This window comes from Marmota flaviventris, chromosome 8 (genome assembly GCF_047511675.1).
Source record: "Marmota flaviventris isolate mMarFla1 chromosome 8, mMarFla1.hap1, whole genome shotgun sequence".
NCBI lineage: Eukaryota > Metazoa > Chordata > Mammalia > Rodentia > Sciuridae > Marmota > Marmota flaviventris.
Window position 1 is genome coordinate 136,002,098 of NC_092505.1, and position 288,358 is coordinate 136,290,455.

Sequence of the window (288,358 nt, forward strand, 5' to 3'; positions counted from 1 at the left end):
GGTTAGGATAACAGATAGGAAAATGTTTGGATTTAGGGTTAGGGTTAGAGTTCAGGTTACAGTTAGGTTTACTGTTATGGTTAGGGTTAGTGTTAGGATTAGGGTTAGTGTAAGTGTTAGTGTTAGATTTAGTTTTAGGGTTAGGGTTAGGGTTATGAATAGGATTAAGTTTAGATTTATGGTTAGCATTAGTGTTAGGTTTAGGTTTAGGTTAGTGATAGTGTTAGGGTTGGGGTTAGGGTTTGTGTTAGGATTAGGGTTAGAGTTAGTGTTAGTGTTAGTGATGGGTTAGGTTTAGGGTTAGGGTTAGGTAAGAGCTAGAGTTAGGGTTATGTTACGTTTAGGGTTATGGTTTGGGTTAGAACTTGTTTTAGTCTTAGGGTTTGATTTATGTTTACAGTAAGGGTTTGGGTTAGGGTTAGTGTTCAGGTTAGTGTTAGGTTTATTGTTAGAGCTGCTGTTAGGGTTAGTAATAGGGTTAGGATTAGTGATATGGTTAGTTTTAGGTTTATGGTTAGTATTAGGGTTGGGGTTACATCTAGGATTAGATTTAGGGTTAGGGTTAGCGGTACCATAACAATTAGAGTTAGTGTTAGGGTTAAGGTTAGAATTTGAGTTTTGGTTATGGTTAGTGTTAGGGTTAGGTTTAGGCTTAAGGTTAGGGTTAGGTTACGGTAGGGTTAGGTTAAGGGTTTGTGTAGGGTTAGATTTAGGGTAAAGAATTTTGGTTAGTATTAGGGGTTGGGTTAGAATTATTGTTAAAGTAAGTTTTAGGGTTAGGGTTAGAATTAGGGTTAGGGTTAGGGTTAAGATTAAATTAGGATTAGATTTAGGGTTAGGTAAGGTTTTGGTTTATGGTTCGCGTTAGGGTTTGTGTTAGGTTTAGGGTTAGTGTTATGGTTATGGTTAAGGTTAGGGTAAGATTAGGATTATGGTTAGGGTTAGGGTTTTTTAACCCTAGGATTAGGATTAGGCTTATAGTTTGTGTTAGGTTTAGCGTTAGTTTTATGTTAGTGTTAGGGTTAGGGTTAATGTTAGGGTTAGAGTTAGTGTTAGGATTATGGATGGGTTTTCATTAGGATTCGAGTTAGCATTAAGTATATGGTTAGGATTAGTATTAATGTTAGTGTTAGTGTTAGGGTTAGTATTAGTGTTAAGGTTATGGTTAGGGTTAATGTTAGGTTTTGAGTTAGACTTCGGGTGAGTGTTAGTGTGAGGGTTATGGTTAGGTTTATTTTTAGGGTAAGTTTTTGGGTTCTGGTTAAAGTTAGTGTTAGAGTTAGGGTGAATGTTAGGGTTAGGGTTAGGGTTAGTTTTTGGGATGGTGTTAGTGTTAGAGTTTAGTTTAGTGTTAGTGTTAGAGTTAGTGGTAGCTTAGGGTGAGGGTTAGGGTTCGTGTTAGGGTTAGGATCAGTGTTTGGCTAAGTATAGGGTTAGTATTAGATTTAGGTTTAGGATTACTTTTTGGATTTGGTTAGGGTTATTGTTAGGGTAAGTATTCGGTTTATGGTTAAGCTAATGGTTAGAGTTAGTTTTACAGTTAGGGTTAGGGTTAGATTTAGGTTTAGTATTAGAGTTATGGTTAGTAATAGGGTAAGGTTTAGGGTTTGTTTTTGCTTTAGGGTTGGAATTCCGATTAGATCCTCGGTTACTGTTAGGATTCGCGTTACGGTTAGTGTTAGGGTTGGGGTAAGGTTAGGGTAAGTGTTAGGGTTTGGGTTTGTGTTAGGTTTAGATTTAGGTTTAGGGTAAGGGTTAGGGTTAGGGTTAATGTTAGTTTTTGGGTTAGGGTTAGTGTTAGTGTTAGGTTGGGATAAGGGTTGTGTTAGGGTTGGATTTAGGTTTAGGGTTAGGGTTCGGGTTATTGTTAGTGTTAGGGTTTGAGTTAGGTTTATGTTTAATTTTAGCATTAGGGTATTGTTAGGTTTATGGTTAGTGATAGGGTAGGGTTAGGCTTAGGGATAGGATAGGGTTAGGGTTACGGTTTGTGTTAGGTTTACAGTTAGTATTAGGGATAGTGTTATGGTTAGGATTGATGTTATGTTTAGGTTTAGGTTTAGGTTTAGGATTAGTGTTACAGTTAGGATTAGGGTTAGGGTAAGGGTTAGATTTATGGTTACCTTTAGTGTTAGGGTTAAGGTTAGTTTTAGGGTTAAGTTTAGGGTTAGGTTTTGTATTACAGTTAGTGTTAGGGTTAGGTTTAGCCTTATGGTTACAATTAGGCTTAGAGTTAATTTTACCATTATTGTTTGGGTTATTGTTAGGGTTAGGCTTAGGGTTAGTGTCAGGGTTAGGTTTATTGTTATTGTTAGGGTTCAAGTTTGGTTAAGTTTACAGTTAGTGTTAGGGTTAGGTTTACTATTAGTGTTAGGGATAGGTTTAGTATTAGGTTTGGTGTAAGAATTGTGGTTAGTGTTAGATTAGAGTTATTGTTCGGGTTAAGGATCGGGATCGGGTTCGGGTTTGGGTTAGGTTTAGTTTTTTTTATTAGAGTTAGGTTTAGGTTTATGGTTAGTGTTCAGGTTAGCATTAGGTTTAGATTTAGAGTTAGTGTTAGGGTTAGGGTTAGGTTTAGAGTAAGGGTTAGTGTTTTTGTTAGGGTTATGTTTATGGTTAGGGTTAGTGTTAGGGTCAGTGTTAGGGTTATGATTAGGTTTAGGGTTAATGTTAGTGTTAGGGATAGTGTTAGGTTTAGGCTTAGGTTTAAGCTTAGTGTTATTGATAGGGTTGGGTCACGGTTTGTGTTAGTGTTAGGGTTAGTGTTAGGGTTAGAGTTAAGGTTAGGGTTTGATAAGGGTTAGGGTTAGGGTTACATTAGGATTATGTAACGATTAGGGTTAGGGTTATGTCAGGATTAGGGTAAGGGTTATGGTTAGGGTTGGTGTTAATGTTACTGTTGGAGTTAGGGTTATGTTTCGGTTTAGCGTTAGTGTTAAGGTAGTTTAGGGTTAGTGTTAGGGTTTGGGTTAGGTTTAGCATTAGGGATAGAGTTAGGGTCAGGGTTAGTGGTAGGGTTAGTGTTAGGGTTTGTTTTAGGTTTAGGATTAGGCTTTGTGTTAGGGTTATATTTAGAGTTAGTGTTAGCCTTACTGTTTGTTTTACAGTTAGGGTCAGGGTCAAGTTTATGATTAGTGTTTGGGTAAGTTTTAGAGATAGGATTAGTGTGTTAGGGTTATAGTTAGGTTTAGTGTTAGGGTTAAGTTTATGTTTCTGGTTAGGGTTAGGGTGAGTTTTATGGTTAATTTAAGTTTTAGTGTTATGGTTAGTGTCACGGGTTATGGTAAAGATTAGGGTTTGGATTAGGGTTTGGATTAGGGTTAGGATTAGGATTAGTGTTAGGTTAGTGTTAGGGTTACAGTTATAGTTAGTGTTGGGGAAGGTTAATATTAAATTAGGTTTAGTGTTAAAGAAGGGTTAGGGTTATGTTAAGGTTAAGGTTAGGTTTCATATTATGGTTAAGTTTAGGCATAATGCTAGTTTTATATTAGGGTTAGTGTTACTGTAATATTAGGGTTATGGTTAGGATGAGAGTTAGGGTTAGATTTCGGGTTAATGTAAGTGTTATTGTTAGCTTTAGGGTTAATGTTAGGCTTAGGTAAGTGTTAGGTTAGGATTAGGGTTAGGGTTGTGTTTTGGATTAAAGTTAAATTTAGGGTTAGATTTAGGTTTAGTTTTAGGATTAGGTTTTGGTTAGGGTTAGTGATAGGGTGAGTTCAGGTTTAGGGTTATGGTTAATTTTAGCATTAGGGTTAGGATTAGGGTTAGTGGTAGGGTTAGGATTTGGTTAAGGTTTAGTGTTAGGTTTAGTGTTAGAGTTAGGTTTAGGGTAATGGTTTTGTTTAGTGTAAGGTTTAGGTTTAGGTTTTGTGTAAGTGTTAGTGTTGTGGTTAGTGTTAGGTTTAGGGTTAAATTTAGGGGTTCGTGTTAGGTTTAGGGTTTGGGTTAGGTTTAATGTTAGGGTTAATGTTAGATTTAGGATTAGTGTAAGCATTAAAATTAGGGTGAGTATTAGGGTTAGGGTTCATGTTATCATTAGGTTTAAATTTAGTGTTAGTTTTAGGTTTAAGTTTAGGGTTACTGATTTTGTTAGGGTTAGGGTTAGGGATAGTTTTAGGGTTAGTGATTTTGTTAGGGTTAGGGTTAGGGATAGGTTTAGGGTTAGTGTTAGAATTAGGCCTAGTGTTTGGGTTAGAATTAGTGTTATGGTTATGTTTATAATTAGTTTTAAGTTTAGGGTTAGGTTTATGGTGAGATTTAGGTTTAGTATAAGGGTTGGGGTTACGGTTAGTTTTAGTGTTAGGTATAGGGTTCGTGTTAGTGTTAGGGTTAGGATTAGGGATAGGTTCATGGATAGGGCTAGGGTTAATGTAAGAGTTAGTGTTTTTTTAGGGTTAATGTTAGTGTTAGAGTTAGTTTTAGAGTTAGGATTAGGGTAATGTTTAGGGTTAGTTTTAGGTTTAGGGTTTGGGTTAGGTTTAGGTTAGTTTTAAAGTTAGGTCTAGGGTTAGGGTTAGTGTTAGTATTAATGTTAGGTTCAGGGATATGTTTTGGATTAGGGTTATGGTTATGGTTAGGAATAAAGTTAGAATGAGGCTTAGGTTTAGGGTTACGGTTAGTTTTAGGGTTACGGGTACAATGGTGTTTGTGTTAGTGTTAGAGTTAGTGTTAGGGTTAGTTAGGGTTAGGGTTAGTGTTTTTGTTAGGGTTAGGGTTACTGTGAGGGTTAGGGTTAGGGTTAGGTTTAGTTTATGTGTTAGTGTTAGTGTTAGGGTTAAAGTTTTGGATAGTGTTAGGGTTAGGGATATGTTTAGAGTTACTTTTAGGGTTAGAGATATGGCTAGAATTAGTGTTATGGTAGGGTTCGGGTTGGTTAATGTTAGGCTTAGGGTTAGGGTTAGGGTTAAGGTTAGTTTGTTGGTTAGGTTTTGTGTTAGGTATCGGGTTAGGTTTAGAGTTAATTTTAGGTTTAGCGATATGGCTAAAGTTATGGTTAGTGTTAGGGTAAGAATTATTGTTGGTTTTATGGTAAGTTTTAGGTTTAGGTTTTCTGTAAGAGTTAGGGTTAAAAGATAGATTCAGTGCTAGGTTAAGGGTTAGGGTTTTTGATACGTTTAAGGTTATGATTAAGTTTAGGAGTAGTTTTTGAGTTAGTGTTATACATAGGTTTAGGGTTAGTGTTAGGGTTATAGTTAAGGTTAGTGTTTCAGCTAGGTTTATGGTTACAAAGAGGATTAGTGTGAGGCAAAGTGTTAGGGTTGGGGTTAGTTTTTTTGGTTACAAGTAGGTTAAATATAGTGTTAGGGTTAGGGTTAGTGTTAATTTAGTGTTAGTGTTAGGGTTAGGATTAGTGACAAATTTAGTTTTGGAGTTAGGGTTAGTGTTAGATTAGGTTTAGGGTTAGTGTTAGGGTTACTGTTCATGTTAGGGTTAGGGTTAGGGTTAGTGACAAAGTTAGTTTTGGGGTTATATTTAGTGTTAGATTAGGGTTAGGGTTAGTTTTAGGGTTACTTTTAATGTTAGGGTTAGGGTTAGTGTAAGGTAAGGGTTAGGGTTAGGGTTAGGTTACGGTTAGGGTTGTGTTTGTCTATAAGGTTTGTGGTAGGTTTATGGTTAGTGTAAAATTAGGTTTAGGTTTAGGGTTAGGGTTAGCATTAGGGTTAGTGTTAGGGTTAGGGTTAGGGTTAGTGTTAGATTTACATTTATGGTTAGGATTCATGTTAGGGTTAGGGTTATTGGTAGTGTTGGGGTAGGGTTTGGTTAGGTTTAGTGTTAGGGTTAAGGTTAGGGTTATTGCTACACTTAAGTTTATGGTTAGGCTTAGGATTAGTTTTTGGGTTAATGTTAGACTTAGAATTAGGGTTGGTGTAGGGCTAGATTTAGGTTTAGTGTTACCGTTAGGGTTAGGGCTATGGTGAGGCTTAGGGTTAGTGTTAGGTTAGGTTTAGAGTACTTGTTAGGGTTAGGGATAGTGTTAGGTTTAGGGTATTTTTAGGATTAGGTTTAGGCTTATGATTAGGTTCAGTGTTTGAGTTAATGTTCCTATTATGGTGAGCATTTGTGTTAGCATAAGTTTTAGGTTTTGTTTTAGGGTTAGGTTTAGGGTTAGTGTTAGGTTTAGGGCTAAGGTTAGTGTTAGGATTAGGTTAGGTGAAGGTTTAGGGTTAGGCTCAGAGTTGGATTTAGTTTTAGGGATAGAGTTATGGTTAGTGTTAGTGATACATTAGGGATAGGGTTAGAGTTAGTGTTAGGGATATGGTTAGGATTAAGTTGAAGTTTAGGGTTAGGTTTAGTGTTATGGTTATGATTAGGATTAGGATTAGGGTTAGGGTTAGTGTTAGGGTGAGGGTTAGGGTAAGGGTTAAGGTAAGTTTTAGGGTAAGGGTTAGCTTAAGGTTTATCTTTAAGGTTAGAGTTATGGTAAAAATAGTGTTATTGTAGGTTTAGGTTAGGGTGAGTGTTAGGGTTAGGGTTAGAGTTAGTGTTTTGGTTAGGGTTAGGATTTTGTCTTAGGGTTCTGGTTATAATTATGTTTAAGGATCCGGTTATGCTTAGGATTATGGTTAGAATTAAGGTTAGCATTAGGTGAGTTAGGGTTCAACATAAGGTTAGCATTAGTCTTAGTGTTAGGTTAAGTTTAGGATTAGGATTAGTGTAGGATTAGTGTTATGTTTAGGGTTCGTGTTAGAATTAAAATTTAGGTTAGTGTTAGCTTTAATTTTAAAGTTAGTGTTAGGGTTATGGTTAGGGTTATAGTTAGGTTTAGGATTTGTGATAGTATTAGGGATAGGTTTAGGTTTAGCTTACGGTTAGAATTATGCTGAGGTTTAGAGTTAGGCTTAATATTAGGGTTATTGTTAGGGTTAATTGTAGGTTTAGGTTTAGGGTTACTTTTTAGGGTTACAGTTAGGGTTATAGTTAAAGTTATGGATAGTGTTAGTTTTAGGGCTAGTGATAGGGTAAGGGTTTGGGTTGCTCATGGGGTTAGAATTATGGTTAGGGTTATCATTTTTGTTAGGAATAGGGTTATGTTTTTGTTAGGCTTAGGGTTAGGGTTAAGGTTATGTTAAAAATTTGGTTTAGGGTTAGGGTTAAGGTTAGAGTTAGTTTTAGATTTAGGTTTAGAGTTAGGTTTAGTGTTAGGTTAGGGTTTAGTTTAGTGTTAGCTTTAGGGTTAGAGGTTTAGTTGGGTTACATTTAGGGTTATGATTAGGGTTATGATAAAGGTAAGGATTAGGGTTAGAGTTAGGTTTAGGGTTAGTGTTAAGATTAGGGTTAGTGTAGTGTTATGTTAAAATTAAGGTTACTTTAAGGGTAGGGTTAGGGTTTGGGTTAAATTAGTGTTAGGGTTTGATTTATGGTTCATGTTAGGATTAAAATTAGGATTAGGATTAGGGTTAGAGTTAGGGTTAGGTTTAGGTTAGGGTTATGGTTAGGATTAGGTAATTGTTAGGGTTAAGAGTAGTGTCAGGGTTAGGAATAAGGTTTGGGTTAAATTAGGGTTAAATTTATGGTTTCTGTTAGGATTAAGGATAGGGATTTTGTTAGGTTTACATTTATGGTAAGGGTTAGGGTTAGGGTTAGTGTTAAGCTTAGGTTTAGGTTTAGGATTATATTTAATGTTAGGGTTAGTGTCAGGTTTACTGTTAATGTTAGTGTTAGGATTAGGGTTAGTGTTTGTTTTATGGGTAGGATTAGGGTTAGTGTAAGGGTTAGTATTGGGTTTGAGTTATATTTAGTGTTAGGGTTAGTGTTGAGTATTTGGGTTAGATTCAATGTGAGGGTTAGCTTTAGGGTTAGGATTAGGGTTGTTGTTATGGTTAGAGTTAGGTTAAATTTAATGTTTAGTTTTGTGTTAGTGTTATGTTTATGGTTAGTGTATGTGTTATGGAGACGGTAAGTGTTAGGGTTGCCTTTGGGTTAGGATTAGGGTTAGGATTCGTGTTAGAGATGGGGTTAGTGTTAGTGTTAGTTATTGTTTTAGGGTGAGGGTTAGAGTTTGGGTTAGGTTTAGGGTTAGGGTTATTGTTAGGTTCGTGTTAGTGTTAGGGTTAGTGTTCAGTTTATGTGTAGGATTAGGTTAACTATTAGGGTTATGTTTAGGATTAGTTTATGGTTAGGGTTAGGGTTAGAGTTAGGGTTCATGTTAGGATTAGGTTTAGTGTTAGGGTTGTTGTTAAGGTTAGGGTTAGGGTTACGGTTAATGTTAGAGTTTAGGTTTGCCTATATTTAGGTATAGAGTTTAGTGTTAATGTTTCAATTAGGGTTAGTATTAGGTTTAGCATTAGGGCTAGGGAGTGGTTTAGCATTAGGTTTCAGGTGAGGTTTAGGCTCGGGTTAGGTAAACGTTAGGTTTAGGTTAGGTTAGGTATAGAATTATGGTTTGATTTAGTGTTTGTATTAGTAATAAGGTTAATGTTTGGATTAGGGTGAGGGTTAGGGTTAGGATTGATTTAGAGTTAGTGTTATTGTTAAGGTTAGAATTAGGGTTATGTTTACGTAAGTGTTAGGTTTAGGGTTAGTGTTACAATTACAGTGAATGTGAGTTTAACTGTTAGGTTTAGGATTGGGGTTACTTTTAGGCTTATGGTGAAGGTTAGTATTAGTGTTCAAGTTATGGTTAGAATTAGATTTCAGTATAGGATAGTGTTACTTTTGGGGTTAGGATTAGGGTTAGAGTTAGTGTTATGGTTATGGGGAGGGTTAAGTTTAGGGTTCATTTTAGGTTTACATTTAGGGTTATTGTTAGGGTTAGTTTTTGAGTTAGAATTAGAGTTAGAGTTAGAGTTTGGGTTATGTTTAGGGTTAGTTTTTAGAGTTAGGGTTAGGATTAGATTTAGGTTTGGTGTTAGGGTTAGTATTAGTGTTAGAGTTATGATTTGTGTGAGGGTAAGTGTTATGGTTAGGGTTTGTGTTAGGGTTAAAGTTAGATTTAAGTTTCCATTTATGGTTAGTAAGAGGGTTAAAGTGAGGTGTAGGGTTAGGTTAGGTTAGTTTTATGGTTACGGGTAGGTTAGGGTCAGTGTTAGTGTTAGGGTTAGGGTTAGTGTTAGTGTTAGATTAAGGTTAGGTGTAGGGATAGAGTTAGGGTTAGGTTTAGGGTTAGTGTTAGTGTTAGTGATAGGGATAGGGTTGAGTTTATGGTTAGTGTTAGGTTTTGATTTAGGGTTACGGTGAAGGTTACTGTTAGGGTTAGGTTTGGGTTAGGGTTAGGGTTTGGGTTCCTGTTAGGTTTAGGATTAGGTTTAGTGTTAGGTTAGTTTTATGGTTATGGTTAGGGTAGTGTTAGGGTTAGGGTTAGGGTTTGGATTAGGTTTAGTGTTATGTTAGTTTTATGGTTATGGTTAGGGTGTTAGGGTTAGGGTTAGGGTTTGGATTAGGTTTAGTGTTAGGGGTTAGAGTTAGTGTTAGGTTTGATTAGGGTTAGTTTAAGGTTAGGGATAGGGTGAGGGTTCATGTTAGTGTAAGTTTTAGGGTTAGTGTTAGTATTAGGTTTAGGTTTATAGTTAGGGTTAGTATTATGTTTAGGGTAAGGGTTAGTTTTAGCGTTAGAGTTTGGTTAGGGTTATAATTATGTTTAGGTTTAGTGTTAGGGTACAGGTTAGTGTTATTGTAAGGTTTAGTGTTAGTGTTAGTGTGAGGACTAGGGTTAGGGTTCGGGTTAGGTTTAGGTTTAGGGTTATTGTTATGGTTACAGTTAGTGATAGGATTATACTTAGGTAAATTTTAGGTTTAGGATTAGGGTTACGGTTAGGATTAGGGTTAGCTTTAGAGTTAGGGTTAGGGTTACTCATGGGTTTAGGTTTTAGTGTTAGGTTTAGTATTTGGTTAGGATTAGCATTATGGTTAGGATTAGGGTTATAGTGAGGCTTAGGGATAGTGTTACGGTTAGTTTTAAGTTTAGGGTTAGGGCTAGGTTTAGGTTTAACATTAGTTTTAGGTTTAGAGTTGGGTTTAGATTTAGTGTTAGTGATAGAGTTAGCGTTGGGTTAAGAGTAAGTGTTAACATTTGGGTCAGGGTTAGTGTTAGGTTTAGTGTTAGGTTATGGTTAGAGTTATGTACGGGTTAGGGTTAGGGTTAGGTAAATGTCAAGGTTATGGTTTGGGTTCGGGTTTGTGTAAGGGTTAGGATTAGGGTTAGGCTTACTTTAGGGTTAGGGTAATGGTTACGGTTAGGATTAGGGTTAGGGTTAGTGTTAGGGTTACTGTTAGGACTAGGGTTAGGGTTAGGGTAAGTATTCGGTTTCTGTTTAGGTTTATGGTTAGTGTTAGGGTTAGGTTTACTGTTAGTTTTAGGGTTAGATTTACATTTAGGGTCAGTATTAGGTTTAGGGTTAGGTTTCTGTTTAGGGTTCGTGTTATGGTTGGGGTTTGGGTTAGAGGTACGGTTAGGGTTAGTGTTAGGGTTAGGGTTAGTGTTGGAATTAGAATTAGGTTGAGGCTTAGGGTTGGGGTTAGGGTTAGTGTTAGGTTTAGAGTTAGTGTTAGGCTTAGGTTTAGGTTTAGGGTTAGCATTAGTGTTAGAGTTAAAGTTAGGTTTAGGTTTAGGATTAGTTTTAGGGTTAACATTAGGATTTGGTTTAGAGTTAAGTTTAGTGTTTGGGTTAGGGTTATGGTTACAAATCATGTTAGTGTTAGTGTTTGGGTTAGGGTTAGTGTTAGTGTTAGTTTTCGGTTTGGTTTAGGTTTAGTGTCAGGGTTAGGTTTAGTGTTAGTTTTAGGTTAGTGTTAGGGTTATTGTTAGTGTTAGATTTAGGGTTAAGTTTTGGGTTAGAGTTCATGTTAGGTTTAGGGTTATATTTAGCTTTAGCTTTAGTGTTTGTGTTAGGGGTTAATGTTAGAGTTAGGGTTAGGGTTAGGTTGGGGCATAGGGTTAGAGTTAGTGTTTGTTTTAGGGTTACGGTTAGTGTTAGGGTTAAGGTTAGTGTTTGGATTAGGTCTAGGGTTAGGGTTAGTGTTAGTGCTAAGGTTCAGGTTTATGATATTGTTAGTGTTGGTGTTAGGGTTAGGGTAAGTTTCAAAGTTAATTTTAGGTTTAGGTTTGAGGTTCATGTTAGGATTAACTTTAGGGTTAGTGTTAGGGTTAGGATAAGGGTTAGTGTTCATGATAGGGTTAGGATTAGTTTTAGGGTTATGGTTTAGGTTTAAGGTTAGGGGAGTGTTAGTGTTATGGTTAGGGCTGGGGTTACCATTAGTGATAAGTTTAGGTTCAGGGTTAGAATTAGTTTTAAAATAGGGTTATAGTTCGGGTTAGATTAAGGTTTGGGTTATGGTTATGGTTGGGGTTTGTGTTACGGTTAGGATTAGGGTCTGGGTTAATTTTAGGGTTAGGGTTAAATTTGTGTTAGCATTAAAATTAGAATTAGTTTAAGGTTTAGGGTTACGTTTAGGATTATGGTTAGAATTAGTGTTAGAGTAAAATTAGGATTAGGGTTAGTGTTAGAATTAGAGTTTTGGTTAGTGTTAGGGTTAGGTTTAGGGTTTGTGTTAGGTTTACTGAAAGGTTACATATAGGTTTACAGTTATTGTTTGGATTAGGTTTAGGGTTAGAGATAGGTTTATGGTAGGTTAGGGTGAGGGTTAGTGTTAGGTTTAGGGATGGGATTATGGTAAGCGCTAGGTTTAAGTTTAGGTTAAGGGTTATTTTTAGGGTTAGGATTAGGGTAAGGGTTAGTGTTAGGATTAAAGGTAGTGTTAGGGTTAGGGTTAGACTTAGGGTTAGGGTTTCTGTTAGGGTTAGGGATAGGGTTAGTGTTAGGGTTAGTGTTAGGGTTGGGGTTAGGGTTAAGCTTAGTGGTATGTTTAGGTTTGGGTTCGTGTTAGGGTTAGGGTTCGGGTTTGTGTTATGCTTACTTTTACTGTTACATGTAGGTTTACGATTACGGTTAGGATTAGGGTTAGGGTTAGGGGTAGGTTTAGTGTAGGTTATGTTTAGGGTTTGTGTTAAAGTTATAGTTATTATTATGGTTAGATTAGTGTTATGGTTAGTGTTAGGTTTAGGGTTACAGTTAAGGTTAGGTTAGGGGTAGGTTAGGGTTAGTGTTAGGTTATGTTTAGGTTTAGGTTTAGTGTTATGTTTAGGTTTAGGTTTTGGGTTAGGATTAGGGTTATTTTTATGGTAAGGATTAAGGTTAGGGTTTGGGTTAGGATTAAATTTAGGGTTATGGTTAGTGTTATGGTTAGAGTGAGACTTAGGTTGGGTTTATGGTTTGGGTGCGGGTTTGGCTTAGTGGTATTTTTAGGTTTAGTGTTTGTGTTAGGGTTATAGTTAGGGTTACTGTTAGGGTTAATATTAATGTTAGGATTTGGGTTTGGTTAGGTAAGCGTTAGTATTAGGGTTAGGTAAAAGTTAGGGTTATTGTTTGGGTAAGGGTTGTTGTTAGGTATAGGATTAGGTTTAGGGTTTGTTTTAGTGTTATGGTTAGGATTAGGTTTTGTGTTAGGGTTACAGTTAGTTTTATGGTTAGTGTTACTGCTGCAGTTAGTGCTAGGGTTCAAGTTAGGGTTAGGGTGAAGATGATGTTAGGGTTAGGGTTTGGGTAAGTGTTAGTGTTAAGTTTTAGGTTTAGGTTTTAGGATTAGGGTTAGTGTTAGACTTTGGGTTAGGGTTAGTGTTAGGTTTAGGGTTAGGGTTAGTGAGAGGGTTATGGTTAGGGTGAGGTTAGTTTTAAGTTTATGTTTAGAGTTAGGTTAAGCATTAGGGTTAGTGTTAGGGTTAAGGTTAGGTTTGGAGTTAGTGTTAGGTTTACGGTTAAGCTTTGTGCTATGTATAGGTTTAGGGTTAGGGTAAGTGTGAGGGTTAGGGTTAGGGTTAGAGTTAGTGTTATGGTAAGGGTTAGGGTTAGGGTTAAGTTTATTTTTAGGGTTAGGATTCGGGTTAGGTTTAGTGTTTGATTTAGGGTTAGAGTTCATGTTTGTGTCAGGCATAAGCTTAGGGTTAGGTAATGGTGATGGTTAGGATTAAATTAGGGTCAGGATTAAGGTTTTATTAGAGTTTGTGTTAGGATTAGAATTATAGTTAATGTTAGTGTTAGGGTTAGGATTAGGATTAGTGTGAGTATTAATGTTAGGATTAGGTTTAGGGTTAGTGTTAGGGTTAGTGTTATGGGTATGGTTAGGTTTAGGTTTAGTGTTTTGGTTAGGGTAATGTTTAGGGTTAGGGTAATATTAGGGTTAAGTGTTATGTTTAGGTTTAGGATTAGGTTTAGGGTTAGTTTTGGGGTCAGGGTTTTCTGTTAAGCTTTTGGTTATGTTTAGTTTTAGTGTTGGGATTAGTGTTAGAGTTAGGGTTTGCGTTAAGTTTAGGGTTAGATTTAGTGTTAGTGTTAGGTTTAGGGTTAGTGTTAAGGTTAGGGTTATCCTTATGGTTAGGTTTATGGTTCAGGTATGTTTAGGGTTAGAGTTAGGCTTTGTGTTTTGGTTTGTCTTAGGGTTAGGGTTAGGGTAACTGTAATGGCTAGGGTTAGGGTTAATGTTAGAATTAGTGTTAGTGTTAGGGTTAGAGTAAGTGTTATGGTTAGAGTCATGTTAGGTTTAGGTATTGGTTAGTGTTAGGGTTAAGGTTATGGTTAGGGTTTAGGTTAGTGTTAGCATTAGTGGTACATTTTAGGTTAGTGTTTGTGTATGGTTTAGCGTTAGGGTTAGGTTTAGGCTTAGGTTAGTTTTAAGTTTAGGTTTAGAATTTGAGTTAGTATTAGGGTTAGGGTTAGAGTTAGTGTTCGGGTTATGGTAAGGATTACATTACGATTAAGGTTAGTTTTAGTGTTAAATTTTGCATTAAGTTTAGGGTTAGGATGAATGGTAGGGTTAGAGTTAGGGTAGGGTTAAGTGTAGGGATAGTGTTAGTGGTAAGAGTTGGATTTGCTATAGGGTTAGTGTTATGTTTAGAATTAGAGTTCGTGTTAAGGTTAGGTTTAGGGTGAGGGTTAGGTTTAGGGATAAGTTTAGTGTTAGTGTTGGTTTTAGGGTTAGTGTTAATTATAGTATTAGTGTTAGGAATAGGTTTATAGTTAGTGTGAGGGTTACAGTTAGGTTTAGGTATAGTGTTTCGTTAGGGTTAGAGTTAGGATTAAGGTTAGTAATAGGGTTAGGTTTAGGGTTACTTTTAGTTTTAGAGTAAGGGTTAGTGTTAGGTAAGGGTTCGTGTTAGGGTTAGGATTAGAGTTTGGGTCAGGATTAGGGTTTGTGTTAGGGTTAGTGATAAGGTTAGTGTTGGAGTTAGAGTTAGGATTAGGTTAGGTTTAGGGTTAAAGTTAGTGTTAAATTTTGTGTTAGCATTAGTGTTAGGTTTAGTGTTTGGATTAGTGTTTTGGTTGATGGTTAGTGTTAGAATTAGGGTTAGGTTTAGGGTTAGTGTTTGGGTTAGTGTGAGTTGTAGTATTAGGGTTAGGGTTAGGGTTATGTTTGTGTTAGTGTTAGTGTTAATTATAGTGTTAGGGTTAGGAATAAGTTAGAGTTAGTGTTAGGATTATGGTTAGGTTTAGGGTTAGGTTTAGAGTTAGTGTTAGGGTAAGGGTTAATTTTAGGGATAGTGTTCTGGTTATGGTTATGGTTAGGTTTATGGTTAGTGTTAGTGTTATGGTTATGGTTAGGTTTAGTGTTATAATAAGGGTTAGGTTTAGGGTTAGTGTTTTTTTTAGTTTTATGGTTAGGGTTAAGTTTAGGGTTAGGTTTAGGGTTAGTGTTAGGGTTAGTTTTAGGGTTAGGGTTTGTGTAAGGGTTAGGCTTAGGGTTAGTTTTAGGGTTAGGGTTAGTATTAAAATTAGGTTTAGTGTTAGTTTTGGGTTAGGGTTAGTGATAGGGTTAGGATTATGTTTAGTGTTACCATTAGGGTTAGGATTAGGTTTATTGTTTGTGTTAGTGTTAAAGTTAGGGTTAGGATTAGGTAAGGATTATGGATAGTGTTAGATTAGTTTAAGGGTTATGCTTAGGGTTAGGTTTTGTGTTAGGGTACAGTTAGGATTAAAAATAGGGTTAAGGTTTGAATTAGGGTTATGGTTATGGTTAGAGTTAGGGTTTTTCTTAGGTTGACTGTTAGTGTTAGTGTAAGGGTAAGTTTAGGGTTATTGTTAAGGTTAGGGTTAGGGTTAGGGTTAGGATTAGTGTTTGGTTTATGGTTAGATTTAGGATTAGCGTTAGTGTTAGTGTTAGGGTTATTATTAGTGTCATGGTTAGTGTACAGATTAGATTAGGTTTAGGGTTACAGTTAGGTTAAGATTAGGGTTAGGTATGGTTAGGTATTGGGTTAGGTTTAGGGTTCATGTTAGGGTTAGGGTTAGGGTTAGATTTGGGCTCATATTAGGGTAGGGTTAGGGTTAGTGTTAGTTTTAAGTTTAAGGTTAGATTTAGACTTAGGGTTATTGTTACATTTATGGTTAGGGTTAGTGATAGGGTTAGGGTTAGTGTTAGCATGAGAGTTAGAGTTAGGTTTCAGTTTAGGATTAGGGTTAGTAATAGGGTTAGGTTAGGATTAGGTTTAGCATTAAGATTAAGGTTAGGGTTAGGGTTAGTATTAGTGTTCGGTTAGAGTTCGTGTTAGAGTTAGGGTTAGTGTTAGTGTTAGGGTAAGGTTTAGGATTAGGGTTTGGGTTAGTGTTAGGTTTTGTGTTACTATTTGGGTTAAGGTTAGGATTAGGGTTAGTGTTAGGGTTAGTGTTAGTGTAAATTTAGGGTAAGAATTAGGTTAGGTTAGGGTTAGTGTTATGATTAACTTTACGGTTTATGTTATGGATAGTGTTAGGTTTAGTTTTAGGGTTAGGGTTGCCATTAGGATTAGAGTTAGTGTTATTGTTAGGGATAGTGTTAGGGTGATAATTAGTGTTATTTTTAGGGTTAGATTACACGTTAGGATAAGGTTAAGGTTATTTGGGGTTATAATTAGAGTTAGTGTTTGATTTAGGGTTAGGGTTATGGTGAATATTAGTGTTAGGTTTATGTTTAGTGTTAAAATTAGGGTTAAGATAGGGTTAGAATAAGTTTTAGAGTCAGTGTTAAGGTTCAGGCTAGGTTTGTGTTTAGGTTTCGTGTTAAAAATAGGGTTAGGCTTATATTTATGTAAGGTTTAGGGTTTTGCTTATGGTTCGTGTTAGGGTTGAGGGTTAGGGTTAGTGTTAGTTTAGGTTTAGGGTTATTGTTAGGGTTAGTGTTAGGGTTACAGTTATGGTTAGCATTAGTGCTTGGTTTAACGTTATAATTAGGTTTAGGTTTAGAGTTAGGTTTAAGATTAGGGTTAATGTCAAGTTTAGAGTTAGGTTTAGTTTAAATGTAAGGATTAGGGTTAGGGATAGGGGTAGGGTTTGGGTTAGTGTTAGGGTTAGGGTTAGGGTTCGGTTTAGGTTTCGGGTTAGGGTAAATGTTATTGTTAGGTTTAGGGTTACTGTTAGGGTTATGTAACAGGGTTTACGGTTAGTGTTATGGTTAAGATTAGGAATAGGTTTAGGGTTAAGATTATAGTTAGTGTTAGATTTCAGGTTAGGGTTAGGGTTAGAGTTAGGGTTAGGTTTAGATTTAGGCATTGGGTTACTGTTAGGATTAGGGTTAGAGTTCGTTTTAGAGTTAGGATTCAGGTTAGTGTAAGGTTTAGGATTAGGGTTATGTTTATGGTTTGTTTTAGGTTTATAGTTAGTGCTTGGTTTGGGTTTAGGGTTAGAATAATGGTTAGAGTTAGGAATAGGTTTATGATTAGTGTTAGTGTTAGGCTAAGTTTAGGATTACAGTTATTGTTAGGATTAGGTTTTGTGTTATGTAAAGTGTTAGGTTAGGGTTAATCTTATGGTTAATGTTAGGGTTATGAATAGGGTTAGTGTTAGGGTTAGGGTTAGGGTAAAATAAGGTTTAGGGTTAGGGTAATTGTTATGATTAGAGTTAGTGTTACTGGAAGGGTTAGGGTTTTGGTATGTGTAAGTCTTAGGGTTAGGGTTAGGGTTAAGATTAGTTATAGGTTTAGGGTTAGTGTTATGATTAGGATTAAGATTAGGGTTAGGTTTATGGTTAGGGTAAAGTTAGGGTGAGGTTAACTTAGGGTTAGTGTTAGGGTTAGTGTTAGGGTTTGGGATAGAATTCGTGTTAGGGTTAGGCTTAAGGTTAGGTTTACTTAGGGTTAGTGTTAGGGTTAGGGTTAAGATTAAGGTAAGGTTTAGAGTTAGGGTAAATGTTATGATAGAGTTATTGTTACTGTTAGGGTTAGTGTTAGCGTTAATTTTAGAGTTACGAATAGGGTTAGTGTTAGGGTTAGGGTTAAGGTAAGGTTTAGGGTTAGGGTAAGGTTTATGATTAGAGTTAGTGTTATTGTTAGGGTTAGGGTTTTGGTTAGTGTTAGGTTTAGGGTTAGGGTTAGGTTTAAGGTTAGTGTTATTTTTAGGGTTAGTGTTATCATTAGGATTAAGATTATGTTTATGATTATGGTTAGGGTTAAGTTAGGGTGAGCTTAAGTTAGGGATAGTGTTAGTGTTAGGGTTGTTGTTAAGGTACGTGTTAGGTTTAGGGTTAGGGTTAGGTTTACAGGGTTAGGTTTAGTGTTTGTGTTAGGGTTAGGGTTAGGTTTAGGTTTAGATATAGCTTTATGGTTAGGTTTAGTGTTAGTGTTAGGGTTAGGGTTAGGGATAGTGTTAGTATTAGGGTTAGGTTTAGGGTTATTGTTTGCATTAGGGTTATGGTTAGGGTTGTCGTTAATGATAGGTTTAGGATTAGAATTTGTGTTAGGATTAGGGTTAGGGTTAGTGTTGGCATTAGGGTTATGGTTAGGGTTGTCATTAGTGATAGGTTTAGGATTAGAGTTTGTTTTAGGATTAGGGTTGGTGTTAGTGTTAGTGTTAGAGTTAGGTGTAGGGTTAGGATTACTGTTAGTGATAGAGTTGGTTCAAATTTAGGGTTATGGTTAGTGTTAGTGTTAGGGTTAGGGTTAGGTGTATTGTTAGGGTTAGAATTAGGTTTAGGTTTAGGATTAATGTTATGGTTAGGGTTAAGGTTAAGGTTTGGTTTAGAGTTAGGTTTAGGTTTAGGTTTCATGTAAGTGTTAGGGTTATGGTTAGGGTTAAGTTTAGTATTAGTTTTAGGGAAAGGTTTAGGTTTAGGATTAGTGTTAGGGTTAGGGTCAGGATTAGGGTTAGTGTAGAAGTTAATGTTATGGTTAGTATTATGGTTAGGGTTAGGGATCATGTTAGCATTATGGTTAGTGTCAGGTTTAGGTTTAGGTCTAGGGTTAGTGTTTTGTTTTGGTTGGGGTCAGGGTTAGTGTTAGATTTAGGGATAGGTTTAGAGTTAGTGTTAGGGTTAGGCCTCATGATAGGTTTAGAGTTAGTGTAAGAATTATGTTTCCGGTTGGTTTTAGGATTAGGGTTAGGTTCATGGTGAGCTTTATTTTTAAAGTAAATATTAATGTTAGGGTTAGTTTTAGTGTTAGGTTTGGGGTTCGTGATAGCATGAGGGTTAGGGTTAGTGTTAGGGAATGTATTAAATTTTGGGTTAGCTTTAGTGTTAGTGTTAGGGTTAGGGTTGGGGACAGTGTTTGGTTAGGGATAGGTTTAGGATTAGGGCTATGGTTAGGGTTACAGTTAGTGTTATGTTTAGCGTTAGGTTTAGTGTTAGGGTTAGTTTTAGAGTTTGGATTAGGGTTATGTTTAAGGTTAGTTTTAGACTTAGGGATTTTTAGGGTTTAGGATTATGTTTAGAATTAGGGTGAGGGTTAGAGTTAGGCTTAGGATTAGGGTTATTGTTAGTGGTAGTGGTAGGTTTAGGTTTAGGGTTAGTTTTAGAATTAGATTTAGGATTAGGGTTAGTGTTAATGTTAGTGTTAGTTTCAGAGATATGTTTTGTGTTAGGTTAAGCATTAAGTTCAGGGTTTCTACTAGGGTTAGTGATAGGATTAGTGTTAGGGTAATGGTTAGGATTAGAGTTGAATGAGGCTAAGGATTAGGTTTAGTGTTAGTTTTAGCATTATGGGTAGGATAGTGTTAGTTTTAGGGTTAGTTTTACGGTTAGACTTAGGGTTAGGGTTTATGTTAGGGGTAGGGTTAGTGTGAGGGTTAAGTTTAGAGTTAGGTTTAGTGTATATGTTAATGTTAGTGTTGGAGTTAAAGTTAGGGATAGTGTTAGGGTTAGGGATAGGTTTAGGGTTAATTTTAGGGTTAGGGATAGGGCTAGAATTAATGTCACAGTAGGGTTATGGTTTGGTTAATGTTGGGGTTAGGGTTAGGTTTAGGGTTAAGGTTAGTTTTTACGTTAGGGTTACGGTTAGTGTACTGGTTAGGGTTAGAGTTAGTTTTAGAATTAACAATAGGTTTAGGGTTATGGTTAGTTTTAGGTTCGTGTTAGGGTAAGAATTATGGTTTGTGTTAGGGTAACGTTTACATTTAGGTTTTCTGTAGGCGTTAGGGTTAAAAGATAGCTTTAGTGTTAGGGTTAGGGTTAGGTTTAGGGTTATTGTTACGTTTAGGCTTATGGTTAGGATTAGGATTAGTATTTGTGTTAGTGTTATACATAGGATTGGGGTTAGTGTTATGGTTAGAGTTAGGGTTAGTGTTAGAGTTAGGGTTATGGTTAGGAAGAGGATTACAGTGAGGTGTAGGGTTAGGGTTAGGGTTAATTTTACGCTTATGGGTAGGTTAGGTAAGTGTTAGGTTTAGGGTTAGTGTTTCTGCTAGTGTTAGGGTTAGGGTTAGGTTTAGGGTTAGTGACAAGTTTAATATTGGGTTTAGGGTTTGTGTTAGATTAGGGTTAGGGTTAGTGTTCGTGTTAGGGTTAAGGTTACAGTTAGGTAATTGTTAGGGTTAGTGTTAGGTTATAGTTTGAGTTATGTTTTGCTATAAGGTTTGTGATAAGTTTATGGTTATGGTTAGGGTTATGGTAACGTTAGGTTGAGAGTTAGGGTTTGGGATTGGGTCAGGGTTAGCATTAGGGTTAGTGTTACTGTTAGGGTTAAGGTTAGGGTTAGGTTTAAGTTTAGTGTTAGGGTTATGGTTAGTTTTAGGGTTAGTGTTTGGGTTAGGGTTAGGGTTAGTGTTAGGGTTAGGATTAGAGTTAGGGTGAGTGTTAGGTTTATGTTTACAGTTAGGATTCGTGTGAGGGTTAGGGGTAGTGTTAGGGTTAGGTTTAGGTTTGTGGTTAACATTAGAGTTATTGTTACATTTAGTGTTATACTTATGTTTAGGATATTTTTTGGTTTAGTGTTGACTTAGATTTAGGTTTACTGTAGGGTTATATTTAGGATTAATGTTAGGGTTAGGGTTTCCGTTATGGTGAGGCTTAGGGTTACTATTAGGTTAGGCTTAGGTTTAGGGTTAGAGTAAGTGTTATGTTTAGGGATAGAATTAGGTTTAGGGTTATTGTTAGGATTAGGTTTAGGTTTAAATTTTGGATTAGAATTTATGTTCGAGTTAAAGTTAATGTTAGGGCTGGAGTTTGTTTAGGCTTAGTTTTAGGGTTTGTGTTAGGGTTAGGTTTAGGGTTAGGGCTAAGTTTAGTTTTAGTGTTAGGTTTATGGTTAGGGTTAAGGTTAAGGTTAGGGTCAAGGTAGGGTTTAGGTTTAGGAATAATGTTAGGGTTAGTGTTAGTGATACATTAGGGATAGGTTTAGAGTTAGGGTTAGGGATAGGGTTAGGATTGGGGTTAGGTTTTGCATTTAGGGTTAGTGTTATGTTTAGGATTAGGTTTAGGGTTAGGATTATGATTAGGATTAGGGTTAGGTATAGGATTAGGGTAAAAGGTAAGGTAAGGTTTATGGTAAGGGTTAGGGTTCGGGTTAGTGTTAGCATTAGGTTTAGGATTTGTCTTATTGTTATGTTTAGGATTATGTTTAATGTTCCTGTTCTGGTTAGGATTAGGGTTAGTTTCAGGGATAGAGTTAGGTGAGTTAGGGTTCAAGATAGGGTCAGTGTTAGGGTTAGTGTTAGGGTTAGGTTTAGGATTAGGTTTAGGTTAGGTTTAGGGTTCGGTTTAGGGTTCGTGTTAACTTTAAAGTTATGGTTAGTGTTAGCTTTACTTTTAAGGTTAGGGTTAGGGTTATAGTTAGGGTTAGGGTTATAGTTAGGGTTAGGGTTATATGTAGGTTAAGGTTTAGTGTTATGATTAGGGTTAGGTTTAGGCTTAGCTTACGTTTAGAATTAGGGTGAAGGTTAGAGTTAGGCTTAGGATTAGGGTTATAGTTAGGTGAAGTAGTAGGGTTAGGGATAGGGTTAGTTTAAGGGTTAAAGTTATTGTTAGAGTTAAATTTAGGCTTAGTATTATTGTTAGGGTTAGGGTTAGTGTTTGGGTTAGGTTTAGGGTTAGAGTTATATTTAGTTTTAGTGTTATGGTTAGGATTATTGTTAAGATGAAGGTTAGGTTTAGTGTTATGATTAGGATTAAGGTTAGGGTTATATTTAGGGTTAGTGTTTGGGATGAATTCATATTTAGTGTTAGGATTAGGGCTAGGATAAAAGTTAGGGTTAGTGTTACATTTAGGATAAGGGTTGGGGTTAGGTTTAGTGTTTGGTTTTGGGTTAGTATTCGGTTTAGCGTAAGGGTTAGGTTGAGGGTTAGCTTTAGGATTAGGATTAGGATTGTGGTTAGTGTTAGGGTTAGGCTTAGGTTAAGATTAATGTTTAGTTTAGGGTTAGTGTTAGTGTTATGGTTAGGGTAATTGTTCCGGAGAGGGTTAGTGTTAGAGTAGTGTTTGGGTTAGGATTAGTGTAAGAGTTCATGTTAGCGATAGGTTTAGGATTAGGGTTAGGTTTTAGTTTGGGGTCAGGTTTAGAGTTAGGGTTAGGGTTAGGGTTAGTGTTAGTGTTACATTAATGTTAGTATTAGGGTTAAAATTAAGGTTAGGTTTGAGTTTAGTTTTAGGTTTAGGTTAACCGCTAGGGTTATGGTTAGTGTTAGGTTACGGTTAGTGTTAGGGTTAGATTTAGGGTTTGTATTATGGTTAGGGTTAGTGTTCATGTTAGTGTTAACATTAGGGTTAGGGTTAGCGTTAGTGTTTGGGTTTGGGTTATAATTATGTTTAGGGTTAGTGTTAGTGTTTGAATAAGTATTAGTATTAGGTTTAGCATTAGGGTTAGGGAGCAGGTTAGGGGTAGGTTTCTGGTGAGGATTACGGTTAGGTTTATGTAAGGGTTAGGTTTAGGGTTAGGTTAAATATATGATTATGATTTGGGTTAGGATTTGTGTTACTGTTATGTTTAGGATTAGGGTTAGGGATATATTATTGTTTGGGTTTGGGTGAGGGTTAGGGTAAAGATTTGGATTAGAGATAAATTTAGGTTAAGGTTAGGGTTATGTTTCGGTAAGGGTTAGGGTTACGGTTAGGATCAGGGTTAGGTTTAAAGTTACGGCAGGGTTAGTCTTAGGTTTAGTTTTAACATTAGGGTTAGTGTTAGAATTAGTGTTAGCTTTTGAGTTTTCTTTTGTCATAGGGTTAGGATTAGGTTTAGGTTTTGTGTTAGGGTTAGGGTTAGGGATAGTTTTATGTTTAGAATTAGGTATAGAATGAGGCTTAGGGTTATTTTAGGATATGGTTAGGGTTAGGGTTTGTGTTAGTGTTAGGGTTAGGGTTAATATTAGGACTAGAGTATAGTTACAGTTAAGTGTTTAATTAGGGTTTGTCTTTGGGTTAGGGTTAGTATAGGGTTAGGTTTAGGGTAAGGGTTAGTGTAATGCTTTGGGTTTGAATTAGTGTTAGTTTTAGAGTTAGGGTTTTGGTATATAAGATTTAGGGTTAGGGTTAGTGTTATGGTTTGTGTTAGGGTTTTTGTTAGGGTTAGGATTAGGGTTACATTAGGGTTAGGGTTAGAGTTATGGTTAGGGTTAGGGTTAGTGTTGGGTTAGCGTTAGGGTTAGGTTTATTTTTAATGTTAGATTGTGTTTAGGTTTAGGGTTAGTGTTAAGGTTAGGTTAAGTGTTAGTTTAAGTGTTAGGGTTAGGGTTAGTGTTAGACTTAGGGTGAGGGTTAGGTTTAGGATTCGAGTTAATATTAAGTTTTGGTTTTGGGATAGGTTAGGGTTACTCTTGGGTTAGGATTAGGGTAAGGGTTCATGTTAGGGATAGGGTTTAGGTTAGGGTTAGGTTTTGGTTTGGGGTGAAGGTAGAGTTAAAGTTAATGTTAGGGTTACGGTTAGTGATACGTTAGTGTTAGGGAAAGTGTTCGGATTAACGTTAGGTTTAGGTTTAGGTTTAGGATTAGGTTAACTGTTAGGGTTATGTTTAGGGTTAGGTTACGATTAGGGTTAGGGTTAGAGTTAGGGTTCATGTTAGGGTTAGGGTTAGTGTTCGGGGTAATGTTAACATTAGAGTTAGGGTTAGCATTAGTGTTTGGGTTTGGGTTTGGGTTATTGTTATGTTTACGGTTAGTGTTAGTGTTTGTATTAGGGTTAATATTAGATTTAGCATTAGGGATAGGGAGTGGGTTAGGTTTAGGTTTCAGGTGAGGGTTAGGTTTAGGTTTATGTAAGAGTTAGGTTTAGGGTTAAGTTAAATATATGATTATGGTTTGGTTTAGGGTTTGTGTTACTATTAAAATTAGGGTTAGGGTTAGGGATACATTAGTGTTAGTGTTAGGGTTAGGGTTAGGGTCAGGATTTGGATTACGAATAGGGTTAGTCTTATTGTTAGGGTTGGGTTAGGGTTACAATTAGGTAAGGGTTAGGGTTAGGTTTAAGTTTAGGGTTATATTTAGTTTCATGGTTATGGTTAGTGTTATGTTAGTGTAAGGGTTAGGGTTAAATTTAGGGTTAGGGTAAGGGTTAGGGTTAGGATTAGGTTTATTGATAGGGTTATGGTAAGGGTTAGGGTTAAGATTAGTGTTAGGTTAAGTTTAGGTTTAGGGTTAAGATTAGTGTTAGGGTTAGGGTTAGGTTTTGGGTTAAATTAGGGTTAGGATGAGATTTATGGTTCATTTTAGGATTTAGGTTAGGGTTTTTATTAGGTTTAGGTTTAGGATAAGGGTTAGGATTAAGGTTAGGGTTATATTTAGGTTTATAATTAGTGTTAGGTTTAGGGTTACGGTTAGTGCTAACATGAGGGTTAGGTTTAGTGTTACGGTTAGGATTAGCGTTAGGGTTATGGTTAGGGTTAGTGTTTGGGATGAATTTATATTTAGTGTTAGGTATAGGGTTAGGATAAGTGTTAGGGTTAGTGTTACACTTAGGATAAGGGTTGGGGTTAAGTTTAGTGTTTGGGTTAGTGTTAGTATTCGGTTTAGGATAAGGGTTATGGTGAGGGTTAACTTTAAGATTAGGATTAGCATTGTGGTTAGTGTTAGTGTTAGGTTTAGGTTAAGGTTAGTGTTTAGTTTAGGGTTAGTGTTAGGGTTCTGGTTAGGGTAATTGTTCCAGAGAGAGTTACTGTTCTGGTTGTTTTCGGGTTAGGATTAGGGTAAGGGTTCATGTTAGGGATAGGGCTAGGATTAAAGTCAGGTTTGGGTTTGGATTGAGGGTTAGAGTTAGGTTTAGTGTTAGTGTTAGAATTAAGTTAGTGTTAGGGCTAGGGTATGGATTAGGGTTAGGTTTAGTTTTAGCTTTAGGATTAGGTGAACAGTTAGGGTTATGGTTACAGTTAGGTTACGGTTAGGGTTAGGATTAGAGTTAGGGTTAGGGTTAGGTTTAGGATTAGTGTTTGGGTTTGGGTTATAGTTAAGTTTAGGGTTAGTGTTAGTGTTTGAATTAGGTTTAGCGTTAGGTTTAGCATTAGGATTAGGAAGCTGGTTAGGGTTAGTTTTTGGGTGAGGGTTAGGGTTAGGGTTATGTAAGGGTTATGTTAAATATATGGTTATGGTTTGGGTTAGGGTTTGTGTTACTATTAGGATTAGGGTTAGGATTAGGGATACATTAGTGTTCAGGTTAGGGTGGGGGTAGGGTAAGGATTCAGATTAGGGATAGTTTTAGGGTTATTGTTAGGGTTAGGTTTATGTTTAGGTAAGGGTTATGTTCAGGGTTAGGTTTACGGTTAGGATCAGGGTTAGGTTTAAAGTCCGGGCAGGGTTAGTTTTAGGGTTATTATAAGCGTTAAGGTTAGTGTTAGAATTAGTGTTAACTTTGGTGTTATCTTTTGTGATAGGCTTAGGATTAGGTTTAGGTTTTGTGTTAGGGTTAGTGTTAGGGATAGGTTTATGTTTTGAATTAGGTATAGAGTGAGGCTTATTGTTAGTTTAGGGATATGGTTAGGGTTAGGGTTAGTGTTAGGGTTAACTTTAGGGTTAATATTATGGTTAGAATATAGTTAGAGTTAAGTGTTAAATTATGGTTACTGTTAGGGTTAGGGTTAGTATATGTTTTAGGTTTGTGGTAAGGGTTAATGTTAAGATTTGGATTTGAATTAGTGTTAGTATTAGAGTTAGGGTTACATTATGTAAGGTTTAGGGTTAGGGTTAGGTTAGGGTTAGGGTTATGTTTTGGGTTAATGTTTTTGTTAGGGTTAGGATTAGGGTTACATTAGGGTTAGGGTTAGAGTAAGGGTTAGGCTTAGGGTTAGTGTTAGGTTGTATTTAGGGTTACGTTTATGTTTAATGTTAGGTTTGTGTTTAGGTTTAGGGTTAGTGTTAAGGTTAGTGTAATGTTAGTTTAAGTGTTAGGGTTAGCGTTGGGGTTAGTGTTAGGCTTAGGGTGAGGGTTAGGTTTAGGGTTTGCTTTAGGATAAGTGTTTTGGTTCGGGATAGGTTACGGTTACTTTTTTGGTTAGGATTAGGGTTCGGGTTAATTTTACCGTTATGGTTAGTTTTAAGTTTAGGGTTAGTTTTCGGATTACATTAGGGTTACGGTTAGGTTAGTTTTGGTTTTAGAATTAGAGTTAGAGTTAGAGTTCGGTTTATATTTAGGGTTAATTTTAGAGTTAGGGTTAGGATTAGGTTTTGGTTTCTTTTTAGGGTTAGTATAGGGGTTAAAGTTATGATTTGTGTTAGGGTAAGTGTTAGGTTAGGGTTTGTGTTAGGGATAAATTTACATGTAGGTTTGGGATTATGGTTAGTAATAGGGTTAAAGTGAGGTGTAGTGTTAGGTTAGGGTTAGTTTTTATGGTTACGGGTAGGTTAGGTGTTAGAGTTCGGGTTAGGGTTAGGGTTAGTTTTAGTGTTGGGTTTAAGGTTAGGGTCAGGGATAGGGTTAGGTTTAGGTTTAGGGTTAGGTTTTGGGTTAGTGATAGGGATAAGTTTGAGTTTAGGTTCGTGTTAAGGTTAGGGTTAGGGTTAGTGTTAGGGTTAAATTTAGTGTTAGGTTTAGGGTTAGTGTTAGGTTTAGTCCTTAGGAATAGGGTTAGGTTTAAATTTAGGATACGGTTAGATTTAGTGTTATATTAGGGTTGGGGATTTTTTGGGTTAGTGTTTGTGTTAGGGTTATGGTTAGGGTTAGGATTACTTGAGGCTTAGGGTTAGGGTTAGGTTTAAGGTTACGTTTAGGGTTAGGGTTAAGATAGTATAGTGTTAGGTTTATGGTTAGTTTTCGGGTGTTAGAGTTAAGTTTAGGTTTAGGGTTAGTGTTAGGGATAAGGTTAGTGTTAGGGTTAGGGTTAGGGTTAGGGTTTGGGTTAGGGTTCGTGTTAGGTTTAAGGGTAGTGTTAGTGTTAGTTTTAGGTTTAGCTTTTATGGTTAGGGTTAATGATACGTTTAGGGTTAGTATTAGTGTTTGGGTTGGTGTTAAAGTTAGGTTTATGTATAGTGTTACATTTAGGGTTAGGGATAGAGTTAGGGTTAGGTTAGGGTTAGGGTTAAGTTGAGGCTTTGGGTTAGTGTTAGGGTAGGGTTAGGGTTAAGGTTAGAGTTAGTGTTAGGGTTAGGGTTAGGTTTAGTTTTGTGTTTGGGTTAGGTTATGGTTAGGGTTAGGGTTATTGTTTGTGTTTGAATTACGTTTAGGGTTAGGTGTAGTGTTAGGGATAGGGTGAATTTTTAGGTTAGTATTAGGTTAAGGTTAAAAGTATTTCTTACCGTTAGGTTTAGGTTTAGGGTGTGGTTAGTGATTGGGATAGGTTAATATTTGAGATAGTGTTAGGGATAGCATAAGCATTTGGGTTAGTTTCAGGATAGGTTTCGTTAGGGTTAGGTTTTGTTTAGGGTTATGGTTAGGGTTAGGGTTTGTGTTACAGTTAGGTTTAGCATTAATGTTGGGGTTAGAATTTCAGTTAGGGTTAGGGTTATGGTTAGTTTTTTTTTTTTTTTTTAATTTGGGTTAGGTTAATGTTAGGGTTATAATTAGAATTAGGGTTAACATAAGTTTAGGGGTAGGATTAGGATTATGCTTACAATTAGTGTTAGTTTTAATTTTAGAGGGTAGGGTTACGGTTAGTGTTAGCGTTATGTTTAGGGTTAAGGTTTGTGTTTGGGTAATGGTTAGTGTTATAGTTAGGGCTACAATAATGGTTAGAGTTAGAGTTAGGTTAGGTTTAGGGTTAGGGTTATGGTTGGGGTTAATGTTAGGGTTAGGGTTATGTTTAGGGTTAGGATTAGTGTTTAAGTTAGTGTAAGAGTTAGGTTTACGGACAATTTTAGAATTAGGATTAGGGTTAGTGTTAGTTTTAATGTGAAGCTTAGGGTTAGTGTTAGGTTTGGCTTAGGGTTAGGGTTAGGGTTAGGTTTAAGGTTTGTGTTTGGGTTAGGTTTACGATTAGGTTTAGGGTTATTATTAGTGTTTGGGTTAAGATTAGAGTTAGGATTAGTGTTAAGGTTAGGCATAGTTTTAGGGTTAGTGTTATCGATAGATTTAGGGTTAAGGATTTTCTTACCATTACGGTTAGGATTAGGGTATGGTTAGTGTTAGGGATAGGTTTAGGGTTAGTGTTAGAGATGGATTAAGGGTTTGTGTTAGCGTTAGGTTTTGGTTAGAGTTAGTTTTTGATTATGGTTAGGGTTAGTGTTTGTGTTACATTTATGTTTAGTGTTAGGGTGGAGGTTAGAATTTTGGTTAGGGTTAGGGCTAGTGTTAGTGTTAGGGTTAGCGTTAGGTTTAATGTTATAGTTAGGATTAAAATTAGGGTTAGAGTAAGTTTTAGGGTTAGGGTGAGGATTATTGTTACAATTATTGTAAGTTTTAGTGTTAGGGTTAGGGTTATGGTTAGTGTTAGGTTTAGTGTTAGGTTTAGGGTTCGGGTTTGTGTTTGGGTCATGGTTAGTGTTATAGTTTTGGTTACGATAAGGCTTAGGATTAAGGTTAGATTTAGGTTAGGTTTAGGTTTAGGGATAGGTTTAGAATTAGGGTTACAGTTATTGTTAGTGTTAAATTAGTTTTATGGTTAGGGTTATGGTTAGTGTTAAGGTTAGGGTTAGGGTTTGGATTAGGTTTAGTGTTAGGTTTAGAATTAGGGTTAGGTTTATGTTAGGTTTTGGTTAAGGTTAGGAATAGGGTGAGGGTTCGTATTAATTTTATGGTTAGGGTTAGTGTTAGTAGTAGGTTTAGGTTTAGGATTAGGGTTAGTGTTAGTGTTAGGGTTAGGTTTAGCTTTAGAGTTTGTGTTAGGGTTATAGTTAGGTTGATGTATAATGTTAGGATTTGAGTTAGTGTTAGTGTTAGGTTTAGTTTTAGGGTTAATGTGAGGGTTAGTGTTAGGGTTAGTTTTAGGGTTAGGGTTACTGTTAGGGTTAGAGTTAGTGATAGGGTTATGTTTAGGTAAAGTTTAGGTTTAGGATTAGTGTATGGTTAGGATTAGAGTTAGCATTAGTGTTAGGGTTACGGTTCATCATCTGTTTAGATTTAGCATTACGTTTCGTGTTAGAGTTAGGTTTACGTTTAGAGTTAGGATTAGGGTTATAGTGAGGCTTAAGGTTAATATTAAGTTTAGTTTCAGGGTTACAGTTACTGTAAGGGTTAGTGTTAGGGTAACGGTTTGGGTTAACGTTAGTGTTAGGTTTAGAGTTAGGTTTAGTTTTAGGGTTAGTGATAGGGTCTTGAGAGCCTCAGCCGACAGGGCCCCAGCAAATGGAGGTAGCACTGTTGGTTGGACACTTATGCCCTCTGGTGATAGAAAGATGTTAGTAGCAGTCTTCTATTGTAACTTTTCCCCTGATGGCTTTTTCTGCTCTAAATTTTCTCCCTCTGTCTGACTAGCTCGAGAGACATTCTCTTTTACTTGAATCTTTTTCTCTGTCTGACTAACTTGAGAGACCTTCTCTGTTATTTGAATCAATATGTCTTCTCCTTCCTCTACCATTGTCTGAACTGAAGGCAAACAAGATATGAACGTCCACAATGGCAATGTGCCAACTGGCAGAGTTCCTGGGCTTTTCTTTTCTATTCTTTTTAAATCTTCACCATGATGGTTCCATTGTGATATATTTAACAACTCCTCCTTAAAAAGCCATGGGCTACATTTTTGTATTGTATCAACGTATGCCCTGACTGTTCTTGATTTTACTGAGATGCCTCCTTCCTCTAAAAATTTACTTAACACTCTATCAGTTTGTTTTTTACTAATTTCTGATCCCATATTTCTACTATAATACAACCCAACAAGATGACGCCAAACAAAACTGAGACAGAATGAAACAAAAATGGAACAACACAAAATCATTATATCAGCCTTTCTATCCTCCTGAAATGTCCATCCGTCCTTTCTAGGCTCCCTAGGACTTTTTATTGGTCACTATTAAAAATTTGAATTTTAATAGTGACCAATAAAAAGTCCAATTTGTGAAAAAAAAATGCCACAGTCTGGCTGGGCACAATTCAGGAGCCACTTGTCAAAGGAAATGAACTTTATTTTTAGAACACACACACCACATCATACAGCTCTTCAGGAAAACCCTCAGAGCCTAACTGCCACCACCGGCTTCCCACAATCCTCACAACCTCCCCCACTCCTCCTGCTCTTGAGGCTGATTGGCTGGGTCGAGTGGACAGAGCCAAAAAAGTCCCCAAATGAGCAGCTCCATGGTCTGAAAGGGCAGGGAAACAGCCCAATGAGTATCACCCCATAGGAGCCAATCAGTTGGCAGCTAGAAGTTTACTGGGGCCACTGTGAGCCAATCATCAGCTGGCAGCTGGAAGTTTGTTGGCAGCTAGAAGTTTGCTGGAGGCTGGAAGTTTGCTGGGGCCCCTTTGGCTGTGGCTCTCCACAATAGGGATAGCATTGGGGTAAGATTTAGTGTTAACATTTGGGTTAGGATTAGTGTTAGGTTTAGTATTAGTGTTAGGGCTAGTTTCAGGTAACAGTTAGGGTTATGGTTTGGGTTAGGGTTTGTTTAAGGGTTAGGGTTAGGGTTAGGGTAAGGGTTAGGTTAGGGTTAGGGTTAGTGTTAGGGTTCAGATTAGGGTTAGGGTTACGTTTAGGATTAGGATTTTGGTTTGGTTTATGGTTATTGTTAGAGTTAGGGTTACTGTTAGTATTAGGGTTGGGCTTAGGGTTAGGGTTAGTGTTAGGTTTAGGGTTAGGTTTAGGATTAGGGTTAGGGTTATTGTTAAGGTTAGGGTTAGAGTGAGGCTTAGGGTTAGTGTTAGGGTTAGGTTTGGTTTAGAGTTAGTGTTAGGGTTAAGTTTAGGATTAGGGTTAGGGTTAGTATTAGAGTTAACATTAGGATTAAGGTGAGGGTTAGTTTTAGGGAAAAGGTTAAGATTTGGGTTAGGGTTAAGTTTATTTTTGGGGTTAGGGTTATGGTTATAATTCGTGTTAGTGTTAGTGTTAGGTTTAGGTTTATTGTCAGTGAAAGTTTTTTGGTTAGGTGTAAGGTTAGAGTTCGTGTTAGGGTTAGTGTTAGGTTTAGGGTTAGATTTAGGGTTCGTGTTAGGGTTAGTGTTAGAATTATTGTTAGGGTTAGGGTGATGCTTAGGCTTACTGTTAGGGTTAGGGTTAGGTTTAGTGTTAGGGTTAGGATTAAGTTTATGGTGAGTGTTAGGGTTATGGTTAGAGATAGGTCAAAGTAAGTGTTTGGATTAGGGTTACAGTTCCAATTTGTGTTAGTGTTAGTGTTAGGATTAGAATTAGGCTTATGGTTAGTGTTAGGGTTATGTTTAGTGTTAGGGTTAAGGTTAGGTTTTGTGTTAGGGATAGGGTTAGCATTATGGTAATAGTTTCGGTTATGGTTAAATGTAGGATTAGGTTTAGGGATAGGGTTAGGTTTAGTGTTACATTAGGGTTAGGCTTAAGGTTAGTGTTAGTTTTAGGTTAGGGTTCCTGTTAGGTTTAGATTTAGGTGGAGGGTTAGAATTAGATTGAAGGTTAGGGTTAAGGTTAGGATAAGTGATAGATTTAGGTTTAAGTTTAGGATTAGTGTTAGGATTAGGGTGAGGTTTAGTGTTAGTTTAGGGTTAGTGTTTGGATTAGGTCTAGGGTTAGGGTTAGTGTTAGGTTTTGAGATAGGTTTAGGTTATATTTAGAGTTAGGGTTTGTGTTAGGATTAGGTTTAATTTTCGTGTATTGGTTTGGGATAAGGTTAGTTTAAGTGTAGGGTTAGTAGCAGGGTTATTGTTGGGATTAGGGTTTGGGTTAGTGTTAGTATTACTGTTAGGTTAAGGGTTAAGTTTAAGGTTCTTTATAGCATTAGGGTTATGGTTAGTGTTACGGATAGAATAAAGGCTAGGGTTAGTGATAGGTTTAGGGTTAGTGTTAGGTTACAGTTAGTTTTAGGATTAGGTTAAGGTTCCGGTTATGGCTAGAGTTAGGGTTTGTGTTAGGGTTAGGGTTAATGTTTGGGTTAGTGTTAGTGTTAGGTCAAAGTTAGTGTTAGGAGTAGATTTAGGGTTTGGGTGAGGTTAAGGTTTAGATTAGGTTTAGGTTTAGGGTTAGAATTCATGTTAGTGTAAAATTAGACTAAGGGTTTTTGTTAGGGTTAGTTGTAGGTTTAGGGTTACGGTTTGTGTTAGGGTTACCTTTTGGGTTATGTTTAGAGTTACCATTATGGTTTGGATTCAGTTAGGGTTAGGGTTAGTGTTAGGTTTAGGGTTAGCTTTAGGGTTAGGGTTAGGGTTTGGTTAGGGTTAGCGTTAGGTTTAGGGTTTGGTTAGGGTTAGGGTTAGTGTTAGGTTGAAGTTTAGGATTTGGGTTGGGGTTAGGATTAGTGTTAGGGTTAGGTTTAGTGTTTGTGTTAGCATTAGTGATTGGGTTAGGGTTATACTTAGTTTTAGGGTGAGTGTTAGAGTTAGGGTTAGTTTGAGGGTTAGGTTTAGGGTTAGGTTAGGGTTATGTTAGTGTTAGGATTAGAGTTAGATTTAGATTTAGGTTTAAATATAGTGTTAGGGTTAGTGTTAGGTTTACATTTAGGGTTAGGATTAAGTTATGGTTAGTTTTAGGGTTAGGGTTAATTTTAGCATTAGTATTTGGGTTAGGGTAATAGATAGGTTTAGGGTTGGTGTTCAGATTAGGGTTAGGGTTAGTGTTTGATTTAGGGTGAGTGTTAGGTTTAGGATTATTATTACTGTTAGGTTTATGTTTAGCCTTATTTTTAGGTTTAGGGTTAGGGTTAGTATTAGGGTTAGTTTTAGGGTTAGGTTTAAACTTTGTGTTAGGGTTAAGTTTAGGATTAATGTTGGGGTTAGAATAAGGGTTAGTGTTCGTGATAGGACAAGGGTGAGGGTTAGGGTTATGTTTAGTTTAGGGTTAAAATAGGTTTGTGTTAGGGTTAGGGTTAGGTTTTGGGTTAGGTTAAGGTTCGGGTTATGGTTAGATTTGGGGTTTGTGTTACGATTCGGATTATGGTTTGGGTTAGTTTTAATATTAGTGTTAAATTTAGTGCTAGGCTTAGGATTAGGGTTAGGTTAAGGTTTTGGGTTATGGTAAGAATTAGTGTTAGTGTAAAGTCAGGGTTATGGTTAGTGTTAGGATTAGGTTAGGGTTAGTGTTAGGTTAGGGTTAGGATTTGTATTACGGTTACATATAGGTGTACAGTTACTGTAGGATTAGGGTTAGGATTAGGGATACATTTATGGTAGGTTAGGGTTAGGGTTAGTGTTAAATTTATTGTTATTGTTAGGGTTAGGATTAGTGTTAGTGTTAGGGTTAGGGTTACAGTTAGGGTTAAGTTAGGGTTAGGGTTAGGTTTAGGGTTCATGTTAAGTTTAGGCTTCGTATTAGTGTTAGGTTTAGGTTTAGGGTTAGTGTTAGGATTAGGGAAAAGTTTAGGGTTAGAGTTAGGGTTTGGATTTGTGTTACAGTTACAGATAGGGTTACATATAGGCTTACAGTTACTGTTAGGAATAGGGTTAGGTTTAGGGATAGGTCTAGGGTAGGATTGGGTTAGGGTTAGTTTTAAAGTTATTGGTTTTTTTTTAGGATTAAGGTTAGTGTTAGGGTTAGGGTTATAGTTAGTGTTAAGTTACGGTTAGGGTTAGGGTTCATGTTAGGTTTAAGCTTAGGTTTATTGTTAGGTTTAGGGTTTGGGTTAAGGTTAGGGTTAGAGTTAGGGTTAGCATTAGTGTTTGATTTAGGGTTATAATGAGGTTTGGGGTTAGTGTTAGTTTTAGGGATATGGCTAGTATTAGTTTTAGGGATCGGGTTATAGTGGGGGCTAGGTTTAGGTTTAGTGTTGGGGTTATTTTTAGGGTTAGGATTATGGTTAGTGTTAGATTTAAGTTAGGGTTAGGGTTAGGGTTAGTGTTAGGGTTTGGTTTAGACTTAGGGTTAGGGTTTCTATTAGCATTAGGGATAGGGTTAGTGTTAGGGTTAGTGTTAGGGTTGGGGTTATGTTTTGGGTGAGGTTTAAGCTTAGTGGTATGGTTAGCTTTAGGGTTTGTGTTAGGGTTACAATTAGGGTTAATGTTAGTTTTAGTGTTTGTTTTAGGATTTGGGTTTGGTTACATAAGTGTTAGTGTTAAGGTTAGGTAAATGTTAGGGTTATGGTTTGGGTTAGGGTTGTTGTTAGGTATAGGATTAGGGTTATGGTTGTTGTTAGGTATAGGATTAGGGTAAGGGTTAGGATTAACTTTTGTGTTAGGGTAATGGTTAGTTTTATGGATAAGATTAGGATTACACTTAGTGTTTGGTTTTGGTTTTGGTATAGGGATAGTATTATGTTAGGGTTAGTGCCGCAGTCTGGCTGGGCACAATCAGGAGCCACTTGTCAAAAGAAACTAACTTTATTTTTAGAACCAAACACGCCAAACAAACAGCATCTCAGGAAAAACCCCTCAGAGCCTCAACTGCCACCACCGGCTTTTTACAAGCCTGTCTCTCCCCCCCACAAGCTTCTCTCCACCTCCCACAATCCTGCTCTTGAGGCCGATTGGCTGGGTCACGTGGGCAGAGCCAAAAAGTCCCCCAATGAGCAGCTCCGTGGTCTGAAAGGGCAGGGAAACAGTCCAATGAGCATCACCGCAGAGGAGCCAATCAGCTAGATGTTGCTGGGGCCAAGGAGCCAATCAGCTAGATGTTGCTGGGGCCGCTGTGAGCCAATCATCAGCCGGCAGCTGGATTGCTGGCAGCTGGAAATTTGCTGGGGCCCCTTCGGCTGTGGCTCTCAACATCTCCCCCTCTCTGTTTAAACAACAAGCATGTGGCTTAGGGACCGTGCCTGTTAGGCAGTCCAATTCAACATATGGTCCTTACCCGTCATCGGATGAACTGACCTCTAGGCGTCAGCCTCCTGTCTTAGGTTGGTACCACTGCAATTGGATCATACCCGTCACTGACTACCGGTCCAGCATACAGCCATACTTGTGGATAGGCCTTTGCACCAGTGGGGGGGTGAGGTTCTTTGCCTCACCTCTGTTGGCCCCCAAATTTTAGACCATCACTAGTAGAGGAGGATGCAAAATGTCATGGCATTAAGCCAATTGAGGGCTCCTTTGAAAAATTGTACCACCGGTGACATCATCAGCAAAAATACCCCAACACTACCACAAGTCGCTGCACCAACAGATAGTTCAAAATGCATACAGGTGAGCTCACAATGTGTCCAGGCAAGTTCTGCAAGCAGTTCAGTGATGGCTATTGTAGAAGGTGTAGATTGGTTTTATCTTTGACTTCACCAGCACTGGGATGAAGATAGGAATTCTGGCAATAATGGCTAAAGAAAAAATTATGTAACATTACAGAAGGCACTAAAAGAAAACAATTTTCTTAACAATTTACATTGTCTTCACCGGCACTGGGATGAAGATAGGAATTCTGGCAATAATGGCTAAAGAAAAAATTATGTAACATTACAGAAGGCACTAAAAGAAAACAATTTTCTTAACAATTTACATTATCTTTAAGAGAATTATTAAATATAATGAAAAGGAAAGGTGAAAGTAAACAAACAGATCTGTTAACCTTCTTTTTTGTTTACATATTAAAACAATCCTCAACAGTTGTTTACCCAATATAAATTAAACCATATAAATCACGTGAAAAAAAAATATTTGGATCCATTTTATCATGAGCGTTCATCATATATGATATATGGACATTCAAACATATAACACAAAACACAAGTGTGCACACATAACATAATACATACAACACATAACATTATAGTAAAGGCCTTATAACTTTTTACAGGTGAAATCTCCATTGCAATGTTTAAAAACTCTATAGTCAAAAAATAGAACTGATCAGCAAAACATTAACCTAGGTCTGTATGAGCTCAAAAAACAAAATAGAACTTCATGATATGACAAAGGGCAATAATAAAATAGATATTGAAAAAAGCATCCTGGTTCTGTTGCAGATGTAAGAATAGCCAAACTGGAGTTTTGGATATCAGTTGTTATGGATTTGAGCCAAATCATCTTCTTTTTGGTCTGTAGAAATCGCTTTAGTTAATCTTTCTGGAATCCAAATCAGCTGCTGTTCTCCCTGTGGAAACACATAAACAGACCCCCGACTCCAGACAATCACTGGGTCAGGACTTTGGTTAATCTCTCTGGAATCCAAATCGGCTGCTGTTCTCCCTGTGGAAACACACAAACAGACCCCCGACTCCAGACAATTACTGGGTCAGGACCTTTCCATTGTCCTGTTAGAATATCCTTCCAAAGTACCTTGGGCTTATGTACATTTTTTGGACACATATGCCTTTCCGCAGCACTAAGTCCTGATGAATCCAAATTTAAAAAGTTTAGAGTAAAAAGGGTTATTTTAAGTTTATCTTTGGGGAATATATACCCCTTCCCAATTCCTTCTTTTTGCTTTAATAAGTACATTTTAATAGTTTGATGAGCTCTTTCAACTATGCCTTGTCCCTGTGGATTGTATGGGATTCCTGTTATATGAGTAATGCCAAATGTTGAGCAAAATTGTTTAAAAGAGGTAGAAGTATAACCAGGGGCATTATCTGTTTTTAACTGTTTTGGAACACCCACAGTGGCAAAATTTTGTAAGCAATGAGCTATAACATCTTTAGTTTTTTCTCCGGCATGAAGGGAGCCCATCAAAAATCCAGAAGAAGTATCAACTGTAACATGCAAATATTTTAATTTTCCAAATTCTGGCAAGTGTGTGACGTCCATCTGCCAAATATGGTTAGGTATCAATCCTCTAGGATTGACTCCAAGATTAACTTGTGGTAAAAAGGTCACACAATTTTGACATTGTTTTATTATTTGTCTAGCTTGTTCCTTAGTTATTTTAAAACGCTTTTGTAAAGTATTAGCATTGACATGGAACTTTTTATGAAAATTTATAGCTTCTTCTAGTGTAGAGAAAATATGTATGTCATGTGTAGTTTTATCTGCTAAATCATTGCCCAAACTAAGGGCTCCAGGCAATCCTGTATGTGCCCTGATATGTCCTATAAAGAATGGATCTTTTCTGTCCCAGATTAGACTTTGTATAGTGGAAAGCAAAGAGAAAACAGTAGAAGAAGGGGAAATCCTACCAGCATCTTCAAGAGATACTATAGCATTAACTACATACTGACTATCAGAAAATAAATTAAATACAGAATCTTTAAACATCACAAAAGCTTGTAAAACTGCATTAAGCTCTACCTTTTGAGCTGATTGTTTGGGTACTAAAAATGTAAAAGTTTGATCAGGGGTAACTACTGCTGCTGTACCATTATTTGACCCATCAGTGAATATATTTGGAGCATTCATGATAGGTGTTTTTCTTGTCATTTTTGGAAAAATTACAGGATGCAATGACCAAAAAGACAATAAAGGATTAGATGGTAAGTGGTTATCAAATGAAACATTAGATTTGCACATGATTATTGCCCAAGTATTTAACTCATTAGCTAACTCATCAATTTGATTCATAGTATATGGAGTAATAATTTTATTGGGAGAAATTCCAAACACTCCCTTTGCTGCTTTTATTCCTTTGAGTATTAATTGTCCTACAGCCTCAGGATACCTAGTAAGAATAGTGTTAGGAGAATAAGATAAATGTATCCATAATAATGGACCTTCTTGCCAAAATACTCCTGTAGGAATATTTTTTGTTGGTAGTACAATAAATAATAAAGGCAAACTTATATCAATTCTATCCAAATGCATATTTTCCATATATGTTTCAATGATTTTTAATGCCTTTCTTGCTTCAGGCGTTAACATTCGGGGTGAATTTGGATCTGATGGACCTTTTAGGATATCAAATAAAGGTCCCAACTCTCCTGTTGGTATACCTAAATAAGGCCTTATCCAATTTATGTCTCCTAATAACTTTTGAAAGTCATTAAGTGATTTGAGTTGATCTACTCGTATTTGAATTTTTGGTGGACGGACCATGGTTGAGGATAATAGAACTCCTAAATAATTAATTGGAAAATTTAATTGTACTTTATCTATTGCTATCTCTAGATTATAATTTTTTAATAAGTTTGTAAGTGTGGCATAACATTCTAGCAATGTGTTTTTATCTTTGTGTGCTAATAATACATCATCCATATAGTGAAATATTTGTAGTTCAGAATTTTGATTTCTAAGTGGCTGGATTGCTTTGTTAACATAAATTTGACACATAGTTGGGCTGTTAGCCATCCCTTGAGGGAGTACTTTCCATTCATATCTCTGATCAGGACCTTCATGATTCAGTGCAGGGATAGTAAATGCAAAACGTGGACTATCCTCAGGATGAATTGGAATTGAAAAAAAACAATCTTTAATATCTATAACTAAAACATACCAGGTTTTTGGCAAAGCAGACAACTGAGGAATCCCTGATTGAGCAGGTCCCATAATAACCATCTCATTATTAATGGCTCTTAAATCTTGCAATAATCTCCATTTACCAGATTTCTTTTTGATGACAAAAATGGGAGTATTATGGGGAGATACAGAAGGTTGTATATGTCCTTCCGCTAATTGTTGTTTGACCAGGTCATGGGCTGCTTGTATCTTTTCTTTAGTCAGGGGCCACTGAGGAACCCACACTGGTCTTTCTGATTTCCAAGTAATTTTTATTGTCTCAGTGGCCCTTTCTGAAAATCCAACCCATGTCTGTCTGTTCCTTGATCTATTTGTATTGGTGCTGCTATACCTTGTTCTTGTTTTTCTAATCTTTTTCCTTTCCTAAAACCTTGTCTAGTCATAATAGTGGGTGCATTTTGGTTGATGTTATTTGTTAATGTCAAACCTAATTGATCTAGGACATCTCGTCCCCATAAATTTACGGGAAGATGATCCAATACATATGGCTGTATATTTCCTTCACATCCTTCAGAATCCTTCCAATCTAATACCATTGCACTTCTATGGGGATTAGTCGCCACTCCTAGGCCTCGAAGCGTTTGAGTGGCTTGTTGTAATGGCCAATGTTTTGGCCATTCTTGACGAGAGATGATGCTAAGGTCTGCACCTGTATCCAGTAGCCCATTAAATTCATGTCCTTGAATATTTAGTTTTAGCATGGGGCGAGAATCTAAATTTAAAGAAAGCATAGCCCAATCTACACCTGTGGAACCTAATCCCTTGGAACCTCTTTCTACAGTACGACTGGAAAATTTATCATGTAGGCTGGGTATTATTAGTAACTGTGCTATTCTATCTCCTGGTGAAATTACTGATATACCCTTTGGAGAACTGGCTATAATTTTTATTTCACCTTCATAATCGGGATCAATTACCCCAGGACTTATCATAAGTCCTTTTAGAGTAGAAGAGCTGCGTCCCAATAATAAGCCTACTGTTCCTTTGGGAAGAGGTCCTTTCACCCCTGTGGGAATGATTTGAACTCCCATCTCTGGAGTTAGTACTGCTCTGGCGGAAGCGCAGATGTCCAACCCTGCGCTCCCTCTGGTTTGTCTGATGAGGGATCTGATGGACAATGTGTCCTGGGCACTAACCTGATGGGGTTGCTGGGTTCCTCCAGTGCTCCGTATATTTGTGGTTTTGGGCCCCGGAGCATTGGGCCCCCTTGTCCATTTTTTGGCAATGGAGCCTGATGCCTTTCTCCACGATATCGTGGATAAACACCTGGTCCTTGTTCATTTTTTGATAATGGAGTACCCTCTATGGTGGTTTGAGAACGGCATTCATTAGCCCAATGTCTCCCTCTACGGCATCGTGGGCAAATACCTGGTATTCTACTCCTTGGATACCTAGTTTTGTTAAACCCTCCTCCAATGGGGCAATTCCTTTTAAAATGTCCTGTTTGTTCACAATTGTAGCATGTTCTTGGCCTGGCATCTAAAGCCTGTTTTACTGCAGCTGCCACAATTTGCCCTTGTTCATTAATGTCTCTGGCATCTAAAGCCTGTTTTACTGCAGCTGCCATGACTTGCTCTTGTTCATTAATGTCTCTACATAATTTAATATATGTGTTTAAATCTTCATGTTTCCATGGTCTAATGATATCTCTGCACCAACGATTCGCTTGCTCATAAGCCAGGTGTTTTAGTAATGGCATTGCTTGTTCTGTATTCCCAAAAACTCTGGTAGCTGTTTGAATAAGCCTATCTACAAATTCAGCATAAGGTTCATTAGCTCCTTGTATTACCTTAGATAATTGACCTTGTAAACCTCCATGTCCTTGTAAAGTCTTCCATGCCTTAATTGCATCTGCAGCAATTTGTGCGTATACGCCAGGATCATATGCAATTTGTTGCTGCTGATCCTCATAAGGTCCCTTTCCTAACAACATATCTAGATTTCTCTGAGGATAACCAGCTGCTGCATTTCGCCTAGCCGTCTCCTTGCAAAATTCCTCATTGGCAACCTTCCATAACAGGTATTGTCCTCCATTTAGCACAGCTTTACACATATTAGCCCAATCTGCTGGCGTCATGTTCAAGTTGTTAATGGATTCGACCAAGCTTACAGTGAAGGGTGCTTGAGGACCATAGGTTGTTACAGCCTCTTTTAGCTGCTTCACTGTTTTGAAATTTAAAACTTGGTAAAATCGCTGCCCTCCTGCCTCAAATACAGGGCATGTTAATATTTGAGATCTTGTCTCAGGATCCCAACTATCAACTGCAGGGGTTGGGGACCTCCCAGCATATGGAGGTGGCCTTGTTAGTTGGACACTTACGTCCTCTGGTGATAGAAAGGTGTTAGTAGCAGTCTCCTGTAGAGGTGGTGCTGTTGGTTGGACACTTACACCCTCTGGTGATAGAAAGGTGTTAGTAGCAATCTCCTGTTGTAACTTTCCCCCTGATGGCTTTTTCTGTTTTACACTTTCTTTCTCTGTCTGACTAACTTGAGAGGCCTTCTCTTTTACTTGAATCTTTTCCTCTGTCTGACTAACTTGAGAGACCTTCTTTTTACTTGAATCTTTTCCTCTGTCTGACTAACTTGAGAGACCTTCTCTTTTACTTGAATCATTATGTCTTCTCCTTCCTCTACCATTGTCTGAACTGAAGGCTTTGGACTAAGCAAACAAGATATGAACGTCCACAATGGCAATGTGCCAACTGGCAGAGTCCCTGGGCTTTTCTTTTCTATTCTTTTTAAATCTTCACCATGATGGTTCCATTGTGATATATTTAACAACTCCTCCTTAAAAAGCCATGGGCTACATTTTTGTATTGTATCAACGTATGCCCTGACTGCTATTGATTTTACTGGGATGCCTCCTTCCTCTAACAATTTACTTAACACTCTTTCAGTTTGTTTTTTACTAATTTCTGATCCCGTATTTCTACTATAATACAACCCAACAAGATGACGCCAAACAAAACCGAGACAGAATGAAATAAAAAGGGAACAACAAAAAGTCATTATAGCCTTTCTATCCTCCTGACATGTGCATCCGTCCTTTCTCCCTATCTGTTCCTCAGACGTAAATAGTTTTTCCTCAGATGTGAGCGGTTTTTCTTCCGTCTCACTCATCTCCAGGGACAGGCAACTTAAAACAAAAGTGAAACAAAATAACAAAAGAAGAATCTTAAAATGGCTACCCATCTTCTCGCCCTGCCCTCAGGGGCGAGCAGTTCACTTACCCTCAGTCGCTCCCCGTGCGAGCCACCAGATGCCGCAGTCTGGCTGGGCACAATCAGGAGCCACTTGTCAAAAGAAACTAACTTTATTTTTAGAACCAAACACGCCAAACAAACAGCATCTCAGGAAAAACCCCTCAGAGCCTCAACTGCCACCACCGGCTTTTTACAAGCCTGTCTCTCCCCCCCACAAGCTTCTCTCCACCTCCCACAATCCTCCTGCTCTTGAGGCCGATTGGCTGGGTCACGTGGGCAGAGCCAAAAAGTCCCCCAATGAGCAGCTCCGTGGTCTGAAAGGGCAGGGAAACAGTCCAATGAGCATCACCGCAGAGGAGCCAATCAGCTAGATGTTGCTGGGGCCAAGGAGCCAATCAGCTAGATGTTGCTGGGGCCGCTGTGAGCCAATCATCAGCCGGCAGCTGGATTGCTGGCAGCTGGAAGTTTGCTGGGGCCCCTTCGGCTGTGGCTCTCAACAGGTTAGGGTTTGGTTTAGGGTTAGTTTATAATTATTTTTAGGGCTAGGCTTCAGTATAGGGTTAGGGTTAGTTTTAGAGTTATTGTTATATTTAGGTTTATGCTTAGTGGTTGGGTTAATGTTAGGTTTAGGGTCAAGATTAGGTTTATTTTTGTTTTGGGATGAGGGTTACATTTAGGTTTAGGTTTAGTGTTAGGTTTAGGGTTAGTGTTTCATTTAGGGTTAGGGTTAGGGTGAGGCTTATGGTTAGGGTTATTTTTAAGTTTACATTTAGGGTTAGGGTTAGCGTTAGCTTTAGGGATAGTGTTAGATTTAGGGTTAGTTTAAGGTTAATCTTCTTGTTATGGTTAGATTTAGGGTTAGCATAAGTGTGAGGGTTAGGTTTAGGGTTACAGGCTTAGTCTTATGTTTAGGGTCAGGGTTAGGTTTAAGTTTACAGTTTGAGCTAGGATTAGGATTAGTGTTAGGGTTTGATTTAGGGTTAGGGTTAGTGTTTGTATTAGGGTTGGGGTTAGGGTTAGGTAAGGGTGAGGGTTAAGGATATATTAGGGTCAGGATTATGGTTGGGTTAGGGTTTGTGTTAGGGTTAGAGTTAGAGTTAATGTTAGTTTTAGTGTTAGGGTTAGGGTTACGATTAGTGTTAGTGTTAAGGTTAGTATTATGTTTAGGGTTAATGTTAGGGTTAGGGTTAGGGTTTGGTTTAGGATCAGGCTTAGTCAAATGGTTAGGGTTAGTGTTAGTGTTATGGTTATGTTTAGGGTTAGGTATAGCATTGGGTTAGGGTGAGGTTTTGGTTTAGGTTAAGTAGTAGGTTAAGTTTAGTGTTATGTTTAGGTTTAGGTTTAGGTTTACGGCTGGTGTTATGGTCAGGGTACGGGTTAAGTTTAGGGTTAGGATTTTATTTAGTGTTAGGATTAGTGTTAGTGTTAGCATTTGCACTAGGGTTAGTGTTAAGTTTAGGGTTAGGTTAACTTATAGGGATAGGGTTAGGGTTAGTTTTATGTTTAGGGTTAGGTTTAGGGTAGGGTTAGGGTTAGGTTAGGCTTAGGGTTATGGTTCATCTTAGGTTTAGGTTTGGCATTAGTATAATGGCTAGGTTTAGGGTTAACGTTATAATTAGTATTAGGGTTACGGTTAGTGTAAAGTTTAGGGTTAGGAATAGTGTTAGGTTTAGAAATAGATATGGGTTAGTGTTATGTTTAGGGTAATGGTTTGGTTTAAGATTAATGTTAGGGTTAAGGTTATGGTTGAGATTAGTGTTAGGGTATGGTTTAGGGTTAGGCTTAGAATTAGGTAAGTTTTAGGGTTAGGTTTAGAATTTGGGTTAGGGTTAGTGTTAGCATTAGGGTTATGGTTAGGAATACGTTAATATTAGGGTTAGTTTGGTATTATATTTTGAGTTAGGTTTAGGGTTAGGGTTAATGGTAGGGTTAGAATTAGGTTTATGGTTAGTTTTAGGGTTAGCATTATGGTTAAGTTTAGGAATTGAGTTAGGGTTAAGGTAAGGGTTAGGATTAGCATTAGGTTTAGAATTAGGTTTCATGTTAAGGATAGGGTTAGGGTGAGGGTAGGGTTAGGTTTAGTGTTAGTGTTTGTTTTCAGGTTAGTGATAGGGTTAATTATAGTGTTAGGGTTAGGGATAGGTTTAGAGTTAGTTGTACAGTTACAGTTAGGTTTACTGTTAATGTTTCATTAGGGTTAGTGTTAAGATTAAGCTTAGTGTTAGGGTAAGGCTTATGGCTATGGTTAGGGTTATAGTTAGTGATAGGGATAGGATTAGGGTTTGAGTTAGGATTAGTGTTAGTATTAGGGATAGGTTTAGGGTTAGAATTAGGATTAGGTTAGGGTTAGGATTAAAGTCAGTGTTAAATATTGTGTTAAAATTAGTGTTAGGGTTAGTGATAGGTTTATGTTTAGAGTGAGGGTTAGGGTTAGAATTTGGGTTAGGGTTAGAGTTAGGATTAGTTTTAGGGTTAGGGTTATGGTTAAGTTTAGGGTTAATATTAGGGTAAAGGTAACAGTTGGGATTAGGGTTAGGGTTAGTGTTAGTGTTTGAATTAGGGTTTGTGTTAGGTTTCGGGTTAGTGTGTTAGTGTTAGTGTTAAATTTAGTGGTAAATTTGTGTTAGGGTTAGGGTTAGATTTAATTATAGTGTTAGGGTTAGGTATAGGTTAGAGTTAGTGTTAGGGTTTGGGTTAGGTTTAGAGTTGGTGTTGGGGTTAGGGTTAGAATTAGTTTTATGCTTAGGGTTATGGTTAGGTTTATGGTTAGTGTTAGTTTTAGGGTTATGGTTAGGGGTAGTGTTATGGTAAGGGTTAAGTTTATGATTACTGTTAGGGTTAGGGTTAAGTTTAGTGTTAGGTTTAGAGTTAGTGTTAGGGTTAGTGTAAGGGTTAGTGTTAGGTTTAGGATTAGTTAGGGTTAGGGTTTGGGTTAGGGTTTTTGTAAGGGTTTGGGTTAGAGTTAGTGTAAGGGATAAGATTAGGGTTATATTCAGGGTTAGAATTAGGGTTAGGTTTAGTGTTAGGATTATGATTAGTTTTAAAGTTACAGAAAATGTTAGTGTTAGGGTTAGGGGTAAAGTTAGAGTAAGGGTTAGGCTTAGAGTTATTGTTAGGGTTAGGTTTAGTGTTAGGTTTGGGGTTATTTTTAGGGTTAGGGTTAGTGTTAGGTTTGGGTTTATTTTTAGGGTTAGGGTTAGTGTTAGTTTGGTGGTTATGGTTAGTGTCAGAATTAGTGATACAATTAGGTTTGGGTTTAGGTTTATTTTAGGGTTAGTGTTAGGGTTAGGAATAGTGTTAAGGTTAGTGTTAGTATTAGTGTTAGTGTTAGGGTAAGTGTTCTTGTTAGGGTTAGTGTTAGGGTTAGACTTTGGGTTTGTGTTAGAGTAAGGGTTATGATTTGGAATAGGGTTATTGTTAGGGTTAGGGTTAGGTTCAGGATTTGGTTTAAAGTTAGGGTTAGGCTTAGGGTTAGGATAAGTTTTAGGGTTACGGTTATGTTTAAGTTTCGTGTTAGGGTTAGTGTTACTATTAGAATTAGTGTTCTTGTTAGTGTTATGTTTAGGGTGAGTGTTAAGGTTAGGGTTAGGGTTAGGGTGAGGGATAGGGTCAGGGCTGGGTTTAGTGTTAGTATTTGTGTTAGAGATAGGGTTAGGTTTTATTATAGTGTTAGATTTAGGGATAAGTTTAGAGTTAGTGTTAGTCTTAGGGTTATGTTTAGGGTTAGTGTTATTAGTGGTAGGGTTAGGGTTACGGTCAGTGATAGGGTTAGGTTTAGGTTTAAGTTTATTGTTAGGTTAAGGGTTAGGGTTAATGTTAGTGTTAGGTTTAGGTTTAGGATTTGAGTTAGGATTAGGATTATTGTTAGGGTTATGGTTACAGTTAGGATTAGGATAGGGTTAGGGTTTATGTTAGTGTCAATTTTGTGTTAGGGTTAGTGTTAGGATTAGGTTTAGGGTTAGGGTTAGTGTTAGAATTAGAGATTAGGGTTAGATTTGTTGTTAGGGTTAGGGTTAAGGTTAGGGTTACTGTTAGTGTTAAGGTAATAGTTAGGATTAGGGTTAGAGTTAGTGTTAGTTTTAGGGTTAGTGTTATGTTTAATTTTAGTGTTAGTGTTAGGGTTAGGGTGAGAATTATGGTTAGGTTTAGGGTTTAGGTTTATGTTTGTCTTAGTGTCTGTTTTAGGGTTAGGTTTAGGTTTAATTATAGTGTTAGGCTTAGGGATAGGTTTAGTATTAGTGTAGGGTTATATTTAGGGTTAGGTTTAGGGTAGTTTTTGGGTTGGGATTAGTTTTAGAGTTAGGGATAGAGTTAGGGTTAGGGTTAGAGTTACATTTAGTGTTAGGAGTAGGGTTACGGTTTGTGTTAGGTTTAAGTTTAGGGGAAGGGTTTTGTTAGATTTAGGGTTAGGGTTAATATTAGGGTTACAAATAGGATTAGAGTTATATTTACTGTTAGAACTAGGGTTAGGTTTAGTGTTAGGATTACAGTAAGTTTTAGAGTTAAATGTAGTGTTAGTGTTAGGGTTTGGGTTGGGTTAGTGTTATTGTTAGTGTTAGTGTTAAGGTTAGGGTTAGGGTTAGGGTTAGTGTTAGTGTTAAAGTTAAAATTAGGGTTAGTGTTAGGGTTAAGGTTAGACTTAGGGTTTGTGTTAGGGTTCGTGTTAAAGTTAGGGTTAGTGTTAGGGTAGGATTAGAGTTTTTGTTAGGGTTAGTGTTAGGGTTAGGGATAGGTTTAGGATTAGGGTTAGTGTTATGGTAGTGTTTGAATTAGGTTTAGGGTTGGGTTAAGGTTAAGAGTTAGTGTTAGTTTTAGGGTTATCGTTAAGGTAATTATTAGAGTTAAGGTTATGTTTAATGTTAGGTTTAGGTTTTGGGTTACAGTTAGGCTTTGTGTTAGAGTTAGCGTTACATTTATGATTATGGTTAGGGTTAGGGTTAATGTTAGGTTAGGTTTAGGGTTAAGCTTAGGGTTTGTGTTTCTTTTAGAGTTTGGGTTAGTGTTAATGTTAGAGTTAGGTTTCCAGTTGAGATTACAATTAGAATTAGCATTAGATTGGGGTTAAAGTTAGGGTTAGTGTTAAGGTTAAGTTTAAGATTAGGATTAATGTTAGGGTTTGGGTAAGTGTTAGGGTTATTGTTCGGGTTGTGTTAGGTTTAGGCTTAGTTTTAGATTTAGCATTAGGGTTAGTGTTAGGATTAGTGTTAGGGTTAGTGTTAGGATTATTTTTAAGTTTAGAGTTAGTGTTAGGGTTACTGTTACGGTTAGGTCTTAGAGTTATGTTAGGGTTAGTGTTAAGAGTTGGGTTAGGTTCAGTGTTAGGGTTAGGTATAGGGTTAGGGTTAGGGATAGGCTTAGGTTTAGTGATAAGGTTAGAGTTAGGGTTAGGTTTAGTTTTAGGGTTAGTGTTAGGGTTAGGTTTAGAAGTTGGGTTAGGGTTAGTGTTAGGGTTAGGTTTAGTGTTTGTGTTAGTATTAGAATTAGGGTTTGTGTTAGGTTTAGGGTTAGAGATAGGGTTAGGGTTACAGTTTGGATTAAAGTTATGTTTAGAGTGAGGTTGAATGTTAGGGTTAGGGTTATGGTTATGTTTATGGTTAATGATAGATTTAGTGTTAGCTTTAGGATTAGGGTTAGGATTAGAATTAGTGTTAAGTTTAGGGTTAGTATTTGTGTTAGTGTTAGTGTTAGAGTTAGACTAAAAATTTATGTTAGGTTTAGTGTTTGATTTAGGGTTAGTTTTAGGTTTGGGTAATGGTAATTACTAATGTTAGGGTTGAGTCATCTTTAGAGTTAGTGTTAGGGTTAGCATTAGGGTTAGGTTTTGGGTTAGTATTAGGGTTAGGGTTAGGGATATGCTTAGGTTTAGGTTTAGTGTTATTGTTAGTGTTAGGGTTAGGGTTAAGTTTAGGATTTGTGTTAGGGTCAGCATTATTGTTAATTTTAGGGTTAGTGTTAGTATTTGTGTTAGGGTTAGGTTTAGGGATAGTCTTAGAATTTGTTTTAGGTTTAGGGTTAGAGTTAGTGTTAGGATTTCAGTTAAGGTTATTGTTAGTGTTAGTGTTCAGGTTTGCATTAGGGTTAGTGTTAGGGATAGTTTTAGTGATAGGGTTAGTGTTAGGTTTAGGATTAGTGTTATTGATTGGGGTAGGCTTAGGGTTAGGTTTACATTAGGGTTAGTGTTAGGAATAGAGTTTCAGTTCTTCATAGTGTAGGGTTAGGGTTAGTGTTAGTGTTTGTTTTATGGCTAGGGTTAGTGTTATGATTATAGTTCGGCTTAGGGTTAGTCTTAGGTTCAGAAAAATGTTTTAGGGTAAGTATTAGTGTTAGGGTTAGGTTTTGGTTTATTGTAACAAATAGGGATAGGGTAAACTTAAGGTTAGTGTTAGAGTTATGGTTAGAGTTAGGGATAGTTTTATGGTAAGGGTTAGGATTTGGTTTATGTTAAGTGTTAGGATTAGTTTAAGAGTTAGGTTTAGTATTAGGTTTAGGGTTATATTTAGAGTTAGGTTTAGGTTTAGGGTTAATGTTAGGATTAGTGTTACTGTAAGTGTTAGGTTTAGTTAGGGATAAGTTTAAATTTAGGATTAGGGTTAGTGTTAGGGTTATGCTTAGTTTTAGGTTTAGTGTTAGGGTGAGGGTTAGGGTGTGTGTTAGAGTAAGTGTTAGTGTTAGAATAGGGTTACATGCAGGATTAGATTTAGGGTTATGGTTAGTGTTAGTGTTTGGGTTTGCACTAGTGTTAGTGATAGGGTGAGTTTTAGTGTTAGTGTTAGGTTGGGTTAGTGTTAGTGTTAGGTTTAGAGTTATAGTATGTGTTAGGTTTAGTGTTAGTGTTAGCATTAGTGTTAGTGTTAGGGTAGGGTTAGAGTTTGTGTTAGGGTTAATGTTAGGGTTAGGGTTAGGTTTAGGATTAGTGTTATTGTTAGGATTATGGGTAGGGTTAGGTTTAGGTTTAGTGTTAGGGTTAGGATTAAGGTTATGGTTATGTTTAGTGTTAGTGTTAGAGTTAGGGTTAGCAATAGTTTAATTAGGGATATGTTGAGGTTTAATGTTAGCCTTAGGGTTAGTGTTAGTGTTACGGTTAGGTTTGTTAGGGTTAGGGTTAGTTTTAGGGTTAGACAGAGGGTTAGGTTTATTGTTATGGAAAGGGTTAGCTTTAGGGTTACATTTTTTTGGTAGGGTTAAGTTTAGGTTTAGGTTTTTGTTAGGGTTAGGGATATGGTTAGCTTTATGTTTATAGTTAGTACTAGGATTGGTGTTATGGTTAGTGTTAGGGTGAGAGTTAGGGTTAGGGTTAGTGTTTCTGTTAGGGTTTTTGTTAGTGTTAATGTTACAGTTTATGTTAGTGTTAGGATTATTCTTAGTGTTACAGTTAGGGTTAGGTTTTATGGTATGGTTAGGTTTAAGTTTAGGATTAGCTTTTTTTAGGGTTAAGGTTAGTGTTAACTTTAACATTTTGCTTAGTGTTAAAGTTAGGGTTAGGTTTAGTGTTTCAGTTTCATTAGTATTAGGGTTCGTGTTAGGGTTAGCATTTTAGTTACTGTTAGAATTATGATTAGGGTTATGGTTGGTGTTAATGTTAGGATCAGTGTTAGGTTTTGGGTTAGTGTTATTGTTAGGGATAGATTTATGATTATAATTAGTGTTAGGGGTAGTGTTAGAGATAGGGTGAGTGTAAGGGTTATGCTTAGGGTTAGGAAATGGGTTAGAGTTAGGTATAGGGTTAGGGTTTCCGTCAGGGTTAGGGTTAGTGTTAGTGTTAGAGTTAGTGTTAGGTTTAGGGTTAGGGTTACAGTTTTATCTAGGTTTAGCATTAGTGTTAGAGTTAGTGTTAAAATTTGTGTTAGGGTGAGGGTTATGGTTAGGTTTAGTGTTAGGTTAAGGGTTAGGATTACTGTTATTGTTGGGTTAGTGTTAGATTTAGGGTAATGGTTATGGTTAGTGTGAGGTGTAGTTCTAGGATTAGTTTTAGGATTAGTTTTTAGGTTAGAGTTAGTGTTTGGCTAAGGGTTAATGTTATGATTAGGGTTAGGGTTTGTGTTAGGGTTAGATTTAGAATAAGGTATAGGGTTAGATTTAGTGTTAGGGATCAGAATAGGGTTAGAGTTAAGTTTAGTTTTAGTGTTATGTTTAGGGTTAGGCTTAGACAAGGGTTAGGGTTATTATTATAATTTGGGTTAGGTTTGTATTAGGGTTACTTTTAGTGCTATGGTTAAGATTAGGTTTAGGGTTTGTGTTAGTGTTATGGTTAGGGTTATGGTTTGTGTTAGTGTTAGGGATCGGGTTGCTTTTATAGTTAGTATTAGATTCAGAGTTAGATTTAGGTTTAGGGTTGGGTTAGTTTAAGGGTTAGAGTTAGGGATGGTGTCAGATTTAGGGTTAGGTTTAGGGTGAGGGTTAGGTTTAGGGTTACAGTTACAGTTAGTATTAGGGTTATTCTTAGCATTAGGGTTAGTGTAAGGGCTAGGTATAGGGTAGGGATAGGGTAAGTGTTAGCATTATGGTTAAGGTTAGAGTAAGTGTTAGGTTTAAGATTATTGTTATGGTTGTTGTAAGGGTTAGGGTTAGGGTTAAGTTTAGGGTGAGAATAAGGGTTAGGGTTAAAGTTAGAGTTACAATTGGTATTAGTGTTGGAGTTACGGTTCGGGTTAGGGTGAGTGAAATGTTTAGGTTTAGGGTTAGGATTTTTGTTAGTGTTATGGGTAGGGTTAGGTTTTGTTTAGGGTTAGGGTTATGGTTAGAGTTAGTGTTATGTTTAGAATAAGGTTTAGGCTTAGGTTTTGGATTTGGGTTAGGGTTAGGGTTAGGTTATTGTTAGGTTAAGGTTTATTTTTAGGGTTAGTGTTATGATTAGGTTAGGGTTAGAGTTAGAGTTGGGGTTAAGATTCATTTTAGGGTTAGGGTTAGGGTTTTTGTTAGGGTTAGGTTTAGAGTTAGGGTAAGGGTTAGGTTCAGTGTAAGAGTTAGAGTTAAGTTTAGGGTTAGGGTAAGTGTTAGGATTAGGGTTAGGGTTAAGGTTAAAGTTTTATGATTAGGATTGTTGTTAGGGTTACTGTAAAGGTTAGGGTTAGGGTTAGATTTAGGGGTAGTGTTAGGTATAGGGTTATGGTTATGATTAGTGTTAGGTAAGGGTTAGGATTAGGGTTAGGGTTACTGTTAAGTTTAGGGTAACAGTTAGAATTAGTATTAGGTTAGGTTTAGGAATTATGTTAGGGTTATTTTTTTGCTGCTGGTTAAGGTTACGGCTACCTTTAGGATTTGGGTTAGGGTTATGGTTATGATTAGGTTAGGGTTGGGGTAGGGTTAGGGTTTGTGTTAGGGTTTGATTTAGGGTTAGGGTTAGGTTTAATGTTAGTGTTAGGGTTAGGGTTAGTGTTAAGGTTACTTTTACGGTGAGGGTCAGGTTAGGGTTAGAGTTAAGATAGGGTAAGTATTAGTATCAATTTAGGGTTTTGTTATGGTTAGTGTTAGGGTTTGTGTTAGGGTTAAGGTTAGGGTTTGACTTAGGTTTAGGGGTACTGTTAGGGTAAAGTTTAGGGTTAGGGTTTGTGTTAGGGTAGTGTTTGGGTTAGGGTTAAGGTTCAGGTTCGGTTTAGGGTTAGGGTTAGGTTTAGTGCTAGGGCTAGTGTTAGTTTTAAGGTTAATATTAGTGTTAGGTTTAGTGTTAGAGTTAACATAAGAGTTATGATTAGGGTTAGGGTTACTGTTAGATTTAGGTTTAGGGTTAGGTTTAGGGTTAGGGTTAGTTTTAGGGTTAGTGTTAGAGTTAGTGTCCAGGTTTGTGTTAGGTTTAAATTTAGGGTTATGCTAAGTGTTAGGGTTAGCATTATGGTTAGTTAGAGTTTGTGTTAGGATTAGGGTTAAGGTTAGTGTTAGTTTTAGGGTTAAGGTTAAGGTTAGTTTTAGGGTTTTTGTTAGGGTTTCCGTTAGGGTTCGTGTTAGTTTTAGCATTTCAGTTGCAGTTACGCTTCAGGTTAGGGTTAGGGATAGGGTTAGGTTAGGGTTAGGATCAGGGTTAGGGTTATGGTTTGAGTTAAAGTTAGATTTAGTCTAAGGGTTATGATTACAGTTTCAGTTAGTGTTAGGTTTAGGTTTACATTTAGGGTTAAGTTTAATTTTAGGTTTAGGTTAGGTTTAGGGTTAAGAGTAGGTTATGGTTAATTTTATAGTTAGGTTTAAGTTGAGGATTTTTGTTAGGATTAGTGTTAGTGTAAGGGTTTGTGTTAGGTAACTGTTAGGGTTATTATTACAGTAATATTTAGGGTTAGAGTTAGGGTAAGGATTAGGGTTAGGGTTAGTATTAGGCTTTGGCTTAGGGTTAGTATTAGGGTTTCTGTTAGGGTTCATGTTAGTTTTTGGGGTTTGGGTTAGGGTTAGCAAACAGATTATGTTTAGGATTAGCAATAAGGTTTAGTTTTGCCTATTGGTTTGTGTTAGCATTAGGGATAGCTTAGGGTTAGGTTTAGGTTTGATGTTAGGCTTAAATTTAGGTTTAGGTTTTATGTTAGGGTTAGTATTTGGATAAGGTTTATGGTTAGGTTTAAGGTTAGTTTTAGAATTAGTGTTAGGGTTTGGTTTAGGTTTCAGTTAGGTTTAGGGTTAGGGTTAGGGATATTTTTCCTTGCTTCTGCTTAGAACTACTTCAAGAGGGAACAAAGGTTGCAGAGCACACTGAGAACTAATTTAGTGTGTCAAGTTTCAACCATTTAGCAAAAACCATGTTTGATTTAGAATTGCAACTGCATGTGTCCCTATAGGGGGAAACAAAAGGAAATTTAAAAATTCAAAGTGTTCCTGCAAATGATCCTTTCAACATAAAAGAACACAATTTGAAGGGGTAAGTGTGTCCTGAGTTCCAATTATTCCTGCCATGAATCAACAAGATCAGCTGAAGAAATTAGCACTTATCTGGTTGAACTTGGCTCCCCAAAGTTTGTTCTTCTAGTTTGAAGTGTTCGTTTGCAGGAACACTTTGAAATATTAGGTTTCACTCCATTTTCTCCTATAGGAATAGATACAGTTGGAACTCTGGGAGTATACCTTTCCCCAAAAGGTATACTCCCAGTTGGAACTCTAAATCAAACACGGTTTGAGCTAGCTGCTTGGAACTTGACACACTGAATTAGTTTTCAGTGCACTCTCTACACTTTGTTCCCTCTCAAGTAGCCTTAAGGAGAGGCAAGAAAAAAATCACTTTCATTTGAAAGTGCTTGCCAAGCTTCCACAGAACTCCAAGTTTACTGAAATCCCAGCAAGTATTTTTTTCACCCAATCTTGATGATACTTGGCGATAAAGATCAGTACTCCATTCATACTTGGGCCCCCAAATTTCATCTTTAAGGTTGAAGCGTTCCTTTGCAGGAACACTTTGAAATTTGAGGTTTCACTTTGTTTTCCCCTATAGGGATATATGCAGTTGGAACTCTAAATCAAACACGGTTTGTGCTAGCTTCTTGAAACTTGAAACATTCAATTAGTTGTCACTGCACTCTATATGCTTTGTTCCCTCTTGCAGTAGCCTTAAGCAGAGGCAAGAAAAATAACTTTAATTTGAAAGAGTTTGCCAAGTTTCCACAGAGTTTCCTGCAATCCCAGTAAATATTTTTTCACCCTATCTTGATGATACTTGGCGGTAAAGATCTATACTCCAGTCCCACTTGGCTGCACAAATGAGTTCTTCTTGGTTGAAGCATTCATCTGCAGGAACAGTTTGAATCTCTAGTTTTCACTTTGTTTTTCCCTATAGAGAGAGATGCATTTGGAACTCTAAATAAACACGGTTTGTGCTAGCTGCTTAATCCTTGACACACTCCGTTAGTTCTCAGTGCTCTCTCTGTGCTTTGTTCATTCCTGCAGAAGCCCTAAGCCAAGGCAAGCTAAATACACTTTCATTTGAAAGGGCTTGCCAAGCTTCCACAGAACTCCGAGTTTACTGAAATCCCAGCAAATATTTTTTTTCACCCAATCTTGTTGATACATTCCAGGAATCATTTGTACTCCAGCTGCACTGGGCTCCCCAAATTTCGTACATCTAGGTTAAAGCGTTTGTTTTCAGGAACACTTTGAGTTTTTAGGTTTCACTTCGTTTTCCCCAAAAGGTATACTCCCAGTTGGAACTCTAAATCAAACACGGTTTGTGCTAGCTGCTTGAAACTTGACACACTGAATTGGTTCTCAGTGCACACTCTATGATGTGTTCCCTCTTGAAGTAGCTTGAAGGAAAGGGAGGAAAAAAACAATTTCATTTGAAAACGTTTTCCAAGCTTCCACAGAATTTCAAGATTACTGAAATCCCAGCAAATATTATTTTCACCCGATCTTTTTGATACTTAGCCATAATTATCGGTACTCCAGTCGCACTTGAGCTCCCAAATTTTGATCTTCTAGGTTGAAGCATTGCTTTGCAGGAACACTTTGAAATTTTAGGTTTCACTTCATTTTACCCTATAGGGATAGTTGCAGATGGAACTCTAAATCAAACATGGTTTGTACTAGCTGCTTGAAACTTGACACACTGAAGTCATTCTCAGAGTGTTCTCTATGCTTTGTTCCCTCTTGAAGTAGCCCTAAGCAGAGGCAAGGACAAATCACTTTCATTTGGAAGCGTTTTAAAAGTTTCCCCAGAACACTGAGTATACTGAAATCCCAGCAAATATTTTTTTTCACCTGATCTTGATGATACTTGGCAGTAAAATCAGTACTCCAGTAAAACTGGGTCCACAAAATTTAGTTCTTCTACGTTGAAGCATTCCTTTGCAGGAACAGTTTGAATTTTTAGGTTTCACTTTGTTTTCCCCTATAGGGATAGATGCAGTTGGAACTCTAAATCAAACATGGTTTGCCTAGCTGATTAAATCTCGACACACTCTGTTATTTCTCAGTGCTCTCTCTATGCTTTGTTCCCTCTTGCAGAAGCCCTAAGCCGAGGCAAGCAAAATACACTTTCATTTGAAAGTGCTTGCAAAGCTTCCACAGAATTCCGAGTTTTCTGAAATCCCAGCAAATATTATATTCACCCGATCTTTTTGATACTTGGCCATAATTATTGGTACTCCAGTCGCACTTGGGCCCCTAATTTCGATCTTCTAGGTTGAAGCGTTGCTTTGCAGGAACACTTTAAAATTTTAGGTTTCACTTCGTTTTCCCCTATAGGGATAGATGCAGTTAGAACTGTAAATCAAACACGGTTTGTGCTAGCTGCTTGAAACTTGACACACTGAATTCCTTTTCAGAGATCTCTCTATGCTTTGTTCCCTCTTGAAGTAGCCCTAAGCAGAGGCAAGGAAAAATCACTTTCATTTGAAAGCATTTTCAAAGCTTTCCCAGAACACCGAGTTTACTGAAATCCCAGCAAATATTTTTTTTTAACCCAATCTTGTTGATAAGTCCCAGGAATCATCTATACTCCAGCCACACTTGGTTCCCCAAATTTTGTACTTCTAGGTTAAAGTATTCTTTTGCAGGAACACTTTGAATTTTTTGGTTTCACATCGTTTTCCCCTATAGGTATACTCCCAGTTGGAACTCTAAATGAAACACGGTTTCTGCTATGTGCTTGAAATCCAACACACTGAATTAGTTCTCAGAGCACTCTCTATGCTTTCTTCCCTCTTGAAGTAGCCCTAAGCAGAGGTAAGGAAAAATCACTTTAACTTGAATGATTTTGCCAAGCTTTCCCAGAACACTGAGTTTACTGAAATCTCAGCAAATATTTTTTTCACCTGTTCTTATTGAGAAGTTCCAAAAATCATCTGTACTCCAGCCGCACTTTGCTCCCCAAATTTCATACTTCTAGGTTAAAGCATTAATTTGCAGGAAAACTTTGAATTTTTAGGTTTCACTTCATTTTCCCCTATAGTTATACTCCCATTTGGAACTCTAAATGAAACAGGGTTTCTGCTATCTGCTTGAAATTTGACACACCAAATTATTTCTTAGAGCCCTCTCTATGCTTTGTTCTGTCTTGAAGTAGCCCTAGGCAGAGGCAAGGAAAAATCACTTTCATTTGAAAGCATTTTCCAAGCTTCCCCAGAACACAGAGTTTCCTGCAATTTCAGCAAATATTTTTTCACCTGATCTTGTTGTTATGTTGCAGAAATCATCAATACTCCATCTACACTTGGCTCCCCAAATTTCGTTCTTCTAGGTTAATGTGTTCGTTTGCAGGAACACGTTGAATTTTTAGATTTCACTGTGTTTTCCCCAATAGGTATACTCCCAGTTAGAACTCTAAATCAAACATGGTTTGTGCTAGCTGCTTGAAACTTGACACAATGAATTAGTTCTCAGTTCTTGATCTATGATTTGTTCCCTCTTGAAGTAGCCCAAAAGAGAGGGAGGTAAAAAACAATTTCATTTGAAAACGTTTTCCAAGCTTCCACAGAATTCCGAGATTTCTGAAATCCCAGCAAATATTATTTTCACCTGGTCTTGTTGCTACTTGGCCATAATGATCGGTACTCCAGTCGCATTTGGGCCCCCAAATTTTGATCTTCTAGTTTGAAGTGTTCCTTTGCAGGAACACATTGAATATTTAGGATTCACTTTGTTTTTCCCAATAGGTATACTCCCAGTTAGAACTCTAAATCAAACATGGTTTGTGATAAACCTTACACTAACACGAACACTAACCCTCCCCTTTACCCTAACACTAACCGTAAACTAACCCTAACACTGATACTAACCCTAATTGTAACCCTAACTGTAACCATAACCCTAAACCTAACCCTAACACAAACCCTAACCCTAACCACAACACTAATTCTATCCCTAATCTGAAACCTAACCCTAATATTAATACTTACCATAACCCTAAACCTAACACTAACCCTAACCACAACCCTAAACCTTACCCTAACACTCACCCTAACCCTAATCTTAACCCTAACCCTAAAACTAACCCTAAAATTAATCCTAACACTAACCCTAATCCTAACACTAACCCTAACACTAACACTAGACCTCTCCCTAACACTAACCCTAAAACTAACCCTAATGTAAACCCAAACACTAACACTAACCCTAACCCTAATCCTAACCATAACTGTATCCCTAACATTAATCCTTATGCTAACCCTAACATAAAATTTAAACCTAAGACTAACACTAAACATAACCTTAAACCTAACCTTAACACTAACTCTAATTCTAACCCTAACACTAACCTTAACTGTATCCCTAAACCTAACACAAACCTTAACACTTACCCTAACCATAACCCTAACCCTAACCCTAACACTAAACCTAACCCTAACCCAAACCCTAACCCTAAACTTTACCCTAACAATAACCTGAAAACTAACCCTAACTCTAACTCTAAACGTAAATCTAACCCAAGTACTAACGCTAAACTTAACTCTAACCTTACACCTAACACTAACACTAACACTAACCCTAATCCTAACACTATCCCAAACAGTAATCTTAAACCTAACACTAACCCTAACCCTAACCCTAAATACAACCCTTTTTCTATCTGTAACCCTAACCTTAATCCTACCCCTAACCTTCACAAAACCCTAACCCTAATCCTAACTCAAACACTAACACAAACCCTAAACCTAATCCTAATCGTAACACTAACCCTCATCCTAACTCTGACCTTTCGGTAACCCTAAACCTAAAACAACTCTAACCATAAAATTAAATTTAACCCTAACTCTAACCTGAAACCTAACACTAAACTTAACAATAAATATAACCCTAACACAAATCCTTACACTAAACTAACTCTAACCCTAACCCTAAAACTAACCTTAACATTCACTCTCACCCTAATTTAAATCTAACCCTACCAAAACCCTAAACCTAACACTAAACCTAACCTTATGCTAAACCTAACCATAACCATAAAACTTATTTTAGCCCAAATCCTAATTGTAACCCTAAACCTAACCCTAAACCTAAATTTCAACCTAACACAAACCCTTACTGTAACCCTAACACAAAACCCAAACCTAACCCTAAACTTAAAACTAACTACCCCTAAACATAAACCAAACCTTAAAACGATCTCTAACCGTAACCCTAACCATAAACCTAACATTTACCCTAACCTAACCCCATATAAAACCTAACACTAATCCTAATCCTAACCCTAACACTAATCCTAAAACTATCCCTAACACTAATCCTAACACTAATCCTAAATCAAACCCTAACAATAAAAATAACCCTAACACTAACTCTATCTCTGACCCTAACAATAACCGTAATACTAACCCGAACACTAACTTCAACCCTCACACTAACTCTAACCCTAAGCCTAACACTAATCCTAAATCTAATCCTAACCCTAACACTAACCATAACACAAACCCTAACCCTAACATTAACACTAATAGTAACTCATCCCTAACACTATCTCTAACAATGACCCTAACACTAACCCTAACTCAAACCTAAAACTAACAATAACCTGAAGCCTAACCCTAATCCTACCTCAAAACCTAACCTAACACTTACTGTAACCCTTAACCTAACCATAAACCTAAACCTAATACTACCCCTAACCCGAACCCTAACACTAAACCTAACACTAACCCTAACCCTAAGGCTAACCCTATCCTTAACCCGAAACGTAACACTAATGATAAACCTAACATTAACACTATCTCTAAACCTAACCCTAGACATTACAATAACCCTAACACAAACCCTAACCCTAACAATAAACATAAACATATCCCTAACATTAACACTATTGCTAAACCTAACTCTAAACCTAACACTAACCCTAACCCTAGCCCTAACCCTAACATGAAACCTAACCCTAACTCAAAGACAAACCCTACCCCTAACACTAAGCCTAAAAAATTCTTAAATCTAATTCTAACCTCAACACTAACTCTATCACAAACTTTAACCCTAACACTAACACGAACACTAACCCAAACCTAACCCTAACCCTACCAATAACTCTAAAACTAACCCTAGCCCAAAACTAACACTAACAGTAAACCAAGCCTAACCCAAATCCTACCACTAAACCTAACCTAACACTTACTGTAACCCTTAAACTAACCAAAAACCTAACCCTAACACTAAAACTAACCCTATTGGAAACTCAAAACCTAACACTAAACCTAACCCTACCTTAACACTAAGCCTAACCCTAACAATTACCCTAAGGCTAACCCTATAATTAATCAAAAACCTAACCCTAATTCAAACCTTAACACTAACCCTAAACCTAACCCAAATTTAACACTAACCCTAAATCTAACCTATACCCTAACACCAACCGTAACCATAACTTTAACCCTAACACTAACCCTAAACTTATCCCTAATGCTAATCCTAACCGTAATCCGAAAAGTAACCTAACACCTAACCTAACCCTAAAACAAATCCTAAACATAACCATAACACTAACACTAACCCTAACCCTAACCCTAACTCTAACCCTACACCTAACCGTAACCATAACTCTAACCCTAACACAACCCTAACATGAAACCTAAACATAACCCTAACACTAAAACTTACTCTAAAACTAACTTTAACATTAAACCTAACCCTATCACTAATCTTAACCCAAACCCTAACACTAATCTTAACACTAACATTAGTCTTAACCTTAACACCAATCATAACACTAACCCTAAACATACCCCAACCCCAAAACTAACTCTAAACCTATCCCTAACTTTATCAATATAATAATCCCTAACCCTAACACAAACACTAACAAAAACCTAGCCATAAACCTATCACTCACCCTAACCAAAATCCCAACCCTAACACTCACAGTAAGCCTAATTATAACACAAACACTAATTCTGACCCTAAAACTAACTCTAACCTTAAACATAACCCTAACAAGAAATTTAAACTTAACCCTAACCCTAACCCTAAAACTAAACCTAACATTAAACCTAAACCTAACCCAAAACCCAACCCTAAACCTAACAGTAACACTAACCCTAATGCAAACCATAATCCTGACTCTGACATGAACCCTAAGTCTAACCCTAACCCTAAAACTAAACATAACACTAACCGTAACCCTAAGACTAACACCAACCGTAAAACTAAACCTAATCCTAAATCTAACCCTAACTATAAACCTAACGCCAATTCTAACCCTCTCACTAATTTTAACCTTAAAAATAACAACAAACCTAACAAAAACCCTAACCCTAAACATAACCCTAAATCTATCACTAACACTAATGCTAACTTTACCCCTAAAACTAACACTAACATTAACTGGAACTCTAAATCTAATCATACTCCTAATACTAAACCTAACCCTAATTCTAACCCTAAATGTAATGCTAATCTATCTGTAACCCTAAAACTAACCATAACCCTAACACTTATACAAACCCTAACCCTAACCCTAAACATAAGCCTAACAATAACTAACCCTAACGGTAACCCTAATTAAAACCCTAAATATAACACTAATCTATCTGTAACCTAGAAACTAACCCTAACTCTAACCCTTACACAAACACTAACCCTAAGCTTAACCATAATCCTAACCTAACACTAACACTAACCAAAACACTAACCCTAAACATAACCATAAATATTATACTAACCCTGACACTAAACCTAACACTAACCCTAAACCAAACCCTTAATGTAACACTATCCCTAACAATCACCCTAACATTAACACCATAAACCTAACCATATCCTTAACCATAACACTAACCCTTACTCTAACCCTAACCCTAACCCTACCACTAACTCTATACCTTTACATAACCCTAACACTAACTCTAACCTTCCCCCTAAACCTAATACTATAATTAACCCTAACCCTAAACCTAACACAAAGCTAACCCTATTTCTAACTGTAACACTAACATTCACCAAACCCTAACCATAACACAAACCCTAATGCGAACACTAACACTAACCCTAACCCTAATTCTAACCCTCACATTAACCCTAACAGTAACCCTAAACTTAATCCTAAACCTAACCCTAATCATAACCCTAAGCCTAACCCTAATTCTAACAATAACCCTCACCCTAAACCTAATCCTAACCATAACCCTAACACTAACCCTAACACAAAATTTAACACTAAAATTAACCCTAAACCTAAATTAATTCTAACTGTAACCCTAACCCTAACAATAAATCTAACCCTAATCCTAACTCAAACCCTAAACCTAAACTTAACACTAACACTAACTTTAACCCTAACCCTTACCCTATTACTAACTCTAAACCTAATTGTACCATAACACTAGCTATAAAAGTATACCTAACCCTATCACTATAATTAACCCTATCCCTAATCCTAAAATAAACACTAACACTAAACCTAACCCTAACCCTAACACTCACCCTAACCCTAACCTTAACATGAACCCTAATTCTAAACCTAAAACTAAACATAATACTAATCCTAACGCTTAACCTTATTTCTATCCCTAAACGTAATCCTAAACCTAACCCTAAAACTAACCCTAACCCTAAGACTACCCCTAACAATAAACCTAACTCTAAACCTAATGGAAAAATTTAAAACTGACACTAACTCTAATCCTAACATAATCCTAACTATAACCCTAAGGCTAAAACTAACCTAACCCAAATACCAGCTCAAATTCTAAACCTACCCATAATTCTGACCTAACCCTAAGCCTAAGCCTAAGCCTAACCCATACCCTAACATTAAGCTTAAAGGTAACCCTAACCCTAACAATAAACTTAACACTTACCATAATCCTAACCCTAACACTAACCCATAACTATTCCTAAAATGAACACAATCCCTAACCCTAATCCTTACCCTAACCCTAACACTAACACTAATTCTAATGTTAAACCTAACCCTAGACATTACCATAACCCTAACCTTAACCATAAGACGAACCATAACCCTAAGCCTGACATTAACCCAAACCCTAACACTAACCCTAACCATAACACTAACCCTAACACTAACAATAACCCTAATCCTAACCCTAATACTAACAATAAACCTAACCCTAACCTTAACACTAAACCTAACACAAACCATAACACTAGCACTAATCCTAACACTAAAAATAAACCTAACCCTCACCTTAACCCAAACCCTAACCCTACCACTAACCCTAAACCTAACCCTAACTTTAAAACTAACACTAAACTTAACCCTAAAGCTTACCCTAAACCTAAACCTTACTCTAACCCAAACACTAAACATAAACCTAACCATAACAATAACACTAACCCTAACATTAACCCTAACCATTCCATTAAGCCTGACTCTAAACCAAACTTTAAACATAATCCTAACACTAACACTAAACCTAATCCTAACCTTAACACTAACACTAATCCTAACCCTAATCCTAATACTAACACTAACATTGCCTCTAAATATAAGACTAAAAGAAACCCTAACCCAAACATAATCCTGACCCTAATCTAACCCTATCCCTCATCCTTACCTAACCCTAATCACAACGCAAACATTAATCCAAACCTTAAATTTAACCCTAACCCTAACCCTAAGCATAACATTAACTCTAACCATAACCCTAACTTTAACCCTCAAACTTACCCTAATCCTAAACCTAACCCTAACACGAAGCTTAACCCTAAACCTAAACCTAACCCTAACACTAACACTTATGCTAACACTAATCCTAAACATAAACCTAAAAATAACCCTAACCATAATCCTCACACTAACCCTAACCCTAAACCTAACAATAACCCTAACCTTAACCCTAATACTGAACCTAAACCTAACTATTAACCTATTCCTAAAACTAAAAGTAACCCTAATTCTAATCCTAACCCTAACACTAACCCTAACCCTAAACCTAATCTTAACACTTACTGTAACCCTAACGTGAACCTTAATGCTAACACTAATCCTAAACTAACCCTAACCCTAACCCTAAAATAAACTGATCCCTAACCCTAACCAAAGGCTAACACTAACAGTGACCATAACCATTACCTTAAAACTAACTGTAACCTTAACACAAAATCTATCTCTAAACTTAACCCTAACACAAACCCTAACAACAACCCTAACCCAAACCATAACCCTAAATTTACCTAACCCTAACACTAAGGCTTATCTAACCAAACCGAATTCCTAACACTAACACTAACCCTAACAAAAACTCTAACCAAAACCCTAACTCGAACCCTAAACCTAACAATAAAACTAAGCCCCAACCTCACCAAAACAATAACCCCAAACATAACACCAATCCTAAACATAACCCTATTTTAAACCCTAACACTAACACAAAGTTTCACTCAACCCTAACCCTAATGCTTACATAAACCTAACACTAAACTTAACACTAACCCTAAACCAAATGTTAACACGAACTCTTACCATAATGCTAACTTTATCACTAAACCTAACCCTTAACCAAACTCTAAATCCAACACTAACATTAACCCTAACTGTAACCTTAAACCTAACCATAACTTTAACCCTAAATGTAATGCTAAAACTAAACCTAACAATAACCCTAATCCTCACTATATCCCTAAACCTAACTTTAACACTAACCCTAACCCTAAAGCTTATGATAAACCTAAACCCACAACTAACCCTAACCCTAAAACTAAAGCTAACCATAATTATAACCATAACCCTAACCCTAAACCTAAAACTTACCTAAACGTAACCCTATCCCTATCTGTAACAGTAAAAATAACCCCAAACCTAAACCTAACCCAAACCCTATCCCTACCCCTCACACTAACCCTAACCCTAAACCTAACACTAACACTAACCCAAAACCTCACACAAAACCTTAACCTAACCATAAACCTAAACTAAACTCTAATGCTAAATGTAACTCTAACACTAACCCTAACCCTAAGAGTAAACTTAATAATAAATCTAACCCTAACCATTACACTAATAAGAACACTCACCCTATCCCTAACCTTAACATAACTCTATCCTAAACCTAACCCTAACTCTAAACCTAACACTAAATCTAATACTAACCCTAACCATAACAGTAACCCTAACCCTAACCATAAAACTAACCTAACACTAAGAATAATCCTAACTCTAACTCTAAAATTCACCCTAACCTAAACCTAACACTAACCCGAATCCTAACCCTAACATGAACCCAAAACCTAACCCTAACTTGAACCTAACCCTTACACTAAACTTTACCATAACACTAACCCTAATGCTAACACTAACTCAAAACCTAAACAAACACTAACCTTAACCTAACCCTAGCCATAACTCTATCCCCAGCCCTAACCCTAGCCATAAAGCTAACCCTAACCCTTATCCTTTACTAATCCTAACCCTAACCCTAACATAACACTAACCCTAACCCTAATTCTAACCCTAACCCTAACACTAACACTAACCCTAATGCTAACAAGAATTGTAAGCTTAACACTAAACCTAACCCTAAACCTAACACTTATTCTATCCCTAACCCTAACACTAACCCTAACCCTAACACAAACCCTAACCATAACTCTACCCTACCACTAATTCTAACTATAATCCTAACCCTAACCCTAACTCTAATACTAACCCTAATGATAACACTATCCCTATTCCAAAACCTATAACTTACCCTAACTCTAACCCTAAACCCTAACCCTAAGCCTCACCATAAACCTAACCCTAATCCTAAAACTAACCCTAACACTAACACTTACAGTAACCCTAAACCTAACTATAACCCTAACACAAACACTAATGCTAACCCTAAACCTAACCCTAACCCTAGCACTATCTTTAAACCTAACCCTAAACCTAAACCTAAAACGAATGCTAACCCTAGTGCAAACCCTAACTCTAACCATATCCCTAATTTAACCCTAACACTAACCCTAACCCTAACCCTAACCTAACTCTAACCTAACTCTAACCCAAATCCTAAGCCTTATCGTAACACAAACTATAACACTAACCATAACCCCAACACAAACCCTAACCCTAAACTTCCCTCTAACACTAAAACTAACCCTAACACTAACCCTAACCCTAAACCTAAAACTTACACTAACCCTAATTCTAACCATAACTCTAACCTTAAACCTAAACCTAATTCTAAAACTAACTCTAACCATAACCATAACCGAAATTCAAACCACAACCCTAACACTAACACAAAATGTAACACAAATCCTAACACTAACCATAACCAAAACCTAACCCTAACCAAAACCTCACACTAACCCATACGATTACCCTATCCCTAATATTAATCCTAACCCTAAACCTATCCCTAACATTAAGCATACGCTTTCCCTAACACTAACTGTAAGAAATACCTTAACCCTAAACCTAAGGATAATACAAACCTTCAAATTATCCCTTACCCTAACACTAAACTTAAACCTAAAATTAACCCGAACACTAACCCTAACCCTAACCCTAATCATAAACCAAACATAAACCCTAAGCCTAACCTTAACCCTAACATTAACCCTAACCCTAACCCTACCCTAACACTGACTCTAAGCCTCACCTTAACGTAACCCTAACCCTAACAGTAACCCTAAACCTAATTCTAATACTATCCCTAAAGTTAACTCTAACACTAACCCAAACACTAATCCTAAACCTAACCATAACCCTAAACATAACGCTAACCCTAACCATAAATCTAACAATAAACCTAACACTAGCACTAACCATAACCCTAACACGAACCCTAATCCTAAACCTAATCCAAACACTATCCTTAATACTAGACTTAACCCTAACACTAACCCCAATCCTAACACTAACCCTCAAACTAACCATAACCCTAACAATAAACCTATCCTTAAAACTAAACCTAAAATTAACAATAACCCTAAAAATAACCCTAACCATAATGTAACCCTAAACCTAACACTAACAATAACGCTAACACAAACCCTAACCCAAAACATAACCCTAAACCTAACACTAACCCAAACTGTTTCCTAATTTTAACCTTAACCCTAGCCCTAACACTAAACCTAACACTAATCTAACCCTAATTCTGTCTCTAACCCTAACACCAACCATGTCCTATCAATAACTCTAACCCTCGCCCTAACCCTAAACCTAACAATAAGCATATCCCTAAACCTAAGCTTAACCTTAAAACTAATACTAATGCTAAACCTAACACTAACCCTAACCTACCCATAACTCTACAACTAAACCTAAGCCTAAAATGATGCCTCATTTTAAGCCTCTTACTAACCATAACCCAAAACTTAAATCCAAATTTAACCCTAACGTAAACCCTAACCATAACACTTACCCAAACAGAAATTATAATTCTAAACATAATATTAATCCTAACACTAACCCAAACCCTAATCTAACCCTAACTCTAAAACTAAATATAAACATAACTTGAACACAAACTCTAACTTTAATTTTAACCAAAAAAATAACCCAAAACATAACCCTAAATGTAACCCTAAAACTAACCCTAAACTTAACTCTAACCCTAAATGTAACACTAACCCTAACGCTAATCCTAACCCAAAAACCTATTCCAAACCCTAACCCTAACCCAAACTCGAACCTTAAACCTAAACCTAACCCTAATCTTAACACTTACCCCAAACCTAACCCTAACCCTTAAACTAACACCTACCCTAACCATAACACTAACCCTAAAGCTAACCATAACCTACCATTAAACATAAACCTAACCCTAATCCTAACACTAACACTAAACCTAACCCTAAACCTTTCAATAACCGTAACCATAATGTAACCCTAATTCTAACCCTAACCCAAACTGTAACAAAAACCCTAAGCCAAACCTTAACCCAAATCCTAACATAACCCTAACCCTAAACCTTACATAAACCTAACCCTAAACCTAACCCTAACCCTAACCCTAACTCTAAATCTAAAACTAATTCAAACACAAATCTTAACACAAACCCTTACCCCAAACTTTACCTTATACTAATCATAACCCTAACCCTAACTCTAAACCTAAAAATAACCTTAATACTAACTATACCCTAAACCTAACGCTAACCCTAAACTTAACCCTAAAACTTACCCTAACCCTAATTGTAACCCTAAAACTAAATCTAAGCCTCACTCTAAACCTACTATTAATCATAAAATTATCCCTTACCCTAACCCTAACACAAAACCTAAACCTATTCCTAACCCTATCAAAAATGACTACCCTAATGCTAACACTAGTACTAACACTAACCCTAATGCTAAAACTAACCCTAAGACTAACCCTAACCGTACATTTATACCTAACATTTATCCTTACCATAACCCCAACTCTAAACCTAACCCTTACCTAAACTTAAAACTAACTGTAACCCTAACATTAACCCTAACAGTAATCATAAACCTAATCCGAATCCGAATCCTAACCCTAACATTAACCTTTACCTAAACCTTACCCTAACCCTCACTTGAACCCTAAACTGAACCAGCTCCTTAACCCTAATGCTAAACCTAATACTAACCATAATTCAAACCCTAACATTAACCCTAAAACTAACTATATCCCAAACACAAACTGTAATGCTAAACCTAACCCTAACCCAAACCTTAACAATAACTCTAACCCTAACACTAACCCTAACCCTAACACTAACAGTAACTCTAACACTAACCCTAATCCTAACACTAACTCTAAGCCCCACTCTAATCCTAAACCTAACCATAAAGCTAACACTAATTCTAACATATATTGTAACGCTATACATAACCCTAAAACTGTCCCTAACACTTACAGAAATTGTAACCATTACTTTAACACAAACCCTAAACCTTAACTTAACCCAAAACCTAACCTGAACCCTAAAACTAACCCTAACCCTAACCCTAAATTTAACTCTAACACTAACCCTAACCATAACCCTAAACCTAAACCTAACACTAAACCTGAAACTAACACCATAAGCCTCACCCTAACCCTAAACCTAACTCTAACACTTACCTAATTCTAATCCTAAACCTATCCCTAACCCTAAATCTAACCCTAACACAAACCCTTACATGTAACCTAACCCTAATCCTAACTCTAAACCTAACACTAATACTAACCCTAACCCTCACCCTAAAACTAACACTAATCCTAACACTAACCCTAACACTAACACTAAACCTAACCCTAAACCTAACCCTAACAATAACCCTAACCCTAATCCTAACACATACCCTAACACTAACCCTAACTCTAAACCTAACACTAAAACTAACCCTAACCCTAAAACTAACACTAACCATAAACCTAACAAAAATCCTGATACTAAACCTAACCCTAATCCAAACCCTAATATTAACCTTAACACTATTCCTAACCCTAACCCTAACTATAACACTAACACTAACAAAATCCTAACACTAACCCTAAATCTAACACAAAAACTAACCCAAACCATAACCCTAAACCTTACCTAACCCCAAACCTAACCGTTACCTAACCCTAAACCTAAACCTAGCACTAAATCTAACACTAAACCTAAACCTAACCATAACTGTTAACACTACACTTACCCCAACGCTATCCCTATTTCTAACCCTAACTCTAAACCTAACTAAACCTAACACTAACATTAACCCTAATTGTAACTCTAACAGTAACCATTACCCTAACACTAAATGTAACACTTAAACTAACCCTCAACCTCACCCTTAGCCTCACTATAATCCTAATCCTAAATGGAACCCTAACCCCGACCCTAACACTAAACCTAAAGCCACAACTAATCCTAACTATAACCCTAAACATAACCCTAATCCTAATCCAAACAATAACCCTAATCTTAAAACTTACCTAAATATATCCCTATCTCTAACTGAAACCATAACAATAACCTTAAAACTAAACCTAACCCAAAACCTAACCCTAACTCTCACACTAACCCTACCCCCTAAACCTAACACTAACACCAACCAAAACCCTAACACTAAACCTAAACTTAACTATAACTCTAACACAAACTCTAATGCTAAACCTAACACTAAACCTACCACTAACCCTAAACCTTAACCTAAATCTTATACTAACACCAACCCTAACCCTTACACTAACACGAACCCTCTCCTTATAGCTAACTTTAACATAAACCTAACCTAAACCAAACCCAAACTCTAAACCTAACACTAAACCTAATTTAAACCCTAACCTTAATCCTAACACTAATTCTCACCCTAACCATAAAACTAACCTAAATCTAACAGTAACCCTCACTCAACTTTACCTCTCACCCTAAACCTAAAACTAACACTAACCCTAAACTTAACCCTTACACAAACCCAAACCCTAACCCTAACCTGAACCTAACCCTAACATTAAACTTCACCGTAACCCTACCCCTAACCCTAACACTAACACAAAGCCTAACCAACACTAACCTTAACCTAACACTAACCATAAGCCTAAACCCAACCATAACCCTAACCTTAAAGCGAACCCTAACCTTAACATTAACCCTAAACCTCACCTTATACCTAAACCATTACCAACACTAAACTTACCCCCAAAGTAACACTAAACTTATCCTAATTCTAACCCTAAACCTAACCCTAACCCTTACCCTAACAGGAACTCTAAACTTAATCCTAACCCTAACCCTAACACTTAACCTAAACCTAAACCTTACACTAATCCTAACCATAACACAAACCATAACCCTAACCTAACATTAATTCTAACATTAATCCTAACCCTAACTCTAACTCTAACACTAACACTAACAATAAACCTAGCCCTAATTTAAACAATATACCTAACCCTAACTGTAACCCTAAACACTAACCCTAAGGCTCACCTTAAGCCTAACCCTAAACCTATAACTAAACCTAACCCTGACAATAACAGTAACCCTCAAGCTAACTATAACCCTAACCCAAACACTAACACTAACACTAAACCTAACTCTAACTCTCACACTGACACTAACTTTAACCTTAATGCAAAACCTAACTCTAAACCTATCCCTAATTTAACACTAGCACTATCCCTAACACAAACACTAATCCTAACCCTAACCCTAACCCTAACACTAACCCAACCCTAACATAACTCTAGCCCTAATCCTAAGCCTTATAGTAACCCAAACTATAACATTAACCATAACCCAACACAAATCCTAACCCTAAACCTAACACTAACCCTAACACTAACCCTAAACCTAACCCTAACCCTAAAACTAAAACTAACACTAATTGTAACCATAACCCTAATCCTTACCCTAAAACTTTAGCTTACCCTAATTCTAATCATACCTCTAACATTAAATCTAACCCTAATTCTTAAACTAACCCTAATGCTACCCTGACACTAACCCTAAAGCTCACCTTAACCTAACACTAACCCTATCATTTATTTTAACCCTAATTCTAACACTATTCCTAAAACTAACTCTAACACTAGCCCAAACACTAATTCTAAACCCAACCATAACCCTAAACATAACTCTAACCCTACCCATAATCCTAACCCTAAACCTAACACTAACACTATCCTTAAACCTAACATGACTCCTAACCCTAACCCTAACACTAACACTAAACCTAACACTAAACTCAACCCTAATACTAAGCCTAAACCTAACCCTAACCCTATCACTAACTCTCAAACTAAAAATAACCTAAACCCTAAATATATCCTTAACCCTAACCCTAAACATAACACTAACCCTTACCCTAACCCTAAGTATAAAGTAACACTAACCCAAACCGTAACTGTAACCCTAAAACAAACCCTAACCCTATACTAATCCTAGCCCATTGCCTAACCCTAATCCTAACAGTAAACTTAACTATAACTATAGCCTAACCCTAACACTAATACTAACTCCAACCCTAACTCTAATTTTAAAACTAATTGTAACCCTAAATCTAAATCTAAGTTTCACTCTAACATAATACTAACCATAAAACTTTTCCTAGACCTAACCCTTACACAAAAACTATACCTAATCCTAACCCTATCACAATTGATAACCCTAATACTAATACTTATACTAAAACTAACCCTAATGCTAAAAGTAACCCTAGGACTAATGCTAACCCTACATTTAAATCTAACCCTGATCCCAACTGTAACCCTAACCCTAAACGTAAGCTAAATAACCCTAACTGTAACCCTATCCCTAATCCTAAAAATAACCCTAACTCTAAACCGAATCCTAACCCTAACCCTAACTCTAATGTAACCCTAACCATAACCATAACCCTAATTCTAAAACAAACACTAACCCAAACAATAATACTATACTTAACCTAACCCTAACCCTCACACTCAAAACCTAACCCTAACCCTCACCCGAACCCTAAACCTAACCCGCTCCCTAACCCTAACGTTAAACCTAATACTTACCCTAATTCAAACCCTAACACTAACTGTAAATCTAACTATATCCCAAACACAAACACTAATGCTAAACCTAAACCTAACCCTAACTTTAATACTAAATTTGGCACTAACCCTAACCCTAACCCTAACCCTTACACTAACTCTAAACCTTGCAGTAAACCTAACACTAAGTATAACACTAACCCTAAACCTAACACTAAACTTAAGCCTCTCCCTTACCCTAATTCTAAACCTAAACATAAACATAAACTCAAACCTAACACGAAACCTAACCCTAAACCTAACCCTAAACCAAACAGTAACTCTAACCCTAAAACTAATCTTAAGCCTCACCTTTACCTTAATTCTAACCCTAAACCTAAACCTAACTCCAACCCTAACACAAAACCTAACACTACACATAACCCTAAAACTAACACAGTAACACTAACAGAAAATTTAATAGTTACACTAACCTAAACCTTTATCCTTACCCTAACCCAAAATCTAACCTTAAATCTAAACCTAAACCTAAGTTTAACTCTAACACTAACCCTAAATCTAACCCTAAACCTAAAGCTAACACTAACTCAGACCCTAACCCTAAACCTAACCCTAACCCTAACACTAACGCTAACACTAACCCTAAGCCTCACCCTAACCCTAACCCTAAACCTAAAACCTAAACCTAACACTAACACTAACCCTAAGCCTCACCCTAACCCTAACCATGAACCTAAACCTAACCCTAACACTAACCCTAACCCTAAACCTAAAACATACACAAAACTTAACCCTTGCCTTTACCTAATCCTAACGCTAACCCTTACCTAACCCTAAACCTAACCCTAAAATTAACACTAAACCTAACACTGAACCTAAATCTAACCATAACTGTTAACACTACTACTACTCCAACGCTAATGCTATTACTAACCCTAACCCTAAACCTAAATTTAAATCTAAATCTAACACTAACCTTAACCCTAACTTTAACCCTAAACCTAACCTTAAAACTAACCCTAACTGTAACCCTAAAACTAGCCCTAACCCTAACTGTAAGCCACACTTTAACACTAATTCTAACCCTAATATAAACCCTAACACTAACCCTAACTCTAAACCTAACCCTAAACCTAATCCAACACTAACCCTAACCCTAAACCTAATCCTACGCTAACCCTAACACTAAGCCTAATGCTAACCCTAATGCTTACCCAAACACTAACTGTAAACCTAACCCTAACTTCAACCCTAAAACTAAAACTAAACCTAACCCTAACCCGAACCCAATCCTTAACCCTAACAATAACCCTAACCCTAACACTAATCACAAACCTTACTCTAACCTTAACCCAAACACTAACCCTAACACTAGCACTAAACCCAAACCTAACACTAACTGCAACCCTAACCCAAACTCGAACACTAACCATTCAATAAACCTAACTCTAACCCAAACACTCACCCTAAACCTAACCCTAACCCTAATCCTAACACTAATCCTAACAGTAACAAGAAACCTAACCCTAAAATTAACTCTAACCCTAATCCTTACCATAAGCCTAAACCTAACCATAAAACACACCTTAAACCTAAACCTAACCCTAACCCTAACAAAAAACCTAACCCTAACCCTAAACCTAATTCTAACTCTTACCCTAGCCATAACCCTAATTCTAACACAAACCCTAAACCTAACACTAACACTAATATTAATCTTAACACTAACCATAACCCTTACCTTAAACATAACCATAAACCGAACAAAAACAGTAATCCTAACCATAAAGTAACCTTATCCAATCCCTAAGCCTAATCATACTCTATCCCTAACCTAAACCTAATTCTACCCTAATGCTAAAATTAAACTTAACCCTAACTGTAACCCTAATCCTAACCCTAAATCTAACTGTAACCCAACCCTTATCCTAACCTAACTCTAACCTAATCCTAACCCGAAAACTAATCTTAACCCTAACTCTAAGCATAACCCTAAACCTAAATCTTAACCTAACACAAACCATAACCCTAAACCTTACCCTAACCTTACCCTAGGGTTTGTGGTAGGGTTAGGGTTAGGGATATAGTTAGGGTTTCTGTTACAGTTAGTGTTAGATTTATTGTTAGGTTTAGGTTTGGGATTAGGCTTAGCATAAGTTTTAGGTAAGAGTTAGGTTTAGGGTTGAGTATAGGGTTATGTTTATGGGTTTTTTTAGAGTTAGCGTTAAGATTAGGTTTTGTATTAGGGTTAGGGTTAGGTTAGGGATAGCGTTAAGATTAGGATTTGGGTTAGAGTTAGGGTTATGTTTTGGTTTAGGGTTAGATTTAGGGTTACGAAAAGAGTTAGTGTTTGTTTTAGGTTTAGGTTTAGGGTTAGGGTTAGAATTAGGGTTAGTGTTTGGGTTAAGGTAAGGGTTAGATTTAGGATTAGTGTTAGGATAAATGTTAGGGTTAGGGTTAGTTTAGGGTTAGGGCTATGGTTATAGTCCATGTTAGTGTTAGTGTTACTGTTAAGTTTAGGTTTAAGTTTAGGGTTTGGGTTAGGGTCAGTGTTAGGGTTACAGTTACATTGATCATTAGTGTTTGGGTTGGGTTATAGTAAGGTTTATGGTTAGTGTTAGGGTTAGGGTTAAGGACAGTGTTAGTTATAGGGATAGGGTTGGGTGAGATTTAGTGTTAGGGTTATTGTTAGGGTTAGGTTTAGGCTTAGGGTTTGCATTAGGGTAAGTGTTAGGGTTAGGGTTAGGGTTAGTGTTAGGTTTAATGTTATGGTTAGGGTTAGCTTTAGCATTAAGATTCGTTTTAGATTCAGGGTTAGAGTTAGGGTTAGGGTTAGGGTTAGAGTTAGTGTCAGGTACAGTGTAAGGGTTAGGGTTAATAATAAAGTTAAAGATGGGGTTAGGGTTAGTGTTAGTGTTAGTGTTACGGTTACGTTTAAAATAAGGTTTAAGTTTAGGGTTCGTGGTAGGATTAGTTTTGGGTTTAGGGTTATGTTTAGAATAAAGGTTAGGGTTAGTGATAGGGTAAGGGTTAGGTTTAGGGTTATTGTTAAGTTAGGGTTAGGTTTAGGGTTAGGTTTAGTTTAGGGTTATGGTTAGAGTTAGGGTTTGTGTTACGATTAGGGTTAGTATTGGGTTTAGTGTTATGGTTAAAGTTAAAGTTAGTGTTAGGATTAAGTTTAGGGTTAGTGTTAGGTTAAGGTTTAGGATTAGGTTTAGGGTTATGGTTAGAATTTGTGATAGTGTAAAATTAGGGTTGGGTTTTTGTTAGGGTTAGAGTTAGTGTTAGTAGTAGGGTTAGGTTAGGGTTTGTATTAGGGTTACCATTAGGGTTATGTTTAGAGTTATAGTTATGTTTTGGATTAGGTTTAGGGTTAGAGTTAGTGTTAGGGTAGGTTTGGGTTAGGGTTAAGATTAGTGTTCGGGTTAAGGTTAGGGTTAGGATTATGTTTAGTGTTAGTTTTAGAGTTAAGGTTAGAATTAGTCTTAGGTTAGGGTTAGGTTTAGGGTTCTTGTTAGGTGTAGGGTTAGGGTTAGTGTTAGGTTTTGGTTTAGGGTTTGGGTTAATGTTAGGATTAGTGTTATGGTTAGGGTTAGTGTTTGTGTTAGCATTAGTGTTTGGGTTAGGGTTATACTTAGGTTTACAGTGAGTGTTAGTTTTAGGATTGGAGTTAGTATAAGTTTAGGGTTAGGGTCAGTGTTAGGGCTAGGTTTAGGGTTAGGTTTTGGGTTATTTATAGGCTTAGGATTAGGGTTAGCATCAGGTTTAAAGTTAGAGTTAGAGTTAAGGTTAGGGTTAGAATTAGGGTGTCTGTTAGGATTAGGATTAGGGTTAGGGTTAGGTTTAGGGTTTGGGTTAGGGTTAGGCTTAGTGGTATGGTTAGGTTTAGGGTTCATTATAAAGTTACTGGTAGAGTTAATTTTAGGGTTAGTGTTAGATTTAGAGTTACATTTATTGTTATATTTATTGTTAGGTTTGTGTTAGGGTTCCGGTTATAGTTCTGTTGAGGATTTTGGTTACAGTTAGTGTTTACTTTTGGGATAGGGTTAAGGATAGGTTTAGGTAAGGGTAAGGGTTAGGTTAGGATTAGGTTTAAGGTTAGGGTTTGTGTTTGAGTTAAGGTTAGGTTTAGTGTTAGGTTTAGGTTTAGGGTTAGGTTTAGGGTTATGCTATGGTTAGTGTTAGGGATAACATTAGAGTTTGGGTTAGGATTATAGATCAGTTTAGGTTTAGAGTTAAGATTAGGGTTAGAGTTTGTGTTTGGTTTAGGGTTAGGGTGAGGTTTAGAGTTATTGTGAGTGTTAGGTTTAGGGTAAGCCTTAGTGTTAGGTTTCTGATTAGGTCAGTGTTGGGCATAGTGTTATAGTTAGGATTAGGTGTGGGATAACAACTCCTGTTAGACTTAGTGGTAGGATTAGACTTAGTTTTAGGTTTAGTGTTAAGTTTAGGGTTAATGAAATCATTAGTTTGGGGGTTAGATTTAGGGTTAGTGTTAGGATTAGTTTTAGGATTAGGGTTAAGGTTCATGATAGGCTTAAGTTTAGGGTTAGTATTAGGTTTAGGATAAGGGTTAGAATTTGTGATAGGGTTAGGGTAGGGATAGATTTAGTTAGGGTAGGGATAGATTTAGATTAGTGTTACGGTTAGGGTTAAAATTAGGGTAGAGTTAGTGTTAATGTTAGGGTTAGTATAGGATTAATGATAAGGTTAGGTTTAGGGTTAGGGTTAGTGTTAATTTAGGGTTAGGGTTAGTGTTATGTTAAGGTTCAAGTTATGTTTAGGGTTAGGGTTTGTGTTACGGTTAGGATTAGTGTTAGGGTTAGTTTTAGGGTTAGGATTAAAATTAGTGTTAGGATTAGGGTTAGGATAGGTTATGGTTTAGGGTTAGGTTTAGGGTTATGGTTAGAATTAGTGTTAGTGTAAAGTTAGGATTAGGGTTAGTGTTAGGATTAGGGTTAGGGTTAGTGTTAGGGTTAGGTTAGGGTTTGTGTTAGGGTTACTGATAGGGTTACATAGAAGTTTGCAGGTAAATTTAAGATAGGGTTAGGGTTAGGGATAGATTTAGTGTAGGATACGGTTAGGGTTAGGTTAGTGTTAAAGTTATTGTTATTGTTAGGATTAGGGTTAGGCTTAGGTTTAGTGTTAGTGTTAGGGTTACGGTTAGGGTTAGGTTAGGGTCAGGGTTAGGGTTTGGGTTAAGTTTAGGCTTAGGTTTAGTGTTAGGTTTAGGTTTAGGGTTTTGGTTAGGGTTATGGTTAGGGTAAGGGTTAGCATTAGTGTTTTCTTTAGGGTTATAATTAGGTTTAGGGTTAGGGTTAGTGTTAGGTTTAGGCATAGTGTTATGGTGAGGGTTAGGTTTAGTTTTATTGTTAGGGTTAGGATTATGTTTAGGTTTAGAGTTAGGGTTAAAGTTAGATTTAGTGTTAGTGTTAGGGTTAGAGTTAGACTTAGGGTTAGGGTTTATTTTAGGGTTAGGGATAGGATTAGATTTATGTTTAGTGTTAGGGTTAGAGTTATGGTTTGGGTGAGGTTTAGGCTTAGTAGTGTGGTTAGGTTTGGGGTTTGTGTTAGGATTGGAGTAAGGGTTAGTTTCAGGGTTAGTGTTAGTACTAGGATGTGTGTTTGGTTAGGTAAGCATTAGCCTTAGGGTTAGGTCAAAGTTAGGTTTATGGTTTGGGTTAGGGTGGTTGTTAGGTTTAGGATTAAAGTTAGGGTTAGTGTTAGTCTGTTGCTTAGGGTTATATTTTTTTAAAAAAATGGTTAGTTTTAGTTTTAGGGATATGGTTATGGTTAGTGTTAAGGTTCGAGTTAGGGTTAGGGATAAAATTATGTTAGGGCTAGGGTTAGGGTTTGAGTTTGTTTCAGGTTAGGGTTAGTGTTAGTGTTAATGTTAGGGTTAGGTTTGATGTTAGATTTAGGGTTAGGATTAGGGTTACTTTTAGAGTTTGGGTTATGGTTATAGTTAGGTTTAAGTTTTGTGTTAGGTTTACGGTTAGGGTTAGTGTTAGGTTTAGGGTGAGGGTTAGGGTTAGGGTGAGGGTTATTTTTAGGGCTAGGGTTATGTTTAAGGTAAATGTTACTGTTAGTGTTAGGGTTAGTATTATGGTTATGGTTATTTTAAGTTTATGCTTAGGGTTAGGGTTAGCGTTAGGGTTAGGTTTAGGGTTTAGGTTTAGGGTTAGTGTTAGGGTTAGTTTTAGGTTTAGGGTTATGTTTTGGGTTAAGCTACGTGTTAGTGATAGGATTAGGGTTAGGGTAAGTATGAGGGTTAGGGATAGGGTTATGGTTAGAGTTAATGTTACGGTTAAGGTTAGGGTTAGTTTAAGTTTAGGGTTAAGTTTAATGTTAGGGATAGTGTTAGGGTTTGGTTTAGGGATAGGTTTAGTGTTTGTGTTAGGGTTATGTTTACTGTTAGGTAAGGGTGAGGGTTAGAGTTAGATTACGGTCAGGATTAGTGTTGGGTTACAGTTTGTGTTAGGGTTAGAGATAGAATTAATATTAGTGTTAGTGTTAGGGTTAGGGTTAGGATTAGTGTTATTGTTAAGGTTAGGATTGGGTTTACTGTAAGTGATAGGGTTAGGTTTAGGGTTTGGGTTAGGTACCGGCTTAGTGTAATGTTTAGGGTTATTGTTCGATTTAGTGTTATGATTATTAAAAGGGTTAGGTTTACTGTTCTGGTTAGGATAAAGTTTAGGTTAAGGGTATGGGTTAGGGTTAAGGTTAGGTTTAGTGTTAGGGTTGGATTTAGGGTTAGGTTTAGGGTTAGGGTTATGGTTTGTGTTAATTTGAAACTTAGGGTTAGGGTTTGGGTTAGGGTTATGGTTTGTGTTATGGTTAGGGTTACGTTTCAATTAGGGTTAGAGTTAGGGTTAGGATTAGAGTTAGTGTTAGGATTAAGGGTAGGGTTAGGGTTAGTGTTAGGATTAGGGTTAGGATTAGTTTTAGTGTTAGAGTTAGGGTTAGGTTTATGGTTAGTGTTAAATTTAGAGTTAGTGTTAGGTTTAGGGTTAGCTTTATGTTTAATGTTAATGATAGGGTTAGGGTTAGTTTTAGGGTTAGTAATATGTATAGGTTAGGTTTAGTGTTAGGGTACAGTTTAGGGTTAGTTTTAGGGTTAGTTTTAGAATTAGGGTGAGGTTCAGGTGTAAGTATCGGGTTAGGGTTAGGGTTAGTTTAAGGGTTAAATTATGGTTAGTGTTAGTGTTAGGGTTTGGATTAGGGTTAGGGTTGTGTTTAGGTTAATTAGTTAGGGTTAGGGTTTGTGTTAGTCTTAGAGTTATGGTTACCTTTGGATTAATTTTAGAGTTAGGGTTAAGGTTAGGTGTAGTGTTAGTGATAGGGTTAAGAATAGGGTTAGGCTAAGAGTTAGGGTTTGGGTTATGGTTAGTGTTATCTTAAGGGTTAGGTTTAGGGTTAGGTCTAGGTTTAGGACTAGGTTTAGGATTATCGTTTATGATAAGGTTAAAATTAGATTTAGGTTTAGGGTTTGGTTTAGTTTTAGTGTTTGGCTTAGGGTTAGGGTTAGGTTTAGTTTAAGTTATAGGGGAAGGATTCGTTTAAGTGTTAGGGTTCATTGTAGGGTTTGGCTTAGGGTTTGTGTAAGGGATAGGTTTAGGGTTAGAGTTATGTTTTTTATTAGATTTAGGGTTAGGGTTAATGTTAGTGTTATGGTTAGGTTTAGGTATAGGGGTAGTGTTAGGGTGAGAATTAGGGTTAGGTTTATAGTTAGGGCTAGTGTTAGTGTTAGGGTTCATGTTATTGTTAGGTTTAGTGTTAGTGGTAGAGTTAGGGATAGGGTTAGTGTTAGGATTAAAATTAGGGCTAGTGTTATGTTTAGGGTTAGTTTTAAATTTAAGGTTAATGGTAGGTTTAAGACTGTTTTAGGGTTAGTGTTAGGTTAAGGGTTAGGGTTAAGGTTAGATAAGGGTTAGAGTTAAGGTTAGGTTAGGTTTAGGGTTTTGGTTTTTGTTATGATTTGTGTTAAGTTTAGGGTAGGGTAGGTTTTGTGTTAGGTTTAGGGTTAGGTTATGGGTTTGTGTTACGGTTACTGTTAGGGTTAGTGTTAGGTTTCGTGTTAGGGTTAGGGCTAGTTTTGTGTTAGAGTAAGGTGTGAGTTTTTGTTTAGTGTTAGGGTTAGGGTTAGGATTAGTGTTTCTCTTAGGGTTAGAGTTAGCTTTATGGTTGGGGTTAGGTTTTGGGTTAGAGATAGTGTTAGGGATAGAGTTAGGTTTACAGTGAGGTTTAGAGTAAGGATTAGAGTTAGGGTTAGGGTTAAAATTAGAGTTATGTTTACACTTATGGTTAAGGTTAATGTTAGGTTTAGGGTTGATTTAGGGTTAGTGTTAGTGTTTTGGTTAGAATTAGGTTTAGGATTAGGGTTGGTGTTAGGCTTAGTGTTTGTGTTGTGGTTAGGGTTAGGATTAGTGTTAGGGTCAGTGTTAGAGCTACTCTTAGTGGTAGGTTTAGGATTAGGTATAGATTTTGGTTAGGTTTATTGTTAGGTTTAGAGTTAGTGTTACGTATAGGGTTAGGTTTAGGTTTAGGGTTTGCATTAGGTTTATGGTTATGGTTAGGCTTAGTGTTAGAATAAGGGTTAGGGTTAGGGTTAATATTAGGGCTTGGGTTATAGTTAGGTTTTCAGTTAGGGTTAGGTTTAGTGTAAGAGTTATGGTTAGGGTTAGGTTTAGGGTTAGAAATACTCTTAGGGAGTGTTCAGGTTAGGGTAATATTTTGTGTTAGGTTTAGGATTAGGGTTAGGATTTGTATTAGAGTTAGGTTTAGGGTTACAGTTGGATTATGGTTAGAGTTAGGGTTAGGGTTAGGGTTAGGTTTAGTGTTGGTTTTAAGGGTAAGGTTAGGATTAGTGTTAGGTTTACAGTTAAGGTTAGTGTTAAAATTAGTGTTAGTGTTAGGTTTATGTTTAGGGTTAGTGATAGTGTTAGGATTATAATTAGAGTTACCATTAGGGTTAGGGTTATATTTAGTGTTTGGGTTAGTGTTAAAATTAGGGTTAGTATTAGGTAAGGGTTAGTGTTAGGGTTAGTTTAGGGTTAGAGTTATGGTTAGGGTTAGGGTTAAGGTCTGTGTTTGTTTGGGTTTAGTGTTAGTGTAAGGGATAGGATTAGGTTTAGTTTTTGGTTTATGGTTAGATTTAAGATTAGTGTTAAGGTTAGGGTTAGGTTTAGTGTTTGTTTTATGGTTAGATTTAGGATTAGTGTTAGGGTTTGATTAGGGTTAGTTTTATGGTTAGTGTTAGGTTTAGGATAGGGTTAGTGTTACAGTTAGGTTAAGAGTAGGGTTTAGTTTAGGGTTCGTGTTAGGGTTAATTTTAGGGTTAGGTTAGGGTTAGTTTATGTTTGGGATCATATTAGGATAGGGTAAATTTTAATGTTAGGTTCAGGGTTAGGTTATGGTTAGGTTAGGTTTGGGTTCTTATTATGGTAGGGTTAAAGTTAGTTTAGGTTTAGGGTTAGGGTTTGGGTTAGTGTTAGGTTTAGTGTTAGAGTTCAGGTTAAGTTTAGGATTAAAGTTAGTGTTGGGGTTAAGTTAATGTAAATTTAGGGTTAGGATTAGGATTAAGTTAGTGTTAAGGTTATTGTTAAATTTACGGTTTATATCATGCTGAGTGTTAGGGTTAGGATTAAGGTTAGGGTTACTGTTAAAATTAGGATTAGTGTTAGTGTCAGGGATAGTGTTAGGGTTAGGATTAGTGTTAGTGTTAGGGTAAGGTTCAGCATTAGGTTAAGGCTTAGATTTAGATTTAGGGTTATAATTTAAGTTAATGTTAGTGTTAGGGATAGGGTTTTGTTTAGGGTTAGGGTTAGGGTTAGTGTTAGGGTTAGGTTTAGGGTTAGGATTAGGTTTAGGGTTAGGGTTAGTTTTAGGGTTCGGGATAGTGTTCGTGTTAGAAATAGGGTTAGGGTTAGTGTTAGGGTTATGGTTTCGGTTAGTGTTAGGGTTAGTGTTAGTGTTTGGGTTAAGTTTAGTATTAGGGTTAGTGTTAGGGTTAATGTAAATTTAGGGTTAGGATTGGTGTTAGGTTACTGTTTGGGTTATGGTTAAGTTTACGGTTTATGTTATGGTTAGTGTTAGGGTTAGGATTAGGGTTAGGGTTGTGGTTTAGTGTTAGTGTTAGTGTTAGGGAAAGTGTTAGGTTTAGGGTTAGACTTAGTGATAGGGTTAGGTTCAGCATTCGAATCAGGTTTAGGTTTAGATTTAGGGTTATAATTAGAGTCAGTGTTAGTGTTAGGCTTAGGGTTAGGGTAAGTTAGGGTTGAGTTAGGTTTCGTGTTAGGATTAGGGTTAAGTTAGGTTTAGGGTTAGGGTTTGTGTCAGAGTTTGTGTTAGGTTTCAGTTTAGGGTTCATGTTAAGGATAGGGTTAGGGTTGGATTTAGGTTAGGTTTAGGGTTTGGCTTAGGCTTCATATTAGGGTTAGCATTATGGTTAGTGTTAGGTTTAGCTTTAGGTTTAGTGTTTGGGTTAATGTTAGGGTTAATGTCAGGTGTAGAGTTAGATTTAGTTTTAATGTAAGGATTAGGGTGAATGAATCAGTGTCAGTTATACTTAGGGTTAGGACTCAAATTAAGGCTATGGTTAAGTCTAGGTTTAGTGTTAGGGTTTGATTTAAGTTAGGTTTAAGGTTAGGGCTATTGCTTTTTTTGTTTGTTTTTGTTTTTTCTGCTAGTGGTAGTGTTAAGGCTAGTTTTATGATTAGCATTAGGATTAATTTTAGGATTAGTGTGAGTCTTAGACTTAGGGTTAGGGCTAGGACTAAGGATTGGATAAGGGTTAGGGTTATGGTAAGGGCTAGGATTAGAAGTAGTGAGAGGGCTAGTGTGAGAATTATAGTTAGTCTTAGGTCTAATGTTAGGATTGGGGTTATTGATAGGGCTAATTTAGGGCTAGGATTAGGTATATGGTTAGTTTTCAGTTTAAGTATAGAATTATTGTTAGATTTAGGATTTAGTTTAGGGTAAGCTAGGTTAATTTTAGAGGTAGGGTGATGTTTAGAATAAGGGTTCGGATTAGGGTTATGATTAAGATTAGGTTTAGGGCTAGGATTAGGGCTAGTGTTTGTTGTACGGTTAGGGCTAGGATTAAGATTATGGCTAATTTCAATCTAGAATTATGTTTAAAGATAGTTTTAGAGTTAGGATTATGAGTATGTCTAGTGTAAGGTTTAGGTTTAGGGTTAGGGTTAGGTTTAGGGCTAGGGGTATTATTAAGGTAAAGGTCTAGTTTAGGGTTTGGAATAGGTTAGTGCTTAAAGTTAGGGATTGAATTAGCACTAGGGTAATGTTTGAGTAATGATAGGCTTAAAATTAGGGTTTATGTTAGGTTTAGGGAAATGGATAGGGATAGGATTAGAGGTAGAGTTAATTTTAGGCCTAGGGTTAGCATTAGAATTAGGGTTATTGTTATAGTAATGTGTAGAGTTAGGGCTAGGGTTATGGTTATGATTAGGGCTAGGGCTAAGGTTAGGTTTAGGGTTAGGGTTAGGTTAAAGCTCAGGTTAGGGCTAGGATTAGGACTAGAATTTGAGGTAAGTTAGTGCTAGGGTTTGGATTATGGTAATGTAAGCACACAGGTTAAAATTAAGGCTAATTTTAGGGTTAAGATTAGGACTAGGTTTAGTGTTAGAGTTAGTGTTATGATTAGGGTAATGTTTAGAGCTAAGATCAGTGTTAATTTCTGAGTCAGTGTCAGGGTTAGTTTTAGGGTTCACCTTAAAATTCGAATTAGGGCTAGGATTAGGGGTAGGTGTATGGTTAGGGTTTGGTTTAGTTTAAAGGTTAGGGATGGAGCTTATTGCTCGGTTTTGGTTTGGGGCTAGGGCTAGAATTATGGCTAGTTTTAGTCCTAATGTTAGGGTTAGGCTTAGGCTTTGGGTCAGTGTTAGATTTAGAGATAGATTATGATCTAAGTTTAGTGCTTTGGCTATGGATAGGGCAAGGATTAGGACTAAGTTTAGGGCTAGGGTTAGGGTTACGTTAAGGGATAGGGTTAGAACAAGTGATAGGGCTATTATGAGAGTTATATTTATTCTTAAGTCTAGGGTTATGGTTAGGTTTACAAATGAGGTGGAATTAGGCCTAACCCTAGGGCTAGGGTTAGTATTTGGGTTAGAGCTAGGGTTAGGTTTAAGGTTAGGATTAATCTAGGTTTAGGGCTAGGATAAGGGCTGGGGTTTTTGTTAGGGTTAGGGCTAGGATTAGGGCTAGGGCTATTGTCAGGTGACGGGTTATGGTTGAGGAGAGGATAATTTTAGGATTAGGTTAACGGCTAGGTCTAGTTTAATGGTTAGGTTTAGGGTTAAGGGTCAGGTTTAGAGCTAGGGGAATTATTAGGGTCAGGATCAAGTTAGAGTTTGGTTGAGGTTAGGGTTTAGGGTTAGGACTCAAATAAGCTTTAGGCTCAGGTTTTGGGTAATGATAGGTTTTGTTTAGGGTTTAGGTTAGGTTTTTGGTAATTGGTAGGGTTAGGTTAAGCAATGGGGTTTGTGTTAGGCCTAGGGTTAACATTAGGGTAAGGTTAATTGTTAATATAATGGATAGGTTTAGAGCTAAGTTTAGGGCTATATTTATTGTTAGAAATAGGTCTTGATAAGGGTTAGGGTTAGGATTAGATCTAGGGTTAGTTTTAGGGTCATGTTTAGCTCAAGGGTTAGGTTTTGAGCTAGGGTTAGGGCTAGGGTGAGGGTTAGGTTTAGAGTTAGGTCTAGGGATAAGATTAGAGTGTGGTTATAGTTAGGATTGCATTAGGTCTAGCATTATCATTAGGGGTAGGTTTAGGGTTAAAGTAATGGACATGTTAGATGTAGGCATCGGGTTACGGTTAGTGTTAGATTGAAGTTTCGGTTTAGGGTTAGGGCTATGGTTATGTATAGGTTTATGTTTAGGTTTAGGTTTTGAGCTAGAGTTGGGTCTATGGTGAGTGTGAGGTTTAGGGTTACAACTACTGTTAGTTGTCTGGGTAGGTTTAGGCTTAGAGTTGGGCCTAAGGTTACCAATAGGTTTAGGGTTAGTTTAAGTGTAATGGGTAGGTTTAGAGCTAGATTTAGTGCTAGGCTTAAGTTTATGGTTAGGGCTAGTGTTAGCGGTAAATTTAGCGATATGTGTAGGTTTTTTTTTTAGGATAAAGGTTAGGCTTTGAGCTAGGGTTAGGAATAATCAATTGTTGGTTAGGGGTAGGGTTAGGGTTATGATTAGGCCTAGGATTAGCTCTAGGTTTAGTATTAGGTTTAGGACTAGGGTTAGGGCTGTGGGTAATGTACGAGGTAGGGTTATGATTAGGGCTAGTTTTAGGTTTAGGATTATGGCTAGGTCTAGTGTTAGTTTTAGTTTTTTGTTTAGAGTCAGGTTTAGAGGTAGGTTACTCTTAAAGGCAGGTTCAGTGTTTGGGTTAGAGTTAGAGTTAGAGTTACAGCCAGAATGAGAACTAAGTTTAGGTCTAGGGGTAGGATTAGTGTTTGTGTTAGTTTAAGGGTTACTTTAAGGGCTAGGGATAGGTTTTTGTTTCCATCTAGGGCTTGATTTAAGGCTAGATTTAAGATTTGGTTTAGGTCTAGGTCTAGTTTTATGGTTTGGTCTAGGTTTAGGCCCAAGTTTAGAAATAGGGTTAGTGTTCAGGTCAACATAATGGTCAGGTTATCATGAGGTTTGGAATAGGTTTAGAGTTAGAGTGAGGGTAGGGTTATGACTATTAATAGGGTTAGGGCTTTGGTTAGCTTAAGGTTTAGGGATAGGTCAAGGATTACCATTAGGGTTAGGGTTTCGCTTTGGGTAAGGGATAGGCTTAGAGCTAGAGTTAGGGCTAGAGTTATGGTTAGGCTTAGAATTAAATCCTGGTTTAGGGCTCGGATTAGGGCTAATTTTTGTGTTAGGGTTAGGGCTAGTGTTATGGCAATGGATAATGTAAGATCTAGGTTACAATTAGGGTTAGAGGTAGGGGTAGGTCTAGTGTTAGTGTTAGGTTTAATGTTAGCATGATATTTATAGCTATGTTAGTATTAGGATATTATTCAGAGACAGTGTTAGTTTTAGGGTTAGTGTTAGGACTCAAATAAGGGCTAGGATTACTGTTAGGGTTCAGTTTAAGGAGAGGGCGGCATTTAGAGCTACGGTGAATGTTAGGATATGAGTCAGTGTCAGGGTTAGTTTTAAGGTTAAGATTATGACTCGAATTAGTGTTCAGGGTAGGTTTAGTGTAATGGAGAGTTTTAGGGTTTTTGATATGGTTAGGGTTATGCCTAGGGTTAGCATTAGGAATAGAGTTACAATATGGTTAATGTATAGGGTTAGCAGTAGTGATAAGGCTATGGTTATGTTTAAGCCAAAGGTTAGGCTTTAAACTATGCTTAGGTATAAACTGAGGGTTAGGATTATGGTTAGGAGTAGGTTTAGGGTTAGTTTTATGCTTATGATAGGTTTAGGCCTTGGATTAGAGCTAGGTTTTGTGTTAGGTTTAGGTCTAGGGTTAGTGCTATGGGTAATGTATGATCTAGGGTTCTAATTAGTGCTAGTTTTAGGGTTGGGATTATGGCTTGTTACAGTGTTAGGTTTTGATTTTGGTTTAGAGTCAGTTTTTGAGCTAGGTTTAGTGTTAGTGTCAGGGTCAGTGTTCAGATTAGAGTTAGGGTGGAAGCCAGAATCAGGGGTAGCGTTAGATATAGGAGTATTGTTATTGTTTGGTTTGGATTAAGGGTTATTGTTAGGGCTAGGACTAAGTTTTTGTTTAGGTCTAGGGATAGAGTTATTGCTAGATTTATGATTAGGTTTAGGTCTAGGGGTAGTGTTAGGGTTAGGTTTAGGTAAAAGTTTACTGGTAGGGCTAGATTCAGGGTTCAGTTTAGGGTTAGGGTCAGGTGTAGACCTATAATTAGTGTTATGGTTAGAATAAGAATGAAGGTTAGGGTTAGGTTTTGGGTTAGGTTTAGAGCTAGAATGAGGGCTAGGGTTTGTACTGGTAATAAGTTTAGTGTTTGATTTAGGCTAAAGATTATGATTAGGACTAGGGTTACCATTATGGATAGGGTTTGGCTTAGGATAAGGGAAAGGGTTAGGCTAGGCTTAGAGCTAGAGTTAGGGTTAGGTTTATGGCTAGGTTTAGGGTTAATATTAGGGTTAAATCTAGTTTTAGGGCTAAGATTAGGGCTATTTTTGTTTTGGGTTAGGACTAGGGTTAGGACTATGGCTGTTGTAAGAACTAAGGTTATTATTAGTATTTGTTTTAAGGTTAGGGTTTGGGCTAGGAATTTTGTTAGCATTTGCTTTTTGGTTAGGGTGATACATAGAGCTAGGGTTAGTGTTTGGATATGAGTCAGTGTAGGGTTAGTTTTAGTCCAAGAACTCGAATTTGAGCTAGAATAATGGCTAGTTGTAGGGTTAGGTTTTGGTTTAGATTAGGTCTATTGTTAGGGTAAAGGCACAGTTTTGTTTTAGGGCTAGGGCTACATTTAGGGTTAGTTTTATGATTAGCGATAGTGTTCAGCTAGTGGTAGGGTGAGGATTAGGCTTAAGGTTAGGGTTAGATTTAGAGTTTACAACCATAATTTAGTGTTATGGTTAGATCTAGGGTTAAGGCTAAAGTTAGGGCTAGTGTTAGGGATACGACAATGGACAGGTTTAAAAATAGAAGTAGGGCTAGGTTGAGAGTTAGAGTTATTCTTAGGGCTAGAGTTAGGTATTTTCTTAGGGGTAGGGCTAAATTAGGGCTTGATTAGTGCTAAGTTTAGTTTTAAGGTTAGGCCCATGGTTAGGGCTAGAATTAAGGTTAGTGTTAGGGTTATGGTTAGTTTTAGAGGAAGGGATGAGATTATGGCTAGGTTCAGGACTAGGGTGAGGGTTAAAATTAGGTATGGGAATATGGTGAGTGTTTGGGTTAGAATTAAATCTATGTTTTGGGCTTGGATGAGGACTAGGATCTGTGTTAGGTTTAGAGCTAGGATTAGAGTTAGGGCTAATGTCATGTGTAGGGTTATGGTTAGGAATAGTGTTAACTTTGGGTTTATGGCTAAGTCTAGTAGAATGTTAGGTGTAGGATAAAATTCAGGTTTAGAGCTAGGTGTATTATTATTGTCAGAGTATGGTTTAGGTTTTGGTTTAAGACAAGGCTTAGGATTTGGGCTCAAATAATCATTAGGGTTAGTATTAAAGTAATGGAGAGTGTTAGGTTTGGGATTCATGTTAGGTTTAGAGTAACAGATAGGGTTAGTGTTAGTGATAGGATTAAGGTTAGGCCTAGGGTTAGCATTTGGGTTACGTTTATGTTTAGGATAAAGGATAGGGTTACTGTTGGGTTAGGGCTTGTGTTAATGTTAGGATTTTGGCTAGGTTTAGAGATAGGCCTAGGGTTAGGGTTAATGTTAAATTTAGCAGAAGTGTTAGGGTTTGAGCTAGGGTTAGGTCTAGGGTGAGGATTAGAGTTAGATTCGGGGCTACGGTTATGGTTATGGTTATGGTTATGGCTTGGGTTAGCATTAGGGTTAGGGTTATGTTTAAGGTAATGGATAGAGTTTGTGCTAGGATTTGTGCTGTGGTTACAGTTAGGATTAGGGCTAGTTTTAGAGTTAGGTTGGGGGTTAGGGTTATTGTTATGTTTAGGGTAAGGATTAGAGTTTGAGTAGGGTTAGGGCCAGGGCCAGTGTTAGGGTTAAGGTTAGTGCTAGGGATAGATTTATGTTTATGCTTAGGTCTAGGTTTCAGGCTAGGATTAGGACTAGGTTGTGTGTGAGGTTTAGGGCTAGTGTTAGGTGTATGGGTAATGTAAGAGCTAGGGTTATGTTTATGGGTAGATTTAGGGTTGTTCTAGTGTTAGGGTTAGTTTTTCAGTTAGGATAAGTTTTAGAGCTAGGGTTTGTGTTAGGGTTAGTGTCTAGGGTTAAGTCTAGGGTTACGGTTAGGGATAACTATAGGTTATATTTATGGTTAGGTCTAATGTAAGGGTTACATTAAGGGTAAGGGTCAATTTTCGAGCTAGGTGTATTATTAAGGTGAGCGTATCGCTTATGGTTCAGTTTAGGTTAAGTTTTAGGTTTAGGGCTTTAATTAGCGTTAGGGTTAGAGTTAGGGTTAGGGTAATGAATAGGCTTAGGATTAGGGTACAGGTTAGTTTTAGGGTAATGGATAGGTTTAGAGATTATGGTAGTGTTAGGGTTAAGCCTAGGGTTAGAATTAGTTTTAGGATTATGTTTAGGGTAATGGATAGGATTAGAGTTAGGGTTAGGGCTAGGGTTATGGTTAGGATTATGGCTAGAGTTATGGTAGTGTATAGAATTAGAGCTATGGTTAGGGCTATGGTTAAGGTTAGGATTAGGGCTAGTGTTAGGTTAGGTTTTGGGATAGGGCTAGGTTTATGTTTAGGGTAAAGTTTAGGCTTTGATCTAGGATGAGGTCTAAGGGGAGGGTTAGATTTAGGTTTAGGTCTAAGGGTAGTTTAGAGTTACACTTAGGGCTAGGTTTAGTCCTATGTTTAGTGCTAGGTTTTGTGTTATTTTAGGCCTAGGGTTAAGGTCATGGATAGTTAAGAGCTAGGGTTATGATTAGGGCTAGTTTTAGGGTTAGGGTTATGGCTAGATGTAGTGTTAGGATTAGGTTTTGAGTTAGAGTTAACTTTGGAACTAGGTTTATGTTAATGTCAGTGTCAGTGTTCATGTCAGAGTGACTGTTGGGGTTAGTGCCAGAATTCGGACTAGGGTTAGGTCTATAAGTAGGGTTAGTGTTTGGGTTATGTTAAGGGTGATTTTTAGGGCTAGGGCATGGTTGTTGTTCAGGTCTAGGACTACAGTTATGGCTTGGTTTAGGATTAGGTTTAGGTCTAGGACTAGTGTTAGGTTTAGGTTGAGTTATAGGATTACCAGTAGGACTAATGTTAGGGTTCGGGTTCGAGTTAGGGTCAGGTTTAGACCTAGGTTTAGTGTTGTGGTCAGTATAAGTTTCAGGTTTAGGATTAGGGTTTGGGTTATGGTTAGAGATAGAATGAGTTCTAGGGTTAAAACTAGTAATAGGTTTATGTTTGGGTTACGCTATGGATTAGGTTTAGGACTAGGGTTAGCATTAGGTTTATAGTTTGGCTTAAGGTAACAAATAGGATAAGATCTAGTGTTAGGGAAGTTTTAGGGACTGGCTTATGGCTAGGGATAGGATTAGGGTTAAAGCCAGGGTTAACGCTTGGTTTAGGGCCAGGTTCGGGTTTAGGTTAGGGCTAGTGTTAGGGCTACATCTAATGTACAAAATAAGGTTATGATTAGGGCCAGTTTTGGAGATAGTGTTATGGCTAGGGCAAGTTTTAGGGTTAGGGTTAGAATTAGTGTGATGTTTAGAGCTAGAGTTAGTGTAAGGGTCAAGTTCCGTGTTCAGGTTAGAGTTAGCTTTATGGTTAAAACCAGAATTATCACCAGGGTTAGGTCTAGGTGTAGGGTTATTTTTTGGGTTAGGTTAAGATTTATTATTAGGGCTAGGGCTAGGTTTTTGTTTATGTCTAGGGCTAGAGACATGGCTAGATTTAGGATTAGGTTTAGGTCTATGGCTATTGATAGGGTTAGGAATAGGATTATTTCTAGTCCTAGTGTTATGGTTCAGTATAGAGTTAAGGTCAGGGTTAGACTTACAGTTATCATTAGTGTCAGATTAAGTGTCAGGTTTGAATTATGGGTAGAGCTAGAATGAGGTCTAGGGTTAGGACTAGTAATAGGATTAGGGTTAGGACAAGGGTTAACCTTAGGGTTAGGTTAAACTTAGGGAAGGGGTATGGTTAGACCTAGGCTTAGGGCTACATTTAGGGTAGGGTTAGGGCTAGTTTTAGGATTGGGTTTAGTGTTAAAGCTAGGGTTAAGTTTCAGATTAGGGCTAAATTTTGGTTAGAGTTAGGGCTAGGTTTAGAGTTAGAGCCAATGTTTGCAGTAGAGTTACGATTTGGGCTAGTAACAAGATTGGGGTTAGGATTAGGTCTAGTGTTGGGGTTAGGTTTAACATTAGGGTGATGTTTAGAGCTAGGGTATGTATTAGGGTCAAAATTAAGGTCAGGGATAGTTTTAGGGTTAGAGTTTTGACTTGAATTAGGGCTAGGGTTAGGGCTAGGTTTAACGTTAGGTTTTGGTTAAGGTTAAGTTTTAAAGTTAGGGCTATGGCTCGGTTTTATTTTAGGGATAGGGCTATGGTTAGGGCTAGTTTTAAGATTAGCATTAGGTTTAGGACTAGTGTTAGGGTTAGGTTTAGTCTTAGGTTTAGAGTTAGATTTAGATTTAGGTTTAGATCTAGGGTTATGTCTAGTGCTAAGGATATTGGTAGCATTAGTTTTAGGTTTATAGCTAGGATTAGGGTTTTGATAAAATTAGGGTTAGAACTAGGGATAGGGATAGGGTGAGAGTGAGAGTTAGTCTTAGGGATAGGCTTAGGGTTTGTTAGTAATAGACTTAATTAGGGCTAGGAATAGGACTAGGTTTATATTTATGTTTAGGCCTAGGGTTAGTTTTGGGCATAGGTTTAGGTTTATTGTAAATTATGGGGTTAGAGCTAGGTTTAGGGCTAGAACGAACGTTACAGTTAGGGTTAGGGCTAGGGTATCATTAGGGTTATGATAAAGGCTAGGTTAAGTGCTAGGATGAGGGCTAAGTTTTGTGTTCTGGTTAGGGCTAAGATTGGTGTTAGGGAAAATGTCAATTCTAGGGTTATGTTTAGGGATAGTTTTAGGGTTAGGTGTATGGTTATGTTTAGTGTGAGGGTTAGATTTAGGGTAAGGGTCAAATTTAGAGCTAGGGGTATTATTAGGGTCCGGTCATGTTTAGGGTTTTGTTTAGATTAGGGTTTAAGCTTAGGGCTCAAATAAGCATTAGGGTTTGGGTTAGCGTAATGATAGGGTTTGGTTTAGGGTTCAGGTTAGGTTTAGCATAATGGATAGGGTTACGTTTAGGCATAGGGTTAGATTTAGGCCTAGGGTTAGCATTAGAATTGGAGCTAAGTTTAGGGTAATTGGTAGGGTTAGAGCTACGTTTAGGGCTATGGTTATGGATAAGATTAGGGCTAGGATTAGGGTTAGGGTTAAGGTTAGGGCTATGGTTTGTGTTAAGGTAAGGGTTAGGATTGCAGCTAGGGCAAATTTCAGGTCTATAGTTACATTAGGAATAGTTTTAGGGTTAGGTTTATGGCTAGGTCTAATATAAGGGTTAGGTTTAGGGGTAGGGTCAGGGTTAGAGCTAGATATATTATTACAGGAAGGGTCAATGTTAGGGTTCAGCTTAGGTTAAGTTTAGGATTATGCCTAAAATTAGCATTAGGTTTAGGGTTAGGGCAATGATAGGGTTAGGTTTAGGGTTTCTGTTAGGTTTAGGTTAATGAATAAGGTTAGGGTTAGGCCTAGGGTTATGATTATGGATAGGGTTAGAGCTAGTAATAAGGCTAGGGTTAATTTAAGGATTCTGGTTAGGGTTAGGGTAAAGTTAAGGCTAGGTTTTGAGTTAGAGTTAGGTTTAAAACTAGGGTCTCAAATAAGGGCTGGTTTGGGGTTTGGTTAGGGCTAGGGTTAGGACTATGGCTAATGTATGAACTATTATTACAATTAGTGCCAGTTTTAGGGTTAGTGTTAGGGTGATGTTTAGAGGAAAGTTTATATTTAGGGTCAGTGTCAGGGTCAGGGTTCATTTTAGTGTTAGGTTTAGGACTCGAGTTAGGGCTAAAGTTAGTGCTAGGTGTAGGGTTAGGTTTTGGTTTAGGTTAAGGGTTACAGTTATGCTATGGCTCAGTTTTGTTTTAGGGCTAGTACTAGGGTTAAGGCTAGATTTTTGATTAGTGTCAGTGTTAGGGCTAGTGTTAGAGTGATGTTTAGGCTTAGAGTTAGGGTTAGATTTAAATTTAGGGTTGATCTAGTGTTAGGGCTCATGCTAGGTTAAGGGTTAGGGTTATGGTAAGGAATATTTTTAGAACTAAGGATACATCTAGGTTGAGAATTACAGGTATTTGTAGGAGTAGATTTGGGGTGAGGTTTAGGGTTAGGGCTAAATTAGGGCTAGGATTAGGACTAGGACTAGGGTTAGTGTTAGGGTTAAGCCTAGGGATTGGGCTAGGGTTAGGGTTAGCACTGGGTTTGGGTAGGGTGCTTAGAGATTAGTTTAGGCCTGGGATTAGCTCTTGGTTTTGTGTTAGTTTTAGGGCTAAGTTTAGGACTATGGGTAATGTAAAAGCTAGGATTATGTTTAGGGCTACTTTTAAGTTTAGGGTTATAGGTCGCTCTAGTGTTATGTCTAGGTTTGGGGTTAGTGTCAGGTTTAAAGCTAGTTTAAGTGTTAGGATCAGAGTCAGTGTTCGGGATAGGATTAGGTTTAGGGTTAGAGTCAGAATTAGGACTAGGTTTAGTTCTAGCGATAGTGTAAATTTTTGGTTTAGGTTGAGGGTTATTGTTAGGGTTAGAACTAGGATTTTGTTTAGGTCTAGGGCTAGAGTTATAGCTCTATTTAGGATTACCTTTGAGTCTACGTCTATTGTCAGGCTTAGGTATAATTATAAGGTTACCAGTATGTCTAGTGTTCAATTGTGGTTTAGGTTTAGGTTCAGGTTTAGACCTATGGTTACTTGTAGGGTCAGATGAGGGTCAGGGTTAGGTTTAGAGGTATAATGAGGGCTAGAGTTAAGACTAGTAATATTGTTAGAACTGAAGTTAGGCTAAGGATTAGGGTTAGGACTAGGGTTAGCAATTGTGTTAGGGTTTGGCTTAGGGTAAGGGATAGGGTTAGAAGTAAGTTTACAGCTTGGGTTAAGGTTAGGTTTAGGGCTAGTGTTAGTGTTAAGATTAGGATTAATGCTAGGTTCAGGGCTCGGATCCAGGGTAGGATTAGTGTTAGCATTAATGCTAGCATTAGGACAATGACTAATGTACAAACTAGGGTTAAAATTAAGGCTAGTTTTAGGGTTACAGTTAAGGCTAGGTCTAGTGTTAGGGTTAATTTAAGTTAGGGTGATGATTAGAGCTAGGATTATTTTTAGGTTCAGCATCAGGCTCAGAGTAATTTTTTAGAGTTATGGTTAGGGCTAGGTTTTAAGGTTTGGGTTTGGTTTAGGTTAAGGGTTTGGGTTAGGGATATGGCTTTTTTTTATGGCTAGGACCAGGGCTAATGCAAGTTTTAGGATTAGCATTATGGTTAGGTGTAATGTTATGGTTTGGTTTTGCTTATGATTACAATTAAATTTAGAGTTAGGTTTAGATTTAGATTTAGGTATAGATCTAGAGTTAGGATAGGGCTAAGGATAGAACTAGGGCTAGGGCTAGGGCAAGAGTTATAGGGAAAGGGCTAGGGTTAGGATATGATTCAATTAGGGCTAGAATTAGTGCTAGGCTTAGTGTTTGTATTAGACCTAGTGTTAGGGCAGGGGTTAGGGTTGGGTTTAGGGTTATGGTTAGGTTTAGGGTAAGGGATGGTGTTATAGGTAACTTTAGGGCTAGGCTGAAGGTTAGAATTAGGGTTAGGGTCAGGTTATGATTTGGGTTAGGATTAAGGCTAGTTTTAGGTTAAGGTTAGTTAAGGTTAAGGCTAGATGTAAGACTAGGATTATGGTTAGGGCTAATTTCAGGTGAAGGGTTATGGTAAAATATAGTTTAAGTTTAGTTTTATGTCTTCGCCTTGTGTAAGCATTAAGTTTAGGGTTTTGGTCAGGTTTAGAGCTAAGGGTATTATAAGAGTCAAGGTCAGGGTTAGTGTTTTGGATAGGTTAAGATTAAAATTAGGATTCCAATTACCATTAAGTTTAGGATCAGCGCAATGATAGGGTTAGGTTTAGGTTTCAGGTTAGATTTAGGTAATGGATAGGGTGAAGATTAGGGATAGGGTTAGGTTTAGGCCTAGGGTTAGCATTAGGATAAGGGTTATGGTTAGGGTAATGGATAGGTTTAGAGCTAGGGTTACAGCTAGGGTTATGATTACAATTATTGATAGGGTTAGAGGTAGGTTTAGGGTTATATCTAGGGTTAGGGCTCAGAATAGGGCTAAGATTTGGGTTAAGTTAGTGCTAGGGTTAGGGTTATGGGTAATGCAAGTACTAGGGTTATGATTAAGGCTAATTTTTGTATTACGGGTTATAACTAGGTCTAGTGTTAATTTTAGGTTTAGGGTTAGGGTGATGTTTAGACTTAGGGTTAGTGTTAAGTTCAGAGTCAGGGTTAGGGTTAGTTTTAGGATTAGCCTTGGGTTTAGGGCTATGGTTAGGTTTAGGCTTAGGCTTATTTTTATGGCTAGATTTAGAGTTAGGGTTAGATCTAGGGTTATGGCCAGGGATATGAATAGGGCTAAGGTTAGACCTAAGGTTCAAGGTAGGATTAGGTTTCCAGTAAAGTATAGGGTTAGAACTAGAGTTAGGGCTATGGTGAGAGTTAGAGTTAGTCTTTGGGCTAGGGTTAGTTTTAGGGTTAGGGTTAGGGATAGGAGCATATTAGGGCTAAGATTGGGGCTATTGTTAGTGTTAGGGTTAGGTCTTTTGTTAGGTTAGGGTTATCATTAAGGCTATGTTTAGGGCTATGATAAGGACTAGGGTTTGTGCTGGGATTAGGGCTAGGATTATGGATAGGTCTAAAGTAAGGTCTTGGGTTATGGTTAGGGATAGTTTTAAGGTTAGGTTTATGTCTAAGTCTAGTGTAAGGGTTAAGTATAGAGAAATAGTCAGGTTTAGATCTAGGGGAATTATTAATGTCAGGGTCAGTGTTGGGCTTTGGTTTAGGTTTGAGTTCAGGGTTAGGGCTCAAATTAGCATTAAGGTTAGCATTAGGGTAATGATAAGTTTAGGTTTAGGGTTCAGGTTAGGTTTAGGGTAATTGACAGTTTGGGGGAGAGTGATAGAGTTAGGGTTAGGCCTAGGGTTACATTAGTGTAATGATAATGTTTAGGGTAATTGATACAGTTAGAGTTAAGCTTAAGGCTAGGCTTAAGGTTAGGATTAGGTCTTGAGTTTGGGTTATGGTGAGGGTTAGAACTACGATTAGGTTTAGGATTATGTTAAACGTAAGGGTTATGTCTGAGCTAATGTTAGGGCTAGGCTGGAAGTTAGCTTCAGGGTTAGGTCTAGGGGTATGATTACCATAGGTTTTGGGTTAGAGTTAGGGTTAGAGGTGGACCTAGGTTAATTGGTAGTGTAAGTAAAAGGGTCAGGGTTAGTGTTAGAAATTGGGATAGTTTTAGAGCTAGAATGAGAGCTAGGGTTAGGGCTATTAATAACGTTAGGGTTTTGGTTAGCCTAAATATTAGAGATAGGTCTAGGTTTACCCTAAGGTTTAGGGTTTTGCTTAGGGTAAGTGATTGTTTTAGAGCTAAGTTTAAGGCTATGGTTAGGGTTAGAGTTAGGTTTAAATCTAAGTTTAAGGCTAGTGTTTGTGTTAGGGTTAGGGATAGGATTAGGGCCATGGCTAATATAAGAACTAGGGTTAAAATTTGGTTAGTTTTAGTGTTATGGTTAAGTTTAGTGTTAGGGTTAGGTTTAAGTTTAGGATGATATTTATAGCTAGGATTTGTGTTAGGATAAGAGTCAGGTCAGTGTTCATTTCAGGGTTAAGGATAGAATTCTAATAATTGTTAGGGTTATTCTTAGCATTTGGTTTAAGGTGAGGGTGATGTTTAGTGGTAAGTTGAGTGTTAGGATATGAGTCAGGTTCAGTGTTAGTTTCAAAGTTAGTGTTAGAACTTGAATTAGGGCTAGGTATAGGTCTAGGTTTAGTGTTAGGGTTTGGATTAAGTTAATGTTTAGGGTTAGGGATATTGCTTGATTTTGGTTTAGTCCTAGGGTTAGTTTTAGGGATATTGTAAGTGTTAAGCTTAGGCCTAGGGTTAGGGTTAGATTTGGAGTCAGGGTTACATCTAGGGTTAGGGCTGGGACTAAGGATAGGACAAGGGTTAGGGCTAGGGTTAGGGTTATTGTAAAGGATAGAGTTAGAACTAGGCATAAGTATAGGGTGAGAGTTAGAGTGAGTCTTAGGGCTAGGGTTATTGTTAGGGTTAGAGATAGGTCTGAATTAGTGCTAGGATTAGGGCTAGGTTTATTGTTTGGCTTAAGCCTAGAGTTAGGGTTAGGGTTAGGGTTAAGCTTAGGGTAAGGGATGGCATTATACCTAGGGATAGAGGTAGGGTGGGTGTTACAATTTGGGTTACGGGTAGGGTTAGGTTTAGGGTTATTATTAAACTAGGTTTAGGTCTAGGATGAGGGCTACGGTTTGTTTTAGGTTTATTTATTTATTTTTTTTTACTTTTTTCTATATGTTTTATTTTTTTTTAAATTTTTTATTGTTGGCTGTTCAAAACATTGCATAGTTCTTGATATATCATATTTCACACTTTGATTCAATTGGGTTTTGAGCTCCCATTTTTACCCCATATACAGATTGCAGAATCACATCTGTTACACATCCATTGATTTACATATTGCCATACTAGTGTCTGTTGTGTTCTGCTGCCTTTCCTATCCTCTACTATCCCCCCTCCCCTCCCCTCCCCTCCCCTCTTCTCACTCTGCCCCCTCTACTGACATTCATTTGTCCCCCTTGTATTATTTTTCACTTTCCCCTCACTTCCTCTTGTATGAACTTTTGTATAACTCTGAGGGTCTCCTTCCATTTCCATGCAATTTCCCTTCTCTCTCCCTTTCCCTCCCACCTCTCATCCCTGTTTAATGTTAATCTTCTTCTCATGCTCTTCGACCCTACTCTGTTCTTAGTTACTCTCCTTATATCAAAGAAGACATTTGGCATTTGTTTTTTAAGGGATTGGCTAGCTTCACTTAGCATATTCTGCTCTAATGCCATCCATTTCCCTGCAAATTCTATGATTTTGTCATTTTTTAATGCAGAGTAATACTCCATTGTGTATAAATGCCACATTTTTTTTATCCATTCATCTATTGAAGGGCATCTAGGTTGGTTCCACAGTCTTGCTATTGTGAATTGTGCTGCTATGAACATCGATGTAGCAGTGTCCCTGTAGCATGCTCTTTTTAGGTCTTTAGGGAATAGACCAAGAAGGGGAATAGCTGGGTCAAATGGTGGCTCCATTCCCAGCTTTCCAAGAAATCTCCATACTGCTTTCCAAATTGGCTGCACCAATTTGCAGTCCCACCAGCAATGTACAAGTGTACCCTTTTCCCCACATCCTCGCCAGCACTTGTTGTTGTTTGACTTCATAATGGCTGCCAATCTAACTGGAGTGAGATGGTATCTTAGGGTGGTTTTGATTTGCATTTCTCTGACTGCTAGAGATGGTGAGCATTTTTTCATGTACTTGTTGATTGATTGTATGTCCTCCTCTGAGAAGTGTCTGTTCAGGTCCTTGGCCCATTTGTTGATTGGGTTGTTTGTTCTCTTTTTGTCTAATTTTTTGAGTTCTTTGTATACTCTGGATATTAGGGCTCTATCTGAAGTGTGAGGAGTAAAGATTTGTTCCCAGGATGTAGGCTCTCTATTTATCTCTCTTATTGTTTCTTTTGCTGAGAAAAAACTTTTTAGTTTGAGTAAGTCCCATTTGTTGATTCCAGTTATCAACTTTTGTGCTATGGGTGTCCTATTGAGGAATTTGGAGCCCGACCCCACAGTATGTAGATCGTAGCCAACTTTTTCTTCTATCAGATGGCATGTCTCTGATTTGATATCAAGCTCCTTGATCCATTTTGAATTAACTTTCGTGCATGGCGAGAGAAAGGGATTCAGTTTCATTTTGTTGCATACAAGAGAAAGGAAGCAGATCACATTTGATGGTTGTTTTAGGTTTAGGACTAGGATTAGGGCTAGGGGAAATTTCAGGTCCAGAATCATGGTAAAAGATAGTTTTAAGGTTAGGATTATGTCTACGTCTAGGGTAAGGGTTAGGTGTAGGTTTATGTTCAAATTTAGAGTTAAGGGTTTTATTAGGGTCAAGGTCAGTGTTAGGCTTTGGGGTAGTTTAAGGTTTAAAAATAGGACATGAATTAGTGTTGGTGTTAGGGTTAGGGTAATGATAGTTTTAGGTTTAGGTTCAAGTTAGGTTCTGGGAAATAGATTGGGTTAAGATAAGGGATAGGTTCAGGTTCATGCCTACGGTTAGCATTAGGATTATTGTTTGGTTTATGGTAATGGATAGAATTAGAGATCAGTTTAGGTCTAGGTTTATGTTTACGAATAGGGCTAGGATTAAAGCTAGGAGTAGGGATAGGTTTTGGGTTAAGTTAGGGATAGGGTTAGGGTTAGGGCTAATATAAGTACTAGGGTGATTTTGAGGGCTAGTTTTAGGGTTTTAGGGCTAGAGTTAGTGTTAGGGTTAGGTTTAGGGTTAGGGTGATGTTTAGAACTAGTAGTGTTAGGGTCAGTGTCAGGTTCAGGGTTAGTTTAAGGGTTCGACTTACAAGTCATATTAGGGCTAGGGTTAGGGTTAGATTTAAGGTTAGGGTTTGCTTTAGGTTACGGGTTAGGGTTATAGGTATAGCTAGGTTTTGTTTTAGGGCTACAGCTAGGATTAGGGCTAGTTTTAGGATTAGTTTTATGGTTTTGGCTACTGTTAGGGTTTGGCTTAGTCTTTGGATTAGGGCTTGATTTAGAGTTAGGTTTCATCTAAGGTTAGTGTTAGGGCAAAGGATCGGGCAAGTGTTAGGGCTAGGGTTAAGGCTAGGTCTAGGTTTATGGTAATGGATAGGGTTAGAATAAGTGAAAAGTTTAATGTGAGAGTTAGAGTTAGTATTAGGACTACGGTTAGGGATAGGGCTAAATTAGGGCTAAGATTAGGGCTAGGGTTAGTTTCAGGGTTAGGCCTAGGGTTTGGGTTAGGATTATAATTAATGCTATGTTTAGTGCAAGGATAAGGGCTTGGGTTTTTGTTAGGGTTAGGGCTAGAATTGTGGCTAGGTCTAGGGTTACAGTTAGGGATAGTTTTAGGGAAAGTTTTTTGGCTAGGTCTATTTTAAGGGTTAGGTATAGCGTAAGAGTCAGGCTTAGAGCTAGGGCAATTATTAGGGCCAGGGTCAGTGTTAAGGCTTGGTATGGATTTTTGTTTAGTGTTATGGCTCAAATTAGAGTTAGGGTTAGGGTTAGGGTAAAGATAGGGTTAAGTTTAGGGTTAAGTTTAGGTTTAGGGTAATTAATAGTTTTGGGGATAGTGATAGGGTAAGGGTTAATCCAAGGGTTAGCATTAGGATAAGGATTATGTTTAGGGTAATGGATACAGTTAGAGTTAACGTTAGGGCTAGGGTTGTAGTTATGTTTAGGTCTTGGGTTAGGGTTAGGATGAAGGTTAGGTTTAAGACTATGTTTATGGCTCAGATGAGGGTTTGGGTTAGGGCTAGGGCTAGGATTAAGGATAGGACTAATCTCTGGTCTAGCATTACAGTTAAGGGTAGTTGTAGGTTTTGGTTATTAATAGGTCTACTCTAAGGGTTAAGTTAGGGTAAAGGTCAGGTTTAGAGCTAGGTGTATTATTAGGGTCAGGGTCAGGATTAGGGATTGGTTTTGGTTAAGGTTTAGGGTTAAGTTTCAAATAAGCATTTGCTTTAGAATAATGGATATGGTTATGGTTAGGGTTCAGGTTAGGTTTAGGGTTTTGAATAACCTTAGGAAAAGCTATAAAGTTAGGTTTTTTACTATTGTTAGCATTTGGGTTAGGCTTAAGTTTAGGGTAAAGATAGGATTACAGCTAGGGTTAAGGCTACGTTTATGGTTAGGATTAGGGCTAGTGTTAGGGTTAGGTTTATGGTTAGGCCTAAGGTTAGGGTTAGGTTAAGGGTAAGTTTTATGGTTGGAACTAGATGTAGTGCGAGGTCGAGGGTTAGGGTTAGAGCAGGTCTAGGGTAAATGTTTGGGTTAGTGCTATGTTTAGCATTAGGTTTACGGTTAGAGTTATGGTAATGGATATAGTTAGACCTAGGGTTTGGCCAATGGTTACAGTTAAATTTTGGGTTGAATTTAGGGTTAGGGATAGGGCTATGTTAATGTTTAGGGTTAAGATTAGGGCTCAGTTTAGAGGTAGTGTTAGGGTTAGAGTTACTGTATTCAAATTTCTTTGATACAATTCAGGATTCATCTTTAACAAACTTTATTCTGTTTCCCAGGTTTATGCCTTTTTGGTTCAATGATCTGGTGTCCCAAACAGTTAACATTTTCATTTTACTTTATTTTGACCTATATGAGTAAATGTAAATGGAGCTGGAAATAAAACAGGGTTTATGCTAGCTGTTTGAAGCTGCACACACACCTTCAATTCTTTGTGGGGACACTCTGGTATATTCCTTGTGAGTGTGGGCCTAAGCTTAAGCATGCAAAAACAACTTTATCTGAGAGCCCTTTAGGAGAAAGCAGGGAATATGCATGCACTGAAATTCCTCCCATAATTATTATGTCAGTTTTGTTTGATACTGAGTAGGATTCATTATTTAGCTTGCCTCACAAAGCTCTCCAAGTGTGGGACTTCTAGGATAAATGGTTCTCTAATCAGGTTTGGGTTAGTGTTAGGTTTGAGGTTAGAGCTAGATTTAGATGTAGTTTTAGGGTTAGAGTAAGTTTTGTAAAAATTTCTTTGATACTTTGAAGGAGTCATCTTTTACCTAGCCTTAATATGTACCTCAGGTTTGGGCCTTCTCGTATCAATGGTTTGCTAACAGGGACACTCTGTATTTTAAGGTTTCACTTTATATTGACTTATATAGGTAAATAAAAATGGAGGTTGAAATCAAACCGGGTTGGTGCTAGCTGCTTTAAAATTCAAATACTGAATCAGTTCTCTGTGAGAACTCTCTGGTTTTTTTCTTGTGAATGTAGCCCTAAGACAAAGATGGCAAAAACAACTTTATCCAAGAGCCCTTTAGCAGAAAACAAAGAAGTATGCACGAACTGAAATAACACTTCAATTATTTGGTCATATTTCTTTGATACTGCATAGGATTCATCTGATAGCTTAGCCCCCTAGGCTTCCCAAGTTTTTGACTTCTAGAATCAACAGTTTTTCAAACAGGTTAGTGTTTGTGTTAAGGATAGTGTTAGGGCTAATGTTAGATCTAGTATTAGGGTTAGAGTTAGTTTTGTTCAAAATTCTTTGATACTGGGCAGGATTTATTTTTCTCCTATCCTTATTATACTTCCCATGTTTAGGCCTCCTAGATTCAATGGTTCAATGTAAGGAACAGTTTGTATTTTAAAGTTTCAGTAATTTTGTCCTATACAGGTAAATGGAAATAGAGCTGGAAATCAAAGCACTGGTGCTATCTGCTTGAAACTTTACACTAGATCAATTCTCTGTGACCAATCTCTGGTTTGTTCTTGTGAGAGTAGGCCTAAGCTGTAGCATGTAAAAACAACTTTATTCAAGAGTCCTTTAGGAGATAACAGTGAAATATTCATGTATTGATATACTCCATCAACTTTTTGGACAGAATTACTTGATACTGTGCAGCATTCATCCCTTAGCTTTCCCCCCCTAGGCTGCCCAAGTTTGGGAATTCTATGGTCAAAGGTTTCATAAAAACGTTAGTTTTAGTGGAAGAGCTAGGATTAGAGCTAGTGTTAGGGTTAGAGTTATTTTTTTTCAAAATTCTTTGATACTTGGAAGGATTTATCTTTTAGCCAGATTTACTCTGTAACCCAGGTTTAGGCCTACTCCCTTCACTGGTTCGCTGTCAGCAACATTTTGTATTTTAAGATTTCACCTCATTTTGACCTATATGGGAAAGTTAATGGAGTTGAAAATCAAACAGGGTTTGTTCTAACTATTTGAAACTTCACACATTCCATCAGTTCTTTGTAGGGACTATCGTATGTTCCTTGAAAAAGTAGGCCTATGCTTAAGCAAGCAAAAACAACTTGATCTGAGAGCCCTTTGGGAGAAATCAGGAAAATATGCATGTAATGAAATACCTCCTGCCACAGCCTGGCTGGGCACAAAATCACGAGCCACCACACAGCTTGTAGATTCAAACAGCAACTCTTTATTCCTGAACTCACACCAGCCTTCTACAATCACATTCTGGGGAAATCCACGTTCTCTGCCCAATTCCACCCCCACTGGGCTTCTGTCTCCCCAAAAATACTGTCTGAATCCCGTGAGAACTCAAGGGGAACTTAGGCAGCAGGATACGCCCTATTCCCAGCAGGAATAACCTTAAACCTGGAACCACCCTAAACCCGGATTGTCTTCCCAAGGGCATGCTGGAAAGGCAGGAAGGGAGAGCCTGGGGACCCTCCTCAGGCAACTTCATCTCCTATTCAGTTTCTGGAACATCCCTGGTAACACCCTAAACCCAGATCCGCCCTGGTCCTTGAAGATCACCTTACATGCAATGTCACTGCAAAATGTCCTATTTCCATGAGTCCTTCCACTAAGCAACATGGGGTATGCTGGCAAGGAAATTGTCATACCTACTTGGCTAATGGCTCCCAGCAACCTCCCACATTTATTTGGTCATATTTGTTTGATGTTGCATAGGATTCATCACTTACCTTGCCTGACAAGGTTCCCCAAGGGCAGGAATACTAGGATCAATGGTTCTCTAATCAGATTAGGGTTAACATTAGGTTTAGGGTTATGGCTAGTGCTAGGGTTAGAGGTAATGATGGGTGAGAGTTAGTTTTGTTCAAATTTCTTTGATACTGGGAAGGAGTCATCTTTTATCGAGCCTTAGTATGCTCCCAAGTTATGTTCTTCTCAATTCAATGGTTCACTATCATGAACATATTGTATTTTAAGGTTTCACTTCATTTTGTCACTATGGGTAAATGGAAAAGGAGGTGAAAATCAAAGAGGAAGCCCTTCACCTAAACCTAACCCTAATCCTAACCATGAAAATAGCCCAAATCCTAGGCCTAAGCCTAACACTAAGCCTAGACCTTTTCCTAGCCCTAATTTAGCCCTAACCCTAAACCAAACTCTACCCATAAGACTAAATCAAACTCTTGGCATAGCCGTATTCCTAGTTCTAACCTATCCTTTACCATTACCAAAACATTAGCCCTAATCTTAGCTCTAACAATAACCATAGCCCTAACCCTAGAATTAACCATAACTTTAAATCTACTCCTAAGACTAAACTCATCCTTTCAGTAGCAATAACACTAATGCTAATCATAAAACTATGCTTAACTTTAGATTTAGTACAAAAAAAAAAAAAAAAAAAAAAAAAAAAAAAACAAGCCATGGGACTAACCCTAACCCTTAACCTAAACCACATCCTAACCCTATATCTAGCTCTAAGCCTATGCCTAATTTGAGTTTTATCCCTAATCATAAAACAAACCATGACCCTGACTCGGACCCTAACAGTAACCCTAGTTAAAAACATCACCCTAAACTTAAATCTAATTTTAAAACTAGACTCAGTCCTAAATTAACCCTAATTGTAACCTTATTTCTAACATTACAGTATCCCTAAGAATAACCGTCATGTAACCCAAAACATAGCCCTAATCCAAGACCCAACCCTAGATTTAACCCTAACTCAAACCCTAAACCTAGCCCTAAACCTTACCCTAAACCTAACCCTAAATGTAATCCTTGCACTAAACCTAAACCTAATCCTGCACCTAGCCCTAACTCTAACCATAAACCTAGCCCTAACCCTTGCTCTAACCCTATCCATTACCAAACCGTAACCCAAACCCTAATGCTAATCCTCAGCCTGACCCTAGCACTATCAATTAACCTAACCTATCCATTACCCTAAACCAATACTGAACCCTAACCCTAAAATTATCATTACTCTTAACCTTATTGCTAACTCAAACCCTAATAATAACACTAAACCTAACCCTAAACATAACCTGAACTCTGAAACTAACCCTAATCCTAACAATAACCCTAAAAGTAAAACTAAATCTAACCCGAATGCTAACCCTACCAGTAATCATAAAACTAAATCTAATGCTAACACTAACACTAAACCTATCACCAACCCTAAACCTAACCATAACTTGAAACATAACACTAATTTAACCCTAACACTAAACCTAACCATTACCATAATCCTTACCCTATCACTAACCCAAACACAATGCTAACCATAACACTAACACTAATTCGAACACAACCCTAACAATAACCCTAAACCTAACTGAAAATCTAACACAATCCCTAACCCTAACCCAAACCCTAAAACTAACACTAACCCTAACCCTAAACCTAAAGTTAATCCTAATCATTAAATCATCCCTAACACTAACCACAACCCTGACACAAACCCTAATTCTAAACATAACACAAAACCTAACCCTAACCCTAACCCTAAATCTAATATTTTTATAAAACTAACACAATCCTTCACACAAGCACTAATCCTAACCCTAACTCTAACACTAAAACTAACCTTATCCCTAACCCTAACCATAATTTTAACCAAAAACCTAAACCTAACCTAACCCTAACCCTAACACAAAACCTAATCCTAACCTAAACATAACCCTAACACAAATCCTAACCCTCCCTCTAACACTAAGCATAAGCCTAACTCTAACCTTAAATTAACCCTAACCCAAACACAAACCCTAACCCAAACCATAACCCATATCCTAAGATAAATGTAATGCTACCCCTTACTTAAACTAACCCTAATCCTAAACCTAACACTAACCCTAACACTAACCATAAAGGTAACCCTAACATGAACCATAAACCTAATCATAACACTAAGGCTAACCCTCACCAAAAGACTATCCCTAAAACTAACACTAACCCTAAAACTAACCCTATCCCTAATCCTAACGGAAATCTTAACCCTAAACCAAACCCTAAACCTAACACTAATTCTAACCCTAACACTAACACTAAGCCTAAACCTAAGTATTACCCAACCCAAACACTAACGCTAACCCTAAACCTAACCCTAACACTAACACAAACCGTAACCCTAATCAAACCCTAAACCTGAACCTATCACTAACCCTAGGCCTAAACCTAACATGAACCCTAACCCTAAACTTAACACTAACATTAATCTTAACCCTAACCGAAACCCTAACCTACTCTAATCTAACCCTAACCCTAAACTTAATCCTAAACATAACCCTAAACTTAACCCTAACATTAAACCTAAAACAATCCCTAACTCTAACAGTAAAACTAACCCAAATCCTAACTCTAATTTTACACTAACACTAATTCTAACCATAACCCTAAACCTAACCCTAAACCTTAAACTAACCCTAAACCTGAACCTAATCCTAACAATAAATTTAACCCTAACTCTAACTCTAAACCTATCCCCAACACTCACTGTAACAGAAATACTAAATTTAACCCTAACCCTAACCTTAAACTAACCCTATCCCAACCCTAACCTAATATTAACCCTAACCCTAAACCTAACACTATCACTAACCCTAACCCTAACACTAACACTACCCTAAACCTAACCCTAACCATAACATTACCCTACATATAACCCTAGCCCTATCACTAACACTAATCCTTATCCTAACCCTAAGACATACACTAAACCTAACCCTATCACATATCCTAACCATAACCCTAACACGAACCCTAACACTAACCCTATCCCTAACCCCAACCCTAAACCTATCATTAACTGTAACCCTAACACTATACCTTACACTAACATGAACACTGACCCTAACTCTAACACAAACTCTAATCTTAAACCTAACATTAACCATAACACTAACCCTAACACTAACCTTAACCTTTACCCAAAACCTAATTCTAAAAGTAATGCTAATGCTAACCCTAAATTTAACTGAAACCTAACAATTACCCTCACCCTAACACTAAACCTAAACCAAACACTAACCCTAACCCTAACACTAACACTAAACATAAAACTAAGTATAAACTTAACCCAAACACTAATGCTAAACCTAAACCTAAACCTAACACTACCTCTTACCCTAATCCTAACCCTAAACCTAAACTTAAAAGTAACACTATCCCTAATCCTAAAATGAACAGTAACCGTAACCCTAATCCTAACCTAACCCTAACCCTAACCTTAACCCTAACACTAATCCTATCCCTAACACTAACACTAACCCATAAACTAACCCTAATCTTAACCATAACACTAATCTAACCCTAACCCTAACACTGAACCTAACACTATCCCTAATTCTACACTTAACCCTAAAACTTACCCTAAACCTAAACCTAAAACCAACTCTAACACTAATCCTAACCGTAATACTAACCCTAACCCTAACCCTAATAAAAAACCTGACCAATAACATAACTAACAAAAACCCTAAACCTAACCCTAAACTTAACCCTAAAATAACCCTAAACTTAAACCTAACCAAAATCCTAACACTAACAACACTAACCCTAACCCTAATACATATACTAACCCAAACCACAATGCTTACCCTAAACTAACCTCAACCATAATCCTGACACTAACATAACCCAAACCCTAACCCTTACCTAACACTAACACTAAACCTAACACTAACACTAACCCTAAACCTAACTATAACCCTTACCCCAATCCTAACCAAAATCCTAACACAAAACCTCACCCTAACACTAACTCTAAAACTAACCCTCACCCTAACGCTAACATTAACTCTAACCATAACCCTAACAATATCCCTAACACTAACTCTAACACAAAACCTAAAACTAACACTAATACTAACCCTAATCCATTTCCTAACCATAACCCTAACAATTACACTACACCTAACCATAACCCTAATACAAATCCTAACCCTAATCCTAACACTAACGCTAAATCTAACTCTAACCCTAACCCTAACACTAACCTCAACCCTAACCTTAACACTAACACTAAACTTAACTTTAATCCTAACCCTTACCTAACCCTAAATCTAAACCTAACCATAACAGTAATTGTAAACCTAATACTGACACTAACCCTAAAACCAATGACAACCCTCTCATTAACCCTAACCCTAACACTAACCCTAAACCTAAACCTAACACAAACTCTAACACTAATCCTAACCCTAACTAAAACCCTAACCCTAAAACGAATAATAACCCTACCTGTAACCCTAAAACTAACCTTAAACCTAACACTAAACCTAACTCTAAGCATAATACTAACCGTAAAACTAACCCTAACCCTAAACTTAACACAAAAACTATCCATAACATTATCCTTAACACGAACCATAACCCTAACCCTAACACTAACCGTAACTCTAACCCTAACCCTAAACCTAACCCTAATACTAAAACTATCCCTAACGCTAATCGAAAAACCTATCCCTAACCCTAACACTAAACCTAACCATAACCCGAAATGTAACCCTAAACCTAACACTAACCCAAACTCTAAACATAACCCTAACTCTAACCCTAATACTAACTCTAAAGCTAACCATAGCCCTAACACTAAACCTAAAACTAATCATAAATAGAACCCTAACAATAAACTTAACACTAATCCTAACACTAACCCTAACCCTAACCGTAAACCTATCCCTAAACCTAACCCTAACCGTAGCACTAAACATAAGCCTTATTCTAACCCTAAAATAAACCATAACCCACTGCATAACCCTTCACCTAACCTATCCCTAATCCTAACCATTGCCTTAACACTAACCCTAGCTCTATCTGAAACACGAACAGTGACACTAACCCTAACCCTAACCCTAACCCTAACACTAACACTAAACCTAAAACCAACTGTAACCCTATCACTAAGGCTAATCCTAACCCTAATCCTAATATTAAACCTAAACCTAACCCTATACCTAACACTTACCCTAATACTAAACCTAACCCTAATCCACAAACTAACCCTAACCCTAAACTAAACACTAACCCTAACCCAAACCTTAACCCTATCACTAACACTAACCCTAACTCTAACCCTTACCCTAACACTAAACATAACATGAACACTAACCCTAACACTACCACTAACCTCAGCCCTGACATTAACCCTAAACTTTACCCTAACCTTAAAACTATTCCTAATCCTAACCCTAACCGTAAAACTAACTCTAACCTTAATGATAACCCTAACACTAACCATAACATAATCCCTAAACCTAAACCAAATACTAACCCGAACCCTGACTCTAACCCTAACCCTAACCCTAACAATAATCTTAAACCTAACCCTAACCATAATATTAACCATAATCCTAACACTAACACAAATTTTAAACCTAACTTTAACACAAAACCTAACCTAAACCATAACGTTTACCCTAACGTAACTCTAACCCTAACCCTTACCTAACCCTAAAACCAACCCAAACCCTAACCCAAACCCGATAACAAAACCTCACCCTAACTCTTACATTAAAGCTAACCCTAATCCCAAACCAAACCCTAATCCTAACTGTATCACTAATGATTACAGTACCCTAATTCAAACACAAATCCTAACTCTAACACTAACCCTAAATGTAACCCTAACCCTAACTTAACCTTAGCCCTAACACTAACTGCAACCCTGACTTTAACACTAACACAAACACTAAATTTAACCCCACAATTTACCTAACCCTAACCCCAAACCTAATGTAAGAGTAACCCTAACACTAACCCTAACACTAACCCTAACCCCAATCATAACCCTCTCACTAATCCTAACCCTAACACTAACCCAAAAACTAACCTAACCCTAACCCTAAAACTGACCCTAACCGTAATCAAAACCCTTACCCTAAAACTAACACTAACACTATAAGTAACCCTAAACCTAACCCTAAACCTAACCCTAAACTTAACTCTAACACTAATCCTTGTCGTAACTCTTAACCTAACCCTAACAAAAAACAAACCCTAACCCGAACCCAAAACAAAACCCTAACCTTAACACTAAACATAACACTAACCCCAACCCTAATCCAAAACCTAACACTAACCCAAACCATAAAGCTAACCATAATTTTTAGCCAAACACTAACCATAACCCTAACCATAGGCCTAACACTAAACCTAACACTAACCATAAACAGAAACCTAACAGTAAACCTAACACTAAACCTAACAATAGCCCTAACCCTAACTGTAACCCTATTTCTAACAAAACAATAACCTAAGCAAAAATCTAACCCTATAATTAACTGGAACCCACACCACAACCCTAACCCTAACCTAAACCCAATCCTAACCATAGCCCTAACCCTAAACTTAATCCTATTTCTAACACGAACAGTGACACTAACCCTAATTCTAACAATAAACATAACCCCAACACTAACCCAATCAAAAAGCCTACCCCTACCTTAACCTAAAACTAACAGTAACCCTAACACTAACCCTCATGTTAATCCTAACCATAACTCACCATAATCTTAACTGTAACCGTAACCACAACCTTAACTCTAACCCTAAACCTAACACAATCTCTAACTCTGACCATAACCCTAACAAAAACTATAACCCGAACCCTAACACTAAGACTAACTCTAACCGTAACACTTACCCTAACCATAAAACTTATCTGAAACCTCACCATAACCCAAACCCTCACCCTAACACAAATCTAACCCTAACCCTAATTCTAACACTAACACTAACCCTAAAACTAACACAAACCCTGAAGCTAACCCTAACCCTAACCCCAATCCTAACCATTAACCTAACACTAAAACTAATCCTAACCCTAACCTTAACCCTAACCACAATCCTATCCCCAACCATAACACTAACGCTAACCCTTATCATAACCCTAAACCTAAACAAACCCTAACATTAATCCTAATGTTACACTAACCCTAAAACAAATTTTATCCCTTTAACTAACCCAAACCCTAACCTCAACCCTAACACTAACCATACCCTAAACATAACCCTAATTTTAACACTAACACTAACCATAAAACTAACCATAATACTAACCCTAAAACTATACCTAACCCTAACACTAACCCTAAACCTAAACTTAAGATAACTAATAATAACATTAACCCTAACCCTAACCAACACGAAATTTACCCCTAACACTAACTTTTACCCTAAACCTAATCCTAACCCTAAACTTATCCCTAAAACTAACCCTTACCCTGACAGAAACCCTGTCACTAACACTAACCCTAACCATAACCCTAACACTAACCTAATACTAACACTAAACCTAACCCTTACACTAACCCTCACCTAAACTTAACAATAACCCTAACCCTAACTAAACACGAACCCTAACCCTACCCCTAACCCGAACATAACTCTAACACTATACCTCACTGTAACACTAACCCTAACCCTAACCCTTACACAAACCCTAACAAATACTAACCCTAAACTAACCATAGCCCTATTCCTAAACTCAACCCTAAATCTAACCCTAAACCTAAACCTAAAACTTACATAAATGGTAATACTTACCCTAATACAAACCGTACCCTAACCCTAACCCTAACCCTAACCCTAATTTAACCCAAACCCGAACCCTAATACTAACCCTAATCCTATCCCCAACTTTAGCCCTAAAACTAACACTATCTTTAACCCTAACCCTTACCCTAAGCATAATTAACCTAACCCAAAACTCAACCTAACTTTAACCCTAATCCTAACACTTAACATAACCCTAACTATAACCCTAACCATAACTCCTATACAAACACTAATGCTAAACCTTGCATTAACCTAAACCCTAATCTTAACACTAACCTAATCCTAATAATATCACTAACACTAACTCTAACTGTAACTCTAAACCTAACCCTAAATTTTACCCTATCCATAACCTTAACCCTAACCCTAACACAAAACCTAAACCTAATCCTAACACATACCCTACCATAACCCTAACCCTAACCCTAAAAGAAACCATAAACTTAACCCTAAAAGTAATCCTAACACTAAAATTAATCCTAACTTTAATCCTAACCATAATCCTAAAATTAAATCTAACCATAACAATGTCTCTAAACTTAACCCTAGACCTAAAGCTATCCCTAATCCTTACCCTAATTGTAACACTAACTTTAAACCTAAGTATAACCCTAAGCCTAACCCTAACACTAACCCTAACCATAACCCTAACCATAAACCTAAATCTAACATTTACCCTAACCTTAAACCTAACTTGATCCCTAAACCTAACCCTAACTCTAACCTAAAGCCAAACCTAAACCTAACCATAAAATTAAACCTAATCCTTACCCTTACATGAACCTTAACACTAATCTTCACCCTGCCCTAACCCTAACCTAATCCTAACCCTAATGCTAATCCTAAGCGTAACCATAACCCTAAACATAAACCTAACCGTCACCCTAACACAAATCCTAACCCTAAACCTAACACTAACCCTAATCCTAATCCTAACTCAAACACTAACGTTTACCCTAACCTTAACACTAACACTAACTCTAGAATTAACAAAAACCATAACACTGAACTTAACCCTAACCCTAACCCTATACTAACACTAAACCTTACAGAAACCCTAACCCTAAGCATAACCATAAACTTACGAAACCCTAATCCTAACCCTAACCATAACCCTAACACAATTCCTAACACAAAACATGACCCTAAACATAACCTAACACTAACCCTAACTTTTAACAAACAATAACCCTAACACTAACACTAACACTTATACTTAAACTAACCCTAACCCTAACTAAAACACTAAACCTAAATGTAACATAACCCTAACCATAGCAGTAACACTAACTCTGACCATAAAACTAACTCTAACTATAGCCCTAACCCTAACCCTAACCCTAAACCTAACACTAACCCTAAACCTAAGTCTAACACTAAATCTAATCCTATCCCTAACACTTATCCTTACACTAACCCTAACTTTTAACCTAACCCTAACACTTGCCTAATTCTAACCATAACGCTAACCCTAACACTAACCCTAAAACTAACTTTAACTCTAACACTAACCCTAACTTCAAATCTAACCCTTTAACTAACTCGAACACTATCCCTAACTGAATCCTAAACCTAACCCTAAACCTAAAACAAACCCTAACACTAAAACTAACCCTAACCCTAACACTAACCATAACCCCTCAAATAACGCTATCACTAATCCGAACCCTAAGCCTAACCCTAAACCTAACACTAACACTATCCCTAACCTTTACTTTAACCCTGACACTAACACTAACAGTAACCCTTACCCTAACACTATTCCTAAACTACTGGTCACTCTAAAACTAACTCTAGCCCTAACCCTCACCTCACTCTAACCCTCTTTCTAATCATAAACAAAACCCTAATTTTAACTCTAACCCTAACACAAAACTTAAACCTAACCCTAACACAAACCATAATTCTTACCCTAACACTAACCTTAACAAATCATAACCCAAACCCTAACCACAATTCTAAAACTAACCCTTCCATAACAAGAAACCTAACCCCAAAACTAAACTTTACCATAAACATAACCCTATCCCTAACACTAAAACTAACCTTAACCCTTACCTTAACCGTAACACTAACCTTCAACCTAATTCTAAACCTAAACCTAAAAGTAACCCTAATCCGATCCCTAACCCTAACACTATCCCTAACCCTAACCCTAACACTAACACTAACACTGAACCTAATCCTAAACCTAACCCTACCCCTAACCCTCACGCTAACCCTTAGCATAACACAAAACTTAACCCTAACCCTAACACTAATCCTAAACCTTACCCTAACACTAACCCTAAACTACAAGTAACACTAAAGCTAAACCTAAAACTAACCGTAAGCCTCAATCTGATTCTAAATCTAACCATTACCCTAACCCTTACCTTAACACAAACCTTATCCCTCACATGAACACTAATCCTAAAACTAACCCTAACCCTAACCATAACCCTAAATCTAAAACTAAACCTAAACCTAATCCCAACCCTAACCCTAACCCTAGAACTAACCCTAAACATAACGCTAAACCTAACCCTAAAACGAAAACTAACCCTAACCCTAACTATAACACTAACCTTAACCCCGAACTTAGTGCTAACCCTAAAACTATCCTAACCATAACACTCTCCCTAACCCTTACCCTAACACTAACACTAAAGCTAACACTAAAACTAACCCTAACTCTAATCCTGAAAGTACTCCTAATCCTAACCCTTACACTAAACCTAAACCTAACCCTAATCCTAATTCTAACATTAACAGTAGCCCTAAACTTAGCCCTAAACCTAAAGCTAGCAATAACCCCATACCTTCCCCTAAACCTAATCCTAAGCCTAACACTAACACTAACCCTAACACTAACATTAACCCTAACACTAGGCCTAAGCCTTACACCAATCTTAACATTAATCCTAGCTCAAATTTAGCCCAAACCCTAACTTACCGCTAACCTTAACCCAAAACCTAAATTGAACTGTGAACCTAGCCCAATTTCTAGTTCTAACCAGTTACCAAAACCTTAACACTAGCCCTAAACTTATCCCTAAACCAAGCCTTAGCCCTAAACCTAGATCTAACCATAACAATAACTCTAAGCCTAAACTTCACCCTACCATTAGCCCTAACACTATTGCAAATTATAAAACTAGCCTTAATCCTAGGCCTAGGTCTAAAACAAAACTGAGCCACAGCCCTATCCTTAAACTTACCTAACCTTAATGCTAGACCTGACATTAGCCCGATCCCTAGCCCTAATCCCTAATTCTAAGTCCCGCCATAATCCTTACCCTGATCTTAAACCCAGCCCTATCCCTATTTTTATCCCTTGTCTTAGCCCTAAACATACCTGTAACATCATACCTTACCATAATACTAATGCTAACCTTAACCCTAGCCCTAAATGCACACCTAAACATAACACTACAACAACAACTAATCCTAGAGCTAATTGAGGCCTAAAACTAAACCTAACCCTATCCCTATTCCTAAGACTAACTCTAAATCTCACCCGATCCCTATCCCTAGTTCTAAACCTATCCCTTACCATAAACCAAAACCTAGCACTATCCCTAGCCCAACCTTAGCCATACCCTTTGCCTTACCCCTAAACCTGGATCAAAACCTAACCTTAAGCCTAAATCTCACCCTAACACTAGCCCTAACAACAATGCTAATTGAAAAACTAGCCCTAACCCTAACCTAGCCCTAAAACAAAACTGAGCCATAAACCTAAACCTAAACCTTAACCTAAACCAAACACTAACCCTAAACCTAGCCATAAACATTGCCATAATTTGAGTGCTAAACCTAAACCTAGAAGTAACCCTGACCCTGACACTAACCCTAGCTCTATAAATTGCCCTAACACTAATCGTAGAACTAGCCCTAATCAGAAAGCAAGTTTTTTCATTAGCCATATCTCTAAAGCTAAAAAAAAAAAAAAATCCATTACACTAACCCTAATCCAAGCTCTAACCCTAGGTTTAACCCTAAGACTAACCCTAACCCTAACCTTAACCATAGCCCTAAACCTATTCCTAACCCTAATCCTACCTCTAAACTCATCCCTTTCACTAAGCCAAACCCTCACATTAATTTTTCCTAGTCCTAACCCTAATCCTTAGCCTACTCCAATCCCCAACTCTATTACTAGTGCTAACCATAGCTCTCATTCTAGCTGTAACTTTAACCCAAACCCTGACCTTTTTTCTGACTCTAACACTAACCCTAGAAATAAACCTCAAACTTACCCTAAACCAGAACCTACTCCTACCCCGACTCGTAAACCTGTACCTAAACCTAACAGTAACACAAGCACTAGACCAAACCTAATCCTAAATATAGTCATAAATCTAGCCCAAGCCCTAAACAAAAACTTGGCACTAGCCCTAAAAATAACCCTTAAACTAACCTAAAGATTACCCCTATCCCTAGACCCAACACTAGTCCTAATTCTGGCCCTAACTCTTACCCTAACCCTAACCCTAACTTATAGCCATAATTCTAGCCATAAACACGCCCACAAACCTAGCCTTATCCTAGCAATTAACCTAGCCCTAATCATAACCCTAACCATAACCCTAGCCCTGACTCTAAACTTAACAATCTCCCTAGCCCTAACCCTACCTCATACTCTAAAACTTACCCTAAACCTAACCCTAGCCCTAATCCTAACCTTAACGCTAGCACTAACCTTAGCTCTAACCCTATGCATTACCCTAAAGAAAAGCCTAACCCAAAAGCTAACCCTATGACTAACAATATCCCTATTGCTTACACTAACCCTATACATTGCTCTAAACTTAGCCGGAAATATAAACCTAATTTGATCCATTACACTAACCCTAATCCGAACCCACCACGAATTCAAGCATTAACCCTAAATCTTAACCTAAACCAAACCCTACCCGGACCCTGACCCTAATAATACAACTAACTCTATACTTGACCCTTAACCTACACCTAAACCTTACAATAGACATAGCCATAACCTAACACTAAAACTAATACTAACCATAAACCTAGACCTGACATTAGCCCTAGCCCTAATACTAGCCCTATACCTAAATCAAAACCTCAGCCTAGCCCTAAACCTAGCCTTAATCAAAACCTGAACCAAAACCTAGCCCTAACCCTAATTCTAACTCTCGCCCTATCCCTAAACCTAGCTATAACCCCATTCCTTTCCCTAAACCTAACCCTATCACTAACACTAACAGTAACACTAACCCTAACCTTAACACTAACCCTAGCTCTAATCCTAGCCCTAATTTAGCCCTAACCTTAAACCTACCCCTAACCCTAGCCCTAAAACAAACTCTAACCCTCGCCCTAGCCCTATTTCTAGTTCTAACCCTATCTGTTATCATAACCTAACACTAGCCCTTACTTTATCCCTTACTTTAGCCCTAAACCTAAACATATATCTCACCATAACAATTAATATAAGATTTAACTTCACCTTACTACTAGTCCTAACACTATCGCTAATCCCAAAACTAGCTGTAACCCTAGCCCTAGCTCTAAAACAAAACTGAGCCATAGCCCCAATCCTAACCCTAACATAAACGTAGACCTGATATTAGCCCTATCCCTAATCTTACCCTAACACTAACACAAATCCAAACCCTACACCTAGCCTTAACGCTCGCCCTAATTCGAGTCCTATCCCTAATCTTAAAAGTAACATTGATCCTGAATCTGACCCTAACACTAAACCTATCTCCTATCACCCCCCTAAATCTAATCCTTATATAAACACTAGACCTAGTCCTAATGCTAACCCTAATACTAGCCCTAATTGTAACCCTAGTTCTTACATTAGCTGTAGTCCTACACTAGTCCTAACCTAACCCAAAACCTAGCCCTAATCTGAGCCCTAAATCTAGATTTAATCATAGCCCTAACCCTATCCCTAGCCCCAAAACTTAATCTAAACCTAACCCTAGACTTAAACCTTGTCCTAACCAGAAACCTAAAACGAACCATAGCTCTATTTCTAACCATAACACTAGCCCTAAACCTAGATATAATTTTATACATTACCCTAACCTTAACCCTAAGCAAATTCTAACCCTAGGCCTAACCCTAACAATAGCCCTAACCTAACCATAATCTTAGTGTTAACTGTAGCTCTAATCCTATCCATTACCTGAACCATATTTTTAACGAAATTCTATCCCTAGGCCTAACCCTACCCCTATGCCTTATCCTAACCTTGTCCATTATACTAAACCTAACCTGAACTTGAAACATAACCATATCCATTACCCTAACCCTAATGCTATTTTTAGCCCTAACCCTAAACCTTAACCTAACCCACACCCTAACACTGACTCGGACCCTAACAATAGCCTTAGCTGTAAATCTGAACCTAACGCTCAATGTAACACTTACAATAGACCTGGCCATAAACCTAAACCTAAAACTATCCCTAACCATAATCCTAGAACTGACATTAGCCCTAGACCTAATCCTAGCCCTAACCCTAACACAAACTCTACCCCTAATCCTAGCCCTAAGACTAGCCTTAATCCTTATCCTAACCTTAACCGGAACCTAACCCTAATTTTATCCCATGGCCTAGCTGTAACATCACACGTTACCCTAACCATAATGCTAAAACTAACCCTAGCCCTAACTCTAGGCCAAAACCTAACACTAACCCTAGGGCTCACCCTAGCCCTAATTTAAACCTAATCCTAAACCAAATCCTATCACTAGACCTAAGACTAACTCTAACTCTTGCACTAGCACTATCCATATTTCAAAACCTATCCCTTTCCATCAACCAAAACTAGCCCTATGCCTAGCCCCAACCCTAAATGTAACCATCATCCTAGCTCTAAACCTGGTTTTAATCCCTAATCTTAAGCCCAAACCTCACCCTAACACTAGCCCTAAACCTAATGCTAATTGGAAAACTAGCCCTAACCCTGCCTTAGCCCTTAAAAATAAACTGAGCCATAATACTAACCCTAAACCTTAACCTAAACCAAACACTAACCTTAGACCTATCCCTAAACATAGCCCTAATTTGAGTCTTAACCCTAACCATAGATATAACCCTGGCCTTTAGTCAGACCCTAACAGTACCCCTAGCTCTAAACATTGCCATAACGCTAACCCTATAACTAGCCCTAATCCAAAAACTAGTTCTTTCATTAGCCACAGCCCTAATGCTAACACAAATCCTAGCCCTAATCCGAGCCCTAACTAACCATAACCTTAATCATATCACTAACCCTATGCCTTACCCTAAGCCAAACACTCTCTCTAATGATACTCTAGACCTAAACTTAAACCATAGCATACCACAAATCCTAACTCTATTAATAGTCCTAAACCTAGCCCTCATTCTAGCTTCAACCCTAAATCTAACCCTGACCCTTATAATAACCCTAACATTAACCCTAGATCTAAACCTGACCCTAACCTTAAACTGAACCCTAACACTACCTCTACCGGTAAACGTATACCTAAACCTAACAGTAACACTAGCACTAGACCAAACCTAATCTTAAATATAGTCATAAATCTAGCCTTACCCCTAAACAAAAACCTAGTACTAGCCCTAACAATAACCCTTAACCTAATGTAAAGGTTAAATCTATCATTAGACCAAACGCTAGTCCTAACTGTGGCCCTACCCATAATACTAACCCTAACCCAACAATGACCCTTAACCTAATAGAAACCCTAGCTCTAAACCTTAACCTAAACCAAACCCTAACCCTAACACTAGACTTATCCATAACCCTGACCCTAACACTAGCCATAACCATATCCCTAGCACTTACATTACCCATAGCCCTAATGTAAGCCCTAAATATCACACAAAACCTAGCCCTTATCCTAGCCCTAAACCTAGCCCTAATCTTAACGCTAAAAATATCCTTAGATCTAACCCTAATGCTAATCCTCGCCCTAGCCCTAATCCTAGCTCAAACTCTAATCCTTAGTCTAAATATAATCTTAATGTAAACCTAACCCTAGCCCTGACTCAAACCCTAACCCGACCCTATCACTAACCCTAGCTCAAATGCCTACACTTACACTAAACCTAATCATAACCATAACCCTAGCTCTAATCTTAGCTCTAACCCTATCCATAACCATAAAAATAAGCCTAAACAAAATTCTATCCCTAGGCCTAAAGATAACCCTATCGCTAACACTAACCCTATACATTACTCTAAACCTAACCGGAACCATAAACCTAATTCTATCCATTACCCTATCCAGAACCTAACCCTAAAGCTAATTCAATCCTTAACGCTAAAACTTAACATAAACTAAACCCTACCCGGATCCTGACCCTAATAATACACCTAGCTCTAAACCTGACGCCTACTATAAACCTAACCCTTATACTAGACATAGCTATAACCTAACACAAAAACTAATACTAAACATAAACCTAGACCAAACATTAGCCCTAGCCCTAATCCAACCCTAACCCTGACACAAACTGTCAGCTTAACCCTAAACCTAACCTAAATCCTAACCCAAATCCTAACCTTACTCCTAACCCTAATTGTAACCCTCACCATAGACCTAAAGCTAGCTATAACCCTATCCCTTCTCGTAAACCTAACCCTAACCCTAACACTAACACTAAACCTAACCCTAGGTCTAACCCTAACACTAATCGTAGTGCTAATCCTAGCCCTAATTTAGCCCTAACCCTAAACCTACCCCTAACCCTAGCCGAAAGACTAACTTGAACTCTCGCCCTAGCCCTATTTCTAATTCTAACCCTATCCATTACCATAACCCTAACAATAGCCCTAACCTTAGCCTTAACCCAAGCCATAGGCCTAAACCTAGATCTAACCATAACAATAAATCTAAGCCTAAACATCACCCTACCACTAGCCCTAACACTACCACTTGTCCTACCACTAAACATAGCTGTAACATCATACCTTACCCCAACCCTAATGCTAACCCTAACCTTAGCCCTAAACCTAGGCCTAAATCTAACACTAACCCTAGCATTATTCCTAGCCCTAATTTAGCCCTAACAGTAAACCTAACCCTATCCCTATCCCTATCCCTAAGACTAACTCTAACTCTCACCCTAGCCTTATCCCTAGTTCTAAACCTATTCCTTACCATAACAAAAATGCTAGCCCTATCCCTAGCCCCAAACATAGCCCTAACCTTTGCCCAAGGTTTAAACCTGGATCTAAACCTAAAATTAAGTATAAATCTCACCCTAACACTAGCCCTAACCCTAATGTTAATTGGAAAACTAGCCCTCAATCTACCCTAACCCTAAAACAAAACTGAGCCATAACCCTAACCTGTAACCTAAACCAAACCCTAAAGCAACACCTAGCTCTAAACCTAGCCTTAATTTGAGTCCTAACACTAACCCTAGATATGACCCTGACACTGACTCAGCTACTAACACTAATCCTAGCTCTAAACATATCCCTAATGTAACCCTAGAACTAACACTAAGCAGAAACCTAGATCTTTTATTAGCCTTTGTCATTAGTTCTTATCATAGCCCTAATGATAAAACAAATCCTAGCCTGAATCCAAGACCTAACTTTATTTTTTAACTCTAACACTAACACTAACCCTAGCCCTATTCCTAACCCTAACCCTAACCCTATCTCTTTCCCAAAGCCAAACCCTCACTCTAAAGCTACCCGAGTCCTAAACTTACCCTATCTCTTTCCCAAAGCCAAACCCTCACTCTAAAGCTACCCTAGTCCTAAACTTAATCCTTAGCCTACCTCAAACACTAACTCTCTTACTAGTCCTATTATATCCCTCATTCTAGCTCTAAACCTAACCCTAAACCTTACTCTTTTTCTGAACTTAACACTAACCCTAAGTCTAAACCTGACCCTATCATTAAACTGAACCCTAACACTTCCCATACCAGTAAACCTATACTTAAACCTAACAGTAAAACTAGCACTAGATGAAACCTAATCCTAATAGAGTCATAAATCTAGCCCTAGTCCTAAATAAACACCTAGCACTAGCCCTAAAAATAACTGGTAACCTAACTTAAAGACTAACACTATCCCTAGACCCAACGCTAGTTGTAATTTCTTCACTCACACTAAATCTAACCCTATCCTGAACAATGACCCTTAACCCTAAACAAACTATAGCTCTAAACCTTATCCTAACCCAAAACCAAATGCTAACACTAATCGTATCCATAACCCTGACCCTAAAACTAGCGATAAACATATTCCTAACTCTTATATTTCCCATAGTCCTAATGTAAGCCCTAAACCTCACACAAATCCAAGCCCTTATCCTATACCTAATCATGAGCCTAACCATAACCATAGACCTAAGCCTAATCCTACCCTCACCCGAGCCCTAAACCTGGCTCAAACTCTAACCGTTACACTAAACATAACCCTAACACTAACCATAGACCTGACTCTAATCTTAAACCTCGCCCAAGACCTAACCATAGGTCAAATGTTAATACTTAAACTAAAACTATCCCTGTCACTAACCCTAGGCCTCACCCTAACCCTAACCCTAATCATAACATTATCCCTAGCACTATCCTTAGCTTTAACAATATCCATTACCCTAAAGATGAACCAAAATCATATGCTAACCCTAGGCATATAACTAACCCTATCACTAACACTAACCCTATCCATTACTCTCAATCTAACCTGAACCCTAAACCTAATCTTATCCATTACCCTATCCATAATCCTAACCCTAAAGCTAATTCAATCCTGAACCCTAAAACTTAACCTAAACCAAACCCTACCTGGACTCTGACCCTAATAATAATACACCCAGCTTTAAACCTGACCCTTACACTAGACCTAGCCATAACCTAACCCTAAAACTAACACTAACCATAAATCTAGACCTGACATTAGCCCTATCCCTAATCCTAGCCCTAGTCCTAAAACAAACCATCATTCTAGCAATAAACATAGCCTTAATCCTAACCCTAGCCTTAACCCTAATTCTAACACTCGCCCTAACCCTAAACCTAGCTATAACCCAATCCCTTCCCCTATACCTAACCCTAACTCTAGCCCTAAATTTAGCCCTAATTTAGCCCTAACGATAAACCTAACCCTAACCCTAGCCCTAAGACTAAGTATAACACTCACCCTAGTTCTATTTCTAGTTCAAACTCTAACCATTAATAACCCTAACACTAGCCTTAACTTAGCCCTAAACATAGCCATAGCACTAAATATAGATATAAACATAAAAATAAATCTAAGCCTAAAACCCACCATACCACTAGTGCTAACACTATCGCTATTCCTAAAAGTAGCCCTAGCTGTAAAACAAGACTGTGACAAAGCACTAATGCTAACCCTAAGCAAACCATAATCTTAGTCTTGACATTAGTCCTATCCCGAATTCTTACCCTTACCCTTAACCCTAACCATAAACCCTAACCCTACACCTAGCCTTAACACCAGCCCTAATTCGAGTCTATTCCTAACTCTGATCAGTAACACTGATGCTGACTCTGATGGTAACACTAACCCAATCTATAATCATCACCCTAAACCTAAACCTAATCTACACACTAGATTTAAAAATAATGCTAAATTTAACACTAGCCCTAATCATAACCCTAGTTCTAACATTAGCCATAGTCCTAAATAGCCCTAACCCAACTCAAAACTTAGACCTAATCAGAGCCCTAACCCTAGCTTTAAACCTAGCCCTAACCCTAACCCTAGCCCTAACACTTAACCTAAACCTAACCATAAACCTAAACCTTGTGCTAACCCTAAATCTAACCCAAACCATTGCCCTAATCCTAACCAAAATCCTAGTCTTATCCCTAGCTATAATTTTATCCATTACCCCAACCATAAACCTAACCAAAATTTAACCCTAACCTAACCCTAACCATTGCTCTAACCTTACCATAAACCTATTCCTAAATATAGCTCTAATTCAATATATTACCCTAACCATAACCCTAACCAAATTCTATCCCTAGGTCTAAACCTAACCCTATCTCTAACCCTAAACCTGTTTATTACTCTAAATCTAACCTTAACCCTAAACTTAACCATATCCATTACCCTAACCCTAACACTAACCCTAATGCTAATTTGAGCCCTAAGCCAAATCCTTAACATAACACATGCCCTAAACCTCACTCTGACCCTAATAATACCCCTAGCTGTAAACCTGAAACTAACCTTCAACTTAACACAATAGATCTGGCCATAATCCTTACAGAAAAACTATCCCTAACCGTAACCCTAGACCTGACATTAGCCCTATCCCTAATCCTAGCCCTAACCCTAACACAAATCCTAGCCCTTATCCTATCTCTAAGCCTAGCCTTAATCCTAACCTTAACATTAACCCTAGTTCTAACACTAATTGTATGCTTTTCCCTAGCCCTAAATGTAGCTGTAAGGTCATACCTTACCCTAACCCTAATGTTAACCCTAACACTAGCCCTAAAATTAGGCCTAAACCTACCACTAACCATAGCTCTAATCTAGCCCTAATTTAGCCCTAACCCTAAACCTAACATTATCCCTACCCCTAAGACTAACTGTAACTCTCACCCTATCCCTATCCCTAATTCTAAACCTAGCCATTACCATAATCCAAACCTTATCCCTACACCTATCCCTAGCCCCAAGGCTAGCCCTAACCTTCACCCCAGCCCTAAACCTGGATCTAACCCCAAACTTTAGCCTAAAGCTCACTCTAACACTAGCCCTAGCCCTAACAGTACCCTAGCCCTAAAACAAAATAGAGCAATAATCCTAACCCTAACCCTTAACCTAAACCAAACCCTAACCCTACATCTAGCCCTAAACATAGCCCTAATTTGAGTCCTAATCCTAACCCTAAAAGTAACTCTGACCCTTACTCTGACCCTATCAGTAACCCTAGCTCTAAACATTGACCTAATGCTAACCCTAGAACTAGCCCTAATCAGAATCCTAGTACTTTCATTAGCTGTAGCCCTAATGCTAATACAAATCCTAGCCCTATTCCAAGCCCTAAACCTAAGTTTAACCCTAAACCTAACCCTAACACTAACCTAACCCTAAACCTACCTCTAACCCTATCCCTTATCCTAAGCCAAACCCTCACCCTAATGCTACACAAGTCCTAACCATAATCCTTAGCCTACCTCAATCCCTATCTCTATTTCTAATCGTAACCCTAGCCCTCATACTAGCTCTAACTTTTACTCTAACCCTGACCCTTATTCTGACCCTAATACTAACCCCAGGTCTAAACCTAACACTAACCAGAAAGCGAACCCTAACCCAGTCCCTACCGGTAAACCTATACGTAAACCTAAGAGTAACACTAGCACTAGACCAAATCTAATTCTAAAGAGAGTCATAAATCTAGCCTTAGCCCTAAACAAAAACCTAGCAGTAGCCCTGACAATAACCATTAACCTAACAAAGGTTAACTCTATGCCTAGACCCAACGCTAGTCCTAAATCGGGCCATCACCCTAAACCTAATCCTAACCCAAACAATGACCGTTACCCTAAAACAAACCGTAGCTCTAAATCTTATCCTAAACCAAAACCTAACTAGAACACTAGACTTATCAATATCCCTAACCCTCAAACTAGCCATAACCATATCCCAGCTCTTACATTACCCATAGCCCTAATGCTAGCCATAATCCTCACACAAAACATAGCCCTTATCCTAGCCCTTATTTTAACTCTAACCATAAGCCTAGACCTAACCCTAACCCTAAACCTCATCCTAACCCTAATTCTAGCTCAAACTCTAACCTTAATCTAAACATAACCCTAACCCTAACCCTAACTTGAGCCCTGACTCTAACCCTAATCGTAACCCTAGCCCTCATACTAGCTCTAACTTTTACTCTAACCCTGACCCTTATTCTGACCCTAATACTAACCCCAGGTCTAAACCTCACACTAGCCCTAATCCTAGCTCAAACGCTAACACTTACCCCAAACGTAAACCTCACACAAACCATAGGCCTAACCATAACCCTAGTCCTAATTCTAACTTTAACCAAAGCCCTAACCTTAGCTCGAAACCTATCAATTACTGTAAAGATAAGCCTAACCCAAATGCTAACCCTAGGCCTAACACGAACACTATTGCTAACACTAACCCTATTCAGTATTCTAAACCTAACCTGAACCTTAAACCTAACCCTATAAATTACTCTACCCAAACCCTAACTCTATCCCTAATGCTAATTGAAGCCTTAACCCTAAATAGTAACCTAAACCAAACAAAACCCTACTCGAACCCTGGCCCTAATAATAAACCTGACCCTTAACCTAAATCTCACCCTTACACTAGAACTAGACATTACCTAACCCTAAAACTAACCATAACCATAAACCCAGACCTGACATTAGCCTCAGCCCTAATCTTAGCCCTAAACCTAACACAAACACTAGTCTTCATCTTAGGCCTTTACCTAGCTTTACTTCTCACCCAAACACTAACTCTAGCCCTATCTCTAATTTTAACCCTCGCCTAGACTTGAACTTATGTATAACCCCATTCTCTCCCCTAACCCTATCATTAACCCTAACCCTAATACTAACCATATCTCTAGCCCTAACCATAGGCATAACCCTAACACTTACCCTAGTACTAATCCTAGCCCTAATTTAGCCCTAAACCTAACTCTTCCCCTAACCTTGGCCTAAAACTAACTCTAACTCACCCCCAGGCCCTATTTCTAGTTCTAACCCTATCCATTACAATAAACATAACACAAGCCCTAACCTTAGCCCTAACACTAGCCCTACATCCTATCCTAGATCTAACCATAAGTCTACATTTGGTCCTAACTCTAAGCCTAATCCTCAACATCCCACTAGACCTAACACTATCGCTAATCCTAAAATTAGTCGTAACCTTAGCCTTATCCCTTAAACAAAACCAAGCCATTGTCCTAACCCTAAATATTAACCTAAACCAAACCATAACCTAAATCTAGCCATGATATTCTAGTTCTAATTCATGTTCTAGTCATAAAATTAACCCTGATCCGGACTTATATTCTAACACTAATCTTAATTCTAAATATCACACTAACCCTAAAGATAGTGCTAACACTAGATCTAGAGAAAATACTAACTCTAATAATAACTTTAATTTTATATTAGCCATAGCCCTAACCATAGCTCTAAACCTAACAAAAAAAAAAGAAAAAAAACTAGCCCTAATCTGAGTCCTAACCCTAGATGTAAACCTAAACCTAAACCTAGCCCTAGCTCTAACCCTAACCCTAACCCTAACCCTAGATCTAACCCTAGCTCTAACTCTATCACTTACCCTAAGCCAAACCCTATCCATAATGCTAACCTTCGTCCTAATCCTAAACCATACTCTAATCCAAAACATAACCCTATTACTAGTCCTAATCCTAGCCCTCATTATAGCTCTAACCCTAACTCAAATCATTACACTAACACAAACCCTCAGTCTAAGTTTAAACCAGACCCTAAAACTAGCACTAAAAACAAACTTATACCTAAACTGAAGTCTAACATTAGCCCTAGACCTAAGCTTAATCCTAATTATAGCCATAACTCTAGACCCAGACCTAAAAAGACCTGAGCCGTGGCCATAACATAATCCTTAACCTAAAGCGAACACTAATCCTATCCCTAGACCTAAACCTAGTCTTAATTCTGGCTTTCACCATAAACCTAACTCTAACCTGAACACTGACCCTAACACTAACAGTAAAACTAGCTCTAAACCTGAACCTAACCCAAAACCTAAACCTAACACTACACATAGCCATAACACTTAACTTAAAACTAGCTCTATTCAGAACCCTAGATCTTACATTACACATAGCCTTAACCATGGGCCAAAACCTAACACAAAACCTAGCCCTATTCTGAGGCCTAATCCTACCCTAAGCATAACCGTAATCCTAAATGTAGCCCTAACCCTAACCCTCGCCTGAGACATAAATCTAGCTCAAAGGCTAACCATTAGCCTAAACATAACCCTAGCCTTATTCGTAAACATAAACCTAACCTTAGCACTAATCCTAAACTTAACCCTTGTACAAACCCTAGCTCTAACCCTAACATTACTCTAACCCTAACCCTTATAATAACCCTAGCCCTAAACCTAACACTCTCCCTAATCCTAATCATAAACCTAACCCTCGACTTAACCCTAAACTTAACACTTGCCATAAACTTAACCCTAAACCTTTCCATAAATCAAAACTAAACCTATTCCTGAACCTACATTTAATCATAATCTAAACTTAACCCTAAACCTAATCTTACATCTGATCCAATACATTATTCTAAAACTAACCCCAACCCTAATGAAAACCCTAGCCCTAACCCCAACACTAACCATAACCATAATTATAACCCTAACCTAGACCTAACACTAAACCTAACACTCCCCCTAGCCCTAACCGTAGCTTAAACCCTAAACTTTACACAAACCCTATCCCTATCCGTAGTCCAAATCATAACCCTAACTCTAGCCCTAACGCTAATATTAAACCTAGCCCTAAACCTTGCCCTAATATAGCCCTATTCCTAACCATAACCATTACCCTAGAATTAAGACTATAGTCTTAAGACTACTAACACAAGACCTATCCCTAATTCTAACCTTTTACCTTACCTTAAGCCTAACCCAAGCCCTAACCCTAGTCATCACCCTTGCCCTAGCACTAATTCTAGATTGAAACCTATCTCTAAAACTAAACCTTTCCCTTACTGTAACCTAACCCAAGCACTAACCCTAGTCATAATCCTGAGCCCTAGCACTAACCTATCTCTAAAACTAACCCTAAACCGAGGCCTCAGCCTAATCCTGAAATTACCTCTAACCCTAATGCTATTCCTAAAATTAGCCCTATCCCTAAAACAAAACTGAGCCATACCCCTAACACTATCCCTTACCCAAGACCAAACCTAACCCTACACCAGCCCTAACCCTATCCCTAATTTGAAACCTAATCCTAACCCTAAACCTAACCATGACCCTGACTCATATCCACTCACTAAAGCTAGCTCTAAATCTAACCCTAAAAATAATAATAGCCCTAAACATAACCCTAAAACTAACCCTAATCGTAAAACTATTTCTTAAAATAGCCATAACCATAACACTAGCCCTAACCCTAATACAAAACTAGACCTAATCCAAGCCCTAACACGAGCTTTAACCCTAAACCTAACTTTACCACTAGTTCTAACCTTACCTCTAACTCTATTGCTTACCCTAAGCCCAACACTCACCCTAATGCTAACCGTATTCTTAGTGATAATCCTTAGCCTAACCAAAACCTGACTCTATAACTAGTCCTAACCATAGCCTTCATTCTAGATCTAACCATAACCCAAACCCTAACCCTACCCCTGACCATTATTCTGACCCTAACACTAATCTTAGGTCAAAATCTAAACTTAACCCTAAACCGAACTCTAACACTTGCCCTACAGGAAACCTTATACCTAAACCTAACACTAACACAAGCACTAGACCTAAACCTAATCCTAAATCTAGCTTTAACTATAGATCTAGACCCAACGACAAACTAGACCTAGCCTTAACAATAACCCTTAACCTAACCTAAACTCTAACCCTACCTCTAGACCTAACCCTACTCTTAATTCTGGCCTTAACCCTAACCATTACCCTATGTGAACACTGTCCCTAACACTAACACTAACCCTAGCTCTAAACTTCACCCTAACCCTAAAACTAAACTTAAAAATACACCTAGGCCTAACGTAACCATAAAACTAGTCTTAATCATTACACCAGTTCTTACATTAGTCATAGCCCTAAACTATCAAAAAACCTAGCCCTAATTCAAGCTCTACTTTAGCTTTAACCCTAAAGCTAACTCTAACAATAACCCTAGCCCTAACTACAACCCTAAGCCTAACCCTTGACCTAATCCTAACCATAACCCTAGCCCTAACCATAGCTCTACCCATATTCATTACCCTAAGAAATCTATAATTCTTATGCTAACCCCAGGCGGAATCCTAATCCTAGCACTAGACTTAATCCTATCTATTAACCTAAACGTAACCTGAACCCTAAACCTAACTGTGGCATTATCTGATGTCTAAACATAAGACTAATTTGAGCCCTAAATCTAAACCTTAACCTAACCCCAACCCTAAACTTGACCCTGACTCTAATAATACCCATAGCTCTAAACCTGACCCTAACAAGAAACCTAAACTTTACAATAAACCTAGCCAAAAATCTAACCCTAAAACTATCCCTAACCATACCCTAGACCTGACATTAGCCCTAGCTCTAATCTAGCCCTAATCCTAGTACAAAACTTAGTCCACATCCTAGCAAGGAACCTCACTTTAATCATCATCTTAACCCTAATGTTAACCCTAACCTTAACCCTAATTCTCACTCTAGTCCTAAACCTAGCTATATTTTCATCCCTTACGCTAAACCTAACCTAACCCTAAACCTAACACTAACCCTAGCACTAACCCTAGGCCTAAACCTAACACTAAAACTAGCCCTAATCCAAGTCCTAATTTAGCCCTCTCCCTAACACTAACCCTAGCCCTAAGACTAACTCTAACTCTCACACTAGCTCTAACCCTATCTCTTACCATCACCATATACCTAGCCGTAAACTTAGCCCTACCCTAGCCCTATAGGTAGCCCTATCACAAAACCTAGATCTATACACAACTCTAAATTTAAACCGAACCCTAAGATTAAACCTAACCATAACTCTACTCTTATCCCTAATCCTTAACCTAAGCCTAAATCTCACACTTACACTAGCCCTAACCCTAAGACTAATCATAAAACTAGCCCTAACCCTACCCCTATCCCTAAAACAAAACCAAGTCATAGCCCTAAATTTAAACCTTAACCTAAACCAAATCCTAACCATACACCTAGCCCTAACCCTATCCCTAATTACAGTCTAATCCTAACCTGAAAACTAACCCTGACCCTGACTCTGACCCTAACACTAATAATGGATCTAAACATCATCATCACCATAAACCTAACCTTAACACTAGACCTAGACCTAACTCTAAACTTATAACTAGCTGTAATCATTAATCTACTTCATACATTAGCGGTAGCCTTAACCCTAGCCCTAACCTAACCCAAAACCTAGCCTTAATCTTAGTCCTAAATCTAACTTTAACCCTAAACATAAAACTAACCCTAACCCAAACACTAGCCCTAATCCTATACATAACCCTAGCCCTAACCATAGGGCTAACCCTATCCAATATCCTAACTATAACCCTAAACCTTCTGATAAACTTAGGCCTAACCCTAATCCTATACGTTACACTAAACCAAACCTAAACCCTAAACCTAACACTGTCATTAACCTAAACCTAAATCTAACACTAATTCAAGCCCTGCACCTAAACACTAACTTAACCCAAACCCATACCTGACCTTGATTCTAAAAATAACCCTAGATCTAAACCTGACCCTAACCAATAACCTAACCCTTACACTGGACCAAGCCATAAACCTAACACTAAATCTAATCCTAACTCTTAATCTAACCCTAGTCCTAACCCTAAACTGGAACCCTAGACCTGATATTAGCCATAGCCCTAATACTATCCCTAACCCTAAAACAAATCCTAGTCCTCATCTTAGCCCGAAACATACCCTTAATCATAACCCTAAACCTAAACCTAACCCCAGTTCTAACCTTAATACTAACCCTTGCCCTTTCCCTAAGCCTAGCTATAACAACATCCCTTACTCTAAATTAAAACATAACTCAAACCCTAACCCTAGTGCTAACCCTTGACTTATCCATAGCCCTAGCACTAACCCTAGATCAAAATCTAACTCTAAATTTAACCCTAACTCAATGCCTAAGCCTAATCCAAAATCTAGCCCTAATGCTAGCCCTAACATAACCCTAGACATAATTTAGACCTATCCCTAACCTAACCCTAAACCTAGCCCTAAGACTAACTCTCTCATACTAGCCCTATCACTCATTCTAACCCTATCCCTTACCTTAAACCTAACCCTAGACCTAACTCTAGTGCTAACCCTTTCCAAATCCTATCCTTAGCACTAACTAGGCAATTTGTAACTCTGAAACTAGCCCTAAGCTGAAGCCTAAGCCTAAACCTAACACTGGGCCAAACAGTAACACTAATCCTAAAATGAGCCGTAATGTTAGCCCTAGCCCTAAAACAAAACCGAGTCATAGCTCTAACCCTAACACTTACATTACCCTAAACCTAACCTGAATCCTAAATCTAACTCTATCATTACCCCAACCCTAAACCTAAAACTAATTCAAGCCCAAAATGGAAACCTTAACCTATCTCAAATCCAAACCCAGACCCTGACCCTAATAATACCCCTAGCTCTAATCTTGACCATAACCCAACACCTAACCCTTAGCCTAGACTTAGCCATAAAGCTAACCCTAAAACTATCTTTAACCATACTTCTGGACCTGAAATTATCCCTAGCCCGAATCCTAGACCTAACCCTAAAAACACACCTAGCTCTCATTCTTGTCTTAAACCTAGCCTTAATAATAACCCTATCTCTAACCCTACACCCAACCCTAATTCTAACCCTCACCCTACCTCTAAACCTAGCTATAATGTCATCTCTTACTCAAATTTAAACCTAACCTTAATCCTAACCCTAGGCTTATGCTAAACACAAAACCTATCCCTAATCCTAGCCCTAATTGAGCTCTATCTCTAACCCTATCCTAACCCTAGCCCTAAGACAAACTCTCTTTCCCTAGCCCTAGCCCTAGTTGTATTTCTATCTGCTACCATAAACCTAACACTAGCACTAACACTTACACTAAAGTTAGTCCCAGCCCTAACCATAACTCTAAATCGAACCTTAAACCTAAGCCTAAGCCTAACACTAACACTAGCCCTAACCCTAATGATAATTGAAAAACTAGCCCTAACCCAATTCTAATAGTAAACCAAAACTGAGCAATAGCCCTAACCCTAAACCTTAACTTAAACCAAACACTAACACTACACTTAGACCTAAACCTAGCCCTAATTCGAGTCCTAAGCCTCATCTTAAAACTAACCCTGACCCTGAATCATATCCTAACACTCACCCTAGATCTAAACACTGCCCTAAACTCAAACTGTACACTAACATTAAAAATAACCCTAATTCGAGTCTTAAGAATAACCCTAAAACTAACCCTGACCCTGACTCCTATCCTAACAAGAACAGTAGCTATAAATATCACCTTAAACTTAAACCTAACCCTAGCACTCAAACTACCCCTAACCCAAACCCTAAAACTAACCCTAATGGTAACCCTAGTTCTTCCATTAGCTGTAGTCCTAATCTTAGTTCCAACCCTAACACAAAAACTAGCCCTAAACTGAGGCCTAAACCTACCTTTAACTCTAACGCTAACACATACCATAGCCCTAAACCTAGATCTAAATCAATCCCTTACCCTAAGTAAAACCCCAGACCTAAGTGTAACCTTAGGTCAATCCCTAGTCTTTAGACTAACCAAAACTCAAACCCTATAAATAGTCCAAAATCTAGCCTTTGTTTTAGCTCTAACACTATCCCAAACCCTAACCCTAACCCTGATCCTTATTCTGACCCTAACACTAAACCTTGGTCTAACCCTAACCCCAATCCTAATCCAAAATTTACCATAATCCTATCCCTAGAACTTACTCTGAACCTAACTCTCAGCCTAGACCTAACAATAGCTCAGAAACTAACCCTTACGTTTAACATAACCATAAACCTAATCCTATTTTTAACTTTAAAATAAGACCTAATTTAACAAAAACCCTAGCCCTAACCTTAACTCTAACTGGATCTATTACCCTAAACATAACACTTACATAATGTTAACCCTAAGCTTAATCCTAAACCTATAGTTTTCCCCAAACCTATCAATTAGCCTAACCTACCCTGAAACATAATCCTAATCCAATTATTACACTAACCCTAAACTGAATGCTAATTCGAACCCTAACCCTAAACTCAAAACTAAATTAAACCGTAACACTAACATGACCCAAATAATTTCCCTAGCTATAAACTTGACTCTTACCCTACTTAACCCTTTCACTAGACCTAGCCATAAACCTAACCCTAAAACTATTCCTAAATTTAACCCTAGATGTGATATTAACCCTAGCCATAATTCTAGCCCTAAGCTAACACAAACCCTAGCCCTTATCCTAGCCCTAAACATAGCCTTAATTTTATCCCTAACCCAAACCCTAGGCCTAAACCTAACACTAACCCTAGCCCTAATCTTAGCTCTAATTTAGTCGTATTCCTAACCCTAAATCTAACCCTAGCCCAAAGACATACTCTAACTCTCACCCTAACCCTAAACCTAGTTCCAACCCTATCCTTACTAGAAACCTAATCCTAGCCATAACCCTTGGTCTAACCCTAGCCCTATTCATGGGCCTGGCCATAACCCTAGATCTAACACTAACTCTAAATCTAACCCTAAACCTAAGCCTAAACCTAAACCTCATACTAGCCCTAATGCTAATGCTAATCCTAAAACTAGCCCTAACACTAGTCCTAGCCCTAAAACAGAACCGAGCCATAGACGTATCCCTAACCTTTAAACTGAACCAAACCATAACCCTACACCTAGCCCTAACCATATCCTAATTCTAGTCCAAACCCTGAACGGAAAACTAAACCTGAACCTGACTCTTAACCTAACACTAACCTTGGCTCTAAACATCATCATCACTGTAAACCTCAACCTAACAGAAGATGTAGCCCTAACCCTAACCCTATAACTAGCACTAATCATAACCCTAATTCATAAATTAGCCATAGCCTTAACCCTAGCCCTAACCTAACCCAAAACCTAGCTTTAAACCGAGTAGAAAACCTAGCTTTATCCCTAAACTTAAACCCAACTCTTACCCAAAATAGCCCTAAACCTATATAGCCCTAACCTTAGTTCTAAACCTATCCATTACCCTAACAATAACCCTAACACTTAATCTAACCCTAGTCCTTACCCTAACCCTATCCATTACACTAAACCAAACCTAAACCCTAAAACTAACCCTGCCATTACCCTAAACCAAAACGTTAACCTAACCAAAACCCTAACCCTGACCCTGACCCTAAAAATAACCCTAGATATAAACCTGAATCTTACCCTAAACTTACTCCTTACACTGGACCAAGCCATAAACCTAACACTAAATGTATCCCTAACTATAACATTAGACTGACATAAGCCCTACCCCTAATACTATCCCTAACACTAACACAAATCCTAATCCTCATCCTAGCCATAAACCTAGCCTTAATCATAACCCTAACCTTAACTCTAGCCCTAACCCAAATACTAACCCTTGTCATGGCCCTAAACCTAGCTAAAAGCACATCCATTACCCTAAATGTAACCCTAACTGTAACCCAAACCCTTTTCATCTCAATTGCCCTATCCTTAGCCCTAGCTTTAACACTAGATTGAAACCTAACTTTAAATGTAACCCTAACTCGATGCCTAAGACTAAAACTAGCCCTAACCCTGATGCTAATTATAGAACTATCTCTAACCTTAGCCCTAACACTAACCCTAGCCAAAATTTAGCCCTATCCCTAACCCTAATCATAACTCTCACAGTAGCCCTATCACTCATTCTAATCCTATCACTTCCCATAAACCAAACCTATTCCAAATCCTAGTCCTAACCCTTGCCTTATGCCTAACCCTAGCACTAACGTTAGATAAAAACCTAACTCTAAATTTAACCCTAAACCGAAGCCTAAGCCCAATTCTAACACTACCCTAACCCTAACACTAATCCTAAAAATTTCATTATCCCTAACCCTAGCCCTAAAACTAAACCCAGCCAAAGCTCTAACCATAACAATTAACATAAGCCAAGACCTAACCCTATACCTAGCCCTAATCCCAGCCCTAATTCGAGTTTTAAGCTAAACCCTAAAACTCACCCTGACCCTTACTCTGACCATAACACTAACACGAGGTCTAAAGATCACTCTATGCCTAAACCTAAACCTAACAGTAAACCTAGCCCTAAAACACTAAAATTAGCCATAATCATAACCCTGGTACTTATATTAGCCATAAACCTAACCCTAGCACGAACTTAACCCAAAACATAGCCCTAATCATAACCATAACACTAGCCCTAAACTGATTTTTAACTCTATCCGTTACCATAACAATAGCCCTAACCCTAATGGTAATTCAAGCCCTAACTTTAAAACTTAACCTATCCCAAACCCTAGCCCAAAACTTGACCCTAATAATACCCCTAGCTCTAAACCTGACGCTAACCCTAAACCTAACCCTTACACTAGACATACCCATAATCCTAATCCTAAAACTATCTTTAACCATAATTCTGGACCTGAAATTAGCTCTAGCACTAATTCTAGCCCTAACCCTAAAAAAAAAATCCCTAGCCCTAAATCTAGGGTTAATCATAACCCTAAGCCTAACCATATCCCTAACCCTAAATATAACCCTCACCCTACCTCTAAACCTAGCTATAAAGCCATTCATTACCACAAACTTTGTCCTAACGTTAAACCTAAACGCTAAATGCTAACTCTAAACTCTAAACCTAACCCTAACCCTATCTCTAACCCTAGACTTAAACTAAACAATAAACCTAGCCCTAATCCTAGCCCTAATTTAGCCCTATCTCTAACCCTAACCCTATCCCTACCCAAAGACTAACTCTCGCCCTAGACCTATCCCTAGTTCTAACCCTATCTCTTACCGTAACCCTAAACCTAGCCATAACCCTTGCCCTATCCTTAGTTCTAGCCCTAACACTAGGTCTCAATCTAATTCCAAATTTTACCCTAACACTAAGACTAAGCCTAACACTAAAACTAGCAAAACCCTAACCATAGGACTAAAACAAAACCGAGCATTAGCCCTAACTAACCCTTAACTTAAAACAAACCCTAACACTAGTACTCGACCTAACCCTAGCCCTAGTTTGAGTCCTAACCCTAACCTTAAAACTAACCCTGATGCTGACTCATATCCTAAGACTCACCCTAGCTCTAAACAACGCTCTCACCTTAAACTGAAACCTAACAGTAACCCTAGCCCTAATTCGAGTTATAACTTTAACCCTAAAACTAATTCTGACCCTGATTCCTATTCTAACACGAATCTTAGCTAAAAATATCACCATAACCTTAAACCTAACAAGAACACTAAACCTAACCAATAACCTAACACTAAAATTAACCTTAATGGTAACCCTAGATGTTATATTACCCATTGCCCTAACCCTAGCCCTAACCCTAACACAAAACCTAGGCCTAATCTGAGCCCTAAACCTAGCTTTAACCCTATATCTAACTATAATCATAGCCCTAACCCAAGCTCTAAACCAATCCCTTACTTAAGCAAAACCTTAAACCTAAGGGTAACCCTAGACCTACCCTTAATCCTTAGGCTAACCAAAACACTAACCTTATTAATAGTCCTTACCCTTGCCCTCATTCTAGATCTAACCCTATCCAAAACCTAAACACTAACCCTGACTCTTTTACTGACCTTAAAATTAATCCAGGTCCAGTCCTAACGATAACCCTTACACAAAACCTACTGTAATCCTATCCCTAGACCTAATCCTGAACCTAACACTCAGCCTAGACCTAATCATATCTCAGAACTTAACCCTTACACTAAACATAACCTTAACCTAACCCTAGTTCTAACCCTCACCCTAACCCTAAATCAAGACCTAATTCGAACCATGTCCCTAACCCTAAAATTAAGTCTAACTGTATAATTAACCTAAACATAACCCTTACCCTAATGGTAACCCTAGGCCTAAATCTAAATGTATCACTATCGCCAAGCGTATCAATCAACCTAAAACTATCCTGAACCCTAGATGTAATCCAATCATTACACTCTAAACCTCACTCTTACCCTATAACTAACCTTTTCACTAGACCTATCCAAAAATCTAACCCCAAAATTATCCCTAAGCATAACCTTAGACCTGAAATTAGCCTTAGCCATGATCCTAGCTCTAACCCTAACAAAACCCCTAGCCCTTATCCTAGAGATAAACATACCCTTAATTATAATCCTAACCATAACCCTAGGCCTAACTCTAACACTAACCCTAGCACTAATCTTAGATCTAGTTTAGCCCTATCCCTAACCTTAACCTGAAACCTAGCCCAAAGACTAACTCTAAATATCACCTTAGTCTTAATCCTAGTTCTTACCCTATACTTTACTGGAACACTAATCCTAGCCCAAACCATAGGTCTAACATTAGACCTATTGATAGCCCTAGCAGCAACCCTAGATTTAACCCTAACTCTAAATCTAAGCCTAAAACTTAGCCTAAACCTAAACCTAAATCTAGCCCTAACCCTAAAACTAATCCTAATACTAGCATTAACCCTAGCCCTAAAACAAAACCAAGCCTTAGAACTAACCCTAACCCTTAATAAAAACTAAGCCCTAACTTTACACTTAGCCCTAACTCTACAATAATTTGAGTTTTCAGCCAAACCCTAAACAAACCCTGACCCTGACTCTGACCTTAACACTAACCCTAGCTCTAAACATTACCCTAACCCTATACCTAAAACTAACAATACACCTAGCCCTAAAAAATAACCCTAAAATTAGCCCTAATCATAACCCAGATACTTACATTAGCCATCACCATAAACCTAGCCTTAAATTAACCCAAAACCTAGACTTATTTTGAGCACTATCCCTAGATTTACCCCTAACCCTAACAATAATCATAATTATAACCCTAGATGTAACACTAGATTTAACATTAAACCAAACCCTAAGCCTAACCCTATCAATAATCATAACAATAAACCTAGCTGTACCCCTATCTCTAACACTATCAATTACCCTAGCCATAACCCTAACCCTAATGCTAAACCTGGGCCTAAACCTAAACATATCCCTAATTTTAACCCTATCAATTACCCTAAACCTAACCTGAAACCTAAACCTAACACTATCTTTACCCTAACCCTAACTCTAATGCTAATTTGAGCCCTAACTTTATACCTTAACCTATACAAAACACTAATCAATACTATGACCCTAAGAGTACCCTTAACTCTAAAACTGACCCTAACCCTAAACCTAACCAACACTAGACGTAGCCATAAACCTAAATTTAAAATTATTTTTAAACATAATTAGACCTGAAATTAGACGTAGCCATAATCCTAGACCTAAACCTAGGCTTAATCCTAGCCCCAACCATAACCTGAGCTAATTAGGTTAGCCCTAATTCTATTTCTCACCCTAGCCCTAAACCTACTTATAACCTCATCCTATACCTCAAAAGTACCCATAACCCTAAACCTAATCCTAACCCTCACCTAAAACCTAGACCTGACACAAAGCCTAGTGCTAATCTTGCCTTTATTTAATCTTATCCTAACCCTAAACCTAGCCATAAGACTAACTCTAATTCTTGCCCTAGCGCTAGTTCTATCCTTAGCCTTAATCCTAATCCTAGATCTAAGCCTAAATCTAAATCTAAACCTAACTCTAAATTTAACTGTAAAAATAAGCCTAAACCAAACCCTAACACTAGCCCTAACCATAATGCTAATCCTAAAACGTGCCCTATTCCTAGCCCTAGCCACAAGCCAAAACCAAGCTATAGCCCTAATCTTAACCCTTCACATAAATCAAACCCTAACCCTACACCTAACCCTAAATTAACTGTAAAACTAACCCTGACCCTGACACTGACCCTAACACTAATTCTAGCTCTAAACATCACCCTATCCTAAAATTAAACCTAACACTGTATCTAGCCTTAACCTAACCCTAAAACTAGCCTTAATCATAACCCTAGATCGTACTTTAGTCATTGTCCTAACTGTAGCCCTAACCCTAACACAAATTCTACACCTAATCTGAGCACTAACCCTAGCTTTAACCGTAATACTAGCCAAAAACCTAACCATAACACTAGCTCTAATCCTAACTCAAATCCTATTCTTTACACTATGCCAAACCCTAATACAAAGGCTAACCCTAGTCCTAATCCTAATCCTTAGCCTAACTTAAGCACTAATCATAATACTAGTCTTAACCCTAGCCTTCATTCTACCTCTAAACTTAACTCTGACCCTCATCTGACCCTAACAGTAACTCTAGGTCTAAACCTGACCCTAAACCTAAACAAAACCCTAACACTAGCCCTACTGGTAACCCTATACATATATGTAAGCCTAACACTAGACCTAGACCCAAAGCTGATCCTAAATATAGCAATAACTCTAGCCCTTGACCTAAACAAAAACATAGCACTAGCACTAACAATAACCCTATACCTAAACCATTCACTTACCCTACCCCTAGACCTAAACCTAGTCCTAATTCTGGCTCTAACCCTAACCCTAACCGTATCCCAAAAACTGACCCTAATTCTAACACTGAATCTAGCTTTAAACATGACACTAACTCAAAACCTACACCTAACACTAGACCTAACCATAACCCTAATACTAAAACTAGCCCTAAACATAACCCTAGCTCTTACATTAAACATAGTCCTAACCCTAGCCCTAAACCTAACATAAAACCTAGACCTAATCCTAAGCCTAAACTTAGCTCCAAACATAACTATTAGCCTAAAACTAGCCCTAAACCTATCCCTAACCTAATCCTTGCCTTAGACCTAACCCTAGCTCAAAGCCTAACCTTTACACTAAACATAACCCTAGCTCTATCCTAAACACTATCCCAAACCCTATCCCTAATCCTAAAGTTAAACCTACCCTGAAATTTAGCTCTAACCATATCATTACCAAAAACCTAACCATAATCCTAATTAAAACCCCATCCTTAACAATAAACCTAACTCTAACCATAAATGTAAATCTAGACCTAAACCTAAACCTAACCCTTGCCCTAGCCCTATCCTTAGCTCAAACACTAACCCTTACCCAAACTTAACTATAAGTTAGCCCTAAACTTACCACTTACCATAACCCTAAAACTTACCATAAATCAGACTCTAATCCTATCCCTAATCCCTGCTCTAATCCTAGTGTTAAGCAAAAAACATAACCTAGCCCTAAATCTAGCTCTAAAAATATCCATTACAGTAAACATAACACTAACCCTAATGGTAACCTTAACCCAATTGCTAACCCTAACTCATCTATTATCCTAAACATTAACTGAAACATAAACTAAACCCTATCCATTACTCTAATCCTAAACCTAACCCTAATGCTAATTCGAACCTAACCTAAACATTTAGTTAAACCAAATGCTAACTCTGACCTTGACCCTGATGCTAATAATAACCCTAGCCCTAAAGCTGACCTTTGACCTAAATCTAACTCTTACACTTGGCCTAGCCATCACCTAACCCTAAAACTATATTTAACACCAACCTTAGACCTGATATTAGCCATAGACCTAGTCCTAGCCATAACCCTAACAGAAACCCTAGCCCTTAACCTAGCCCTAAACCTAGTCTTAATCCTAAACTGAAACATAACTCTAAGCCAAATCCTAATTCTAAACCTCACCCTATCCCTAAAGCTAGCTATAACCCCATGCATTCCCCTAAACTTTACCTTAACATCAATGCTAATCCTAACTCTAGCTCAACCCCTTAGTCTAACCCTAACACTAATCCTAGCCTTAATACTAGCCTTATTGTAGCCCTAACCCCAACACTAACACTAGCCCTAATCCTAGTCCTAATTTAGCTCTAAACCTAATCCTAACTCTAGCCCTAATCCTAACCCTAATTTAGCCCTACCTTTAACACTTACCCTAGTCCTAATCCTAGCCCAAATTTAGCCCTAACCATAGCCCTAACCCTAGCCCTAATTTAGCCCTAATCCTAGCCCTAACCCTAAGACTACTACTATGACTAACTCTAATTCTGACCCTAGCCGTATCCCTAGTTCTAACCATATTTGTTACCATAACCATAACCCTCATGCTAAAACTAGTCCTAGCCCTACCCCTAAACCTAGATCTAACCCTAACTCGAAATCTAACCCTAAACTTAAGCCTAAACCTCAACCTAACACTAGCCCTTACCGTGATGTTAATTTATAATCTAGCCATAAACTTAGTCTTAGCCCTGAAACAAGACCAACATATATCCCTAACCCTTAACCTAAACCAAAAACTAAGCATACCACTACTACTAACTTTAGCCCTATTGCGAGTTCTAACTCTAACCCTAAAACTAACCCTGACTCTGACACTAACACTAACACTAACAATAAACCTTGCTCTAAACATCACCCTTACCCTAAACATAAACACAACACTGGACCAAGCCCTAACCCTAACTCTAAAACTAGCACTAATTTCAACAGTAATTCGTACATTAACATAAACCTAATCCTAGCCCTAAGCAAACCCAAAACTAAGCCCTAATCCGAGCCTTAACCCTAGTTTTAAACCTAAACCTAAACCTAAACCTAACCCAGAACATAGCCCTAAACTTTACCGTAAACCTAGCCAGAATTCTAACAATAACCCTAGCCCTATCACTAGCTCTAACCGTATCCATTACCCTAACCATAACCATAACTCTAATGGTAACCCTAGGCCTAACCCTAAATGTATCCCTAACCCTAACCTATTTAATTAACCTAAACCTAACCTTAACCCTAAACCTAACACTATCATTACCTTAAATCTAACACAAATGCTAATTCAAGCCCTAACACTAAACCTTAACCCAACCAAAACCTAACTCTGCCCCTTCCCATGATAATATACCTAGCTTTAACCCTGACTCTACCCCTAAACCTAATCCTTACACTAGACCTACACAAAAACCTAACCCTAAATCCATCCCTAGCCACAATCCTAGACCTGACATTTGCCCTAGCCGTAACTATAGCCCTAAACTTAACACAAAACAAACCCATGACCCTAATCCTAACCCTAGCCCTAATCCTATCCATAACCCTAACCCTAAATTTAGCTCTAACCCTATCAATTACCCTAAATAAACCCTAATTATAATGCTAACCATAGGCCTAAATCTAACCTTATCCTTAACTGTAACCCTATCCATTATGCTACATCTAACCTGAATCCTAAACCAAAACTTGTCATTACTATAACCCAAACCCTAATGCTAATTTGAGGCCTAACCCTAAACCTTAATCTAAACAAACCCTACATCTGACCCTGACCCTGATAATAACCCTAGTTCTAAATTTGACCTATACCTTAAACCTAACATTTACACTAAACATAGCCATAAACCTAACCCTAAAACTATCCCTAAACATAACCCTAGAACTGACATTTGCCCTAACACTAATACTAGCCCTAACAGTAGCACAAAACCTAGCCCTCATCTTAGCCATAAACCTAGGCTTAAACATAACTTCTAACGAATCCCTAGCCCTAACCCTAATTCTAACCTTCACCTTATCCCTATCCCTAGCTGTAACCCCATCATTTATATGAAACCTAACCCTAAGCCTAAAACTAACCCTAGGCCTAAACATAAACATAAACTTAGTCCTATTCCTAGCCCTAATTAAGCCCTATACCTATCTAAACATTAAACTTAGCCATAGGACTAACTATCATTCTCACCCTAGCCCTCTTCCTAGTTCTAAACCTATCCCTTACCATAACCCTAATCCTAGCCATAAACCAAGACCTAATAGTAGCCCTATCCATAGCCCTAGACTTAACCTCAGATTTAATTCTAAATCGAAATGTAACTTTAACCCTAAGCCTAAACCTAATCCTAACACTAGCCCTAAACCTAATGCTAAGCCTAAAATTAGCCCTAACCACAGCCCTTGCACTAAAACAAAAACGAAACATAGCTCTAATTTTAAAAATTAACCTAAACCAAAACCTAACCTTACATCTAGCCCTAATCTTAGCCCTTAATCAAGTCCAAACCCTAATCCTAAAACTACTCTGACCTTGAATTAGACCCTAACACTAACCATAGCTCTAAATGTTTTAGCTAACTCTACCATTAGATCTAGTCCTAATCCTAATCCTATAATAGCCCAAATCATAACGCTAGACCATACATTGGCCATAACTCTAAAACTAGCCCTAACTCTAACCAAAACCTAGCCTTAATGCAAGACCAAACCCTAGCTTTAACCCTAAACCTAAACCAAACACTACCCTAACCCTTACACTAAACATAGCCCTAATCCTAGCTCTAATTCTATCCCTTACCTAAGCTAACCCTAACCCAAAATCTAATCCTAGGCCTAACCCCAATCCTTAGCCTAACCCAAACCCTATTACTAGTCCTAAACCTAGCCGTCATATTAGCTCTAACCATAATCCAAACAGTAAACCTAACCCTGACACTTATTCTGACCCTAACGGTAATCGTATGTCTAAACCTGACCCTAACCATAAACCAAACCCTAAAACTAGCAGTAGAAATAAACCTATACCTAAACCTATCCTTAACACTAGCCATAGACCTAAACCTAATCCTGACTCTAGCCATATCTCTAGCCCTAGACCTAAACAAAAACCTAGCCCTAGCCCTAATGATAAAACTTCACTTAACAAAAACACTAACCCTACCCCTAGACCTAACTCTAATGATAATTCTGGGTTTAACCTAACCTTAACTGTAACCCAAACACTGACCCTGACCCTAACACTAACCCTAGCTGTAAACATCACGCAAACAGTAACCCTAACCATAACACTTGATGTAGCCTTAACACTTACACAAAATTAGCCCTAAATATAACCCTAGTTTATACATTAGTTGTAGGCCTAACACTAGCCCCAACCTAACCAAAAACCTGGCGCTAAGCTGAGCGCTAACCCTAGTTTTAATGCTAACCCTAAAACTAGCCCCAATCCATACCCTAACCTTAGATCTAACCCTAGCTTTTACCCTATCCATTACCTTAAGCTAAACCCTAAAAAAATGCTAACCCTAGTCCTAAATCTAATCCTTAGCCTAACCCAAACCCTAACCCTATTACTGGTCCTAACCCTAAACTCCGTTCTAGCTCTAACACTTACCCAAACATAAACCATAACTTTAACACTTATTCTGGCCCTAACACTAACCACAAGTATAAACATGACCCTAACCTGAAACCGAACTCTAACATTAGCCCTAAGGGTAATCATATACTAAAACCTAGATCTAACACTAGCTCTAGACTTAAACCTAATCCTAAATCTAGCCATATCTATAGATCTAGATCTGAAAAAAAAACCTAGCCCAAGCCATAACAATAATCCTTAACCTAACCCATAACTAGCTGTACACCTAGACCTAACCCTAGTCCTAATTTGGCACTAAACCCAACACTAACTCTAACCTGAACACAGGCCCTGACCCTAACATAATCCTAGCTCCAAAGCTCACCCTAAACCAAAACCTAATCCTAACATTAGACCTAGCCATAACCCTAACCTGAAAACTAGACCTAGTTATAACCCTAGCTCTTACATTACCCATGGCCCTAACACTAGGCCTAAAGTAACACAAAACCTAACCCTAATTTTAAGCCTGAACATAGCCCAAGGTATAACCCTAAACCTAACTCTAGCCCAAACCTAATCCTATGCCTTGCTTTAGACCTAACCCTAGCTCAAAGCCTAACCTTTACCCTTAACATAACCCTAGCTGTATCGCAAAATCTAACCTAACACTAGCCCTAATCCTAACATTAACCATAACCCTAACCATAGCTCTAATTATATCAACTTCCCTAACACTAATGCTAACCATAAGCCTAGCCCTAACCCTAGCTCTAATTCTATCCACTATCCTAACCACAATCCTAACCCTAATGCTAATCCTAGACTTAACCCTAACCCTATCACAATCACTAAACCTATCCATTGCCCTAAAACTAACATGAACACTAATCCTAAGCCTATTCATTACCCTAACCCTAACACTAACCCTAATGCTAATTTGAGCTCTAAACCTAAACCTTAACCTACACCAAACCTTAAGCCAAACACTGACCCTAATAATACACATAGCTGTAAACTTGACCCTTACTCTAAATCTAACCCTTACACTAGACCTAACCATAAACATAAACCGAAACCTATCTCTCATGTAATCCTAGACCTGACATTAGCCCTAACCCTAATCCTAGTCCTAACCCTAACACGAACACTATCATTCAACCTAGCCCAAAACTTAGCCTTAATCATAACCCTAACCCTAATTCTAACCCTTTATCTAGACCTAAACCTAGTTATAACCCTATTGCTTACCATAAACCTAACCCAAACCCTAACACTAACACTAAACCTAGTCCTAAACTTAACACTAGGACTAACCCTAACACTAATCCTAGCCCTAATCCTAAACGTAACTCTAATCCTAGCTTTAAGACTAACTATAACTCTCACCCTAGCCCTAGCCCTAATTCTATCCTATCACTTACCATAATCTTATTCCTAGCCATAGCTAGATTAACCCTAGCCCTAACCTTACACCTTGCCCTAACTCTAGATCTAAACTTAACTCTAAATCTAACCCTAAATCTACAACTAAACCTAACCCTAACACTAACCGTAACCCTCAGGCTAATCCTAAATCTAGCCCTAACCATAGGCTTAGACCTAAAACAAAACTGAGCCATAACACTAACCCTAAACTTTTACCTAAACCAAACCCTAACTTTATATCTATCCCTAAGTATAGCCCTAATTTGAGTCCTAATCTTCACCCTAAATATATCCCTAAACCTGTCTCTGACATTAATACTAACCCTACCTCTAAACATCACCCTAAACCTAAATCTTAACACTAGACGTGGTCCTAACCCTAATTCTAAAACTAGTTCTAATCATAACTCTAGATAATACATTATCCATAACCTTAAACCTAATGTTAACCCAAACCTAGCCCAAATCTGATAACTAACTCTAGCTTTCACCCTTACCCTAACCCTAACACTAGCCCTAACCCTTACCCAAAAACTAGCTCTAACTCCAGCTCAAACTTATACTTTACCATAACCAAACTCCAAGCCTAATGCTAACCCTAGTCCTAAAACTAATGCTTAGTCTAACCCAAACCCTAACCCTATTACTAGTCCTAACCCTAGCCCTCATTCTTGTTATAACCATAAACCAAATTCTAACACTAACCCTGACCCTTATTCTGACCCTGAACCTAAACCAAACCTAACACTAGTACTACCCATAACCCTATATTTAAACCTAACCATAACACTAGCCCTAGATTACATCTAATCCTAAATCTACCCATATCTTTAACCAAGACCTAAACAAAAACTAGCCCTAGATCTAATGATAATCCTTAACCTAAGCCAAACACTAACCTTACCTCTAGACCTAACTAATCCTAATTCTGGCTCTAGCACTAACCCTAGCCCAAATCCTAACACTAACCCTAAACCCAAAACTACCCCTAACCCTAGCCTGACATCTAACCCTATCCATTACCCTAACTCAAATGATAATCTTAGCCCTAACTTAACACTACCCCTAAACCTAAAACTACCCCTAAACCTAACCTGACATCTAAACCTATACATTAACCTAACTCTAAAGATAACCTTAGACCTAACCCTAAAAAATAACCCTAACCTTAACCATAAATCAAACCCTAGACATAATCCTAAACCTAACTCTCATGCTAGCACTAACCCTAGCTCAAAACCTAACCTGTAACCTAAACCTAACCCAAAACCTAACTCTAGCCTTATCCCTAAACCTAACTCTAGCCCTAATCTATCCACAACCCTAGCCCTAACCCTAGCTCTAATTATATTCATTACCCTAACAATAATCCTAACCCAAATGCTAACCCTAGGCCTAAACCTGACCCTATCACTAACCATAACCCTAAAAATTACCCTAATCTTCACCTGAAACCTAAACCTAAACCTACCCATAAACCTAACCCTAATTCTAATCCTAAACCTAATTTGAGCCCTAACCCTAATAATTAACCTAAGACAAACCTGAAACCTGACCCTGACCCTAAAAATACAACTTAATCTTAACCTAGGCCTTACCCTAAACCTAAATTTAGACCTAGCCATGAACCTAACCCTATAACTATTAATAGCAGTAACCCTAAACCTGACATTATCCCTATCCCTAAAACTTACTCTAACCCTAACACAAAACCTCGCCCTCATCCTAACCCCTAATCCAGCCTTAATTCTAACACAAACATAACACTAGACCTAAGCCTAATTCTAATCATTGGCCTAGTCCTAAAACTACCTATAACCCCATCCCTTCCCCTAAACCTAACACTAAACCTAATTTAAACATAAACCTAACACTAGGTCTAACCCTATAACCAATCCTAGATATATTCCTAGCCCTAATTTAGCCCTTAACTTAACCCTAACCCTAGCCTTAAGACAAACTCAAATGATCACCCTAGCTGTATTCATAGTTCTAACCCTATCCCTTACCATAACCCAAACAATAGACATAACCTTAGCCCTAACCCTAACCATAGACCTAACCCTAGAATTAACCATAACTCTAAATGTACCCCTAAGCCTAAACTCACCCTATCACTAGCAATAACACTAACATTAATTGTAAAACTACCCTTAACTTATCTTTAGCCCTAAAACATAATGAGCCATAGCACTAACCCTAACCATTAACCTAAACCAAATCTTTAACCCTACATCTAGCCCTAAGCCTACCCCTTATTCGAGTCCTATCCCTAACCCTAAAACTAACCCTGACCCTGATTCTGAACCTAAAACTAACCTAGCTCAAAACATCATCCTGAACTTAACCTAACCATAAAACTAGACTTAGCCCTAACCATAACTCTAAAATTAGCCCTAATCATAACCCTAGTTCTTACATTAGCTGTATCCCTAACACTAGCCCTAATGTTACCCAAAATCTAGCCCTAATGTGATCCCCAACCCTAGATTTAACCCTAACTCTAAACTTAAAACAATTCCTAACCCTTACATAAAACTAACCCTAAATTTAATCCTTGCACTAACCATAAACCTAACACAAACCCTAACAATAACACTAAACATAACAATAGATCTAACCCTAGCTCTAACTCTATCCATTACCCTAACCCTAACCCTAATCCTAACCCTAATGCTAACCCTCCGGCTAACCCTAACACGATGTTGAGAGCCACAGCCGAAGGGTCCCCAGCAAACTTCCAGCTGCCAGCAAACTGCCAGCTGCCAGTTGATGATTGGCTCACATCTGCCCCAGCAAACTTCCAGCTGCCACCTGTTGTTTGGCTCACAGCGGCCCCAGCAAAATTCTAGCTGCCAGCTGATTGGCTTCTCTGTGGTGATGCTCACTGGGCTGTTTCCCCACCCTTTCAGACCACGGAGCTGCTCATTGGGGGACTTTTTTGGGCTCCATCCATGCAACCCAGCCAATCGGCCTCAAGAGCAGGAGGCGAGGGGGGGTTGAGAGGCTTGTGGGAAGCCAGTGGTGGCAGTTCGGCTCTGAGGGAATTCCTGAAGGGCTCCTGTGGTATGGAATGTGTGTTCTAAAAATAAATTTCGTTTCTTCTTAATAAGTGGCTCCTGAATTGTGCCCAGCCAGATTGTGGCATTTGGTGGCCAGTACAATGAACTACTGAGGGTAAGTGTTAAGGTAAACTGTTTGCCCCTGAGGGCAGGGCGAGAGGATGGGTAACCATTTTAAGATTCTTCTTTTGTTTTGCTTCACTTTAGTTTTAGGTTGCCTGTCCCTGGAGATGTGTAAGATGGAAGAGCAACTGCTCACATCTGAGGAACAGATAGGGAGAAAGGATGGATGGACATTTCAGGAGGATAGAAAGGCTATTATAATGATTTTTTTGTTGTTCCAATTTTGTTTCACTCTATTTCAGTTTTGTTTGGCGTTATCTTGTTGGGTTGTATGATAGTTATAGTAGAAATATGGGATCAGAAATTAGTAAAAAACAAACCAAAAGAGTGTTCAGTAAATTGTTAGAGGGAGGAAGCATCTCAGTAAAATCAAAAACAATCAGAGCATGCATTGATACAATACAAAAATGTAGCCCATGGCTTTTTAAGGAGGAGTTGTTAAATACATCACAGTGGAACCATCATGGTGAAGATTTAAAAAGAATAGAAAAGACCAGGGACTCTGCCAGTTGGCACATTGCCATTGTGGATGTTCGTATCTTGTTTGCTTAGTCCAAAGCCTTCAGTTCAGACAATGGTAGAGGAAGGAGAAGACATATTGATTCAAGTAAAAGAGAATGTCTCTCAAGCTAGTCAGACAGAGGAAAAAATTCAAGTAAAAGGGAAGGTCTCTTGAGGTAGTCAGACAGAGGAAAAAAATCAAGTAAAAAAGAAAGTCTTTCAAACTAGTCAGAGGAAAAAATTCAAGTAAAAGAGATGGTCTCTCGAGCTAGTCAGACAGAGGAAGAAAGTTTAGAGCAGAAAAAGCCATCAGGGGAAAAAATTACAACAGGAGACTGCTACTAACACCTTTCTATCACCAGAGGGCGTAAGTGTCCAAAAAACAGCACCACCTCTACAGGAGACTGCTACTAACACCTTTCTATCACCAGAGGGTGTAAGTGTCCAGCCAACAGCGCCACCTCCATATGCTGGGAGGCCCCCAACCCACAGAGTTGATAGATGGGACACTGAGACAGGCCATCAAATATTAACATACACTGTATTTGAGCAGGAAGGAGGGCAGCAAATTCACCATGCTTTAGATTTAAAAACAGTGAAGCAGCTAAAAGAGGTTGTAACAACCTATGGTCCTCAAGCACCCTTCAATGTAAGCATGGTCGAATCCATTACCAACTTGAACATGAAGCCAGCAGATTGGGCTAGTATGTGTAAAGCTGTGCTAAATGGAGGACAATACCTGTTATGGAAGGTTTCCAATGTGGAATTTTGCAAGGTGACTGCTAGGAGAAATGCAGCAACTGGTTATCCTCAGAGAAATCTAGATATGTTGTTAGGAAAGGGACCTTATGAGAATCAGCAGCAACAAATTGCATATGATCCTGGCGCATACTCACAAATTGCTGCAGATGCAGTTAGGGCATGGAAGACTTTACAAAGACATGGAGGTTTACAAGTCAATTAGCTAAGGTAATACAAGGAGCTAATGAACCTTACGCTGAATTTGTAGATAGGCTTATTCAAACAGCTACCAGAGTTTTGGGGAATACAGAACAAGCAGTGCCATTAATAAAACAACTGGCTTATGAGCAAATGAATCGTTGGTGCAGAGAAGTCATTAGACCATGGAAACATAAAGATTTAAACACATATTAAATTATGTAGAGTCATTAATGAACAAGGGCAAGTTGTGGCAGCTGCAGTACAACAGGTTTTAGATGCCAGGCCAAAAACATACTACAATTGTGAACAAACAGGACATTTTAAAAGGAATTGCCCCATAGGAGGAGGGTTTAACAAAACTAGGTATCAAAGGAGTAGAATACCGAGTATTTGCCCATGATGCTGTATAGGGAGACATTGGGCTAATGAATGCCGTTCTCAAACCACCATAGAGGGTATTCTATTACCAAAAAATGAACAAGGACCAGGTATTTATCCACGATATCATGGAGAAAAGCATTGGGCTCCATTGCCAAAAAAAAATGGACAGGGGGGCCAAATGCTCCAGGGCCCAAGACCACAAATATACGGAGCACTGGAGGAACCCAGCAACCCCATCAGGGTAGTGCCCAGGACACATTGTCCATTAAATCCCTCACAAGACAAACCAGAGGAAGCACAGGATTGGACATCTGTGCCTCTGCCATAACAGTACTAACTCCAGAGATGGGAGTTCAAATCATTCCCACAGGGGTAAAAGAACCTCTTCCCAAAGGAACATTAGGCTTATTATTGGGACACAGTTCTTCTACTCTAAAAGGATTTATGATAAGTCTTGGGGTAATTGATCATGATTATGAAGGTGATATAAAAATTATAGCCAGTTCTCCAAAGGGTATATCAGTAATTTCACCAGGAGATAGAATATCACAGTTACTAATAATACCCAGCCTACATGATTAATTTTCCAGTCGTAACTGTAGAAAGAGGTTCCAGGGGATTAGGCTCCACAGGTGTAGATTGGGCTATGCTTTCTTTAAATTTAGATTCTTGCCCCATGCTAAAACTAAATATTCAAGGACATGAATTTAATGGACTACTGGATACAGGTGCAGAACTTAGCATCATCTCTCATCAAGAATGGCCAAAACATTGGCCATTACAACAAGCCACTCAAACATTTCGAGGCCTAGGAGTGGTGACTAATCCCCGTAGAAGTGCAATGGTATTAGATTGGAAGGATCCTGAAGGATGTGACGTGTGTATTGCATCATCTTCCCATAAATATATGGGACGAGATGTCCTAGATCAATTAGGACTAACATTAACAAATAACATCAATACAAATGTGCCCACTATTATGGCTAGACAAGGTTTTAGAAAAGGAAAAAAAAAAAAAAAGATTAGGAGAACAAGAACAATGTGTAGCAGCACCAATACAAATAGATCAAGGAACAGAGAGACATGGATTGGATTTTCAGGAGGCGTCACTGAAACAATAAAAATTATTTGGAATTCAGAAAGACCAGTATGGGTTCCTCAGTAGCCCCTAACTAAAGAAAAGATACAAGCAGCCCATGACCTGGTCAAATAACAATTTGCAGAAGGACATAAACAATCTTCTGTATCTCCCCATAATACTCCCATTTTTGTCATAAAAAAGAATCTGGTAAATGGAGATTATTGCAAGATTTAAGAGCCATTAATAATGAGATGGTTATTATGGGACCTGCTCAATCGGGGATTCCTCAATTGTCTTGTTTGCCAAAAACCTGGTATGTTTTAGTTATATATATATATATATATATATATATATATATATATATATATATATATATATATATATATATATATATATATATTAAACATTGTTTTTTTTTTTTTTTTCAATTCCAATTCATCCTGAGGATTGTCCAGGTTTTGCATTTACTATCCCTGCACTGAATCATGAAGGTCCTGATCAGGGATATGAATGGAAAGTACTCCCTCAAGGGATGGCTAACAGCCCAACTATGTGTCAAATTTATGTTAACAAAGTAATCCAGCCACTTAGAAATTAAAATCCTGAACTACAAATATTTCACTATATGGATGATGTATTATTAGCACACAAAGATAAAAAAAAAAAAAAAAACATTGCTAGAATGTTATGCCACGCTTACAAACTTATTAAAAAATATAATCTAGAGATAGCAATAGATAAAGTACAATTAAATTTTCCAATTAATTATTTAGGAGTTCTATCATCCTCAACCATGGTCCGCCCACCAAAAATTCAAATACGAATAGATCAACTCAAATCACTTAATGACTTTCAAAAGTTATTAGGAGACATAAATTGGATAAAGCCTTATATAGGTATACCAACAGGAGAGTTGGGACCTTTATTTGATATCCTAAAAGGTCCATCAGATCCAAATTCACCCCAAATGTTAATGCCTGAAGCAAGAAAGGCATTAAAAATCATTGAAACATATATGGAAAATATGCATTTGGAGAGAATTGATATAAGATTGCCTTTATTGTTTATGTACTACCAACAAAAAATATTCCTATGGGAGTACTTTGGCAAGAAGGTCCATTATTATGGATACATTTATCTTATTCTCCTAACACTATTCTTACTAGGTATCCTGAGGCTGTAGGACAATTAATACTCAAAGGAATAAAAGCAGCCAAGGGAGTGTTTGGAATTTCTCCCAATAAAATTATTACTCCATATAATATGGATCAAATTGATGAGTTAGCTAATGAGTTAAATACTTGGGCAATAATCATGTGCAAATCTAATGTTTCATTTGATAACCACTTACCATCTAATCCTTTATTGTCATTTTGATCATTGCATCCTGTAATTTTTCCAAAAATGACAAGAAAAACACCTATCATGAATGCTCCAAATATATTCACTGATGGGTCAAATAATGGTACAGCAGCAATAGTTACACCTGATCAAACTTTCACATTTTTAGTATCCAAAACATCAGCTCAAAAAGTAGAGCTTAATGCAGTATTACAAGCTTTTGTGATGTTTAAAGATTCTATATTTAATTTATTTTCTGATTGTCAGTATATAGTAAATACTATAGTATCCCTTGAAGATGCTGGTAGGATATCCCCTTCCTCTTCTGTTTTCTCTTTGCTTTCCACTCTACAAAGTCTAATCTGGGACAGAAAAGATCCATTCTTTATAGGACATATCAGGGCACATACAGGATTGCCTGGAGCCCTTAGTTTGGGCAATGAGTTAGCAGATAAAACTACACATGACATACATATTTTCTCTACACTAGAAGAAGCTACAAATTTTCATAAAAAGTTCCATGTCAATGCTAATACTTTACAAAGCATTTTAAAATAACTAAGGAACAAGCTAGACAAATAATAAAACAATGTCAAAATTGCGTGACCTTTTTACCACAAGTTAATCTTGGAGTCAATCCTACAGGACGGATACCTAACCATATTTGGCAAATGGACGTCACACACTTGACAGAATGTGGAAAATTAAAATATTTGCATGTTACAGTTGATACTTCTTCCAAATTTTTGATGGGCTCCCTTCATGCCGGAGCAAAAACTAAAGATATTATAGTTCATTGCTTACAAAATTTTTCCACTGTGGGCTTTCCAAAACAGTTAAAAACAGATAATACCCCTGGTTATATTTCTACCTCTTTTAAACAATTTTGCTCATCATTTGGCATTACTCATATAACAGGAATCCCATACAATCCACAGGTACAAGGAATAGTTGAAAGACCTCATCAAACTATTAAAATGTACTTATTAAAGAAAAAAGAGCGAATTGGGAAGGGGTATATATTCCCCAAAGATAAACTTAAAATAACCCTTTTTACTCTAAACTTTTTAAATTTGGATTCATCAGGCTTAGTGCTGCGTAAAGGCATATGTGTCCAAAAAATGTGCATAAGCCCAAGGTACTTTGGAAGGATATTCTAACAGGACAATGGAAAGGTCCTGACCCAGTAATTGTCTGGAGTCGGGGTCTGTTTGTGTATTTCCACAGGGAGAACAGCAGCCTATTTGGATTCCAGAGAGATTAACTAAAGCGATTTCTACAGACCAAAAAGAAGATGATTTGGCTCAAATCCATAACAGCTGATATCCAGAACTCCAGTTTGGCTACCCTTACATCTGCAACAGAACCAGGATGCTTTTTTCAATGTCTATTTTATTATTGCCCTTTCCCACATCCTGAAGTTCTATTTTGATTTTTTTTTTAGCTCACACAGACCTAGTTTAATGTTTTGCTGATCAGTTCTATTTTTTGACTATAGAGTTTTTAAACATTGCAATGGAGATTTCACCTGTAAAAAGTTATAAGGCCTTTACTATTATGTTTTTTGTTGTATGTATTATATTATGTGTGCACACTTGTGTTTTATGTTTTATGTTTGTATGTACATATGGCCATATATCATATATGATGAGCGCTCATGAAAAAATGGATCCAAATATTTTTTTTTTTATTCCCGTGATTTAAATGGTTTAATTTAAATTGGGTAAACATCTGTTGAGGAATTTTTTAATATGTGAACAAAAAAGGAGGTTAACAGATCTGTTTGTTTACGTTCCCCTTTCCTTTTCAATATATTTAATAATTCTGTTCAACATAATGTAAATTGTTCAGAAAATTGTTTTCTTTTAGTGCCTTCTGGAATGATACATATTTTTTTTTCTTTAGCCATTATTGCCAGAATCCCTATCTTCATCGCAGTGCCGGTGAAGACAAAGATAAAACCAATCTACAGCTTCTGCAATAGCTATCACTGAACTGCTTGCAGAACTTGCCTGGACTATGTATCACTTATATGCATTGTGAACTCACTTGTATGCATTGTGAACTCTCTGTTGGTGCAGCGACTTGTGGTAGTGTTGGGGTATTTTTGCTGATGGTGTCATCGGTGGTACAATTTCTCCAAAAGGAGCCATCATTTGGCTTGGTGTATCCTCCTCCCTTCTGCTTGTGATGGTCGTTCAGCTAAAATTTGGGGGCCAACGGGGTGAAGCAAAGAACCTTACACCCCTGCTAGTACAAAGACCTATCCACAGGTGTGGCTGTATGCTGGACCAGTAGTCAATGACAGGTAAGATCCAATTGCAATGGTACCAACCTAAGACAGGAGGCTGACGCCTTGAGGTCAGCTCCTCTGATGACGGGTAAGAACCATATGTAGTATTGGACAACCTAAGGCAGGCACAGTCTCTAAGCCACATGCTTGTTGTTTAAACAGAGAGGGGGAGATGTTGAGAGCCACAGCCAAAGGGGTCCGAGCAAACTTCCAGCTGCCAGCAAACTTCCAGCTGCCAGTTGATGATTGGCTCACAGCGGCCCCAGCAAACTTCCAGCTACCAGCTGATGATTGGCTCACAGCGGCCCCAGCAATCTTCTAGCTGTCAGCTGATTGGCATCTCTGCAGTGATGCTCATTGGGCTGTTTACCCGCCCTTTCAGACCACGGAGCTGCTCATTGAGGGACTTTTTTGGCTCTGCCCACACAACCCAGCCAATCGGCCTCAAGAGCAGGAGGAGAGGGGGTGTTGAGAGGCTTGTGGGAATCTGATGGTGGCAGTTGGGCTCTGAGGGAATTCCTGAAGGGTTTGTGTGGTGTGGCATGTGTGTTCTAAAAATAAAGTTCATAACTGCTTAATAAGTGGCTCCTGAATTGTGCCCAGACTGCGGCATAACACATTCACTAACCCTACGTATCCATTACCGTAAACATAACCCTAACCCTAAACCTAAGCAAAAACTAAACCTAGAAGTAACACTAAAACTAAAACAAGCCCTAATTGTAACCCTAGTTCTTACATTAGTCGAAGCCCTAAGCCTAACACAAAACATAGCCTAGCCCTAATCCAAGCTCGAACCCTAGCTTTAACCCTAACACTAAACCTAAACCTAGTGCTAACCCTAACCCTAACCCTAGCCTTAAAACTAGCACTAACACTATGCCTTACCCTAAGCCAAACACTAACCCTAAAGGTACAATAGTCCTAAACCTAATTCTTAGCCTAACACAAAACCTAACTCTATTACTAGACCTAACCCTAATTCTCAATCTAGCTCTATCACTATTCCAAACCCTAACACTAACCATGACGCTTATTCTGACCCTAACACTAACCATAGGTCTAAACCTGACCCTAACCCTAAACCAACCCCTAACATTGGCATTACCTGTAACCCTATAATGAAACCTTTCCCTAACCCTTGACATAGACCTACACTTAATCCTGTATCTATTGAAAATTCTAGGCCTAGCCATAAACAAAAACTTAGTCCTAGCCTAATAATAACCCTTAACATAACCCAAACACTAACCCTACCCCTAAACCATAACCATAGTCCTAATGCTGGCCCTAACAATAAACCCAACCCTAAACCGAACACTGACCATTACTCAAACAGAAAACTTAGCTTTAAACCATATCCTAACAAAACACATAACCCTAAAACTAGACCAAGCCATATCACTAAGCCTGAAATTAGCCATCACCTAGGCAAAAACCAACCTCTAAATCTATCCATTACCCTAACCCTAACCCTACTCTAAAGCTAACCCTAACCCTGACCCTCACACTGTCTCTAAACATAAACCTAATCCTAGTCCAAACACTAGCTCAATCCCTAACCCTTAAACTTAACCTAATTCTAACAATAACCCAAGGCCTAAACCTAAACCTAACATTAACCCTAGCCCTAATCCTAACATTAACCCTATCCCTAACCCTAGATCTAAGCCTCCATATTACCCTGACTCTAATTCTAATCTTAATGATAAACCTAGCCCTAAACCTAGCTTTAACCCTACCCATTACCCTAATCCTAACCCTGATGATAACCCTAACCTTTACTCTAAATCTACCCTAACACTAACCCTAGACATAACCATAAACCTAAACCTTGCCATAGAGCTAACCCTTGCTCAAACCCTAACCATTACCCTAAAGCTAGCACTAAATCTATCCGTAACCCTAACCTTAAGTGTAAACCTAACCCTAACTCTAACATGGCATCAAACCCTATCCAATACACTAAACCTAATGATAACCCTATCCCTAAACTTAACACTAACCTTGACCCTAACCGTAACTATAACCTAGACACAACCCTAAACCTAACCCTTGCCCTACTGCTAACCATAGCTCAAACTCTAAACCATACCCTAAACCTAAACTTCACCCTAACCCTAGGCCTAACCCTAACTCTAGCCCTAATAATAAACATAAACATAGCTGTATCCCTATCCTTTACCCTAAGCACAACCATAACCCTAAGGCTAACCCTAGGCCTAACCCTAACCCTTTTGCTAATTCTAACCCTATCAATTACCCTACACATAACATGAACCCTAAACCCAAACCTATCATTACCCTAACCAATCACTAATGTTAATTCAAGTCTAAACCTAAACTCTAACCTAAACCAAACCTGAAACTTAACTCTAACCCTAATAATACCCCTAGCTCTAAACCTGACCCTTAAGCTAAACCGAACCATTACACAAGACCTACCCATAAATCTAACCCTTAATCTAATCCTAATTTAAGCCTAGACCTGACACTAGCCCTAGCCCTAAATCTTGCCATAACCCTAAAACAAACCCTAGCCCTCATCCTAGCACTTAACCAAGACTTATTACTAAATCAAACCATAACCCTAGCCCTAACCAAAATTCTAACCATTGAACTATCCCTAAAACTAGTTCTAACCCCATCCCTTGCCCTAAACCTAATGCTATCCCTAAACCTAAACCTAAGCCTAATCTAGGTCTAATCCTAATGAAAATACTAGAACTAATCCTAGTCCTAATTTAGCTCTAAACCTAACCTAACCATATCCCTAATACTAACAATAACTCTAGCCCTAGACCTATATCAAGTTCTAACCCTATTGCTTTCCATAATCCTATCATTGCCTTTACATTAGCTCTAAACCTAGCTCTAGCCCTAATCCTATATCAAACCATTACTCTAAATCTAACCCTAACCCTAAGCTAAACCTCTCATTAACACAAGCCATAACACTAATTCTAGTCCTAAAACTAGCCCTGCCCTAGCCCTAGCCCTACAAAGCAACTGAGCCATAGCCCTAACTCTAACCTTTAACATAAACCAAAACCTATGCCTACACCTAGCCCTAAACCTAGCTCTAATTCGAGTCCTATCCCTAACCCTAAAAGTAACCCTGACTCTTACTCTGACCCTAACACTAACCCTAGCTCTAAACATCACTCAAAAACTATACCTAAACCTAACCCTAGACCTAGCCCTAACCTTAACCCTAAAACTTGTTCTAATCGTAACCCTAGTTCTTACATTGGCTGTAGCTGTAAAACTAGCCCTAACCTAACCCAAAACCTATGCCTAATTGGAGCCATAAGACTAACTTTAACCCTAACCATAACCTAATTCTAGCCCTAAACCTTGCCCTAAACCTTACACTAACCCTAACCCCTGACATAACCCAAAACTGAACCCTAAACCTAGCCTTAATCCTAACCAAAAACCTAGCCCTAACATGAGCTGTAACCCTATCCATTACCCCTAATCCTAATCCTAACCCTAATGCTAAACCTAACAATAACCCTTAAATTAAACCAAACACTAACTCTTACCCTAGACCTAACACTAGTCCTCATTCTGGACCTAACCTTAAACCTAATCCTAACCTGAAACCTGACACTTAACCTATCAAAAACCCTAGCTTTAAAACTTTTCCTAAACCAAAAACTAACCATAATACTAGAAGAACTCTAAATCTACCCATAACCATAACTCTAGCTCTTATATTACCCACATACCTAACACTAGCCCTAAACTTCTCACAAAACCTAGCCTTATTACAGCCCTAAACCGAACCCTTACCATGACTCTAACCCTAAACCGAGCCCTAACCCTAACACTAACCCTTGTTCTATCCCTAACCCAACTTAAACACTAAAACGTACCCTAAAATAACCATAGACAAACACGAAACCTCACCCTAAATCTAGCCCTAATACTAACTGGAACCATAGCCCAAAAACTAGCTCTAATTCTATCCATTATAGTAAAAATAACCCTAAAACTAATGCTAACCCTAGCCCTAAACCTAACCCTAAACCTACCCTAGCCCAGACTCTAAACCTAACCCTCACTCTAGCCCTAAACCTAGCTCAATCCCTAACTCTTACACTTAATCTAACCCTAACACTAACCCAAGGTCTAAACCTAAACCTAACTCCATCCCTAATCCTAACCTTAATCCAAGCCCTACGCCTAGCTTGAACTCTACCCAGTACTCTAACCCTAAACTTAACCCTAATGATAACATGAGACGTGAAGCTAAACCTACCATAACCCTAAACATAAACCTAACCCTAGAACTAACAGTGAACCTAACCCTAAATCTAAACTTTAACAAGCTCAAATGTAAACCCTAGTCCTAAACCTAAACCTAACACTAACCTAAACCTAAACCTATCTTTAACGTGACATCAAAAACTATTACCCTAACCCTAATGATAAACCACGCCCTAACCGTTACACTAACCATGACCATAACCCTAGACCAAACTATAAATTAATCTTAGCCAAAGCAAATATCCTAGGTCAAACCCTAAACTGTAACCTAAATATAATCCTAAGGGTAAATCTTGCCCTAACCCTGTCCCTAAACTTTACTCGAGCCCCAATCCTAACCATTATCCTAGCCCTAACCCTACGTCTAACCCTATAAATTACTATAATGATAATTATAACCCTAATGCTAACCCTAGGCCTAAACCTAAACATATCAAAAACCCTAACTATATCCATTACCTTAAACCTAACCTAACCCTAAACCTAACGCTGTCCATTACCCTAACCCTAATTCTAACCTTAATGCTAATTTGAGCCTTAACCCTAAACGTTAACCTAACCCAAACCCAATGCCTGACCCTGACCCTAATAATACCCTAGCTCTTAATCTGATCCTTTCCCTAAACATAACACTTTAATTATACCTAGCCATAAACCTAACACTAAAAATACCACTAACTATAAACCTAGACCTGACATAAGTTCTAGCCCTAATTTTTGCCCTAAACCTAACACAAAACTTATCCCTAATCCTAGCCTTAAATCTAGCCTTAATCCTAAACCTAACCATAACACTAGCCCTAACCCTAAAGCTAATCATAGAACTAGCCCTAACCCTAACCATAGCACTAAAACAAAACTGAGCAACAGGCCTAACACTAACCTTAACTTAAACCAAAACCTAGCACTACACCTAGATCTAACACTTGCCCAAATTCGAGTCCTAATCATAACCTTAACAATAACCCTGAACCTGACTTATATCCTAACACTCATCCTAGTTCAAAACACCACCCTAACCCTAAACCTACTGTAATCCTATCCCTATAGCTAACCCTAAACCTAGCCCTAACACTAGCTCAAAACCTAACCTTTGTGCTAAACAAAACTCTAAACCTAACCCTAAACCTAGTTCTAACACTAACTCCAACCCTAACTGAAGGCATATTCCTAACCATAACTCTAGTTATAACCCTTTAAATTACCCTAAACAAAATACTTACCCTAATGCTAAGCCTAAGCCTAAGCCTAGCCCTATCACTAACGTGAACAATATCAATTACCCTAAACCAAACCTGAACCTTAAAACAAACCTTAACTATACCCTAACCGTAATTCTAGTGTTAATTTGAGCCGTAAACCTATATCCCTACCTGAGCCAAATCCTAATCCTAATAATTTCCCGAGCTCTAAACCTCACCCTTACCAAAAACCTAACCCTAACACTAGATGTAGCCATAAGCCTAACCCTAAAACTATCTTTAACCATAACCCTAGATTTGATATTAGTACTAATCCTAGCCCTGAATCTAAAATGAACACTATCCCTCATCCTAGCCCTAAACCTACCCCTAATCATAACCCTATCTCCAACTGAAGCCCTAATTCTAACTCTAACCCTCACCCTAAGATTAACCTAGCTATAACACTATTCTTTATCCTAAACTTAAACCTAACCCTATCTCTACCGCTAGGCCTAAGCTAAACATTAACCCTAGCCCTAATCCTAGCCTTAATTTAACCCCATCCCAACCCTAAATCTAATTATAGCCCTATCACTAACTCTCTCACACTTGCCCTAACCCTAATATTAATCCTGAAACTAGCCATAACCCTAGCCCTAGACCTAAAACAAAACTGAACCATAGCCCTAATCCTAACCCTTACCCTAAACCAAACCCTTACCCTAAACTTAGCCCTAATTTGAGTTTTAAACCAAACCCTAAAACTAACCCTGACCCTGACTCTGACCATAACACTAAACCTAGCTCTAAACATAATCCTTACCATAAACCTAAACCTAACACTAGTCATAGCCCTAACCCTAACACTAAATTTAGCCCTAAACATAACCCTGGTACTTACATTTGCAATAACCCTAACTCTAGCACTAACTTAACACGTAAACCAGACATGATCCAAGCCATAACCCAAGTTTTAAACCTAAACCTAAACCTTAGCCCTAATCATAAGCATAACCCTAGTCCTAACGCTAGTGCTAACCCTATCCATTGCCATAAACTTATCCCTAACTCTAATGCTAAACCTAGTCATAAACCTAACCCTATCCCTAAACCTAACCCTATCCATTACCTTAATCCAAACGTAGATTCTAAACCTCACCCTATCATTAACCTAACACTAACCCTAATGGTAATTTGAGGCCTCACTTTAAAACTTATCCCATTCCAAACCCTAACCCAGACACTAACTGTAAAAATAGTCCTAGCTCTAAACCTGACCCTAACCCTAAAACTAATTCTTACACTACATGTAGCCATAAACCTAACACTAAAATTAAACTTAAACATAACCCAAGACCTGATATTAGCCCTAGCCCTAAACCTATCCCTAAACTTAAAACAAACCCTAGCCCTCATCCCAGACCTAAACCTAGCCCTAATCATAACCCTAACCTTAACCATAGCCCTAACCTAATTCTAACCCTCACCCTCCCACTAAACCTAGCTATAGCACCATTTCTTACTCTAAACATAATCCTAACCCTAACCCTAACACTAGACCTAAGCTGAACACTAATCCTAGCCCTAATCCTAGACCTATTTTAACTCTATCCCTAATTGTAATACTAACCAGAGCCCTAAGACTAACTCTGACTCTCACACTAGCCATATCCCTACTTCTAACCCTATCCTTTAACTTCACCCTAACCCTAGCTTTAAACATAGCCATAACACTTGCCTAATCCTTATTCTTAGTCCTAACCCTAGATCTAACTCTAACACTAACTCCAACACTAACCCTAAATCTAAAATTAATACTAGCACTAACCTTAACACTAATCATGAAACTAGCCATAACCCTAACCCTACCAGTAAAACAAAACCGAGTAATAGCCCTAACACTAAACCTTAACTTAAACCAAATCCTAATACTACCTCTAGACCTAACTCTAGCCCTAATTCGAGTCCTAACCTTAACCTTTATACTAACCCTGACTCTGACTCATATCTTAACACATACTCTAGCTCTGAACACCACCTTATACTTAAACCAAACATTCCAGTAACCCTAGCATTATTTCGAGTCCTAACACTAACTCTAAAACTAACTCTGACCCTGTCTATTAATCTAACACTAATACTCTCTCTAAATATCACCCGAACCTTAAACCTAATCCTAACACTAGAGGTTTAACCCCTAACCATAACCCCAAAATTCACCCTAATTGTAACCCTAGTTCTTACATTAGCCGTTGCCTAGCCCTAAACCTAACACAAAACGAGCCCTAATCTGAGCCCTAAACATACCTTTAACCCTAACCCTTGCCCTAATCCAAGCCCTAACTCTAGCTCTAACCCTGTCCCTTACCTTAAGCCAAACCCTAACCCAAATGCTAACCCTAATCCTTAACATAACACAAACTCTAACCCTATTTCTGGTCCTAACCCTAGCACTCATTCTAGCTCTACCCATAACCCAAATCCTGCCCCTAACCCTGACCCTTCTTCTGACCCTAAAAATAATCATAGTTCTAAGCCTGAACCTAACCCTAAACTGAACCCTAACATTAGCCTTTCTGGTAACCTTATACTTAAACGTAACCCCAACACTAGACTTAGACCTAAACCTAATCCTAAATCTAGCCATAACTCGAACCCTAGACCTAATGAAAAACCTAGACATAGCCCTAACAATAACCCTTAGCCTCAGCCAAACACTAACTCTTCCCCTAGACCTAATTCTGGCTTTAATTCTAATCATAACACTAACCTGAACACTGACCCTGACATTAACAGTAACCCTAGCTCTAAACACCACCCCAAGCCTAAATCTAAAGCTAAAACTATACCTAGCCCTAATATTAACCCTAAAACTAGCCTGAATCATAAAAATGTCTTACATTAGCTGTAGCCCTAACCTATCGCAAAACCCAGCACTAATCCAAGGCCTACCGTAGCTTTAACCCTAAAGCTAATCCTAATCCTAACAATACCCCTACCCCTAAGCCTAAGCCTAAACCTAGACCTAATCCTTTGCATAACCCTAGCCCTAACCCTAGCTATAACATAGTCATTACTCTAATGATAACCCAAACCTTTATGCAAAACCTAGGCCAAACCCTAAACCTATCCCTAACCCTAACCCTATCCATTACCCTACACTTAACCTGAAACCTAAAGCTAAAACTATCATTACCCTATACTTAACAATAATGTTAATTCGAGACTTAAACTTAAACCTTAACCTAACAAAAACCCTAAACCTGATCCTAACCCTAATAAGACCCGTAGCTCTAAACTTAACCCTAACCATAAACCTAACCCTTAACATAGACGTAACTATAAACCTAACCGTAAACTATCCCTAACTGTAACCCTAGACCTGACTTTTGCCCTAGTTCTAATCCTATTCCTAACCCTAACACAAAAGTTAGCCCACTATGTAGCCATAAATTTCACCTTAATCATAAACCTAACCCTAACCCTAATTATAACCCTCACCCTAGCCATAAAATTAGTTGTGATCCCAACACTTACCCTAAACCTAACGCTAACCCTAAACCTAACATTAACCCTAGCCCTAACCCTAGGCCTAACTCTAACACTAACCTTTGCCCTAAGACTAAATCTAACTCTCTCCCTATCCCTATACCGAGTTCTAAACTGCCACAGTCTGGCTGGGCACAAAATCACGAGCCACTCAAGCAGGAACAAAGTTTATTTTTTGAAACTGCCTCCAATGTCCGGTACCACCCGGGAAGATTTTTTCCACCCATGCGGCCTCCTCTTGGACCCGCAGAGAGCACTCCTCCCCCGGAACTCCCTCCTACTGTACTTCCCCAACCAATGGGAACTCTCCAGGAGTCCTGTAGCTGGCCTAGGTGAACAGCAGGAGTCCAATATCCATATGAATGCAAACTTAACATAATCATATCATCTTAATGGCTAGCTGGCATCACCTTTCGACCAAAAATGCCATGCATCATATACTTGGCTCTTAGCATCTCCCCCGTTCTGTTTAAGTAACAAGCAATCTGGCTAGGGACCGTGCCTGTTAGGTTTGTCCAATTCAACATATGGTTCTTACCTGTCATCTGAAAACTGACTTTTAGGCGTCAGCCTCCTGTCTTAGGTTGATACCACTGCAATTGGATCATACCCGTCACTGACTACCAGTCCAGCATATAGCCATACTTGTGGATAGGCCTATGTACCAGTGGGGGGGTGAGGTTCTTTGTCTCACCTCTGTTGGCCCCCAAATTTGGCCTTGGTGCCGGTGGGGGGGGGGTGAGGTTCTTTACCTTACCTCTGTTGGCCCCCAAAATTAGACCATCACTAGTAGAAGGGAGGAGGATACAGAAATGTCATGACACCAAGTCAATTAACGGCTCCTAGGAAAAATTGCATCACTGGTGACACATCAGCAAAGATACGCTAGCACTACCATAATTCACTGCATCAACAAATAGATCACAAAGCATACAAGTGATACATAGTCCAGGCAAGTTCTGTAAGCAGTTCAAAGCAGAGGAATCTATCAATATGTCCATATCCTCCCAAAATAAAGCATACAAGTGATGCATAGTCCAGGCAAGTTTTGTAAGCAGTTCAAAGCAGAGGAATCTATCAATATGTCCATATCCTTCCAAAATAAATTGAATCATTGATTGAGCATTACTTGTTGAGTTATAAATCATTGATGTATCAGTTTACATGGTTTGTTGTGATAACTCTCGAAGAAGTTGTAGTTTGGTTTTATCTTTGTCTTCACCGGCACTGGGATGAAAATAGGAATTTTGACAATGATGCTAAAAAAAATGTAACATTTCAACAGGTACTAAGAAAACAATATTTAGAACAATTTACATTATCCTGAACAGAATTATTAAATATAATGAAAAGGAAAGGTGAAAGTAAACAAACAGATCTGTTAACCTTCTATTTGTTCATATATTAAAACAATCCTCAACAGCTGTTTACCCAAATTAAATTAAACTATTAAAATCACGTGAATAATAAAATAAAAAATTTGGATCCATGTGCATGAGCGCTCCTCATATGTGATATATGGACATACGCACATACAGACATACAACACAAAACAGAAGTGTGCACACGTAACATATAACACATAAGACAATAGTAAAGGCCTTGTAGCTTTGCCTAGGTGAAATCTCCATTGGAATGTTCAAAAACTCCACAGTCAAAAACTAAAACTGATTAGAAAAAACATTAACCTAGGTCTGTATGAGCTCAAAAATAAAATAGAACTTTATGATGTGGGAAAAAGCAATAATAAAATTGATATTGAAAAAAGCATCCTGGTTAATCACTGTTGCAGATGTAAGAATAGCCAAGCTGGAGATCTGGATATCAGCTGTTATGGATTTGAGTCGAATCATCTTCCTTTTGGTCTGTAGAAATTGTTTTAGTTAGTCTCTCTGGAATCCAAAACGGCTGCTGTTCTTCCTGTGGAAAAACACAAACAGAGCCCCGACTCCAGACTATCACTGGGTCAGGACCTTTCCATTGTCCTGTTAGAATATCTTTCCAAAGTACCTTAGGCTTATGTACATTTTTTGGATACAAATGTCTTTCTGCAGCACTAAGCCCTGATGAATCCAAATTTAAAAAATTTAGAGTAAAAAGGGTTATTTTAAGTTTATCTTTGGGGGATATATACCCCTTTCCAATTCCCTCCTTTTGTTTTAATAAGTACATTTTAATAGTGTGATGAGCTCTTTCAACTAAGGTTTGTCCTTGTGGATTGTATGGAATTCCTGTTATGTGAGTAATGCCAAATGATGAGCAAAATTGTTTAAAAGAGGTGGACGCATAACCAGGACCATTATCGGTTTTTAACTGTTTTGGAACGCCCACAGTGGCAAAATTTTGTAAGCAATGAGCTATAACATCTTTAGTTTTTCTCCGGCATGAAGGGAGCCCATCAGAAATCTGGAAGAAGTATCAACTGTAACATGTAAATATTTTAATTTTCCAAATTCTGGCAAGTGTGTGACGTCCATCTGCCAAATATGGTTAGGTATCAGTCCTCTAGGATTGACTCCAAGATTAACTTGTGGTAAAAATGTCACACAATTTTGACATTGTTTTATTTTATGTCGGGCTTGTTCTTTAGTTATTTTAAAATGCTTTTGTAAAGTATTAGCATTGACATGGAAACTTTTATGAAAATTTATAGCTTCTTCTATTGTGGAGAAAATATGTATGTCATGTGTAGATTTATCTGCTAACTCATTGCCCAAACTAAGGGCTCCAGGCAATCCTGTATGTGCCCTGATATGTCCTATAAAGAATGGATCTTTTCTGTCCCATATTAGACTTTGTATAGTAGAAAACAAAGAGAAAACAGTAGAAGAAGGGGAAATCCTACCAGCATCTTCAAGGGATACTATAGCATTAACTACATACTGACTATCAGAAAATAAATTAAATACAGAATCTTTAAACATCATAAAAGCTTGTAATACTGCATTAAGCTCTACCTTTTGAGCTGATTGTTTGGGTACTAAAAATGTAAAAGTTTGATCAGGGGTAACTACTGCTGCTGTACCATTATTTGACCCATCAGTGAATATATTTGGAGCATTTATGATAGGTTTTTTTTTTTTTTTTTTTTTTTTTTTTGTCATCTTCGGAAAATCTACAGGATGTTTAGACCAAAAAGACAACAAAGGATTAGACGGTAAGTGATTATCAAATGAAACATTAGATTTACACATGATTATTGCCCAAGTATTTAACTCATTAGCTAACTCATCAATTTGATCCATAGTATATGGAGTAATAATTTTATTGGGAGAAATTCCAAACACTCCCTTGGCTGCTTTTATTCCTTTGAGTATTAATTGTCCTACAGCCTCAGGATATCTAGTAAGAATAGTGTTAGGAGAATAAGATAAATGTATCCACAATAATGGACCTTCTTGCCAGAATACTCCTGTAGGAATATTTTTTGTTGGCAGTACAATAAATAATAAAGGCAAACTTATATCAATTCTATCCAAATGCATATTTTCCATATATGTTTCAATGATTTTTAATGCCTTTCTTGCTTCAGGCGTCAACATGCGGGGTGAATTTGGGTCTGATGCACCTTTTAGAATATCAAATAAAGGTCCCAACTCTCCTGTTGGTATGCCTAGATAAGGCCTTATCCAATTTATGTCTCCTAATAACTTTTGAAAGTCGTTAAGTGATTTGAGTTGATCTACTCGTATTTGAATTTTGGGTGGACGGACCATGGTTGAGGATAATAAAACCCCTAAATAATTAATTGGAAAATTTAATTGTACTTTATCTATTGCTTATCTCTAGATTATAATTTTTTAATAAATTTGTAAGTGTGGCATAACATTCTAGCAATGTGTTTTTATCTTTATGTGCCAGTAACACATCATCCATATAGTGAAATATTTGTAGTTCAGGATTTTGATTTCTAAGTGGCTGGATTGCTTTGTTAACATAAATTTGACACATAGTTGGACTATTAGCCATCCCTTGAGGGAGTACTTTCCATTCATATCTCTGATCAGGACCTTCATGATTTAGTGCAGGGATAGTAAATGCAAAATGTGGACTATCCTCGGGATGAATTGGAATGGAAAAATAAAACAATCTTTAATATCTATAGCTAAAACATACCAGGTTTTTGGTAAAGCAGACAATTGGGGAATCCCTGATTGAGCAGGTCCCATAATAACCATCTCATTATTAGTGGCTCTTAAATCTTGTAATAATCTCCATTTACCAGATTTCTTTTTAATGACAAAAATGGGAGTATTATGGGGAGATACGGAAGGTTGTATATGTCCTTCCACTAATTGTTGTTTGACCAGGTCATGGGCTATTTGTATCTTTTCTTTAGTCAGGGGCCACTGAGGAACCCACACTGGTCTTTCTGATTTCCAAGTAATTTTGATTGTCTCAGTGGCTCTTTCTGAAAACCCAATCCATGTCTATTTGTTTCTTGATCTATTTGAATTGGTGCTGTCATACCTTGTTCTTGTTCTCTTAATCTTTCTTCTTTCCTAAAGCCTTGTCTAGCCCTAGTAGTGGGCGCATTAGGATTGATGTTATTTGTTAATGTCAAACCTAATTGATCTAGGATATCTCTTCCCCATAAATTTATAGGAAGATGATCCAATACATAGGGCTGTATAGTTCCTTCACATCCTTCAGGATCCTTCCAATCTAATACCATTGCACTTCTATGGGGATTAGTTGCCACTCCTAGGCCTCGAAGCGTTTGAGTGGCTTGTTGTAATGGCCAGTGTTTTGGCCATTCTTGACGAGATATTATGCTAAGGTCAGCACCTGTGTCCAGTAGCCCAATAAAGTCATGTCCTTGAATATTTAGTTTTAGCATGGGGCAAGAATCTAGATTTAAAGACAGCATAGCCCAATCTACACCTGTGGAGCCTAATCCCTTGGAACCTCTTTCTACAGTACGACTGGAAAATTTATCATGTAGGCTGGGTATTATTAATAACTGTGCTATTCTATCTCCTGGTGAAATTACTGATATTCCTCTTGGAGAACTAGCTATAATTTTTATTTCACCCTCATAATCGGGATCAATTACCCTAGGACTTATCATAAGTCCTTTCAGTGTTGAAGAACTGGGTCCCAATAATAAGCCTACTGTTCCTTGGGGAAGAGGTCCTTTTACTCCTGTGGGAATTATTTGAACTCCCATCTCTGGAGTTAGTACTGCTCTGGCAGAGGTGCAGATGTCCAACCCTGAGCTCCCTCTAGTTTGTCTGATGAGGGATTTAATGGATAATGCGTCCTGGGCACTACCTTGATGGTGCTGCTGGGTTCCTCCATTGCCCCGTATATTTGTGGCTGTAGGCCCTGGAGCATTGGGCCCTCCAATCCGTTTTTTGGCAATGGAGCCTGATGTCTTTCTCCATGATATCGTGGATAAACGCTTGGTCCTTGTCTGTTTTTTGATAACGAATACCATCTATGGTGGTTTGAGAACGGCATTCATTAGCCCAATGTTTCCCTCTACGGCAACGTGGGCAAATACCCGGCATTCTATTCCTTTGATACCTAGCCTTGTTAAACCCTCTTCCTATGGGGCAACTCCTTTTAAAATGTCCTGTTTGATCACAATTATAGCATGTTTTTGGCCTGGCATCTAAAGCCTGTTGTACTGCTGCTAAGACTTGCCCTTGTTCATTAATGTCTCTACATAATTTAATATATGTGTTTAAATCTTCATGCTTCCATGGTCTGATGACCTCTCTGCAGCAACAATTTGCTTGGTCATAAGCCAGTTGTTTTATAAATGGCATTGCCTCTTCTGTATCTCCAAATACTCTAGATGCTGTCTGAATAAGCCTATCTACAAATTCAGCGTAAGGTTCATTAACTCCTTGTATTACCTTAGATAATTGTCCTTGTAAATCTCCATGCCCCTGTAAAGTTTTCCATGCCTTAATTGCATCTACAGCAATTTGTGCATATACGCCAGGATCATATTCAATTTGTTGCCGTTGACCCTCATAAGGTACCTTTTCCTAATAACATATCTAGATTTCTTTGAGGGTAATCGGCTGCTGCATTTTGCCTAGCTGTTTCCATGCAAAATTCCTCATTGGCAACCTTCCATAACAAATATTGTCCTCCATTTAGCACAGATCGACACATGTTAGCCCAATCTGCTGGTGTCATGTCTAAGTTGGTAATGGATTCGACCATGCTCACAGTGAAGGGTGCTTGTGGCCCGTAGGTTGTTACAGCCTCCTTTAATTGCTTCACTGTTTTGAAATCTAAAGCATGGTGAATTCGTTGCCTTCCTGCCTGCTCAAGTACAGGGCATGCTAATCTTTGGGGTCCTGCCTCAGGATTCCGTCCATCAACTATGGGAGTTGAGGGCCGCTCAGCTGTAGATGGAGCTGTTGGTTGAATTATGCCCTCTGGTGATAGAACAGGGTTAGTAGCAGCCTCCTGTTGTAATTCCCCGCCTGATGGTTGTTTTTCCTCTAAGCTTTCTTTCTTCAAATCTTCCTCTGTCTGACTAGCTTGAGAGACCTTCTCTTTTGCTTGACCTAACATGTTTTCTACCATAGTCTGGACCTCTAACAAATTAGTTAACAGTCTTTCGGTTTGTTTTTTACTAGTTTCTAATCTACTATAAAGGTAACACAACCCAATAAGATAGCATAAAACAAAACCGAAACAGAATGAAACAAAAACCGAACAAAGAATAGTTGTATCAATTTTCTCTTTCTCAGGGCTGAACAACTTCAAACCTTGAGCCAACCATTTTTCCCAGTTTGCCTGAGAAAATTCTAGGGATAGGCAGCTTAAAACAAAAACAATATAAATCAAAACGAGAACACATTATTTTTTGAAATGGTCACCCATTTTGTTGCCTTCCCTCTGGGGCGAGCAATTTTACTCACCTCCAAGCTTCAGGCGTTCCCCGTGCGGGCCGCCAGTTGCTGCAGTCTGGCTGGGCACAAAATCACGAGCCACTCAAGCAGGAACAAAGTTTATTTTTTGAAACTGCCACCAATGTCCGGTACCGCCCGGGAAGATTTTTTCCACCCATGCGGCCTCCTCTTGGACCCGCAGAGAGCACTCCTCCTCCGGAACTCCCTCCTACTGTACTTCCCCAACCAATGGGAACTCTACAGGAGTCCCATAGCCGGTCTAGGTGAACAGCAGGAATCCAATATCCATATGAAAGCAAATCTTAACATAATCATATCATCTCAATGGCTAGCTGGAGTCACCTTTCTACCAAAAATGCCATGCATCATATACTTGGCTCTTAGCACTAAACCAATCCATTACCATCACCATAAACCTAGCCCAAAACTTAGCCCAAACCCTAGCCCTATCATTCGCCCTAGCTCAAACCCTTGATCTAAACCTAACTCTAAATCTAAACCTAAACCTAAGCCTAAACCTCACACTAACACTAGCCCTAACCATAACACTAATTCTAAAACTAGCCCTGACCCTACCACTAGCCATAAAACAAAACAGAGTCATAGTCCTAATCCTAACCCTTAACCTAAACCAAACCCTAACCTTACACCTGGCCCTACACCTATCTCTAATTCCAGTTTTAAATCTAACCTGAAATGTAATATGGTCAGTGACTCTGAACCTAACACTAAATCTAGCTCTAAATATTGTCATAAGGATAAACTTCACCATAACACTAAACGTAGCACTAACCCTAACCCTATAAGTAGCGTTAATCATTACCCTAATTCATACATTACCCATAGCCTTAACCTTAGCCCTAACCTAACCCCAAATCTAGCCTTAATCTGAGTCCTAAACCTACTTTTAACCCTAAACTTAAACCTAACCCTAACCCAAACAAAAGCCCTAATCCTATACATATCCCTAGCCCTAATCTTAGGTCTAATCCTATCCATTAACATAATGATAACCCTAACTCTTATGCCAAACATTAGTCTTAACCTTAACCCTATCCATTACACTAAACCACATCTAAACCTTAAACCTATCTCTGTCATTAACCTTAACCCTAAACCATGCTTATTCTAGCCCTAAACCTTACCTCTAACCTAAACCAAACCCTAAAATTGAACCTGACCCAAACAATAACCCTAGCTCTAAACCTAACCCTTAACCTAAACCTAACCCTTACACTGGACCAAGACATAAATCTAACACTAAATCTATCTCTAACTGTAACCCTATTCCTGGCATTAGCCCTTTCCCTAATATTAGCCCTAACCCTAACACAAACACTAGCCTTCATTCTAGCCCTAAGCCTAGCCTTAAACATAAATCTAACCCTAACCCTAGCCCTAACCCTAATACTAACCCTCACCCTAGCCCTCAACTTAGGTATAACACACTCCCTTACCCTACATGTATCCCTAACTCTAACCCTAACCTGAGGTCTAAACCTAACACTAACCCTAGAACTAATTTAGCCCTATCCCTAAACATAACCATAGCCCTAGCCCTACGACTAACTCTCTCATACTAGCCTATCACTAGTTCTAACCCTATCTCTTACAATAACCCTAACCCTAGCCCTAACCCTAGTCCTAACCCTTGCCCTATCCTTAGTCCTATCCCTAACCATAGATCAAATTCTAACTCTAAATCTAACCTTAACCCAAAGCCTAAGCCTAACCAATATGAATACATTTATATTTAGATTCTATGTCTACAGATGTTTGCTTCAATTATTATATAGAAGATAGTCTTTAGTTTCATAAAAGGCATACAATTTCTGGTGGTATATAGAGAAGTGATGATCAGGGGTAGGATACTATGTTAAGGGGGAGCAAAGTGAGGGTATGAGATTAATCTATCTTAGCAAATTTGAGGAGAACTGTAATGAATAGACAGGGGTAATTTATGGAAGAATTTATAAATTAAAATACCTTATCTGTATTCATAAAATTACCCTATGTATAAAAAGTAAAAGTTTGATGGTTGAAAGTGAGATATAGGAAGGAAGAAAAAAGAGGAAAAAAACAAGGAAGGAAAGAAAGATAGGGAGAATGAAAATAAGATAAAATAAAGGGGGGTGAGGTGGGTCTATGCAATTTCTCTATATTAAACTATTCTGGTGATTCAGTTCTTAAAGTACAATTTCATACAAAGTTCTTGGTTTCACGTATGTTGAGATTGTGAGGGACAGAGTGGGAATGTTACAGGAGAATAGATGAGAAGAGCAAGAATATAAAAGTCTCTCAGAACTCTGATTTCTTCCAGTAGGTAGAGTTGTCTATTCCTAGATTGAGTCTCTGTGCTACGGTGTTGGAGGTAGCCAGTTTGAGAGAGCTTGTCCTTCTACCTGGAGCCTCTCTACTCTTAGTCTCTGAGTTGAAAACTAGGTGCCTGTACAGTTGCTGTTCTCCATTGATAGCCACGCCCCCCCCAGAAAAGCTTGTGAGAAACATCTTAAGTTATCACAGCTGGAGGTAGGGGAGTTGAAAACCGGGTACCTGAGAAGCAGAAGAACTGAGCTGGTAACCACGGTCACTGATAGATGGTGAGTAAGGTTTTCCAAGATGGATTCCATCTCTTACCTGTGTAGGGTGTTTGTTCAGGTTGGTGGTTCTGGAGTGAACATTGGCTGTGTCCAGAACTTGGTCTGGTGACCCATAAGCAAAGCCTCTGTGTTCTGTGCTACCTATCCTCTGCGCCTAGAACACCTGCACGGCTGAGACTTCCCTCTGAGCCTAGAGCGAACCCACCTTCAAGACTTCGGTCTGCGCCAAGAGCTGACGCAAGGCTCAGACTTCCATCTGAGCTCAGAGCACATGCGTAACCGAGACTTCGATCTGTGCCGAGAGCTCATGCGCGGCGGAGAATTCTGACTTCCGACTGAGCCGAGAGCAACCACACAGCCAAGCCTTCCATCTGCACAGAGGGCTCAAACGTGGCACTAGTTTTCTTCAAATTTCTATGATATTGGGCAAGATTCATCTTTTACTTAGCCTTACTATGCTCCACAGGCTTGGGTTTTCTCAGTTCAATGGTTCGCTGTAAGGAACAGTTTGTATTTTAAGATTTTCCTTCATTATGGCTTATTGATGTGAATGAAAATTGAGCTGGAAATCAAACAGGGTTGGTAGTAGGTGCTTGCAACTTCACAAATCAGTTCTCAGTGGGCACATTCTGGTTTCTTTCTTTTGAAGGTAGGTCAAAGCTGAAGCATGCAAAAGCAACTGTATCTGAGAGCCCTTAAGGAGAAAACACAGAAATATGTATGTATTGAAATAAGTCTCCCAATGATTTGATCAGATTTCTTTGATACTACACAGTATTCATCTTTTAGCTTGCTCCACTATGCTCCCCAATGTTGGCACTTCTAGGATCAATGATTCTCTAAACAGGTAAGAGTTAGTGTTACGGTTAGGGTTAGGGCTAGCTTTAGAGCTAGTGTTAGGGATAAAATTTGTTTTGTTCAAATTTCTTTGATTCTGGGAAGATTTCTCTTTTACCTAGCCTTACTATGTGCCCCAATTTTGGGTCTTCTCTGTTCAACAGTTCGCTGTTGGGAATAGTTTGTTTTTAATGTCTCAATTCATTTTGACCTATATGGGTAAATGGAAATAGAACTTGAATTCAAACAGAGTTGTTTTGAAAGTTTGCTTGAAACTTCACACACTCAATCAGTTCTCAGTGTGTATTTTGTGATTTGTTTCTTGGGGAAGTAGCCCTATGCTGAAATATAGAGAAATAGCTTCATTTGTGAGTGCTTTAGGAGCAATCTTCAATATTTTTTGATCGAATTACTTTGATACTGTACAGGATTCATCCTTTACCTATCCTTAATAGGATCCCCGATTTAGGGCCTTAAAGTTCAACAGTTCATTGTCAGGAACAGTTTGAATTTTTATGTGTCACTTCATTATGGCCTATAGCTGCTTCATACATCACACATTCAATTATTTCTCTGTGAACACTCTCTGCTTTCTTTCTATTGAACATAGGCCAAAGGATAAGCATGAAAAAACAACTTTATCCTAGAGCACTTTACGAGATAACAAGGAAATAAGCATGTAATGAACTACCTCCCACAATTATTTGGTCAGATTTCTTTGATACTGTGCATTTTTCATATCTTAGCTTGCCCCACTAAGCTTCACAACTTTGGGACTTCTATGATCAAAGGTTAGCTAAACAGGTTAGGGTTAAGATTACAGTTAGGGTTAGGGCAAGGTTTAGACCTAGTGTTAGGTTTAGAGTTAGTTTTGTTCAAATTTTCTTGGTATTGGGCAGGATTCATCTTTTACCTAGCCTTATTATGATCTCCAGGTTTGGGCCTTCTCAGTCCAATGGTTCGCTGAGAGGAACAGTTTGTGATTTGAGGTTTCACTTCATTTTTGAAATATATGGTAATGGGAAATGGAGCACAAAATCAAAGAGGGTTGGGCTCACTTATTAAAACATCTCACACTCCATCAGTTCTCTGTGTGCACTCTCTGGTTTGTTCCTTGTGAAGGTAACACTAAGCTGAAGCATGCAAAACAACTTTATCTGAGAGTACTTAAGGGGAAAAAAATAGGCATGTACTGAACTATCTCCCCCAATTATTTGGTCAGATTTCTTAGATGCTGCACAGGATTCATCTGTCAGCTTGCCCCAGTAAGCTCCCCATGTTTAGGACATATAGGATCAATGATTTTATAATCAGGTTAGGGTTAGGTTTAGGATTAGGGTTAGGGCTAGGTTTAGAAATAGTTTTAGTGTTAGAGTTTGTCTTGTTCAAATTTCTTTGATACTGGAAAGGATTCATCTTTTACCTTGCCTTATTATGTGCCCAAATTTTGGGCCTTTCTTATTCAATGGTTTTTTGTCGGGAATACATTGTTTTTAATGTCTCACTTCATTTTGACGTATATGGGAAAATGCAAATGGAGCTAGAAATCAGAGGGTTGCTCCTAGCTAGCTGAAACTTTACATACTCAATCAGTTGTCTTTGCACACTCCCTGGTTTCTTCCTTGTGAATGTAGCTGTAAAATGAAGCATGCAAAACTAATTTATCCAAGATCACTTTAGGACAAAACAGGGAAATATGCATGTAGTGAATTAACACCCCCATTTATTTGGTCACATATTTTGATACTGTGAAGAATTCATCTGTAAGCTTTCCCCAATAGTCTCCCCAAGTTTGAAACTTTTATGATCAAAGGTTCTCTTATCAAGTTAGATTTACATTTATTGTTAGAGTTAGGGCAAGAGTTAGAGCTAGTGTTAGGGTTAGAGATAGTTTTTTTTTTTTTTTTTTCAAATGTTGATAATGGGCAGGATTCATCTTTTTCCTATTCTCAGTATACTCCCTATGTTTGGGCCTTCTAGCTAAAAGGAGTTGCTCTCAGGTGCAGTTTTAATTTTCATGTTTCATTTCATTTTGCCCTATAGGGGTGAATGGAAATGGAGCTGCAACTCAAACAGATTTTTTGCTAGCTTCTTGAAACTTCATACAATCAATCAGTTCTCAGTGCACATTCTCTCATTTGTTTCTTGTGGAAGTAGCCCAAAGCTGAAGTGGAAACAAACAGCTTCATCTGTGAGCAATAAGAGCAAGCTTCAACAGTTTTTCTTGATTGCTTTGATACTGTACAGGATTCATTCTTTTCCTAGCACTAGTAGGATCCCCAAGTTTGGGACTTCAAAGTTTACTGGTTCACTGTCAAGGAATAGTTTGAATTTTTAGGTTTCACTTTATTATGGTCTATAGATGTGAATAAAAATGGAGCTGTAAATCAAACAGTGTTAGTACTAGCTGCTTGAAACTTCACACACTCAAGCAGCTCTCTGAGGGCACTCTCTGGTTTTCCTTGTGAATTTACCATAAACTGCAGCGGGAGAAAATAATTTAACCAAGTGCACATTAGGAGAAAAAAAAAGAAATATGAATGTACTGAAATTCCTACCCCAATTACTTTGTCAGATTTCTTTGATACTGTACAGTATTTATCTGTTAGCTTGCTCCACTAGGCTCCTTTATTTGGGGACTACTATGATCAATGGTTCTCTAAACAGGTTAGTTTAGGTTTAGTATTTGTGAGGACTAGGTTTATGGCTAATGTTTTCTTAGATTTAGTTTTGTTCAAATATCTTTGATACTGGGAAAGATTCAGCTTTTACATAGCCTTACTATATTCCCTAGGTTTGGGCCTCATGGATCAAGGGTTAGCTGTCTGGCACAGTTTGTATTTTAAGTTTTCACTTTATTTTGACCTATGTGGGTAAATGTAAATGGAACTGGAAATCAAACAGGGTTGGTGCTTGCTACTTCAAACCTAACACTCAAAATCAGATCTCTATGGGATAAGTTTAAGTTTAGGTCTAGGGTTATGTTTAAGGTTATGATTTTGTTTAGGGTGAGGATTATGGGTAGGGTTTTAATTAGGGTTAAGGTTCCATTTAGGGAAATTTATAATATTAGAGGTAGGGTTAGGGTTAAGGTTAGGATATGGGTTAGGGCTAATGTTAGCATTAGGTTTAGTGTAAGGCTTAATGTTTCCTCTAAGTTTAGTGTTATTGCAAGGATTAGGTTTCGGGTTAGGTCTAGGGTTACATTTATGTTTAAGGTTAGATTTAGTGTTAGGGATAGGGTTATAATTAGGGTTAGTGTAAGTGTAATAGATAGGGTTAGAGCTAAAGTTTGGACTAGAATTAAAGTTTGAATTAGAGCTAGGATTAGGGTTAGTGTTTAGGATGAGGCTAGTGCTATGTTTAGTGAAAAGGTTTTCCTTGAGCTAAGGTTAGGTCTAAGACATGGGTTAGGGTTAGGGTTAGTGTTAGGGCTAGGATTAGGGTTAGCATTATTCTTAGGACTAAGTTCAGGCCTAGGATTAGGGCTAGGTTTTATGATAGCTTTAGGGCTAAGATTAGAACTATGGGTAATGTAAGAGCTAGGGATATGTTTAGGACTAGTTTTAGGGTTAGAGTTATGGCTAGGGTTTTAATTAGGGTTAGGGTTAAGTTGAGGGTAATAAATAATATTAGAGGTAGGGTTAGGGTTAGTGTTTGGTTTAAGGCTAGTGTTAGGATTAGGTTTAGTGTAAGGCTTAATATTTTAGCTAAGGTTAAGGCTGTTGCAAGGGTTAGGTTTTGGGTTAGGTCTAGGGTTACATTTATGTTTAAGGTTAGGTTTAGTGTTAGGGATAGGGTTATAATTACGGTTAGGGTAAGGGTAATGGATAGGGTTAGAGCTAAAGTTTGGGCTAGGATTCAAATTGGGATTAGAGCTAGGATTGAGGTTAGGTTTAGGATGGGGCTAGTTTTATGTTTAGTGAAAGGGTTTTCCTTGAGCTAGGGTTAGGTCTAAGACATGGATTAGGTTTAGGGTTAGTGTTAAGGCTATGATTATGGTTACGGTTATGCTTAGGACTAAGTTTAGGCCTAGGGTTAGGCCTAGGTTTTATGTTAGGTTTAGGGCTAGGGTTAGAACTATGGGTAACATAAGAGCCAGGGTTATGTTTAGGTCTAGTTTTAGGGTTAGGGTTGTATCTAGGTCTAGTGTTAGGTCTAGATTTTGGGTTAGGGTCAGGTTTTGAGCTAGGTTTAGTGTTAGTGTAAGGGTCAGTGTTCGGGATAGGGTTAGGGTTAGGGTTATAGCCTGAATTAGAACTAGGTTTTAGTCTAGGTGTTGGGTTAGTTTTTGGTTTAGGTTAAGTGTTATTGTGAGGGCTATAGCTAGGTTTTTGTTAAGTTCTAGGGCTAGAGTTATAGATATATTTAGGATTAGCTTTAGGTCTAGGGCTAATGTTAGGGTTAAATATAGATATAGGGTTACAAGTAGGGCTAGTGTTAGGGTTTCGTTTAGGGATAGGGTCAGGTTTAGACCTAGGGTTAGTGTTAGGGTCAGAAAAAGGGTCAGGGTTAGGGTTAGAGCTAGAATGAGTGCTAGGGTTAGGACTAGTAAAATAGTTAGAGTATAAGTCTGGCTAAGGATTAGGTTTAGTACTAGGGTTAGCATTTGTGTTAGGGTTTGGCTTTGGGTAAGGGAAAGGGTTAGGGTTAGGGTTAAGTTTAAGTCTAGTGTGAGGGTTAGGATTTGGGTTAAATCTAGGGTTAGGGCTTACATTATAGGTAGGATTTATGTAAGGGGTTAGGGGAAGCTTTAGGACAATGACCTGAACTAGGGTTATGATTAGGGCTAGTTTTATGGTTAGGGTTAAAGCTAGGTCTTATGCTAGGCTTAATTTAAGGTTAGGGTAATATTTAGCTCTAGGATTAGCATTAGTGTCAGCGTCAGGTTCAGGGTTACTTTTAGAGTTAGGGTTAGGGCTAATTGTAGGGTTAGAGTTTGGTTTAGAATAAGGGTTAGTGTTAGGGCTATGGCTTGGATGTGTTTTATGACTAGGGCTAGGTGTAGTTCAAATTTTAGGATTAGCATTATTGTTAGGACTATGTTAGAGGTTGGTTTAGGCTTATGGTTACAGTTAAATTTAGAGTTAGATTGATATTTAGAGTTAGGATTACGGCTAGGACTAAGGATAGAACTAGTGATAGGGCTAGGGCAAGAGTTAGTCTTAGGGCTAAGGTTAAGTTTTGGATAGGACTAAATTATGGCTAGGATTAGTGGTAGGCTTAGTGTTATTGTTAGGCCTAGGGTTAGGGCAATGGGTTAGGATTCGGATTAGGGTTATGGTTAGGTTTAGGGTAAGGGATGGGGTAATAGCTAGGTTTAGGTCTAGGGCAAGGGTTAGAATTAGCGTTAAAAATTGGGTTATGTTTTGGGTTAGGGCCAGGGCTAATTTCAAGTTCAGCATTATGGTTAAAGATAGTTTTAGGGTTAGGCTTATGGCTACATCCAGTGTAATGGTAGGTTTAAGGTTAGGGTCAGGTTTATAGCTAAGAGTATTGTTAGGGTCAGGGTCATTATTAGTGTTTGGAATAGATTAAGGTTTTAAGTTAGGGCTCTAATTAGCATCAGGATTAAAATTAGGGTAATGATAGGGTTAGTTTTAGGTTTCAGGTTAGGTTTAGGGTAATGAATAGGGTTATGAGTAGGGATAGGGTAAGGTCTAAGCCTAGGGTTAGCATTAGGGTTAGGGTTATGGTTAGGGTAATGGATAGGGTTAGTGCTAAGGTTATGGCTAGGGTTAAAGTTACAATTACTGCTAGGGCTATGGTTATGTTTAGGGTTAGGGTTAAAGCTATGGTTAGGGCAGAGATTATGGCTAGGTTTTGGGTTAAGTTAAGGCTAGGGTTATGGTTGTGTCTAATATAAGTACTGTGGTTAAGATTAAGGCTAGTTTTATGATTAGGGTTAGGGCTAAGTCTAGTGTTAGATTTAGGGTTAAGGTTAATTTGATGTTTAGAGCTAGGTTTAAGGTTAGGTCAGGTTCAGGGTTAGTTTTAGTTTTTGGCTTAAAACTCAAATTAGGACTAAGTTAGGGCTAGGTTTAGGGTTAAGGTTTGGTTTAGGCTAAGGTCAGGGTTAGGGCTATGGCTTCGTTTTGTATTAGGGCTAGGACTAGGGCTAGAGTTAGGACTGGTTTTAGGATTAGCATTGGGGTTAGTGTTAGGGCTAGTGTTAGGTTTAGGTGTAGGCTAATTGTTAGGGTTAGATTTAGATTTAAGGTTAGATCTAGGGTTAGGGCCAGGGCTAAGAAAAGGTCTATGGTTAGGCCTAGGTTTAGACTAGGATTAGGGTTCCAGTAAGGGATAGGGTAAGAACTAGTTTTAGGGCAACAGTGAGAGTTAGACATAGTCTTAGGGCTATGTTAGGATTACGGTTAGGGATACGGCTAAATTAGGGCTAAGATTAGGGCTAGGGTTAGTGTTAGGGTTAGGCCCAGGTTTAGGCCCAGGTTTAGGTTTAGCTAGGGTGAGCGTTAGGATATGAGTCTGTTTCAGGGTTAGAATTAAGGTTAGGGTTAGGAGTCAAATTTAGGGCTAAGATAAGAGATAGGGTTTGTTTTATAGTTAGGGCTAGGATTATGGCAAGGGCTAATGTCTGGTCTAGGGTTACCGTTAGGTATATTTTGAAGCTTAGGTTTTTAGCTAGGTCTAGTGTAAGCATTAGATTTAAGGTAAGGATCAGGTTTAGAGCCAGGAGAATTATTAGAGTCATGTTCAGAGTTAGGGTTTGGTTTAGGTTTGAGTTTAGGGTTAGTGCTCAAATTGTCATTAGAGTTAGGGTTATTGTAATAATAGGGTTAGGTTTAGGTTTCAGGTTAGGTTTAGGATAATTGATAGGGTTGGAATTAGTGATAGGGTTAGTGTTAGGCCTAAGGTTAGCATTAGGGTAAGGTTTATGTTTAGGGTAATAGATACAGTTAGCGTTTAATTTAGGGCTAGGGTTATGGTTACGATTAGGTCTTGAGTTTGGGTTGGAGTGAGGGTTAGAACTAGGGTTAGGTTTAGAGTTATATTTATCATAAGGTTTAGGTTATGAGCTTTGGGTACGGCTAGAACAAGGATTAGGTTAAAGGTTAAGTCTAGGGATAGAATTACGGTAGTTTTAGGGTAAGGGCTAGGATTATCCTTAGGGTTAGAGTTAGGTTTAGTGTAATAGATATGGTTAGATTTTGGTTTAGTTTTAGGGTTAGGGTTAGATTTAAGTTTAGGGTTAAGGTTAGGGCTATGGTTATGTTTAGGTTTCTAGTAAGGGTTAGGTTTTGAGCTAGGTTTAGGGATATAGCGAGTGTTAGGTTTAGGGATAGGTCTAGGTTTATTTTTCTGGTTAGGATTAGGGTTATGGTTAGGGTTAAATCTAGGGTTACCAATAGTTTTAGGGTTAATTTTAGTGTATTTTGTAGGTTTAGAGCTAGGGTTAGGGCTAGGGTTAAGTTTAGGATTAGGGCTAGGTTTAGGGTTAGATTTATGGAGAGTTCTAGGTTTATGTTTATGGTAAGTGTTAGGCTTTTAGCTAGGGTTCGGACTAAGGCTAGGTTTAATTTAGGATTAGGGCTATGGTTAGGGTAAGGGTTATGCTTAACGCTAGGTTAAGGACTGGGATTAGCTCTAGGTTTTGTGTTAGGATTAGGCCTAGGGTGACGGTTGTGGGTAATGAAAGAGTTAGGGATATGAGTAGGGCTAGTTTTAGGGTTAGGGTTATGGCTGGGTCTAGTGTTAGGTTTATATTTTCAGTTAGGGTCAGGTTTAGAGATAGGTTTACTGTTAAATGCTGGTCAGTGTTCAATTAGAGTCAGAGTTAGGGTTATAGCCAGAATTAGGTCTAGGTTTAGGTCTAGGGGTAGGGGTAGTGTTTGGATTAGGGTATGGTTTATTGTTAGGGCTAGAGCTAAGTTTTTGTTTAGGTCTAGGTCTAGAGTTAAGACTAGATTTAGGGTTAGATTTAGGTCTAAGTTTAGTGGTAGAGTTAGGTTTAGGAATAAGTTTATTGGTAGTGACAGTGTTAGAGTTTGGTCTAGGGTTAGGGTCAGGTTTAGACCTAAGTTTAGTGTTAGGCTCCGAATAAGAGTCAGGGTTAGCCTTAAAGTTTGGGATAGAATTAGAGCTAAAATGTGGGCTAGGGTCAGAACTACTAATGGGGTTAGGAGTTTGGTTAGCCTAAGGATTGGTGATAGGTCTAGGGTTACCATGAGGGTTAGGGTTTTGCTTAGGGTAAGGGATAAGTTTAGAACAAGGGTTAGGGTTAGAGTTAGGGTAAGGGTTAAAGCTAGGTTTAGAGCTTGGATTAGGGCTTGTTTTTGTTGTAGAGTTAGGGCTAGGGTTAGGGCATTGGCTAATGTTAGAACTAGGGTTACAATTAAGGTTAGTTTTAGGGTTAGCGTAAGGGGTAGATCTAGTGTTAGGGTTAGGTTTAAGGTTAGGGTGATATTTAGAGTTAGGGTTAGTGTTAGGATATGAGTCAGGGTCAGGGTTAGTGTTAGGACTTGAATTAGCAATACGGTTACTGTTAGTATTTTGTTTAAGTTTAGGATGGTGTCTAGAGCTAGGGTGAGCGTTAGGATATGAGTCTGTTTCAGGGTTCGAAATAAGGTTTGGGTTAGGAGTCAAATTTAGGGCTACGGTTAGGTCTAGATGTAGTTTTAGAGTGGTTTAAGTTAAGGTTTACGGTTGGGGCCGTTGCTCAGTTTTGTTTTACTGCTAGGGTTAATTTTAGGATGTGTTTTATGATTAATATTAGAGTTAGGGCTAGTGTTAGTGTTAGGATTAGGCTTAGATTTAGGGTTAGATTTAGAGGTAGGGTTAGAAATAGGGTTAAGGAAATGACTAAGGATAGGGCGAGCATTAGTTCTAGGTTTTGGGCTAGGTTTTGGGTTACAGTAAGGAATAGGGTTAGAACTAGGAATAGGGATAGTTTGAGAGTTAGAGTTGGTCTTAGTGCTAGTGTTAGGGCTCGGTTTAATTATAAGGTTACCAGTAGGGCCAGTGTTAGGGCTTGTTCTATGGTAAGATGCAGGTTTAGACCTAGGGTTATTGTTTGTGTCAGAATAAGGGTCAGGGTTATCATTAGGGTTTGGGATAATATTAGAGCTAGAATGAGGGCTAGAGTCAGGACTATTAAAAGGATTTTGATTTTGGTTAGCCTAATAATTAGGAAAAGTTCTAGGGTTATCATAAGAGTTAGGGTTTTACTTAGGGTAAGGCATAGGGATAGAGCTAGGGTTAGGGTTAGGGTTAGTGTTAAAACTAGGTTTAGAGCTTTAATTAGAGCAAGTTTTTGTTGTAGAGTTAGGGCTAGGTTTAGGACAATGGCTAATGTGAGAACAAGCGTTACGGTTAGGGTTAGTTTTAGGGTTAGGGTTAAGGTTAGGTCTAGTGTTAGGGTTAGGTTTAAGGTTAGAGTGATATTTAGAACTAGGGTTAGTTTTAGGATATGAATGAGGGTCAGAGTTAGGGTTAGGACTTGAATTATGTATAAGGTAATTGATAGGTTTTGTTTTAAGTTTAGGATGGGGTCTAGAGCTAGGGTTAGTGTTAGGATACGAGTTCTGTGTCAGGGTTACTTTTAAGGTTAGGGTTAGGAGTTGAATTTAAGGCTAGGGATAGGTCTGATTTTGTGTCAAGGTGGTTTAAGTTAAGATTAAAGGTTAGGGCTATTGCTTGGTTTTATTTTACTGCTAAGGTTAGGGTTAGTGCTAATTTTATGATTAGCATTAGGGTTAGGGCTAGTGTTAGGCTTAAGCTTAGGTTTAGGGTTAGATTTAGATTTAGGGTTAGATCTAGATTTAGGGTTAGGACTGAGGATAGGGCAAGGGTTAGGGCTAGGGTTAGATTATGATATGTAATAGGGTTAGAACTAGGAATAGGGCTAGTCTTAGGGCTTCAGTTAGGGAAATGGATAAATTAGGGCTAGGATTAGGGCTATGGTTAGAGTTCAGCTTAAATATAGAGTAGGATTTGAGTTAGTATTAAGTTTAGGTTAAGGGATAATGTTATAGCTAGGTTAGAGTTAGGATGATATTTAGAATTAGGGTTAGAGCTTTGTTTATGATTAGGGTTATGATTAAGGCTAGGTTTAGGGCTAGGATGAGGGCTAGTGTTTGTTTTAGGATTAGGGCTACGATTTAGTATATGGCTAATTTTAGGTCTAGAATTATGTTTAAAGATAATTTTATGTTTAGGATTATGGCTACGTCTAGTGTAAGGGTTAGGTTTAGGGGTAGGGTCAGGTTTAGGGCTAGGGGTATTATTATGGAAAACATCTGGGTTAAGGTTTGGGATAGGTTAAGGTCTAAATTTAGGGATTGAATTAGCATTAGGGTTGGGGTTAGAGTAATGATAGGGTTAGTATTAGGGTCCAGGTTAGGTTCAGGTTATGGATAGAAATAGGATTAGAGATAGCATTAGTTTGCAAAGATTTTAGATCTAGGTTTAGTGTTAGGGTCAGAGTCAGTTTCAGGGTTAGTTTTAGGTTAGGGATAGGACTTGAATTAGGGGTAGACTTAGGGCTAGATGTAGGGTTAGGATTTGGTTTAAATTAATGATTAGGGTTAGTGCTATAGCTCGGTTATGTTTTAGGGCTAAGGCTAAGGTTATGGTAAGTGATAGGTTTTGAACTAGAAATAGGGCTAGGAGAGAATTAGATGTTGTCTTAAGGCTAGGGTTAGAGTTTGGGTTAGGGCTAAACTAGGCCTAGAATAGGTCTAGGATTAGTGTTAGGGATAGGCCTAATGTAAGGGCTATTTTTAGGGTTAGGCTAGGGGAAGAGCCGAGGTTTATAGCTAGGTTTAGGGCTAGGGCAATGACTAAAATTAGGTTTATGGATAGGGTTAGGATTGGGTTAGGATTAAGGCTAGATGTGGTGTTTGGATGAGGGCTAGGGTTTTTGTTAAGTTTAGGGCAAATTTTAGGAATAGGGATAATGTCAGGTTTAGGGTTATGGCTTGGGGTAGTTAGATTTAGGGTTAGTTTCATGGCTAGGTCTTGTATAAGGGTTAGGTTTAGGGTAAGGATCAAGTTTAGAATTAGGTGTTTTTTAAGGTCAACTTCAGGTTTTGGTTATGGGTTAGGTTAAATTTTAGGGTTAGGGGTCAAATTAGAGTTAGGGTTAGAGTTAGATTTAGAGTAATGGATAGGTTTAGGTTTGGGATTCAGGTTAAGATTAGGATAATGGGTACGGTTAGGGTTAGTTATAGAGTAGGGTTAGACCTAGGGTTAGCATTTGGGTTATGGTTATTGTTGGGGTAATGGATAGCATTAGAGCTAGGGTTAGGGCTAGCATTTTTGTTAGGATTATGGCTAGAGTAAGGGTTAGGTTTAGGGCTAGGGCTAGGGTTAGTGTTTGGGTTAGGTTAGGATAATAGGTTAGGTTTTGAACTAGTTTAAGTGCTAGGGTGAAGGTTAGGTTTAGTGTTATGTCTAGGGTGAGATTTACAGTTAAGCTTAGGGTTAGAGTCAGGTTTAGGGATAAGATTACCTTTAGAGTTAGGTTAATGGATAGGATTAGATGTCAGGTTAGGGTTAGGGGTAGTTTTAGGTTTAGGGTTAGTGTTAGGGTTTGGGCTAGGCTTAGGTTTAGAGTATAGTTTAGGATTTGATCTAGGGTTAGGGCTATGATGAGGGTTAGGTCGAAATTAGGTTTACAGTTAGAGTTAGAGCTAGGGTTTCCATTAGGTTTAGGGTTAGGTTTATTGTAATGGATAATTATGGAGATAGTATTAGAGCTAATATTAACATTATGATTAGGGCTAGGGTTAGAGTTAGGTTTTGGGCTAGGGCTAGGGTTATGTTTAGGGTTAGGGTTAGGGTTTTAGCTAGGTTTAGGTCTAAGTTGAGGGTTAGTATTAGCATGAGGGATACAATTAGGTTTAGGGTTATGCTTAGGGCTAGGTTTGGCCTAGGGTTAGGGCTAGATTTTGTGTTAGGTTTAGAGCTAGTTTTAGGGCTATGGGTATATAAAGATTAGGGTTATGGTTAGCGTTATGGCTAGGTCTAGTATTAGGTTTATATTTTGGTTAGGGTCAGTTTTAAAGCTAAGTTTGTGTTAGTGTCAGGCTCTTTATTTGGATTAGGATTAGGATTAGGGATAGATCCCAAATTAGGATTGGTTAGGTGTAGATGTAGGGCTAGTGTTTGGGTTAGGTTAAAGTTTCTCATTGGGGCTAGGGCTAGGTTTTTTGTTTTGATCTTGGGTGAGAGATATGGCTAGATTTAAGATTAATTTTATGTCTAGGGCTAGTGTTAGTGTTAGGTTTAGGTATACATTTACAGGTAGTGCTAATGTTAGGGTTTGGTTTATTGTTAGGGTCAGGGGTAGGGTTAGTGTTTGGGTTACTTTTATAACTAGAATGATGTTTAGTGTTAGGACTAGTAATAAAGTTAGGATTTGTGTTAGGCTAAGGATTAGGGTTAGGACTAGGGTTAGAATTAAGGTTATGGTTTGGCTTAGGGTAAGGGATAGGATTAGTGCTAGGGTTAGGGTTAATGTTAGGGCTAGTGTTAGGGTTAGGTTTAGGTATAGGTTTATTGCTAGTGCTAGTGTAAGGGTTCAGTTTAAGGTTAGGGTCATGTTTAGACCTACGTTTACAGTAAGAGTCAGAATAAGTGTAAGGTTTGGGTTATGGTTAGAGCTAGAATGAGTGCTAAAGTTAGGACTACTAATATAGTTAGGGTTTGGGTTAAACTAAGGATTAGGGTTAAGACTAGTGTTACCATTGGGGTTAGGGTTAACTTAGGGTAAGGGATATGGTTTGAGCTAGGGTTAGGGCTATGTTTAGGGTTGGGGTTAGGGCTAGTGTTAGAGTTAGTTTAAGGGATAAAGCTAAGGTTAGGTCTCAGTTTAGAGCTAGGTTTTGGTTAGAGTTAGGTCTAGGTTTAAAGTTATAGCCAATGTACAGACTAGGGTTATGATTTGGGCTAGGTATAGGATTAAGGTTAGGACTAGGTCTAGTGTTAGGGTAAACTAACCGGAAAACTAAACCTAGACATAATCCTAAATTTAACACTTGGCATAGCCCTAACTCTAACTGAAACCCTAAATCTAACCATAAAACTAAACATAATCATAGCCCTAATCTAAACCTAAACCAAAATCTAACCCTAATCCTAACCCTATATCTAACCCTATCCATTACCCTAACCCTAAACCTAACCTTAATAATAACCCTAGCCCTAACCCTAACCCTAACCCTAACTGTACCATAATCCTATCCCTAGACTTAACCCTAAAACTAGACCTCCCCTAGTTATAACCCTAGCTCAAAACTGAAAACTTACACTAACCATAACCCTAAACCTAACCCAAGCTCTCAACCTAACTCTAACCATAACTTAAGACCTATTCCTAACCTTAACCCTTGTTCTAACCTAAGCTCTAATCCAACCCACTACCATAACAATAACCCTTACCCTAATGCTAACCCTAAGCCAATCCTAACCCTATTGCTAATGTTAACCCTATCAATTACCCTAAACCTAACCTGAACCCTAAAGTAAACACTATCATTACCCTAACTCTAACCCTATTGCTAATTTGAGCCCTAAACCTAAATCCTAACTTAAGCAAAACCTTAAACTTGACCCTCACCTTAAAATTTCCCCTAAATCTAAACATGACCCTTTCTCTAAGGCTAACCCTCACACTAAATGTAGACCTAAAACTAACCCTAAAATTATCTTTATCCATAACCCTAGACCTGATATTAGCCCTAGCCCTAATCCTAGCCCTCAACCTAAAAAAAAATACTAGCCCTCATCCTAGTCCTAAACCTAGCCTTAATCTTGAGCCTAAATCTATGCCTAGCCCTATCCCTACACTAACCCTAACCCTACCTCTAAATCTAGCTATAATGCCATCCCTTATCCTAAACCTAAACCTAACTATAACCCTATCACTAGGCCTAAACTGTACACTAATTCTAGCCTTAATCCTGACCTTAACTTAACCCTTATCCAAACCCTAACCCTAGTCCTAGCCCTAAGAAAAACTCTAACTCTCACGCTAGCCCTATACCTATGTCTAACCCTATCCCTTACCATAACTCTAAACCTAGCCCTAACCCTGGCCCTAACACTTGTCCTATCCTTAGACCTAGCCTAACCCCAGATCTAAGCCTAACTCTAAATATAACTGTAACCATAAGCCTAAGCCTAACACTAACAGTAGACCTAACCTTAATACTCATCATAAAACTAGTGTTAACCCTAACCCTGGAACTAAAACAAAAGCGAGAAATAGACCTAACCCTAAACCTTAACTTAAAGTAACCTGCAATTACACCTAGAACTAATCTTAGCCCTAATTTGAGTCCTAACCCTAACCTTAAAACTAACCCTAACCCTGACTTATACCCTAACACTCACCCTAGCTCTAAAACACCACTCTAAGCTTAAACCTAACCCTAAGAGTAATCTAGCCTAATTTGAGTCCTAATCTTAATACTAACCTTGTCCCTGACTCCTATCCTAACAATAACCCTAGCTCTAAATTCATCCTAAACTTAAACCTAACCATAAACACTAATCTTAAATACTAACCCTAAATCTAACTAAATTGTAATCCTGATTCTTACATTATCCATTGTCCTAACCTTAGCCCTAATGCTAACACAATAAATAGCCATAATCCGAGCCCAAATCTTGCTTTAACACTAACCCTAATCCTAACCCTACTCTTAACACTAGCTCTAAACTATCCCTAACCTTAGCAAAACCCTATTCCTATTGGTAACCCTAGACAGATTCCTAACCCTTAGGCTAAACAAAACCCTAACCCTACTTAGAGTCCTAAACCTAGCCCTCATTCTAGTTCTAACATATCCCAAAACCTAACCCAAACCCTGACCCTTATTCTGACCATAACACTAAACCTATGTATAAAAATGATCCTAACCCTAGACCAAACCTTAACAGTAGCCCTACCAGTAAACTTATACTAAACCAGACTCCACCACTAGCACTAGACCTAAACCTAATCTTAAATCTAGCCTTAACTCTAGCCCTAGACCTAAACAAAAACCTAGCCCTAGCCCAAACAATAACCCTTAACCTAATGCAAAGACTAACCCTATCCCTAGACATAAACCTAGTCCTAATTCTGGGTTTAACCTTAATCCTAACACTAACCTGAACACAGACACTGCATTTAACACTAAGCTAACTCTAAACCGGACCCTAACCAAAAACCTAAACCTAACACTAGACCTAGCCATAACCTAAGCATACAACTAGTTCTAATCATATTCCTAGCTCTTACATTACCCATAGCCCTAACCCTACACTTTAACCTAACACAAAACCTAGAGGAAATCCTAGGCCTAAACCTAGCCCTAAGCGTAACCCTAACCCTAAACCTAGCCCTAATTTTAACCATAACTCTAGCCTTAGTTCTAAACCTTACTCAATGCCTAACCCTTACCCTAAATATAAACTTAGACTAATCCCTAACTCTAACCCTAACCCTATCCCTAACCATAAACTTAACCCTATCCCTAAACCTAGCTCTGAACATACCCATTACCCTAACCCTTACCCTAACCCTAACTGGAAAACTAACCCTAGACCTAACCCTAAACCTAACACTTCCCTAGCTCAAACCCTAACCTGTACCAGAAAACTAAACCTAACCATGCCTTAACCTTAACCCTAAAACTAAATCTAACCCTAAAACTAATCCTAAGCTTATATCTAACCATATCTATTTCCCTAACCCTTATCCTAAACCTAATAATAAACCTAGCCCTAACCCTAACCAAAATAACCTAAACTTACCATAATCCTATTTCTAGACCTAATGCTGAACCTAACCTCAACTTAGCCCTAGCCCTAACTTTAGCTCAAACCCTAACCCTTACACTAAACAAAACCTAGCCGAAACTCTAACACTAACCCTAGCCCTAAGACAAACTCTAACTCTCACAATAGCCCTATTCCTAGTTCTAACCCAATCTCTGACCATAACCTAACCCTAGCCCTAACCCTTGCCCTATCCTTAGTCCTATCCTAACCATAGATCTAAGCCTAACTCTAAATGTAACTCTAACCCTAACCCTATGCTTTACACTAACACTAGACCTAACCCTAATGCTAATCATAAATCTAGTGCTAACACTATTCCTGGGATAAAACAAAACAAAACAATAGACTGACCCTAAACCTTAACTTATACTAAACCCACAATTACACCTAGAACTAATCCTAGCCCTAATTCGAGTCCTAAACCTAACCTTCAAACTAACCCTGACCCTGACTTACACCCTAACACTCACCCAAGCTCTAAAACACCACTCTAACCTTAAACCAAACCATAACAATAAACCTATCCCTAATTTGAGTCCTAACCTTAACCCTAAAACTAACCCTGTCCCTGACTCCTATCCTAACAATAACCCTAGCTCTAAATTTATCCTAACCTTAAACCTAACCCTAACACTAGAACTACCCCTAACACTAACCCTAAAGCTAACCTTAATTGTAACCCTGATTCTTATATTACTTGTTGCCATATTACTAGCACTAATGCTAACACAAAATCTAGCCCTAATCAAAGCCCTAAACCTAGATTTAACACTAATACTACCCCTAATCTTACCCCTAACACTAGCTCTAACTCTATTCCTAAACCTAAGCAAAACCCTAACCCTAATGGTAACTCTAGACCTATCCCTAAACCTTAGGCTAATCAAAACTCTAACCCTATTAATAGTCCTAAATATAGCCCTCATTCTAGCTCTAACCTATCCCAACCCTGACCCTAATCGTGACCCTTATTCAGACCATAACACTAACCCTGGGTCTAAACCTGGCCCTAACCCTAGACTAAACCCTAACACTAGCCCTAACAGTAACCATATACTAAACCTGACTCTACCACTAGCCCTAGACCTAAACCAAACCCTAAATGCAGCCTTAACTCTAGCCCTAGACCTTAACAAAACCTAGCCCTAGCCCTAACAATAACCCTTAACCTAATGCAAAGTCTAACCCTATCCCTAGACAAAAACCTAGTCCTAATTCTGGGTTTAACCTTAATCCTAACACTAACCTTAACAGGGACCCTGCATTTAACACTAAGCTATCTCTAAACCTGACCCTAACTGTAAATCTAAACCTAACACTAGACCTAGCCATAACCCTAACCCTAAAACTAGCCCTAATCATAATCTTAGCTCTTACATGACCCATAGAACTCACCCTACACCTTAACTAACACAAAACCTAGAGTGAATCCTAGGCCTAAACCTAGCCCTAGGTGTAACACTAACCCTAACCCTAGCCCTAATCCTAACCCTAACTGTAGCTTTAGTTCTAAATTTACTCAATGCCTAACTCTTGCCAAAAAATATAAACTAGACTTATCCCTAACTCTAACCCTAACGCTATCCCTAACACTAAACTTAACCTTATCCCTAAACCTAGCTCTGAACATAAACATTACCCTAACCCTAACCATAACCCTAACCGGAAAATGAACCCTAGACATAACGCTAAACCTAACACTTGACATAGCCCTAACTATAGCTCAAACCCTAACCTGAACCAGAAACCTAAACCTAACCATGCCTTAACCTTAAACCTAAAACTAAATCTAACCATAAACCTAAAACTAAACTTACATCTAACCATATCCACTACCCTAACCCTTATTCTAACTGTAATGATAAACATAACCCTAACCCTAACCCTAACCCTAAACCTACTGTAATCTTATCCCTAGACCTAATGCTGAACCTAACTCAAAACTTAGCCCTTGCCCTAAATTTAGCTCAAACTTTATTCCTTACCATAAACAAACCCTAGCCCAAACTCTAACCCTAATCCTAGCCCTAATCTAAACTGTAACAATAGCCCAAACCCTAGCTCTAACTCTATCTGTTACCATAACCATAACACTAATCCTAATGCTAACCCTAGCTCTAATACCCCTAAATCTATCTTTACCACTAGCTCTGATTCTAACCTGAATCCTCAACCTAGCCCTAACACTTCCTAAATCCATAAGCCTTACCCTTAACCTAACCATAAGAAAAAACTAAGCTGAACACTAACCCTAACCCTAACCCTAACCCTAATACTAACCCTAACACTTGACCTAACCCTAAACCTAACCCTAGCCTTAGCACTAACCCTAGCTTGAACCCTAACCCATATCCTAATCTTAACCCTAACCCTAACCCTAGCTTTAACCATAACCCTAAGCCTAACTCTAGCCCTAATCCTAAACATAATTCCAGCCCTAACCATAGCTCTACATTGATCAATTACCCAAACAATAACCATAAACCGAATGACAACCCTAGGTCTAACCCTAACCCTATCCATTAACCTAAACCAAACATGAATCTTATACCTAACCTGAAGCCTAAACCTATCCCTATATTTCACACTAACCCTAACTCTAACCCTAATGCTAATTTGAGTGCTAACCCTAAACCACAACCCAATCCAAACCCCAAACTTGATCTGACCACTATGATACCCCTAGGTTTAAACCTGAACCTTAACCTAAACCTAACTCTGAATATAGACCTAGCCATAAACCTTACCCTAAAACTATCCTTAACCATAACCCTAGACCTGATGTTAGCCCTAGCCCCAATTCTTGCCATAACCCTAACAAATCTAGCCCTCATTTTGCCCTAAACCTAGTCTTGATCCTAACCCGAACCCTAACTCTAGCCCTATCCCTAACTCTATATCTGAACCTAGATATAACCCCAAACATTCCCCTAAATCTAACCATAATTCTAACCCTAGATTTAACTCTTACACTAATCCTAGACCTTACCCTAGCCCTAATTTAGCCTTAACCCTAATCCTAACACTAGCACTAATACTAACTCTAACTATCGCCCTACGCCTATACCTAGTTCTAACCCTACACCTTACAATAACCTTAACACTTGCTCTACCATTATACCTAAACCTAGCCCTACCACTTACCCTCGATCTAACAATAACTCTAAATCTAACCCCAACCCTAAGCCTAAACCTCACAATAAATCTAGGCCTAACACTAACACTAATTCTAAAACTAGCCCTAACCTAGTCATAGCCTTTAAAAAAAATCGAGCTATAGCCCTAACTCTAACCCTTAAACTAAACCAAAGCCTAACCCACACCTAGCTCTATCCCTAGCCCTAATTCAAGTCCTACCCTAACCCTAAAACTAACCTTGACCCTGACTCTGACCCTAACACTAACTGTAGATCTCAGATCACCCTGAAATTATACCTCACCCTAAAACTACACCTACCCCTAACTCTAACCCTAAAAGTAGCCCTAATCATAACCCTAGTTCTTACATTAGTTGTAGCCCTAATCGTAGGCCCAACGTAACCCAAAACCTAGCATTAGTCTGAGCCCTACACCTTTTTTAACCTTAACCCGAACCAGAGCCCTAACCATTACCCTAAACCTAAACCTAACACTAAAACTTGCCCTAACCCTAAAACTAACCCTAGCCTTAATCCTAACCATAATACTAGCCCTAACCCTAGCTCTAACCCTATTCTTATGGATATCCTTATCCCTAACCATAACCCTAAACCTCATGCTAATTTTAGGATAACCCTAACCCTATCTCTACCCCAAAATTTATCCATTACCTTAAACCTAACCTGAAACCTAAACCTAATTATAAACATTACCCTAAACTTAATACTAACCCTAATGCTAATGGAAGCCCTGATCCTATACCTTAACCTAACACAAACCTTAATCATGACAGTGACCCTTATAATAACCCTAGTACTAAACCTGACCCTAAACCTCAACCTAAACCTTACACTAGAACTAGCCATAAACATCACCCTAAAACTAACCCTAACCATAAACCTAGACATGACATTAGCCCTAGCACTAATTCTAAACCTAAACCTAACACAAAACCGAACCCTAAGCCTAGCCCTAATCCTAGCCTTAAACCTAGCCTTCATACTAACCCTAACCCTAACCCTAGCCCTAACCCTATTGTGTACTTCGCCCTAAACCTAGCTATAACATCATATCTTACACTAATCCTAATGCTAACACTAGCCCCAAATGTAGGCCTAGCCCTAACACTTACCAATCTCTAATCCAAGCACAAATTTAGTCCTAAACTTAACCCTAACCCTAACCCTAACTCTCATCCTAGTACTAACCCTAGTTCTAAATCTATCCCTTAACACAAACCCTAGACCTAAACCTAGCTCCAACACCATTCCTAATTTTGCCATAGCCCTAAACCTAGACCTAACCCTAACACTCAATCAAACCCTAATCCTAAGTCTAAACCTCACCCTAATACTAGCCCTAACCCTAATGCTAATTGAAAAACTAGCCCTAACCCTAGCCCTAGCACTCAAACAAAACCGAGTCATAGGCTTACTGCTAATTCTTAACCTAAACTAAAAAATCCTAACCCTACCCCTAATTTGAGTCCTAACCCTAACTCTAGAACTTACTCTGACCCTGACTCAGACCCTAACAATAACCCTAGCTCTAAACATCACACTAACACTAAACTTACCCTGAACACTAGGCCTAGCCCTAACCCTAACACTAAAACTAACCCTAATTGTAACACTAGTTCTTACATTAGCCATACCCCTGTGCTAACAGAAAAGCTAGCTCTCATCTAAGACCTAAAACTAGCTTTAAACCTAACCCTAAACAAAACCTAGACCTATACAAAACCCTTATCCTAGCCATTAACCTAGATCTTACACTATCTCTTACCCTAAGCCAAAACCTCAGCCTAATGTTATCCTACTCCTAACCCTAATCCTTAGCCTACCCAAAACCATAACACTATTACTAGTCCTAAATGTAGCCTTCATTCTAGCTCTAACCCTAACCCAATCCTAACCCTAAGCCTGACCCTTATTCTGACACTAACTCTAACCCTAGGATTAAACCTGACCCTAACCCTAAACTAAACACTAACACTAGCCCTATGGGTGACCCTATAACTAAACCTAAACCTAGAATTCGAATTAGACAAAAACCTAATCTTAAATTTAGCAATAACTCTAGCTCTAGACCTAAACAAAAACCTAGCTTTAGCCCTGACAATAACCATTGAACTAACCCAAACATTACCTCTATCTCTAAACCTAAACCTAGTCCTAATTCTGGCCATAACCCTAATCCAAACACTGTCCCTTCCTGTAACACAAATCCTAGCTCTAAATTTTATGCTAACCCAAAATCTAGCCAAACCTTAGACCTAACCCTAACCCTAATCCTTGCCTTAACCCTAACCTGAGCTCAAACACTAAACCTTACCCAAATATAACTCTAGACCTAACCCTAACCCTAACCCTAGTCCTAATCCTAACCATAACCAAGGCCAAACCCTAGTTCTAAATCTATCCATTACCCTAAACATAACCCTAATAATAACCCTAAACCTAATGCTAAACCTAGCTCTAAACTTAACCCTAATCCTAAACCTAGATGTCACACTAACCCTAACCATTGTCCTAGCCCTAACCATAGATCAAACCCTAACACTTACCCTAAACCTAACCCTAACACTAACTCCAGGCTTAACCCTACCCCTACCCCTAACCCTAGCCCTAATCCTAACCATAACCCTAGCCCTAAAACTATCTATTACCCTAAACATAAGCCTAATCCAAATGCTAAACCTAGGCCTAACTCTAAACCTATCTCTAACACTAACCTTATCCATTTCCTAAAACTAACCTGAACACTAAACCTAACCTTATTAATTTCTCTAGCTCAATCCCTAACCTTAATGCTAAATCAAGCCCTAAACCTAAACCATATCCTAAACCAAACCCTAAACAAGACACTTACCCTAACAATACACCTAGCTTTAAACCGGACCCTTTCCCAAAACCTAGCCCTTACAATAGACCTAGCCATAAACCTAACCTTAACATTATCCCTAAGTGTAACCCTAAATGACATTAGCCATAGATCTAATTCTCACTCAAAACCTAACACAAACCCAAGCCCTCATCCTAGCACTAAACCTAGCCTTGTTCCTAAACTGAACCCTAACCCTAACCCAATCCCTAATTTCAACCCTCACCCTAGTTCTGAACCTAGGTATAACCACATCCCTTCCCCTAACCCTAACCCTAATCCAACACTAACACTAAAGCTAAACCTAACACTAACCCTAGCTTTAATCCTAGCCCTAATTTAGTGCTAATCATAACCCTAACTCTAACCCTACCCCTAAGACTAACTCTAACTCTTGCCCTAGACCTATCTCTAGTACTAACTCTATCTAATACCATAACCGTAACACTAGCCCTAACCTAACCCCTACACCTAGCCCAAGTCCTAACCCTAGATCTAACTATGACTCTAAATATAACCCTAAGCCTAAGCCTGAACCTCACTCTACCACTAGCCCTAACACTATCGCTAATCCTAAAACTAGTTCTAAACCTAGCTGTAGCTCTAAAACAAAATTGAGCCCTAGCCCTAACCCTAACACTAACCTAACTGTAACCTTTGACCTGACATTAGAACTAGCCCTAATTTTTGCCCTAACCCTAAAACGAAACCTAACCCTACACCTACCCATAACTCTAGCATTATTTCATTATTTCAAGTGTTATCCCTAACCCTAAAAATAACACTGACCTTGACACTGACCCTGACACTAGCCCTATTTCAAATCATCACTCTAATCATAAACTAACACTAACAATAGACTTAGCCCTAACCCTAATCCTAAAAATATCCCTAATCATAACCCTAGTTCTTGTATTATTAGCCATAGCCCTATCCTAATCCTAACCTAATCTAAAACCTAGCCCTAACCCTAACCCTAACACTAGTTTTAACCCTAACCTAACTCTAAACCTAATCCCAACACTAGCCTTAATCCTAACCATAACCCTAGCCCTAACTCTAGCTCTAATCCTATCTATTACCTTAATCCTAACCCTAAACCTAATACTAATCCTAGGATAACCCTAAATCCATCCATAACCCTAACCCTATTCATTACCCTAAACCTAAACTGAACCCTACACCTAACCATATCCATTATCCTAACCCTAAACACAATCCTAACCTATTTTGAGCCCTAAACCTAAACCTTAACCTAAACAAACCCTAACAGTTACCCTGACCCTAATAATACCCATATCTCCAAAAGTGACCTTAACCCTCAACCTAACCCTTACACCATACATAGCCATAAACCTAACCCTGAAATTATCCCTAACCATAACCCTAGACCTGACATTAGCCCTAGCCCTAATGTTAGACCTTATGCTAAAAAAAGGCCTAATCCTGGCCCTAAACCTAGCCTTTATCCAAACCCTAACCCTAACACTAGGTGTAACACTAAAGTGAACCCTCACCGTAGCCCTTAACCTAGCTATAATATCATACTGTACCCTGACCCTAATTTTAACCCTAACCCTAAACCAAGGCCTAGCACTAATACTAAACCTAGCTCTAATCCTAGACCTATTTAGCCCTAACCCTAAATCTAATCATATACCTAGCCCTAAGACTAACTCTAACACTTTCCCTAGCCCTAGCCCTAGTTCTAACATTATCCCTTACCATGACCCAAAGCCTAGCCATAACCTTATCCCCAAACATAGCCCTTGCCCTAAACCTAGATCTAACCCTCACTCTAAATCTAACCATAAACTTTAACCTAAACCTCACCCTAACACTAGCCCTAATCCTAATGCTAATTTGACAACTATCCCTCATAATAGCCATAGCATTCAAGCACAACTGAGCTACAGCTCTAATCCTAAACCTTACCCTAAACCAAACCCCAACACTATGCCTAGCCCTTACCTTAGAACTAATTTGAGTTCTAAACCTAATCGTACAACTTATAATGACCCTTACTCTGATTTTAAAATTAACCTTAGCTCTAAAACATCACCCTAACCCTAAACCTAACCCAAACACTAAACCTAGCCCTGACCCTAATCCTAATACTAGCCCTAATCTTAATGCCAGGTCTTACATTAGCAACAGCCCTAACCCTAATACATATCCTAGCCTTAATCTGAAACTTAACCCTAGCTTTAACCCTAATGCTAACACTAACCCTAAACCTAACACTAGCTCACACACTATCCCTTACCCCATGCCAACCCTCAACCTAATGCTACCCTAGTCCTAACCCTAATCATTAGCCTACCCCAAACACAAACTCTATTACTAGTCCTAACCCTAGGCCTCATTCTATCTCTAACCCTAATCCAAACACTAAGCCTATCCAAGACCCTTATTCTGACCCTAATACTAACCCTAGGTCTAAGCCTGACCCTAACCCTAAACCAAACACTAACACTAGCCCTATGTGTAAACCTATACATAAACCTAACCATAACATTAACACTAGACCTAAACTTAATCCTAAATATAGCCATAACTCTAGCCCTAGCCCTAAAAAAGTCCTAGCTCTAGAACTAACAATAACCATTAGTCTAATGCAGTGACTAACAATACCTCTAGAACTAACCTTAGTAAAATTGTGATCCTAACTGTAAATTTAATGCTAACCTGAAAACTGACTGTTACCCTAACAGACACCCTAGCTCTAGACCTTATCCTAACCTAAAACATACGCCTAACACTAGATCTACCCATAACCCTAACCTTAAAACTAGCCATAATCCTAGTTCTTACATTACCCATAGTCCTAACACTAGCCATAAACCTCCCCCAAATACCTTTCCCTAATGTAGCACTAAAACTATCAGTAAGCCTAAAACTAACCTTAGGCCTAGCCCTAAACCTCACATTTGCCTAGCCCTAAACTTAGCTCAAATTCTAACTCTTACCTTAAATGTAACCCTAAGCCTAACCCTTGTTCTAATCCTAATTGTAAACATAGCACAAATCCTACCTCAATTTCTATCCATTACCTTAAATATAACCCTAACACTGATGCTAACCCTAGCACTAACTCTAAAACTAATTCTATCCATAGCCCTGATTCTAACCCTAAACCCCGTCCTAGTCCTAACCATAAACAGTTAACCTAAACCTAAACCTAACACTAACCCTAGGCCTAACCCTAACCCTAGTTCTAATTTTAACTTTAACCCAATCCCTAACACTATCACTAACTCTATTACCCTACACATAAGCCTATCTCAAATGCTAACCCTAGACCTAAACCTAACACTATCCCTAAAACTAACCCTATTCATCACTCTATACCTAACCTGAACACTAAACTGAATCTTATTCATTACTCTAACCCTAAACTTAAAGCTAATTTGATCCCTAACTATAAACCTTAATCTAAAGTAAATCCTAACCTGGACTTTTACCATAATAATACACCCACCTCTAAACCTGACCCTTATCCTATACTTTACCCTTACACTCGACCTAGCCATAAACCTAACCCTAGCCCTGACATTAGTCTTAGCCTAATTCTAGCCCTTAACCTAACACAAAACCTAGCCCTCATCCTAGAACTAAACCTAGCCTTAATCCTAATCCGAACCCTCACCCTGGCTGTATCCCTAATTTTAACCCTCAACCGAGCCCTGAACCTTATTATAAGCGCATCACATCTTCTAAACCTAACCCTAACCTTAAAATTACCTAACCCTAACTCTTCCACAAACCCTAACCCTAGCCTTAACCATAGGCTAACACTAACACTAACCCTAGCGCTAATCCAAGCCCTTATTAAGCCATAACCCTAACCCTACCCCTAACCCTACTCCTAAGACTAACTCACTCTCACCCTAGCCCTATTTCTATTTCTAAACCTATCCGTTACCTTAGCCCTAACCTTAGCCCTCATCATAGCCATAGCCTTAACCCGAGATCTAATCATAACTCTAAATCTAACCTTAAACTTAAGCCTTAACCTCACCCTACCAGTAGCCCTAATACCATTGCTAATCCTAAAACTATTTCTAACCCTAGTCCTAGCCCTAAAACAAAACTGAGCCATTGCTCTAACACTAAACCTTAATCTAAACCAAACCCTAATCCTAAAATTAGCCATAACCCTAGCTCTAATTCAAGTCCTAGGCCTAAACTAACCATAGCTCTAAATATCACCCTAACCCTAAAGCTAATGCTAACACTAGACCAGCCCAAATCCCATCCGTAAAACTAACCCTAATCGTAAACCTAGTTCTTACATTGGCCTTAGCTCTAACTCTAGCCTTAACCCTAACACAAAATAACCCTAATCTGAGCCCTAACACTATATTTAACCCTAACCCTAACCCTAGTCCTAAAAATGACCCTAACTCTAGCCCTAACCGTATCCCTTACCCTAAGCCAAACCCTATCCATAATGCTAACCCTAGTCCTAATCCTAATCCTAGCCTAACCCTATTTCTAGTCCTAACCCAAGCACTCATTCTAACTCTAATTCTAACACAAAACCTAACCCTAACTTTCATCCTTATTCTGACACTAACACTAATTATAGGTCTAAACCTGAACCTAACCCTAAACCGAACCCTGAATCAAGCCTTATAGTAAACTTATATCTAAACCTAACCCTAACACTAGCCCTAAATCTAAACAAAATCCTAAAACTAGCCATAACTCTAGACCTAGACCTAAACAAAAACTTAGCCCTAGCCCTATCACTAACCCTTAACCTAAAACAAACACTAACCCTACCCCTAAACCTAACTTTGTCCTAATTCTTTCTTTCACTCTAACCCTAACACTAACGTGAACATTGACCGTGCCTTTAACAATAAAATTATCTCTAAACACGAGCCTGACCAACATCTAAACCTAACACTAGATCAGGCCATAACTCTAACCCTAAAACTAGCCCTAATCATAACCCTAGCTCTTATATCACCCATAGCCCTAACCCTAGGCCTAACCCTAACACAAAACTTAAATCTTATCCTAGGCCTAAACTTAGCCTTAGGCATAACCCTAACACAAATGTAGCCCTAACACTACCCTAATCCTCGCTTTAGTCCTAACCCTGTCTCAAAACCTAAACCTTACCCTAAATACACACCTACACATATTCCTAAACCTAACCCTAAACCTAGCCTTAATCCTAACCTTAACTCTAGCACTAAACCTAGCTCTAAACATACCCATTACCCTAAACATAACCCTAACTCTATTGATACTCCTAGGCCTAAACCTAACCCTAAACCTAAACAGAAAACTAATCCTAGACTAACTCTAAACATCACCCTCACCATAGACCTAAACCTAGCTCAAACCCTAATCTTTAACATAAACTTAACCATAACCATAGCCCCAACCCTATGCCTAAACCTCAATCTAAATCTAACCATAAACCTAATCCTACATCTAAACATATCCATTACCCTAACCCTAACACTACCCCTTATGATAACCATAGACCTAATCCTAACCCTAACCCTAACCGTACTGAAACTTTTCCCTAGACCTAACCCTAAACCTAACCCTTGCCCGAGTCCTAAGGCTAGCTCAAAACCCAACTCTTACACTTAACATAACCCTAACACTAACCCTAGATCTAACCCTAACCCTAATTGAAGACCTATTTCTAACCATAAACTTAGCCCTAATCTTTGCTCTAACCATATCCATTATCCTAACCCTAACCCTCACCCTAATGCTAAATCTAGACCTATTGCTAACCTTAACCTTATCAATTTCCCTAAACCTAAACTGAACTCTAAACAAAAAACTATCATTACCCAAACCCTGACCCTATATCTAATTGGAGCCCTAGCCCTAAATGCTAACCTAAAATAAACTCTAACCCTGAACATCAACCTAATAATTCCCCTAGCTGTAAAACAGACCCTTACCCTAAACCTAACCATTACACTAGAGCTAGTTAGAAAACATTCTAAATCTATCCCCAAGTGTAACCCTAGACCTGATATTAGCACTAGCCCTTATCCTAGCTCTAACCCTAACACAAACCCCAGCCCTTATCCTAGTCCTAAACCTAGCCTTAACCCTAACCCTATCTCTAACCTTAGGCCTAACCCTAACAATAACCCTAGCCCTAAGCTTCCCATAATTTACACCTATCCCTAACGTTAGCTCTAATCCTAGCCCTAAGACTAATTCTAACTCTCACACTTGCCCCATCCCTAGTTCTAAACCTATCCTTTACTGGAACAATAATCCTAGCCCTAACCCTAGCCCTATCCTTAGCCCTAGCCCTAACCTACATCTAACTCTAACTCTAAATCCAACTTTAACCCTAAGCTGAAACCTAAACCTAACACTAGCCCTAAACCTCATGCTAATCCTAAAACTAGTCCTAATCCTAGCCTGAGCCCTAAAACAAATCCCAGACATAGCCCTAAACCAAACCCTTAAACTAAACCAAACCCTAAGCGTAAACATAAACTTAGCCCTAATTCGAGTTTTAAGCTGAAGCAAAAACTAACCCTGACCCTGAATCTGACCATAAGACTAACCCTAACTCTAAAGATCACCGTAACCCGAAAACTAAAACTAACACTAGACATAGCCCAAACCCTAAACCTAAATTTAGCCTTAAATGTAACCCTGGTACTTACATTAGCCATAACCCAAACCCTAGCACTAACTTAACACAAAACCTAGCCCTAAACCAAGCTTTAACCCTAACACTAACCGTACCCCTAGCCCTAATCATAACCATAACCCAAGCCCTAAGCCTAACTCTAACCCTATATATCGCCATAACTATAACCCTAACACTAATGCTAACCCGAGGCCTAAACCTAACCCTATCCCTAATCCTAACCCTATACATTATCCTAAACCAAATCTAAACCCTAAACCTCACCCTATCATTACCCTAACACTAACCTTAATGCTAATTCAAGCCCTAAATTTAAACCATAGCCTATCCCAAACCCTAACCAATGCCCTGATCCTAATAATACCCCAGCTCTAAACCTGACCTAAAACTAAACATAACACTTAAACTACCTGTATACATAAACCTAACCCTAAATCTATCTTTAACCATAACCATAGACCTGATATTAGTCCTATCCCTAATCCTAGCCCTACCCTAAATCAAATCCTAGCCTTCATCCTAGCCCTAAAAGAAGCCTTAATCCGAACATTAACACTAACCATAGGCCTAACCCTAATTCTAACCATCACCCTACCTCTAAACCTAGCTATAATGGCAATCCTTACCTAAATTTAACCCTAACCCTAAACCTAATGCTAGGCCTAAGCTGAACATTTACCCTAGAACTAATTCTACCCCTAATTTAACCCTATGCCTAACCCTAACCCTAGCCCTAAGACTAAATCTAATTTTCACACTAGCCCTATCCCTAGTTCTAATCCTATCCATTACCATAACCCTAACTCTAACCCTAGCCATAAACTTTGGCCTGTTCTGATTCCTAGCTGTAATCCTAGATCTATCCCTATACTCTAAATCTAACACTAACCGTAAGCCTAGGCCTTACATAAACACTAACCCTAACCCTAAGGAAAATCGGAAAACTAGCCCTAACTCTGACTGTAGCAGTAATTCAAAACCAAGCAATAGCCCTAATACTAAACCTTAACTTATACCAAATCCTAATACTACACCTAGACCTAACCCTAGCACTAATTCAAGTCCTAACCTTACCCTTAATACTAACCCTGACTCTGACTCATATCCTAACACTCACCCTAGCTCTAAACACCATCCTAACCTTAAACCAAACACTTACAGTAACCCTAGCCGTAATTTGAGTCCTAACCTTAACCTTAAATCTAACCCTGACCCTGACTGCTATCCTAACACTAACACTAGCTCCAAATATCACACTAACCTTAAACCTAATCCTAACACTAGAAGTCTGACTGCTAAACATTACCCTAAAATTAACCCTAATTGTAACCCTAGTTCTAACATTAGCTGTTACTCTAACCCTAGCCCTAATCCTAAAACAAAAACTAACCCTAGTCTGAGATCTAAACCTAGCTTTAACTCTAACCCTTGACCTAACCCTAACTCTAACTCTATCCCTTCCCCGAAGCCAAACCCTAATGCTAATTCTAATCTTAATTCTATTCCTTATCCTTAACCTAACCAAACCCTAATCCTATTACTAGTCCTAACTCTAGCCCTCGTTCTGTCTCTAACCATCACCCAAATCCTAACCCTAACCCTGACCCTTATTCTGACTCTAACACTAATCGTAGGTCTAAACCTGAATCTAACCCTAAACCAAACTCACACACTAGCCCTAGACCTAAACATAATCCTAAATCTAGACATAACTCTAGCCCTAGACCTAAAGTAAAACCTAGACCTAGCCCTAATAATAAACCTTAGCCTAAGCCGAACACTAACCCTTCCCCTAGACCTAACCCTAGTCCTAATTCTTGCTTTAATTCTAACCCTATTCCTAATCTGAACACTGACTCTGACACTTACACTAACCCTAGCTCTAAACATCACCCTAACCCTGAAACTATACCTACCCCTAACATTAACAATAAAACTATCCCTAATCATAACAAGTTCTTAATTTAGCCATAGCCCTATCCTACTGCAAAACCTAGCCCTAATCCAAGCCCTACCCTATCTTTAAATGTAAAGTTGACCCTAACGCTAACCATAACCCAAACCCTAAGCTGAACCTTAAACTTAGTTCCAATCCTAAGCATAACACTAGCCCTAACCCTAGCTCTAACCCTATCTATTACCCTAAGTATAACCCTCACCCTTATGCTAACCCTAGGCCAAACCCTAATCTTATGCCCATCCCTAACCCTATCCATTACCCTACACCTAATTTGAATCCTAAACCTAAAACTATCGTAAATCTATCACTAAACCTAATGCTAATTCTAGCCCTAACCATAAACTATAACCTAACCTAGAACCTAACCCTGACCCTAATAATACCAGTAGCTCTAAACATGACCCTAACCATAAATCTAACCCTTACAATAGACCTATATATAACCATAACCCTAAAACTATCCTTAACTCTATCTGTAGACCTATTAGCCCTAGCTCTAATCCTAGTCCTAATCCTAACACAAACCTTAACCCACATCCTAGACATAAGCCTTGCCTTCATCATAACCCTAACACTAAAGCTAACCCTAATTCTAACCCTCACCCTATCCCTAAAACTAGGTATAAACTCATACCTTACCCTAAACCTAATCCTAATCCAAACCCTAACGCTAAACCTAGCCCTAACCCTAGGCCTATCTCTAACATTAACACTTGCCCTAATCCCAGACCTAAGTTAGCCCTATCCCTAACACTAAACATAACCCTAGCTCTAAGACTAATTACAACTGTTGCCTTAGACCTATAGGGTAGCTATAACGTTTCCCCTTCCATCATCCTAAACCTAGACCTAATCTTAGCCTCAACACTAGCCCTAGACCTGAAACAAAACCGAGTTATAGCCCTAATCCTAACCCTTAACCTAAACCAAACTCTAAACTTACACCTAGCCCTAACCCTATACCTAACCCTATCACTAATTCTAGTCTTATCCCTATCCTGAAATCTAACCCTGACCCTGACTCTGACCCTAACACTAAACCTAGCTCTAAAATCATTGTAACCGTAAATCTAACCCTAATACTAGACCTAGCCTTAACCCTAACCTTATAACTAGCCCTAATCATAACCTTACTTTGTACATTACCCATAGTCTTAGCCCTAGCCCTAACCTAACCCAAAACCTAGTCTTAATCAGAGTCCTTATCCTAGCTTTAACTCTTAACCCTAACCCTAACACTAACCCAAACAAAAGCCCTAATTCTATACATAACCCTACCCCTAAACTTAGGTCTAACACTACTCACTACCCTAATGATAACCATAAGCCTTATGCTAACCCTAGGCCTAAACCTAACCCTATCCATTCCACTAAACCACAACGAAACCCTAAACCTAAACCTGTTTCATTACCCTAACCCTAAATCTAATGGTAATTTGAGCCCTAAACTTAAACCCTAACCTAAGCAAAACCCTAACCTTGATTCTGACCCTAATAATAATAACCCTGGCTCTAAAACTGACCCTTACCCTAAACCTAACCCTTACACTGGACCAAGCCATGAACCTAACACTAAATGTATCCCTAATTGTAACCCTAGACCTGACATTAGCCTTTGACCTAATACTAGCCCTAAACCTAATACAAACACTAGCCCTCATCCTAGCCATAAACCCTAGCCTAAATCATAACCTTAACTCCACCCCGGCCCATAACCCTAACATTAACCTTTGCCAAGCCCTCAATCTTGCTATAACCCATTCCTTTAAACTAAATGTAACCCTAACTCTAACCCTAAACCTAGGCCTATACCTAACACTAACCCTAGCTCTAATTTAGTCCTATCCCTAAACATAACCCTAAACCTAGCCATAAGATGAACTCTAACTCTCACACTATCCATATCAAGAGTTCTATCTCTATTCCTAACCATAACCATAACCCTATCCCAAACCGTTGTCCTAACCCTTGCCCTGTCTTTAGCCCTAGCACTAACCTTAGATCAACACCTATCTCTAAATCTAATTCTAAACTGAAGCTTAAGCCTAACCAAAACACTAGCTCTAAGCTGAACAATAATCCTAAAACTAGCCCTAACCATAGCCCTAGCCTAAAACAAAACTGAGCCATAGCTCTAAAACTAATCCTTAAACTAAACAAAACCCTAACCATACACCTACCCCTAAACCTAGACCTAATTTGAGTTTTAAGCCAAACCCTAAAACTCTCACCCTGACTCTGACACTAACATTAACCTTGGTCTAAACATCACCTGACCTTAAACCTAACCCTAACACTCAACCTAGCCCTAACCTTAACCCTAAAATTAGCCCTAAATATAACTCTAATACTTACATTAGCCATAAACTTAACACTAGCACTAACTTAACCTGAAAATTAGCCATAATATGAGCCCTATCCTGAGCTTTCAAACTAAACCCAAGCCTTACCTATAACCCTAGCCCTAAACCTAGTCTAAACCTATGCAGTAACATAAACATAACCCTAAACCTAATGCTAACCCTATGCCTAAACCTAATGCTCTCTCTAATCCTATTTCTATCCATAACCCTAAAACTAACCCTAACCCTAATACTAATCCTATCATTACTCTAATTCTAAACCCAATGCTAATTCAATCCCTAACTTTAGACCTTAACCTAACCCAGACCTAACCCAGGCCTTGTCCATAATAATACCACTAGCCCTAAATCTTACCCTACCCCTAAACCTAACCATTACACTAGACCTAGCCATAATCCTAAACATAAAATTATCTTTAAACATAATTCTAGACCTGAAATTAGTCATACCCCAAATCCTAGTCCTAACCCTAAAATAAACACTAGCCCTCATCCTTGCTCTAAACCTAGCCTTAATCATAACCCTAACCGTAACCAAAGCTCTAACCCTAATTCTAAATATCACCCTACCTCTAAACCTAGCTATAACATTATCGCTTACCCTAAAATTAATACTAACTGAAACACTACTCTATATTTAAACTGAACATTAACCATAGCCCTAATAATAGCCCTAATTTATCCATTTCCCTAACCAAGCCCTAAGACTAATTCTAACTCACACTAGCCCTATCCCTAGTTTTAACCCTATTATGTACCATAATCTAACCCTAGCCATAACCCTTGCCCAATCATCAGTCCTAACCCTAAACCTAGATCTAACCCTAAATATATATCTAAACCTAAACCTAACCTTAAGCCTAACAGTAGCTCTAACCCTAATGCTAATCATAAAATTAGCACTAACCCTAACCCTAGAAGTAAAATAAAACCAAGCAATAGCCCTAACCTTAAACCGTAAATTAAACCACCCTAACACTACATCTAGACCTTACCCCAGCCCTAAATTTGACTCCTAAACCTAACCTTAAAAGTAACCCTGATACAGACTCATATCCTAACACTCACCCTAGCTCTAGACCCATCCTAACCTTAAAACGAAACCTATCAGTTACCCTATCCCTAATTCGAGTCCTAACACGAACTCTGACCCTCATTCATATCCTAATACTAACCCTAGCTCTAAATATCACTCTATCCTTAAACCTAACCCTAAAGCTAGACCTTCCTTTAACCCTACCCCTAAAACTAACCCTAACGGTAACCCTAGTTCTAACATTAGCCAATGGCCTAACTCTAGCCCTAACCCTACAACAACAAAAAAGCCCTAATCCAAGCTCTAAACCTAGCTTTAACCCTAACCCTTACTCTAACCCTAACACTTGCTCTAATCTTATCCCGTACCCTAAGCAAAACTCTAACCTTTATGGTAACCCTAGACCTAGCCCTAATCCTTAGGCTAACCAAAATGCTAACCCCATTAATAGTCCTGACCCTAGCCCTCATTTTAGCTCTAATCCTACCCCAAACTCTAACACTAACCCTGACACTTATTCTGACCCTAATAGTAAACTTAGGTCTAAAGCTGATCCTAACCCTAGACCAAAGTCTAACATTGGCACTATCGATAAACTTATTCCTAAACCTAACTCTACCACTAGACTTAGACCTAAATCTAATCCTAAATCTAGCCTTAACACTAGCCCTAGACCTATACAAAACCTAGTACTAGCCCAAAGAGTAACCCTTACCCTAACCCAAAACCTATCCTTAACCCTAGACCTAAACCTAGTCCTAATTCTGGCTATAACCCTAAGTCTAACTCTAACCTGAACACTGACCAGCATTTAACAGTAAATATACCTCTAAACCTGACCCTAACCGAAAATATAAACCTAATACCAGACCTAGCAATAACCCTAACTCTAAAGTTAGCCCTACTCATATCCCGAGATCTTACATTACCCACAGCCCTAACCCTAGGCCTAAACCTAACACAAAACCTAGAGCTAATTCTAGGCCTTAACCTAGCCCTAAACATAACCCTAACCATAACCGTACCCCTAATTCTAAATTAAACCTAGCCTTAGTCCCAACTCTAGCTCAAAGCCTAACACTTACCATAAACATAAACCTAGAACTCTCCATAAATCTAACCTTAACTTTAGCCCTAATCCTAACCTTAACCCTAGCCCTAACCCTAGCTCTAAACCTACAAATTACACTAAACCTAACCCTAAACCTCTTGGTAACCCTAGTTTTAACCCTAACCATAACCCTAATCCTAACCAGAAAATTAAACCTAGACCTAACCCTAAACCTAACACTTGATATAACCCTAACCCTTGCTCAACACCTAAACCTTACCATAAACCTAAACATAAACATAGCCCTAACCTTAACTCTAAACTTAAATCTAACCCTATCCCTAAACCTAAACCTAAATTTAACCATATCCATTACACTAAACCTAATCCCAACAATAATGAAAATCCTAGTCCAAACCCTAACTCTAACCCTAAACTACCGTAATTCTATTCCTAGACCTAACCATTAACCAAACCCTTGCTCTACCCCTACCCATATTTCATAACCTAACCCTTATGCTAAACATAACCCTAAATATAACCCTAGTTCTAACCCTCACCCTAACACAAACTCAAGACCTAATCCTAACCATAACCCTACCCATAAACTAAACGCTAAATGTATCCATCACCCTAAACATAAACCTTACCCTAATGCTAACCCTAGGACTCACACTAACCCTATGACTAACCCCAACCCTATCAATTATCCTAAAATTCACCTGAAACCTAAATCAACCCTATTATTACAATAACCCTAAACCTAATGCCAATTTGAGCACTAACTCTAAACTCAAACCTAAACCAAACCCTAACTCTGAACATGAACCTAATAATTCACCTAACTCTAAACCTGACCCTTACCCTAAACCTAACACTTTCATTAGACCTAGCCAAAAACCTAAGCTTAAAAATATCCCTAACGGTAACCCTAGACCTGACATTAGCCTTAGCCATAATCCTAGCCCTAACCCTAAAACAAACCCTATCTCTTATCTTACCCTAAACATAGCCTTAATAATAAACCTAACCCTAAACTGGACCTAACCCTAACACTAACCCTAGCCCTAATCTTAGCCCTAATTTAGCCATATCCCTAACCTTAATCCTAACTTGGTCCTAAGACTAAGTGTAACTTTTACACTTGCTCTAAAACTAGTTCTAACCCTATCCCTTACTGGAACACTAATCCAAGCCTAACCTTAGGCCTAACCCTAGACCTTTTCTTACCTCTGGCCCTAACCCTAGATCTAACCTTATATCTAAATCCAACCCTAACCATGAGCCTAAACATAAACCTAACACTAGCCCTAACCCTAACCACAATGCTAATCTCAAAACCATTCCTAACTCTAGCCCTAGGCCTAATACAAAAACCAAGCCATAGCCCTAACCATGACCCTTAACCTAAACCAAAACTTAACCCTACACCTAGCCTTAACCTTATCCCTAATTTGAATTTTAAGCTGAAAACTAAAACTAAAACTGAACCTGACCTAACCCTACACCTAGTTCTATACATCACTCTAACCCTAACCCTAGATATAACACTAGACTTACCCCTAACCCTAACCATAAAACTAGCATTAATCTTAACCAAAGTACTTATATTAGATGTAACAATATCCCTAGCCTTAACTTAACCCAAAACCTTGCCAGAATCTCTGCCCTAACCGTAGCTTTAGCCCTAACCCTAACCTTAACAATAACACTAGCAGTAATTGTAAACTTAACCCTAGCCATAACCTTAGCTCTAACCCTATCCATTACCCTAACCATAACCCTAATCCTAATGCTAACCCTAGGCTTAGACATTACCCTATCCCTACTCATAACCCTATTCATCACTCTAAACCTAACCTGAAACCTAAACCTAACACTATCAATACCCTAATTTTAACCCTAATGCTAATTTGAACCCTAACTTAAAACCTTAATCTATTCCAAACACTAATAATGACCCTGACCCTAATAATACCCTTATCTCTAAACCTGACCCTAACCTTAAACCTACCATTACCCTAGATGTAGCCATAAACCCAACCCTTAAAACATCTTTAACCATAATGCTGGACTTGAAATTAGCCCTAGCCCTAATCCAAAACATAACCCAATTTTTAACGCTAATTTTAACCCTTGCCCTAGCTCTAAACCAAGCTATAACCCCATCCCTTACCTTCAACCTAACCGTAACCCTAAACCAAATCCTAATCCATTGCCCTAACCCTAGGCCTAAAAATAACACAAAGCGTACAACTAATCCTAGCCCTAAATTAGTCCTATCCAAAACTTAACCTTAGCCCTGAGACTAACTCTTACCCTAGCCCTATCGCTAGTTCTATCCTTAGTCCTAGCCCTAATCCTAATTCTAAATATCAACCTAACTCTAAATTTAACTGTAACTATAAGACTAAACCAACCTCTAACATAGTCCTAACAATAATGCTAATCCTAAAATTTGAACTATGCCTAGCCCTTGTCATAAAACACAACCAAGCCATAACCCTAACACTAACCCTTATTCTAAACCAAACTCTAACCCTACAATTAGCCCTAACCCTAACTCTAAAAGTAACCCTGAACCTGATGCTGACCCTAACACTAATCCTAGCTCTAAATATTACCCTAACCTTAAATTAAGCCTAGCACAAGACCTAGTTTTAACCCTAACCATAAAACTAGCCCTAATCATAACCCTAGTTCATACATTAGTTGTTGTCCTAAACCTTCCCCTAACCCTAACACAAGACCTACCCATAGTCTAAGCCCTAAACCTAGATTTAACACAAATCTTAACCCTCACACTAGACCTAACACTAAACCTAGCCCTAACCCTTTCCCTTACCCAAAGCCAAACCCTAACACAAATGCTAACCCAGTACTAACCCTAATCATTAGCCCGACTTATACTCTAACCATTTTACTAGTCCTAACCCTAGTCCTCATTCTAGCTCTAACCCTAACCCTGACTCTTTTTCTGATCCTAACACTAACCCTGGGTCTAACCCTGACCCTATCCCTAAACCGAACCCTAACACTACCCCTACCTGTAACCCTATATCTATATTTAACCCTAACACTTGCCCTAGACCTAAAGCTAATCCTAAAAACAGCTATAACTCTAGCACTAGAACTAAACATGAACCTTGCTATACCCCTCACAATAACCCTTAACATTAACAAAACACTAACCCTACAACTATACTTAACCTAGTCCTAATTGGGGCTATAAAACTAGCCCTAACACTATCCCAAACACTGACACTTACCCTAACACTAAACCTACCTCGAAACCTGATCCTAACCCAAAACCTAGATCTAACACTAGACCTAGCCATAACCCTAACCCTAAAACAAGCCCTAAACATAACCCTAGCTCTTCCGTTACCCTTAGTTCTAACCCTAGCCCTAAACCTAACATAAAACTAGGCCTAATCCTAGGCCTAAACTTAGTCCTAAGCCTAACCCTAACCATAATCATAGCCCTAACACTAACCCTAAACCTAACCCATGTTGTAGACCTAACCCTAGCACAAGGAAAACCCTTTCACTAAACATAACACTGGCCCGATCCTAAACCCTAACCCTAATCCTAGCTCTAATCCCAACTTTAATCCTAGCCCAAACTTTAGCTCTAACCCTATCCATTACCCTTACCCTAACCATAATTATAACCCTATCCCTAACACTAAACCTAACCTTAAACTTAAATGTAACCCTAGACCTAACCCGAAACCGAACCCTTGTAATAGCCCTAAACTTAGCTGAAATATTAAGCCTTACACTAAACCTAAATCTAACACTAGCCCTAACCCAAACACTAACCCTAACCCTACTTCTAATATTATCCATTACCCTCAACTTAGCCCTAACCCTAATTAAAACCCTAGCCATAACTCTAACCCTAAAACTAGTCCTAAACATATCCCTAACTCTTACATTACCCATAGTTCTAACCTTAGCCCTAAACCTAACATAAAACCTAGCCCTAATCCTAAGCCTGAACTTAGTCCTAAGCATAACCCTAACCCTAATCCTAGCCGTAATACTAACCCTAACCCTAACCCATGTCTTAGACCTAACCCTAGTTCAAGGAAAACCCTTTCAATAAACATAGTACTAGCCTCATCCTAAACCCTAAATCTAATCCTAGCTCTACTCCTAACTTTAATCCTAGTCCAAACTTTAGCTCTAACACTATCCATTACACTTACACTAACCCTAATTATAACCCTATCCCTAACACTAAACCTATCCTTAAACATAAATGTAACCCTAGACCTAACCCGAAACCTAATCCTTGAAATAGCCCTAACCTTAGCTGAAACTTTAAGCCTTACACTAAACCTAATGCTAACACTATCCCTAACCCATATCCTAACCTTAACCCTAACCCTGCCTCTAATATTATCCATTTCCCTAAACTGAAACTTAACTCTAATTAAAACCCTAGTCATAACCCTCACCCTAAATCAAACCATAACGTTAAACATAACCCTAGACCTAAACTTAAACCTGAATCTCACCCTAGCTCTAATCCTAGCTCAAACACTAACCTTTACTCTAACCTAACCATAACCCTAGCCCTAATTCTAACACTTACCCTAACCCTAATACTTACCCTAAACCAAACCCTAGCCCTATCCCTAATCCTAACCCTAATCCTAGACTTAATCCAAACCATAACCTAGCCCTAATCTGAGCTCTAAACGTATCCATTACACTAAACATAACCTGAACCCTAATGCTAATCCTAACCCTATCAATAAAGCTAACCCATTCTTTAACCTAAACCTTAACTGAAATCTAAACCTAACCATATCCATTACCCTAACCCTAAACCTAAACCTATCACTAACTCAAGCCTTAACTGTATACTTTAACCAAAGCAAATGCCGTCCCTGACTCTAACCTTAATAAAACACCTAGCTCTAAACCTGACCCTTACTCTAAACATAATTCATTAGAACTAGGCATAACTTAATCCTAAAATTATCCCTAACCATAACCCTATACCTGACATTAGTCCTAGACCTAGTCATAGCCCTAAACATAACAGAAACCCTAGCCATCATTCTAGCCCTAAACACTAACCTTAACCCTAATCCTAAATCTAACCCTCATCCTAGACCTCAAGCTAGCTATAACACCACCCATTCCCCTAAACTTAACTATGATGCCAATAGTAACCCTAATCCTAGGGCTACCTCTAGGCCTAACCCTAACACTAACACTAGCCCTAATCCTAGCCTTAATTTAGCTCTAACCCTAACCCTAACCTAAGCCTGGTACTAAGTCTAAAACTAACTCTCTTACTAGCCATATCCCTAGTTCTAACACTATCCCTTCTGGAACCCTATCTTAGACCTAACCCTGTCCTAGATCTAAACCTAAATCTAATTCTAACCCTAACCCTAAACCTAAATCTCAACCTAACATTAGCCCAACTCTAAAACTAATCCAAAATCTAGCCCTAACACTAGCCCTAGCCCTAAAACAAAACAGAGCCATAGCCCTAACCCTAAACCATAACTTAAACCAAACCCTAACCCTACACCTAGCCCTAACTTTAGCCCTGAAGAGTCTGAATCCTAACCCAAAAACTAATCCTTACCCTGACTCTGACCCTACACTAAACCTAGCCCTATACATTGCCCTCACCCTAAACCTATGCTTTGAATACTTCAGAATAGGGCTACATTCACAAGGAACAAATTAGAGAGTGCCCAGAGAGAACTGATTTAGTGTGTGAAGTTTCAAGCAGCTAACACCAACCCTGATTTTTATCTAGCACCATTTCCAATTACACATATAAGTCAAGATGAAGTGAAAACTTAAAACACAAACTGTTCCTGACAGCGAACCATGAACCGAGAAGGCCCATATATGGGGAATATAGTAAGGCTAGGTAAAAGATGCATCCTCCCTGGTATCAAAGAAATTTGAACAAAACTAACTATAACCCCAACACTAATTCTAACCGTAGCCCTATCCCTAACCATAACCATAAACCTAACCCAAACCTGTTTACAGAAACTTTGATCATAGAAGTCCAAAACTTGGTGTGCCTAGTAGGGAAAGGTACCAGATCAATCCTGTCCAGTATAAAAAAATCTGACAAAATAATTGGGGGAGGTGTTTCAGTACATGCCTATTTGCCCTGTTTTTTTTTCCTAAAGTGCTCTTGGATAATGTTATTTTCATTGCCATGCCTAGGAAAACTTTCACTAGGAAGAAACCAGAGAGCGTCCACAGAGAACTGATTGAGCGTGTGAAAGTTCAAGCAGCTAGCACCAACCCTGTTTGATTACCAGCTTTGTTTCCATTTACCCATATAGGACAACTTGAAGTGAAACTTTAAAATACAAACTCTTCCTGAGAGTGAACAATTGAAATTAGAAGCCCCCAAACTGTTGAATATAATTAGGCTAGGTAAAAGAGAAATCCTGCCCAGTACCAAATAAATTTGAACAAAAATAACTCTAACCCTAACACTAGTGCTAAATCTAGTCCTAAATCTAACACTAACCCTAAAACTATCTGGTTTATAGAGCTTTGATCATACAAGTCCCAAACTTGGGGAACCCACGGCAGCAAGTTAGCAGATGAATCCTGTGCAGTATCAAACAAATCTGACCAAATAATTCGGGGGAGATAGTTAAGGACATGCATATTTCCCTAATTTCTCATAAAGTGTTCTTGGATAAAGTTGTTTTTGCATGTTTGTGCTTAGATCTACTTTTACAAGGAAGAAACCACAGAGTGCCCACAGAGAACAGATTGAGTTTGTGAAGTTTCAAGCAGCTAGCACAAATCCTGGTTGATTTCTAGCTCCATTTCCATTTGTCTGTATAGGTTCAAATGAAGTGAAACCTTAAAACTCAAGCTTGTGAACCTTGAACCAAGAAGGCCCCAAACTGATGAACATAGTAAGGCTAGGTAAAAGATGACTCCTGCCCAATATCAAAGAGTTTGAACAAAACTAACTCTAACCCTAACACTCGCTCTAACAGTAGCCCTAACCCTAACCCTAAAACTAACCATAACCTGTTTAGAGAACCTTTGATTATACAAGTTCCACACTTCTGAGACTAGTGGGTCAAGCTAACAGATGAATCCTGTGCAGTATCAAAGAAATATGACCAAATGGGTGACTTAGTTCAGTATATGCATATTTTCCTGTTGTCTCCTAAAGTGCTCTCAGATAATTTTTTTTTTTTTAATTGCATGCTTCAGCTTTGGTATACTTTCACAAAAATGAGTCAGAGAGTACTGACAGGGAATTGATTGAGTATGTGAAGTTTCAACAGCTAGGACCAACACTGTTTCATTTTGAGCTCCATTTTCATTTACCTATAGAGATCAAAAGGAAGTGAACCCTTAAAATATACAGTGTTCCTGACAGTGAACACTTGAACTGAGAAGGAACAAACTGGGGAACTTAACAAGGGTAAGCAAAAGATGAATACTGCCCAGTATCAAATAAATATGAACAAATCTAACTGTAACTCTAATACTAGATTTGACTCTATCCTCAATCCTAACACTAACCTGTTTAGAGAACCTATGATCATAGAAGTCCCCAAATTGGGGATCCTAGTGGGTCAAGCTAGTAGATGAATCCTGCACAGTATCAAAGAAATATAACCAAATAATTGGGGAAGGTATTTCAAAATATTTTATTTCCCTCTTTTTTTCCTAAAGTGCTCTCTGATAAACTTGCTTTTCATGCTTTAGCTTAGAGCTATATTCACAAGGAACAAACCAGAGAGTACCCACAAATAACTGATTGAGTGTGTGAAGTTTGAAGAAGCTAGCAACAACCCTGTTTGATTTCCAGCTCCAATTGCATTTAGGTCAAAATGAAGTGAAACATTAAAATAGAAACTGTTCCTGAAAGCCAACCATTGAATCTTGAAGGTCCAAACTTGGGGAGCCTACTAAGGCTAGTTCAAGGATGAATCCTGTACAGTATCAAAGTAATCTGACCAAAAAAAAATTGAAGCTCTTTCAGTACATGTGTATTCTGCTTGCTCCTAAAGCACTCAGAGATAAAGCTGTTTCTTTCTACTTCAGATTAGGGCTACTTTCACAGGAAACAAACCAGACAATCCTCACTGAGAACTGGTTGAGTGTGTGATGATTCAAGCAGCTAGCCCAAACCCTGTTTGAATTCCAGCTTTATTTCCATTCACCCCTATAGGGCAAAAAGAAGAGAAACATGAAATTTGAAACTCTCCCTGAAAGCAAACCCTTTATGTAGGAGGCCCAAACATTTGGAGTTTAGTCAAAATAAGAAAAAGATGAATCCTGCAAAGTATCATAGAAATTTGAAAACAAAATTAACTCTAACCTTAACTCTAGGTCTAATCCTAGTCCTATCACTAACCCTAACACTAACATTAACCTGTTTAGAGTTCTATGATCCTAGGAGTCCCACGTGAAGCCAAGTGGGGCAGGCTAACAGATGAATCTTTCACAGTATCAAAGAAATCTGACAAAATAATTGGGGGAGGTAGTTCAGCACATGTGTATTTCCATATTCTCCTACAGTGCTCTCACATAAAGTTGCTTTGCATGCTTCCGCTTAGGGCTACTTTACAAAAAAATATACCAGAGCATGGCCTTAGAGAACTGATTGAGTATGTGAGGTTTGAAGTAGCAAGCACCAACCACGTTTGACTTCCAGTTCCATTTCCATTTACCCACATAGGTCAAAATAAAGTGAAAACTTAAAATACAAACTGTTCCAGACAGCTAATCCTTGACCCAAGAGGCCCAAACCTAGGCAATATAGTAAGGCTATGTAAAACTGAATCCTGCCCAGTATCAAAGAAAGAAAGAAAGAAAGTTGAACAAAACTAAATCTAACAAAACTCTAGCTGTAAACCTAGCCCTAATTTAATACTAAACCTAACCTAACTGGTTTAGAGAACCATTGATCATAGTAGTCCCCAAATAAAGGAGCCTTGTGGGGCAAGCTAACAGATAAATCCTGCATAATATCAAAGAAATCTGACCAAGAATTTAGGGTAGGTATTTCAGTACATTCATATTTCCCTTTTTTCTCCTAATGTGCTCTTGTTTAAATTATTTTTTCATGCTGCAGTTTATGGTACTTTCATAAGGAACAAACCAGAGAGTGAACACAGAGAGCTGATTGAGTGTGTGAAGTTTCAAGCAGCTAGTACTAACACTGTTTGATTTACAGCTCCATATTTATTCACATCTATAGACCATAATAAAGTGAAACCTAAAAATTCAAACTGTTCCTTGACAGTGAACAGGTAAACTTTGAAGGCCCAAACTTGGGGATCCTACTAAGGCTAGGAAAAGAATGAATCCTGTACAGTATCAAAGCAATCAAGAAAAACTGTTGAAGCTTGCTCTTATTGCTCACAGATGAAGCTGTTTGTTTCCACTTCAGCTTTGGGCTACTTCCACAAGAAACAAATGAGAGAATGTGCACTGAGAACTGATTGATTGTATGAAGTTTCAAGCAGCTAGCAAAAAATCTGTTGGAGTTGCAGCTCCATTTCCATTCACCCCTATAGGGCAAAATGAAATGAAACATGAAAATTAAAACTGCTCCTGGGAGAAACACCTTTTACCTAGGAAGACCAAACATGGGGATTATACTAAGAATAGGAAAAATATAAATCCTGCCAATATCAAAAAAGTTGAAAAAAACTAACTCTAACCCTTACACTAGCTCTAACCCTTGCCCTAACTCTAACCTTAAACATAACCATAACCTGTTAACAGATACTTTGATCATAAAAGAATCAAAATTTGGGAGACAAGTGGGGCAAGCTTCCAGATGAATTCTGCACAGTATCAAAAAATCTGTCCAAATTATTGGGGGTGGTATTTCACTACATGCATATTGCCCTGTTTTGTCCTAAAGTGATCTTAGATAAATTAGTTTTGCATGCTTCATCTTACAGATACATTCACAAGGAAGAAATTAAGGAGTGTGCAAAGACAACTGATTGAGTATGTGAAGTTTCAACAAGCTTGCATCAACCCTCTGATTTCTAGCTCCATTTGCATTTACACTTATAGGTCAAAATGAAATAAGACATTAAAAAAAAAAAAAAAAAACTATTCCTGACAGAAAACTGTTGAACAAATAAGGCCCAAACTGGAGCACATAATAAGGCTAGGTAAAAGATGAATCCTTCCCAGTATCAAAGAAATTTGAACAAAACATACTCTAACACTAACACTATCTCTACAGCTAGCCCTCACCCTAATCCTAAAACTAACACCAACCTGTTTAGAAAATCATTGACCCTAGATGTCCCAAATATGTGGAGCTTACTGGGGCAAGCTAACAGATGAATCCTGTGTAGCATCTAAGAAATCTGACCAAATAATTGGGGGAGATATTTCAGTACAGGCCTATTTTCTTGTTTTCCCCTTACGAACTCTCAGATAAAGTTGCTTTGCATGCTTCAGCTTGGGGTTACATTCATAAGGAACAAACCAGAGAGTGCACACAGAGAACTGATTGGGGGTGAGATGTTTCAATCAGCTAGCACCAACCTTCTTTGATTTTGTGCTCTATTTTCCTTTACCATATAGATCAAAATGAAGTGAAACCTCAAAACACAAACTGTTACTGTCAGAGAATCATTGAACTAAGAATGTAAAAATCAGGGGAACATAGTAAGGCTAGGTAAAAGATAAATCCTGCCCAGTATCAAGAAAATTTGAACAAAACTAACTATAAATCTAATACTAGTTCTATACCGAGCCCTAACCCTGACTGTAATCTTAACCCAAACATGTTTATATAACCTTTGATCATAAAAGTCCCAAAGTTGTGAAGCCTAGTGGGACAAGCTAAGATATGAAAAATGCACAGTATCAAAGAAATCTGACCAAATAATTGTGGGAGGTAGTTCATTACATGCTTATTTCCTTGTTGTCTCCTAAAGTGCTCTAGGATAAAGTTGTTTTTGCATGCTTCTCCTTTGGCCTATGTTCAATAGAAAGAAAGCAGAGAGTGTTCGCAGAGAAATAATTGAGTGTGTGATGTATGAAGCTGCTAGTACCACCCCTGTTTCATTTCCAGCTTCATTGTCTTTCAAACCTATAGGCCATAATGAAGTGACACCTAAAAATTCAAACTGTTCCTGACAGTAAATCATTGAACTTAAGGCCCCAAATTGGGGATCCTATTAAGGCTAGGTAAAGGATAAATCCTGTACAGTATCAAAGTACTTTGACCAAAAATATATTGAAGATTGCTCCAAAAGCACTCACAGAAAAAGCTATTTTTTTTTCTATTTCAGCATAGGGCTACTTCCACAAGAAACAAATCACAAAATATACACTGAGAACTGATTGAGTGTGTGAAGTTTCAAGCAAACATTGAAAACAACTCTGTTTGATTACAAGCTCTATTTCCATTTACCCATATAGGTCAAAATGAAGTGAGACATTAAAAACAAATTATTCCCAACAGCGAACCATTGAACAGAGAAGACCCAAAACTGGGGCACATAGTAAGGCTAGGTAAAAGAGAAATCTTCCCAGAATCAAAGAAATTTGAACAAAAAAATTTTATCCCTAACACTAGCTCTAAAGCTAGCCCTAACCCTAACCGTAACACTAACTCTTACCTGTTTAGAGAATCATTGATCCTAGAAGTGCCAACATTGGGGAGCATAGTGGAGCAAGCTAAAAGATGAATACTGTGTAGTATCAAAGAAATCTGATCAAATCATTGGGAGACTTATTTCAATACATACATATTTCTGTGTTTTCTCCTTAAGGGCTCTCAGATACAGTTGCTTTTGCATGCTTCAGCTTTGGCCTACCTTCAAAAGAAAGAAACCAGAAAGTGCCCACTGAGAACTGATTTGTGAAGTTTCAAGCACATTCTCCCAATCTTGTTTGATTTCCAGCTCAATTTTCATTCACATCAATAAGCCATAATGAAGGAAAATCTTAAAATACAAACTGTTCCTGACAGCAAACCATTGAACCGAGAAGGCCCAAGCCTGTGGAGCATAGTAAGTCTAAGTAAAAGATGAATCTTGCCCAATATCATAGAAATTTGAAGAAAACTAGGGCCACGCTGGAGCTCTCTGTGTAGATGGAAGGCTCGGCTGTGTGGTTGCTCTCAGCTCAGTTGGAAGTTGGAAGTCTCGGCCGCGCATGAGCTCTCTGCACAAAGTCTGGGCTGTGCATGTGCTCTGAGCTAAGACGGAAGTCTCAGCCCTGCCTTAGTTCTTGGCGCAGATGGAAGTCTTGGCTGCAGGTTTACTCTCAGCTCAGATGGAAGTCTCGGCCATGCATGCACTCTCATCACAGAGGATAGGTAGCACAGAACACAGAGGCTTTGCTTGTGGGTCACCAGACCAAGCTCTGGACAAAGCCAAAGTTCACCCCAGAACCACCCACCTCACCAAAAATCCTACACAGGCAAGAGATGGAATCCATCTTGGAAAACCTTACTCACCATCTATCAGTGGCCTTGGCTACCAGCTCAGTTTTGCAGCTGCTCAGGTACCTGGATTCCAACTCCCCTACCTCCATCTTTGATAACTCAAGATTTTTCTCACAAGATTTTTTTTGGGGGAGGCATAGCTATCCATGCAGAACAGCAACTGTACAGGCACCTTGTTTCCAACTCAGAGACTAAGAGTAGGGAGGCTCCAGGTATAAGGATAAGCTCTCTCAAACTGGCTACCTCCACTACCCTTTGCATAGAGACTCAAGCTAGGAATAGACAACTCCACCTACTGGAAGAAAACAGAGTACTGAGAGACTTTTCTATTCTTGCTCTTCTCATCTATTCTACTCTAACATTCCCCCTCTGGCCCTCACAATCTCAACATATGTGAAACCAAGAACTTTGCATGAAATTTGACTTTAATAACTGAATCATCAGAACAGTTTTATATAGAGGAATTGCATAGGCCCACCTCACCCCCCTCCTTTATTTTATCTTATTTTCATTCTCCCTCTCTTTCTTTCTTTCCTTGTTTTTTTTTCTTCTTTTTTCTTCCTCCCTCTATCCCACTTTCAACCTCCAAACTTTTACTTTTTGTACATAGGGTAATTTTATGAATACAGATAAGGAATTTTAATTTATAAAATCTTCCATAAATTACGCCTTTCTATTCATTACAGTTCTCCTCCAATTTGCTAAGATAGATTAATCTCATACCCTAACTTTGTTCCCCCTTAACATAGCATCCTACCCCTGACCATCAGTTCTCTATATACCACCAGATATGTTATGCCTTTTATGAAACTAATGACTATAATGCAAATAATAATTGAAGCCAACATCTGTAGACATAGAATCTGAATATAAATGTATTCATAATGGTTAGGCTTAGGCTTTTGGTTAGGGTTAGATTTAGAGTTAGGATTTGTTCTATGGTTAGGGCTAGGAATAAGGATAGGGCAAGGATTAGGACTAGGGTTAGGGCTAGGGTTAGGGTTATGGTAAGGGATAGAATTAGAACTTGTGATAGGCTAGTGTGAGAGTTTGAGTTAGTTATAGGTCTAGGGTTATGTTTAGGGATAGGGCTAAATTAGGGCTATTGTTAGTGTTAGGTTTAGACCTCAGATTAGGGTTAGAGTCAGGGTTACCCGTAGGGTAAGGGAGTGGGTTATATCTTAGTTGAGGTCTAGGGCGAGGGTTAGTATTAGGGTTAGGGCTAGGGTTAGGGTTAGGGTTATGATTAAGGCTAGGCTTAGGGCTAGAATGAAGGCTAGCGTTTGTGTTAGGGTTAGGGCTAGTATTAGGGCTATGGCTAATGCCAGGTCTGGGGTTACAGTTAGGGATAGATTTATTATTAGGTTTATGGCTTAGTGCAGTGTAAGAGTTAGGTTTAGGTTAAGGGTTAGGTTTAGAGCTAGGGTTATTATTAGGGTCAAGTTCAAGTTTAGAGTTTTTTTTTTTTTTTTTTTTTTTTTTTTTGGTTAGAGGTAAGGTTTAGGTCTCAAATAAGCATTAGGTTTAGGGTTAGGGTTAATGACAGAGTTAGGTTTAGGGTTTAGATGTGGTTTAGTGTAATGAATAAGGTTAAGTTTAGGCCTAATGTTTAGCATAAAGGTTAGGGTTATCATTAGGGTAATGGATAGGGTTAGACCTAAGATTAGGGCTAGGGATATTGTATAGGATTAGGGCTTTTGTTTGGGTTAGGGTTATGTTTAACTTTAGAGTTAAAGCTAGGTTTCAGACTCAGATTAAGGCTAGGTTTTGTGTTAGGTTAGGGCTAGGGTTAAGGGTGTGGGTAATATACAAAGTAGGGTTATGATTAGCGCTAGTTATAGGGTTAGGGTTAGGACTATGTCTAGTGTTAGGGTTAGGTTTATGGTTATGACAATATTTAGAGCTAGAGTTTGTGTTAGGTTCAGAGTCAGTGACCGTATTAAATTTCAGGTTAGATTTAAAACTGGAATTAGAGATACGTGTAGGGCTAGGTGTAAGGTCAGGCTTTGGTTTAGTTTAAGTGTTAGGATTAGGGCTATTACTTGGTTTTGTTTTAGGTCTAGGGGTAGGGTTAGGGCTAGTTTTAGGATTAGTGTTTGGGTTAGGGCTAGTGTTAGTGTGAGGTTTAGGCTTAGGTTTAGTGTTAGATTTAGAGTTAGGTTTAGATCTAGGGTTTGAGTTAGGACGAAGGATAGGGCTAGGGTTAGGGCTAGGTTTAGGGCGATGGTAAGAGATTGGTTTAGATCTCGGTATAGGGCTAGGGTAAGACTTAGAGTTTGTCTTAGGGAAAGGTTAGTGTTAGGTTTAGGCCTAGGGTTAGGGCTAGGGTTAATGTTAGATTTAGGGTTAGATTTAGGTTTAGTGTAAAATTTGGGATTACAACTAGTTTTATGGCTAGGATGAAGGTTATAATTAGGGTTAGGGTTAGTTTTATGATAAAGGTGAAGTTTATTGCTATGATGTGGGCTAAGTTTTGGTTTATAGTTAGGACTACGATTGGAGCTAGGTCAAAAGTCAGGTCTAGAGTTACAGTTAGGGATAGTTTAGGGTTAGGTTTATAGTTAGGTCTATTTTAAAGGTTTGGTATATGTTTAGGGTCAAGTTAAAGCTAGGGGTATTATTAGGTTTAGGGTCAGATTTAGGGTTTTACTTAGGTTAAGGTTTAGGTTTAGGGCTCGAATTAGCATTATTGTTAAGGATAGGGTAATAAAAGTTTTAGGTTTAGGGTTCAGGTTAAGTGTATGGTAATGGATAGGGTTAGGGTTAGTTATAGGATTAGGATTTGGCCTAGGGTTAGCATAATTGTTAAGGTTATCATTAGAGTAATGGATAAGTTAGAGCTGTGTTTAGGGCTAGGGTTATGCTAAGGATTAGGTCTAGGCTTAGGCTTAGGCTTAGGTTTAGGTCTATGGCTAGGATAGGATTAGCTTTAGGGTTAAAGCTAGGTTAGGCCTTGGATTAGGGCTAGGTTTTGGAATAGATTAGGGCTACAGCTGATGTTAGAAATTGTTATGATTCAGGCTAGTTTTAGGGTTAATGTTAGGGCTAGGTATAGTTTTAGTGTTAGGTTTAGGTTTGGGGTGGTGTTTAGAGCCAGGGTTATTCTTAGTGTCAGGGTTAGGGTTCAGGTTAGTGTTATGGTTAGAATTAAAGAGAGAAAATTGATTCTAAGGGAAGGATTAGTGTTTGGCTGAGGCTAAGGATTATTGTTAGTGCTATGTCTAGGTTTTTCATTAGGTCTAGGATTCAAGTTATGGCTAGATTTAGGATTAGGTTTAGGTCAAGGGCTAGAGTTAGGGTTAGGTTTAAGTATAAGGTTAATGGAAAGGCTACTGTTAGGGTTCAGTTTAGGATTAAGTTCAGGTTTAGACCTATGATTTGTGTTAGGTTCAGAATAAGGGTCAGGTTTAGGGTTAGGGTTTGGGTTATGGTTAGAGCTAGAATGAGTGCTAGGGTTATGACTAGTAATAGGGTAATGCTTTGTGTTAGGTTAAGGATTAGGGTTAGCATTTGGGTTAGGTTTTGGCTTAGGGTAAGGGACAGGGTTAGAGCTAGACTTAGGACTTGGATTGGGGCAAGGGTTAGGTTTAAAGCTAGGTTTAGTGCTCGGATTAGGCCTAGTTTTGTGTTAGGTTTAGGGCCTGCCAACGGCTAATGTAAGAACTAGGGTTACAATTAGGGTAAATTTTGAGGTTATGGTTAGGGGTTAAATCTCTAGTGTTAGGATTAGGTTTGAGGTTCGGGTGATATTTAGAGTGATTGTTAGTGTTAGGTTAATAGTCAGGGTCAGAGTTTTAGAGTTAGGGTTAGGACTCAAAATAAGGCTAGGCATACTGGAAGGGTTTGGTTTAAGGTTAGGTTGTTGTTTAGAGCTAGGGTGTGTGTTAGGATATGAGTCAGAGTCAGGGTTAGTATTAAGGTTAAGGTTAGGACTCGAATTAGGGCCTGGGTTAGGTCTAGGGGTAGTATTAGGATTAGGTTTAAGTTAAGGTTTAGTATTAGGGCTATTACTCGGTTTTGTTTTACTGCTAGGGTTAGTGTTAGGGCAAGTTTCATGGTTCGTGTTAGGGTTAGTTCTAGTATTAATATTAGGTTTAGGGTTAGTGTTGAAGTTAGAGTTTGAGTTAGATCTATGTATAGGACTAGGAATAAGGATTAGGCAAGTGTTATGGCTAATTTTATGGCTATTTTTAGAGCTAGGGTTAGGGTTAAGTTAAGGGATAGGGTTAGAAGTAGGGATAGGGCTAGTGCGCAAGTAATAGTCTGATTGCTATGGTTGGCATTACAATTAGGGATAGGGTTAATTTATGGCTAGGATTTTGGCAAGGGTAAGTCTTCAGCTTAGGTCTAGTTTTAGGGTTAGGGTTAGGATTATGTTTAGGGTAAGGGATGGTGCTATAGCTAGGTTTAATGGGAGCTTGAGGGTTATAATTAGCTTAGGGCTATGGTTAAGGTTATAGTTATGATTAGGGCTAGGTTTAGGGCTAGGATGAGGGCTAGGGTTTGTTTTAATTTTAGGGCTAGGATTAGGGCTAGGGCTAATATCAAGTCTTGGGTCATGGTTAAATATAGTTTTAGTGTTATGTTTATGGCTACATGTAGTGTAAGAATTTGTTTTAGGGTTAGGGTCAGATTTAGAGCTAGGACTAGTTTTACAGACAGGGTCTCAGTTAGGGTTTGGGATAGGTTAAGTTGTAAAGTTAGGGCTCAAATTACCATTAGGGTTAGTGATACATTAATGATAGTTTGAGGTTTAGAGTCTAGGTTTGGATTAGGGTAATGGATAGGGTTAGGATTAGGGATAGGATTAGGTTTAGGACTAGGTTTAGCATTAGAGTTAGGGTTTAGTTTATGACAATGGATAGGGTTATAGCTAGGGTTAGGGCTAGGGTTGTTTATGATTAGGGCTAGGTTTAAGGTTAGGATTAGAGTTAAATCTTGGGTTACGTCTTGGATTAGGGCTATGTTGTGTTTTAAGTTAGTGCTACAGTTAGGGTTATGGCAAATGTAAGTACCAGGGTTATGTTTAGGGCTAAATTTAGTGTTAGAGTTAGGGCTATGACTAGTGTTATGTTAACGTTTAGGGTTAGGGTTATGTTTAGAGCTAGGGTTAGTGTTATGGTCAGAGTCAGGGTCAGGGTTAGTTTTATGGTTTGGATTAAAGCTCAAATTAGGGCTAGCATTAGGGTAAGGGTTTGGTTTAGGTTAAGGGTTAGGGTTAGGGTTAGGGTTATGGTTCAGTTTTGTTTTAGGGTTAGAGCTAGGGTTAGGGCTAGTTTTTGGATTAGCATTATGGTTAGGGCTAGTATGAGGGTTAGAGTTAGTGATAGGTCTAAAATTAGATTTAGGTTTTGGAATAGGGTTAAATAAGGGCTAGGATAAGGGCTACAGTTAGCGTTTAGCTAAGGCCTTGCGATAGGGATAGGTTTAGGTTTAAGTTTAGGATAAAGAATGGTGTTATTGCTAGGTTTAGTCATAGTGTGAGGGTTAGAGTTAGGGTTAGGGCTAGGGTTGGAGTTAGGGTTATGATTAAAAGTAGCTTTAGGGCTAGAATGAGGGATAGTGTTCATTTTGGTTTCAGTGCTAGGATTAGTACTAGGGCTTAAATCAGGTCTAGGGTTATGGTTAAAGACAGTTTTAGGGTTAGGCTTATGGCTACGTCTGGTGTCAGGGTTAGGTTTAGGGTAAGGGTCAGGTTTAGAGATCAGGGAATTATTAGGATTAGGATTTGGCTTAGGTAAGGATATAGGTTTATGTCTCAAATTAGCATTAGGGTTACGGTTGGGGTATAGTTAGGGTTTGTTTTAAGGTTCAGGTTTGGTTTAGGGTAATTGATACGGTTATCATTAGTGATAGGTCTAGGGTTAGGCTTAGGGTTAGCATTAGGGTAAGGGTTATGTTTAGAGCAATTTATAGGGTTAGAACTAGAGTTATGGTTAGGAATATGCCTTGAGTTAGGGTTAGAGTTAGTGTTAGGACTAGGTTTAGGGTTATGCTTAGCATAAAGATTAGGTTTTGAGCTAGTGTTAGGGCTAGGTTTAGGGTTAGGTCTAAGGATAGGATTACAGTAGTTTTAGGGTTAGTGTGGTGTTTTGAACTAGGGCGAGTGTTAGGATATAAGTCAGGTTCAGGGTTATTTTTAAGGTATGATTAGGACTAGAATTAAGGCTAGGGTTAGATCTCATTGTATTGCTATGGTTTGGTTTAAGTTAAGGTTAGTGTTAGACCTGTTGCTCGGTTTTGTTTTAGTGCTATGGTTAGGGTAAGGGCTAGTTTTATGATTAGCTTTAGGGTTAGGGCTAGGGTTATGGTTAGGTTTAGGATTAAGGCGAGATTTAAGGCTAGGATTAGGGATAAGTTTTGTGTTAGGTTTAGGGCAAGAATTAGGGCTAGGACTAATGTCAGGTCTAGGTTTATATTTCGTGATATTTTTAGGGTTAGGTTTATGGCTAGGTCAAATTACAGTGTTACATTTAGGGAAAGGGTCAGATTAAGAGCTGTGGTATTATTAGGGTCAGGTTCAGGCTTTTGGTTTGGGTTAGGTTAAAGTTAAGGTTTAAGGCTCAAATTAGCATTAAGATTAGTATTAGGGTTAGGGTAATTGATAGTGTTAGGGTTAGGGTTAGGATAGGTTTAAAATAATAATATGGTTAGGGTTTGTGATAGGTTCGGTTTAGGCCTAGGGTTGGCATTAGGGTTATTTTTACTCTTAGGGTAATTTGTAGGGTTAAACCAATGGTTAGGGCTAGGTTAATGGTTAGGATTAGGGCTAGAATTAGGGTTAGGGTCAGGGTTAGGGTGAGGTTTACACTTAGGTTTAGTTTTATGGTATGGTTTATGGTTTGAACTAGGATTTTTGCTATGGCTAAGATTAATTTATAATTTGTTCTAGGGTTATGGTCATGGATATTGTAAATGTTAGGGTAATAGGGTTAGATGTCACGTTACAATTGGTTTAGGTTTAGGTTAGCGTTAGGTTTAGGTTTAGGATTAGGGTTAGCATTTGAGCTAGCTTAGATTTAGAGTTAGGGTTAGGTTCACTGTTAGTTCTAGGGTTAGGTTTATGTTTAGGGTTAGGGTAGATTTCGCTTTAGGTCTAGTGTTATCATTAGAATTAAGTTTTTGTTTAGATTACTGGGTAGGGTTCAAACTATGGTTAGGGCTTGGGTTAAATTTAGGATTAGAGCTGGGGTTACGTTTAGTGTTAAATGTTGGGTTAGTGTTAGGTTTAGATTAAATTTAAGGGTTATGGTTTGAGCTAGGTTTAGGGCTAGGGTAAGGGTTAGGTTTAGAGATAGGGTTAGCATTAGTTGTAGGTTTATTGTTAGGATAATGGATAGAATTAGAGCTAGGGTTTGGGCTATGGTTACAGTTAGGATTAGGGCTAGAGTTAGGGTGAGGTTTAGTGTTTGGGTAGGTTTGTTTTTGGGTAAGGTTCAGTGTTTGAGCTAGGTTTAGGGCTAGAATGAGGGTTAGGGTTAGGGTTAGGGCTAGGTTTAGGGTTAGAGTTATGCTTAGGGTTCAGATTAGGGCTGAAATTAGGGCTAGGTTTTATGAGAGGTTTAAGGCTAGTGTTAGGTAAATGGGTAATGTAAGAGCTAGACTTATGGTTATGGCTAGATTTAGAGTTCGTCTAGTGTTAGGGTTAGTTTTTTTTTGGGGGGTTAGGATAAGGTTTAGAGCTAGGGTTTTTGTTAGAGTGTCAGCGTTCAGGTTGGGTTTCAGTTTAAGGTTAGGTCCAGAATGAGGACTAGGATTAGGTCTAGGGGTAGAGTTAGTGTTAAGTTTAGGTTAAGGGTTATTTTATGGTTAGCATTAGGGTTAGGATTAGGTTTAGGGTAATGGATAGGGTTAGAGATCAGGTTAGGGGCAAGTTTTCGGTTAGGATTAAGGCTACTGTTAGGGTTAGGTTTTGGATTATGTCAGGGGTTTATTGTTAGTGTTAGGTTTAGGGTAAGGGTTAGTGCTAGAATTAGGTTATGGTTAGGCTTAAAGGTAGTGTTATGGCTCCAATTCGGGATCTGTTGTGGTTTAGGTTAGGGCTACAGAAAATGTAAAAAATAGGGTTATGAATAGAACTAATTTTAGGGTTGGGGTTAGGGCTAGGTCTAGGGTTAGGTTTAGATTTTGAGTGATGTTTAGAGCTAGGGTTAGTGTTAGGGTCAGAGTCACAGTCAGGGTTTGTTTTAGGGTTAGGGATAGGACTTGAATTAGAGCTAGTTTTAGGGGTAGGTGTAGGCTTAGGGTTTGGTTTATGTTGAAGCTTAGGGTTAGAGCTATGGCTCGGTTGATATATAGGGCTAGGGCTAGGGTAGGGCTAGTTTTAGGACTAGCATTAGTGTTAAGGGTTGTGTTAGTGAGAGGTTTAGCTTAGGAATAGGGTTAGATTTACAGTTAGCATCTGATATAAGATTAGGGCTAGAGCTATGCTTAGGGCTAATGTAAATGCAAGTTATAAGATTATGGTAAGGGATAGGTTTAGAACTTGATATAGGGCTAGGCGAGTGTTAGAGTTAGTATTAGGGCTAGGTTTTGGTTAGGTTTAGGGCTAAATTAGAGCTAGGATTAGGTCTAGTGTTTGTATTAGGATTAGGCCTAGTTTAGGCTTTGGGATAGGATTAGGTTTAGGGCAATGGATGGGGTTAGAGCTAGTTTTAGGGATAGGTCAATGGTTAGAATTTCAGTTAGGGCTAGAGTTATGGTTTGATTTAGTAATAAGTCTAGGTTAATGGCTAGGATGAGGGCTAGGGTTTGTTTTAGGTTTATAGCAAGTATTAAGGCTAGGGCTAGTGTCAGGTCTAGGCTTATGTTAAAGATAGATTGAGGGTTAGATTTATGGCTAGGTCTTGTGTAAGGGTTCAGTTTAGGGTAAAGATCAGGTTTAGAATTAGGTGTATTCTTAGGGTTAGAATAAGGTTTCAGGTTTGATGTGGGTTAGGGTTTAAGTTTAGACTTGAATTAGAATTAGGGTTTGGTTAGTGTAATGATAGGTTTGGGTTTAGGATTCGTGTTACGTGTACGGTAATGGATAGGGTTAGAGTTAGCAAAAGGGTTTGGGTTAGGCCTAGGGTTAGCCTTAGGGTTATGGTTGTGCTTAGGGTAAGGAATATGGTTAGGGCTAGGGTTATGGTTATTATTAGGGCTAGAGTTATGGTTAGGCCTAGGGTTAGGGTTAGGTTTATGTTTAGGTTATGGTTTAGAGTTTGAGCTATGGTTAGCATTAGGGCAAGGGTTAGGTTTAGGGTTTGGTCTAGGTTATAGTTATGGTTAGTGTTAAGTTTAGGGCTAGGATTATCATTATGTTTAGGGTATTGGATAGGGTTTGATGTCATATTAGGGTTAGGGTTAGGTGTACACTTAAGGTTAGGGTTAGGGATAGGTTTAGTGCTAGTTTTAGGGTAATGGTTAGGTTAGGTGTATGGCAAGGGTTAGCTGTATGGCAAGGATTTGGTTTATGGTTGTCTAGGGTTAGGGTTAGGATAGATTTAGGGTAAGGGCTAGGGTTATAATCAGGGTTAGGTTTAGGGTTATGTTAATGGTTAGAGCTAGGGTTAGGGTAGGGTTATCATTAAAGTTAGAGTTAGGGTTAGGGTAATATATAGGCTTAGAGCTAGGGTTAGAGATAGGGTTAAGGTTAGGATTAGGGCTAGGGTTAAGGTTAGGTTTAAGTTTAGGCCGTGGGTTATTGTTAGGGTTAGGTTAAGTTTAAGTGTTAGGGATTGAGCTAGTGTTTGCACTAGGATGAGGATTAGCATAAGAGTTAGTGTGAGGGTTAGGGCTAGGGTAAGCATTAGGTTTAGGGTTAGGGTAATGTATAGAGTTAGAGGTAGGTTTTGGCCTATGGTGATAGCTAGTTTCAAGGTTAGTGATATGGCTAGGTCTAGTGTTACTGTTATGTGTTGTGTTAGGTTTATATGTTTTGTTAGGATAAGGTTTAGAGCTAGGCCTTGTGTTAGGGTAAGGGTCAGTGTTCAGTTAGGGTTAGGTTTATTTTTAGGGCCAGCATTAAGACTAGGGTTTGGTCAAGGGGTAAGGTTAGTGTTTGTGTTAGGTTAAAGGTTATTATTAGGTCTAGGACTAAGTTTATGTTTAGGGCTAGGCCTAAAATTATCACTAGATAAAATTTTAAGTGTAGGTCTAGGTCTAGGGTTAGGGTAAGGTTAAGTTATATGGTTACAGGTAGTGCCAATGTTAGGGGTCAGTTAAGGGGTAGGGTCAGGTTTAGACCTATGGTTAGTGTTAGTGTCAGAATAAGGGTCAGGTTTAGTGTTAGGGTTTGGGATAGTGATAGAGATAGATTGAGGATTAGGGTTAGGACTAGTAATAGAGTTAGGTTTTGGGTTAGGCTAATAATTAGGTTTAGGACTAAGGTACCTTTAGGGTTAGATTTTGGCTTAGGGTAAGTTATAGGGTTAGCGCTAGTGTTAGGGATAGGGTTAGAGATCGGGTTAGGCCTATGGTTAGGTTTAGGGTTAGGATTAAAGCTAGCATTAGCGCTTGGATTAGGGCTAGGCTAGGTTTTGTGAAGGCTTTAGGGCTATGACTAAAGTATGAACTAGGGTTACAATTATGGTTAGTTTTAGGGTTAGTGTTACGTCTAGGTTTAGTGTTTGGTTAGGTTTAGTGTTAGGGTTATGTTTAGGGTAATGGATAGGTATGATTAACGAATGTGTTAGTGTTAGGCCGAGGGTTAGCATCTGGGTTAGGATAGGATTAGTGTTAGGGTAATGGATAGGGTTAGAGCTAGGGTTATGTCTAGGTTTATAGTTAGTGTTAGTGTTAGGGTTAGTGTTAGGTTTAGGGTTAGTGCAAGGATTAAAGTTAGGGTTAGGTTTATGTTAAGGATGAGGACATTTTTAGGTTTAGAATTAGGGTTAAAACTAGGGTTGGGGCTCGCATTAGGGCTAGATTTTGGGTAACATTAGGGCTAGTGTTAGGGATAAAGCTAATTTTTAGAACTAGGGTCATGATTATAGCTAATTTCAGTGTTACAGTTAGGGCTAAGTCTAGTTTCATGGTTAGGTTTAAGTTCAGGGTGATGTTTTGAGCTAGGGTTAGTGTTAGGTTCAGAGTCAGGGTCAGGGTTAGTTTTAGTGTTAGGGATGAGACTCGAATTAGGGGTAGACTTAGGGCTACATGTAGAGTTAGGATTTGGTTTAGGTTAAGGTTTAGGGTTAGTGCTATGGCTCATTATGTTTTAGGGCTAAGGCTAAAGGTAAGGGCAGTTTTATAATTACTGTTAGTGTTATTGCTAGTGATAGAGTGAGTTTAGGCTTAGGGGTACATTTAGAGGTATGGTTAATTCTAGGGTTAGGGTTATGGTTAGGATTATTGCTAAGGTTATGTCTATTGTTAGGCTTATGGTAAGGGGTCACATTAGAACTAGGAATACATCTAGGGCGATAGTTAGAATTAGTCTTAAGGCTAAAGTTAGGGTTAAGCTTAGGGCTAAATTTGGGCTAGGAATATGTCTAGAATTGGTGTTAGGGTTAGGCTTAGGGTTAGGTCTATGTTTAAGATTAGGTTTAGTGTTAGGTTAAGGAGAAGGGATGGGGTTATAGATAGGTTTATGGTTAGGGCAATGATTAGAATTAGGTTTAGGTCTAGAGTTAGGTTTGTGTTAGATTAAGGCTAGACTTGGGGTTAGAATGAGGGGTAGGGTTTGTGTTAGGGTTAGAGCAAGTTTTAGGGATAGGGATAATGTCAGGTTTAGGTTTATGGATATTGATAGTTATAGTGTTAAGTTCATGTCTAAGTCTATTGTTAGGTTTAGGCTAAGACCCAGTTTAAGAATAAGGTGTATTTTTAGGGTCAGGATCAGGTTTCGGGTTTGTGTTAGGTTAATTATAAGGGTTAGGGTTAGAATTAGGGTTAGGTTTATGAATAGGTTTAGGTTTATGGATAGGTTTAGGTTTAGGATTCAGTTTAAGAGTAGGGTAATTGGAAGGGTTAGTGTTAGTGATAGGGTTAGGGTAAGGCCTAAGTTTAGCATTTGGGTTAGGGTTATTTTTAGGGTAATTAATAGCATTAGAGCTAGCGTTAGTGCTAGGGTTTTGGATAGGATTAGGGCTAGATCTAGAGTTAGGGCTAGGGCTAGGTTTCAGTTTGGGGTTAGGTTTAGGGTACAAGTTAGGTTTTGAGCTAAGTTTAGTGCTAGGATGAGGGTTAGATTTAGGATTATGTCTAGGGTTAGATTTATGGTTAGGTTAGGGTTAGTGTTAGGTTTAGGGCTAATGTTATTTTTAGAGTTAGGTTAATGGATAGGGTTAGATGTTGGGTTATGTTTAATGGTAGTTTTATGTTTAGGGTTAGTGTTAAGGTTAGGGCGAATATTATCTTTGAGTTAAGGTAATGGATAAGGTTAGATGTCAGGCTAGAGTTAGGGGTAGTTTTAGGTTTAGGGTTAGTGTTAGGATTTGGGCTAGGGTTAGATTAGAATAAGGGTTAGTTTTTTATCTAGGGTTAAGTCTACGATTAGGGTTAGGTTTAGGGTTAAGTCTAGGATTAGGTTTACAATTAGGATTAGAGCTAGGCTTATCATTAGTGTTAAGTTTCAGTTTAAGGTAATGGATAATTTTAGAGATAGTATTAGGGCTAGTGTTAACATTATGATTAGGGCTGGGATTAAGATTAGGTTTAGGGATAGGACTAGGGTTATGTTGAGGGTTCGGTTTTGGGTTTTATCTAGGGTTTGGTCTAAGGCGATGGTTTGGGTTAGTGTGAGTGTTAGGCTTAGGGTTAGCGATAAGTTTAGGTTAGGGTTAGGGTTATGCTTTTGGCTAGATTTAGGCCTAGGATTAGGGCTAGGTTTTGTGTTAGTTTTAGAGCTACTTTTAGTGTTATGGTAATGTAAGGGTTATGTTTATGGTCTAGAGTTAGGTTTAGGTTTAGGTTTTGGTTAGGGACAGTTTTATAGCTAGGGTTAGTGTTAGTGTCAGGGTCTGTGTTTGGATTAGGGTTAGGGTTAGAGCTAGAGCCATAATTAGGATTGGTTAGGTCTAGAGGTAAGGTTAGTGTTTGGCTTAGGTTAAGGGTTATTATTAGAACTAGGGCTACTTTTTTGTTTAGGTCTTGGTTAAAGATATGGCTAGATTTCGTATTAAGTTTAATCTAGGGTGAGTGTTAGGGTTAGGTTTAGATATAGGGTTATGGGTAGGGCTAGTGTTAGGGTTTTGTTACTGTTCAGGGTCAGAATAAGTGTCAGGGTTAGGGTTAGAATTTGGGTTATGGCTATAACAAGAATGAGGGCTAGGTTTAGGAGTAGTAATAGGGTTAGGATTTTGGTTAAACTAAGGATTAGTTTTAGGACTAGGGTTAGCATTAGGGTTGGGATTTGGCTAGGGTAAAGTAAAAGGTTAGAGCTGGGGTTAGAGCTAGGTTTTAGGTTAGGGTTAGGGCTTGTGTTAGGGTTAGGGTTAGGGTAAATTCTAGGGTTAGGTATCAGATTTGGGGTAGATTTGAGTTAGCATTATGTTTAAGGTTATGGCTATTGTATGATCTAGAGTTATAATAAGAACTAGTTTTAGAATTTGGGTTAGGTCCAGATCTAGTGTTAGGTTAAGGTTTAGGTTTAGGGTGATATTTAGAGTTAGGGTTAGTGTTAATGTTAGTGACAGGTTTTATTGTAGTATTAGAGTTAAGATTAGGACTCAAATTAGGGCTAGGCTTAGGGCTAGATATAAAGTTAGGGTTTAGTTTAGGTAAAAGTTTAGGGTTAGTGTTATGGCTCAGTTTTGTTTTAGGTCTAAGCCTATGGTTATGGCTAGTTATAGGATTATCATTAGGGTTAGGGCTCGTGTTATGGTTATTTTTAGGTGTAGTATTAGGGTTAGCTTTAGAGTTAGGTTTAGATCTAGGGTTAGGGCAAGATGTAAGGTTAGTACTATGGTTATTCTAGGCTATGGCTAGGAATAAGGTTATGGTAAGTGATAGGGTTAGAATTAGGGCTAGGGCGAGAGTTATAGTTAGTCTTAAAGCTAGGATTAGGGTTAGGTTTAGGATTAGGTCTAGGGTTAGTGTTAGGGTTAGTGCTAGTGTTAAGGTTAGGTCTAGGTTTAGTGTTAGAGTTAGGGTTTGGATTAGGTTTAGGGTAAGCAATGGTGTTATAACCAGGTTTAGGACTAGGGAAAGGGTTCAAATTAGGGTTAGGATTATGATTAAGGCTAGGTTATGGGCTAGGATGAGAGCTAGTGTAAGTGTTAGGGTTAATGTTAGGATTCGTTCTAGGGCTAATGTCAGGTCTAGTGTTACATTAGAGATAGGTTTCAGTTTATATTTATGGTTAGGTCTAGTGTAAGGGTTAGATTTAGGGTAAGGGTCAAGTTACAGCTATGTATATTATTAGGGTCAGTGTATGGCTTAAGGTTTGGTTTTGGTTAAGGTTTAGGTGTTGGGCTCGAATTAGTATTATGGTTAGATTTAGGTTTAGGGTAATGAATAGGCTTAGGATTAGGGTTTAGGTTAGTTTTAGGAAAATGGACAGGGTTACGGTTAAGACTAGGATTAGTGGTTAGGGTAGTGGATAGTGGATAGAATTAGAACTAGGGTTAGGGCTAGGCTTATGGTTAGGATTAGTGTTAGGGTTAGGGTATTTGATATAATTATAGCTATGGTTAGGGCCATGGTTATTGTTAGGATTAGGGCTAGTGTTAAGTTAGGGTTTGGGATACAGCTAGGGTTACATTAAGGGTAAAGTTTAGGCTTTGAGCTAGGGTTAGGTATAAAGCGAGGCATAGGGTTAGGTTTAGGGCTAGGGTTAGGTTTAGGGTTACACTTAGGGCTATGTTCAGGCCTAAAATTAGGGCTAGTTTTTGTGTTAGTTTAGGCCTAGTCTTAGGGCCATGTGTAATGTAAGAGCTAGGGTTATGATTAGGTCTAATTTTAGGATTAGGGTTATGGCTAGGTCTAGTGTTAGGTTTAGCTTTTGGTTTAGGGTGAGCTTTGGAGCTTGGATTATTTTAGGGTCAGGGCCAGTGTTCAGGTTAGAGTTAGTGTTGGGTTTAGTGCCAGAATTAGGACTAGGGTTAGGTCTAGGTGTAGGTTAATGGTTATTGTTAGGGCTAGAGCTAGGTTGCTGTTCAGGTCTAGGGCTAGAGATATGGCTAGATTTAGGATTAGGTTTAAGTCTAGGGCTAGTGTTACATTTAGGTTTAAGTATATGTTTACCCTTAGGGCTAATGTTAGGGTTCAGTTTCGGGGTAGGTTCAGGTTTATACCTGACGTTAGTGTTAGTGTCAGAATAAGTGTCAGGGTTAGGGTTTGGGTTTGGGTTATGGTTATTGCTAGAATGAAGGTTAGGTTTAGGACTAGTAATAGGGTTAGGTTTTGGGTTAGGCTAAGGATTAAGGTGAGGCCTAGGGTTAGCATTGTGGTTAGGGTTAGCTTAGGGTAAGGGATAGGATTAGAGCTAGGATTAGGACTTAGTTTAGGTTTAGGGTTGGGGCTAATGTTTGGTTTAGATTTAGGGTTAAAGCTAGGGTTAGGTCTTGCATTAAGGCTAGGATTTGGTTAGAGTTGAGGCTAGTTTTAGAGTTATGGCCAATGTATTGTCTAGGGTTATGATTTGAGCTAATTATAGGATTAGGGTTAAGACTTGATCTAGTGGTAGGGTTAGGTAAAACATTTAGAGCCAGGGTTAGTGTTAGAGGCAAATTCAAGGTCAGAGTAGATTTAGGATTAGTGTTTGGACTCGAATTAGGGTTAGGGTTAGGGTTAAGTGTGAGGTTAGGTTTTGGTTTAGGTTAAGTTTTTAAATTAGTGCTATGGCTCCGTTTTTTTTTTTTTTTTTTTTTTTTTTTTTTTTTTTTTTTTTTTTTTTTAGGCTAGGGCTATGATTAGGGCTAGTTTTAGGCTTAGCATTAGGTTTAGGGATAGTGTTAGATGTAGGTTTAATCATATGGTTGAAGTTAGATTTCGATTTAGGATTAAATCTAGGTTTTGGTCTAGGGCTAAGGATAGGGCTACTGTTAGGTCTTGGTTTATGACTAAGATTAGGGTTATGGTAAGGTACAGGGTTAAAACTAGGAATCGGGCTAGGGTCTTTTAGAGTGAGAGTTAGTCTTATGGCTGAGCTTAGTGTTTGATTAGGTGTATGGCTTAATTAGGGCTACGAATAGGACTAGGTTTATGCTGATGTTTAGGCCTAGGTTTAGTTTTAGGCTTAGGGTTAGATTTCGTGTAAATGATGGGGTTAGACATAGGGATAAGGATAGAGTGAAGGTTAGAATTAGGGTTAGGTGTAGGGGTTAAATAGAGTTATGATTAAGGCTAGGTTTTGGGCTAGGATGAGGGCTAGGGTTTGTGTTAGTGTTAGGCCAAGGAATAGTGTTAGGGAAAATGTCAGGTCTAGAGTTATGGTTAGGGATAGTTTTAGGTTTAGGTTTATGGCTATGTTTAGTGTAAGTGTTAGGTTTCAGGAAGGGGTCAAATTTAGAACTAGGGGTATTATTAGGTTCATGGTCAGATTTAGGGGTTATTTTTAGGTTAGGGTTTAGGGTTAGGCTCAAATTAGCATTAGGGTTTGGGTTATTGTAATGATAGGGTTTGGTTTAGGGTTCAGGTTAGATTTAGCTAGATGGATAGGGTTACAGTCAGGGATAGGGTTAGATTTAGGCCTAGGGTTAGCATTATAATTTGGATTATGTTTAGGGTAATTGATAGGGTTAGAGCTAAATTTAAGGGTAGGGTTAAGATAGGATTAGGGCTAGTGTTAGGGTTAGAGTTATGGATTTGTTTTGTGTTAATTTTAGGGCTAGAATTATGGCTAGGGCCAATCCAGGTCTAGGATTATGGCTAGCGATTGATTTAGGGTTAGTTTTATCTCTAGGTCTATTATAAGGATTAGGTTTATGAGTAGGGTCAGTGTTAGAGCTAGGTATATTATCATGGGAAGGGGCAAATTTAGGGTTTGGGTTAGGTTAAGGTTTAGGGTTAGGGCTTGGATTAGCATTAGGGTTAGAGTTAGGGTAATGTTAATGTTAGGTTTAGGGTTAAGGTTATGTTTAGGTTAATGAAATAGTTTAGGGTTAGGGATAAGTTTAGTGTTAGGCCTAGGGTTACCATTAGAGTTATGGTTATGGTTAGGGTAATGGTTAGGGTTAGAGCTAGTGATAGGACTAGGGTTATGGTTAGAATTCTGGGTAGGGTTAGGGTAAAATTTAGGTGTATGTTCTGGGTTAGCGTTAGGTTTAGGGTTTGGTTTAAAGCTCAGGTTAAGGCTGGGATTAAGGCTTGGTTTGGGTATGGTTAGGGCTAGGATTAGGGTTATGGTAATGTATGAACTAGTGTTGCAATTAGTGCTAGTTTTAGGTTTGGGGTTAGGGTTTGGTGTAGTGTTACAGTTAGGTATAGGGTTAGGGTGATGTTGAGAGCAAGGGCTATTGTTAGGGTTACTGTCAGAGTCAGGGTAAGTTTTAGGGTTAGGGTTAGAACTCGCATTAGGGCTAAAGTTAGTATTAGTTGTATGGTTAGTGTTTAGATTAGGTTAAGGTTAGAAATATATGTTGGTTTTGTTTTAAGTCTAGGGATACTCTTATGGCCGGATTATGGTTTAGCATCAGGATTAAGGCTAGTGTTAGGTTGAGGTTTAGGCTTAGGGTTATGGTTTTATTTTGAGTTACGGTTAGATCTAGGGTTAGGATTAGGCCTAGGGCTAGGGTTTGCATGAGGGTTAGCGTTATGGTAACAAATAAGGTTAGAACTAGAGATACGGCTAGGGTGAGAATTAGAGTTAGTTATAGTAGTAGTCTTAGGGTTAGGGTTAGGGTTAGGGTTAAATTAGAGCTAATATTCGGGCTAGGGATAGGGATAAGGTTATGGCTAAATTGGGGCTAGGATTAGGACTAGGGTTAGTGTTAGATTTAGGGCTAAATTAGGGGTAGGACTAGGGCTAGATTTAGAGTTATGGTTAGAGCTAAATTAGGGCTAGGATTAGGGTTAGTTTTAGTTTGGGGATTAGGGCTACATTAGGGCTAGTATTGAGGCTAGGTTTAGTGTTAGGGTTAGATTAATAGGTTGGCCTAGAGTTAGGGTTCGCATTAGTGTTAAGAGAATGTTTAGGGGAATGGGTGGGTTTATTGCTAGCTTTAGGGATAGGTTGAGTTTTAGAATTAGAATTAGGCCTAGAGTTATTTTTCAGTGTAGGATTAAGGCTAGGTTTAGGGCTAGGTTAAGGCCTAGGGTTTCTGTTAGGGTTATGGCTAGGACCAGGTCTAGGGCTAATATCAGGTCTACAGTTAACGTTAAATATAGTTTTAGGGTTAGGTTATGTCTAGGTCTAATGTAAGAGATATGTTTAGTCTAAAGGTCAGCTTTAGGGCTAGGGTTATTATGAGGGTCAGAGTCAGGTTCAATGTTAGCATTTGGTTTAGCTAAAGGTTTAGGTTTAGGCCTCAAATTAGCAATATGGTTAGGGTAGGGTTAGCATAATGGATAGAGTTTAGTTTAGGTTTCAGTTAAAATTTAGGGTAATGGATGAGTTAGGTTTAGCAATCGGGTTAGGGTTACAATTAGGGCTAGGTTATGTTTAGTGTAATGGATAGGTTTAGAGTTAGAGTTAGGGCTAGGTTATAGTTTTGATTAACTCTAGGATTAGGACTAGGTTTAGGGATAAAGTTAGGGTGTGATTTAAAGTAAGCTTTAGGGTTAGGGTAAGTGTTAACTTTAGGGCTAGGGTTATAGTTAGGTTAGGGTAAGTGTTAGTGTTTGAGCTAAGATGAAGGGTAGGGCAAGGGTTAGGTTTAGGTTTAGGTTTAGGTTTACATTTATGGTTAGAGTTAGGTTTAGTGTTAGGGATGGGGTTTTAAGTATGGTTAGTGTTAGGGTTAGGGTAATGGATATGGTTAGAGCTAAAGTTCAGGCTAGGTTTAACATTAGGAATAGGGATAGGGTTTCGGATAGAGCTAGGGTTATATTTAGTGTAAAGGTTAGGCTTTGAACTAGGGTTAGGTCTAAGGTAAGGCTTAGGTTAGGGGTACGTTTAGGGCTAGTTTTAGGCTAAGGGTTATGCTTAGAGCTAAGTTTAGTCCTAGGTTTTATGTTAGGTTTAGGGCTAGGGTTAGGACTATGGTTAATGTAAGAGTTAGGGTTACATTTAGGGCTAGATTTAGTGTTAGGATTGTGGCTAGGTCTACTGTTAGGTGTAGATTTTGAGTTAATGTCATGTTTAAAGCTAGGTTCAGTGCTAGAATTAGGGTAAGTTTTTGGGATAGGGTTAGGGTTAGGGTTAGGTTTAGAGCCAGAATTAGGACTAGGTTTAGGTCTAGGGGTAGGGTAAGTGTTCAGTTGAGGTAAAGCGTTATTGTTAGTGCTGGTGCTATGTTTTTGTTTAGGTCAAGGGCTAGAGTTATAGCTATATTTAGGATTAGCTTTGGGTCTAGGTCTAGTGTTAGGCTTATGTATAGGTATAAGGTTACTAGTAGGGCTAGTGTTAGGGTTTGGTTTAGGTTTAGGGTCAGGTTTAGACCTATAGTTGCTGTTAGGGTCAGATGAGTTTCAGGGTTAGTTTTAGAGGTAGAAGGAGGGCTAGGGTTAAAACTAGTATTATGGTTAGAGTTTAAGGTTAGGCTAAGGATTAGGATTAGGTCTAGGGTTAGCATTTGGGTTAGGATTTGGCTTAGTGTAAGGAAGAGGGTTAGAGTTAGGGTTAGGGTTAGGGTTAGGGCTAGTATTACAATGTAAGCTAGGGTTAGGGCTCAGATTAGGTGTAGAATTTGTATTAGGGTTAGGGCTACTATTAGGACAATGACTAAAGTATGAACTAGGGTTATGATTAAGGCTAGTTTTAGGGTTAGGTTAAGGCTAGATATAGTGTTAGGGTTAATTTTAAGTTAGGGTGATGTTTAGAGCTAGGATTAGTGCTAAGGTCAGTGTTAGGGTCAGGGTTAATTTTAGAGTTAGTTTTAGGGTTACTTGTATGGTTAGGGTTTGATTTATGTGAAGGGTTAAGATTAGGGCTATGGCTTGGTTTTGGTTTGTGGCTAGGGCTAGAGATAGGGCACATTTTAGGATTAGCCTTATGGTTTGGGGTAGTGTTAGGGTTTGGTTTAGGCTTATTGTTACACTTAAATTTAGAGTGATGTTTAGAGCTATAACTAGTGTTAAGGTCAGAGTAAGGGTCAGGGTTAGTTTTAGGGTTTGGCTTTAGATTTATATTTAGGCGTAGATCCAGGATTAGGATTAAGGCTAAGGATAGAAGTAGGGCTATGGCTAGGGCAAGAGTTAGAGTTAGTCTTATGGCTAGGTTTAGGGTTAGGATAGGATTAAATAAAGGCTAAGATTAGCACTATGCTTTGTGTTAGGCCTAGGTTTAGTGTGAGAATTATAGTTAGGTTTAGAGTTATGGTTAGTTTTGGGGTATAGGATGAGGTTATAGTTAGGTTTAGGGCTAGGGTGAGTAATAGAATTAGGGTTAGCACTTGGGTTATGGTTCAGGCGAGGATTAAGCCTAGGTTTAGGGCTAGGATTATGGCTAGGTCTAATTTCAGGTCTAGTGTTATGGTTGAAAATAGTTTTAGGTTTAGGTTTATGGCTAATTCTAGTGTAAGGGTTAGGTTTAGGGTTAGGGTCAGGTTTAGAGCTAAGGGTACTCTTAGGGTCAGGGTCACAATTAGTGTTTTGGATACGTAGGTTTAATGTTAGGGCTCATATTAGCATTAGAGTTAGGGTTAGGGTAATGATAGTGTTAGGTTTAGGTTTCAGGTTAGATTTAGGGTAATGAATAGGGTTAGAATTAGGGATACAGTTAGTTTTAGGCCCAGGTTTAGCATTAAGGTTAGGGCTATTGTTAGGGTAATGGACAGAGTTAGAGATAGGGGTATAGCTAGGGTCATTGTTACGATTATTGATAGGGTTAGGCTTAGGGTTCGGGTTAAGGTTAAATCTAGGGTTACAGCTAGGGTTATAGTTAAGATTAATGATAGGGCAGATCACTGTAGAGGGGAGAGATCACCCTAGAGGGGATCCAACATGACAGCGGGCACGGAGAGATCAAGTCTCTGACCTCTTCAGCTGCGCCGGCATAGGGAGTCGTAAGCCATCTAAATGCTGTTTGCTCAGGATCACTAGTCAATGCTGAGCTGTCGTGGATCTGGGACGAACAGTCTGGGCCTCTCAGAACACACACCAAGCCCAGATCAGCTGAATTCAAGCTCCAGTTCGCTTGCGTCTCTCAGACAAACTGCTGTGACTCAGCACTAAAGGATCCCTCTGAAACAACTGTCAGCTCTTCTGATCCTATGGAGGTTAATGCCAACCGAGCCTTCATAGGCAGTGGCCACAGGATTGAAATGGGGCTTGGGAGAGAAAGTCAGGACCCACCCGTTGCATTGGTCACCCGGGAAAGGGAACAAACTGTCACCATTTGCATGGGATACCACCATGGCAGAGAACTGATGTCACCAGAATGAGGCGGAGGAGATAACTTCATTGAAACCAGCGGCAACAGGTATGTAATCCCCTAGCCTTCCCTCTCCACACAGCGGGGAAACCTTAAGGGCCCCTTCCAGCTCTCCCTTGAGCATGATAGAAAGATCGAGGGAATCAGGAGTGGCACGAGACCCGCAGCACGGAACTCCCGGCTACCGCTCCCACCAGTGCTGACAACTGAGGTCTCTTGCACCATCTACCAGGGGTGTGGCTACCGGAGGGCAAGCAAAATTCGCTGAGGGTGCTCAGCCCCAAGCTCTACAAACTTAGGGTCTGAGGGAATGGCAAACAGGGAGAGTGTGCCCAGTTGTTCATGAAAACAGGGCTCCCGGGAGCAGCAGACCTGGTGTGTAGCCATTATTGTGGTGAGCAACACCCATGAGCGGGGCCTGGCTTGAGGAAAATTGGGGAAGTGACTAGACACAAGAGAAGGCCCTAGGCACTCAGGATTGGAGACCCGCCCAGTCTGGGAGGAGGAGTTGCTGCACAGTGATTTGTTCCCACGTATTGAGAGGAGAAGCTTGGCCCGGTGGGCACAGCTCCACCTACTAGAAGAGAAGTTAATCAAACTCTAAGACTGCATTTATTATTATTTTTTTAATTTGGGTTTTTTTCATTTTCATTTTTGTTGTTGTTTTATATTTTTTTTAATTTTTTTTATTTTTTTAAATTTAAATTTTAATTTTTTATTATTTTTTTAAAATTTTTCTTTTTTTATTTTCTATTTTTTTCTTTTGTCTTTTCATTTCTTTTCAATTTTCTTATTCCCCCTTCCTTAAATTCTACCTGCTTATTCTCATTCTCTTTAGTGACTTCTTCCCTTCCCTTCTAATACCTTTCCTCCCAAGCATCAAATAAATTTATAGGAGTAAACAGTAACTCAGCAGTCAAACAGAACAAGAAGTAACATGAGCGGCATGAACAAGCAAGGAAGAAAAGGAGTACAAACAATGCAGGACAGCCTAAATATTCAGGAGGACCTAGAGTCTTCAGAAAAATGGTCAAATAAAGAACTCAAGGAATACCTTAGACAGATGGAATGGAACCTTAAAGAGGATAAGAGACAAAATTCAAACAGTGAAAGAACTCATTTAAAACGAATTACATAAACAGATAAAAGAAGAAGTTAAGCATCTTTATTAGGAGATAGAGATTATAAAAACATCAAACACTAATTCTATAAATGAAGGAAACTATAAACCAAATTAAAAACTCAAATGAGAGTATCACTAACAGAGTGGAACAAGTAGAAGACAGAATGTCAGATAATGAAGACAAAATATATCATCTTGAAAAGAGTCTAGCCAACTCAGAAAGACTGGTAAAAAATCATGAGAAAAACATCCAAGAGATATGGGATAACATAAAAAACCAAACGTAAGAGTCATCGGGATAGAGGAAGGTATAGAGATTCAAACCAAGGGAATGAGTAACCTGCTGAATGAAATAATTACAGAAAAATTTCCAGAAATAAAAAAAGGAAATGGATATAGAAATTGTAGATGCATACAGTACACTGAGCATACAAAATCACAGTAGACCAAGCCAAGACACATTGTTATGAAGATATCCAATATACAGAACAAAGAGAAAATATTAAAAGCTACAAGAGAAAGGAGGCAGATTACATTCAGGGGTAAACCAATAAGGTTAACAACGGATTTTTCATCACAGACGCTGAAAGCGAGAAGATCCTGGAACAACGTATTTCAAACACTGAAAGACAATGGATGCCAACCAAGAATTCTGTATACAGCAAAATTAAGCTTCAGGTATGACAACGAAATAAAAATCTTTCATGATAAACAAAAGTTAAAAGAATTTGCAGCCAGAAAACCAGCATTGCAAAGCATCTTGAGCAAATTACTACAAGAGGAAGAAATGAAAAAGAATAACCAAAACCATAAGTGGGAAGTGCCTCAGTAAAGACAGAGGGCAGGGGGAAAGCTAATCATGGAGAAACAAACTAAATTTAAAAAAAAGATAAATAATCAAACATGGCTGGAAGTACAAACCATATATCAATAGTAACTCTAAACGTTAATGGCTTGAACTCTCCAATAAAGCAACATAGGCAGTTAACATGGATTAAAAAAAAAACAAATCCAACAATATGCTGCCTCCACGATACACATCTGATTGGAAAAGACATACACAGGCTTAAGGTGAAAGGTTGGGAAAAAATATACCACACACACGGTTCTCTTAAGCAAGCAGGGGTGGCCATCCTCATATAGAATAAAATCGACTTCAAGACTAAGTTAATCAAAAGGGATAAGGAAGGACAATATATACTGTTACAAGGAACCATTCACCAACAAGACATAACAATTATAACTATTTATGCACCAAATAATGGTGCTGCAATGTTCATAAAACAAATTCTCCTCAAGTTCAAGAATCAAATAGACCACAACACAATAATTATGGGTGACTTCAACACACCTCTCTCACCATTGGACAGATCCTCCAAACAAAAGTTGAATAAAGAAACTATAGAACTCAATATCACAATCAATAACCTAGACTTAACTGACATATATAGAATATATCAACCGTCATCAAGTGGATATACTTTTTTCTCAGCAGCACATGGATCCTTCTCAAAAATAGACCATATATTATGTCATAGGGCAACCCTCAGTAAATATAAAGGGGTGGAGATAATATCATGCATTTTATCTGATCATAATGGAATGAAACTGGAAATCAATGATAAAAGAAGTAAGGAAAAATCCTACACCACCTGGAAAATGAATAATATGTTACTGAATGATCAATGGGTTACAGAAGACATAAAGGAGGAAACCAAAAAATTCTTAGAGATAAATGAAAATACAGACACGACATATCGGAATCTATGGGACACAATGAAAGCAGTTTTAAGAGGGAAATTCATCGCCTGCAGGTCATTCCTCAAAAAAAGAAAAAAAAAAAAAAAACAAATAAATGAGCTCACACTTCATCTCAAAGCCCTAGAAAAGGAAGAGCAAAACAACAGCAAATGTAGCAGAAGGCAAGAAATAATTAAAATCAGAGTGGAAATCAACGAAATTGAAACAAAAGAAACTATTGAAAAAATTAACAAAACTGAAAGTTGGTTTTTCGAAAAAATAAATAAGATCACCAGAACTTAATAATAAGATCGCCATGCTAACGAAGAGAAGAAGAGAGAGAACTCAAATTACTAATATACGGGATGAAAAATGCAATATCACAACAGATGCTACATAAATATCGAAGACAATTAGAAATTATTTTGAAAAAGTATATTCCAATAAATTAGAAGAGAGTGAAGACATCGATAAATTTCTTAAGTCATATGATTTCCCTAGACTGAGTCAGGAGGATACACCCAATTTGAACAGACCAATATCAATGGATGAAATAGAAGAAGAAATTAAAAGACTACCAACCTAGAAAAGCCCAGGACAGGATGGGTATACAGCGGAGTTTAACAAAACCTTTAAAGAAGAATTAATACCAATACTTTTCAAGTTATTTCAGGAAATAGAAAAAGAGGGAGCTCTTCCAAATTCATTCTATGAGGCCAACATCACCCTGATTCTGAAACCAGACAAAGACACCTCAAAGAAAGAAAAAAACAGACCAATATCTCTAATGAACCTAGATGCAAAAATCCTCAATAAAATTCTGGCGAATCAGATACAAAAACACATCAAAAAAATTGTGCACCATGATCAAGTAGGATTCATCCCTGGGATGCAAGGTGGTTCAATATATGGAAATCAATAAATGTTATTCACCACATCAATAGACTTAAAGATAAGAACCATATTATCATCTCGATTGATGCAAAAAAACCATTCCACAAAGTACAGCATCCCTTTATGTTCAAAACATTAGAAAAATTAGGGATAACAGGAACTTACCTCAACATTGTAAAATCTATCTATGATAAGCCTCAGGCTAGCATCATTTTGAATGGAGAAAAATTGAAGGCATTCCCTCTAAAATCTGGAACAAGACAGGGATGCCCTCTATCACCACTTCTATTCAATATTGTTCTCGAAACACTGGCCAGAGCAATTAGACTGATGAAAGAAATTAAAGGCATAAAAATAGGAAAAGAAGAACTTAAATTATCACTATTTGTGGAAGACATGATTCCATACCTAGAAGACCCAAAATGGTCTACAAAAAAACTAGTAGAAGTAATAAATGAATTCAGCAATGTGGCAGGATATAAAATCAACATGCATAAATCAAAGGCATTTCTATATATCAGCAACAAAACTTCTGAAACGGAAATGAGGAAAAACACTCCATTCACAGTATCCTCAAAAAAAAATAAATAAATAAAATACTTGGGAATCAACCTAACAAAAGGGATGAAAGAGTTATACAATGAAAACTACAGAACCCTAAAGAGAGAAGTAGAAGAGGATCTTAGAAGATGGAAAAATATACCCTGTTCATGGATAGGCAGAACTAACATCATCAAAATGGCGATATTACCAAAAGTTCTTTTTAGGTTTAATGCAATGCCAATCAAAATCCCAATGGCATTTCTTGTAGAAATAGATAAAGCAATCATGAAATTCATATGGAAAAATAAAAGACCCAGAATAGCAAAAGCAATTCTAAGCAGGAAGTGTGAATCAGGCGGTATAGCGATACCAGATTTCAAACTATATTACAGAGCAATAGTAACAAAAACAGCATGATTCTGGTACCAAAACAGGCAGGTGGACCAATGGTACAGAGTAGAGAACACAGAGACTAATCCACAAAATTACAACTATCTTATATTTGATAAAGTGGCTAAAAGCATGCAATGGAGGAAGGATAGCATCTTCAACAAATGGTGTTGGGAAAACTGGAAATCCATATGCAACAAAATTAAACTGAATCACCTCTTCGCCATGCACAAAAGTTAACTCAAAATGGATCAAGGAGCTTGATATCAAATCAGAGACTCTGTGTCTGATAGAAGAAAAAGTTGGCTCCGATCTATATATTGTGGGGTCGGACACCAAATTCCTTAATAGGACACCCATAGCACAAGAGTTAATAACAAGAATCAACAAATGGGACTTACTTAAACTAAAAAGTTTTTTCTCAGCAAGAGAAACAATAAGAGAAGTAAATAGGGAGCCTACATCATGGGACCAATTTTTTTGCTCCTCACACTTCAGATAGAGCCCTAATATCCAGAGTATACAAACAACTCAAAAAATTAGATAATAAGATAACAAATAACCCAATCAACAAATGGGCCAAGGACCTGAACAGACAATTCTCAGAGGAGGACATACAATCAATCAACAAGTACATGAAAAAATGCTCACCATCTCTAGCAGTCAGAGAAATGCAAATCAAAACCACCCTAAGATACCATCACACTGCAGTAAGATTGGCAGCCATTCTGAAGTCAAACAACAACAAGTGCTGGTGAGGATGTGGGGAAAAGGGTACTCTTGTACATTGCTGGTGGGACTGAAAATTGGTGTGGCCAATTTGGACAGCAGTATGTAGATTTTGGGAAAGCTGGGAATGGAACCACCATTTGACCCAGCTATTGCCCTTCTCGGACTATTCCCTGAAGACCATAAAAGAGCGTACTACACGGATACTGCCACATCGATGTTCATAGCAGCACAATTCACAATAGCTAGACTGTGTAACCAACCCAGATGTCCTTCAATAGATGAATGGATAAAAAAAAAATATGGCATTTATACACCATGGAGTATTACGCAGCACTAAAAAATGACAAAATCATGGAATTTGCAGGGAAATGGATGGCACTAGAGCAGATTATGCTAAGTGAAGCTAGCCAAGCCCTAAAAAAAACAAATGCCAAATGTCTTCTTTGATATAATGAGAGCAACTAAGAACAGAGCATGGAGGAAGAGCAGGAGGAAATGATTAACATTAAACAGAGACATGAGGTGGGAGAGAAAGGGAGAGAAAAGGGAAATTGCATGGAAATGGAAGAAGACCCTCATTGTTATACAAAATTACATATAAGAGGTTGTGAGGGAAATGGGAAAATAAACAAGGAGATAAATGAATTACAGTAGATGGGGTAGAGAAAGAAGATGGGAGGGGAAGGGAGGGGGGATAGTAGAGGATAGGAAAGGTAGCAGAATACAACAGTTACTAATAGGGCATTATGTAAAAATGTGGATGTGTAACCGATGTGATTATGCAATCTGTATTTGGGGTAAAAATGGGAGTTCATAACCCACTTGAATCTAATGTATGAAATATGATATGTCAAGAGCTTTGTAATGTTTGAACAACCAATAAAAAATAAAAATAAAAATAAAAAATAGAAAAAAATAAATAAATTTCACCCTAAAAAATGATAGGGTTAGGGTTAGGGTAAATCTTGGGATAGTACTTGGAATAAGGCTAGGTTTTGGGTTAAGTTAAGGCTAGGTTTAGGGTAACGGCTAATGTAAATACCAAAGTTACGATTAGGGCTAATTTTAGGGTTAGGGTTAGGGCTAAGTCTATTTTTAGGTTTAGTTATAGGTTTAGCATGATGTTTAGAGCTAGGGTTGGTATTAAGGTCAGAGTAAGGGTCAGGGTTAGTTTTAGTGTTTGGCTTAAAACTCTAATTATGGCTAGAATTATGCCTAAGCGTAGGGTTAGGGCTTAGTTTTATTAAGGGTTAGGGTTAGGTCTATGGCTTGGTATTGTTTTAGGGCTAGTTTTAGGATTAGCCTTAGGGTTAGGGCCAGTTTTAGGTTTAGGTTTAGGCTAAGTCTTAGGGTTAGATTTAGAGTTAGGGATAGATCTAAGGTTGCTGCTAGGGCTATGAATAGGGCTAGTGTTGGACCTATGGTTTAGGTGAGGATTAGGGTTCCAGTAAACTATAGGGTTAGAACTAGGGTTAGAATTAAGGTGATAGTTAGAGTTAGTCTTCGGTCTAAGTTTGGGTTTAAGGTTAGGGATTGGGCTAAATTAGATCTAAGATTAGGGCTAGAGTTAATGTTAGAGTTAGGCCTAGGGTTATGGTTAGGGTTATAATTAAGGCCATATTTAGAACTAGGATAAGAGCTAGTGTTGTGTTACAGTTAGGGATAGTATGGTGGCTAAGGCTAATATCAGGTCTAAGGTTATTATTAGGGATAGTTTTGGGGTTAGTTTTATGGCTAGGTGTAGTGTAAGTGTTAGTTATTGGGTAAGAGTGAGGTTTAGAGCTGGGGGAATTATTAGGGTAAGTGTCAGTGTTAGGGTTTGGTTTAGGTTTGAGTTTAGGGTTAGGGCTTGAATTATCATTAGGGTTATGTTTAGGGTAATGATTGGATTAGGTCTAGGGTTCAGGATAGGTTTACGGTAATTGGTACGCTTTGGGATAGTGATACATTTAGGGATATGCCCAGGATTAACATTAGGGTAAGGGTTATGTTTAGGTTAATGATACAGTTAGACTTAAGGTTAGAGCTAGGGTTAGGGGTAGAATTAGGACTTGATTTAACGTTAGGGTGAGGATTAGAACTAGGGTTAGGTTAAGGTTATATTTAGTCTAAGGGTTAGGATCTGAGCTATGGTTAGGTCTAGGCTGAGTGTAAGTTTCAGGATTAGGTCTAGGGATAGGATTACGGTATGTTTTTTGTTAGGGTTACGGTTAGGATTAGACATTGGATTAATGGTAAGGTTAGTAAAAGGATCAGGGTTAATGTTAGGGTTTTGGATAGGGTTAGATCTAGAATGAGGGCAAGGGTAAGGGCTATTAATAAGGTTAGTGTATTGGTTAGCCTAAGGATTAAGGATAGGTCTAAAGTTACCCTTAGGTTTAAGGTTTTCCTTAAGTAAGGGATTGATTTAGAGCTAGGGTAAGGGCTATTGTTATGATTAGAGTTACGGTTAAAGCTAGATTTAGAGCTAGGATTAGGCCTAGGTTTTGTGTTAGGGTTAGGGCTAGGGTTAGGGCAATGGCTAATGTAAGAACTAGGGTTACCGTTAGGGTTAGTTTTAGTTTTAGTGTATTTGTTAGATTTAGTGTTAGGGTTAGGTTTAAGGTTAAGGTGATATATTTAGCTAGGGTTCATGTTAGAATAGGAGTCAGGTTCAGGCTTAGTTTTAGGGTTAATGTTAGAACTCGAATTAGGGCTAGGGTTACAGATAGGGTTCAGTTTATATTGAGAGCAGAGTTTAGAGCTAGAGTGAGTGTTTGGATATGAATCAGCATCAGGTTTTAAGGTTAGGGCTAGGACTCAAACTAGGACTAGGATAAGGTTTAGTAGTAGTGTTAGGGTTTGGTTAGAGTTTCAGTTTAGGTTTCGGGCTAATGCTCGGTTTAGATTTAGTCCTATGGTTAGGGTTTTGCTAGTGTTAGTGTTAGGGTTAGGTTTAGTGCTAGGGTTAAATTTGGAATCCTAGGGTTAGGGCTAGAACTAAGGTAGGGCAAGGGTTATGGCTAGGTTTAGGGTTATGGTAAGGGATGTGGTTAGAAATAGGGATAGGGCTAGCACGAGAGTTAGTCTTTGGGCTAGGGCTAGGGTTAGGGTTAGAGATAGGGCTAAATTAGGGCTAGGATTAGGGCTAGGTTTAGTGTTTAGTTTAATCCTAGGGTTAGGGTTAGTGTTAGGTTTAGAGTTTAGAGTTACCTTTTAGAGTTTAGGTTTAACGTTATTGCAACGTTTGTGGTAATGGATGGCTTTATAGCTAGGTTCAGAGGTAGGGTGAGGGTTATAATTAGGTTTAGGGCTGTGGTTAGGGTTAGGGTTATGATTAAGCCAAGATTTAGGGCTAGGATGAGGGCTAGGGATTTTTTTTAGGGTTAGGGCTAGAATTAGTGCTAGGGCTAATTTCAGGTCCAGAATTGTGGTTAAAGATTTTTTTTTTTTTTTTTTTTTTTTTTTTTTAGGATTAGGATTAATGGTATGTCTAATGTAGTGGTTAGGTTTAGGGTTTGCATCAGGTTGATAGCTAGGGGTTATATTAGACCTAATTTCTGGGTTAGGGTTTTGGATAGTTTAAGGTTTTAAAATTAGGGCTTGAATTATTATTAGGGTTAGGGTAATGGATAGAGTTAAAAATCAGTTTAGGGCTAGGGTTTTGTTTATGATTAGAGCTAGGTTTTGGGTTAAGTTAGTGCTAGTGTTAAGTTTATGGCTAATGTAAGTAGTAGGGTTATGATTATGGGTAATTTTAGTGTTTTAGGGCCAGGTTTACTGTTAGGTTTAGATTTAGGTTTAGAATGATCTTTAGACCTCGGGTTAGTGTTATGATCAGTGTAAGGGTCAGGGTTACTTTTAGGGTTTGACTTAAAACTCGAATTAGGGCTGGGGTTATGGCTACGTGTAGGGTTAGGCCTTGGTTTAGCTTAATGGTTATGGTTAGAGCTTTGACTGGTTTTGGTTTTAGGGCTAGGGTTAGGGTTACTAATTTTTTTAGGATTAGTGTTAGGGTTAGGGCTAATATTAGATTTAGGCCTAGGCTTCGGTTTAGCATTAAATTTAGAGTTTGGTTTTTATCTAAGGTTAGTGCTAGGGCTAACGATAAGGCAAGGTTTAGGATTAGGAATTGGAATAGGGTTAGATTTATGGGAAGGAACTAGGATTATAATGAGTGATAGGGTCATTGTGAGAGAGTTATTCTTAGGTCTAGGGTTAGGGTTAGTGTTAGGGATAGGGCTAAATTATGGCTAGGGTTAGTGTTAGGGCTAGGGTTAGAGATAGCTTTATAATTAGCATCAGGGTTAGGCCTAGTTTTAGGATTAGACATTGACTTAGGGTTAGATTTAATGTTAGTTTTCTATCTAGTGTTAAAGCTAGGGCTAAGGATAGGGCAATGGGGATGAAAATGGTTAGGGTTATTGTTAGGGTTACATTTAGGGTATGGGATGTGCTTTTAGCTAGGTTTAGGGCTATGTCAAGAGTTAGTATTAGGGTTAGGGCTAAAGTTAGTGTTAGGGTTATGATTAAGGCTAGATTTATGGCTAGGATGAGGTTTATGGTTTGTGTTAGGGTTAGAGATAGTATTAGGGATAGGGCTAATGTCAGGTGTAGGGTTATAGTTAGGGCTACATTTAGTGTTAAGTTGATGGCTAGGTCCAGTATAAGGATTAGATTTAAGGTAATATTCAGGTTTATATCTAGAGTTATTTTTAGGGTCAGAGTCAGTGTTAGGGTTTGGGTTAGGTTAGCGTTTAGGCTTAGGGTAATGACAGGGTTAGTTTTAGGGTTTAATTTTGGTTTAGTGTGATGGATAGGGTTAGGGTTAGGCCTAGGGTTAGCTTAAGAGTTAGGGTTATTGTTAGAGTAATGGATAGATTTAGACGTAATGTTATGGCTAGGGTTATGTATAGGGTTAGGGCTAGTTTTGGTTTAGGGTTAGTTTTATGTTTAGGTTGAAAGCTAGGTTTTCTACTCGGTTTAAATCTAGGTTTTAGGTTAGGTTAGGGCTAGGGTTAAGGCTATGGCTAATGTATGAAGTAGGGTTATGGTTAGCGCAATTTATAGGGTTAGGGTTAGGGCCAATTCTAGTGTTAGGTTGAGGTTTATGGTGATAATGATGTTTAGAGCCAGCATTAGGGTTAGGTTAAGAGGAAGGGTCAGGGATAGTTTTCGGGTTAGGGTTAGGACTAGAATTAGGATATGGTTAGGGCTAGGTGTAGGGTTAGGGTTTGTTTAGGTTAAAAGTTAGGGTTACGGCTATGGCTCAGTTTTGTTTTAGGGCTAGTGGTAGTGTTAGGGCTAGTTTTTGGATTAGCATTAGGGCTAGTGATAGGTTTAGGTTTAGGCTTAGATTTAGAGTTATATTTAGACTTATGGTTAGATCTAAGGTTATTGCCAGGGCCATGAATAGGGCTTCAGTTAGACTAAGGATTAGGGCTAGGATTAGGGTTCTAGTAAGGGATAGGGTTTGAACTAGGGTTAGGGTTACGGTGAGAGTTAGAGTTAGTCTTTGGGCTAGGGTTAGAGTTAGTGTCTGGGATAGGGCTAAATTAGAGCTAAGATAAGTGCTAGGGTTAGTGTTAGGTTTAGCCCTAGGGATTGGGTTAAGGATAAAATTAAGGCTATGATTAGGGCTGGGATAAGGGCTAGGATTTGTGTTAGGGTTAGGGCGAGGATTATAGCTTTTGTTAATATCACGTCTAGGGTTAAGGTTAGGAATAGTTTTAGGGTTAGGTTTATGGCTAGGTCTAGTGTAAGGGTTAGGTAGGGTAAGAGTCAAGTTTATAGTAAGGGGAATGATTAGGGTCACGGTCAGTGATACGGTTTGCTTTATTTTTGAAGTTAGGGTAGGGCTCGAATTAGCAGTTTGGTTAGGGTTAGTGTAATAATTGGATTAGGTTTAGGGTTCAGGGTAGGTTAGGGTAATTGATAAGTTTGGGGAAAGTGATAGGGTTAGGGTTAAGCCTAGGGTTAGCATTGTGGTAAGTGTTATATTTAGGGTAATATATACAGTTAGAGTTAAAGTTAGGGCTAGGGTTTTGGTTAAAATTTGGTCTTGTGTTAGGGTTAAGGTGAGGATTAAAACTAGGATTTGGTTTAGGGTTATGTTTAGCGTAAGGGTTAGGTTCTGAGCTATGGTTAGGACTAGGCTGAGAGTTAGGTTCAGAGTTAGGTCGAGGGTAGGATTATGGTAACTTTTGTGTTAGGGTTTGGGTTAGGGTTAGACCCAGGTTTCGTGTTAGGCTCAGAATAAGGATCAGGGTTATGGTTAGGGTTTGTGATAGTGTTAGAGCTAAAACAAAGGCTAGAGTTAGGACTATTAATAGGGTTAGGGTTATGGTTATTCTAAAGACTAGTGATATGTCTAGGGTTACTCTTAGGTTTAGGGTTTCACGTAGGGAAAGGGATTGATTTAGATCTAGTGTTAGGGCTATGGTTAGGGTTAGAGTTATAGTTAAAGCTAGGTTCAGGGCTCGGTTTAGGGCTAGTTTTTGTGTTAGTGTTGGGACTAGGATTAGGGTAACAGCTAATGTAAGAACTAGGGTTACCATTAGGGTTAGTTTTAAGATTAGGGTTAGAGGTAGTTTGAGGGCTAGGGTTAGGTTTAAGGTTAAGGTGATATTTATAGCTACGGTTCTTGTTAGGATAGGAGTCAGGGTCAGGGTTAGTTTTAGGGTTAGCCTTAAGACTCGAATTAGGGTTATCGTTAATGTTAGTGTTCGGTTTGAGTTTAGGGCAGTGTTTAGATCTAGGGTGAGTGTAAGGATATGGGTCAGCATCAGGGTTAATTTTAAGGTGAGGTTTAGGACTCAAATTAGGGCTGGATTTAGGTCTAAGTGTAGTGTTAGTATTTGGTTTAAGTTAAGGTTTAGGATTAGGGCTATTGCTCAGTATTGGTTTACTGCTAGGATTAGGGTTAGGGCTAGTTTTTCAATTATCTTTAGGGTTAGGGCTAGTGTTAGTGTTAGGCTTAGGCTTAGTTTTAAGGTTAGATTCAGAGTTATGGTTAGGGCTGGGACTAAATTTAGGGCAAGTGTTAGGGCTAGTGTTAGGTTTATTGTAGCAGATAGGTATAGATCTAGGGCTAGGGCTAGGGAAAGAGTTAGAGTTAGTCTTCGGGCTTGGGTTAGGATAGGGTTAGAGATAAAGCTAAATTAGGGCTAGGATTAGGGCTTGATTTTGTGTTTAGCTTAATCCTAGGTTTAGGGTTAGGTTTAAATTTAGAGTAAGAGGTGATATTATAGCTAGTTTTAGAGGTAGGGTGAGGGTTAGAATTAGGGTTAGGTATAGGGCTAGAAATAGGGTTAAAATTAAGGCTAGGTTTAGGACAAGAATGAGAGCTATGTATGTTATTAGGGTTAGGTCTAGGATTAGGGCTAGGGATAATTTCAAGTCCAGAATTATGGTTAAAGATAGTTTGAGGATTAGATTTATGGCTAAGTCTAGGCTAAGGGTTAGGTCTTGGGTTAAGGTCAAGTTTAGAGCTAGGGGTATTATTAGGGTCAAGGTCTGGATTAGGGTTTGAGATAGGTTAAGGTTTCAATTTTGGGCTTGAATTAGTTTTAGGATTAGGGTTAGGGTTAGATTTAGAATCTAATCATAGGGTTAGATTTACAATTCAGGTTAGGTTTAGGGTAATGTAAGGGTAGGATCGGGATAGGGTTAGGTTTATGCTTAGGGTTATCATTATAGTTTGGGTTATGGTTATGTTAATGGATAGAGTTTGAGATCAGTATAGGCTAAAGTTATAGTTACAAATAGGGCTAGTGTTAGGGTTAGGCTAGGTTTGAAGCTAGGGTTAGGGCTCGGATTAGGGCTAGGTTTTGGGTTATGTTATTGCTAGGGTTAGGGTTAGAGCTAAGGTAAGTACTAGGTTTAAAATTAGGGCTAGTTTTAGGTTTTTAGTGCTAGGTTTAGTGTTAGGGTTAGTTTTACTGTTAGGGTGATGTTTAGAGCTAGAAATATTAGGGTCAGTGTCAGGTTCAGGGTTAGTTTTAGGGTTTGGCTTCCAACTCAAATAAGTCTAGGTTGAGGTCTAGGTGTAAGGTTAGGGTTTGCTTTAGGTTAATGTTTAGGGTTAGAGCTATAGTTCGGTATTGTTTTAGGGCTAGGGCTAGCATTATGGCTCATTTTAGGATTAGTGTTATGGTTTGGCCTAATGTTAGCTTTAAGCTTAGGCTTCGGGTTATGGCTGGTTTTAGAGTTACGATTTGCCTAAGGTTAGTGCTACTGATAAGGATAGGGAAAGGGTTAGCACTAGGGTTAGGGCTAGGGTTAGGTTTATGGTAAGGGATATGGTTAGAATGAGTGATAGGGCTAGTATGAGAGAGTTAGTCTTAGGGCTAGGGTTAGGGTTAGGTTTTGGGAAAGGGCAAAATTATGGCTAGGGTTATGTTAGGGCTAGGGTTAGGTCTAGTTTTAGGATTAGGCTTAGGCATCGAGTTAGGGTTAGATTTATAGTTAGATTTTGATCTAGGGTTAGTGCTATGGCTTAGGATAAGGAAAGGGTTACCTCTAGGGTTATAGTTAGAGTAAGGGTTAATTTAGGGTTAGGGATGTGGTTATAACTAGGCTTAGGGAAAGAGTGAGGGTTAGTATTATGGTTAGAACTAGGATTAGGTTTGGGGTTATGATTAAGGCTATGTTTAGAGCTATGATGAAGACTAGGATTTGTTTTAGGGTTAGGGATAGCATTAGGGCTATGGCTAATGTCAGGTCTAGGGTTACAGTTAGGGATAGATTTAGTGTTAGGTTTGTGACTTGCTCCAGTGTAAAGGTTAGGTTTTTGGTTAGGATCAAGTTTAGATCTAGGGTTATTTTTAGAATCAGGGTTAGGATTAAGGTTTGTATTATTTTAGTGTTTAGGTTCAGGGCTCGAATTAGTGTTAGATTTAGGCTTAGTGTAATGACGGGGTTAGGTTTAGGGTTTAGGTTTTGTTTAGTGTAATGTATAGGGTTAGGGTTAGGCTTAGGTTTATCAGAAGTGTTAGGGTCATCTTTAGGTTAATGGATAGGGTTAGCCATAAAGTTAGGGCTAGGTTTATGTATAGGATTAGGGCTAGTGTTGGGGTTAGGGTTAGGTTTATGTTTAGGGTTAAAGTTAGATTTAGGACTAAGAGTAAGGCTAGGTTTTGGTTAGGATAGGGCTATGGTTAAGGCTACCACTAATGTATGAAGTAGGTTTATGATTACAGCTAGTTATATGTTTAGAGATAGGATAGGTTTTGTGTTAAGGTTAGGTTTACGGTGATGATGATCTTTAGAGCCAGGGTTAGTGTTAGGGTCAGAGTCAGGTTCAGGGTTAGTTTTCGGGTTAGGGTTATACTATAATTAGGGATAGGCTTAGAACTAGGTGTATGGTTAGGATTTTGTTTAGGCTAAGGTTTAAGGTCAGTGCTATGACTTGGTTTTGTTTTGGAATTAGGGGTAGGGTTAGGGGTAGTTTTATGATTAGTCTTATGGTTAGGGCTAGTGTAAGTGTGAGATTTAGGCTTAGGTTAAGGATTAGGGATAAGAGTAGAGTTATGGTTAGGTTTAGTCTTAGGGTTAGGTTTAAATTTAGAGTTGGGTTTAGATCTAGGATTTGTGATAGGGCTACATATAGGGATAGGGTAGGGCTAAGTTTACGGCTAGGTATATGGTGATGGTAAGAGATAGGGTTAGAATTAGGTGTAGGGCTAGTATGAGAGTTAGAGTTAGTCTTAGGGCTAGGGTTAGGGTTAGGGAGAGGCCTAAATTAGGACTTGTATTAGGGCTAGGGTTAGTGTTAGGGTTAGGCCTAGGGTTAGTGCTAGGGTTAGTGTTCGGTTTAGGGTTAGGTTCAGTTTAGCATAAGGGATGGAAATATAGCTAGGTTTAGGACTAGAGTGAGAATTAGGGTTAAGGTTAGGGTTAAGAGTAGGGTTAAGTTTATGATTAAAGTGAGGTTCCTTGCTAGGATGTGGACTAAGGTTTGTATTAGGGTTAGGGCTAGATTAGAGCTAGGGCTAATGTCAGGTCTAGGGTATGGTTAGGGATAGTTTTAGGGTTAGGTTTATGGCTAGGTCTGTTGTAAAGTTTAGGTTTCTTGGTAGGGTCAGGTTTAGAGCTATAAATATTATTTGATTCAGGGTTAAGCTTAGGGTTTGTGTCATGTTAAAGTTTAGATTTAGGGCTCAAATTAGTCAAATTACTGAATAGGGTTAGAGCTAGGTTTAGTGCTAGGATTATGGTCAGAATTAGGTCTAGGGTTAGGCTTAGGGTTATAATTAGGGCTAGGGTTATTGTTAGGGTTAGCTTTAGGGTTAAAGCTAATGTAGGGCTTGAATTAGGGCTAGGTTTTGTGATAGGATAGGGCTATGGCTAATGTAAGAACGGCTGTAATGATAAAGACTAGTTTTATGGTTAATGTTAGGGCTAAGTGTAGTTTTAGGGTTAGTTTTAGGGTTAGGGTGAAGTTTAGAGCTAGGGTTAGTGTTAGTGTCAGGGACAGTGTTCGGGTAGGGTAATGGTTAGGGTTAAAACCAGAATTTGTAGTAGGGTTAGGTCTAGAGGTAGGGTTAGAGTTTGTGTTAGGTTAAGGGAATTGTTAAGGCTAGGCCTAGTGTGTCGTTAGGTCTAGAGCTATAGTTATGGCTAGATTTAGGATTAGGTTTAGGTCTAGGGCTAGTGTTAGTGTTAGGTTTAGATATAAGGTTACCAGTAGGGCTAGTGTTAGGGTTTGGTTTAGGGTTAGGTTTATATTTAGACCTACGATTAGTGATAGGTTCAGAATAAGGGTCAGAAATAGGGTTAGGGTTAGGGTCATGATTAGATCTAGAATGAAGACTCGGGTTAGGACTAAATATAGAGTTAGGTTTTGGTTAGGCTATGGATTAGTGCTAAGAATACAGTTATAATTAGTGTGAGAGTTTGGCTCAGGGTAAGAGAATGGGTTAGAGCTAGGGTTAGGACTAGGGTTAGAGTTAGGTTTAGGGTTAAAGCTCGTGTTAGGGCTTGGATTAGGGCTGGTTTTATATTAGGGTTAGGGCTAGTGTTATGGATATGACTATTGTAAGAAATAGGGTTACAATAAGGGTTAGTTTTAGGGTTAAGTTTAGGGCTAGGTCTAGTGTTAGGGTTAGGTTTAAGGTTAGGGTGATGTTTAAAGCTAGGTTTAGTGTTTGGATATGTGTCAGGGTCATGGTTAGCTTTAGGGTTAGGGTTAGGTTTCAAATTAGGGCTGTGGATAGGGCTGGTGTAGGGTTAGAGTTATGTTTAGGGTAAGGGTTAGTTTTAGGTGTATGGCTCAGTTTTGTTTTAGGGCTAGGACTAGGGTTTAGGCTAATTTTAGGAGTAGCATTAGGGTTAGATAGAATTTCAGGGTTAGGCTGAGGCCTCAGGTTAGGTTCGTTTTAGAGATAGGTTTGTGCTAGGGCTAAAGATTATGATTAGGTTTAGGGCTTGGGTTAGGGTTATGGTAAGGGATAGGGTTAGTTTTAGAGATAGGGTTCGCTGTAGAATTATAGTGGTAGGGTGAGTGTTATTACTAGGGTTAGGGCTTGGGTTAGGGTTCTGGTAAGGTATAGGTTTAGAAGAAGGGATAGGTCTTGTGTGAGAATTATAGTTAGTCTTAATTCTAGGGTAAGGGTTAGGATTAGGAATAGGGCTATTGTAGGGCTAGGTTTAATATTAGGCTTACGGCTAGAGTTGGGCTATGATTAGAACTAGGGCTAGGGTTAGGGTTAGTGTAAGGGTTAGGGTTTAAGCTATGGTTAGAGCTAGGGGCAGTGTTAGGTTTAGTGTTAGGTCTAGGTTAGGGTTATTGTTATGGTTAGGGTTAGGGTTGGGGTTAGGGCTAGGATTTTCATTAGGGTTAGGGTTAGTTTCAGAGTAATATATTGGATTAGATGTAAGTTTAGGTTTAGGCTTAAGTTTAGGTTATGGTTAAATTTAGGTTCAGGGATAGGTTTAGTTTTGATTAATGGTAAGGTTTAGGGTCAAGTTTATGGCAAGGGTTAGGTTTAGGGTTAAGTCGAGGGTTAGGTTTATAATTAGGGTTAGGGATAGGGTTAGGTTTAGGGCTAGGGTTATTATTAGGGTTAGAGTTAGTGTTAGGGTAATGTTAGGGTTAGAGCTAGGGTTAGTACTAGGGTTAAGTTTAGGATTAGGGCTAGGGTTAGGATTATGTTTACGAACAGGGCTAGGTTTATGTTTAGGCTATGGGTTAGGCATTGAGCTAGGCTTTTGTCTAAGGTGAGGTTTAGTGTTAGGGCTACATTTAGAATTATGGTTATTCTTATGGTAGAATTAGGCCTCAGAATACGGCTCTGTTTTTGAGTTTGGTTTGGGCCCATGGTTAAGGCTATGTGTAATGTAAGATCTAGGTTTCTGATTAGAGCTAGTTTTAGCATTAGGGTTATGGCTATATCAAGTGTTATGTTTAGGTTTGGGGTTAGGTTCAGGTTTAGAGCTAGGTTTAGTTTTAGTGTTAGAGTCAGTGTTCAGGTTAGAGTTAGGTTTAGGGTGAAAGCCAGAATTAGGACTAGGATTATGTCTAGGGATAGGGTTAGTGTTCGCTTTAAGTTAAGGATTATGTTAGGGCTGGGACTCAGTTTTTTATGTTTAGGTCTAGATTTATGGATATATTTAGGATTAGGCTTAGGTCTAGGGCTAATGTTAGGCTTAGATTTAGGTATAAGTTTACTGGTAGGGCTAATTTTAGTGACTGGTTAAGGGTTAGGTTCAGATTTAGACTGAGGTTTTGTGTTAGAGTAATGATTTGAGTTAGGGTTAAAACTAGAAGGAGGGCTAGGATTAGGACTAGTAATAGAGTTACGGTTTGGATTAGGCTATAGATTAGGATTAGGATGAAGGTTAGCATTATGGATAGGGTTTGGCTTAGGGTAAGTGATAGAGTTAGAGCTAGGGTTAGAGCTAGGGTTAGGGTAAGTGTTAGAGCTAGGGCTAGGTTTAGGTTTACGTTTACATCTAGGGTTAGGACTCAGATTAGGGCTATTTTTTTGTTGTTGTTGTTAGGTTTAGAGCTATGGTTAGGGCTATGGCTAATATAAAATTAAGGTTATGATAAGAGTTAGTATTTTGTCTAGATCTAGTGTTAGCACTATCTTTAGTGTTAGTGTGATATTTAGAATTAAGGTTAGTGTTAGAATATAAGTCCAGATCAGGGTTAATTTTATGACTAGGACATGAATTAGAGCTAGAAGGTTATGGCTAGATTTAGGGTTATGGTTTGGTTTAGGTTAACATTTAGGGTTATGACAATGATTTGGTTTTGTTTATGGGATAAGGTAGGGTTAGAGCTAGTTTTTGGATTAGCGATAGTGTTAGGTCTAGTGGTAGGTTGAGGAATACACTTAGAGTTAGGGTCAAATGTAGATTTATGGTTAGATCTAGGGGAGGGTGTAGGACTAGGTTTAGGGCTAAGGTTAGGACTTGTGTTAGGTTTATTGTAATGGGTAGGCTTAGAACTAGAAATAGGGCCTGGGAAAGAGTTAGAGTTAGAATTAGGCCAAGGTTAGGGGTAGAGTTAGGGTTATTGCTAAATTGGGGCTAGAATTAGTGCTAGGGTTAATGTTAGGGTTAGACCTATGGTTAGGGCTAGAGATATGGTTAGTGTTAGGGTTAGGTTTAGTGACTGGGTTATGGGAAAGAATGGGGTTATACCTAAGTTCATGTCTAGGGCGAGGGTTAAAATTAGAGATAGGGCTAGAGTTAGGGTTTGGGTGAGAATTAAAGCTAGGTAAAGGCCTAAGATGAGGACTAGTGCTTGTGTTAGGGTTAGGGCTAGGATTAGGGGTGGGGCTAATGTCAGGTCTGGGTTTATGGTTATGGTTAGTTTTAGGGTTAGGTTATGGCCAGGTCTAGTGTAATGGTTAGGTTTAGGGTGAAAGTTAAGGCTAGCATTGAGGCTATGGTTAGAGATATGGTTTGGGTTATGGTAAAGGATAGATTTACAATTAGGAATTGGACGAGAGTTAGAGTTAGTCTTAGAGCTAGGGATAGTGTTAGGTTTAGGGTTGGGGTAAATTAGGGCTAGATTAGAGCTATGTTTAAGGGTAGGTTTAGGCCAATGTTAGGTTTAGGTTAAGGGTCAGGTTTAAAGCTAGGTGTATTATTAGGGTCAGGGTTTGTGGAGGGTTTGGTTTAGCTTAAGATTTAGGTTTAAGGCTTTAATTAGCATTAGAGATAGGGTTAGGGTTCAGGTTAGGTTAATTGATAGGGTTAGGTTTAAGGTTCAGGTTAGGTTTAGAGTACTGAATAGGGTTAGTGTTAGCAATAGTGTTAGCATTATGCCTAGGGTTAGCATTTGGTTTAGGCTTATCTTTAGGGTAATTGATAGGGTTCGAGCTATGTTTAGGGCTAGGGTTAAGGTTAGAATTAAGACTAGGGTTAGGGTTAGGCCTACAGTTAGAGTCAGGGTTGTGTTTGGGGTAAATATTAGTGTTTGAGTTAGGATTAGGGCTAGTGTGAGGGTTCAGGTTAAAGTCAGGGCTAAAGTTAGTTTTAGGGTTAGGGTTATGCTTAGATTAAGGTTAGATTTGGTCTAGTGCTAGTGTTACTGTTAGGTTTAGGTCTAGATTTACCGGTAGGGGTAGGGTTAGTGTTCGCTTTCTGGTTAGTGTTTGGTTTAGACCTGGGGTTAGTGTGAGGTTCAGAAAAAGGGTCAGGGTTAGAGTTAATGTTAGAGCTAGAATGAGGGCTAAGTTTAGGACTAGTAATAGAGATAGGATTTGAGGTAGGCTAAGGATTTTGGTTAGGACTAGTGTAGCATTAGGGTGAGGGTTTGGCTTAGGGTAAGGGATAGGGTTAGTGGTAGGGTTAGGGTTAGGTTAGGGTTAGGGTTAGGGTTAGGGTTAAACCTAGGTTTAGGGCTTGGAATAGGGCTAGGATTTGTATTAGCATTAGGCTACAGCTAATGAAAGTACTAGGATTCTGATTAGGGCTAGTTCTAGGGTTAGCATTAGGTCAATGTTTAGAGCTAGGGTTACTGTAAGGGTCCGAGTAAGGGACCAAGTTACTTCTAGGGTTAGGATTAGGACTCAAATTAGGGCTACGCTTAGGGCTAGGTGTAGGGTTAGGGTTTGGTTTACATTAATGGCTAGGATTAGAGATATTGCTCTATTTTGTTTAGGGCTAGGGTACTGTTAGGGATAGTTTTCCAATTAGCATTAGGGTTAGGGCTAGTGTTAGAGTGAGCTTTAGGCTAAAGGTTAGGGTTAGATCCAGGTTAACGTCTAGGGTGAAGGTTAGGGCTAGCCTTGGGGCTAGGGCTAGGGAGAGGTTTGGGTTATGGTAACAGATAAGTTTAGAATTAGGGATAGGGCGAGAGTTAGAGTTAGTTTTAGGGATAGGGATAGTGTTAGGTTTAGGGTTAGGGCTAAATTAGGGCTAGATTATAGCTATGGTTATTGGTAGGTTTAGGCCTAGTTTTAGGGCTAGGGTTAGGGTTAACATTAGGGTTAGGGTAAGGTATGATGTTAAGCTACATTTAGGGCTAGGGAAAAGCATACAATTAGGGTTAGGGCTAGGGTTGATGTTAGGGTTAGGATTAAGGCTAGCCTTAGGGATAGGATTCGGGCTAGGATTTGTGTTAGGGTTAGGGCTAGGATTAGGGATAAGGCTAATGTCAGGTCTAGGATAGTTTTAGGGTAAGGATTATGGCCAGATCTATTGTAAGTGTTAGGTTGAAGGTTAGGTTCAGGTTTACAGCTAGGGGTATTATTAGGGTTAGAGACAGGTTTAGGGCGTGTGTTAGGTTAAGGATTAGGCTTAGGGATCAAATTAGCATTAAGGTTACTGTTAGGGTTAGGGTAATGGATGTGGTTAAGTTTAAGGTTAAGGTTAGATTTAGAGTAATAAACAGGTTTAGGGTTAGGAATAGGGTTAGGTTTAGGCCTAGGGATAGAATTTGGTTAGTGTATGGTTAGGGTAATATATTGAATTAGAGCTACAGTTAGGACTAGGGTTATTGTAAGGTTAGAGCAATGGTTAGGGTTAGTCCTAGGGTTCAATTTTGGTTAGGGTTATGGTTAGGGTAATGGATAAGATTAGAGCTAGGAATAGGGATAGGATTATGGTTAGGATTAGTGCTATGGTTTGGGTTAGATTTCGGGTTAGGACAAGGTTTAGGTTTATGGTTAGGTTTGGGTTTAGTGTTAGGGCTAGGGTTAGAGATAGGGCTAGGGTTAAAGCTAGGGTTAGGGCTCTGATTAGGTCTAGGTTTTGAGTTAGGTTAGGGCTACTTAGGACTAGGGCTAATGTTAGAACTAGGATTATGATTAGGGCTAGTGTTACGTTTAGCATTATTTCTAAATCTACTGTGTAGATTAGGTTTAGGTTTAGGATAATGATTATAGATAGGGTTAGTGTTACCATCAGAGTCAGCATCAGTGTTACTGATCAGAGTTAGGGATAGACTCGAATTAGGTCTAGGGTTAAGGCTAGGTGTAGTGTTAGGGTTTGTGTAAGGGTTAGGGTAAGAATTAAGCATTGGTCTAATGTCAAGTCTAGGATTATGGTTTGGTTAGGGTTAGGGTTAGGGCTTTGTCACAGTTTTGTTTTACAGCTAGGGCTACTTTTAGGATTAGTGATAGTGTTAGCTCTAGTGGTATGGTGAGTTTTAGGCTTAGATTTATTGTTATGGTTAGATCTAGATTTAGGGCTATGGTTATGTTTAGGTCTAAGTTTAGGGCAAGTGTTAGAGTTATTAACGGATAGACTTAGAACTAGAAATAGGGCTGAGGTGAGAGAGTTAGTCTTAAGGCTAGGGTTAGGGTTAGGTTAGGTTTAGGGTTAGGGCTAAATTAGGGCTAGATTTAGGGCTAGAGTTGGGGTTAGGGTTATGGAAAGGAATGGGGTTATAGCTAAGGTTAGGGCTAGGGCGAGGGTTAGAATTAGGGTTAGGGCTAGGGTTAGGATTAAGGCTATGTTTAGTGCTAGGATGAGGGTTTGTGTTAGGGCTAGGGCCAGGATTAGGGATAGGGCTAATATCAGGTGTAGATTTATGATTAGTGTTAGTTTTAGGGTTAGGTTATGGCTAGGTCTAGTGTAAGGGTTAGGTTTAGGTAAGGGTCAGGTTTAAAGCTATGTGTATTATAATTAGGGTCAGAGTCCAGGTAGGGTTTGGTTTAGGTTAAGTTTTAGAGTTACAGATTGAATTAGCTTTAGTGTTAGTGTTATGGATAGGGTAATGGATAGGATTAAGTTTAGGGTACAGGTTAAATTGAGAGTAATGGATAGGGTTAGTGTTAGTGATACGTTAGTGTTATGCCTAGAGTTAGCATATCAGTTAGGTTAATCTTTAGGGTAATGGATAGTGTTAGAGCTAAGGTTAAGGCTAGGGATAAGGTTATGATTAGGGCTAGGTTTAGGTTGAGGCCTAGGGTTAGTGTCAGGGCTAGTTTTAGTTTAAGTATTAGCATTTATGCTAGGGTTAGGTCTTGGGCGAGGGTTAGGGTTAGAGTCAGGTCTAGGGTTAGGCTTAGGGTTATATTTAGGGTAAGGGTTAGAGTTTGAGCTAAGTTTAGGGCTTGAGTGAGGGTAGGATTCGGATTAGGTCTAGGGTTATTATTAGGGCTAGGTTTAGGGCTAGGATAAGGGCTAGGTTTTATGTGAGGTTTCGGGCTAACATTAGGGCTATGTCAAATATAAGAGTTAGGTATATGTTCATGGCTAGTTTTAGGGTCAGGGTTATGGATATGTCTAGTGTTAGGGTTTGGTTTTGGGTTAGGTTAAGGTTTAGAGCTAGAATTTGTTTAGGGTTAAGGGTCATTGTTCAGTATAGGGTTAGATTTAGTGTGAGTGAAGAAATTACAACTAGCATTGGTTCTAGGGATAGGGTTAGTCTTTAAGTTACATTAATAGTTAATTTTAGGGCTAGTGCTAGGTTTTTGTTTAGAACCAGGGCTAGATTTATGACTATATTTAGGATTAGGTTTCGTCTAGTGCTAGTGTTACTGTTAGGTTTAGGTATAGGTTTACTGGTATGGGAAGTGTTAGGGTTCGGGTTGGTGTTAGGGTCAGGTTTAGACTTAGGGCTAGTTTTCCAATTAGCATTAGCGTTAGGGCTAGTTTTAGTGAGAGATTTATACTTAATATTAGTTTTAGATCCAGGTTTAAGCCTTGAGCAAATGTTATGGCTACGTTTGGGGCTAGGGATAGGGGTAGCGTTTGGTTTATGGTAAGAAATAGATTTAGAACTAGGGATAAGGCTAAGGCGAGAGTTAGAGTTAGTCTTAGGGATAGGGATAGGGTTAGGTTTACTAAATTAGGGCTAGGAATAGTGCTAGGGATAGTGTTACATTTAGGCCTAGGTTTAGGGCTAGGGTTAAGGTTAGCATTAGGGTTACAGTAAGGTATGATGTTAGAGCTATGTTTAGTGCTAAGACAAGAGATAAAATTAGGGTTAGGGCTAGGGTTTTAATTAGAGTTGGGATTAAGGCTAGGCTTAGAACTAGAATTAGATCTATGGATAGGGCTAATGTCAGGTCTAGGGTTAAGGTTAGGCTAGCTTTAGGGATAGGGCTATGGCTCAGTTTTGTTTTAGAACTAGGCCTAGCTTTATGGCCTGTTTTATGATTAGTGATAGTGTTAGGTCTAGTGGTAGGGTTTAGTTTAGGCTTAGATTTATTGTTATGGTTAGATCTAGGTTTAGGGCTATGGCTAGGGTTAAGGCTAAGGTTAGGGCTATTGTTAGGGTTATGGTAGTGGATAGGGTTAGAACTAGAAATAGGGCTAGCACGAGAGTTCGAGTTCGTCTTTGGGGTAGGGTTAGGGGTAGGTTTATGGTTAGGGCTAAATTAGGGCTAGGATTAGCGCTAGGGTTAATGTTAGTGTTAGTTTTAGGGTTTGGATTAGGTTTATGAGAAGGGATAGGGTTATAGCTAGCTATATGTCTATGGTGAAGGTTTCAATTAGGGTTTGGACTAAGGTTAGGGTTTCAGTTAGGATTCAGGATATGTTTAGGGTTAAGCTGAGGGTTTGTGTTAGGTTTAGGGCTAGGATTAGGGCTAGGGCTAATGTTTGGTCTAGGTTTATGTTTAGTATTAGTTTTAGTGTTAGGTTATAGGTATATCTAGTATAAGCGTTAGGTTTATGGTAGGGGTTAGGTTTAGAGCTAGGTGTATTATTAGGGTCAAGGTCTGGGTAGGGTTTGGTTTAGGTTAACTTTTAGGGTTAAATATTGAATTAGATTTAGCATTAGGTTTCAGAATAGCGTAATGGATAGGATTAGGTTTATGGTACCGGTTCAATTTAGAGTAATGGATAGGGTTATTGTTAGCGATGGGGTTATCGTTAGGCATAGGGATAGCATTTGGTTAGGCTTATCTTTACGGTTATGAATAGGGTTAGAGCTAAGTTTAGAGCTAGGGTTACAGTTAGGTTTAAGTTTAGGGTAAGTGTAGGCATTTGGGCTAGGGTTACAGATAGGGCACAGGTTAGGGTTTGAGTCAGGGCTAGGGTTAGTTTTAGGTTTAGGGTTATGTTTAGACTAAGGATTCGAGTTTGAGCTAGGGTTTGGGCTAGGGGGAGGGTTAGCATTAGGGTTAGGTCTAAGGTTATAGTTAGGGTAGGCTAAGGATTAAGTTTAAGACTGGAATAACATTAGAGAGGGTTTTGCTTAGTGTAAGGCATAGGGTTAGAGGTATGGTTAGGCTTATGGTTAGAGTCAGGGCTCGGATTAGGGCTAGGATTTGTGTTAGCATTAGGGCTATGGCTAATGAAAGAACTAGTCTTCTGATTAGAGCTTGTTCTAGGGTTAGCGTTATTGCAATGTTTAGAGCTAGGGTTACTGTTAGGGTCCGACTAAGGTCAGGGTTATTTCTATGGTTAGGGTTAAGACTCAATTTAGGGCTAAGTTTAGAGATAGGTGTAAGGTTAGTGTTTGGTTTAGGTTAAGGTTTACTGTTAGGATCATGGCTCAGTTTTGTTTTAGGGGTAGGGTAGTGTTAGGGTTAGTTTTTTAATTAGCATTGGCTTTAAGGCTAGTGTTAAGGTGAGGTTTGGGCTTAAAATTAGGAATTACAACTAGGTTTAGGGTTAGGGTGATGGCTACAGTTAGGGTCGGGGCTAGGCATAGGGCTAGGTTTGGGTTATGGTAAGGGATAGGTTTTGAACTTTGGATAGGGCTAGGGAAAGAGTTAGAGTTTGTATTAGGGATAGCAATAGGATTAGGTTTAGGATTAGGTTTAAATTAGGACTAGGATTATCCCTAGGTTTAGTGTTATGTTTTGGCCTAGAGTTAAGGCTAGGGTTAGGGTTACCATTAGGGTTAGGGTAAGGTATTATGTTACAGCTACGGTATGGGATATAATTAGGGTTAGGGCTCCAGTTAAGGTTAGAATAAGGATTAAGGCTAGGCTTAGGTCTAGGATTAGGGCCAGAGTTTGTGTTAAGGTTAGGCCTAGGATTAGGTCTTGGGTTCATGTTAGTTCTATTATTATGGTTACAGATAGTTTTAGGTTTAGGTTTATGGCCAGGTCTACTGTAAGTGTTACATTGAGCATTAGGGTCATATTTACAGCAAGGGGTATTACTAGGGTCAGAGTCAGTGTTAGGTTATGGGTTAGGTTAAGGTTTAGGGTTAGGGCTAAAATTAGCGTTAGGGTTAGGGTAATGTATATGGTTATGTTTCAGGTTCAGGTTAGGTTTAGTATAATGGACAGTGTTAGATTAAGGCACAGAGTTAGAGTTAGGCCTAGGGATAGACTTTGGTTAAAGATATGGTTCAGGTAATGGGTAGGATTAGAGCTACAGTTAGGACTAGGATTATGGTTAGGTTAGGGCTATGGTTAGGGTTAGGCCTAGGGTTAGAATTTGCTTAGCATTAAGGTTACGGTAATGGGTAACATTATATCTAGGTTTAGGGCTACTGTTATGGTTAGGAATAGGGCTATGGTTCAGTTTAGGTTTCCAGTTAGGACAAGGTTTAGGTCTAGGGTTAGGTTTAGGTTAAGTGTTAGTTCTAGGGATAGGGTCTGGGCTACGATTAAACCTAAAGTTAGGGCTCAGATTAGGACTAGGTTTTGGGTTAGGTTAGGGCTAGTGTAGGACTACAGCTAATGTAAGAACTAGGGTTATGATTAGGGCTAGTATTAGGGTTAGCATTAAGACTAGGTCTAGTGTTTATATTAGGTTTAGATTTTGGGGGATGATAGGAGATAGGGTTAGTGTTAGGGTCAGAGTCAGGATCAGTGTTACTTTTAAGATTAGGGATAAAACTCGAATTAGGGAGAGGGTTAAGGCTAAGTGTAGGGTTAAGATATATGTTAGTGTTGGGGTAAGAATTAGGGATAGGGCCAATGTCAGGTCTAGGGTTATGTTTAGGTTAGGGTTAGGGTTGGGGCTATGGCTGAGTTTTGTTTTAGAACTATGGCTAGGGTTACAGCTAGATTTGGGATTAGCAATAGTGTTAAGGCTAGTAGAAAGGTGTGGTTACATCTTATATTAATTGTTATGGTTAGATCTAGGTTTAGGTATAGGGCTCTTGTTAGGGATAAAATAAGGGCTAGTGTTACGGTTATGATAACAGATAGGGTTAGAACTAGAAATAGGGCTAGGGCGAGAGTTAGAGTTAGTCTTAGGGCTAGGGTTAGGGGTAGTTTTAAGGTTAGGTTTAAATTAGGGCTAGGATTAGAACTAGGGTTACTGTTAGGGTTAGCACTAGGTTTAGGTTTTGTGTTAGTGTTAGGGATAGGGTTAGGTTTAGGGAAAGGGATGAGATTATAGCTAGGTTTAGGGATAGGGTGAGAGTTAGAATTAGGGTTAGGGCTAGGTTAGGTTTCAGATTTTGAATAAGGCTAGGTTTAGGGCTAGGCTGAGGATTTGTGTTAGGGCTAGGGTTAGTATTAGGGCTAGGGCTAATGTCAGGTCCAGGTTTATTGATAGTATTAGTTTTAGTGTTAGGTTATGGATATGTTTATTGTAAAGTTTAGGTGTAGGGTAAGGGTCAAGTTTAGAGCTAGTTGTATTATTAGGGTCAGTTTCTGGGTAGGGTTTTGTTTAGGTTAAGATTTAGGGTTAATGCTTGAATTAGCAGTGGGTTCGGATTAGGGTTAGTGTAATGGATAGAATTAGGTTTGTTTCTGGTTAAGTTTAGAGCAATGTATAGGGTTAATGTTAGCAATAAGTTTATTGTTAGGCCTAGGGTTAGCATTTGGGTTATACTTTTCTTTAGGGTAATGCATAGGGTTAGAGCTTAGGTTAGTTCTAGTGTTAAGGTTAGGATTAGAACTAGAGTTAGGTTTAGGGTAAGTGTTAGACTATGAGGTAGGTTTAGGGCTAGGGAAATGGTTAGGGTTAGAGCCAGGGCTAGGGTTATGGTTAGGGTTATGATTAGGGCTAGGTGAAGGGCTAGTTTAAGGCTAGGTTTTTGTGGTGTTTATGGCTAGTATTAGGGCTATAGTTTAGGGTTAGGTTTAGGGTTAGAGTTTGGGCCAGAATTAGGACTAGTGTTGGGACTAGGGATAGGGTTAATATTTAGGTTAGGTTAAAGGTTATTTTTAGTTCTAGTGCAAAGTTTTTGTTTAAGGCTAAGGCTAGATTTATGACTATATTTAGGATTAGGTTTGGTTTCGTGCTAGTGTTACTATTAGGTTTAGGTACAGGTTTACTGGTAGGGGTAGGGATAGGGTCTGGTTTAGGGTTAGTGTGAGGTTTAGTTCTAGGGTTAGTGTTAGAGTCAGAATAAGGGTCATTGTTTGGGTTAGATTTATTGCTCAAATGAGGGCTAGGGTTAGAACTAGTAATAGAGTTGGGGATTGGGGTATCCTGAGGATTAGGGTTAAGACTAGGTAACATTAGGGTGAGGGTTTGGCTTAGGGAAAGGGATGGGTTTAGATGTAGGATTAGGATTACAGATTGGTTTATGGCTAGGGTTAAGGTTAGGGTTAGGGTTAGTCTTAGGGTTAGACGTAGGGTTAGAGCTTGGATTAGCGTTAGGATTTGTGTTAGCTTTAGTGCTCTGGCTAATGAAAAAACTTTTTTCTGATTAAGGCTAGTTCTAGGGTTAGAGTTAAGGCAATGTATAGAATTAGGGTTAGTGTTAGCATCTGAGTCATGGTCAGGAATACTTCTAGGGTTAGATTTAGTACTCAAATTATGGCAAGGTTTAGGGCTAGGTTTAGGGTTAGTGTTGGTTTAGGTTAAGGTTTATGGTTAGGTTTATGGCTCAGTTTTGTTTAAGGGCTAGGTTAGGGTTAGGGCTGTTTTTCCAATTAGCATTGTTGTTAGGACTAGTGTTATGGTGAGATTTAGGCTCAAGGTTAGGGTTTGATCCAGGTTTATGGGTAAGGCAAAGGGTGGCATAAAGGTTGGTCTCTAGGGATAGGGCTAGGTTTTGGTTTATGGTAAGGTATAGGTTTAGAACTAGGGATAGGGCTAGGGCGAGAGTTAGTGTAAGTCTTAGGGATAGGGATAGGGTTAAGTTTTGTGTTAGGCCTCAATTTGGGTTAGAATTAGTGCTAGGTTTAGAATTATGTTTAGGCCTAAGTTTAGGGCTAGGGTTAAGGTTAGCTTTAGTGTTATGGCAAGGTATGATGTTACATTTATGTTTAGTACTAGGAAAGGAATAAAATTAGAGATAGAGCTGGGATTAAGATCAGGGTAAGGATTAAGTCTGGGATTAGAACTAGGATTAGGGCTAGGGATAGGGCTAATGTTGGGTCTAGTGTTAAGGTTAGGTAGGGTTAGGGATAGGGCTATGGCTCAGTTTTGATTTAGAATTAGGCCTAGTGTTAGGACTACTTTTATGATTAGCAATAGTGTTAGGGCTAATGTTACTGTGAAGTGTAGGCTTAGATTTATTGTTATGGTTAGATCTACGTTTAGGGCTAGAGCTAGGGTTACGGCTAAGTTTAGGGCTAGTGTTAGGGTTATGGTAACAGACAGGGTTCGAACTAGAAATTGGGCTAGGTTCAGAGTTCGAGTTTGTCTTTGGGCTAAGGTTAGGTGTACATTTAGGGTTAGAGCTAAATTCGAGCTAAAATTAGTATTAGGGTTAGTGTTATGTTTAGGCCTAGTGTTTGGGTTAGTGTTAGTGTTAGGGTTAGGATTAGGTTTAGGGGAAGGAATAGGGTTATAGCTAGCTTTAGGGCTAGGACAAGGTTTAGAATTAGGGTTAGGACTAAGATTAGGGTTTGGGTTAAGATTAAGTCTATGTTTAGGGCTAGGATGAGGGTTTTGTTAGGGCTACATCTAGGATTAGGATTAGGGCTAATGTCAAGTCTAGGTTTATGGTTAGTATTAGTTTTAGTGTTAGGTTATGGCTATATCTATTGTAAGATTTAGGTGTAGCGTAAAGGTCAAGTTTAGAGCTAGCTGTATTATTAGGGTCAGGGTCCGGGTAGGATTTGGTTTAGGTTAAGATTTAGGGATAATGCTTGAATTATCGGTGAGTTTGGTTTGGGGTTAGTGTAATGGATAGAATTAGGTTTATTGTTCTGCATAGCATTAGAGTAATGGATAGGGTTAGTGTTAATGATAGGGTTATCATTAGGCCTAGGGTTAGCATTTGGGTTAGTAATTTCTTTAGGGTAATGGATTGGGATAGAGCTAAGGTTAGTGCTAGGGTTAAGGTTAGGATTATGGTTAGGGTTAGGCTTAGGGTTAATTTTAAGGTTAGTGTTATGGTAAGTGTAGGCATTTGAGGTAGGGATATGGCTAGGGCGAAGGTTAGGTTTTGAGTCAAGGCTAGTTTTGGGTTTAGGGTTAGGGTTATCTTTAGGCTAAGGACTAGAATTTGAACTAGGTTTAGGGCTAGGGCAAGGGTTAGTGTTAGGTTTAAGTCTAAGGTTATGGTTAGGGTTATGATCAGGGCTAGGTTTAGGGCTAGGATATGGGCAAGGTTTTGTGTGATGTTTAGGGCTAACGTTAGGGCTTGGGTAATGTAAGAGCAAGGGATATGGTTATGGCTAGTTTAGGGTAATGATAATGGATAAGTCTAATGTTAGCTTTAGGTTTTGGTTTAGGATAAGGTTTAGAGCTAGGGGTTTCTATTAGATTAAGGGTCATTGTGAGGTTAGGGTTAGTTTTAAGTTTAGAGCAAAAATTAGGACTAGTGTTTGGTCTATTGAGAGGTTTAGTCTTTACTTTAGGTTAAAGGTTATTGTTAGGGCTAATACTTTTTTTTTTTTTTTTTTTGTTTAGGCCTAGGGCTAGATTTATGACTCGGTTTAGGATTAGGTTTGGTCTAGTGCTACTGTTACTGTTAGGTTTAGGTATAGGTTTACCAGTATAGGTAGTGTTAGGGTTTGGTTTAGGGTTAGGGTCAGGTTTAGATCTAGGGTTAGCGTTAGGGTCAGAATAAGGATCAGGGTTAGGGTTAGGGTTAGAGCTAGTATTAGGGCTACATTTTGGACTTGTAATAGAGTTCAGGTTTGGGGAAGTCTAAGCATTATGGTTAGGACTAGTGTACCATTAGGATGAGGATTTGGCTTAGGGTTAGGGATAGGTTTAGAGGTAGGACTAGGGTTAGGCTAAGGGTTAGGGTTAGGGTTAGAGTTATTGTTAGGTTTAGCATTAGTGTTTGGTTTTGGGTTATAGTTAGGTTAAGGGTTAGTGTTAGGGTTAGTGTTCAGTGTAGTGTTAGGATGAGGTGAGTGTTAGGGTTAGGTTAGGGTCAGGGTTAAGTTTAGTGTTAGGGTTAGGGTTAGGACAGGTTTAGGTTTAGGGTTAGTTTAGGGTTTGTGATAGGGTTAGGGTTAGGGTTACGTTAAGGTTAAGGATAGGGTTAGTGTTATGGTTAGAATTAGTGTTAGGGTTAGCTTTAGTATACAGGTTAGGGTTAGGTTTAGGGTATGGTTTAGGGTTAGGGTTAGTGTTAGGGTTAGGGTTAGGTTTATTGTTAGGGTTAAGGTTAGGATTAGAATAAGTGTTAGGGTTATGGTTAAGTTTAGGGTTACAGTTAGTATTAGGATTTGTGTTAGGCTTAGGAATTGGGTTAGGGTTAGGGTTAATGTTAGTGTTAGGTTTAAGGTGAGTGTTTGTTATAGGGTTATGGTTATATTTAGGGTTTAGGTTAGGGTTAGGTTTATTTTTAGAATTATGCTTAGGGTTAGGTTTAGGTTTAGTGTCAAGGTTAGTGTTAGATTTAGGATTAGGGTTTCTGTTAGGGTTAGGTTTGGGGTTAGTTTTAGGTATATATTTAGCGTTAGGATTAGGGTTAGGGTTAGTGTTATGGTTATGGTTATGGTTAGGGGTAATTTTAGTGTTACAGTTTGAGTAATAGTTATGTTTAGGGTTAGTGTTAGGTTTAGGCTTAGAGTTTGGGTTAGTGTTAGTTATACATTTATGGTTAGGGTTAGGATTTTTGTTAGGTTTAGAGTTAAAGTTAGTGTTAGGGTTAGTGTTCGGGTTAGGGTTAGGCAAGTATTAAGATTAGGGTTAGGGATTGTGTTAGGTTTAGTGTTAAAGATAGGGTTTTATTAGGGTTTTTGTTAAGTTGTAGGTTGGTGTTAAGGTTACATTTAGGGTTAGGCATAGGGTTTGTGTTATGTTTATGTTTGGGGTTAGTGTTAGGGTAAGGTGTAGGTTTACGGTTAATTTTAGGGTTAGTGTTTCAGTTAGGGTTAGGGTTTGGGTTAGGATTAGTGTTTTACTTAGGGTTACAGTTAGGTTTATGGTTAGTGTTAGGTTTAGGTTTAGGATGAGCGTTAGGTTTTGTGACAAGTTTAAGTTTAGGGTTTGGTTAGGGTTTGCGTTAGGGTTAGTGTTAGGGTTAGGGTTATGGGTAGTATTAGGGTTAGGTTTAGGGTTAGGGTAATGTTTAGAGTTTGGGTTAGGGTTGTTGTTTGTGTTAGGGTTAAAATTAGTGATAGTGTTAGGGTTACTGTTATGGAATGGGTTAGGGTTTGTGTTATGGTAAGAGTTAGGGTTAGGGTTAGGGTTAGATTTATGATTAGAAGTACCATTAGGGTTAAGAATAGGGTTAGGGTTAGTTTTACTGTTAAGGTTAGGGTTAGGATTAGTTTTATAGTTAGGTTTATGTTTAGGGTTTGGGTTGGTGTTAGGGTTAGTATTGTTGTGAGGATTATTATTAGGGTTTGGTTAGGATTAAGTTTAATGTTACAGTTAGCGTTAGGTTTAGGTTTAGGATTAGTGTTATGGTTAGCATTAGGAATAGAATTAAGTTTAGGTTTAGTGTTAGCATTAGGTTTAGGATTAGGGTTACTTTTAGTGTTTGGTTTATGGTTAGGTTTAGTTTTAATGTTATGGTTAGTGTCCGGTTTATGGTTATGTTTATGGTTAGTGTTCGGGCTACATTAATATTTAGGGTTGGTGTTAATGGTAGGATAAGGATTATGATTAGGTTTAGTGCTAGGGTTTGGGTTAGGATTAGTGTTAGGGTTAGTGTTAGGGTTAGGGTTATGCTCAGGTTTATCGTTAGTGTTACGTTTAGTGTTAGGGTTTGTGTTACGGTTATGGTTAGGGGTAGGGTTAGGTTTACAGTTAAGATTAGGGTTACGGTTATGGTTAGATTTAGTATTAGTGTTAGGGTTAGGGTTAGTGTTAAGGTTAGGGTTGGTTTTTGTGATAAGGTTAGGTTTAGGGTTAGGGTTCAGGTTAGGGTTAGGGTTAATTTTAGAGTTAGATTTAGGGTTACTGTTAGGTTTACTATTAGGGTTAGGTGAGTGTTTGTGATAGGGTTAGGGTTAAGGTTATCATTAGGGTTATGTTTAAGATGAGAGTTAAATTTAGGTTTAGGCTTAGTGTTATGGTTAGTGTTAAGATTAGTGTTAGGTTTAGGATTAGGGTTAGGGGTACAGTTAGTTATAGAATGAGGGTTTTGGTTAGGGTTAGTGTTAGGGTTAGGTTCAGGGTTAGTGTTAGGGTTAGAGTTAGGGTTAGGATTAGGGTTAGGGTTAGGTCAGGGTTAGGGTTAAATTTAGGGTTAGGGTTAGGGTTTGGTTAGAGTTTGTGTTAGGGTTAGCATTAGTGTTAGGATTTTTGTTAGGATTAGGGTTAGGGTGTGGGTTAGTGTTAGGGTTACGGTTAGGGTTAGGTTTAGGCTTCATGTTAGAATATCAGTTAGAGTTAGCTTTAAAGTTTTAGGTTTATGGTTAGGAAAGGGCTATTGTTACAGATAGAATTAGGGTTAGTGTTAAGATTAGGGTTAGGTTTACTGTTAGGGTTTGGGTTTATGTTATGATAAGGGTAGATTTAGGGTGAGGGGTGCGAGGAGAATTAGGGTTAGTTTTCAGATTAGTTTTTGGTTTAGTGTTAGAGTAAGGTTGAGGCTTAGTGTTAAAGTTAGGGTTAGAGTAAGTGATAGGGTTAAGGTTACATTTATGGTCAGGTTTAGGGTTAGTGTTAATGCTAGCATTACAGTTCATTAGATTATTACTTTTAGGGTTAGGGTGAGTGTTAGGATTAGGGTTAGGTTTAGGGTTATAGTAAGGATTAGGGTTAGTGTTAGTGTTAGGGTTAGGAATAGTTTTAGGGTTAGGGATAGTTTTAAGGTTAGGGATAGGTTTAAAGTTAGTTTTTGGGTTAGGGCTGGGGTTAGGGTTAGGGTTAGGGTTAGTTTTAGGGTTAAGTTTGGGGTTAAGGTTAGGTTTAGGTTTAGTGTAAAGGTTAGGGCTAGGGTTAGTGTTAGGGTAAGGGTTTGTGTTAGTGTTAGGGATAGGGTTAATGTTAGAGTTAGGGTTAGGTTTAGGATTGGATTTAGTGTTAGTGTTAGGGTTAGGGGTAGGTATAGTGTTAGGGTTAGTGATAGGTTTAGGGTTAGGGCTACGGTTAGGATTAGGTTTAGTGTTACTGTTAGGGTTAGTGTTAGTTTTAGGGTTTATTTTAGGCCTAGGGTTAGGGTTATGTTTAGGGTTGGTTTTAGGGTTAAGGTTAGTGTTAGGGTTCGTGTTAGGGTTAGGGTAAGTTTTCGAGTTCAGGTTAGGGTTAGGTTTAATGTTATGATTGTTTTTGTGTGAGGGATATAGTTTGTGTTAGGGTAAGGTTTAGGGTTAGGGTTTGTGTTAGTGTTAGGGATACGGTAAAGGTTAGGTTTAGGTTTAGGATAAGGGGTAGAGTGAGGTTTAGGGTTAGTTTTAGGGTTAGGCTTAGGAATAGTTTTAGGGGTACTTGTAGGTTGTGGTTTGTTTAGGATTAGGGTTAGGATTAGTGTTAGGCTTAGGGTTTATGTTATGGTAAGGGTAGATTTAGGGTTAGAGGTGTGAGTAGGTTTAGGGTTAGATTCAGTTTTTGTGTTAATTAAGGGTTATGGATAGTGTTAGGTTTAGGGATAGGTTTAGGTTACTTTTAGGTTTAGGGTTAGAATTTGTGTTGGGGTTAGTGTCATGGTTAAGGTTAGGGCTATGGGTAGGTTTAGTGTTAGGATTAGGGTAGGTTTATGGTTAAGTTTAGTTTTGATGTTACAGTTAGGGTTTCGGATTAGGGTTAGTGTTAGGGTAAGAATTATGTTTTTGTGTTAGGTCAAGGGTTAACTTTAGGTTTTGTGTTAGGGTTGGAGTTAAAATAGGTTTTGGTTATTATTACAAGGAGGGTTAGAGTGAGGCATAGGGTTAGAATTAAGGTTATGCTTAGGATTTTGGTTAGAGTGAGACTTAGGATTATGTTTAGGGTTAGTTTTAGGGTTACTTGTAGGTTAGGGTTAGTGTTAGGGTTAGGGTTAGGATTAGTGTTATGGTTTGGTTTAGGTTTATGGTTTGTGATATGATAAGGTTTAGGGTGAGGATTAGGGGTAAATTTAGGTTTAGGGTTAGGTTCAGTGTTAGTGTTAGAGTTAGGGTTAGGGTTAGGAATAGTGCTAGTGTTAGGGATAGGTTTAGGTTTAGAATTAGTTTTAGGTATAGTGTTACAGTTAGGGTTAGGTTTATGGTTAAGATTAGTGTTAAGGTTAGGGTTAGGTTTAAGTTTAAATTTAGTTTTGGTGTTAGGGTTAGGGTTAGGGTTCGAGTTATGGTTAGGCTTAGTATTAGAATTAGGGTTAGGGTTTTGGTTAGAGTTAGTGTTAAGCTTAGTGTTCGGTTAAGAATTATGGTTTGTGTTAAGGTAAGGGTTTGGTTTAGGTTTTGTGTTAAGTTAGTGTTAAAATTAGGGTTTCTGTTATGATTAGGAAGAGGGTTTGATTGAGTCATAGAGTTAGGTTTAGGGTTAGTTTTAGGGTTACATGTAGATTAGGTATAGTGTTAGAGTTAGGGTTAGGGTTAGTGTTAGTGTTAGGGTTAGGGTTAAATTAAGGGTTAGGGAGAGGGTTAGTGTTAGGTTTAGGGTTAGGTTTAGGGTTAGGGATAGTGATTGTGTTAGTGTTGGGGTTAAGGTTAGTGTTAGGATTAGGGTTAGGTTTAGTGTTAGAGTTAGTTTTAGGGTTAGGGTTAGATTTAGGGTTAGTGTAATGGTTAGGGTTAGGATTAGTTTCAGGGTTAGTGTTAAGGTTAGTTTTAGTGTTAGCTTTAGTGTTATTGTTAGGGTTAGGGTAAGGGGGATTTTTAATTTTAGAAATAGGTTTAGGTTAAGCACTAAGGTCAAAATTAGCGTTAGTGTTACAGTCAGGGTTATGGTTAGTGTTCGTTTTAGGATTAGGGTTAGGGTTATATTTAGGGTTAGTTCTAGGATTAGGGTTAGGGTTTGGAATAGGTTTAGGTTTAGTTTTAGATTTATGGTTAGGGTAATGGTTAGGGTTAGTTTTAGGATTAGTGTTCGTGTGAGGGATAAGTTTGTGTTAGGGTAAGGGTTAGGGTTATGGTTAGATTTAGGGTTAGAGTGAGGCTTAGGGTTAGGTTTAGGGTTAGTTTTAGGTTTATGTGTAGGTTAGGGTTAATGTTAGGGTAAGGGTTAAGATTAGTGTTAGGGATAAGTTTAAGGTTTCTGTTATGGTAACGGTCAGGGTGAGGGTTAGAAGTAGGGTTAGGTTTAGAATTAGGTTCACTGTTAGTGTTAGTGTTAGTGTTAGAATTATGTTTATGTTTAAGGTTACTTGTAGGTTAGGTTTAGGGTTAGGGTTAGGGTTCAGGTTATGGTAGAGTTAGCTTTACAATTGGAGTGAGGGTTTGTGTTAGGAATAGTGTTAAGGTTAGTGTTAGGGAAACAATTATTGTTTATGTAAGGGTAAGGGTTACGTTTAAGTTTTGTGTTAGGTTTAGAGTTAAAATTAGGGTTTTGGTTATGATGAGAAAGAGGTTTAAATTGAAATGAGGGCTAGAGTTAGTGTTAATTTTAGGGTTACCGATATTTTAGGTATATATACTGTTAGGGTAAGTGTTAGGGTTAGTGTTAGTGTTAGGGTTAAAGTAAGGGTCAGGGATAGGGTGAGTGCTAGGTTTAGGGTTAGGCTTAGGGTTAGGGTTAGTGATAGGTTTATTATTGGGGTTATGGTTGGTGTAAGGATTAGGTTAGGTTTAGTTTTTAGGGTTTGTTTTAGGTTTAGGGTTCGGTTTAGTGTTCAGTTAGGGTTAGTGTTCAGGTTAGTTATAGGGTTAGGGTTGGAGTTAGGTTTTAGTGTTATGGTTAAAGTTAGTTTTAGGGTTAGTGTTAGGGTTAGAGTAAGGGTTAGGTTTAGGTAACAGTTAGAGGTAGGTTAAGAACTAGGGTTAATTTAAGTATTAGTATTAGGGATAGGATTAGATTTAGTGTTAGTGTTAGGGTTAAAGTTATGGTTAGAGTTAGTGTTATGATTAGTGTTAGTGTTATGGTTATGGTTATGTTACATTTAGGGTTAGTGTTATTGTTAGGGATAGGATTAGTTTTAGTGTAAGTGTTAGTGTTAGGGTTAGTGTTAGTTAAAAGTTAGGGTTAATGTTAGGTTATGTTTTTTGTTAGGAATTGTGTTAGGGTTATGGTTAGGGTTATGATTAATGTTACGTCAGGTTTATAATTATGGTTATGGTTAGGATTACTGTAAGGGTTACTGTTAGGATAAGGTTAGGGTTAGGGATAAGTTTAGTGTTATGGTTATTGTTAATTTTAGGGTTAGTATTAGTTTCAGAATTAGGGTTAGTTTAGTATTAGTGTTAGAATTAAAGTTAGGGTTAGTGTTAGGGTTGGGGTTAAAATTTATTTTACGGTTACAGTTAGAATTATGTATAGAGTTACGGTTAGGATTAGGTTTAGTGTCAGAATTAGGTTAGGGATAGGGCAGTGTTAATGTTACTGTTAAGGTTCAGTTAAGTGTTAGGATTAGGGTTAATGTTAAGGTTAGTTTTAGGTTTAGGTTTAGGTTAGGGTTAGGGTTAGATTTAGGGATCATGTTAGGGTTAAGGTTAGGGTGTAAGCTTTAGGTTTATGGTTAGGGTTATGGTTAGGGTTATTTTTAGGGTTAGGGTAAGGGTAATACTTAGGTTTAGAGTTAGTGTTAGGATTAGGGTTAGGTTTAGGGATAGCTTTAGTTTTAGGATTAGGTTTAGAGATATTGTTATGGTTAGGTTTAGGTTTAGGATTGGGGTTAGTGTTAAAGTTAGAATTAGTATTAGTGTTAAGGTTAATTTTAGAGTTAAGATTAGGGTTTCTTTTAGGGTTAGGTTTAGGGTTATGGTAGAGTATGTGTTAGGGTTAGGTTTAGGGTTCGTGTTAGGGTTAGGGTCATGGTTAGGGTTAGGGTAAAATTGAGGGTTAAGATTAGGGTTACAGTTAGAGTTAGTGTTAGTGTTAGTATTAGGGTTAGGGTTAGTGTTAGGATTAGGTTTTAGGTTAGTTTAAGGTTTAGTATTAGGGTTTGTGTAGGGGTTATGGTTACCGTTATAATTAGGGTTACGATAAAGGTTGGGATTAGGGTTAGAGTTAGGTTGAAGTTTAGGTTAGGCCTAGGGTGAGGGTTAGGGTTTGAGATAGTGTTAGGGTTAGGGTAAGTGTTAGGATTAGGATTAGGGTTAGGATTAGGTTTAGGGTTTGGGTTAAATTAGGGTTAGGGTTAGGGTTATGGTTCGTGTTACGGTAAGGGTTATGGTTTGTTTTAGCTTTAGGTTTAGGTTTAGTGTTAGGGTTAGAGTTAGGGATAAGTTTAGGGCTACGGTTAGAGTTAGTGTTATGGTTAAAGATAGGGGTCGTGTTAGTGTTAAGGTTAGGGTTATGTTTAGGTTAGTGTTACGGTGAGAGTTATGGTTAAGGTTAGGATTAGTGCATGAGTTAACGTTAGATTTAGATTTAGGGTTAGTGTTAGAGTTAGGGTTAGTGTTAGAGTTAGGGTTAGTGTTAGGGGTCGTGTTAGTGCTAGGGTTAGGGTTGTGGTTAGGGTTAGTGTTATGGTTAGAGTTAGGGTTAAGGTAAGGTTTAGTTTTTGGGTTACATTTAGTGTTACATTAATGGTTGGTGTTAAGTTGACGGTTAGGGTTAGTGTTATGTTTTTGGATTAGGGTTAGCGTGAGGCTAAGCGTTAGTGTCAGGGTTAGGTTTAGCTTTATGGTTAGATTTAGGGTTGGCGTTAGGGATAAGGTTAATGTTAGTTTAAGGTTCATATTTGGGTTAGGGTTTGTGTTAGGGTTAGGGTTAGGGTTAGTGTTACAATGAGGTTTAGTGTTAAAGTTAGGTTTGAGTTAGGGGTAGGATTAGGTTTCATGTTGGGGTTAGGGTTAGGGTTATTTTTAAGTTTAGGGTGAGGGTTAGAGTTAGGGTTACGTTTAGTGTTAGGGTTAGGTTAGTGTTAGGGTTATGGTTAGGGTTAGGTTTAGTGTTAGTGTTAGGTTTATAGTAATGGTTAAGGTTAGTAGAGGGTTAGGGTTAGTATTAGTGACAGGGTTTCAGTTAGGGAAACTGTTATATTTAGGATTTGGTTTAGGGTTAGGTTTAGGTTTAGGCTTAGGGTTAGGGTTAGGGTTAGGGTTAGGGCTAGGGTTAAGGTTAGTGTTAGGGTTAGGTTTAGGGATAGGGTTAGTATTAGTGTTTGGGTTAAGTTTAGCTTTAGGGTTAGTGTTAGGGTTAGGGACATTTTTAGGGTTTATATTATGGTTAGTTTTATGGTTAGTGTTAGTGATAGGCTTAGGTTTATGGTTAGATTCAGGGTTAGGGTTAAGATTAGGGTTAAGGTTAGTGTTAGGGTAAGTGTTAGGTTTATTTTTAGGTTTTGGTTTAATCTTAGGTTTAGGGTTAGGATTATTTTTAGAATTAGGTGTTGGTTTAATTTTATTGTTAAAATTAGGGTTAGTGTTAGGGTATGGTTAGTGTTAAGGTTGCAGTTAGAGTTTGGGTTAGTGTTAGGGATAGTATTTGGGTTAGGGTTAGTGTTACTTTAGTCTTAGGGTTAGAGTTTGTTTATGTTAGGGTAATGGTAAGGGTTAATGTTAGGGTTAGGGTTGGGGATAGGCTTGCGGTTAGGGTTAGAGTTAGGGTTATTGATTAGTGTTATGGTTATGGTTATGTTTAGGTTTAGAGTTTGGTTTAAGGTTAGTGTTAGCTTTAGGCTTTGTGTTAGGTTAGGTTTAGGGTAAGTGTTAGGATTAGTGTTAGGATTAGGGTTAGGGTAAGATTTCTTTATGGTTGGTGTTTGGGGTATGGTGATGTTTAGTGTAAGTTTATGGTTAGGGTTAGGGTTATGGTTATACTTAGTGTTAGGGTTAGGGTTATGATTAGGGTTAGGGTTAGGGTTAGGACTAGTGTTTGGCTAAGTATTAGAGTCATATTTAGGGTTAGTGTTAGGATTACGTTTCGTGTTAGTGTCAGGTTTAGGCTTAGGTTTAGGGTTAGTGTTAGGCTTAGGGTTTGCTTTAGGTTTAGTGTTAGTGTTGGGTTTAGGGTTACGGTAATGTTTATGTTAAAGGTGGGATTTGGTTTAAGTTTTCTGTTAGTGTTAGGTTTAGGGATAGTGTTATGGTGAAGTTCAGTGTTAGGGTTAGGTTCAGGTTAGGGTTAAGTTTAGGGTTCATGTTAGGTTTAGGATTAGGATTAGTGTTAGCTTTAGGTTTATGTGGAGGGTTAGAGTTAAGGATAGATTTAGTTTTAGTGGTAGGTTAGTGTTATTGTTAGGGATAGAGTTAGTGTTAGGGTAAAGTTTAGGGTTAGGATTTTGTTTAGTTTCAAGGTTAGTGTTATGGTTAGGGTTAGGATTAGGATTAGGGTTAGAGATACTGTTAGGGTTAGGGTTAGAATTAGGATTAGGGTCAGGACTACATTTAGGGTTTGGGTTAAATTAGGGTTACGGTTAGGGTTACAGTTCATGTTAGTGTAAGGCTTACAGTTTGTGTTAGTTTTAGGTTTAGGTTTACGGTTGGGTTAGTGTTCGGTTTAGGGATAGGTTTAGGGCTAACATTACAGTTAGTGTTATGTTTGGGTTAGGGGTTGTGTTAGTGTTAGGGGTAGGGTTATGGTTAGGTTTAGTGTTACATTTAGAGTTAGGGTTAAGGTTAGCTTTAGTGTTTGGGTTAATTTAGAGTTAGATTTAGGGTTAGTGTTAGGGTTAGGGTAAGGTGTCGGTTTAATGTTAGGGTTAGGTTTATGGTTAGGGTTAGAGTTATGGTTAGAGTCAGGGTTAAAGTAAGTTTTAGTGTTTGGGTTAGGGTTAGAGTTAGGTTAAAATTTAGTGTTAGTGTTAGGGTTAGGGCTAGTTTTAGGTTTCAAATTAGGGTAGGGTGAGGCTTAGGTTTAGTATCAGGGTTAGGTTTAGGTTTAGGGTTGGGGTTAGGGATAGGGTTAGGTTTAGTTTAAGGTTAGTATTTGGTTTAGAGTTTGTGTTAGGTTTAGGATTAGTTTTACGGTGAGGTTTAGTGTACGAGTTAGGATCGGGTTAGGTGTAGGGTTAGGGGTCGGGTTTCGGTTAGGTTTAGGGTTATTGTTAAGTTTAGGGTGAGGGTTAGACTTACGGATAAGTTTACTGTTAGTGTTAGGTTAGTGTTAGGTTTATGGTTAAAGTTAATGTTAGTGTTAAGTCTAGGGTTAAGTTTAGAGATAGGTAAAGGTTAGGTTAGTGTTAGTGACAGGGTTACAGTTAGGTTAAGGATTAGGTTTAGGGTTAGGTTTAAGGTTAGGCTTAGGCTTAGGTTTAGAGTTAGGGTTAGGGTTAAGGATTAGGTTTAGGGTTAGGTTTAGGGTTAGGCTTAGGCTTAGGTTTAGAGTTAGCGTTAGGGTTAAGGATTAGGTTTAGTGTTAGGTTTAGGGTTATGATTAGGGTAAGGGTTAATATTAGTGTTTGGGTTAAGTTTAGGTTTAGGGTTAGTCTTAAGGTTAGTGATAGTTTTAGGGTTAGTATTATGGTTAGTTTAATTGGTTAGGGTTAGTGTTAGGGCATGTTTAGTGTTAGGGTTGAGGTTAGGGTTTGGGTTAGTGTTAGGATAAGTTTCATTAGGGTTAGTGTTATGTTAGTCTTAGGCTTAGGGTTTGGTTATGGTTAGGGTTAGGGTTAGTGTTAGTGTTAGGTTTAGGTTTCAGGTTATGGTTAGTGTTAGGGTTAGGGTTAGGTTTAGAGTTAGGTTTCGTGTTAGTGATAGGCTTAGGTTTAGGGTTAGATTCAGGGTTAGGGTTAAGATTAGGGTTAAGGTTAGTGTTAGGGTAAGTGTTAGGTTTATTTTTAGGTTTTGGTTTAATCTTAGGTTTAGGGTTAGGATTATTTTTAGAATTAGGTGTTGGTTTAAGGTTAGTGTTAGGGTTACTCTTAGGGTATGGTTTATGGTTTGTGTTAGTGTTATGGTCAGGGTTACGGATTGTGTTAGGTTTAGGGTTAGATTTAGGGTTATGGTTAGGGTTATGGTTAATATTAGGGTTAGTTAGGGTTAAAATTAGTATAAGGGTTAGTATTAGGGTTAGTGTTAGGTTTGAGATTTAGGTAATGTTAGGCCTTTTAGGGTTGGGGTTAGGTTTAGGGTTAGGATTAGTGTCACTGTTCATTTTATAAATAGGATTAGGTTTAGTGTTAGGGCTACGGTTAAGATTAGGTTTACACTTGGGTTAGGGTTATGGTGTGGGTTCCAGTCTATGTTATGGTTAGGGTTATGCTTAAGTTTAGGGCTACAGTTAATGTTAGGATTAGGAATAGGTTTACAATTAGGGTTAGGGTTAGTGTTAGGTTTAGTGTTAGGCCTAGGGTTAGGGATATGGTTAGTGGTTAGGTAAGGATTAGGGTTATGTTTAAGGATTGGGTTAGTGCTAGGTGTAGGGTTAGGGTTAGTGTTAGTGTTAGGTTTAGTGTTAGGGTTAGGTAAGGGTTAGGATTCGGGTTATGTTATGGTCAGGGTTATGGTTTACGTTAGGGTTTGTGTTACGGTTAGAATTACAGTTATTGTTAGTGTTAGGTTTATGTTTAGGGTTAGGGTTAGGGATAGTGTTAGTGTTAGTGATAGGAATGGTTTACATTAGGGTTTGTGTTATGGTTAGGATTACAGTTATTGTTAGTGTTAGGGTTATGTTTAGGGTTAGGGTTAGGGATAGTGTTAGTGTTAGTGATAGGAATGGGGTTAGGTTTAGGGTTAGTGTTAGAGTTAGGTTTAGAGTTTAGTTTAGGTTTAGGGTTAGTGGTATGGTTAGGGTTTGTGTTCATGTTAATGTTAGGGTTAGGATTAGTGCTAAGTTTAGGGTTAGGGTTAGGTTTATATTAGGGTTAGAGTTAGTTTTAGGATTAGCATTCAGTTTAGCATGGGTTTAGGGTTAGGTTTAATGTTAGGGTTAGTGTTACTGTGAGGGTTAGGTTTAGGGTTCGGTTTAGGGTTAGGGTTGGCATTAGTGATAGGATAATTGTTAAGCATAGAATTAGGGTTACGGTAAGATTTAGCATTAAAAGTTTAGGTTAGGTTTTCAGTTAGGTTTCAGGGTAGTATTAGGGTTAAGTTTAGGGTTAGGTTTATTGTTTGTGTTACAGTTAGGGTTAAGTAAGGTTTAGGGTTTGGTTATGTTAGGGTAAGCATTATTATTTGGGTTAGGATTTGTGTTAGAGTTAGGGTTAGAGTTAGTGTTAGTGTTAGGATTTGAGTTAAGGTTAAATTTAGGGTCAGTGTTAGTGTTAGGTTTAGGGTTAGTGTTAGTGTTAGGCTTAGGGATAGGTTTAGAGTTAGTGTTAGGGTTAGAGTTACAGTTTGGATTAGGGTTAGTATTAGTGGTAAGTTAGGGTTAACACTAGCATTATGTTTAGTATTAGTGTTAGAGTTAGGGTTAGGTTTAGGTTAAATTTAGGGTTAATATTAGGGTTAGTTTATGGGTTAGGGTTAGTGTTTTGGATAGGATTAGTTTTAGGGTTAAGGTTAGGCTTAGGGTTAGGTTAGGATTAGGGTTACGGTTCATATTAGGGTTACAGTTAGTGTTACTTTTAATTTTAGTTTTAGTGATAGGATTAGGGTTAGAGGTAGTGTTAGGTTTAGGGTTTGGTTTAGCTTTAGTATTGGGAGTAGGTTTATACTTAGTATCAGGTTTAGTGTTAATGTTAGTGTTAGGGTTAGTTTTTGGTTTAGGGTTATGGTTAAGGTGAGGATTACTGTTAGGTTTATATTAGATTTAGGGTTAATGTTAAGGTTACGTTTAGTGTTATGTTTAGTATTAGGGTTTGTGTCAGAGTTGTGGTTAGTTTTAGGGTTGGGATAATGATTAGGATTTACTTTCGGTTTAGGTTTAGGGTTTGGCTTAGGGTTAGGGTTTGGGTTACAGTAAGGGTTTATGTTAGATTTTGGGGTAGGTTTAGGGTTAGTGTTAGAGTTGGGTTTGAGGTAGGGTTAGTGTTAGGGTTAGCATTAGTGTTTGGGTTAGGGTTAGGGTTAAAGTTTGTTTTAGGGTAGTTTTAGGGTTAGAATTAAGGTTGTGGTTAGGGTAAGTGTTAGGGTTAGGGTTAGTGTTATGCGTAAATTTAGGGTTAGTCTTAGGGTTAGGGATAGGTTTAGTGTTAGTGTTAGCATTAGGTTTAGTTTTAGGGTTACTGGTAGGTTTAGCATTCGGGTTAGGTTTAGTATTACTTTTAGGGTTATTATTAGGATTTGGGTTAATATCAGGGTTAGGGTTAAGGTTATGGTTAGGTTTAGTTTAGTATTATGGCTTGAGTTAGCATTAAGGTTAAGGAAAATGATATTTTTAAGGTTTGGTTTCAGGTTAGGTTTAGGGTAATGGACAGGTTAGGATTAATGAGAGTTCTAAGGTCAGGCTGAAGATTAGCATTAGGGTTTGGGTTAAGGTTTGTGTAATGGATAGGGTTAGAGCTAGGGCTATGGCTAGGTTTATGGTTAGAGTCAGGGCTAGGGTTAGGTTTAAATTTAGGTTTAGTGCAAGGAAAAAAGTTAGTGTTAGGTTTAGGGTAAGAATCAGGGCTAGATTTAGAGTTTGAGTTAGGGTTAAAGCTAGGGTTGGGTCTTGGATTAGGGCTATGTTTTGGTTTATATTAGTGCTCTTTTTAGGGATACGGTAATGTAAGAACTAAGGTTACAATTAGGGCTAATTTTAGGGTTACATTTAGGACTGAATCTAGTTTTAGGATTATGTTTAGGTTTAGGGTGATATTTTCAACTAGGGTTATTGTTTGGGTCCGGGTCAGGTTCATGGTTTGTTTTAAGGTTAGCAATAGGACTCAAATTAAGGTTAGGCTTAGAGCTAGATGTAGGGTTAGGATTTGGTTTAGGTTAAGGGTTAAGGTTAGTCCTATGACTCGGTTTTGTTTTAGGACTAAAGCTAAAGTTAAGGGTACTTTTATGATTAGAATTAGTTTTATTGCTACTGATAGGGTGAGTTTACGCTTACAAGTAGATTTAAAATTATGGTTAATTCTAGGGTTAGGGCTATGGCTAGTGTTAGAGCTAAGATTAGGGATAGTGTTTTGGTTATCGTAAATGATGATTTAGAATTAGGAATAGGGCTATGACAATAGTTTGAGTTAGTCTTAGGGATAGTGTTTGGGTTAGGGTTAGGGCTAAATTTGTGCTAGGAATAGGTCTAGGCTTAGTGTTAGGCTTAGGCCAAGGATTAGGGCTATATTTATTGTTAGGTTTAGGGGAACAGCTGCCTGTTTGGTTTACACCTCTATTTTCATTTACCCATAGGTGACAAAATGAAGTGAAACCTTAACATACAATGTGTTCATGATAGTGAACTATTGAATTGACAAAAACACACCATAGGATCATACTAAGGTTACATAAAGGATGACTCCTGCCTAATATCAAAGAAATTTGTACAAAAGTAACTCTCACCCTACCATTACCTCTAAACCTAGCCCTAGCCATAACCCTAAATCTAACATTAACGCTAACCTGATTAGAGAACCATTGATCCTAGAATTCCCACCCTTGGGGAGCCTTGTGGGGCAAGCTAAGTGATGAATCCTATCCAACATCAAACAAATTTGACCAAATAATTATGGGAGGTATTTCAGTACATGCATATTTTCCTGTTGTCTCCTAAAGGGCTCTCAGACTAAGTTGTTTTTGCATGCTTAAGCATAGGCCTACTTTTACAAGGAACATACCAGAGTCCCTACAGAGAACTGATGGAGTGTGTGAAGTTTCAAGCTGCTAGCACAAATCCTGTTTGATTTTCAACTTCATTAAATTTCCCGTATAGGTCAAAATGAAGTGAAATCTTAAAATACAAAATGTTGCTGACAGCGAACCAGTGAAAGGAGAATGGCTAAACCTGGGGAACAGAGTAAATCTAGCTAAAAGATAAATCTTTCCAAGTATCAAGGGATTTTGAATAAAACTAACTCTAACCCTAACACTAGCTCTAAACCTAGCTCTTCCCTTAACCCTAAATTTTTTATGAAACCTTTGACTGTAGAATTTCCAAGCTTGGTTAGCCTAGTGGGGCAAGCTAAGGGATGAATGCTGCACACTATCAAATAAATCTGTCCAAAATTGGATGGAGTATATCAGTACATGCATATTTCTCTGTTATCTCCTAAAGGACTCTTAGATAAAGTTGTTTTTACATGCTGCAGCTTAGGCCTACTGTCACAAAAACAAACCAGAGATTGCTCACAGAGAATATATGTAGTGTGAAGTTTCAAGCAGCTAACACCAATGTATTGATTTCCAGCTCCATTTCCATTTCCCTGTATAGGACAAAATGAACTGAAACTTTAATATACAAATTACTCATTACAGTGAACCATTGACCCCAGGAGGCCCAAACTTGTGGAGTATAGTAAGCATAGGAGAAAAATGAATCCTGCCCAGTATAAAATAAATTTCAACAAAATTAACTCTAACCCTAATACTAGATCTAACAGTAGCCCTGACATTATCCTTAACACTAACCCTAACCTGATTGAAAGTTTGTTTTTTTTTTTTTTTTTTTTTGCATGCTTCAGCTTAGGCCTACACTC